A 288,358-nucleotide genomic window follows, 5' to 3' on the forward strand; every position below is an offset into this window, starting at 1 on the left:
CATTGCAAAGGACCCAGCCAGGAGCTCCAGGCAATTTATGTAAAGTTGCAATTCCTCTGTCGACCATCTGCCTCCCGTTGAAATGCTCCCACATCTGGCTCCCAAGCCCAGGCGACTGGCATCTGATTCTATGATTATGTCTGGGGTTGTCTCTAAAATCGCTCTTGCATTCCAGGCATCCATATGGTTTATCCACCATTGGAGTTCCGTCCTGGCCTCCAAAATCAATGAGATCAGCTGTGTGTATGTTAGACCCTTGTGTGAGTGACCTTTAGTCTTTGAAGAGCTCAATAGAGTAGGAGACCTGGGAAGATGGCTTGGATGGAGGATGAGAGAAGGCCCACTAATCTGGCCAATTGATGTAAGGATATTCTGTCCAGCTGAAGGACTGTCTGGAGTTCTTTTACAAGCTTTGTGACCTTCAATGGAGGAAGACTCAGGGAAGCTTTCAGTGAGTCTATAAGGAATCCTGTATAGTAATTTATTGAGTTGGAACGAGTTCTGATTTCTGTTGGTTGATGATAAAACCTAGGTCCTGGTGGAGAACAATAGTCATGTTCAAGCGGTATTTGAAAAGTTGAGGGGATTGGTCCATCAGAAGAATGTTGTCTAAACAGATGATCATCTGAGCTCCCCTTTTACGTAATAACTGCACCACCGGTCTTAGGAGTTTGGTAAAGTAGGATAGACCAAAGGGGAGAGCTAGAAATTCATACACCTGGAGATATCTCCAATGAGGAGGGAAGATAGGAATGGTGAGATAAGCACCTTAGAGATCCAAACTGACCATCCAATCTCCTGTCAGAAGAATGTCTCCCAAAAGGTGTATACCTTTCATTTCGAAGTGGTGATAGACTAGCCACTCATTGAATTATTTTAAGTTTACCACTGGTAACTGTGCGGATGAAGTACTGACCTGTAAGTGGTTCCTTTCCGTAAAAGATCTTCAACCTCTGAATCAATAAGAATTGATTCGTCGATAAAGAAATTTAGAGGTCTTGGACACATTTTTTGGATTGGAGATCCATAAAATTTGATGTGAAAACCCTGAACAGTTTGAAGGTTCCAGGGATCCATTGTAATTTTTACCCAGTTGTGAGCAAATTTCTGAATTCTTCCTCATAGTTTTTGAGGGGGGAAAAAGGGTATTGCTTACCAGAAATTCCACCAGGGACGTTAGCGCCTGCTCAGCCATCTCAATTGCTTCTATCTTTTCCTGAACGTCTACAGTGGTAGAAGGTTCCCTGTCTTCCATCGTTCCATCTATTGTTTCTTTTGAAGTGGGCTCTAGAGGGACCTTGTTGGGAGAAACGGCTGGAGGAGTGACTCCTGTCTCTTCCGACCCATGCAAAAACCTTTCTAGGTAAGATTTTATTAATAGAGGCTTCTGCCTTAAAAAGAACAGAAAATGTTGCAACAAACTTCCACAGTTCCTTATACGAAAGGTTCACCAAATAGGTTACCCTGTGCAATTTTTCCTGCTGCAGAAGTCGCTAATTCACTCGGTTTAGGGTCAATCTTTATGAGAAGGGATGTTCTTTGTTCAGTTGCTAGTGCACAATTAGCATTGCCTAGCAAGCAGATAGCTCTTTGAGCCCAACCGTTAATAAACTTGGCAGAAAAAGGAGTGCCTTTTTGTTTGGATTGCTCAGGTACTTGAGTTAACAACATCAAGTAACTTATCTTGGCAATTCCTCCATGAACAATCTATGCCTTTTTTGGGATCCCTCATGTATTTATTAAAGAAAATACAAAGCTTTGGATCTATATCAGGTGTGATCGCAACTTTCCCTTGTAAAGATGGTCTGGGGCACTCTGCTCTAAGTCTAGCCCTGACCTATGTTTTTAAAGGTTGTCATAACTTGCTGGAAACTTAATCTGCCACTTTATGATCAGGAACCCACTCAGGAAAGTGGGGGTGACATATAGTAGATGGATTAAACATATCTGACTGAATAATGTCCCCTTCAGGGGATTCCGAAGAAGTGGATCCAGAGCTCCATGGTCTTTTAGGGTCCTGATCGGTATCAGAAGAAACATCTCCATCTGAACCACTCTCTCCCCTAAAGGGGACCTCAGAATTTTGGGCAACGGCATCACTATTTTCTCTGTGTTGGACATACTCCTGCCAGGGTGCGTGTTTAAGCATGTGCGCACTCTTACGAAAGGTTTACGTTAACTTATCAAAAACCTCCAAGTGCTACGCGTCACGCTTATAGGCCTACTTTCCCCCTTACTAGAAGCGCTAGGGCCTGGATCTGAGTATTTAGGTTGATAAAAAAAACAGGAATGCTTTTGCTGATTTTATCAAACGGGGCGCTAATGCCTTGGAAATTGCCTGAGAGAGAGCTTGATCTATACTTGCTGGTAATGTTTTGGGGGGGCATTCTTCTAACGCATCCTGAAAGGATGAATATTCATGATCAACAGGCTAAGAGGGTGGTAGCACCATTTAAAAATACGCCTGAGACCTAATAAGGGCAACCCCCTTGCAGGTGCTTTCAATTAAGTACAAAATATTTGAACTGAAAAATAATATATTTGGCCACTAGATGGTGCTGATAGAAAAATAATTAAAATTAAAAGAGGAAAAAATAAAATATTATCAACCATCTTAACGGTGTAAAGAGCGAGGGCTGGCAGGAAAAAAAACTTTGAAGGAAAACCACAACAGAGGATTTCTCACAGTAATTCCCAAACGCGCGTAAGAACACATAAGTGTTGACAAACAAGCCACAATGCGCCTGACAGGACTGTGTGGGCACGCACGAGCACTTCCTTAGGACCTGTAGTAGTGAATAGACAGTACACATTCGGGCAGGAAAGCCTACGGTGTGATAATTAAAAACAAACAGTATACGTCTAAGGAAGCGTATTAATAATATAACATTACAAATTCTAATGAAATTACATAAGCATTAATATTTGAGGAGAAGTTAATAAAGGTATGACTTAACTAACGAACAGTGAAGAAAGAGAAACAGGAAGGGACGTCAGGTGATTATATACAATAGACTGTGTTGTGATTGGTCTATGGTTACTATGGACACGTTGAGATTCATGAGACTTGTAGTTCTGACGCTGTTCTATGATTTTTCTTAGTAACTCCTTTGAAAATGCTGTTTTAAATAAAGTGAAGAAAGAAATGCATAATCCTCACCTCCAGTTCTGACATAGAATTACTGTCACTCTGGATTTGTAGTCTCTGGTGAACACCAGATCGAGTACCCGACAGCTAACTGTCAGTTTTGCACAGATAAACATGCGTTGCCTATCAAAACCTTGTTGCTAGACAATGCGTCATCATGCACTTGTCTGTCCTAATGAATGGCTCCAATTCCCTTCAATAGAGACGGTGCAATCAGCACCTTACTGTAACATGTCCAACCTGCTCCTGGAAACAGACTCATGCAAGCTTTTTGGAATTCACGAGAATCCGTCAGTGTAATGCTGGCTCGAGTTCTCCAAGCGGCTCTGCTTGCGACATGGAGAAATGTTGTTTACAAATGTGCTCAGGTGCATTCAACAGCCAGCAGGAACATTTCCTCAAAACTATTACAAATTAACAACTTGTTATATCTAAATGATCTTCCAATATAACAATGCGTATATTGTGAGTTATCATGCAAACATTGTTTTAATTTAAAAGTTTCTTCTCTTAACTAAATACTAAATTATAAATAAAAACAGACAAACCTAAATACCTAAAAATTGAGTATTAGCTATTCTTCTAAAACATTCAGTATAATTTACACAATTTCATTGAAATATCAGAATGAAAAATCCAATACTTATCTGGCCAGAAGCAACAAACAAAAGAGGAACAGAATGGAGTGCATGGGGCTTAGGTACAGTGTGAAGATTTTAATGTTTTATTACTTCATGTTGTGCTCTATTGAGCTAGTTGTGTTGCTCAGAAGTTAGTGAATAAAAGGTAATGCATATTGCATATCCTCCCCCTAAGGCCGTCCTCATGCCCGCCCACACACCATACGTCATACGCCACACGGAGAGGGAGTTTGCAAGGGATAGAGCTGCCGCCATCAACACCATTGGGCTTACTGGGAGCAATTGCACGGACTGTATCAAGCTACCTTACCAAGCCGAGCAGGACCGACGGAGGGCTGACAAAGTTTTTGACTTCTGAGGCGATGAGGCAGTGGTGAAGCTGCCATTTCGGCCTCACTGTTGCATTCTCTTGTCCCCCACCTCCTAATCTTGACCTGGTGTTAGTTTGTCCTTCTCCACAGCCACTGGCACTGTAGCAACACTGTGCACCACTGCTGCTCCCGACTACCGCCATTGTACCTGTACCTGACCCGCCTGTGGAGACGAGCAGGTGTATGGCAAGGCAGTGAGGACGGTGGTTTGCGGCAGTGGCTGCAGGAGCAGTTGTTGTGTTTGGGTGCTGCATGGTACCTTTGGGGGCCGCCGTGGCACATTTTTTCCTGCTGCAGCCTTCCCCTCCCTTCCCAGCTGCAACGAGGGCCCCTTGTATCCTAGTAGGGGTAACAGTGGCTTTAGCTAACAATTATGCCTTGAGGCAGATCACCAGTCTTACAGCCTGGGCCCAATCTAGCAAATCCAGCAATCTAGCAAAATCCTATCAAGTGAGCTAGTGGGCTAACAGTCGATGTTCATCAATATGGCCAGCTTCCATCTGCCATTACCTGAAATTGCTTGCCATCTACTTGCTTTCTTTGCCTTCTTTTTGCTGTTGCCTGCCATCCTCCCCATCATCATTTGAAGTTCCGGTTTCTGGCTTGTGTGTGTGGTGGCGGTGGCAGCAAGTCCAGGGGGAGGAGGTAAGTGTGTGTTGGTTGTGGTTAGTGGCCAGTTGTTGTTGCTGTTACTGTACCGTGCTGCTGCAGGTTCTGGTTCTGTTGGGCCCGTCATTAGTGCCACTGCTGTTGTAATGACCTGACATTTTCATTGACATTCCTATTGAGGATATACTTATTGGGGACATGGCCCTTTTGCTGTATTGTTTTATCACTTTTATTCCTTTGCATATTGGTACAGATGTTTGAACTCTCCCTTGTTACTCTGCAGCACTGGACCACTGAGTGATTGTACACTTTCACTTTACATCCTTTGGAGCCGTGTTGTTCTTTGAATGATCGTCACACTCTTGTGTTTATATTGAGTCTTATGACATTCTTCCTGCTTTTGATCTTGGAAAATATAATTGATGGGCAAAAGGAAAGCCAAAGGGGGTGCAGGGATTGCTCCTCTAAGCCTTCTTTCTCTTAAGACCACATCTATTGACAGGATGTTGCAGAGAACGAAGTGGGGTATCTCCACAGAAATAGAACTCACTGAGAGTAGATTGTCCTGGGGTTGTGGACCCCCACAGGTTATGGCACCAGATGTGAGTTCATCTTCTCTTTCCTACAGCAGATCATCTAGCTAATCATCTGGCTGCACCTTAGGATCATGCTGGTAAATGGGCTTCTATTTCTAATTTACACCAAGCCTTCTGTGTTATTGAGGCATCCCCGAGGCCAGAATCCATCCACCGGTGGCTGCTAAGCAGCCTGGCAGCAGGCTCAGAGTCCCCAGTTAAAATCTATTAAGAAGGGGGAGGACCCTGTCATAGTCTAGGTTCTAAGGCCACCCCAAAGCATTTTAAAAACTCTTCTGCAGCCGATGGGTCAGCCACCATTTTCTTTTGGGTTACTCAATTAAAGGAGGATTGCATCTCAGAGTTTAAAATTTACTTGCTGCTGAACTCTCCATCATTCTTGATCGACTGCAGGTGATTGAACAAAGGCTTAGGGGTCTTATGTCAGATCAGTCTCATGTTTCCCTGGCCCTAAATATTATCTCTAGGTATAGCCAGCGGGCTGTGTCTGACCAGTCAACTTCCTTAGCCCCTATAGTCCCTGCCATGCCATTTGGTGTGATGGTGTATAGCCCTCATCTGCCCCTTCCTGCACATATGGAGCACAGCCCGCAGCTCCTTCACTACACAGGCAGTAATTTGGGCCATCAAGAGTTCACCATGGGCCGTAACGGTATTAAGGGCAGGGCACCTTGATAACAACCGTCCCTGGCTGAAGCCCATGCTCCATTTGAGAGACGCACAGTGATTGATTTATCACCAGCCTCCTGCCCCTATGTTGCAGTTCCTATAGGAGTTCCACAGTTGCGCGATGGACAGAGGGAGGCCCCGGGTGAACTTACCAATAAAGTATTGGATTGGCTGGTGAGAAAAAGGAATTTTCCCCTCTCTGAAGCTAATAGCATTTTGCTAACTCGTAGGTTGAGGTGGTTGGGTCCTGTAAGAATGATAAACGATAAGTATGGATCCTAGTAATAGCCTTCTCTATGGTAAATTTTTGCCGAATTAGTAAATGTTTAAGTCAAAGGAGCTTTCAAATGAACAATGATAAAATATCCTCTTATGCGCAATCGATCAGTGCCAAGATTAGATTTCCGATCCAAAGTTATCAGTGAAGTCGTATGTCACAGTTCCTATGTACCAACCACTGAGGAGCCTTGATAAGCCTCCTGGTTACAATCTCTGTTTAAGGATTGACATTCAACATGTATGCCGGTATGTTCCTCGGCTGAAGAACCATATACAACGGGCGTTCAATGTCAATTTTAGTAAGGCAGCTCTTTCCACAGGCAAGGGGAGACCATCGGGGGAACTAACTACGTGGGTGCAGTCAGTCCTCCCCTGTAAGGTGGAGGAACTTATAACTTTCTCCCCGGGCATCTTGTCCATCTCCCTGATCTTTTCACAATTTATTTTGTAACGTGTACATTAGACCTGGAAAACAAAATAGAGTTTCTTTGACCTTAGAGTTGCTAGGCACACACCTGGCATCTGCTCCAGCTGGAGTTTGGAAACTGGTGGGAGGAGATTTCAACTGTCAATTTGAACCCCCGAGATGGCAATCTATGTGACCCTAACCCAGGAGGAAGATATGGTATTGTCCATCCCCAAGTTAGTAATCCCTACAGTTAAGAAATGATTCCCATTCGCCATGCAAATCACTGCCCTAACATTGAATTAGGGCTTAAAAACGTGTAATGGCAGAACTATATCTGATAGGGACGGTAAACATACTTTTAATCGTCCCTTTAGCACCAGTCTCATTGGCTACATTCTGTTGGATGTAAGGGTTTTGCCTTATCTTATCGACATGGTTGTCCTCCCAAGACAGGATAGTGACCATAACGCATTCTCTCGCTTCATGACATGGCAGCTATCTCCCCTGATGCTTTTGACAGAAGACTGAAGACAACTAACAATATGCGTAGACTCAAATGGTGTCATATGGTAAACTCTGAGGAGTTGTTGGGGGTAGTCTACCAAACTGTAGCAGATTACATGTAAGGCCTACTATCCATGCGAGGGCCAATAGACTCTAGTAATAAACAGAAGAGGATTGGCGAAGGCCACACTAAAATGTTTGAAGAGATTTGTAAATTTTATCTATGGAAACTAAAAATGCTGTAGGGAGGCAGTTCTCTTCCGAATGTGGTTCAATCTCTCATGGAGGCGGGCTAAGGCTTCTTTGATGCAAGCTATTAAGCAACACAATAGTAATGAGATCAAAACTAGGAGGCATATAAAAGGGCCATATACCATGCCAAGGAGGAGTCAAAATTAACTCTTCAAACGCTCCAGTTGAAATCCAGCACATGAACTCTGCAGTATCAATATTTTGAAGAGTTTATTTTGAAGATGTGGTTTGGTACATGTACTGCCTGGAAGTTAACGTAATCCCGAGTTATCCAGGAGGAGCAGAGAAGATTATTACACTAGACCTCGGTTTCTCCTTAAATTTTGCTGTCCTGATGATGACCCTGTTCTGATTAGTCTGACACTTGGTGTCGACACATCGACATAATTTCAAATGTGGACTGTTTTTAATTTTGAATGTGGATCAGGATACTCGAAGAGTAAGTATCCCTTAAAGCATCATACCATTTCTTTCAGTCACATGTAAATGTTTGTATATAGCACCAGTGCACTTGTATTCACCTTGTCACTTTGCACTGCGCAGTCACCACGTAGGAGCACCTTTACAAATTTGAAATATTAATTGCCATTGATTTTGAGACTGATTATTGTGAACATGAATAAATTACATAAAGTATCTGACCCCCCTTTTTTTTTGTGTGCATATTTACAAACAGCAGGCTATGGGGGCCGCCCTCTATGGGGTGGAGCTTTGGGGTCGTAATGTCACAGCAGCCCTTACTCTAGTGGAAAACCATTTTTTGTGCCAGCTGACAGGTCTCCCTGTTAGCACCCCCTTGCTCCCACTTAGGTTTGATATGGATATCCAGATGATCTCAGAAGGGATAGGGTTGTGACGAATCCTCTACTGGAGTAGGCTCTGGGCTACCCCTGAGCTTATAACTTATCGCCAGGGGATGAAAGAAATTTTGGGCTTGTCAGATTTGGGCTTGTCAGGCTCTGGTAATATCCCGTGGATGAGATACATCAGAGACACACTGAGAAAGTTGGAGTATGGGGCCTTGTGGGATAACACCTGAGTCCATTAGTAAGAACATTATTAAATCAATCATGCCCAGCAAACCTTCTTCCTCCTGGTGAAGGATGAGTTTAAGGTGGAGGGATTCCTTGACGAGATTGAACCTGCAGTAGCTAGGAAACTCTACCTCCTGTTTTATGGCACTTCCTCCTGCTCTCCTTCACTCCATCATGGGGACGGCCTCCTGGACAGGAAAGGTGGGCATGTACCTCTTGTAAATGCGCAGGTAGGGAAACTATCGAACATGCATTGTTCTTCTGCCCCGCCTATAAGAAGGGGAGGAAAAAATGGATACTTCCAATTTGTCGAACCTTAGTGGTCAAACAACATCTTGAGGCCCTTCGTATATTGAGATAGGGCACTATAAAGCATTGTCTTTGCTGTTTCTCGATATCTCCTAACGATGGAAAGGACAAGGCACATGTCAAAGTCCAATGTGGGTTCTTTTTTGTTTTGTAATTCTTTATTTAGGAGTCATGAGAAGCATTTTACAAAGCCATACAATGGGTTAAGCAATCCCACTGATATATATGAACAGTGAAAAACATCAACAAAATTAAACATCCATACAGGGAATATGGGTATACAGTGCCGGATATGATCATAATTGCGATCTTAGTATCATGGATAACGGCAGGGACCATCTTAGTTCAACCGTCTGTTTACCCAGGCACGGTCCTAGAAGGACAGTTGTAAGGAGGATCCAGGTGAAGAGGGGGCATATCGGGGAAAGAGTAGGTTAACTCCCATCCGCCGAGCTATCCACCAGCCAGGATCTGAGGCAGGACAATAGGAAGGGTTTAGAAAAGGAGGCAAGGAAGCATCAACAAGGAATGTCTAGGTAGAGGGCCTGGTCATTGATAGGACTCCAGTCCTCAGAGTAGAAGGTGAGAAAGGACACATGCAGAGAACGGATACAGATAGAGGGACACTGCAAGTGTGGGAGCTTGGGGGGGAATAAACAAGAGTGGGTGGTATGCAACAAAGCGGGATAAAGGACTTGGAAACAAGAGTGGAAAGGGAGAAAAAGGTGTTATGTGAGAAAAGAATGAGGGAAAGACAGAAGAAGAGAGTGGGGAAAGAGGAGGGGAAGAGAACATAGAAGAAGAATAGAGAAGGGGGAGCAGTCATATCAGTGGTAACAGAAACAGGCAGTGGTGGAGAAGCTAAAAATAATAATGACGAAAAGGAAAGTAGCAAGATAAGGGACCGTAATATCAGGAAAGGGAATAATGGGAACCAGGACAGTAAGAATACCAGTAATGATAATACGAATAACAAGAACAACAACACTGACCAAGGGGGAGGGATGGGGAGATACAGGCAGGAGGGGGATGGGGAGAAGAGGGGGATTATGAGGGGGTATAAGGGAGTTGAGGTATGGCAATAATGATTATGTTCAAATGTAGTAAAGTGTAGTGCAGGAATTCAGTACAGTGATAAAGCAGTGGATAACGCCGGAGGAAGGTGAGGGGGAGGAAGGAGGTGGGCAATAGGAGAAAAAAGGGGGGAGGAACTGTACAGTCTGGATGCAAGGGTGTTGTGGAAGTGGTAGGGGGCAGAGAGCACGTTCAGGCAAAGGGGAAAGGAAGGGAGGGGTAAGCACGTTCGAATTTGAAGGTTGTAGTTATATCTACTGTCAGGGAGCCGTAGGGGCAGTCAGACATCCGGGGCAGCCAGAAAAGGCACCCAGGTCTGGAGGAATACCTCTGTCTTGTAGGCTGTAGATAAGTCGCTCGTGGGAGGTGGCATGGTACATGGCTGACAGCCACACATCATGGGTGTGAATTGTTGCTGCGCGCCAATGTCTAAGGATACAGAGTTTGTCCGTTGCTAATGCGGTATGCAGAAGGGGCAGATGCGGACGAGAGAGACCTTGGATATCACCTGTGTAATGCAGGAGAAGGGGGCGGGTAAGAGAGGGCGGTAATGGCAAAACTTCCCGCAGTGTGTTCCCCACTGCCTTCCAGTAAGGTTGGATAGTCGGACAATCATTGAGTATGTGTAGCAAGTTGCAGCGGGGGTAGGGACAAAGGCAACAGGTTGCATGGGGCAGGAACTCTGAAGCCCTAAGTTTCCGGGGCGTCCAGTACCACTCGTGCAGTGTTTTGAAGAGACAGAATTTCAGGGAAGCCTCACGGGCTCTCACCTTCCGTAGGTCAGCCCAGTCATCTAGCTCATATTCCAGTTGTAGGTATGCCAAAAACTCTTCAAATTCAACTAGGATCGACCGAAGTGCTGGGAGCGATCAGGTGAGGTCTGTGAGCGTTAGTAGATGGTGGAGCAGGGGCCAGGAATGGGTACACCAGAGATGAGGGTTGATATGCGGATGAGAGCGGCCAAGGGTTCAACAGCTAATAGAAAGAGCAGTGGCGACAGTGTCGAGTTCCTTGCCTAATTGGGAAGACATCAGAAAGGAATCCCCTGCAATTGACTTGTGCCATCTGTGAGTCATATAACAAACAGACCTTGTTGATGAATCCAGTCCCTAACCCGAATCGCTTCAAGGTTTCAAAAAGATACCACCATTCTATTCTGTTGAATGCCTATTTAGCATCAAGGGATAGGGTGGGGGCCTCCTCCTGTGAGTCTCGGGAAGCCCATAGGGCATTCAACAGGGTGCGTAGGTGGTTCATGGAGGAGCGGTCGGGTACTAAACCCACTTATGTGTGATGAATAAGGGACGATATAAACTTCTTGAGGTGGGCCGCCAGGATACTTGCCAGTATCTTAATATCTCCATTGAGGAGGGAGATGGGGCAGTAGCTGCCACATAAGAGAGGGTCTTTCCCAGGTTTAGGTAAGACTGCTATAGATGCCCTGTTAGAAATAGGACTCAGCTAACCTGTGTGTTTCGCTCCGTGAAAGGCTTCATAAAGGGGGTCCACCTTCTCTGCTCCTGTCCATCTAAAGAATTCTTCCAAGAACCCATCGTCACCCGGGGACTTATGATAAGGGAGTTTAGCAATAGCCTGCACATTCTCTGTTTTACTATTTCTCATTCTAAAAGTGCCCTGCCTTCCTCTGTAAGGATTGGAATACATGCTTTCTCGAAAAACACAGTCAGTTTATCGTGATCCTCTTCCGTTTCAAGGCCTGATAGAATCGTCCGAAAGCGCTGGCGATGGCCTGAGGGTGGGTAAGACTGTGGGGAATGGGGGAGAGGGAGTTGCGGTGTATTCATGGGTGCACGTTGCTATTCGTTCTTCTAAGGCTTGCTGGCGTGAACGTCTCTGAGGGTTGGCAATGGCAGCATCTCTCATGAGTTGCCCCCTTATTGCTGCTCTCACCCCTGCCCATAAGGTATGTGGAGAAGAGACCAAACCTTTATTGTTGGGCAAATAATTAGCGACATGTGAGCTGAGTCATTCTTTGCCTTGTGGTGTATGTGATATTGTGTTCAGATTCCATTTATTGCGTCCAGGAGCTGCTAAGCCCAGATCCAGTGCCAGTAGCACTGTGGAGTGGCCCGATAGTGCTGCCGCCAATATGTGGGACTCCTTGATCAGTGGGACAAGGCTATGAGTAGCGAGGAAGTAATCTAGTCTAGATTGTGTACCATGGACCGGTGAGACGTAGGTGTATTCACTATCAAGCGGGTGGGAGAGACGCCAGTGATCCACCAGTCCCTGGTCTGAACGTACATCCCCAAGGAGCAATTTGTCTACCCACGTCCAGACTGCCCATGCAATTGAGTACTGCATCACATGCCAGATTCCAGTCACCGCCAACAAGATATTGTGAGGGCCCCAATTTCCACTAGAAGGAGACTGAGAGAGAAGAAGAGGCGTTTGGAGCACATAGGGGCATATATAGAACCAACACATATTGTATGAGCACCCATTCTAAGTTTGATGAGGACAGACCGGCCTTCCGGATCGGTCCTTGTCTTAAGTACCTTGAATTAAATGGACCAGCGGATAAGAATCACCTCCCCGCATTTTCTTCCGGTGGCAGGTTCTCTGGTCTGTGCTGGAATGGTCCCACTATAAAGCACTCGACCCACCCAGTCCCTCCATAGTTTCTCTGATTCCTGTGGGGAAAGATGTGTTTCTTGTAAGAGGGCAATGTCTGCACATTTGGATTGCAGGTAGGTCAGAACTTTCTTTCTCTTGATGAAGTATGTAAGACCATGAACATTCCAGGAGAGGACCGTTAGTGGAAGGGAAGATCCCATTCTAGGGTCAGGCGCGTTACGTTTCTGTCAATGGTGAGGCCCCACTATATCAATGCAGCTAGGAGCAGTGTGCACGATATGAAAGTCAATGCACAGGGGAGAGCTGGGGGGGGCGGGATCCCTTGGTCAGTTAAGGAAAGGGGAAAACCAGACAAAGAGTGGACAATGAGGGGGAGAGCAGAAAGAGTAGGATGGGAAAAGAATGGGAAAAGTAGAATAGTATAGAATAGTATAGGATAGCGAGGGAGAAGTAAGGGGCCGCAAAAGAAAGAGAAGGAGGGGGGCAAAGAAGAAGAGGAGAATTATAACTATTGTACGTGGAAATGGACCTGGGGTAGTTTGAAAACCGAGGTAAGTACCTTGCAAATTCTAAGTCCTGTTGAACTGCAGGTCAAAACTTGCGTAGTCCGCAAGCCAGACACACTCACAAGGGAGGGGAGACCCGCGAACGCAGCAAGCCTGTATCAATGCAAGCCTCTACAGCCGGAATGATCAGGGGGGATGTATGAGGGGGGTATGAGGAGGGGGAGGGGAGAGGGGATGTCCCTGCGAAGAAAAGGGGGGGGGGGGGGCAGCAATCCTCTGATAGTAGACCAGGAGGGACAGGGTGGGAAGAGTTAGAGGAGAAGGGCATCCTTGGGGATCCCTTCGTTTCTGGGCCATCACAGGAATATAGGGACTGTCCGAGGAGGTAGCTTTGGAGATAGTGATGCAGTTATGTCAGAAGAGCACTCCTGATATCAGTGTCCCCCTGCCAAGGACCGTGAGCACCAGCACTGTCAGTAGCGCCAGTGGCACAGACATTGGATTCTATAGCTGTACATCAGCGTCAGCTGCAGCACTGGCCCTTCTCTCTACTCCCCTACTTGGGCTCCTGCTGAAGGAGGATTGGTAACAAAAGCAGCAACACTCAGAAGGGTCACAATAGCTCTAACTGCGAAGAGGGCTATAAGGGACTTCGCCGTGGTAGGACAGCCACGTTGTTGCTGTGGTAGTATATGTCATGAAAACTATTTCCAGTGTTGTTAAGTTCTTCCCTCATTAAAAACAATTCCCCTTTTCCTTGTACCCACGTAGGTTGCAGCGGCGTCCTCACTTCCGGTGGCTCTTGTGGAGGCTGTTCTTAGAAGTACCTTCTTCAGGTTTAACTGGCACTCAAAATGGTGGCGGCAAATCTTTGTTAGGTCAGCGCTCTAGTGTTTCTACCCTAGTCTCGTGCTGAAGCTTCCCTCCAGCTGTTTCTCTCTGGGAGCTGTGCACTTCAACTGTCATCCTGAGGAGAATGAGTAGTGTTCATGAGATGTTTTGTTTCACAGAGAATTCTTCCAGTTTTGAGTAATTAATTATTTTTCTTGTTACGGTGTGCACACCAGCTACTTTTTCTCTTATGGAGAAGCTGAATTTTCTTGGTCCAACAACTGGCTATCGGCTTTCTGAGGAGAATTTGTTTTGGCTTAACAGAACTTCAAGCAACTGCAGTAAGGAATCCTTTTGTGTGATTTCCAGACTTGCCAATATATTTATGTACATATATATTCAAAACCTCTTTGCCTTGCAGACCTGCCAGTCTTAGAGACAAACCTCAATGCTCAGACTAATTCCTAGAGACTGTGATTGAGAAAACAGAACCTTGAGAAGGAGTTTTCGTTTTCTGTAAAAGACATTAGTAGATTGTTTATTTGTGAACATTTGAACTTTTCTCCAGAGAATCTTGTATACCTCTGACTCCTGGAGAAAAGAAGATATTAAATGAACATTGTTCTCTTAGAGAGAGGCTAGTCTCTCAGAAGATCCAGGTTAGGAGAATGATAGAATTCAGTGAATGTGAATGGCTGAACAGCTGAATGCGCAGTAGGAATGTACTTATCTATGCTCTTATCATCCGACTGCAGGTCCTTCCCTTAAAGAAATCCCAATAAGAAGCACTCACTGAATATCCTATCTTCAAGTGGGAAACACAGGCCGGAACTGAATCTGGAGGCGGTCTCTCTTTTTCTGTTCCCATTCCCCTTTCCCCCAGTGGATGCAGGGTTCAGATAATCAGTAAAGTCTGAGCTCGCATCTGTTGGAGGGAGTTGGGTAAAAGGTGTCTGCTCCTGTGGAAGTTTGATTTAATGGGTAATCTCATGACAGAAAATCAACATATGGATGTAGAGAAGTTGGGGGGAGAGGAGGTTGTCTTGTCTCAAGATCTTGTGCTTATGAAGTAAAATTACACTCAGTGCCCTATGGTCGAGCTGAACCCAGAGAAAGGCAATATAATACAGTATGGGGAGCCCCTAAGCGCTTGTAGTGGTAGAACCTTGAGTGTCAAGCAAATCCCAAACAGCAGTGCAACATCAACACTAGTATTATATATCTTTTGTGAAACATCAGTTGCATACATAGCTGCTCTGAGAACAGGTTCAAAACTGTAATGCAATCAGATAAACAGTAGACTAAATCATGAATGTATCTCTTTGTATCTATCGTTCGCCTGGTTCCACCTGAACGTTTTAGAAGAGATCCTTACAAGGCGCAGGTATTTTTAACCCAGTTCTCCTTACACTTCCTTTGTCGACCCGTTATTGTTACAGAGGATCAGTCAAAAACAGCGTTCATTTTGTCTTATTTGAGTGGAGATGCAGTTTCATGGTCCATGCCTTTGCTGTCATTAAGTGACCCTATATTATATGATTTTGAAGTTTTTAAAACCAAATTCCTTCGAATTTGTGACCGCAGCACACTTTCTCAAGCCACAGATAATGAATTACTAGACTTAAAACAAGGATATAGGGATTTGATCTCTTATCTGGCCCAATCCAACAAATTAATTGTGGAGACTGGTTGGTCCGAGAGCAAAAGGGATGCGTTTTTTTACCGAGGTTTACGAGAAGAACTAAAAACTGTGCTGGCCCAGATTCTAGATCAACCTACTGATGTGTCAAAATTAGCTGATCTAGTCTTACAGATTGATCAGCGTCTGTATGAAAGAAAAGCTGAACGAAAGAGAGAATTTTGTCCTATCCCACCGCGCTTCAACAGGAGTAAAGTGGAAAGTCTCGGCAGTGTTAGAGGTCTAAGAATCTATGGGGCTGATTCTAATCCTGGCGGGCGGCGGAGGCCGCCTGCCAGAATTCCGCCCCCATAATACCGCTCCGCGGTCAGAAGACCGCGGAGGGTATTATGAGTTTTTCCCTGGGCTGGCGGGCGGTCTCCAAAAGACCGCCCGCCAGCCCAGGGAAAAACTCCCTTCCCACGAGGATGCCGGCTCGTAATCGAGCCGGCGGAGTGGGAAGGTGCGACGGGTGCAGTGGCACCCGTCGCGTATTTCAGTGTCTGCAAGGCAGACACTGAAATACTTTGCGGGGCCCTCTTACCGGGGCCCCTGCCGTGCCCATGCCATTGGCATGGGCACGGCAGGGGCCCCCAGGGGCCCCGCGGCACCCCCTACCGCCATCCTGTTCCTGGCGGGCGAACCGCCAGGAACAGGATGGCGGTAGGGGGTGTCAGAATCCCCCATGGCGGCGCAGCAAGTTGCGCCGCCATGGGGGATTCTAAGGGCAGCGGTAAACCGGCGGGAGACCGCCGGTTTACCCTTTCTGACCGCGGCCAAAGCGCCGCGGTCAGAATGCCCTGCGGGGCACCGCCGGCCTGTCGGCGGTGCTCCCGCCGGCCTGTCGGCGGTGCTCCCGCCGACCCTCGCCCCGGCGGTCGAAGACCGCCGGGGTTAGAATCAGGGCCTATGTCTCTACTGTGGGTTGTCTGGGCATTATGTAAGAGAATACCCAAAGAAGGCTAAACAAGATAGTTCAGGAAAAGAGAAAACTCATTCTACTAAGAGAGTAACCCTGGTTGACTCACAGCACCAACCAGCCCCTGAAACCCAATTAGTGGCAAACACCTTACAGTCTGCTTCCCCTCATCTAACCATCTCCTTTGACCTCATCTTCAGAGAAAAGAAGCTGCAGGAGGTTTCAGTGATGATTAAGTCAGGAGCTACAAGAAATTTCTGCAACATCAAGTATGCCACAAAAATGGGAATACATTTTGTCAAAAAAAGAATTGCGGAGCCTGTCCGTGCGGTGGATGGAACAAACCTGTCTTCAGGCCCTATCACAGATGAAACTAAACCCATGGTTCCAAAAGATCATCTAGGACACCAAGAAAAGATATCTTTCAGTCTCATAGATGCTCCTCAATTTCAGCTGATCTTTGGCTTACTGTGGCTTACGGAGCACAAACCTGAAATTAATTGGGAAAAGAGGATTGGCCAATTAAATTCAAGCTAATGTCAGAGACATTGTTATGGTCCTCAAGAAATAAGTAGTGCACCATCTCCTGCTTAAGTTTTAGCTACTAAATCCAATGTGGTTTGTGCTCTGGAAAAGGCTGTAATTCCCCCAGAATATAAAGAATTGTCTGCAGTGTTTGACCAAGCAGAGGCAGAGAAGCTACCTCCCCACAGATCTTATGATTGCAGATTCGAACTTGAGCCAGGTGCTAATCTACCTTGCAGTAGAATCTATGCCCTTACTGAAAAGGAGAACAAGTTCCTAAAAGAATATCTGGAAAAATATTTGGCAAATGGTTTTATTTGTCGCTCGCAATCTCCAGTCTCTTCCCCCTTTTTGTCATCCCAAAGAAGAATAGCGAGTAAAGATCTTGTATCGATTATAGCACATTAAGTCAAGTTACGGTGGAGAATCGATACCCCCTGCCCTTGATTTCAGTACTGCTAGATCAGGTAAACGATGCAAAAATCGACACCAAACTAGATCTTCGCGGAGCATACCATTTAATTTGAGTTGCTAAGGGAGGCGAATGGAAAACGGCCTTCTGCACCCGGTTTGATCTATACGAGTACAAAGTGATGCCTTATGGGCTATATAACACGCCAGTCGCTTTTCAGCACTTTGTGAACGATGTTCTGAGAGAGTTTTTAGATCAATTTGTAGTAGTCTACATTGAGGATATTTAAATCTTCTCCCAACATTTGTGAGACCATGTAGATCACATGAGAGCAGTCCTCAAGAAATTGTTGGAAAATAACCTATATGTGAAGTTGGAAAAGTGTGCCTCTCATGCGAACAAAGTAGAATTCATGGGATTCATCAAATCAGAAAATGGAGTTTCCATGGATCTTGCTAAAATTCAAACAATCCAGGATTGGCCTTCTCCTAAAACGGTGAAGGAGGTGCAAAGTTTTATTGGCTCTGCCAATTTTTACCGCCAGTTTATAAAAGAGTTTTCTAAAAAGGTGCTTCCCTTTACAAAACTTTTTGAGAAAAGGAGTACTCTTTCATTGGTCAACTGATGCTGAAGAATCTTTGGAGTTCCTCAAAAGAGCCTGTAACAGTGTTATCGGAACCCTGCTTTCACCAAAAACCCTGGCGCAGTTGGGGAAGTACCCCGGGGGTACCAGGAAGTGCAAACCGCCAGAGTTGAAACATCCTGATGACGTTTATAATGGGGAAGTGAACGCACAAGGCATGCGCGAAGAGGATAAAAACAGACGCGGCAAGAGAGGAGGAGAAGAGCAAACAGACGCCAAAAAACAACAGCGGTAAGAACAAGGGAGACGAGTGCAGCCGGAAGAAGCCACAAGACGACGCCCGTGACAAAAGACTTGTGAAAGACCCGGAGGGACGTGGTTCTATGAGGTACGTCCCCGTATATGGGGATTTTGGTGCCTTTCTGAAAGTAATTAAAGAGGCAGTTCACACCAGAAAAATGAACCGGGTGAAGAGCCTCAAATATAGCATTTGCTTTAATGAACAACAAGGGGAAATAGTATAAAGTACTCCTATCACAGAAAATGGGGCACTTTCATGGTTGAACTGTGCTAAAGGCATTTTTCACCCATTTGTCTTTTTTGTTTGTTTGTTCCTTTCCTTTCAATTTTACTGGGTTCTTTCCAAACGTGTGAATCACCTCCATCTCTACTGAACCACATAAATAGAAATAGAGAATCACAGAAGGTGTATATATCTGGCACTATCCACACAAACCCCTCCCTATAATTACAAAATAAGAGAAGAAACCCCAAAACTTACCTCCATATTGTATTTTGTGTTTCTTTCCTTCCTATGTCTGGGGACAACATCTGATCTGGACTCACAGAGTACCTAGAGGGAAACAAGAAAAGAACAGAATATATTGGAAGATCTAAAAGGACTAAACCAAGGAGAGAAAGAGTAACTGGAGAATAATGACGAATGTCTAAAGACATATAAAGGACTGGGAAACAGAAAAGGAAAGGATAATAAAAGTCAACTCTTCTTTTACTCCTTTTGTGTTCTTTCAAACAAGGGAAGACCTTATTTACCAAACAAAACCTGGTACAGAGCCTTTACTACAGCCCCGATCCTTCTCCATCCTAACCCTGAGGAGCCATTTTTTCTGGAAGCCGACAACTCCGACCAAGCAATTGGTGGTCTATTGTCTCAGAGGCACAAGGAAACTGGTCAACTTCACCCAGTGGCATTTCGATCCAGGAAGTTAACCCCTTCTGAAAGAACTTATCCAATTGCTGACAAAGAGTTGTTGGCAGTGAAGGATGCCTTTCAGGAATGGCCACATTATTTATTAAGGGCTTGTCATGTAGTCACTGTGTTCACCGGTCATAAAAATCTTCCGTTTTTAAAGACTTCTAAGACATTAACTCCAAGGCAATTGAGATGGTACTTGTACTTTGCAGATTTTAATTTTACCATTACCTATCGACCTGGTTCTGACAATCGTAAGGCAGATGCGTTATCGGGAATGAATAATATACCTGGAGCAGGAGAAGCTGAAAATATTCCAATTATTCCAGTAGACAAGTTTGTTTGTACCTTGCAATTTTCTGAAATAAAAAGGAAGGTTCGAGAATCCATGTCTGAACAAGACATTTCAGATTGGGCCAACCAAAAGGAAGGAAGAAAAGTTCTAGAAAATCTCCCTTTTGTTGAAAATGCTTTATATTTGCCAACTCATGAGTTGCAAGAACTAGCACAAAAAGCGTGTCATGATGATCCTTTAGCTGGCCATGATGGAATTTTTAAGTCTACTGAATTAATTAAGAGGTATTTCTGGTGGCCTGCCATGATCCCTCAAATAAGACAATACGTTGAAACCTGTGATAAATGCTTTTGAGGAAAGACAACACGACTAGCTGCTGTAGGTGAGCTTCAGCCTCTTCCCATTGCACCATATCCCTGGCACATCATTACTATGAATTTGATTGTATATTTACCTTCAAGTCAAGGTTTTGACACAATCCTAGTTTTTATGGACACCTTTTCTAAAATGAGTTCATTTCATCCCTCTGAAGAAAGTTCCTAGAGGCTCTCAGTTAGCACAGTTATTGTCACAGCACATAGTGAGAGCTCATGGCATTCTGGTGGTTGTAATCTCAGATCCAGGTCCACAATTTGTTTCCCAATTCTGGAGGGCCTCTATGAAACAACTTGAAATAGACTCATGTTATTCTACTAGTTATCATCCGGAAACGGTTGGAAAGACAGAAAGAGTTAACCAGGAGATAGAGCAGTACCTACGCTTTTATCTTCTGGACCAAGATAATGATTGGCCAGATTTCATTTGGACAGAAATGTTCGTGTACAACAATGTTATTCCTGCCTCCAAGGGTTTTTCTCCTTTCTATTTGAACTCTGGTAGGCACCCAAACGTTATCTTAGGAAGGTCGGTAAGCTCGGTCCCAGTTGCAAATGAGTTCAGTAAGAAAATTCAAAAGACCTACCAATCCGCTAGAGAACATTTGACCAAGGCCAAGGTCTCTTATAAGAAGCATGCTTACAAAAAAGAGGAGAGGCAATCCTGGTTATTGCGAGAGTGAGAAGGTCTGGCTATCCTCTTGACATTTACATTTAAAAGGGAATTCCAGCCTAAGTATGTAGGACCCTTTAAACTAAAGAAAATTGTAAATCCAGTTACAGTCATACTCCTTAGATTAAAGTTCATCGAGTATTCCATGTCTCGCTACTTAAAAGAAGTGCTCCCAATGTTAGGACAACCACCCCTCCAGATCCTATCCAAGTAGAGTCACATTTAGAATATGAAGTGAATAGAATTTTAGACTCAAAGTTTAAAAAAGGAACATTATATTACCTCATTGATTGGGAAGGTTTTGGCCCAGAAGAAAGGTTCTGGGAAGCCTTCCAAAATGTGCATGCTCCAATGTTGATAAAGCAATTTCACAACACTTTCCCCAAAAAACCTTCTGTGGGAGGGAGTTCTTTGGAGGGGGGGACTGTCAGGAAAACTATTGGCAGTGTTGTTAACTTCTTCCCTCAGCAAAAACGTTTCCCCTTTTCCTTGTACCCACGTTGGATGCAGCGGCGTCCTCACTCCCGGTGGCTTTGGCGGAGGCTGTTCTTAGAACTAGCTTCTTCAGGTTTAACTGCCACTCAAGATGGTGGTTGCAAATCTTTGTGAGGTCAGCACACTACCTTAGTCTTGTGCTGAATCTTCCCTCCAGCTGTTTCTCTCTGGGAGCTGTGCACTTCAACTGTCATCCTGAGGAGAATGAGCAGTGTTCATGAGGTGCTTTGCTTCATACAGAATTCTTCCATTTGTGAGTAATTCATTCTTTTTCTTGTTACGGTGTGCACACCAGCTACTTTTTCTCTTCTGGAGAAGATTAATTTCTTCCTTCTTCCAAGAACTGGCTATCAACTTTCTGAGGAGAATTTGTTTTGGCTTAACAGAACTTCAAGCAACTGCAGTAAGGAATCCTTTTGTATGATTTCCAGACTTGCCAATATATATATGTACATATATATTCAAAAACTCTTTGCCTTGCAGACTTGCCAGTGCTAGAGACAAACCTCAGTGTTCAGACTAATTCCTAGAGACTGTGAATGAGAAAACTGAACCTTGAGAAGGAGTTTTTGTTTCCTGTAAAAGACATTAGTAGATTGTATATTTGTGAACCTGTGAACTTTTCTCCAGAGAGCCTCTGATTCCTGGAGAAAAGAAGATATTAAGTTAACATTGTTCTCTTAGAGAGAGGCTAGTCTCTTAAAAGATCCAGGTTAGGAGAACAATAGAATTGGGTGAATGTGAATGGAGGAACAGTTGAATGTGCAGTAGGAATGTACTTATCTATGCTCTTATCACCCGACTGCAGGTTCTTCCTTTAAAGAAATCCCAATAAGAAGAAAGGTGCAGGTTACAGACGCACACACTGAATATCCTGTCTTCAAGTGGGAAACACAGGCTGGAACTGGATCTGGAGGCTGTCTCTCTTTTTATATTCCCATCTCCCTTTCCCCCTAGCGGATGCAGGGTTCAGATAATCGGTAAAATCTGAGCATGCATCTGTTGGAGGGAGTTGGGTAAAAGACGTCTGCTCCTGTGGAAGTTTGATTTAATGGGTAATCTCATGACAGAAAATCAACATATGGATGTAGAGAAGTTGGGGAGAGGGGAGGTTGTCTTTGCTCAAGATCTTGTGCTTATGAAGTAAAATTACACTCGGTGCCCTATGGTCGAGCTGAACCCAGAGAAAGGCAATATAATACAGTATGGGGAGCCCCTAAGCGCTTGTAGTGGTAGAACCTTGAGTGTCAAGCAAATCCCAAACAGCAGTGCAACATCAACACTAGTATTATATATCTTTTGTGAAACATCAGTTGCATACATAGCTGCTCTGAGAACAGGTTCAAAACTGTAATGCAGTCGGATAAACAGTAGACTAAATCATGAATGTATCTCTTTGTGTCTACCATGTATACAGGAATAAGAACAATAACAACAACAATATTAATGTCAGCATCAAAATCGATATCATCCAATAGAAAGGTACAGGATACTTAGCCGTCCTACGAGTACGCCTTCCTAGCGTCCATGAAGGGAACCTCTGCTGTTGCAATAGTCTCTCAAGGTGTGCATCAGTCAAGCAACAGTAGGTGGCGGTATCAAGGGAGAATGGGACTTGTCTCTGCTCAGGTCTTGGGTGAAAGCAATCACGGGTGAAGGGCATGTTCTCTGCAATCCTGGGATCTCTGTGGTCGATCATATGTCCTGCCTCTCTTCTGCTTTGCAGGAATGGCATAATATCTGTTAGAGTCGGAGTACAAGTAAGAGTCCTCCGAGAAAGGCTTGTTTGTGACAGAGGAAGCATGCGATGGGGGGCTAGGCTTTCCTGAATCTGCTTTATGGAGGGGGCCAATTCCGTGGGCTCACTGGAACTTCAGTGGCGGCCCACTGCTGCGATTTCCTGGAGAATGCGCTCCATGGCAGTGTCTGAGCGTGTATCAGTTGAGGAGGCCGTGGAGCTGGGAGTCACAGGAACGGCCAGGGGTCGAGGTAGGGAGATAGCTTTTGAAAATAGTAGTTGGCGTGTGTGTTTACCTGCCGCCTTGCAGTTGGGCATCGCCGAGCGGGGGGGACCAGTCTGCCTCCAGAGCTCTACCTCGACAACATGCAGTGGAGTGGCATGGTGTTGGGCCTTCTCACGACGCTGCTTGAAAGTGCGGGTTCAGGGGTCATTCCCCAATCCGTAGGGTCCTCTTCCTCATTCTAAGACGTAGGGCAGATCTCCAAGGGAGGGGGGTTCTTTTATGTGGCAGACTGCACATGTCTCTTACAGAGGTTTCTCTCACCCCTCTACATTTCATGGCCTTGCTGCGGTTATTAGTATTCATCTTGTGTTACGGTGTGGGGTGGAGAGGAAAGTAAGGGATTGTGTCACCCAGAATCCTGTCCCTGGAGATTAAGGTGAAGTACTCCCCTGCAGGGAACGGGGAACCACGATCACAGAGCGGTTGAAGTGAGTGTGGTCCAGGACGCTCGATGACCACACCCGGGTGTTTATTCTCTCCTGGTGCATTTGGTGTTGTTGGGTTGGGGGTAATGGGTCACATTCTCTCTGTTAAGGGCTACAATGCTACCTTGATCTAGGACCCCATATGTCTCTCCTCTGGCCCCTGGGTCCCACTGTAGAGATGTGCTGTCTTCCGGGAAGGGGGGTAGTTGGACTGCGGGTCAGGGGCAGGTCAATGCTAATTCCTGGGCTCTCCCCTGCCCACAATTAAGAGGGCCGTTAGCGCTGCCTCTGTGCCCCCTCACCTTGGGGCGTGATGGTGCCATATTCCGATATATACAAGAGCCCCAGGCTGGGAGCTGAGCAGAAATTCTCTCCCTGCGCTCTCGCCCCTGTCTGTTTGCCGTTCCTCAATCAAAGGGGGGAGGAGAGAGGAAAGAAATGTTGTACCGGAGTTCTGGTGTGGAAGGGGGGCTGCACGCGGGGCCATATCTGCAGGCCTCCTGACTACACGTGCAGCCCAGGCCTAAATTGAACCCGCAGATCCCCATGGGGTGATAGGCCCCAAAGCTCTCTGGGTTACTGGGGCCATCCCCAGCTTCAGAGGAGGCGCTGGCACTGTCCAGCCACTCAGCGAGGCATGCAGGATAAGGGAGAGCCCTCTCATTGGTCCGCCGCCTCCGCAATCTTCCCCTGGCATGGTGCGGCATGGTCCGGCGCACGGAGCACCAGAGTCAGGCGGCCATTCTTGCCATGGCCAGACCCCCCACCCCAATGTGGGTTCCGATTCCAAAAAAACACAGGGTGTTCTTGTTCACTCTGTTCCCCCTTATGCACTAGCACTCTGAGATGTGTGGTCCAAGACTGTATTGGCACATTATTAAAGCACAGAGGGAGTTATTCTAACTTTGGAGGAGGTGTTAATCCGTCCCAAAAGTGACGGAAAAGTGACGGATTTACCACCAGCCGTATTACGAGTCCATTATATCCTATGGAACTCGTAATACGGCTGGTGGTATATCCGTCACTTTACCGTCACTTTTGGGACGGATTAACACTCCTCCAAAGTTAGAATAACCCCCAGAGTGTTTCTAGTGTTTCTTAAGACCCCTGTTCCCCTCATGCACTAGCACTTTGAGAATTTGTGGACGAAGAGGGTATTTGTTTAATGGTTGTGACTCATTATCTCAAGTTCATGGAATGTCTTGGCTGTAATTGATTTTATCACATTTTTAATTAGTTTGATTTAAATAAGGTTTTATTGATCTATCGGCTATGATGTTTTATTTTAATGCTGAACACTTTTATACCTTGTTTTGTACTTTTATGGCTTGTAGCCGAAATAAAGATTTGAAATGGTAAATGGTAATTTATAATGCTAGCCCCCTGTCTTGAGTTAAAATCCACAGAAAATATATGCCTCCGGTTGACTATCAATCCTCAGTCATGCTTCTTATACAAAGCTAGTGCATTGAACCTAATTCTTCTTTTGACTTATCACTGAGCATTTGGTGGTCGGTGATAAATGCGGACTAGGTACTAAATTGCTCTTTGTCTAGCATTACTTTGTCATGTTTTTTAACATAAAACAACAGACTGATTTACATATGGCTGGGTCCAAACTGGGGTGGTGTGGTGGGCAAAAACATGATGTATTAAACCCGGATATTTGTGACTGGGGCAAATGTTTGCATTGTTCAGCATTTTTCCTTTTGCAAAGTTCGCAGGTGACATACTTTGCTGAAACCTTCTTGACATCAGGCCTTATTTTAATTAATAAAATGCCACACCAAGGATTTCTTGGGTGGCTGAGTTGGCTCAGCTGGTGCAGAAGCATTTGGTTTGTCATCTGAATCAGATGAAGATATCATTATGTTGAAAGCCAAACAGGAAGGGAGAGCAAGCCAAATATGTGTAAAGGATGGAATCTAATTCTTCTAAAAAAAAAAAAAAGACATCCATATTAACCAATTAGAATCATTCCTTAGGGGGTGCCTCTTCCTCAGGGCCTCTCGCGAGTGACACATGTCATCTCGCGAGAACGTAAGAAAAAGATTCTTCCTATTATCTTCCATAGAACAAAATAGAACAATACACAATTCATTTTTGTACCTTAAACAACATGTCTAATGTTCTATTTTGTTTCAAATGACATTACAACACTGTAATTAACTTAATTCTAAATATACGATCTCACAAGTAGTTCACGAGAGACAAACAGAAAGTACTCTTGGAATCCAGGCAGGGGATTGGGCATCTGGCTCCCATGAGTGACTCTCGTGAGCCATCACTTTAAAAAGAATCTAAAGAAAAATCCAACAACCTTTTTTTCACTACACTATAATACATTAGCATTAAGTTGTAATGAACTATATAGAATAGATGACAATAACATGTAGAAGTTTACGATCTTGCATGTCTCATGTGAGCTTCTGGAAATTCTCTCACAAGATCACCGACACCTGCAAAAAAAGTTTACCGGTGACATCTTTTGTTATCAGAGTTACAATAACTGAGCAAATAAATAATTTCTGTTAAATATTTATGTGTTTAATACCCACACACATTTTACAAATAATTTTTCAAACGGTCAACCATATGCTATTTTGTTACAATAAAAAAGACTTTTACTAAAATAATGTCTAAACACAAAACATATTATACAGACATTCTATCACACACATACTCATAAAATAATTTACTTAAAAAGCCCTTAAAATTCACTGAGAAATACAAAGGTTAAAGTAATGTTTTAGGTAGGTGAAATTCTCAGTGACAATGTTAACGTTTTGAACTAAAAAAAAACACAGAAAGTCACTAGTAATAGTTACCAGAACTATAGATTGAGCCCCACATGTAATGTTTATGACCTCACAAATGGCATCACTCATGACATGTTCTCTGACATCATTTATGACATCACCTATGACATCTCAAACAACATCACTGATGACATAATCCAAGCTTGCTTTTGCCATATTGCTGCATAATTTGCTATGAACTTACGCATAGCATAATTCACACTAACAATCAACTACATATATACTGGAAACCCTCATTGAGTACGGTGTTCAATCTTTGTACAACTGTTCAGCGAATCCCAAAATAGTGAATGTCAATTCCAAAACAACTGCCCTAGTAAGACAGTTTTTACCTGTATCAAACTCCTAACACACCCCAAAACTACATTAAGAAATGAAGTTGCTATCAGTAAATAACAGTAAACAATTTTTACTCAATGGAGAGAAATTCATTCTATACCACACTGTTTCCAAACAGTGAAAGTCTCATGAGAAATACCCCACAGAGTATTAAAAATAAACTACTAACAAAAGTGTATATTCTATGCAACAGTGTTAAAGAAGACACTATTTCCTAAACATATCTAAGATCTGATGGTGCTAAAGATCATACTGCCTTCACCCTTCATACTGGGGTGAAAACTTTACAGTTAGCCCATTTTCTGACGCAAAACAAGCACACCTTGGTTAGTACCTGGTGCAGACACTCTTCTATGTAAGATAGAAATATTCATACTGACATGATTCTGACTAATAAGTTAGCATCTACTATGTAGAATATTACTTCTGTTGGAAACTTTCAGTAGAATTAAAATGTGTGGAGTATAATGAATACAAGTTACCTGTCACTTGCACATAGAACTACTGTTGAATGCAAATATTTATAACATTTGTTGGAAATGGCCTCTCTGCAGGTCACCCCCCCCAAACGTTTTGCCTTCCTCCTCTTCTTTTTCTGATCTCATTACTGCTGGCTTTAAAACTCTGGACTCTTTACCACTTCTAACCAGTGCTAAAGTGCATGTACTCTCTCTCTAAAAACATGGTAACATTGTCTCATACTCAATTGACATATTTAATTTACTCATAAGTCCCTAGTAAAGTGCACTACATGTGCCCAGGGTCTGTAAATTAAATGCTACTAGTGGGCCTGAAGCACTGATTGTGCCACCCACACAAGTAGCCCCATAACCATGTCTCAGGCCTGCCATTGCACGGCCTGTGTGTGCAGTCAGACTGCCACTTCAACTTGGCATTTAAAAGTACTTGCAAAGCCCTCAACTTCCCTTTTCCACATATAAGTCACCCCTAAGGTAGGCCCTAGATAACCCATCGGGCAGGGTGCTATGTAGGTAAAAGGCAGGACATGCACCTATGTGTTTTATATGTTCTGGTAGTAGAAAACTCCCAAATTCGTTTTCCACTACTGTGAGGCCTGCTCCTTTCATAGGTCAGCATTAGGACTACCCTCTTATACTATTGGAGTGGTAGATTTGGATCAGAAAGGGGTAACCAGGTCATATTTAGTATTGCCAGAATGATAATAGAAAATCCTGCTTACTGGTGAGGCTGGATTTTATAATACTATTTTAGAAATGCCACTTTTAGAAAGTGAGCATTTCTTTGCACTTAAAATCCATCTGTGCCTTACAGACTGTCTCCAATCAACGTCAGGGCTGGGCTGGTTGACAGCACCCTTGTGCATTTCACCCAGACAACCACAAACACAGGATACTCAGTCACACCTGCATTCATCTGCATACTGGAGGGGTCTTCCTAAGCTGGAAGGGTGAAGGGACTGACACCTTACATTTTAAAGGCTTGTGGCCTGCCCTCACACAATGGACTACCAAACCCCCTACTGGGACCCTGGCAGACAGACTTGTACTAAAAGGGGACCTTGTGCACTTCAAAACCACTCCTTGAAGTCTCCCCCACTTCAAAGGCATTTTTGGGTATATAAACTGGGTCCCTGACCCCACCAACTCAGACACTTCTGGACCTGAAACTGCAACCTGTCAAGAGGAACTGCCTGGCTGCCCAAAGGACTTATCTGGACTGCTTTGCTGAGAAGGACTGCTGCTCTGCTGTTGCCCTACTGCCTTGCTGCCCTCTGAGAAGTGCTCTCCAAGGGCTTGGATTGAGCTTGCCTCCTGTTTTCTGAAGTCTTAGGGCCAAAAAGCCCTTACCTCTTCAGAAACTCCTTGTGCGCTGCAAAATCGATGCAGAGGCTGCTGGAAATGATGCACAGACGTTTCGAGACAGATAAATTGCCGCACAGCTGAGCCGGAGCGACGCAGCCTGAAATCCCCAGTGAAGAATCGACACAGCACCTGCCTTGCTGCTGTAAATTCGATGCACAGTCTACCGGATTGGCACACAGCCGAACAGTAATGACGCAGCCTAACTTCCAGAGTGAAGAATCAACGCGGCGCCTGCCGTCTGACAGAAATTTTGACGCATTGCCTACTGGATCCACACAATGCCTGTGACTTCTTCCCGTAAGCCCAGGATTTCTCTGCATTGCCCCTGGGCGTCAGAAAGATCCCCACATCGCAGTGAGGAACCAAGACTGCGAGCCGCAAATCGATGCAAAGCCCCTTGCAGCGTGGAAAGAAATGACACATCATCTGTGAGGCGCCGGAAAATCTGACACACACCCTATTTTTCCATGCATATCCTCCTCTGCAGTCTCCATGCGTGTTATTTTTTATGCAAACCAGGTACTTTGTGCAAACAAGAGACAACTGTTGATTCCTAAGATTTAAGACTCTTTTTAATCTTACAAAACTGGTATCTCAACTTGTACTTATTGAATCTTTATCATTTTGACCTTAGTTTAACCAGATAGATATCATATATTTTTCTAAACCTCTGTGGTTTATTTTTGTGGTGTTTTCAATGTGTTGCTGTATGGTTTATTGCACAAACATTTTACACAGTTCCTTCTAAGTTAAGCCTGGCTGCTCAGTGCCAAGCTACCAGAGGGTGGGCACAGGATAATTTGGGTTGTGTGTGACTTATCATGACTAGGATTGTGGTCAGAAGGGTGAATACCTCTGCCAACTAGAGACCCCATTTCTAACAGTGTTCTATACCTCTACACAGCTATGTACAAAATATACATAGAATTAATATGGTAATCACTTGTCACTATGTGAACTGTACAACAAACTATCACTTTCATTGGATGATGTCATCAGTGATGTCATCCATGATGTCATAGAACATGTCATGAGTGATGTCATATGTGAGGCCATAAGCAGTGCATATATATATAATATATATATGTATATATATATATATATATATATATATATATATATATACGGATGTGTATATATATATATATATATATATCACTGGAAAAAAAACAAAGATTACATTCAGGGACGTTATAGTTGGGAACCAGAATTAAAAAACCTATAGAAATTGACTTAAAAAAAACAAAGGTTGCAGGGACGTTATAGTTAGGCTCACGTTTTAAACGTACGAAACCATGGAAATTCAGCTGTTCGAGTTATTTCAAGTAACTATAAATCATGCCCTAATGTAACTATAACACACACACCCAATATGCATAGTTTTCTCCTCAATAGTCCTACTGCAAATATAACATTGATATAATCACTGATGTTACCAAAGATGTCATGAGTGTTGTTCTATGTGGGGTAAATAGCAGTGCACGAGTTATAGGTACCTTACTTCTTTGGCAAACAATAATTAAAAGGGAGAATACCTCATGCTACTCTGTTCTTTACAGCAAAGCTAAAACAGTGCTACCGGAGCAACCACACTGACCTAGTCAGTGAACTGCTCTGCCACTTCGTAGCTCCACCGGCAAGTAAGCCCTTCAGTTCCTCTGAACTCTGACCTCTGTCAAGAGTTTAAGGCCCTCCTCCATCCTCAGGCTTCTGCCTGCACCTCATCCCTAGTGTCTAGTGGGAGAGCTCTGCTCTTCTTCTGGGCTGCCCTCTGCCTCTTTTCTCTTTTTTCCTCTTTTGCCTCTATTCACTCTTTATGTGCTTTTTTTGTCCTTTTGTGTCCCTTTTGTGTCTTTTTTTTTCTGCGTTTCACTCTCTCCTCCTCGTCTTTTCTCCCCTCACTCTGCTCTCTCTCTCTCTTGCTCTCCCTCCTCACTCCCCCGCTGCTAATGCTTCACAGCCCCGCCCCCCCTCCGCTCTCTTGCGCTCTGTTCCTGTCGCTGCTACCCCCGTGGCCACAGCCCCTTTTTTCGCACCTTTTTCTACTCCCTCTCCCGCCTCCCAGATGTCCTCTCCTCCCCCCCACATAATGGCAGACACATGCAGCTGGCGCGCCTAAGGCAAGCCCATCTGCGCCTGTTCGTAACCCAAATGCAACCAGTGCCAGGACCCCTGGTCCGGCCACCTGCCACCTCCACACAGCAGATGAACTCATCGCACTCAACCCAGGATGCAACAACAACTGCAAACAAGCAACTCTAGGCAACACACACAGTCCCTTCACCTGCCTCCGCTGCCGTCAAAACTGCACCACCACCAAGACCCGAGACCCAGCACAACCCACCCGCAACAACTCACCGAACCCAAAATCCCTGAAGTGCATCCTCCTCAACGTCCGCTCCCTCCATAAACACACCACCGAAATCTGGGACCTCCTCGACAGCATCACCCTGGACATCGTATTCCTCACCGAGACCTGGACCAACAACACCTCAGGCCCAGACATCGCCATAGCCATCCCCCAGGGGTACAAGATCGCCTGGAAAGATCGCCCCAGCCGCCCTGGGGGGAATCGCAATCGTCCTCAGGTCCAACGCCCGACTGAACACACACTCCGAAGACTCCAAAGAAGCCACTAGCCTGATAGAACACCTCCACTTCAATCTACACACCAGTCCGACACCCACCATCAGGGGAACCATCATCTACCGCCCTCCCGGACCCCACACACCTTTCGCCAACTCCATCACGGACTTCATCTCCGCACAAGCGATCGCAGCCACCAACTACACCCTGCTGGGAGACCTCAACCTGCATCCATCCTAGACAACCTTCACAAGATAGGACTTCGACAGATCATTACGGAACCATGGGCTCACATATTAGGCACACCCAGTGCCTCTGGAGTTGAGCCATCACATATGGGATGCTGCTATTTCTCAGGATAAAGGCATCATGCACAGACCCAGGACATTTTGCATTCACATGGGTCCTCCCTCAGCCCCACGCTGTTCAACGTCTACATGGCCCCACTAGCCACCATTGTCAGATGCAACAGAATAAACATCATCTCCTACGCCGACGACACCCAACTCATCCTCTCCAAAGCACCAGACAAGGCCAGACAGAACTTCCACAAGGGCATGAAAGCAGTCGCCAACTGGATGAGAGATAGCTGCCTTCAACTCAACACAAGCAAGACCGAGGTACTCATCCTGGGCCCTCAACCCAATGCATGGAGCAACTCCTGGTGGCCACCCACCCACCCCCGCCAACCAAGCCTGGAACCTTAGAATCATCTTGGTCTCCGATCTCAGCATGAACCATCAGATCAACTCAGTCACCTCTACCTGTTTCCGCACCCTTTGCCTCCTACGCAATACCTTCAAATGGATCCCCCTTGAGCATACAAAAACAGTCACACATGCCCTCATCGCCAGCAGACTGGACTACGGCAATGCACTCTAGGCCGGAATGGACAAAACAACTCACCCGCAAATTGTGAAACATCCAGAACCCCACTGCCAGATTGATCCTTGACCTACCCAGACACTGCCACATCTCACAGCACCTACGCACACTGCACTGGCTCCCTATTGAGAAAAGAATCACTTTAAAAATCCTCACCTAGACACACAAAGCCCTCCACAACACCAACCTGCCTACCTTAACCAGAGACTCAACTTCCACGTGCCCCACAGGATCCTGCGCTCGGCCCAGCTCTCTCTCACAGAAGTACCCCGCATCAGGAAAACCAGAACAGAAAGACGCTCCTTCTCCTACCTCGCCGCCGCCACCACCTGGAATGCCCTACCCATCCACATCAGACAAACCACCTCCCTCCCCCGCTTCACGAAGGAACTGAAGACATGGCTTTTTTAATCCACCTCTGGTACTCGCTACACCCTCCCCCCAGCGCCTTGAGGTCCTAACAGGTGAGTAGCTGTGCTTTATGAACTCTGATTGATTGATTGATTTGGTCCCACCTTCTCGTTTCCATTACTAGAAACCTCTTTAGGGTTACAGCATTCCACCAACTGGTCTGTTTGGGTGGCTTAAGTGCTGTTTTTATTTGCTTGATCCCTAGTTGTTCACACAGCTGTTTCAAGAGCTTTAAAGTGAAGGGACTACCTTGAACAGTGAGTGACTCTCAGGAAAAGGCCAACCCTTGAAGATATTTGTATTGTGGCCTTAGCTATTTGTGTGGTGTTGGGTTGCCGTAGTGGAACTGCCTCTAGATATCTGGTGGCGTAGTCTATCATTACTGAGACAAGCCAATACCCCCTCTGGGAGTGAAGAGGAGGTCCTATAATCATCTCTACCCTAAAAAAAGGTTCCTCTGTTATACCTAAGGGACATAAGGGAGCTCCTGGAGGTTGATATTTACTATTTTTCAGGCAAATAATACATTCGCTGCAATACTTCTTAACTTGGATGCAAATACCCTGCCAAAATAACTTGTCTAAGATTGTTTTCTCTGTTTTTTCCTCTCTAAAATGACCCCTAACAAATGGCTATGTGCTAAAAATAGAACTTTCCCTCTAGAGAGTTTGAGGACTAAGAACGGTATGGGTTGGTATCTATTCCCCAGTTTGATACAATAACCCATTCTTCTAAAAGAAGTATGGACCACCCTCCTGAAGGTCTTCTGATTTTGCTGCCCTATCCCAAGCCTTGCGTAAAAGCGTGTCTTCCTGTTATGCAGCTTTAAAAATTCCTTTATGATTCCCACATTACTTCATCTTTATAGGCAGGTAGAGTTGCCAGGGTTCCATATTTTCTGCCCTTCTCTCTTACTTGCTTTGCTTCCTTTTGGGTATAGGCCATTCCATATCCTTTATTCCGGAGAAAGGGTTTCCCTTCCACCAAGACACTCCCTCTTTTGAAGAGTCTTGCACCAGGGATTCAAGTTTTGGTTAATCAGTCTCTACAATGAGGGATTCTAGTAATTTTGGGATTAGGCCCACTTGGAGGGGACCAGAAGCCTTATGTTGTATATACACCTAAGCAACTGGGTATGTTTCTTGTTTCCATGAACACACTGAATAACCACTATGCTGGTCTGGGCAGGAGTTTCTCCCTGAAGGAGTTGTGGTCTATTTACACTTTGCCTACAGCTGGTGTCTAACAGGATGAGCCCCAGGTTTTCATTGATTTTCATGCAACAGAGATAGGGAGTTTGGGAACTGAGGTTAGCCTATAAAATAGATTTGAATACACTGATCTCCATAGGCTCCACCTTTTGAGAACAGTATTGGGATATTTGTCTAATCCAACCACAATTAAAGCATTCTAGAGCTGGTTGAATATATCTGACTCCCTCCTGGGCTCAGAGGGGTCTCTTCTATTTTTTTTTTTTATTCTGTAGGTTTCCGGCCCTCCTCATGTGTGAATCATCTCCCTTTTGATCCTTCTACTTTCTTGAGCTCAGTTATAGGCTTCAGCTATTTAAACTGTGGTCTCCAATGTCAGCTTACTGTGTTTTACCCACCTCTGAACAGTGAGATGCAGGGAATTTTAAAACTGTTCCTAATCATTTTTTAGTAGTTCCTCTTTGACAAGTGTTTCTGGTTTTAACCACCTATCAGTCATATCCTTCACTCTACAATAGAAGGCTCAGAGAGTCTCATTAGGTCCCTCTTTAATTTGTCTTAATCTGATTCAACAGGTTTACTTACCAACCCCCAACCGTTCCAGGATACTTTGTTTTATATCTGCGTAAGAAGAAGCTCCCATTAGGTTGGTGGTTTGTAAATCCCCAGTTAGCAGGGGACCAAAATACTTTCCACATCGGTCTCTGGGCCAGGAAGCAGCTTTAGGTATACACTCAAAATTATTTTAAAAAGTCTAGATCCTCCCCTTCCACATTCTTTTGTAGGATCACCAAAGGGAGAGCTGTATTTATTGCTGCGTCCTGGGTTTGGTCTATCTTTTCTATTTGATCGGCCTGACTTGGGATGGTTTTGTGGAAGGACTCCTGCTATTCAGCCTCCACGTCATGAATTTCTCTGTCACTTTTTCAAGTTGTCGTTGGCATTCGGAAATTTAAACCACAAATCCCCCTACTTCCCTCGATCCCACTTCTGACATCACTTTGTGAAGGAACAGTTGGAAATAGGGCTTAGGTGGTTTTTCTTGGCTAGGTATTGTGAATTGTATTAAGTAAAATTATATTTAAATAGGGTGTGATGTGAATGTGGTAACCAGAGGCTTCCTCCACTATCATCTACCCTTGGTATAATGTATGCTCTCTTTATTAGCAGTATCATGATAGGATCTTTGTTTAAGCACTTTTCTTTTTCTCCTTCGAAGGTCCAAGTTTGTAGTCGCTATCAATGCCCCCTCAAAGGACAGGAGAATATCCAGGCAAGTTAAAGACAAAAAAAAACAAAAGACAAATGGGAACTACACTATCAGCTTTAAATATGTGCTCCCCTACATATTCTCTTAGGTGCCTGTGGACATTCCAATGTGAGACGTTCAAATCTGGGAGGGCTTCTGTCACCACTTTATTGTGTTCCCTTTAGTTTCTGTAAGTTCTCCATCTACCTTTTCATCCTCCGAGTTCTGATTGAGATTCTCTTTCCTTTTTCCTCTGTCACATACCACTGTCTTACCAAGGGGGGGGGGATTAATAATGGAATTGTTTGTCTATGTTCTAATGTTATTACTACTAGTGCCCTTAAATCAGGTTTTCACCTTTCCTCCTCCAGCGTACCCTTAAATGGGAAGGTTACTTGTATTTCTAAACCTGGCCCTTTACTCTTCCAATGTGCATCAGTTTCAGCCTAATGCAGTGGCTAGGTTTGAGTCACTCACTGCTGTAGCCACAACTCTCCTGAGATGTGGCAGACGTGCCCATGAATACTGGCGCCAAGCACCACTCCTCCAACCAGCTGTTGTCTTCCTCTGTTTCTCGCTTGTGACGTTGGTTTGACTCTCCCCATACTCCATCCCATTCTGGAGTCCCTAGGTCAGTTCTGTACAGTCGTCTTGACTATCGGTTTTTCGGTCCTGGTGTTGCATGTTCTCCTTAAGTTTCTTTCTATTTTCAAATTCCCCTTCCGGTCCTCTGACAACCCTTTTCTCCATGCAGCTTCTCCCCCGTTTACCTGTAGGTAGTAGTAATTTTTCAATGTTTTGTTTTGTTTTCATGTTATACCCTCCCTTTCTCCTAATGGTAGGCTTTCCATTATGTCTAGGTGTTGGTGATTTCACCTAGCTGTTGCCCCAGGATCTCTGTCAGGAAAACAGGTAAATGAGGTTTCCTATCCCTGGCTTCCTCACAAGAAATCCATAGGGACTCCATCAGGGCTTTGTGCATTGTAGCAGGGATCTTCATTGATAGTGGTAACAACCTCCTACAGCCCAAATGTAATGTTTAAAGGAAAATGTGTCTTGAAGTTTACAGAAGGCTGCTCCCTTCAAGAGCCAAGATGATGAATTGACCTAAAATGTTCTACCCAAATGTCAGCCTCAATGTTCATTTCCATCTCATCCAAATGATCATTTCTGAAAATCGCTAAAGTTTACTAGCTTCCAAAAAAGCCCCTAGTATCTTTAGTTATGCAAGAACCACTCAAATTCTCCTGATGTTTGTCTCTAACTGCTACCTTCCTCGTTCTTAATCGTTCTTAATTCCAGTTTCTATTCACTACTGAACTTTAACAACATAATCTTGAACTCTTGATGTTGTGCTTAAGGCCATGTGCAGTCATTTATTAGCTTCTATGTAGGCCTTCTGACCAGTGTCAATGGTCAGATGTAATTGTTTTGGTAATTGTTAAGAGTGATTTCCTAATACATTGACCAAAGGTAACAAAATCATCAATAACAATAAACTTCAGATTCTTTTCAATTGTTAAGCCACTTTTACCAGAGCAGAATTAGTTCTTATGATAGTGGGAAATTGTGTTGGAATATCAGCCCCTTTCATCTTAGCCTAAGCTTCATAGTTAAATGTGCCCCTTTCCAGGTCAGCGTTTAACGTTTGCAGGTAGACCAAGGACTAGTTAATTTGTGTTGCACTACAGCAGTTCTCCCTGGTTCCTGCAGTCAAAACATGAGTATAGAGGGACATTGATACAAAAATGTAGCCAATGATTGTCCCCCATCCCCAACCTCTAATGGTTGCAATTTGGTGCTCCAACAACCCCCTGCCCTTATTTCAACAATATTACATAGGACAAAGACTAATACATTTTTGTAAAGCTTACCCCTTACTATCTATATTATTATTAAAGGGCACAGTTTTCATGAACAAAATAAGGATCAGACAAGGTAAAACTAAATCCTACCTCAACTTTAAAATCACCTCCTAGGATGGCAATAAAGGGTTTCAAAGTTGAGCTGGATCTATGCCTCAATACATCTATTGCAGAAAATAAAGTATCAGTACTACAGCATTTCTCCCAAATGTTTACTGCATTGTAAATCTCAATAATAAGCTAAAATGCCTGGAACATATGACCCAAAGGAATAAGTCACTTACCGTCACTCTTTCTGGTCGAGACTATCTAGCCACAGATTCCTCAACTTTTGAATTTTCTGCAGGTGTCAGACTGGATATGGAAGCTTTTCAGCTGTACCGCTGCGTATCGGAAAGTGGCTCCATTGGGCTCTGCACTAATGCGTTCTGCCATAGAAATGATAGAGTGTATATAGGCATGAACCCCATGCGCTGAATTGATTTGCTTTAATGACTGATCACGCCCGAGATGCAGAGCCCCAAAAGCAAAATGGAAGATAAGTGAGAGGTTTCCTAGACTTAGGTTCGGTAAGGAATCCATGGCTAAATAGAGTCTCTACCAGAAAGAGTGTCACAGAAGGAAAGTAACTTATTCTTCTAGAACCTGCTAGCCACCGATCCCTTACCTTTTGAATAGATACACAAATCAGTACCTATTAGGAGGTGAATCTGTGGATGGACTCAAACCAGAAAGTCCTGCAGGACAGAGCAGGCAAAGTGTCCAGACAATAGCGCTTTTTAAATGCATGAACGAATGCCCACATAAACGTCTGGCAAATGTTTAGGACAGGGACTCCACATGCTAACGCAGTGGTAGCAGCTTTGGCCTCAGTAGCATGAGCATGCTGTCCTTCCAGAGGCTTCTTTATAGCCAATGTTCAGCAGATCTTAATGCAGAGTACTATCCACCGGGAGAAGGTTCTCTACTGTACAAACTTGCCTTTTGTGACTCCCAAGTACCCCACAAAGAGTTGACCATCCACCCGGTGGTCTTTGGTACAATCTATGTGGAAGCTCAATGCTCTCTGGAGGACCAAGTGATGGAGTCTCTCTGACTATTTAGAGGGGCCAGGTGGAGCACAGAATTGCAAAAGGGTGATGGTTAGACCAACATCACAGCTTTTGGTAGAAAGGATGCCCTGGTCCGCAGAACCAGCTTGTCTAGGAAAAAGGTGGTGTACAATGCATTGACACAAAGTACTTGAAGCTGACTCACATATCATACGGATGTTATGACAATGAGGAACACTGTCTTGAGTGTGAGAAGCTACAAGGAGCAGTTGTGAAACAACTCAAATTGTGTGCACATTAGAAATGTAAGGACCAAGTTAAGGTCCAGCTGAGGCATGACATAGGGAGAAGAAGTATTGTAACACGGATATCAATAGGGGATTTGAACAAAGAATGCTGATCCAGCAGATGCAGAAAGGCTGAAAGATGCCAGTTAACTGTGGCCAGAGGGAGGCCTTGTCAGGCTAAGGACAAAACATACAATAACACATTAAAGAGTTTGGCCTAAAAGGGGTCAATCTGCCAAGAACAGTGCCAAGCCAAATTTGTCTTTACGACAAGGGTATACAGTTTTAGTTTATAGACGCCTGCCTGCCAGAATGACATCAACCACTACTGGAAGAAGATCAAAGGTGTTCAGCTGTCACCGCTCAATTTCCATGCATGAAGGTGGAGATTGAGAAGGCCGGGGTGCAGGACCTGGCCCGTTGCTGGGACAGTAGTTTCTCCCAGAGGGGCAGCCTAATCGGAGAACAGATGTTCAAGCCCAGGAGCTCTGGATACCATATGCTCCATGCCCAACCTGGCACCACTAGGATAACTTGGGCCTGTCACACTAGGATAACTTGGGCCTGTCAGTCCTGAACATCTCAAGAACGGAGGCCAGGAGTGGTATCGGTGGTAAGGCAAATAAGATTCCCTGTCGAGAGACGTCTTGGAAACTCCAATGTGTAGAACTGCTGACATTGCACATTCCCAGCAGTGGTGAACAGATCAAAAAATGGCTCTCCCATTCGCAGAAGAGACCTCACACCACCTCCAAGTCTAACTGCCACTCATGATCCAGAAGGTGCTGATGGCTGAGTTTGTTCGTCCTGGCAGTCAATGATCCTGCCAGATGGATCACCACCAGGAAAATTCTGCAGAGGTCCAGCCACTACCAGAGGAACAAAGCCCACCCACCCTCTTTGTGGCAGTAACACATGACGGGGGTCTTGTCCATGAGCACCAGAACCAACCGCTCCTTGATTGATGCTTTCAGCACCAACTGGTTGGCCCTCATCTCCAGAAGGTTGATGTGGAATTGGGATTCCACCAGAGACCAGAGGCCTCAGATCTCCACCTCTCCTAGATGGCCGCGCCAGCCAAGATACATACTGGTCACCACTGTCCACTGTTGGGGAAGGGAGCAGGGTCTGCCACTGATCCAACTGTGGTTTAGCAGGCACCACTGCAGATCCTTTGCAGTCTCCTCCAAAATCTGGACTGGGTTGGAATGGTTTCCTTGATGTTTAGCCCACTGAGATTTCAGATCCCACTGCAGAGCCTTGTATGCCATGTGGAGATATCGTCCAGCAGGATGCAGAAAGGCCATGAGTTCCAGTAGCCTCAGAGTCGACCTCACTGAAATCCAGACTGAGGCAGAAATATCGGGATCACAGTCTGAATGTACCAGACTCTTTATCTTGGGGGAAATGCACAAAACCGAACCGAGTCCACAATGGCTGATGAAGGGGAGTGGCTGAGGAGTCATGTGTGACTTTGGTAGGTTGATAGTAAACCCTAAAGGTGACAGTGGGTTTGCCCTAGTCTGGAGGTGGTTGACGACTGCCTGGGACGAGACCGCCTTCATCAGCCAGATATCGCCAGAAAAAACTGGTGGACTGCAGGTAGTGGTGGTGAGTGGCAGCACTGGTGCTGATGGCCCACCTGATGGAATCAAAAAAAGGAAACAGTACCTCAGGATTGCCGAGGAGTCAAGAGGAAGGCTCGGGCCCGGCCCGGCCTCCTGCAGACAAGGACGGGCGAAGATGGGCCTACGTTTTGCCAGAATATGGTTTGAGTCCATTCTGTGCAGCGGGAATGCTCCCCACACTTTAACCGGCATTGTGGGAGGGGCCCACTTCCTCTGCCCCTTTCTGTGACAGCCAGCATCCTACTGGACCTTGTAGTTCTGAAAAATGGTTTGTGTGTCCCGCGCAGCAGGAATTCTAACCGCACTTTATGCAGCAGTGGGGGAGGGAGGAGTGCGTCATGTATATATTGAAAATCTAGACCATATCTTTTCAATTGCTGTTGAAGTTACCTTCAGATATATGCACATGTATTCAGTTTGCGTGAAGAGGGAAGTATGAGCCTGAAATGCCTTGTAAGAATGGTTTAAAAGGTGTTGTATGGGGCCATTTTACTTTTTAACTCCTGTGGTTTTTCTGTCTTTTTAGAAAACAAAATATACACTGATGCCCGCGATTAATGGGCACTCTTACGCCCCACTGCTTTATGTAGATGATATAACTTTTCTTAAAGAAATATTTAAGGGATTGCAGCAGCTGATTGTTAGGCTAAATAAGTGCAATTAATGACCTTAAAAATAAAATAGAGATAACAGTAGACGTGAGATTTGAAAAAACGTCTCTCTGAAACATTTAGGCCCATATTTATACTTTTTGACGCAAAACTGTGCCAACGCCATTCTGAAGCGCCATGCGGGCGCCGTATTTATTGAATGACGTTAGCCGGCGTTAGCCGCCGGCGCTGTCTGGTGTGCGTTAAAAAAAATGATGTACACCAGGCAGCGCCGGCGTAGGGGGAAAATGGTGTATGGGCGTCCAGAAATGGTGCAAGTCAGGCTGAGGCAAAAAAATCGCCACAACCCGATTTGCGGCATTTTTTTACGACGCCCATCCCCCATTGAAATGACTCCTGTCTTAGCAAAGACAGGAGTCATGCCCCCTTGCCCAATGGCCATGCCCAGGGGACTTCTGTCCCCTGGGCATGGTCATTGGGCATAGTGGCATGTAGGGGGCACAAAGCAGGCCCCCCTATGCCACAAAAAAAAAAAAAAATTACTTACCTGGACTTACCTTAATGTCCCTGGGGTGGGTCCCTCCATCCTTGGGTGTCCTCCTGGGGTGGGCAAGGGTGGCAGGGGGTGTCCCTGGGGGCAGGGGAGGGCACCTCTGGGCTCATTCTGAGCCCACAGGTCCCTTAACGCCTGCCCTGACCCAGGCGCTAAAATCTGGCGCAAATGCAGGTTTTTTAGTCCCGCCCACTCCCGGGCGTCATTTTTGCCCGGGAGTATAAATACGACGCATATGCATCGCAGTCATTTTTTAAGACGGGAACACCTACCTTGCATATCATTAACGCAAGGAAGGTGTTCACGCAAAAAAATGACGCTAACTCCATGAACTTTGGCGCTAGACGCGTCTAACGCCAAAGTATAAATATGAAGTTAGTTTTGCGTCGAATTTGCGTCGAAAAAAAAGACGCAAATTCGGCGCAAACGGAGTATAAATATGCCCCCTAGTATATGGATGGAAGCAAACTTACATAAGTGAATGAATTGACTTATTTAGGTAGGCTACTAAAGCAAACAGCACACTGGTAACTTCTGCTATTAGTAAAATGCTCTAAACTAATTTTCTAACAAGCACAGATTATGGCCCATGCTCTAAAAAACTACAATATTTTAGGGACGGAAATAAGTATTATCCCTAATATACGGAAAATGACAAATTGTAAAAGAAGTGTAAAAAAGGAATTGAAATTCTGCATTAAATAGTTTTTCTTCCAAGTTTTTGAATATCAAAAGTATGAACTTTTCTTGCCAAGTGAGATCAAAATAACCAGTGTAATTATGTAATGTCCTAAATACCCAAGATGTACTTTGGTAAGTAAGGTGGTCTGTATTTTTGTAATCCGAGTTCAAGTTCTGGTGCTACGTCTTAAATGCACTGGAACATACAAACAGAGGGAAATATATGTAGGAAAGTACCATCTTGCCTGGCATGTTACCCCCATATTTCACTGTATATATGTTGTTTTAGTCTATGTGTCATTGGGACCCTGCCAGGCAGGGCCCCAGTGCTCACAAGTATGTGCCCTGTATGTGTTCCCTGTGTGATGCCTAACTGTCTCACTGAGGCTCTGCTAACCAGAACCTCAGTGGTTATGCTCTCTCTGCTTTCCAAATTTTTCACTAACAGGCTAGTGACTAAATTTACCAATTCACATTGGCATACTGGTACACCCATATAATTCCCTAAAATATGGTACTGAGGTAGCCAGGGTATTGGGGTTCCAGGAGATCCCTATGGGCTGCAGCATTTCTTTTGCCACCCATAGGGAGCTCTGACAATTCTTACACAGGCCTGCCAGTGCAGCCTGCGTGAAATAACGTCCTCGTTATTTTACAGCCATTTACCACTGCACTTAAGTAACTTATAAGTCACCTATATGTCTAACCTTCACCTGGTGAAGGTTGGGTGCACTTAAGTAACTTATAAGTCACCTATATGTCTAACTTTCACCTGGTGAAGGTTGGGTGCAAAGTTACTTAGTGTGTGGGCACCCTGGCACTAGCCAAGTTGCCCCCACATCGTTCAGGGCAAATTCCCCGGACTTTGTGAGTGCGGGGACACCATTACACGCGTGCACTATACATAGGTCACTACCTATGTATAGCCTCACAATGGTAACTCCAAACATGGCCATGTAACATGATTAAGATCATGGAATTGTCACCCCAATGCCATTCTGGCATTGGGGTGACAATTCCATGATCCCCCGGGTCTCTAGCATAGTACCCGGGTACTGCCAAACTGCCTTTCCGGGGTCTCCACTGCAGCTGCTGATGCTGCCAACCCCTCAGACAGGTTTCAGCCCTCCTGTGGTCCAGGCAGCACTGGCCCAGGAAGGCAGAACAAAGGACTTCCTCTGAGAGAGGGTGTAACACCCTCTCCCTTTGGAAATAGGTGTGAGGGCTGGGGAGGAGTAGCCTCCCCCAGCCTCTGGAAATGCTTTGATGGGCACAGATGGTGCCCATCTCTGCATAAGCCAGTCTACACCGGTTCAGGGATCCCCCAGCCCTGCTCTGGCGTGAAACTGGACAAAGGAAAGGGGAGTGACCACTCCCCTGACCTGCACCTCCCAGGGGAGGTGCCCAGAGCTCCTCCAGTGTGTCCCAGACCTCTGCCATCTTGGAAACAGAGGTGTTGGGGGCACACTGGACTGCTCTGAGTGGCCAGTGCCAGCAGGTGACGTCAGAGGCTCCTTCTGATAGGCTCTTACCTCTCTTGGTAGCCAATCCTCCTTCCTAGGTAGCCAAACCTCCTTTTCTGGCTATTTAGGGTCTCTGCTTTGGGGAATTCTTTAGATAACGAATGCAAGAGCTCATCAGAGTTCCTCTGCATCTCCCTCTTCACCTTCTACCAAAGGATCGACCGCTGAGTGCTAAAGACGCCTGCAAAACCACAACAAAGTAGCAAGACGACTATTAGCAACCGTGTATCGCCTCATCTTTCCAGGTGGTGCATGCTCTGGGGGTAGCCTGCCTTCATCTTGCACCAGAAGCTCCAAAGAAATCTCCTGTGGGTTGACGGAATCTTCCCCCTGCTAACGCAGGCACCAGAAGACTGCATCACTGGTCCTCTGGGTCCCCTCTCAGCCTGACGAGCGTGGTCCCTGGAACTCAGCAACTCTGTCCAAGTGACTCCCACAGTCCAGTGACTCTTCAGTTAAAGTTTGGTGGAGGTAAGTCCTTGCCTCCCCATGCTAGACTGCATTGCTGGGTACTGCGTGATTTGCAGCTGCTCCGGCTCCTGTGCACTCTTCCTGGTTTTCCTACATGCACAGGCAAGCCTGGGTCCCCGACACTCTATCCTGCAGTGTACAACCTTCTGAGTTGTCCTCTGATGTCGTGGGACTCCCTTTTGTGACTTTGCGTGGACTCCGGTTCACTTTCCTTCCAAGTGCCTGTTCAGGTACTTTTGCTGGTGCTGCCGGCTTCTGTGAGGGCTCCCTGAGTTGCTGGGCGCCCCCTCTGTCTCCTCCTCCAAGTGGCGACATCCTGGTCCCTCCTGGACCACAGCAGCACCCAAAAACCTCTACCGCAACCCTTGTAGTTAGCAAGGCTTGTTTGTGGTCTTTCTGCATGGGAACACCTCTTTAAGCTTCATCGCGACGTGGGACATCTGTCTTCCAAAGGAGAAGTCCCTAGCCCTCTACTTTCTTGCAGAACTCCAAGATTCTTCCATCCGGTGGCAGCTTCCTTGCACCCTCAGCTGGCATTTCCTGGGCTCCTGCCCACTCTCAACACTGTCGCGACTATTGGACTTGGTCCCCTTGTCTTACAGGTACTCAGGTGTGGAAATCCACTGTTGTTGCATTGCTGGTGTTTGTTCTTCCTGCAGAATCCCCCTATCACGACTTCTGTGCTCTCTGGGGGTAGTAGGTGCACTTTACACCTACCTTTCAGGGTCTTGGGGTGGGCTATTTTTCTAACCCTCACTGTTTTCTTACAGTCCCAGCGACCCTCTACAAGCTCACATAGGTTTGGGGTCCATTCATGTTTCACATTCCACTTTTGGAGTATATGGTTTGTGTTGCCCCTATACCTATGTGCTCCTATTGCAATCTATTGTAATTCTACACTGTTTGCATTACTTTTCTTGCTATTACTTACCTAATTTTGGTTTGTGTACATATATCTTGTGTATGTAACTTATCCTCATACTGAGGGTACTCACTGAGATACTTTTGACATATTGTCATAAAAATAAAGTACCTTTATTTTTAGTAACTCTGTGTATTGTGTTTTCTTATGATATTGTGCATATGACACAAGTGGTATAGTAGGAGCTTTACATGTCTCCTAGTTCAGCCTAAGCTGCTTTGCCATAGCTACCTTCTATCAGTCTAAGCTGCTAGAAACACCTCTTCTACACTAATAAGGGATAACTGGACCTGGCACAAGGTGTAAGTACCTCTGTTACCCACTACAAGCCAGGCCAGCCTCCTACAGTATAGATTTGTAAAGCCTAATTGTGAAAATGTGCCTGTGAAACGAAATTTAGCTCCTATATTAAGTCGTTTCAGATATTGCTGGGAAGCATGCGAATATCCTGACACACTGTGATTTGATACATGGGGCGCAGAAATAATCTCATGCTCAAGTGAGGACTTTCAATGTATGTATCCCATTGAACACCACATATCCCTTCTCACCTTAAGAAATCCAGTTATCAGCCTGCTATAAGAAACCAAGCTCTTTGTAGCTCTCCAGGGTCTCTCAAGGGGCTTATTTATGGCACTAGCAAAAAACTGAGCGGTGTCACTTTTGTAGCATAATGAAAACATTGAGTCTTGACTCAGCAAATTTCATTGCATTACAAAAAAGATGTATTCAAATAAAAAGTACCAAAGTATATGAAAAGTAACAGGTTCATTTGAATATATTATGTAGTAGGGAAACATACTTAGACAATATAAGCATATAAAAGAAATAATACTGTGCTGATTTAGGTTAGTTTAACTATCGATGCCATAGTAATCATAAATAATATAATAGCGTTGAAAGGCCTGTTTTCCACATTGCGCTTTTATTTTGCACAAGATGTTTTTCTGTTTTGCTGCAGATGCTGGAACTTTCCAGAAACCTTTTTTTAGTTAGTGAATAGGCATGTGTTTTGTATTAGACAACTATAGTGAGTTTTTCATTGAGAGAAGAGATAACATGAAGGATGATTTGTCGTGTAGGCTCTCATTATTCTAATGCGACTTCTGGATTTGTGCAGTAGAATCGCCTGCAGTGTGGGAGACTGAGTCGTAGCCCACTACAGGTGACACCTGTCGCCCCAATCCGGGTTTTGCTCCGGCTTACTATCAGTGCCTCCTCTTTACCCAAGAGCAGGGGTGATTGGGCAGCGAAGCGCATGACACAATTTTTTTTTTGTGTCCTTATTTGCTTTATATACTTCCATTTTGAAAACAAGGCCTGCATTCTAGTATTTCACCCCGGGAGGGTCCGAGTTTCCATAGTAGGAAGTTAGAGAGAGGAAGAGACGTGCCAATCTGCGAAACCGATTCTTTAAGGTGTCTCAATCCCCAATATCTTATTCATCAGACAAACAGTTTTATCTATATGGGAGAGACACTCTGGTCCACCCAGCTCACCCAGGGTCTCTACAAGTTTACAACATCCTTTGCACAAGAGCGGCTGAGATCTAAATTACAAATTTTATTTACAGCGAACAACCATTCAGCTCAAGAGGGGGGTGTTGAAGATGTCCACTGCTTACAGATCTCCCTTCTACCCAAAAGTATCAGACAGAACAGCAGGCTCATCTTAAAACCAAACAAATAGTCTACCTTAGGAGACCAACCAAACAAAATTAGTTCTGGGGTATACACTATCTGTATCTGTAGTACTTTCACAATAATATCAAAAACCTCTATACAAAAACCCGAAACCTGAGAGCAATGCACAAACATATGAACATCATGAGCCCCAAAAAGGCCACATTTCCTGCAAGCTGCAGTCTCTCTAGGGGTGAATTTCGCTATTTTGCTGGGAGTATAATACGCTCTATGGAGGACAAAGAGATGATTCTTTCTCAAGTAGGCAGGTTCCACTACCTCATAGAGAAGCTGCCACAAGGTTAACCACAACCTAGAGACCTCCTCACTCCGAGCTAAATCAGCCCATAGGGAGCCAGGAAAATCCTCATCCTGATCCATGGAATGAAAAAAAAAACCATAATAGACTGCTATCTCTTTCCTACCGCATGGGCCGTTTATCAATCGCTCCTCTAAATCACTTGTGTAAGTGCCTGCTTCCTGCAAAGAATGAGCCCAACTTCATAACTGATAATACTTAAACTTAGATAGCGAGCACCATGTCAGTATCACAAATTCCTCCCAAGATTTCAGTTCCCCTTCTTGAAATACCTGGCCCCATTCCACAATGCCTGCTTCCTTCAGAGGCAGAGACAGAGAGTCCTTAAAACATTCAGGTGTGCCTGGAGAATCCCATATAGGGGCATAAACGCTATAGTAAGATAAGTTCAAATTTTCCTTATCTGTATCCATAATATGGCAGCGGCTTGTAAAACTTTCAATCTTACTCTTTTGAAAAATTTAGGATGCCCAAATTTATACATGAATTTTTGTCCATTTGCCCCCTCACCTTTTATCATGACCTCCTTTAGTAGGTCACCCCCTTTCCCTGACAGTAGATTTTTTTACATTTTTTGCTGAAAAGCCCATACATACAACTGAATATCAGGCAACGGGATCCCTCCTTTATCATATTTCCTTCTGAGTTCTTTCTCGCAATCCTAATCCCCTTTGAAGCCCAAATAAAGCTATCAATTTTTGCCTGAAGTTTTTGTATCCCTATTTTTTTTTTAAATGTAGTGGAATCATATTAGAAAGAAAGGTTAGCTTAGGGAGAATAAACATTTTAACCAAATTAGCTCTTCCATATATCGCTAAGGGGAGATACGACCAGCTCAGTAGAACTTTATTTTTCTCTCGAGTTACAGATTTCACATTTTCTGCTGGGATAGCTTCTAAATTATTACAAATTTTGACGCCTAAATACTTCATCTAATTTCTTATTAGTCTATGTTCTTCATTCATATTCCAAATCATAAATTCTGATTTAGCCATGTTCTCTACATAACCAGACATCTTACCAAACTCTAATGTTAAAAACTCAAGCCTCTCCAATGCTGAGGGCATCCTTTCTTTATAAATCATAATATAATCTGCATATAAAGAGATTTTCTTCTCCCAGCCCATATAAATGAATGGTTTGATCAGGAAGTCCCTCTTGATCATAAGAGCCAGTGGTTCAATATAAAGATTGAATAGTAATGGGTGGAGGGGCAACCCTGCCTGGTTCTTCTTGTGATAGAAAAGGGCGCCGTCAGATTCCAATTCAACGCTAATCTAGCTGATGGATTTTTATAGATACTTTTCAGGGCCCCTCAGAAGTTCACCCCAAAATGAAGATGCTCTAAAATAAGACTTAAAAATCCTTAGTGGCATCTAATGTTACTACTGCCAAAGGTAACTTATACACTGTCGCTAAATCAATTGCACCAATCAAGTCGTGGGACAACTCGTGCATGTGTCTGCCCTTTAAAAAAACCTTCTGATCTCCCTGAATCAGACCCCCCATCACAGCACTCAACGTGTTAGCTAATATATTAGCAAATAATTTATAATCATTATTTAACAGGGAGATTGGTCTATACGACTCACAAGATAAAGGATCTTTTCCTGGTTTCAAAATAAGAGTGGCCACAGCTTCATCTCATGATTTTGGCAGGGGACACTCACCTTTAAAAATATTATTAAAAAGTTTTATTAGGACCGGACTAATTACTTCTTGCATTTTTACATAAAATTCAATAGGTAAACCATCCGGACATGCCGCCTTCCCCTTTTTACCTTTAGAAATAACTTGAGCAATCTCTCCTAACAAAATCTCCTCCTCCAGGGAGCTCTTATCTAAATCATCAAGTTTCTCCATTTGTAAATCTTCCAGCTCCTGCAAAGTATCTACCAGTATATTCAACAAAACTTCAGTATATACAGACTCCAAAACACTTACCAATGCCTTCTGAACCTCAAAATCTCTCTCAAAACTTCCCCAGTAGTAATACACCTTATCTCTCATACTTCATTTCTTGCCAAATCCGACTTGACCTTCCAGGCCAACAATTTCCCTGTGCTCTCACCATATTCAAAATGTACCAGTTTACTTGCTTCCCACCTTCCTCTCACTCTAGCTTCTATCACAGCTGCCAAGGAGGCCCGTTTAGATATCAATTCGTACCATATAGATTCCCCATTCTTCCCATCCTTCTGTAATTTAAAAAAATTATTGTTCTAGACAAGCTATGTTATGTTCAAGGCCCTGTATTTTCTCGCTGTAATCTCTGTTTTTCTGAGCAGAAATACTAATCAGAATTCCCGTGATGAAAGCCTTATAGGAATCCCACACCACATGAGGAACTGCCGAGTTCATATTAAGCTCGAAAAAGGACTTAGTTTCAGCCCCCAGATGCCCCACCACCTCGGCATCATCTAACAATGATCGGTCCAACGTCCATCTTCTTAAATAACGTTCTGTGGTGCACTCCAATGTCAGAATAATTGCTGCGTGATCAGATAGGTGCGCTGTCAAATGCTGAATGTCCAAAACAGCCCTTTCAGAGACCTATTTATTAAAAAATAGTCTATCCTTGAATGATGTTTATATTTCCTATTGTGAAAGGTAAAGCCTCGGTCTCTGTCATGAATTTCCCTCCAGATATCCACTAACGCAAATTGTTTAATTATTGCCTTGATATATGCTTGCGACTTCTGATGCCCCAATGATCTACTTCCAGTGGATTTGTCCAATATATAATTTAACATAGCATTAAAGTCACCTGACATAATGATTGGATACCGAGCATCTAACAATTCACTACATAGGTCCTGTAGAGGGCCTATATCATCCATATTAGGGCCATAATAACAGGCAACTGTATAGCTGTTTTCATTAATTTTTATATCTGCCACTACCCATCTGCCCTTCGCATCCGCTTTATGGCGCAGTATTGAGACGTTAGACCGATTTTTAATCAAAATCATGGCTCCCCTAGAATGGAGCTTATTGGCTGAACAAACCATATGTTTCACCCACCTATGGGAATTAAAAATGTCATGAGCCTATGGCCCTCATTCTGACCTTGGCGGGCGGCGGAGGCCGCCCGCCAAAGTCCCGCCGTCAGATTACCGTTCCGCGGTCGAAAGACCGCGGCGGTAATTCTGACTTTCCCGCTGGGCTGGCGGGCGGTCGCCTTCAGACCGCCCGCCAGCCCAGCGGGAAAGAGGCTTCCACGATGAAGCCGGCTCGGAATCGAGCCGGCGGAGTGGAAGCTGTGCGACGGGTGCAGTTGCACCCGTCGCGTATTTCACTGTCTGCGCAGCAGACAGTGAAATACATGTAGGGGCCCTCTTACGGGGGCCCCTGCAATGCCCATGCCAGTGGCATGGGCACTGCAGGGGCCCCCAGGGGCCCCGCGACCCCCCCTACCGCCATCCGGATCCCGGCGGTCCGACCGCCGGGATCTGGATGGCGGTAGGGGGGGTCGGAATCCCCGCGGCGGTGCAGCAAGCTGCGCCGCCGCGGAGGATTCAATGGGGCGGCGGTACACTGTCGGGATGCCGCCAGTGGTGCCGGTCCGACCGCGGCTTTACCGCCGCGGTCGGAATCCCCATTGGAGCACCGCCGGCCTGTCGGCGGTGCTCCCGCGGTCCTCCGCCCTGGCGGTCAAAGACCGCCAGGGTCAGAATGACCACCTATGTCTTTGCAAGATGTGACTCCTGCAGCATTATTATCTGGGCTGGGGAATCCTTTCAATATTGGAGAATATAATCTCTCCTAGGCTTAACCCGAAGCCCATTCACATTTAAGGAGAGCAATTAAACCCTACTACCTGACATTCCTTATATCCTTATTAACCCTTACAAAATCATTAACATTATGAACTACTGGCCGGGCTTCCTTATAATGAGGTACACAATTTTTTTCCCATATGCTATTTCCTTACCTCTACTCCTCTTCCCCAAATACTCCCTCTTCCAACCCCCTTTCCACTAAATCCCCCCACCCTGGAGAACCCTACCCTTCTTCATACAGACTACTAAAGCCCATTAGACGCTGACAGGCTTTAAAAGAAACACAAGAGATAAAAAAAGAGGGGAAAAAAAAGGAAGCAAAAAAACACACTTGTTGCACAACCAAAGTTAACTAGTGAACTAGAAGAAAAAGGCAAAGACTTCTGAACCCCCATACTATACTATGTGTCCCTAAACTCCTTCAGAAGGGCATCCACTTTCTCACCGTCTCTTAAGTTATACATTTTTTGTTCCTCATCATTCTCAAGGTTGCAGGGAACCTCAACTGAACTGTGGCTCCCAATTTTTTTAAGTCTTCTATCCTTTTCCCCAACTCCCACTGTCTATTCGAGGTGATGCGAGAAACATCCGATGTAACCTCAAAGGAGCAGTCTTTTGCGCTTAAAGTACCCATTTTTAGGGCTTTCAACAGAATCTTTTCTTTAACTGTGTAAGTAAGAAAATTCACCAGAATCCTTCTAGGTTTAACTCGATTCATGTTTTTGCGGAAGGGGTCTTGGTGCACACGCTGTATATCCCTACTTAGCTCCTCCTCTGTCCCTTCTCAAGCTCCACTTTGTATCAAGAGATCCACCACAAATACCTTAATATTTTCACCTTCCTTCCCTTCCGCGATCCTCATTCATTTGATGTTATTCCTTCTTGAGCTATTTTCTAAGGATTCCAGTTCTCAAAACGTTATTTATTCTTGCCTTTTAAATCCTCTATATCCTGCTTAGTCTTCACTGCTACCTCTTTTAACTGTTCCACTTGAATTTTCAATGCCTCGGTTTTTTGGGCCAATTATTCTAGCTTGTTTGTCAAGCCTTCACAAACCTCCTGAATCTCCTTCTGGTTAACCTGGAACTCCAAAAGACCTTGCTTGACTTCCTTAAAGAGAAAAGCAAAGATTCTAGCGGGCTCGTCTGCATAACCTGTGCATCAGTCTCACCCAAAAGCGCCATCTGTAACGCCGCGCTCTGACGCAGCGTCTCTTTCTGTCCTCGCGGGTGGAACGCGCTACCAATATTCGGAGCGCCGTTCCCCGCGTTTTTTGACTGTGCTTTCTGGGAAGCATATATTTAGCTTCCGGACACGCTACACTTACTTGTAGCCTTTTTTCTTCTTGGTGGTGGGTTTTTTGTTGGTCCTTTTGCCTGTCTCTATCCATGTTGTGTCCATCTTGTCTTCTTCGTGTTTTTGTCCCAGCATGCTCTGTTTTTCTTTTATACTACTTCCTTTTTCCTATACTGGTCTATGGGCTTTTCCCAATCCAAGATGGTGTTACTTCCCTTTCCTGTGATGTCACTTCCCTTTTCCCAGTATATAAGTCAGTCAGTCTTGTTCCTCCTTACGTTGCAAACACTTCCTTCTGGTTGTGCTGTTCACTCCTGTTCTTTGTTCCTGCTTTTTGCCTTGGGAGATTTTTGCCTGTTCCTTGTTCCTGCTTATGCCTTGGGAGATTTTTGCCTGTTCTTTGTTCCTGCTTTTGCCTTGGGAGATTTTTACCTGTTCCTTTTTTCCTGCCTTTTACCCTGGATACTGCCTATTTTTGTTTCCTGTTGTCAAGTCCTGTTTTTTCTTGTTTTCCTTCAGGAGTTCCTGTTAGAGGTTTTTTCCCCAGTGTTGGGGTTTTTTCCCTCTGGGACTCCTTCTGGAGGGTACGGTCTGCTTTGGCGTAGCCTGTCAAGCGGCACTGTGGCTACTAGAAGGGGTCGCCCTTATCTGGGAGTATCCAGGACCTGTAGAAGACTTGGTGTATTTGCCAATCCGAAATCCAGAGGTGAGAAGTCCAGCGCAGTACGTGACAGATTGCAACGCCAAAAGATTCTGCGTTGCGAAAGCGCCATGGAAGATCCACAGGGAGAGGCGTCAGAAAATGCTCAAGCCATGTTACAGACTGTGCAACAACAAGCCCAAGAGTTACAACAGTTACGGGCAGAGAACACTGCGCTACGACAGGCCTTGTCTTCCCGATCAATGGACATACCACCCGTATCTGCTACTATTCCTCGATATTCCGGAGATCCTTTAAAGATGAAGGAATTTTTGGACGCCCTGACGGTTTTCTTTGCTTTCCGTCCACTCCAGTTTTCTTCGGATAAGGCTAAGGTGGGCTATCTGATCAGCGCCTTGTCTGGTCCAGCGCTTGCTTGGGCAACTCCTCTGGTTTCTGCAGATGACCCAGTCCTGGCTAACTATTCCGCTTTCCTGACTGTTTTCAAACAAATGTTTGAGAGACCTGGGGTAGAAGCAGCAGCTGAAGAAGCCTTATGTGACATTCAGCAGGGTAATCAGGATGTACTGCAGTATATAACCCGCTTCAAACAGCTGGCAGCTGAAACCTCCTGAGTGGAACGCACCTTCGTAACCCTTTTCCGCCGAGGCCTGTGTGAAGAAATTAAAGATGAGCTTGTACACTCTTCTCCAGCTTGTTCTTTGAAAGAATTAATGGATCAATCTATGAACATCGAGTATAGACTTCGAGAGCGCAAGATGGAAAGACGTAGAACTAGAGCTCCATACCATTCCGGTACCTTCCATGCTAGCAGTCGGCGAACGGAAGATAGTCCATCTGAAGCCTCTCCACCTCCCCATGAAGAGCCCATGCAGATAGATCTGGTTCGTGGGCCATTGACGGAGTCAGAAAGGGAGGAACGACGACGAAGGGGACTTTGCCTATACTGTGGTAAGGCTGGCCACCTGATCCGTAGTTGTCCGGTACGTCCCTCAAGGCCTGCGGGAAACGCCAGCTCCCATCCCCTGTAAGGAGGAAGGAGACGGGAGGAGCTGAAGTACCATCAATATGTTCCTCCAAAGAAAGCATGTCCACCCTGTTTATCCTCTCGGTCAAGTTACAAAGTTCACAAGATCAAGAAGAACATCCTCTGGCTTTCCTTGACTGTGGAGCCAGTGGACTCTATCTGGATGAGACCTGGGCTACGAGTAAAGGAATTCCCCGCATTCCTAAAGAAACTCCTGAGCAGGTTCACACGGTGGATGGCTCTCCGTTAACCTCAGGACCTGTGGTGGCCTCAACTCCTACTCTTTGTTTGACATTTGGGGGGGCATCAAGAACACGTTGCCTTTGATCTCATAGCCTCACCAAATCACATCATGATTTTGTGAATTCCCTGGTTAGCCCGACACAACCCCTATATCAATTGGGAAACACAAACTATATCCCTAACGTCTTCATTTTGTCAACAGAATTGTTATTCCACTACTTCTTATTGGACTCCAAAAAGGTCCTGTCAGTCAACTAAGGATAACACTAACTCTATCAATATTATCCAGGGGGTTCCAGATTGTTATCAGGAATATATCAGGATTTTTCAGAAACCTAGTAATCCTATTTTGCCACCTCATCGCAGTTATGACTGTGATATTCCTTTGATTCCTGATGAAGTCGTCCCCTTCGGTCGAATGTATTCTCCGACAGACCAAGAAAAGAAAGTGCTAAGGGAATATTTAGACGACAACTTACACAATGGTTTGATTGTTCCTTCCACATCCCCCGCTGGGGCTCCTCTCTTCTTCGTCCCAAAGAAGACTAAGGATCTGCGTCCTTGTGTGGACTTTCGTGAACTCAACAGAATAACGATTAAGGATCGATATCCACTGCCTTTAATCAGAGATATATTGGATGCCATTCAAGGAGCCAAGATATTTACTAAATTAGACTTATGGGGTGCCTATCATCTCCTTCGGATCAAGGAAGGAGATGAATGGAAGACTGCGTTCCGTACCCCTTTTGGGCACTATGAGTATTGTGTTATGCCCTTTGGACTGACCAATGCCCCTTCTGTTTTTCAACGATTTATGGATTCAGTGTTCTCTGATGTACTCAATCAATATGTAGTCATTTATTTGGATGATATCTTGATATATTCCCGTGATCCTGAGCACCATGTAGATCATGTCCTGCAAGTCCTGGAAAGACTCAAGAAGAACCAATTGTTTTGTAAACCTGAGAAGTGTGAGTTCCATAAATCTGAAGTAAGGTATCTCGGGTTTTGTATTAATCAACACGGAATATCCATGGATCCTGACAAGGTCAGTGCCATATTAGATTGGCCTTCTCCAACGTCCATTAAAGAAACGCAATGTTTTTTTGGTTTATCAAACTTTTATCGTCAGTTTATTCATAACTTTGCCCACCTACAAAGTTTCATAACACAAACAATTAAGAAAGAGAACCTGAAGAAGGGTTTCATTTGGACCAAGGAGGCTGAACGCGCGTTTCAAGAATTAAAGACAGCCTTTACCCAAGCACCCGTGTTGCGTCATCCTGACAATACCAAGAAATTTATCGTCGAGACTGATGCCTCAGACAGAGCTATTGGAGCAGTTGTGCTTCAGAAGCAAGACAATGATGGATTGGAACATCCTATCTTTTATCTGTCTCATATTCTATCAGAGGATGAACGAAATTATTCTGTACTGGAACGTGAACTACTCGCTCTCAAAGTAGCTTGTAAGGAATGGAGGCATTTCCTGATGGGTTCCAGAGAGCCTTTTGAAGCTAGGACTGATCACCGTAATCTCCAGTGTCTTCGGAGCTTTCAGTGTCGCAACAGTCGTCAGGCTCGATGGGCTTTCTTCTTTAGCCAGTACAATTTCGTGATCACGTACATACCTGGTTCCCAGAATTTAGTGGCAGATGCCTTATCCCGCAGATATCCTGACATAGCCCAGAACTCCTCTCCACATCTTATTGAGGCTAGCAGGATCATCGGAGCTACTCAATCTTTTCAAGAACGCATTCAATCTGAGTACCAGTTTCTGTCTGCTTCAGAATGGGATAAAGTGACTCCTTTTTTGCAGAAAAAGGACAACTACTTCTATCATCAACATGCTCTTTTCCTACCTACCAAGAAAGTGCAGACAGAAGCCCTGAAAATGTGCCATGATTCTCCTATAGCTGGTCATCGGGGTATCAGGAAGACCCAGGAGCTGCTTCAGCGATCTTTTTGGTGGCCTTCGCTAAAGACAGACACTAAAACCTATGTGTCAGCATGCCCAGTCTGTGCCCAGACTAAGACACCCCAAACTAAGGTGGCAGGTTTATTAAGACCTTTACCGGTTCCTTCCGCTCCTTGGTGTACTCTATCCACGGATTTCATATGCTCTCTACCTACCTCCTCTGGTAACCAAGTAATCATGGTGACCGTAGATTCATTCACCAAGATGGCCCATTTTTCAGCCTTGAAGAAACTACCAACGGCCCCAGAAATGAGTCACATTTTTCTACGGGATATTTTTCACCTCCATGGTCTTCCTCAAGAGGTCATTTCGGAGAGAGGGCCTCAGTATGTATCACGTTTCTGGAGAGCCTTCTGTGCCTTCTTTAACATTGAGATTTCTTTATCCTCGGGTTTCCATCCACAAACGAATGGGCAAACTGAACGAGTGAATCAAGAACTTCAGCAGTATCTGAGATGTTACTGTAGTGCCACACAAAGCAATTGGTCGGAATATCTTGCTCTTGCCGAGTTCTCCTATAACAACACAATACATAGTGCGACCAAGACCACACCCTTTTATTGTACTTATGGATTTCATCCGAGGACTTTCACTACTGTTTCTCGAACATCCTCTTCTGTGCCTGCAGTCACTTCTTTTTCACAACAGATTCGTCGAATCCAGGGCCTACTTCACACAACTCTCCTAGCTTCGAAACAAGCTATGAAGCGAAAGGAGGATCGTTATCGGCAAGCCGCACTTTTGTATAAAGTGGGCCACAAGGTATGGCTTTCTTCCAGATTTCTACCATCCTGGTTTTCCACCAATAAGTTCAAACCACGTTTTTATGGACCCTTTCGAATTTCGCACATCCTGAATCCTGTAGTTGTGCGTCTCCGCTTACCTCATACCTGGAGGTTTCATCCCGTTTTCCATGTGTCCCAGTTAAAACCCTTTGTTCCTGATCCTTACCATCGTCAGTTCCAACGTCCACCTCCTCTGTCTATCAACGGACAGCCTGAGTATGAAGTCCAGGAGATCTGTGATTCCAGAATTTTTCGACGCAAACTACAGTTTTTGGTCCATTGGAAAGGATACCCCCTCAGTGACTGTTCTTGGGAGGATGCTTCCTCCGTCCATGCTCCCCGTTTGGTTCGCCTGTTTTTTGACAATCATCCTGACAAACCTAGTGCCTCGGGGAGGGGACCTACTGTAACGCCGCGCTCTGACACGGCGTCTCTTTCTGTCCTCGCGGGTGGAACGCGCTACCGATATTCGGAGCGCCGTTCCCCGCGTTTTTTGACTATGCTTTCTGGGAAGCATATATTTCGCTTCCGGACGCGCTACACTTACTTGTAGCCTTTTTTCTTCTTGGTGGTGGGTTTTTTGTTGGTCCTTTTGCCTGTCTCTATCCATGTTGTGTCCATCTTGTCTTCTTCGTGTTTTTGTCCCAGCATGCTCTGTTTTTCTTTTATACTACTTCCTTTTTCCTATACTGGTCTATAGGCTTTTCCCAATCCAAGATGGTGTTACTTCCATTTCCTGTGTCACTTCCCTTTTCCCAGGATATAAGTCAGTCAGTCTTGTTCCTCCTTGCGTTGCAAACACTTCCTTCTGGTTGTGCTGTTCACTCCTGTTCTTTGTTCCTGCTTTTTGCCTTGGGAGATTTTTGCCTGTTCCTTGTTCCTGCTTATGCCTTGGGAGATTTTTGCCTGTTCTTTGTTCTTGCTTTTGCCTTGGGAGATTTTTACCTGTTCCTTTTTTCCTGCCTTTTCCCCTGGATACTGCCTATTTTTGTTTCCTGTTGTCAAGTCCTGTTTTATCTTGTTTTCCTTCAGGAGTTCCTGTTAGAGGTTTTTTCCCCAGTGTTGGGGTTTTTTCCCTCTGGGACTCCTTCTGGAGGGTACGGTCTGTTTTGGCGTAGCCTTTCAAGCGGCACTGTGGCTACTAGAAGGGGTCGCCCTTATCTGGGAGTATCCAGGACCTGTAGAAGACTTGGTGTATTCGCCAAACCGAAATCCAGAGGTGAGAAGTCCAGCGCAGTACGTGACACCATCAGGATTAAAGTTTCGGAGTCCAGTCCACCGGGACTTTCTGAGGGTTTATTTGATTCTTGTGCCAAAGGATTTAGAGCCTGAACAGAATAACTTATTGCTCTTGAACCAGGCTCACTAAGGCCCCCCTCTCAGTGCTTAATTTGTAAATAAAGAGATACCGGTGCTCAAAGCCCTTCTCTTAAACACGAGACTGCTGTAATTAAATCAGCCAGCACTGAATACTGAGGCAGCGTAATCCTGAAGCCATCTCGGGCCTCCTCAATCCATTTACTGCCACCCCTGCCCCTTCAGCTCATCCTGCAACTTTCTACTTTCTCCCTTTATGACGCTTTTTAATTTTTCCTTCTTCTGTCTTTCTCATATGTGTCTTTTTCTCGCAGCAAATGCTTGAGGCATAAGAATAAGCCCCGGCCCTCACAAATAAGTGCCGGTGCTCAGCACCGGAAACAACAAGCACAAATTAAGCACTGCCCCCTCTCCTGTAGACTTATGGCATTGGGAATAAATTTGTGTCTCTCCGCCCCTCACCTGAAGCCTCCATCCCAGCAGTCAATCCACTATTATGATGTGGAGCTATCAGAGGAGCAGCCAGGACCCCAGCCAAATATTTTGCTTTAAAATAGGACCTCAGTGAGGGGGTAACCCTCTGTTGTCGCACAGCGGGAGATTGATTTTTCCTTCTCCCCCACATTGCTATTTGACTTTGGGAATTCCTTTGCCCTTTAACGATTTTAACTTCTTTATAAAGTTTCCCCTCAGTCCCCCAAAACAAGGAGAATCACTTCCTTTGTTAACAAAGTTTCCCTCCTCTGACCTCTCCTGTAGGATAGAGGGACATCCCTCTACATTTCCCAATCCAGTAATCCCTGGAGATGCATTCACTCTTCCTCCCTCCTGAAAAAACATATGTGACTTATCTTTAGTAGGACCCTCCGCTGGACAAACAAAAGAAAATGTGTCTCTTCCCGCGCCTGCACCTGCACAACCCTTCCATCCGGTGCTGCCTCTGCCTCCGACTGCCCCTCTCAGCACGACCCTGGATGTGAGGGTCCTGACCCTTCTCACCTCCAGGGTCACCATCCTCCAATGGCTGCCACTCCCCTTCGCAGCCTCCTCCTCAGACTCTGGTGTCCCGCTCCGGGCACCCCTTCGAGTCGGTACGCGGTCTCAAACTTGGGGCAGCATACGCGGGGAAATCAAGCAAGTACGAGTGGAGGGGGGGTTCCCCTGTTATGGCCACTGTAGTTTAATGCGTCCTCTGCTTCCTCCTTTCAGTGGCACGCAGCCCGTCAGATGCCCGAGACCTGCTCAGCAACGCAGCTGCTGTTTGCCGGCCGCCATGTTCTCCCCCGCATTACACAATTGACTCCTCAGGGAAATTGTGGTCACTCAGATCTCATCCGTTTCTCTCAGTTACATTAGTCTCACATATACAAGGACAAGCAGAGGCAGTATAGGTTTCAATAAGGTTTTAATGAGGCAACTGCATCTTAGATAATAAAGCATATACCGCAATAACCAGGACGATAAAGCTTGACAGGATTAAGATTGTGACAAGGAGAGTAAAGCATAGAAATAATGCTACCATATTGTCACTAGAGTCAATAGACTAATTCATATCTAGGCTATATTAGAGCACAGCATGTTAAGCTCTAGTTCTGCCCTTCAGGATCCCCTGGGAAGACATCATTCCCCCATACCTGAGCAAAGGCCTGAAGTCTGCATTAGCAGCTGTAGCGAAGCATTCAGCAAACAGCATACAATTGTGGTCATCTGGCTGGAATCTCCCTCTAACATGTATGGGACAGTGAAGTGTTTTTATAATAAAATGTCCCTACGCAAGGATGTGTATGTTTCTATGAACACCAGAGACAAAGTGTTACCAGGTTTTACCGGCAACCTATCTTACTGCAGCCTTGAGAGAAGCACAGAGTGAACAAGAATGTCTTGTTTAATAACGTAGTGCTGGCCTAGGCAGAGAACAGCTAGATAGAGAGAAATAAACAAGACCACAAATGTGGTTATTTCTAAAATAATAAACAAAGCTGAATAAAATATGTCTAGGTTAAAGTGCACAGTGGCAGGCCTTCGTGGGCTAAAATAACATGCATGGGGCTATAACTAAAATGGCTACACAATAGATTCATGGGAACGACTGTCTGAACTGCAAAATGTAGACAAAGTATATTTTCAAGGACTTGTGCCTGTAGCTCATTGTGCAGTCAGGAGAATTTGGAGAGTTTACCTATTCCAATGGGTTTACTAAAATCCTATTGAATGTTACGAATGAAGAAAGAGACATGTTGCCATTTAGAATAGTGTGTGCTTATATTGCTAGACCAGGGAGAGGTTTTTTCATTTGAGCTTTTCGTTAAGAGGGTTTCACTTACTCACATTTGCTGAGCTCCTTCTCTGAGTTTCTCTCTTTGTGGGAGATTGCATTGCCTATTCTTGTTTTATTAGATATCTGCTGCTTTGCAGTTGATCTTTTTTGTTAATTGATGGGCAAAGGCTTTATGCTTATGCACTTTTTCTCTCATAAGAACTCTTTATTGGGTTTCTGAACTGACACCTTATTCTAATGCATCCTAATTTAATTTTAGATTAAAGAAATTCATTTATGGAACACACGTGTATTATTACAACATTAACTATCATACTTACAAATGTTGCAGTCTTTCTTGTATTGAAAACTGATGATTGGATTATATTCACTGTTGATGCTGATACATAAAAGACTAATTATTATTGAATAAATAATGACTTACTAAAAGACTTTAGTGTTTTTTTATTATTGTTTGATGTATATGGTCGCTACTTTACACTTCTCCTTGTCCATGAGCAAACGTCTATACCAGTGATCAGGGTTATTTTATGATTACACACAAAGATTAAGGTATAGAAAACCCAGCACCATCACTCATGTCACAAGATCCAAACAGACACTGATTCCCAGCATTTTGGAGAAAGCTGGACTTAGTTGTTACTTCTATGACTTGCAAGAATGTGATAATTAGAGGGGAGTGTATTGACTGGTTTCTGGTCAATCAGACAGTGCGACTAAAATGTGCCAATACAGGAAAGATTGTCTTTCTCCCTAATAAATGACATCGGGTGTTTACAAATATAATTTATAGAATTGCCTTTGGAGAATTAGATGGCTGTACCACTATTCACCTTATTATATATAGTGTTTGGTTGACACTTTATATTCACATACAGGAGTATTTATCACTAACAAAGGCTTTTACAAATAATGGTGAAAGTAAAGATTTGACTCTTAAGTGCTACAGAACAAGCCTTTAAACAGGTGGATTTTCTGCAATGTTAGCAAATATTTACCAGTGTCCTCTTTTCTGAAATATATGCCCTTTCATCACTGCATAACAAAGTCCTCAGTAGAATCTGTAATTAATACAGCCTACAACACTGCCAAACTGATATATATCGCCAGGTCCTCTGCACAACTTCAAGTGCAACAAATTCCTATTGTGTTTGACCTCGTAGAAGAGATCTGCCAATTCCTATTGCGCAGGTGCTGGACACGGACGTGCCTTCGTGGCCCGGTCCTGTGCTTAACCAACCATGCCCAACCTTGATTGCGCATGGTGTTCAGCCGTGTATAACAGGAATTGAGGGAAGGATCCAACTTGCAGCCAGGCACAGCACCAGAGACCCAGTGCAGCCAACCTCTGCTGTGCACAATTTTAGACCAAGCACATTAGGGTTAGCTACAGGGCCTGACCTCCAGCAGACACTGCACCCAGTGCACAGTGAAACCAACTCTACTGCACTTGCATATGATCACGTTTTGAGCCCTGGCCAGATCAGCCCAATTGGCCACCCATTACCTCTGCATTGCCTTTGGCAGTGCTGTGTAGTGAGGGCATGATGCCAGATCTCCCCCATCCCCATTGACACTGAACCATGTGCAGTAAGCACTGGGTGCAGCGCTTGACTGCAGCAAGGTCCTGCACCCCCCTCTGTGCCACAAAACCATCTGTGCATGGCCTTTGGTCTATGGTCAAGCCCTGGGTCAGACTCTGGGTCCACAGTGCCCATTGTGCGCAGTGTAGTGTTGACCTGGCATAGTTGCACTGCCTTTTCTAGTTTTTTTTCAGGATTCCTCTACCCCAACCAAAATAATGCATTTTCAAAATATTTGCATATCATTTGATGGATTAGCAGATCCAGTTCTGTGAATCCCGTAATATGTGCCCCATTTCCATCCAAACATGGATGTCCCCCTTTCACCTTAAAATCAGCTTCAACAACAAGAGCACTCATATCATGTGCCAAAACCAAGCAAGCTTAATTCCAGGATTCGCTACAAAACATGAAACTGCATGACTTCACTTCCCAGTTCACTGACAGAGCCAAATCCTTCAGTTTCATCATTGACGTCAACCTCTCTTTCACAACACACATCCACAGGATGACACAGACAGCGTTGTACCAGCTTTCACTTCTATGGAAAATAAAATCCTACCTACCTGAAGCAGACTTCACAACCATAGCTCAAGCTTTGACCCTCATCAAAGGAGTAATAAAATACAAACCAATACCAATGCACAAGTTTATCTGGCAGAATAACATAACATCTCAAACGGCCATGACACTGCCAAGTTCAAAGTCAAGATAGGCAGAAAAGAAAAAAAAATAGGAAAGCAAGGTTGATGATGCGATGACCCCAGGATCTGCATCACCATTCCCATGGCTTTTATAATTCAGAAAATAACTAAAAATTCAAATATTCAAGGGATACCTCATCCATCATCCTCATCATCAGTGCTCCTCCATCCGAATCTCGTCAACCAAGAGGCATACTTCGAACTGCCCAGCAATGCACACTTTTGTCATTTCCATGAACCCACTCTCAAATGGCTACTTACCTCATTCCACAGTATTCTGCTGTTTGCCAACTAAGTCTGCAATGTACATCAGGGGACTACAACATCGTCTGAAGAGGGCTGGACCCATTTTCATAATATCTAATTCAGATAAAAGTGTATTAAATTAATCCAAAGTGAGCACATCTGCAAAGCCATTGGTTATCCTGAAAACGTGCCACATCTGAAAAAGCCATCCTGGGCCTATGTTGGACACTCTCACAATATATACCAATGAAATATATATATATATATATATATATATATATATATATATATATATATATATATATATATTATATATATATATATATATATATATATATATAAACAAAAGGTCAGAATCACAGTCTCAGAAGCGCACTCAGCTGCCGGTGACAGAGGAGACCTCCCTCGAAATAATTACATTTCCTAGGAAATTATCCACCGCACTCCGAGGAATCCTTTATGGCATATTTTATTCAAACAAACAGCAACCACCACCAACGCGTTTCAACGCCACTTGAGTCTTATTCACGGTCTCAAGTGAACAAGATTCAAGTGGAGTTGAAACGCGTTGGTGGTGGTTGCTGTTTGTTTGAATAAAATATGTCATAAAGGATTCCTTGGAGTGCAGTGTATATATATATATAGCAGGATGTATGTAAATCACTCTTGTCGTCAAAGAGGGTGTTGTCTGTGCTACATAAAACCTCAAAATAAAACAAATGCACAGCTTTTATCCCGTCTTTATGTGCAAAAAAAAAACATTTTCAGAGATAGTTGTCCCAGTTTCATTATTTTACACAGTGAATGAAATGCAGCTCGTGCATAACAAGAATTTGGTCTAAGGATATTACAGTATATTTTACTGAATGAACTAACAGTATTGTACTGCAGTAGGAATAAGGATGCTTCTAAACATGAGCCACTTACGCGATGCCGCATGAGCTTTTAAGAAGAGCCACAATGTGGATTCAGAAATAAGCTGTGAAACAAAATATAGAATGAAATGCTGAAAAAAAAAAAAAAAGGTGTGCATAGAGAAAAACTAGCAAAACAGCAAGGGAATTGGCAAAATCGTTTGATAATCTTTAATAACATATCATTGTGATTAATACATTCCTCACAGACAAATAATCATGTAACTGCAAGCAACAAAAATCGTGATCACTTATACAGAAATACACAGCAAGGAAAGGCATCACTGAATACAAAATATATTCCGTGTGAGTCCCAGTTGGGGTTCAAATGGCGTCTTTTAGATACAATTGGTAAATTACAGCAGTTACAGTGCAGCTCACACAGTTACAAAGAAGAACGTACACAGGATATTTAGCCCCACCGCCCCCGGTCAACATCACAGCTCACATTTGCGAGACCGAAAGGCGGGAGTTTCAAGTCATCGCACAATCAAGTGTTTTCAGTTCTTGGAAAAACACTCTAGTCAGTCAGGCAACTGAAATACTGCACTTCCTAAAGATGGCGTTTCTTGAACTTAAGGTATTGACACACTTTTCTTGGATGGAGCAGTTTAAAGTAAGTTGTGATACTTTTCATACGTGCCACTCGTCTGCAGTTCACAGCCTTTCACTGCAACGTGGTCACAACGCCCAGGCAGGATGAGAAGGCCTTGCGGGGAGGTAATCTTCATTGAGCACCTCATATCAAATGTGTTATATCACTTGACTGGTGACATTAAAAAAAAGTGTGCATCGTTCACTGTGATATGACCCGAGTGTGCACAATTGGTGTGTCAACCATGATCAGATTAGACAATTCAAATGTGAGGTGGTGGTGAGAATGGCAGCGCTATTCTCTTAAATCTGGCTCCTTCAAATTTACAGAATGTTTGCACTGGCCTCAAAGTCAGTTCCGTGCAACTGAATTCAAATTAAGATTATTTCTTAATACTCCAAAGAAATCCTGAGATCTAGAAGAAAAATCTAAAAATGTTAAAGAACCAGGACAAGTATGATTCTTCCGAATTCTTGAAGTTCAGCTTAGGTTTATGGATATATTATTGTTTGTTCACAAGTGATCGCTCCCAAGGACACTGAATCCAAGCAACACAACAGATAAATATAAAAAAATCCCTGCGTCTCGCTCCAACACTTGTAGAGCTGGCAACGTAGGGAAATTAAATAGTAAAGATAATTAAAGTAACAGAGTTAAAATAATACATATTTACTGTGCATGAAAACAACGATTAACATTTGATTTTAACTCCGCCAGGACCTATAATGTAAAGGAATGAAGTAACACTAAATAATATGGGAAAGAAGTACTACTATCCATGCAAACCAGAAAAATGAATTTATTAGAGGATTTTTTGGCTTTTCTGTCACCTACTGGGTGGAATTGCTCCATCTCTGAAGGATGTAATTTTGTTATCTGATTTGGATATGTTAAACCACTGATGACTTAATGTCGGGTAGTTTGGTGACAATAAATTGCACTGGATTGGTCTAAAGCCTGTGCTTTCCTTCAGCACTATAAAACATTTCTATTGTTAATTCTGGACCAAACTACACCACTAATTGTACTTATATGGGTGCAACTGAAATTGGGCAGGGATAAGGTGCATCAAAGGCTTTGGTTTATTAAACAAATATGCTATTTATTTACCGCTCTTTTAACCCTTGCAGATTTAGTTTAAAATACTCATTTCCTATCACTTTTCTTATATTTATCTGATGTATACTAAATACGTCCTGTTTTCACCTCTTCCGCACGTCAAAGACACCGATCTGATAGAGGTCCTTATCACTTTCTACCATGACAACAGCCCTGACGCCACCAATAATATCAAGACCAGCACATGACTAACTCTGATACCAGGGTACCACGTAATTCATTGTTATCTAGTCTCCACGTGTAAAAACGTTCAGGTCACACAATTGTCTTTCTTATTGGTATTTTGAGAACGTCCAGTATTTTTAGTGAGCTTTAATACCAAGATTTGTGTTGGGCTTTGCAGAAGATGAGCATATTTCAGCATCCTTTTGTGAGAGCTGTGTTTCATGAAGAGCACTTAAGAAACAATAATTTGCAATGCAAATGGTCTCACATTTGCTCGAGTTAGAGCTATTAGCGATGCAAACTCCTAACTGGATTTTTCTGGCCACATAAACTGAAAAAGAAAAGTTATACAGTTTCACATAAGTGAGCCGATTCAAAGCGCCACAGCATCAGCGTGAAGCAGCACACAAAAGGAAAAAGAAGTTTACTCACAGTCAAACATATCGGCAAAAGTGCTATTAGTCATGTAATAGGGGCGAGGTCCAAGGCGGTAACTAAACCGCCCCAAGGAGGGACAAACGTAAAGCATTTACCAGCAAAAATAAATAATTTTTGAAAGGCAAGCCCATGAACCAGTGATAGTGATGGGCATGCAGTGGGCGTGGTTAAAAGCCCAGATACATGCCAACACGTCAGAAAAGCAGCGCTTGCGCGCTGCTGTGCCCAACTTAAAAATAGACTAAGGTGGGCATTTAAAATGTCAATAGCCTATTCAATTTTACTATTATATGAAAGCCATCCTAGTAACTAGTTTAGCACCAGGAGGCAGTTCTGTGTATTTCATGCACTCTATGCTTGATGCCATGCCCATGTGGCTTATGCTGTGTACAACCACACTCCTTCCTTCTTCCTGTCTTTTTTACCTTCCATTTCATTTGTTGGGCTGCATATGAGAGCAGGTGCGTTCCAACCCATACGGGATGAATGGAACTTCGTGTGTATAACGTGAAAACCACATTTATGGTCACTGGTCTAAGATAAGATCATTTAGATAAGATCATTTGTTAATACTTTTGAAATCTGGAGTTCTAATCAGCGATCAAAATGAACTGGTATCAGTCACTTATGTGGAGGCAGTGACACTGTCTAAGAGAGGACTCTTCACAAAAAGTGAGTTTCCAAAGCAGATACTCAGTAGTAAAGGATATGGATTGTATATTAATCTCCTAGCTAGCGTCTTACGGTTAAACGTCCCCATCAATCTACATGTGTGAAGCAAGAAAGGAGAGAAATAAAATGCTCTTTGCTCAGACTCACCCATGCAAAGCATATCCCCTTTTATCCAAAATGCTCCTTTCACAGCCAGATGAAGCACAGCTGAAAAGCTAGGAAAGACAGCGGTGCATGGGAAATAGAAAATCTGCAAGCAGAGTGAAACCAAGGGGAGGGAACTGTCTTAAGCAAGTAATAGTATAGTATTAAATAATTACATAGTAATATTAAAAGTATTAATAAATAATTGCTATACTGGCTTTTAAATTGAGGTAATGTCTTTTATGTAATAACTGCACCAAAGGAGACCGTCTTCAGTGAGTACAACAAAGCACGAGACAGAAGCTGTTGACAGCTTTGCCAGAGTAATATTAAAAGAACAGTAGAAGTTGGCTCACGTGGCATCCCTAGCAATGATCCAAAGGCTTATAGGAGGTGGTGCAATAAGGCTACAGAACGCACAAAAGATGTCAATCACTACAACAGCTGATGGGTCTTATTTTTTAACATAGACACCAGTCCAGCCATTAATCGAAAATGATCCTCTTACTTTCGAAATTCTATTATTCCAAATGGTGACTGGAGAATTTCTATGGATCATGGACTACAGATGAGAAGTCACTCTCTTTAACTAAAGTAAAATAAAGAATACACATGGAATACTTTGAGTATATCACCGCTTAATATGTTAAACTCCCATTTGGTAAGGCACTGCATTGAGAGTGCATTACTACATTAGTAGTTACTCCTCTACAACCATGACTAACATCATCTGAGAACCACTGAGTTAACTAGCAGCAAGGCCTCCTTAAGAGACAGTTCAAATTAAGTAACCAAAGAATCCTCAAACAAACACAAAAAGCAGAACACACATTTGCATTAATTTGGATCCATCTGCTTTGGTCCGTATTTGGTCTTTTTGAGAAACAGACTGCACTCAGTAACAAATCACAACACAGAGCAAAGACACCACAGCTTTTCATGCTGTATGCTAATTTCACTATAGAGTATTATGCCTCATAATCTCAGTGTGTTTTGCAATAATGTTGAATTGATGTTCCACATTAGTATACAGTCTAGGCTGGTAGGTGAACATTTACAAAAGGACAGCATCCATCAAATTACTATACCTTTGTAATAGTCAAATACAACTGGGGCTAGGAATCTCTCCACGCCCAACTTGTATTTTTAATTACTTTTACTAGACATTTTGAAATCTACGTTTGTTTAGAATTTAGCTTACAGACGTCACATTCAGTTGAGGCTGTTTCCTGATGCTCTCCTACAAGTAATGGTATTTTCTAAAATTAAACCAAACAGCCCTGGCTCTTCCATGAATTACTGACTTTCAGCCAGTAGGAAATTCTGTAGAGAATTGATATAGAGGGTTTCAAACTCAACAAGGCGTCACAGAGACATTTGCCAGCCCATGTTACTGGGGATCAGGGACTAGGTAAAGAGAACTTTTTTATTTTCACTAGATTACATCTTTAACAAACCAGCTGCCTTTGGTCTCAATCATAGTTCCTTATGTCACCAGAAACCTTTGATGGCACCAGTGATACACAGCAGGGCAGTAAGTATGTACACATTTATGTTCACTCACATAAGGAAGGGTATATACATTTTTACATGACTGCAAATACATATATTACTACAGACTAATAGCGGAATTACACGAGAATCAAAGATCATGGCACAGTCAATTACAGAATATTGATTGCAGGAACAAGCGCACGCCAGAAGTAAGTCAATGTCTCTTCAGGTTCAAGAACAAGGATTAGGAACTCTGAAGAAGATTTATGTCACTAACCAATTACTGAAGCCAGCTTCAAATTGGTAAGAATGCATCATATACATATTGAACAAAACAAAATCCGTTACAAAACACAATAACAGTAACCTTTGTTTACCTTTAGCAGAAACTGTTGTGATTATTGCAGGAGTCAATTATTTTCTTTGAATCTTGCAGAATTCACAAAACAGTCACCCGTTGGTGCTTTGTTCATTTTTCAATATCTACAAATTACTCATAACGTATAATACTTTGCCCATTTCAATTGGTACAGTAAACCAAAAAATATGAATTAAGAGAAGTCATTAAAACCCATTTTTAATATCCAACATTCACATTTATTCTAATGCATGAATATGGATAGAAAATGGGTAAGCTCACTGTGAAACAAACCTTTCTGTCTGAATATTACTAATAGCATGCTTCTTATGCCAAACTCTAACATGGCTTCTCAACGGGTTAATGAGAAAACTCTTGTGTTGCAGTGTCACTGGATAGCACAGAACATGTAGTAACGGTGCTTATAGGCAAAGGAAAACGTATTTACACACACATATAACATCCAAAAACACAGTGACCTTTAGATTGTCTATCTTTTAGAACTGATCATTCTATGCACTGGTGTTGGTGACTCAGGTGAGAGGTGACTGAGTTGACGGGTATAATAAGTGGGACCCTGTGGGTTCCTTAACCAATGAGGAGTTACTGGGAGAAAATCGCTAATTACAGATTACTGGTTAATCCTTCTTTCAAACTCAGTATTCCACCAGAGAATGTGGTTGCTTTCTGCAGGTGAAGTATTCAAGTGAAATACGCAGGGTCTGTGTTCTTAAGGACTTGTAATTCTGATGGTTCCAGTACCTTCTATGACTGGTCTGATCGGATTTACAGTGGCACTTGTAATGGAGGCCCAGATGAATTCAGGTAATTGCAAGAAAAGCACAGTACAAATACCTAGTAACAGACTAAGGCGGTCATTCTGACCCTGGCGGTCAAAGACCGCCAGGGCGGAGGACCGTGGGAGCACCGCCGACAGGCCGGCGGTGCTCCAATGGGGATTCCGACCGCGGCGGTAAAGCCGCGGTCGGACCGGCACCACTGGCGGGCTCCCGCCAGTGTACCGCCGCCCCATTGAATCCTCCAAGGCGGCGCAGCTTGCTGCGCCGCCGAGGGGATTCCGACCCCCCCCTACCGCCATCCAGATCCCGGTGGTCCGACCGCCGGGATCCGGATGGCGGTAGGGGGGGTCGCGGGGCCCCTGGGGGCCCCTGCAGTGCCCATGCCACTGGCATGGGCATTGCAGGGGCCCCCGTAAGAGGGCCCCTAAATGTATTTCACTGTCTGCTGCGCAGACAGTGAAATACGCGACGGGTGCAACTGCACCCGTCGCACAGCTTCCACTCCGCCGGCTCGATTCCGAGCCGGCTTCATCGTGGAAGCCTCTTTCCCGCTGGGCTGGCGGGCGGTCTGAAGGCGACCGCCCGCCAGCCCAGCGGGAAAGTCAGAATTACCGCCGCGGTCTTTCGACCGCGGAACGGTAACCTGACGGCGGGACTTTGGCGGGCGGCCTCCGCCGCCCGCCAAGGTCAGAATGAGGGCCTAAATGTTATGTAGGTTCGAATTACGAAGTTGCTTGATGGGTTTAATTTTACGTAATATTTCAGAGGGTGAACGCTCTTAAGGTAGTCACCTCATACCTTGACTTTCTGTCTGAATGTGTGCAAGTAGGTCACAATCTATCACTGAATGCATATTTAATCAAAAAAATAAATTTGGTCGAAAACTGAAATGCTTGCAGTGTAAACTGGATTGTAGTTCTGTATCAATGCTTTCATTTCTTCCGCTTTCTCCACAAAATGGTGATAGTTTTTCCTGGCTGTAAAAGAAGAGAATATAAATGTCAATACTTGTGTATCCAAATCATTTACACAATGCAACTCCTTCACACCACGGTCATCTGCATAGATTAATCCTAGAATTATTTGAGACTCTTTATTGTATCCATTGTCCTATTACATGTGTGGATAGAATCCGTCCTGAATCATTCTGAATAAGATTATGTCTCTAAGCTTTTTTGAAAATTGGATCCCATCGGATTTGCCAAGGTTTGTCTATGTGATGCCTGGGACACAGTTACCCACAATGCTAATGCCTGTAACTACATCATCATTTAGATATGCCCAAGAAAGAAAGAAATGGCCACTGACTACTGGTTATTGTTGATTCATGTTATGAAGAGCCAAGGATTTTAAAAACAAAAAAAACTTGTGGATGAAGAATAGTAGCGGAAGCAGAAAAGGTATACGTATTCCTGACTGGTAGACAGGTGGTAATGCTTTTGTCAAATGACATCACAGACATTTTGAGAATTGGTCACAGTGCATCAGGAGGAAGTCTCGCACTCATCTTCCAATGGATGTCCCATCACATCCTGATGTGGCAATGCGGCAAAGGGTCAGTATTCCAGACCAGAGTCTGTTGCGCATCCCAAACCAGAACTTGACATACTGCATGTAGTCAAGACTCCTTCTCAAGTCTACCATTTTGTCGAAGCCCTCACCTATTACAAACTGGGATGATTATGTGAGACCAAACCCACATCTGCCACTGCTACCGTTTATGTATAACATGTTAACATGAGTTGTAGAACGCCTTATCACACATGGTCTCCTGGCACTAATCCAAATGTGAGAGTAACAAATCGGAAGCCTCTCATCTCGTAGACATCAAATGCTTGTCTAATCATCCAGGTTTCAATGATTTTGAAACTGAAGCATTGCTTGAGATGTAGTATAGATTACAAATACATGGTACCGCTGCAAATGGGGTATGTGAAATCGACACAGTGTAAGCATGAGGCACAGGCATCATGCAGCAGCTTGTCAGACAATCTGGGAGTGTAGGACAAGCCCTACAATGATATCAGCACTTCCCATGAGCCCAACTATATAGTGACCAGGGATAGATGCTCTGTCTGCTTCCATCATTCAGCACTTCACCACACCAGGTAGAGGTGCTTGAGGATGGTAGCCCTATTCAATAGAGGAAGCCTCAACAAGGGGATTTGTTTTTACATAAAAGGCTCACAGGCTGCCTTGGTTCAAAATCCGGTGTATCAGAGGGTTACTTTAAACAGCAATGTTGTTTTGGATTCAGGAGTCCCTAGGATGGATTGTGCATTTCCCGTTCCTTAGATGTGAAGCTTCAGGCTCGTTGGTCCAATCGCACCTCACACCAAATATCCAAGGCCGTACATAAGCAGGTTCAGTGTTCAATCAGTAAAACCAGAGGTGAGAACAGTGTAGCCATCAGAAGTTTTATGCAATAATAATTCATATTTGAGGAGATGTTCAGGAGGAGATGAGTCCTCTTCTGCATTCCAAGTAACATGGAATGTGGTGGGATGTGTCCACAGAAACGCTAAGAGTACACACATCAATGTGAAGACACCACTCAGAGTAACAGGTTTTATCATAACATATGCCATTCAGAGGTTGACTAATCCGTTTTGTTCACTTTCATGAAGGAATATGGTTAAAATGAAATACTTTTGATTCAAAACGTTTATACACAGGCCTACACCATCAATTAAAATGCAATATTAGGGACACAGGCAGATTGCAAATGTACATTCAATTGTATCAAGCTGTACGCACAAGCAAAACAGCAAAAATTAAGCTTTAGTTTTTATACATTTATATCTGATAGCCGATTTAACAGAATGTATACATGATTGTATACTATGCTTATCATGACGTGAAATGTTATAGAGTATGGGAGAACATTGCAAGATGTTTGCAGACCCAGTGAATTGTTGGGTTGCATTAGCAATAACCCTAAGGATTTTAAATGTAAGACAACACAGACTTACAATGTTACCACTGAAAACGTATTATTGTGACTTTATCAGACCCCAAATGTTTGAAGACAGATTTTGGTGATGGGGACAATGGCTGAGAGAACCATACAAAGTCTGAAATAAGTTGATACATTAAATCTAAACTGAAGCCCGCAGTAAGATTTTAAGGGCCAGATAGGATTCTATATTCGAGAACACAGATCTAGGCGGAGAAAGTTATTTAGGAGACAGATTGGCCATAGTTCACAAGCTCTAGTAAGTAGATATTAAGGCAAAGGCAAAACTCTGGTTCCCCAAATCGAAGCAGGAAGTAAGATATTTGAGGAATGGTTTGGTGATTTTCCCACTCACCCTATCCACAGTGGAAATATCTATCAAGAATGAATAAAGTGAGCAGAATATTCAGTTAATTCCTGGTCATAATGATCCAAAAAAGAAAAAGATAGAATAATGCGGGATTACGACAGACCAGTCATCTCTAAACTGTAAACCGAGGTAGAACCCTGGATTGCTCTCCCTCTGTCATCAGTGGGGTAAGTAACACTAATGAGAATTATTTTTGCACAGGCCCCTCTATCTTTTTAATAACATAACACCTAGAGCGATATTCCTCTGACTACGGCCGTTGTGCTCCCAAAGAACAAGTTACTTACCGTCAGTAACGCTTTTTCTGGTGGATACAATAGCTACCTGTAGATTCCTCACCTTCTGAATTCACCCTTGTGCCAGCATCCAACGGAAAATCTTCTTCCCAGCTCTCCACGTTGACGAGGACATCACAATTGCACGGCTCCACGCGACGTCACTGTGCCAATAAGAAGTCGTCGCCGGCATGCTGACATCAGTTTCACCCATTTTTTACGTGCCTTTGAGGCGAACAGGTGAGAACAGAGTCCACAATGACTCCAATAACTACATATATACATAAAGCCTTCATGATGCAACATAATCAAAACCATCATTTATACATATACAGGAAAAGTATCAATTTATACATACATTTATACAACCCCAAATCGAAGTGCAATCAGAAAGGCAATGGGGGAGGCGGGTGGGACTGTAAGGAATTCACAGGTAGCTATTGTATCCACCAGAAAAAGCGTTACTGAAGGTAAGTAACTTGTTCTTCTGATGGACACAAACTACCTGTGGATTCCTCACCTTATGAATAGAGTCCCAAAGCAGTACCGCACTCGGAGGTGGGTGCCTGTCTGATTGCACCAAGAAATCCTGTAAGACAGATCGTGCAAAATGGCCGTCCCTCTGAACCTTAGAGTCCAAGCAGTAATGCTTTGCAAAGGTATGGAGGGACGCCCAAGTTGCCGCCTTGCAAATATCGACCACTGGAACCCCCCTTGCCAGGGCCGAAGTAGCAGACTTAGCCCTGGTGGAGTGGGCTCTGATACCTTCAGGGAGAACCTTTTTCATCAATGAGTAGCAGATCTTGATACAAAGGATAACCCACCTGGAGATAGTTCTTTTATGGACTGATCTGCCCTTCCTCTGTCCAACGTACCCCAGAAACAGCTGATCTTCCAGGTGAAAGTACTTCATCCTTTCAATGTAGAAACTAAGCGCCCTTTTAGGGTCCAACCTGTGAAGCCTTTCTTCCTCCTTCGAGGGGTGAGGAGGAGGGTAGAAAGGAGGAAGGGTAATAGTCTGCCCTATATGAAAAGGAGTGACAACTTTTGGCAGGAAAGCCGCCCTGGTTTTCAACACCACTTTATCTGGGAAAAACAAGGTAAAGGGGGGTTTTACAGAAAGAGCTTGGAGCTAACTAACCTGACCAGCTGAGGTCATGTCAACAAGAAAAACTGTCTTAAGCACTAAGGGCCAGATGTAGGAAGCGTTTTGCATGGTGCAAACAGCGAACATGCAAAACGCGCATCACGATGCTCATTCCCATTTTGCGAGTCGGTAACCTGTTTACTGACTCGCAAAATGGGAATGCGACTTGCAAATAGGAAGGGGTGTTCCGCTGGTGGAGTGTCGCCTGGCCGATAAAATAACATCCACTACATCTGGTGGGAGAGAAAAGGAACTCAGGTTGCCCCGTTCAATCTCCAGGCATGAAGGTGCAGGCCCTAGAGGTGGGGATGTAGAACCTGCCCCAGCGACCTCGAGAGGAGGTCTGCCCTGAGAGGGAGACGGAGCGGAGGGCACAGCGAGAGTTGGAGAAGGTCCGTGTACCACACCCTTCTTGGCCAATCCGGGGCTATTAAAATAATCTGAGCCCGATTTTGGCGAATCTTCCTCAGCACCCGAGGAATCAAGGGTATGGGAGGAAACGCGTAAAGCAACTGGTTGCACCAAGAGATCTGAAACACATCCCCCAAAGCTCCTTGTACCGGATACTGGATGCTGCAGAATGACGGGCAGTGTGCATGCTCCCGAGTGGCAAACAGATTTATCACCAGTGTACCCCACATCCGAAAAATGTGCAGTACCAGATCCGGATGGAGATGCCACTCGTGATCGGCCGAAAGGACCCGACTGAGAGAGTCCGCATGCACGTTGAGCCCCCGACCAGATGATTTGCTATCAAGCAAATCCGATGATCCTGAAGCCAGGACCAGAGACGTAGAGCTTCTCTGCAGAGAAGATACGACCCTACTCCTCCCTGCTTGTTTATATACCACATCGCGGTAGTGTTGTCCGTCCGGACCTGAACTGACTGACCATGAAAGGATGGGAGTAAGGCCTTGAGAGCCAAGCGTATCGCCCGCATGTCCAACAGATTGATATGAAAAGTCTGTTCCACTGGAGACCAACGACCTTTGATCTCCAGGTCCCCTAGAGTGGAATCATCAGTCATGACCGTGGACACCGGCGGCGGCAGTGAAAACGGCCTCCCTTGCGAAAGGTTGCTGTCCACAGCCCACCATAGTAGATCCGCGGCAGCGTCTCTGGAGATCGTTATTGACTCCTCGAGATACCCTATGTGTTGAAACCACTGCCTGCGGAGGCACCACTGGAAAGCCCTCATGTACCAATGTGCATGAGTGACCAACAGAATGCAAGAAGCGAACAGACCGAGCAGGCATAAGACCTTGAGGACTGGAACAACCGCTCCATTTTGAAACATTGGAATCAACGCCTGAATATCCTGGAGCCGCTGAGGCGGAGGATAGCCCCGACTCAATGTTGTGTCCAGCACTGCCCCTATGAACAGGAGACATTGAGAGGGCTCCGGGTGAGATTTGGGTACATTGATAAAAAAAAACAGCCTGAACAACTACTGAGTTGTCATCCGCAAGTGACGCAACACAAGCTCTGGAGACTTGGCTTTGATCAACCAATCGTCCAGGTAAGGGAATACCGATATCCCTTCCCTTCTGAGACTTTCTGCCACCACTGCCATCACCTATGTGAAGATTCGAGCTGCTGAAGTAAGACCAAACGGGAGGACCACAAACTGGTAGTGTTGCAATCCCACCACAAACCGGAGATACTTCCTGTGCGACTTGAGTATAGGGATATGAAAGTGCGCATCCTGCAAGTCGATAGACACCATCCAATCCTCTTTGTTCAGAAGTACCTGCGCTAGAGTCAGCATCTTGAATTTCTCCTGTTTGAGGAACCAATTCAAAATCCTCAGGTCTAGGATTGGTCTCAAACGACCGTCCTTCTTGGGGATCAGGAAATATCTTGAATAACAACCCTGACCCCTTTCCTGCTCTGGAACCAACTCCACCGCACCTTTTGATAACAGGGTCTGAACTTCCTGTTGCAACAGCAGGAGATGGTCTTCTGAACAAAACGAGGGACGGGGGGGATGGGAGGAGGAAACTCCTGAAAAGGGAGAGCATATCCTTTTCTCACAATGTTTAGCACCCATGAGTCTGATGTAACTAACTCCCACTCGTGGAAAAAAAAGACGTAATCTTACCCCTACAGGAGAAGTATGGTCGACAAAGGGGAGAAAACTAGGGCTGCTTCCCTTGCTGTTGTCCTCCAGAGGAAGAGGATGACGTAGGGTGCTGCTGGGTGGCCCCTCTCGTTCTAACCCTCCCCCGCCCTCTAAAGGACCGATATGGCAGGCTGGTAGTCTGCTGGACCGAGGACTGGGGTCTCCCTCGATAAACTGACCCACGTCCAAACCCCCTGAACCTACAAAAGGACCTAAAAGGGGTAGCAGAGGAGGCTTGCAATCCTAAAGACTTCGCCGTGGCCCCGCTGTCTTTACAGCGCTCTAGGGCAGAGTCCACTTTATCTCCAAACAGCTTTTCCCCATCAAATGGCAAATCCAACAAGGTGGTCTGTACATCTGAAGAAAATCCAGAGGACCTTAACCAAGCGTGCCTCCTGGTAGCAATAGATATATCCATTGCCCTGGCCACCGAGTACGTAGAGTCCAGGCCAGACTGAATTATCTGCTTCGCAGCAGCCTGCGCATCAGACAGGAGTTCCCCAAAAGGCCTCTGTATATCTTGCGGCAGATCAGGAAACATGGCTTTCGCAGAATCCATGAGGGCGTGGACATATCTACCCAGCACAAAGGTAGCGTTTGCAGCCTTGAGAGCCATGCTGCAAGAAGAAAAGGATTCTTTGCTGGTTGCTCCATCTGCTTGGATTCCCTGTCAGATGGAATCACAGGGAAAGAGCCAGGAGCAGACCTTGTAGAGCAAGAGGCCTGGACTACCAAACTCTCCGGGGTAGGATGTCGCAACAAAAATGCCAGATCACCAGGCGCCACTCTATATCTTCTTGTCACAGCTCTATTCACCGCAGGAGACGAAACCGGCTTCCTCCACAGTTCTAAAATGGGTTCTGTAAGAGCCTCATCGAAAGGAAGCAAAGGGTCTGCAGAAGCCGAAGAAGGATGCAGCACTTCTGTTAATATGTTCATTTTAACTTCTGCAGCAGACAATGGAAGTTCTAAAAAGTCAGCTGCCTTCCTGATTACCGTGTGAAATGAAGCTGCCTCCTCCGTAAATTCCCCCAGTGAAGACAAGTCCCATTCCGGGGAAGTATCCAGCCCACTGGCTGACTCCAAGCCCTGATACTCTCCCAAGGGCTCGACAATCTCTCCTTCCTCCGACTGCCTTTGATATTCCACCTCTTCCAAGAGACCTCAAACGAGCCTCCAACCTCGGCGTCGACATGAAATTTGGCGACGTCGAAGACACCGGCTTCAACACCTGACGAGGCTACGGAGAGGAGAGTTGACTCTGCTGGAATCCATCACCTGGGTCCGGCACCGGCACGGATCCTAATGGCACCGAAGATGCATGTGACTCTACCATCGGCGCCGGCTGACGCGGTGATGATATCGGCGCCATAGATGTAGTTGGCGACGTCATGGGATTCACAGGACCTCGAGGGGATGTCATCGGCGCCGGTCCGGTACCCTCAGCCGGATAGAACGGCATAAACGTCTGCCTTGTATGGAGCCGGGTTCCCAAATAAAATGCCAATGGACCCGTGGGACCAGCCGATGCACCAGCAGGGGCCATGGCGTTGAACATAGTAAACATGGCATTCAAAAATGCCGCTGGATCCGCTCCCGGAGCCGAGAAGGCAGGATCCAGCTGGTCTTGTTGCACCTGTACTCGCTGACCATCTGACTCCTGAGCAGCAGGTGAAAACGGAGGACTGTCCTGAGGTGCCACGACCTCAAAAACGGATGGCACCGGAGAAGCCTCAGGACTCTGGGGTTGCGGAGTCACTGTCGGACTCACCTCCCACGTCCCACGGCGCCGACGAGATGGAGACCTTGATCGGCTCAGAGACGAACGGCGCCGTTTCTTATGCTTCTTTGAAGAAGCGTGGGAAGAGGATCTGCTATGGCTCCTATGACCCTTCTTCGCTTTTGCCAAAAAGAGTTTGGCCTCCCTTTCCTTTAAAGCCTTTGGATTCATGCAAGAGGCACACTCCTCGACGTCATGCTTAGAGCTAAGGCACCAAAGACAATCGCCATGAGGGTCAGTGACCGACATGCGACTGCCACACTCTCTGCAATGCTTGAAACCGGACTTCCTCGGGGGAGACATTGTAACTACAAAGAGCAAAAAGAGGAAACCTCCAACAGAAGCGAGAGCTAGGAGAAAACCGTTAGCGTCGAAGGCACGGAAAAAAGGGAACTGACGTCAGCACGCCGGCGAGGATCTCTTATTGGTACAGTGAAGTCAGACGGAGAAGCATGGAGCTGTGCAATTGTGACGTCCTCGTCGACGTAGAGAGCTGGGAAGAAGATTTTCCATCGGATGCTGGCACAAGGGTGAATTCATAAGGTGAGGAATCCACAGGTTATTTGTATCCATCAGAAAATCTCTTTCAGCTCATGGGTGCCTATCAACCCTTCCTTGGACCATGACTACCATTTTGACCTAGGAAAAGTTGTCAGGTTCCAAGGAAAAATGGTCATGCTACCCAGTGTTTTCACTCCCATCATGGTTACTAACATACTGAGCAGTTCTCCAGGGTGGGTGACTGGCACATGGGAGAAACCCTGAATAGCATACCTTGCTTGCTCCACGATTGGCTCATGCCAAAGAAGATGGGCTCATGCCAAATACAGCTCTTGAGTCTCAATACTGGATACCTCTTGTTTACAATAACATCATGCTAAGTTTGGTCTCTTATCTTATGGATCTTAAGAAACTTCATGCAAACAGATGGTTGCTCTGTAAGGAAGACACTTACAAAATGTTTTTGCCAACTGTGGCGATGCACACACAAGAACTTTTGATTTTTGGCACATTATGCCTGAGCCTAACAAGGAAGAAAGATTGAAGAAAAATCCAACAAAAACCCACGGAAACTATCCTGCGGAGTGAAAATGTAAAACCAGAAAGGAATGCCAATGTACGTTTCCAACTGGTGTACCCCAGCTAACTGTCCACATGGAGGTATAGTATGCACCGATCAATAGAAAGTTGTGTTGTGTAGCCATTTTAGTTATAACTCCATGCACGTTAGTTTAACACACTAGGCCGCTGTGCACTCAGACCTAGATATATTTTATTCGGCTTTGCATTGTTATTTTTACAATAACCAGTTTTACGGTCTTGTTTTATTTTCATCTATCTAACTGTTTTTGCTTAGCCCAGCACTGTGTTCTCAAACAAGACATTCTTGATCACTTTGTGCTTCAGTCTAGGCTACAGTTTGGTACATTGCCGGTGAACGTGGTAGAAGTTTAGTCTCCAACATTCGTAGAAAATACACATCCTTACGTAGGGACATTTTCTTAGAATATCAGCTGTGTTATTATAAAAACACTTTCTAGTCCCATTACACGTTAAGAGGGAGATTCCAGCCAGGGGACCACGACTGTATGCTGACTGCTTCGCTGCAGATGCTAACGCAGACTACAGGCCTTTGCTCAGGTATGAGAGTCGATGTCCTCCCGGGGAAACCTGAAAGGCAGAATTAGAGATTAACATGTTGTGCTCAGATTATGATTTAGAAAGGAAATAATCCATAACCTTCTAGTGACAATATGATAGCGTTTTTCTGGTGCTTCACTCTCCTAGTCACCATTTTAATATTGTCATGTTGTGTTGTCCTGGTTATTGCAGCTCATGCTTTGCTATCTAAGATGCAGTCGTTTTATTAAACCATTATTAGAACATATACTGCTTCTGTCTGTCATTTATGTATGAGACCGAATTGTGAATGAGAGAACCGGACGCGACCTGAGCGACCACGACTTCCCTGAGAAGCCTAATATGTCATGCGCTTGGCTGCCCATTCATCCCTATCTTTTGGTAGAGATGAGGCACTGCTAGTTAGCCGGAGCAAAACCCGGATTTAGAGCGACAGGTGTCACCCATAGTGGTCAGACTCAGTCTCCTACGCAGTGGACGATCTTGCTGCTCAAAATCCAGTAGTTTCATTAGAATAATGAGAGCCTACGCCACATGGCGCTGCCAACGTTTGGTCAGGCTCTAATTTACGGGTCCTCCAAAGTATCTCCGTCTCATTGTATATAATGACACCTCAATGTCGTATGCGGAGACGTCCGTGGTGCTGAGGATTTCCACCACAGCTGTGTAGGTAATCCTGCTACAACTGGCGGTTGTTCAAGCTTGGACTCTAAAAGGAAACCCCATTTTGGTGTGCCTTCTCTGAACTCATAGTGTTACTATCATGGCGAATCCCTAACAGGTACAAATAGCTGTTAATATGAGATAACCTCTCACAGCACATTTACTAGCAAATGGCCTAACGGCCGAGGGAGCTCCAGTCACATTCGTGGTGGATGCCCATGCAGCTTATAGAACAGAACTTTTCTACTCTTGGGTCACATTTCCGGCAGTGGATGGGAACACAAATACATTTCACCAATATACACCTGCAAATGCGCCTGGACAAAACAGAGCATATGCATATTTAGAGATACCTCTATCTTATCAAGAACATAATAACTGGCTTGATGGCGCCCTACCCCACACAATATTACCAGTAAGGTTAGGCCCACTAAGTAAATTTAGCAGTAGCTGAGGTTCGTCGCTTATATATTCAATTAATAGCAATATATAGACGACTAGTACAATTTGTGATGCAAACACTAAAAACAACCCAGCGCGTGTTGCTCCAGCACATCCACATGCAGTAACGCCAGGTATAAATCCCGCGACTGTACATTCGATTGTGGGTAAAGTACCTGCCAAATGAGAAGAAACTCCATTTTGGTTAGCATAAAAAATTAATACGCAGGAGGCAGTGTTTGCCCATACCAGATCTCAGGATAAACATAGAATACTAACGATGTGCTTGCCCTTTGGGATGGTCCCTACAGTAGAAAACTGTAATACTTGGGGCACGGTATTTGCCGCACTCTACACCACCGCACACGCTACACCGACACTTGCCAATTTACCGGAAGTGCTGAAACAAATTCAAGATGAATATGGGGCTGCCCCAGCCCTGGATTTAGGGATGCAATTGATGGGCAATTTTGCTACAGTGTTCTCAATGATTTTAAGTAATCTTAAAGGGGAAGCAGTCGCACTTGCAGTGCGCATGCAGCTTCGTGACGTTCCACAGCAGGATCAAGAATGAGAGCTGCCTAAAATAATAGGGGAGACCTATTCAAGTATTGGTCGAGATAGCTTAGGGGCCAGACCACAAAAACCTACATTTCAGGGTGATTCAAACAAAGTTACCACCAAGCAAGCACCTGAGGGTAATAAGAAACGCTGGGATAAAAAGCAACAAACTCCTAAGAAAGAGAGGGGAGAATCTCCGCGTAAGGAGACCCCACAAAATAGGTATAATCTCAGAAACAGAGATAATACAAAAACGCCTGATAGATATCAATATACTGATACACACCAATCTCGTTCCTTTCAGGACTCATCTGAAAAAAGAAATGAGAGAGGTGGGCGATCAGAGCGAAGAACAGAGCACGTGAAACCGAGACAGGAATCACAACGCTCTTCGGAGTTTCTGTTAAAAAGGAAGAGAAACCCGCCCGACAAAAACAACAATTTAAAAAGGAAAAAAGTGGCAGCAGTCGCAGTTCGACATGCCACACAGGAAGAGGGTCCTCTTGAAGAACAAGAATTTGGCTCTAGCCTTGCTAGACAGCGCGGCAGAGGTCACAATAGATCGCCGGAATCTTCTAGAGCATCTGGAGGTGAAAGCAACTGATGACTTTATACAAGTAGAAACTGCGGACATGCGCGTCTCCACGCCTGACAGGGTGTACAAAGTAACGCTACAGTTAGAAGGAGACATGGAACGCACAATAGACGCAATCTTTTGGGATCGCATAGTAAAAGTATATGATGTCTTGTTGGCCGAACAAGATTGGCCGCCTGACTTTATCCGTACCTGCCCATATGGAGAAGATGTCATCAAGCCTTCCTTCTCGCCCCTTGTTCCAGAGGAACTTGCTGAATCCTATTCCATTGAATGGGCTTTAGCACAAGCACCTGTATTATACATAAATCACATAGGATAGGATAGAGAATCCCCCTACCATGTAATTCCAATTAAAAGTGAACCTCAGCCACAACCGCAGTATCCTTTAAAACAAGAAGCAAAAGCACCAGTGAGAGAAATACTAATGCAATTAGAGTACCAGGGTGCGATTGAACCCTGTGTCTCACCAATGAATAACCAACCCACTATTCCCCGTGGCTAAACCAGACCATTCATACAGAATAGTCTTATACTACAGACATTTAAACAGTCATACACATACCTATGCTATTCAAAATTCACATAGCACAGTACTAATGAGCAACATAGTGGGTAAAAAACAACAAAACAACACTACACATTTCCAATGGTTTTTTTTTGCCAGAATATAGCGCCTGAGAGTAGAGACTTAACTAGTTTCAGTGCACTAGGCTCCCAGAAAAAATTCTGTTGTTTACCTCAGGGGTATAAGAACAGCCCAGGACTGTTCGCAGCTCGTGTCACTGCTATATTGCACAAGATTGACCCTGAAGCATTGTCCTATGTGGATGATATATATCTCACGGATGATGAACTAATACAACATTTAAGACGGGTAGCCTGCATTGTTGTAGGGTTCGCCGAATTTGGCTACAAATTTAACTTCAAAAAACAAAAATAGCCTTCCTCAGCGTCCTGTTACTAGGATATGAGCTGTGAAGTGAAGGGAAGAGCCTAGCGCCACAATTCTTAGAGAAATGCGCACAGTTACAACCACCAAATACGATCAATCATTATTGGGTTTCTTAAATTTTGGCAGAATTTACATTCCAGATTATGCTACATACATAAAACCTTTATATGACTTGATACGTCCAGATTTTTCAGGTAAATTCTGGACGATTGAACATACACGCATTCTTCGAGAGTTGCAGACAGACATGCTGGCAGCAAATTTACATACAAGGGACAACAAAACACATTTGGTCATCAGAGTAATAGCTGGGGCCATCGGTTTCACCTATGTTGTGACATTTAATGAAGGTGAGACAGTCCCGATAGCATACAAATCGCATTTGTATTCATTAGCAGAACAACGCTTTGCTCCCACAGAGAAAATTCTCACTGCTGTATAGATGGCTGTCATTAAAGAAAGACCTCTTGCCCAAGGAAAACACATTATTGTCGTTTCTCCTATCTCAGACCTAGAGGCTGTTACAAAAGCTAGGGTTCCAAACGCAAAAGCATTACATCCACTTTGGATACAATGGGCTTCGTCTTTGACAGCCACTGATGTAGACTACATTTTTGACCCAAAGCTACAAACTCAGGAATTTCTACAATATGAAATAGAATATCCAGTTCCAGCAAATACTTTGCCTATTGATCAATATCATAGAATCATGTACACCAATAGCTCTGCACAACCTGCAATTGGAACTAAACATCAATATTCTGCTTCTTGCGCAGTCGTAAGTAGCTATATGGAGAGCGATAAATTTTGTCCTCTACATACTTTTACACAAACCCTAGGGGATTGTACAGCACAATTGGCTGAGTTAAAAGCTCTGCTGATGGCACTGGAACACACGGATCCGGCACAGCCTACGCTGATTGTTTGTGATTCATATTACTGTGTCTAGTCCTTTAATGAATGCCTGCATTATTGGCACCAGAATGGGTTCAGAGATTCCAAAGGCAACACCATTAAACACAGACTACTGTGGGGGAAAGTAGCTGACCTGAAAGAGACGCTACCGAATGTCCATGTTGTACACACACTTGGACACCAGCGCGTTGGAATACATGTTGCTGGAAATACATTGGCTAATGAAGCCGCAAAGTCAGCAGTGGCAGTAGCCACTGCAGCTGCAGTGACTCGCTCGAGTTCCAAACCGGACGCAGACATTTGGGCTGCCGTGAAAGCTACGGCTGATGGTACGCCCCATCCCAAAGGATTTCCTAACAAATATCATTACCGTATGGGAAGTATGCTGAACGCTGAAGTTAAGATACCAGGCATAGGTGTACGAGACATCCCTAACAAAGACATAAGACCACAATTGATTAAAGCAGTGCATGCAGGGGTGGCATCTGCCCATGCTGGTGTGGTGGCTACAATTTCGATCTTGCAGGCCTGTTACTGGTGGCCAGGTCTGCACAAAGAGACTGAGCAGTATGTCCTCTGTTGTGACATCTGTCAACAAATCAAAGTTTTCCCTACCAAGCGCCCGCCGCAGACAACCCTCTTAATTTCAAACAAACCATTACAATTTGTGTACTTGGACCACTGTGGTCCCTTAACACCTGATAGTGCATACAAATAATTTTAGTAGCTGCTGATTCATGCTCCAACGCTCGGCTGACGCTCAGACTTTTATTAAAGATTTGCGAGTCTTTATCGGTGCATATGCAGTTGCGGCTTTCCATGCGGACCAGGGCCCTGCTTTCACCTCAAGGGCATTCAGGGACACCATGGCTTCGCTGGGGGTCCAACTCCAGTACTAGTCTCTATTCCATCCTGAGGGAAATAGTGTTGTGGAGCGATTAAACCGTGATTTAAAGCAATCTTTAACAGTCAGGGTCTTAGGTACGGGTCATAGTTGGCGTAATCACATGTATGGAGTCCAGAGAGCACTAAATAATCTGCCTAGAAGGTCCCTGGGGGGGTCGTACTTCATATGAGTGCCTGTTCGGAACTCAAATGTATGTCCCGGATCTTGATGGTCCTGGCGTGGAGGCAGCAGAAACACCTTTTGACATAAATGAACGTGTCACTGTCTTACAGGAATTGCAACAGTTCCGTGATGATAATTCTTTCAAAAGTGCAGCCTCCACAGGAATTAAGGATGTGCCTGTAACATCTACCGGATGGATTCCGAGAGTAGGGGATCTTGTACGTGAAAAAGTCACAGTGAAAAAGGAATTTGTCCCTTCTTATCGAGCACCAGTCCCTGTACTAGGGATACACGGTACCAGAACTGTTATTCTACCAGGGTTGGTAGGTGCCAAAGAAAATCGTTTTGTCTCTATTGACAATGTCAAACTACACCATGTGGCCGATCCTGCACAGTCGACCAAGAGGAACATCCAGTAGTTCCCGAATCCCTCTCACTACTGGCGAAGAAGTTCCTCTACAAGTTGTTTACACCAACACCGACACCTCTCCGAGCAGGGGGAGGGTGGAAGATGATCTTGCATTAGTTCCACTAACGTCAACTAATTTAGAAACATTTGACCAAGTCAACTTGACTTCAAGCCAAACGGATGGTGCCGTCTATAGTGTACCACCGCAGGAAACACCAACTCCACCACTAACAACGGCTCCGCCATTTGCACAAACTGCCTCTGGTTATCTATGGCTCTCTTTGACTGTCCTAGCCTTTCTACTTTGGATTGGTTTTGTCATGACCTTTTTCTTGTTAATACATGGTAATTTTTTACCTGAATGATCAACAGTTAAACTGGTGGAAGAGGTTTTGAAACCACATTTTTCTTCACATAAAGTGCGAAAAGACTTATCCTTTGTGAACATTTCCGCAGTGCCAATTCCTGATGGGATTGTTTGGGACAAAGTAATGTTTGATATATATGGTTCCACGGAAGTTATTCAAATACCGTATGTGTTCAAATTATCAATGAATGATATAGTGATACCATGCATTGTTTCTGATGATTGGGATGTGAAAACAGTTGATTCTATGATGACTGATTTACAATATTACACTGTCTTTGAAAACAAAGATGTTTACCAATTTAAAGAAAATTATGGTGATATGTTTTGTTATAATTACTATGGGCACCATTTCATACATAGAGCGAGCAGTCCCAAAACTGTATTTAATTACACACAATGGGAATATTGCCCAACTCCACCGCAAGGGAGTTCCTAAACATACTCTAAAAAGTTTGCATATTTTTCTGGGCACAATCAAAAGAATGCTGAGCCATATTATTTTAAGGTACCACCCACTAAAGATATACACGTTATTGACCAATACGAAATTTATATATTTGGAATCCTTTGTTCCCCGGTTATCAATAGAAGGCTATGAATATTGGTGCAAAACAATTGATCTGAGAAGCATCTGGGGAACAAAATAATTTGCAAATTAAGGGAAAGGAAACATTATTTAGAGCATGTCTCATCCCTATACAAATGATCTTTTTAAATGAAACAGTGCAACAAACGGCTTAGCAACAATTAGGGAATTAAACATGCCTACTATACCTGCCCCTGCAAAATTTTACAAATGGCAAAAATATACGAATGCAACTGAAGATGAGCTCGATGAATGGGTCCGGAATGGTACGTTTAATGCTTCACTGACATGTCCAGGCGGGTGGTTATTGTGGCCAATAGATACCAATGGGTGTCATCAATGATTTATTAACTCTTCAGGGGTTTTAGGACCCTCGCTATGTATCACCAGAGCATGCAGAAATAATTACAACATATAGTGTGGGAAAATTATGCCAACAGTGGCTAAAATCATCCTCACTGAACGCGGTTAGACAACACCTCAATCTCCTGTCTAACTCCACGGACTTACAAGATTTCTTGTCAGGCCCTAGAACACCACGTAAGAAGCGTTTTTTATATGCAGTATATAATGAGATTTGGAAACTTTCCCAACAAGATGCTGCAGCCCGTTTAAGGCAAATAGACCAGGAAAATTTTAAAAAGGCATTAGCTGTTGTGGATAATGGGATTAACACCTTGTCCGACCGGATATATACCATTAATAATATTGTCTCTTCTGCTATAGACATTATACAATCCGATATGTCTTCCTTACACCATGGACAGAGTAAGATCAGGTCCATTATGTAGTTGGGTTCAAACACTGAAGGCGGGTCGCGTCCCATGGCAGCACGTCAGTGTCAGGGAGATATTTTCTTCTTTCAATCTAACGCGACAACAACAACTAATGGCTAAAAAGGAAGCGACTTATGTTATGCTTAACATCGAGAAATTAGAAAAGTTGCCTTTTACCGTGACTGAAATACCATCGGCTGAGTGGTTAATACATGGGGTTATTAATCTGCCTATTTCCACACTACAATTCACCTCCTGCTTAAAACACATTCTGGTAGGCAGATATGAAAAGTTGGGAGATAGTTACATTCATGAGGTGTGAAAGCTTCCCTTCCCGTACAAATGCTCCAATGTCATGAAAGAGGTCTTTCTTAGCGGTAGTGAATGCGAAACTTCAGCCATTCAATGATTTGTAAACAGCTGTCCTTGCATGGGGCGTGTAACGCCTCAGCTGCAAACTTGGCTTGTTATCTTAAGGGAGTCCCAGTCCCTTTGATTAGACCCACGTTCCAGGTGCTTCCAAATGGCAGGTACATCCTTCTCAATAGTAAAGGCTGTTGTGGCATGTGGGCCGGAATAGTTTACATTGTTTCGGTCTCTAAGGTCGTTACATGCTGCGGGAACGTACTGTTTCCCCCCCACCAAATTTAAGGAGGTAGCTGATATTTGGCCTTACATTGCTACTTCAAACAGGAATTTTGACAAGTTGAGTAGACTCAAGGCTTTACTGTTTCAAAAGCATGTGGCCCTTACGTCTGCGCGCGAGACCTACGCACTTCTAGTGGCAAGGTCATTAGCAGAAATACAGTCCCTGTTAAATACGAACTTTCCGAGACACTTTGGTGAACTCGTGGAACGAATATTTAATGCGTCCAGCACGAATGGATTAGCACATGTTTTCAAAGCTGTTGGTTCTGGTTTCGTTCACACCTTCTCCTCCATATTCGGTTTGATACCTTCAGCTATACACTCGGTAGTATTTTTGGGGATTCCCGATAACTTTGGCTTTATTAGCTGGCATCCTGCTGTTGCTGTTGTTTATGCGCAATGGCTGTCCCGCCGCAACCAGGAGAAATGACGGCGCTCCCATCAGCGCAGCTGTGTCGTGAGCGTATGATGCAGCATTTTGGAGCAACATTCCTGGAGCAATTGGAGTGTGACTGGTCTTTGTAATTCAGACCGGTTCTGTATTGTGTGCAGCCTGTGTTTTGGTGCCTCTGGTGCTCTTTTGAACATGCACGGGAAGTTTGTCTTTCACAGCAGCGCCCCCCAGCAATAGATGCTGATCCGTTGATGTTCTCGCTGAGGGTTCATTACCAGACATGAACACTGAGGTTGCGTTTGCTACGTGAAGCTAATTATGAGTTACCCTTCCTGGAAGAAGTTGCCGACAACTCATCAATGGGCACTCCACGGGATGCCGCCTTGGTTAACTCTGGGGCTATGGAACACATTTGCTCCTTGATCATTTTTGGCACGGACTTTCCGGTTCTGACATCTGCCGAAGTGGAAGATCTCCTGTTCTCCATGGCTCGTACTTAGTTTGGAACTTTTCTAAATTGACATGTCTTTTGAATTCGGTTATACGTCACATGCTCGTGTTTTAAATTGCCACATAGTATGCTTGTGTGTCCTTTTAACTTGTCAAAATTGACCTAGTTTTTATATATCTCTTAGGTTGAGCTTTTTTAATAATGAAATTTTAGTTTTGGCTTTGAACCACTTTCAACTGACAAGGGGAGGGTGTTGTGTAGCCATTTTAGTTATAACTCCATGCACGTTAGTTTAACACACTAGGCCGCTGTGCACTCTGACCTAGATATATTTTATTCGGCTTCGCATTGTTATTTTTACAATAACCAGTTTTATGGTCTCGTTTTATTTTCATCTATCTAACTGTTTTTGCTTAGCCCAGCACTGTGTTCTCAAACATGACATTCTTGATCACTTTGTGCTTCAGTCAAGGCTACAGTTTGGTACATTGCCGGTGAACGTGGTAGAAGTTTAGTCTCCAACATTCGTAGAAAATACACATCCTTACGTAGGGACATTTTCTTAGAACATCAGCTGTGTTATTATAAAAACACTTTCTAGTCCCATTACACGTTAAGAGGGAGATTCCAGCCAGGGAACCACGACTGTATGCTGACTGCTTCGCTGCAGATGCTAACGCAGACTACAGGCCTTTGCTCAGGTATGAGGGTCAATGTCCTCCCGGGGAAACCTGAAAGGCAAAATTAGAGCTTAACATGCTGTGCTCAGATTATGATTTAGAAAGGAAATAATCCATAAACTTCTAGTGACAATATGATAGCATTATTCTTGTGCTTCACTCTCCTAGTCACCATTTTAATATTGTCATGTTGTGTCGTCCTGGTTATTGCAGCTCAGGCTTTGCTATCTAAGATGCAGTTATTTTATTTAAACAATTATTAGAACATATACTGCTTCTGTCTGTCATTTATGTGTGAGACCAAATTGTGAATGAGAGAACCAGATGCGACTTGAGCGACCACTACTTCCCTGAGAAGCCTAATATGTCATGCACTCGGCTGCCCATTCATCCCTATCTTTTGGTAGAGATGAGGCACTGCTAGTTAGCCAGAGTAAAACCCGGATTTAGAGCAACAGGTGTCACCCACAGTGGGTCAGACTGTCTCCCACTCCGTGGACGATCTTGCTGCTCAAAATCCAGTAGTCTCATTAGAATAATGAGAGCTTACACAACAGTAGAAATGGGCATTTATAACCTGTGTAGATTTTTATGCACACCACAGGGATGTTTGTGAATCCCAGAAAAAAGTTTAGTCAAATCATAAGAAAAAAATCAAGATGCATGTCTTTTAGATTGTTCTACAAAACTTTAAAAAGCAGGACTAATGTTTTCAATTTTGTAGAAAGTGTTTGAAGTCCACATACTGAGCAGAATAATTCAGATGCAGATCAACTAACTGTAAACAAACACCATAAGGTGATATTTTTGAAATCTCCCTGGAGAAGAAAACACTGGGAAAATGATTTTTGCTGATGAAGAATCTATATCACCAAAAAGTAAATACCAGCATTGGAATCACGGATGTGGAGGATAACCTGTACCATCTTAAACTACATCTTCAGCCGAGTTTAAGTGGCCATTGCTTCTGCAGCACTCAGAGGTGGTCACACAATTGTTGATGTGCTCAATGTAGTGGGACGGAAGACTAGTAAACTGAATATTGGCTGAAATGACCTAAAGAGGCAAAAACCTTTTATTCTTAGAAAGCTTGCAGTAGAGATATGGAGTGACAGATCTCAGTGATGAGCCAATTTCGTTTTTTACTTCTTCGAAAGGCGAGACATCATTTTTTAAGAAAGCAGCACGATCAATTAAAAGCAGGCTTTTTTAGGTTGAGCGTTAACGTTCGCCCTGCTGTATACTTTTAAGTATACTATAGAGTGAGTTCCAGCGTTCTCATTTGTTAGTTGCAGTGTCCTTCAAAAATCCTTCCTTGCTAGTGGTCAGTTCTGCCTCTTTGTCCTGCCTTTTTCACTTTGGGAGCAGCACAAAGTACTGTGTAATTACGCTATGTCCTGTTCATCTCTTCTGTAAGGGACTTTTTTGGGGCATTTGCCTGTTTCACCTCAACAGTGTGGGTGCTTGCTCAGTTACTCCTCCCCACCAGCTCCCTCTGTAAACATAAACCAACAGCAGAGGGGGGCTTTTCCAGGGACAGCTCACACTCGCTCTCTTCCTTTTGTTATTTTCAGTCTGTGTAGCAATAATAGTCCAGTCAGTAATTTACGCTGGCATGTGAAGCGCGCACTCACATCCCATTCTCCCTCACGAAGTTCCAGGCTTCCCCGCACTCCCTGGCTAGCTCTGCTGTTTTCATGACACACGTGCCTGCTCTCCATACTTCCCCTTCGGAAACCCAGTTTTAGGAGCCTTGTGAGTCAGGACGTGTAAGGGACGGCAGCACGCGAGCGCAGAATAATCAACACTAGGCAAAGTAACTGCGTGCCATACACCTACAGCCACTGCCATTACTACAGCGTTATAAGCCATTCATCGCATATAGGCTCCTCACCCTACAAAATAATAAACACGCACAGTGTAAGCCCCGCCCCTGACATGAAACTTTTACAGCACAGCAGATAAAGCCACGGTACAGCAAATGGGCTATTATTCAAAGCTAATTAAATAGCTAATTAAGTATCGACACTGGGAGAATCCATGACTGTTAAAGTTGCAATGAGGGTCTTCTCACTTGGAAATGCTGGTCCACCGCCAACTCTTAACATGCCATGTAGTGTTTAATTGCGGTCATATTTTGGGCGCAGGATGTATTTTTTGTTCACGGTAGGGCAAAACCTTGTGATGATCACTTTAGGAAGATTTATTTATTTTTGCTAAACAAGAATACATATGTTCACCAAAAACAGTAATGCAGGTGTTTCCCTTCTTGCGCTTTTAGCAGTGTTTTCTACCTTTCCCCAATCTGTTTGCCGACTTTTTTCTGTCCTTAAAAAAGTTTGTGTGAAATGCCTTGTCCGAGTGATGTACTGTCTTTTTATTGGGGCGACTGTGTATGAGCCAGAATAGCGTGACCTGTTTCTAATGCTATGGTAGTTCTAGCGCTAGTGTTGCTTGGTGCTGTTTCTTGCCACTGGGTGGCGTAGTCTCTCTCCCTCCCTCTCCATGTTGCGATTCCCTCCCCTGCCCCCCACAGGCGGACGAAGGTGCGGAGTCACACGCTTGCTGATCACATGACCGTCCGCCCCGCCTCAGCCAATCACTCCTTATAGCTAAACATAGCTTAGGTGCGTGACGGGCATATTATCGACTTGTTTAGTCTGTGCCCTTTCCACATTGCATCAGAGGTTATCCGTATCAGTTAATGGTTGCATCCTTTATACAGAACTGGGGTTTCCATTCCATAGAAACGGCCTGGATCTGCCCTTGTACCCTGGCATTGTGTGCACGCACACTGCTGGTTCGGGATTGCTTGTTAATATCTTGTTGCAAGACTTCATGTCTGTACCCTATTTGTTTGACTTTTTAGGGTTGCACGTACAAGCGTTCCGTCCCTGTTGTAATGATTTTTTGGGCTTGTAACCACGCTGTCACTTTCATTGGTTCATGGGCTTGTCTTTTAAAAATCGCTTGCTTTCATTAGTATAAGGCATGTTTCTGCACTACTTTCTCTATTTTCCACGCAGCGCAATCGCGCTGCATTTTACATAGCGCCGTCACTTTTTTTTTTTCAATTTGTGTGGCAAGAAAAGTCCAGTTAGGAGTTTACAACGCTAATAGAGCTAACTCGAGCAAGTGCGAGACCTATTGTATTGCAAATGCTTGTTATTGGATTGTTTTTCTTTTCATTTGCTATAAATATCTCCTTTCCATTTTCAGCTATTTCATATCAAGATTACTCCAAATTATAATTGCATATCTCACAACTATGAACTAGACAAATATCAAACTATTTACATTTCAATGTAAAGACAAATAGACTGATTATTACAGCATGTCTATGTAAAAATGATTAGCTACATCCCATTCAAGGGAATAAAAGGATGAAATTGCAGAGGACACAAAAGCATAGTTAAGCGTAGTTAAGTGGGATGGGATGTTACATAGGTTGTGTGTCCTGTTCTCCAGTCCTGATATTAATATCACACTAATAAGAAATGTGGTGTCTTCATTAAACTTGAACAGATTGAAGGGCTGACCACTTGAAGTCAGCCTGGATCCGAAAACAAGAATGCTTATAAAATGAAGTTACATTTTGTGACATGAGCATGCAGGTCCAAGACGAAAAATCTTCAGGTATCACTTCTTACCTTCACTAACAAAGAAAGAAGCCATGTAAAATGACACTTTAATAGCCTGTAGGGAATGCGATGTGCTGGATGGAAGCTTCCATTCAAAAGGGTTTTTCTCCGGATGCCACTGAACGCCGTAGATGGGATATTTGTATGCTGCGGGAAACATACAGGGAAGGGGGATGTGGTTATTTGGAGAGTTTGATTCACAACCAGCCCTTGTCAACTCCCCAAATTAGTTAACAAAAATAGTACAGTCCTCAATAAACCCCGGCATCAACGCTGCAGGCACAATTAAAGTGGTTATGATTACTAAGCTTTAAGTACCCATTTCACCATGAACCTGGCAGTACGATATGAGGTATAGTTTAGTGCAAATAACTGCATTTCAGCAGGGTAGAAGCTGTAGCAGCCTCAGCATGGGTTGGGTCTGGACTCCCACTTCACTTCCTCAAACTACAATCAAATATCTGAACTACTCTGCTGGTACCCACCCTAAAATAATGTAGACTAGACCTTTTTGCAGGGTGTTAACATGACCGCCTCAACCAGATAACACTGAGGTTTGGCTTACGCAGGTTACTGTCAGTTTTAATCTACTGCCCATTGTGAGGGATCCACCATAATGAATGTGACATCAACATGTCTGCCGGATGTCACAATGATAGAGGCAGAGTAGGAAAGAGTTATGGTATCCTGCATAAGGATAAAAAATGGGGACTTATTTAAAGATGTAGATTTCATTACCCAAGATCTCAATATTATTTAAGAAGGGGTGATGTCCACTGTCTGCTCATAAGAGATCCTCTCGATCGCCCCTCTTTGCCATTCAAACTAGGCATTAAATATCTTGGGTTCTTCTTAGATGAAAAACTTAACCTACAAGCCTCTGTCAATTCACTAGCCAAATGGGCATAATTTCAAACAAAATCCCTACTTTTCATTAATGATCTGCATTTTAAACAAACAGTTCCATCCCTAGTGCTATAGAGGTAACTCCCTTCTCACATGGATTTCCATCATCTGCATCTTGCGTCTCCCAGAACAGCCCACTGAGCAGCTGCAATTTTGGCCAAGAGATGCAGAAAGTTTGACCACATCTTGCTTATGATCTCACTCCAGTGGCTTCTTACAAAAGCAAGGAGGATGTTCAAGCTAGCATGCATCACATGTAAGGCACCCCACAGTGAAATCGGAATTGCATTTGCCAAAAACTAGACATTTCTTGTGGCCGATGTCACCTTCAGAGCCAGGACACTCTTCCTCTTCAAATGACAGCCTTAAGATGACAAAAACTCTAAAGAAATCCTTGTTGGGATGTGCACCCAAACTGGGGAACCCCATCCGCCCCATTAGGAACAAACATCCTATAACACTTGAAGATTCTTGTTTCAGCTTCACGTTCACCCTCTTCCAACCATGATGGGGATACATAATGTATGAAAGTTAATTTGTCCCCAGAATTACCACTGCTAGTAATTTTGTAAAAATATATTACTATATCTGATACCCCTGAGGTGGTATTCCCTCAAACATTTTGTGTTCAGCCATTTTGTGTTTTTAATTCGTTTTGGTTGACATTAGGACTCGGGGAACTTTACCACTCTCCCTAAAACATGGTTCAGTTGGTCTCCACCTGATTGGCACATTTAATTTACTTGTTCGTCCCTAGTATAGGGCGTTACATATACCCAGGACCTGTAAATTAAATGCTATTAGTGGGCAGCAGCACTCAATGTGCCACCCACTAAAGTAGCCTTTTGAAACATGTGTCAGGCCTGGCACTGTACGTGCCGTTTAGACTTGTCAGCTGCCATTTAGACATGGCAAAATAAACTTTTTGCCAAAACTAAACCTTCCTTTTCGCGGGCGAGCGCAAAGCGCTCAGTTCCGTGTTATCTCTCTTTGGGCTTCAAACCCTGCCCATGTCACGTCAGTGTCTTTCATTGGTTCATTGGCTTGCCTTTTAAAATCTGCTTGCTTTCATTAGTGGAAGGCATGCATTTGTCATGCCTTTTCCGGTGGTTAGCCCTCTTCGAGCGCAGCGACCAAGTCCAGTTTTTGGGCTACTTTTTCTCTTTTTTCGCAGCGCGATCTCGGTTGGCAGAAGTCGTGTGCTTTGCATGACATTGACCCTGTTACATGGTTAATTGCACTTTTGCTGGTTACGTAGATAATTGCACTTTTGCTGATAGGTTTCACTACGAGTGAACTGTTATTTCCGTTTGTGTGTATGCTTTGCAGTGATGGTGGCCGTCAGCTCACTTATGTGAAACTTTTACTTTTCAGTCCAGTTAGTTATGTGAAACTGTTTTATTTTCCTTTTCAATTGATGTGGCAAGAAAAGTAAGGTTACAAGTTTACAATGCTAATTGCTCGAGTTCAAGCAAACGCGAGACCGTTTGCATAACAAATGCTTGTTAATACTTATACATCACCCCTAGTAGGCCTTAAAAACTCATTGAGAGGGTGCATTGCATTTATAAAGTAGGACATGTGCTTACTATTTACACGTCTTGGCAGTGAAGACATACTAAAGTCATTTTTCACTGTTTCAAGGCTTATCTTTTCCATTGACTAACATTCGGTTATCTTCTTACATTCAATAAGTGATTACTTTGGATTACAAGCACATAGAGATATGCTATTTACCCTGAAATGAATTCTAATTACCACTTTTAGAAAGTTGCCATTTTCTTGTCCTAACCACATGTGCCTTGTGCCAGTGTCCAGGGGCACATGCCTGTGAGTGGCTCTGCTGTTTGGGTTTGTGTAATTCTTCCACACAGAGATACAAAGAGTGCTTAGGTGTGGACAGGATGGGCATCCAGGCAGGAAGACTGGGACAGACAGACACACACACACACACACACACACCCACACACACACCATAGCCTATCCTTTGCGTCCCCTGTAGACTTCTTGGAGTCTTGGCAGGGAATGGAAAGAATGTTCGAGAACCAGATATGGAGGTAGGACAGGGTATCCCCGCCCCACAAAGACTGGCACCAGGTATAAGTATTGGACTTTCAGAGCCACCCATCAGAACACTCTTGGAACTATGTCCATTACAGAAGGCGTGCCCTCCTGCTGAGGACTGACTTGATGTCTGAGAAGGAAGACTGGAACTGCTTACCTTCATCCCAGGACAACCTCAATGACTCATAAGGGCCAGATGGCTTGCCTCCTGTTTGTGCTACAGAGGCATAACAAGCTCCAGAGGCCTCCCTGCAACTGCCCAGCTTATGAGCTGCAACTGGACCTGCCTGAGCCCTGCCGCCCTCTGTTGGAGTGAGTTTCTGATCCCCAAAAGATGCCTACCCCAGGTTCTTGACCCTGGATGGCAGTGGTCTGAGCTCCTTCCAAAAAGAAAAGGTGAGATTCTGAAGTTTCAGCTCTGTGCAAACACAAATTGGACCCTTCCAACCAAGACTGGCACCCGGGACAACCACTAATGCGAAGATCCAGTGAAGATCTGCAACAGAGACCACCAGCAACAAACAGGAATGTGAGATCTGAACTTCATGCTACAGCGACGACTATCAGCTGTGCTTTCCCTGCTCCGTGCGGCCTCCTCTTCTGCAAATGGAACTCCTTGCACCAGACTTTGAGGAGGCAACTCTTTTGGGAGGACTAACCTGGTCGCACGGCTATCCAGCCCGTGCTCATTTGCAGTTGGCCTGAACTTGTGACTTTCCCCAGTCACGCATGACCAGATGAGCTAGAAAGGTGCAATATGCTTTTAGGCGCTGTATTTACTTAAAACTTTAAAATTGCTCATCTCCGTTTATACTGCGTGGAGTTATGTCGCTCTGGTATCATTTTATTTATTTTTTCTAAATTGGTTTGGGATTTTTCTTGTGTGGTGTTTACTTTATTACTGTTTGTGTGCTTCATAAATACTTTACACATTACCTCCAAATTAAGCATGACTGCTTCATGGCAAGATACCAGAGGGTTAAGCACAAGTTAATTTAGGGACTTTCATGGTTCACCCGACAAGAACTATGGCTGTTGCCTAAGTGGGGTTTCCAACCTCTCAACCAAAAACACAATTTCTTACAATTCCTATAAATATCGATAGTCCTTTTATCTTCCTTTTGAGAAAGCAGTTTTTTTGTTTTACAGGGTAATTGAAGTGTTGATCTTTCACAACTCTTTGCAAATAATTTGTTGGGCATACAACTGTGAGTGCAGACTTGAAATTAAATAATTATTTTATGTAATGATACTGATACACTAACATGAGAAATGCTGCAAATGAAAAAAATAAATGTTAACATGGAAAGTGTGCTTGTTTAGTGGCCGCCATCAGAGTGAAAGGCCTGCAATTATTTCTAAAAATATGTTAACTTAGTGATGAAAAATAAAATATATTCTGTCTCTTTAAGAATATGTGCTTTGAAAAATAATGTTAGAATAAATGCGAGTAATTCTTGAGTTTTCTGCAGTGCCTTTGGGCAGAACAAGGCCAGAGCTAATGTTGAATGTCTGCCAATGTTCCTAAAATGTTACATTATTAGAATGATTTCATGCCCACTGTATAACACATTCCTTGTTTGAATCTCAAACTTGTGCAAATTTTAATTAATGAATCATTTGTACTGTCTGCCAAGCCAAGCCAAGCTAAAGTGTCAAACGCTTCCATAGAATTTCAAGCTTCTTTTGTTTGAATCATGAGTTTAATCTGTGTTTCGTATTAATGGAATGTATTTCTTTCGAGGGGAAAGAGCTGATGTGAGAGTTTTAACATTTCTTCCTGACTATTGTCCGGCAGCGACTGCATTCTGGAATGTGTTGAACAAAAGACCTTCACAAAACAGTGCAGAGAAGACTGTAGGAAATAATAATAAATATCTTTTGTGCTTACGCAAAAAGGAAGAGATAGAAGAATACAGAATATATGAGTTAATAGTGGAATCCTTTCTGATGTGCTGATGTTTGTGATTGGATGATTTGTGCACATATGCAGTTTTCAGCCAATCACAGAAGTTTAGCAAGTTTAATTTAATGTTTGTGAATCAGACATTGGTGTGCATTATTTTCCCTGGTTTCCAGAGGCTTCACTTCTCATTCTTATGATCTATCACTTTGACATTTCATGTTTTGCCAGTCAGTCCACTGACATTCTGGTACTTTATTATTTTGAATTATTTTCTAGGCTCCATATAACAATACTGGTGTTTATTTTAGCACTTAGAGCCTATAGTGCTATGCTGCCTGCCTTAAATATTTAATTTGATGGTTCGGAGAATTTAGAGTCCAAATTTCAGAACTGTTACCCCTTTCCACTGCCCCTGTCCTGATGATCAAGATGTAACCTGATTGCTGTTTACCTTAAGGAAAGGTAAATGCATGCATTCTGTGTATTTGTCTTTTTGTTTTGCTGCTACTGTTTGAAATTCTGCTGCTATTTTTTATAGTGCCATAGCTAGATGTTTTCTAAATTTATGTTACTAAAACTTTTGCTTGGTGCCCAACATGCTTATGCTAATTTGAGGATTAGTGAGGTGTTTTCTCCATGCTTATGACTTCACATTGTTTATTTACTGAATCAAATGTATACTATCTCTTTTACACAGATACTCATGTTCTTAATTTGTGTTCTAATTATTGAGTGTATTATTTTATTTTCTGTTTAAACTAAGATTTTTTCAGAGCAGTTCGCCAGCCTTTGGTGCTACTTTATTTGTACCATTTGGTGTTGAGAATATTTTTTGTGACTTTAGCATTGTTAATTCAGGGAAATAAATATTTTAATTGAGACTAAAAGGTGTGTTTATGCATGGCCAAATGGGTCATGGTGTGTCATATTGATTCTTAGGTGATTATTATTATTGTTTAAAGTTGTTGTTTTATGTGTCTATAATCAATGTGTCAGTCAATGTGGTAATGAACATAATCCATACAAGTCAAAAGGTTCATTGACCTTAAAGCAGCATCCAATCACTCACTATTATTAAATAAGAAGATGAGATAAATCTGCGCTGCAATAGTTTTTAGTAGCCAGAGTTTGATGGTTATGTCTTTATGGATTGTAGATTATTGATTTTTTAACTGAGATTTTTTGATTTTTCCAAAGTGATAAAAATTATGGAGAAGATGTGTACCTAAACACCCATGGTGACTGTCCCTGGACTTTGGAGACTGCTTATGTTGATTGGGAATGTTCTCCGCGTTCTTTTGTTAGGTTGGATGAAGTAGATTATGCCCTTGCAGAGCTTTAGTTAATTATTTGCAGGTGATTGAGTTGTTTGTGAGATTTTAGGGGAGTTGGCTTACTCCAAATATTGTTAAAGAAGGGGTTTGTGTACTCCAAAGAGTGAGAGTAGGGAAGTAGGCAAAATTCAATGTGTATGGCGCTTGATGCTCAAAAACTGTCCATGTGGTTGTTGGTATACGGACCCTGAGGTAGGTCTAAGACTCCGGAGTATATTAAAAGTGTATTGAGACACTAGGTTTTTTTTGTAATTTGTCTATTTAGTAGGCCAATCGGGCGTGGTTGGCAAGTCAAGTTTGTGAGTCAAGTTGAGCGTAAAGGACCTTAAACTCAAGGTCTTTTTTTGACTGAGATTTGGCGAGTCCTATGCGCACCAGGACAGTATCCATTGATCAGTTGAGAGTAAAACTTGCAGGTCAAATTTTGCTTGCGAATCTGGTGAGCTGAGAAAGAAGATTAGCTACTAGAGTAAAAAGCCATCAGTGAAAATCTGTAAGGTTCCTGAAGCGATTGTATTACTCTACCTGTAGAAAATAGCCAAGTGTGTTGTTTTTTTAGATTTTGATAAATGCTTGCAAATAATATTGCATTAGTTTTGAATGTTTTTGAGTTGAGGAGGACAAGCCATAAGACTTTGTCAGATGCTGTGTGTAAGTGTGAAATCATTTTGTGCTGTGCCGAGATAGGTTGGTTAGTGAGAAGGGTCACGAATGGATTGGAAGACAACCGTGAAGCGCAATTGGTTGATAAAGGAGACAAAGAGGATTGTGGGATTAAAAGTCACTTCTGATTATTGATTTTTGACATAAATTTGTGAAAATTAAGTTTTTCAAAGATTTAAAAAGTGCTCTTAGAGGAGATGAGTATCTTCCAGCTAGGGTAGGAGAAATATGTCCACCAGAACGTACTCCAGCATATATTGTAATTGAAGAGAACGGTACTGGAGCATGCCTTTGGTTGAAGGGAGCTTAGCCTTTCCTGAAAATGCGACATTTAGTTTGAGAACTTTAGAAAATTTAAGACAAGTGATGTATGGTTCAAAACATCCACCAAGACTAGCTCAGTTTGCGACATTAGCAATCTGGGAGCTAGTAGCCAGACAAATACAAGCATTGAAATTTGAGAGAAGAATGAGAAGAGCAGAGAAGTCACTAGCAGAAGCTAAGTGGGACAATGACCAGCGACAGCGGAGACTTGATACCTTACATGGTGTTGGGTTATTTCCTGCAATGTCTAAAGACAGTGAAGAAGATGGAAAGAAAACTAAAAAGAGTTTTTGTTCATCAGATAAAGTGCAGACATAAAAAAAAACTTAAAGGTCTTTCATTAATAATGAGGACTCAAAATGATGAGTTTATTTTACAGATATTGAGAAATCGTCCACCATCACCATATGTGGCACAAGAGAATGGTCCAAGTACTAGAATGAATCCTTCTGCACCAACACAGGTTAACATGGCACAGAGTCCAATACAGAGTAGTCTTAACATGATTGAGAAGTCTACTCAGGTTAATCTTAACATAACACAGAGCTCAGTGCAGACTAGTCCTTTAGTACAAATACCAATGCAGAGTAGTCTAATTCAGTCAACAGATTCTGTACAGTTGCCACAACTTAGTGTTCGTAAGAGTTATCCAAATTTGCCAATTGTGTACGCAAAAATAAATCTTAAAGTGCCAACAGGACAGGCTTACCAGAAACCAATGTTGATTCAGTCAGAACCAACCCTGTTGTGACTACCTCAAATGCAGAACACAGGTGTAATGCAGTCTCAGAATGTAAATGCCAGAATAAGTCCAGATGCAGTGTCTGTACCTGTCATTAGTGGTCCACCCATACCGCTGTATGCCCAGGGTAACAATGGAACAAATGGATAGGGAATTCCGAATCAGAATTTAGTGGGAGGAGGAATCAGTGATAATGCCAAAATAGGTACACCTGTGACACAGGTTGCTGATAGAATGAGGTCATTGATAGACTTGAGTCCTTTCAAGGATTCTCTGAATAATCCTTTGAATATTGGAGCAGGGTCTCCGATTGGTGCTGATTCAAGGTTGATGACACCTCAACCTCTGAGTCTAACTGTACAACAGCTACCTAGTACTCAGCCTAATAACATCTCATTACAAGGGTTGACAGCTCAACAATTAACCCAGTGGTTAGAAAAGCTGAATACAACACAAGATATTTCTACTGGAGGGAATTATATTACCTACACTAGGCTTTCAATGGAAGCAAGTGAACTTGTTGAGGGACCCATGGGTGTAAATAGGTTAGAGTTCTACACTGAAGAAGAATTGAGGTACTTGTGTCTGAAGATTACAAATGAAGCCGGTGAGATACATCAACAGTTAGCTGGTATAGCTGACAAACATGGGATAGATTTGCACAAAAATGAAACATTTGAAAATAAGTTATAGGTTGGATTTTGATGCAAAAGATTTTGAACACATGAGATCTGCAGGAATGAAAGCACACCTTAAAGAGCTGCTTCAAGGCATCCATATATGGAGAGCATTAGACAAATGGGAAGGCAGATGGGTGAAGAAAAGAGGCAAGCTGAAAAAAAGGTCCTGATAATTCTTCTACAGAAGCACTGCAGGATAGAGAAGCAGTAAAAGTTTTACCAATTAGAGAAATTCCAGGACGGAATTTTGTACATGTCCCTTGGAACAGAAGTGACATTTTGTCATTTACAAATGATTACCCCAGGTTGAGGGAGAAACCAGTGGAATGGTATCAGCAGACAGATAGGTTTGTGAAACTTGCAAAATGTCTGTGGGAAGATTTGAACACTCTTTTAGAGATAGTTGTTCCAGCAGATTTATGGATTGAATGCAAGAGGAGTGTAGGTTGGCAAAAAAGTGAACCACCAAGAGATCCAACAACAGGTGCACCATCACCTGAAGTAATGAAATATTACTATAAAGTCATTGAATTTCTGAAAACAAGAATTTCACCCAAAACCATTGATTGGCATAGAATAGATAAGACTGTACAGGAGGCGAAAGAATAAATTCATGCATACTATGAAGGATTGTTAAAAGCATTTAAACATTACAATGGTACAGAAAATATTGAGCCAAAAGACATGATTCATTTTGTGTTCAGATTTGTTGAGGGACTCGGACCAGAGATTAGTCAGATAATTAAGAGTCATTTGATTTGCTGGCAAGCTATACTGATTGATGAGGTGCTGCAGTATGCAAAATACTGTAGTGATGTGATTGACATGAAACAGAAAAAGTTGAAAGAGAAAGCGATGGTGATGCAGATTAAGGCTGCACAGACAGACAGGGATTCAGGGAAGTTTCCAGCCTCAGCAGCAACAGGGAAATGGCATGTTTCAGAATCAAAGTACATTTCAGAATGGAGGCAGAAGCAGAGGTCGTGGTGGAATGGGAAGTGTTAATTGTGGTTTGGATTTGAATGCAGTAATGATTCAAGGAGAGCAGCAAGGAAAGAGGATGTTATCTTGTTATGCTTGCAGGGCAATTGGACATTGGAAACGGCAGTGTCCTATGGTAAATCAGGGAGGTATGATTCAGCAAGCAAATTATGTCAATACTTTTCAAAATGTGAAAGGACCAAGAATGAAAGGTCAAATTCAAAATTTCCAGAATAGTGTAAACCCAATGCAAGGTTTTCAACACATGCAGCCATGCAAAATGTACAGCATGTACAAATGTGAATGCCCCAGTTACAGTAGATGCAGCCAAGCCACAGGTGCAGATGGTGCCTGCACAACAAATTCAAATGCATAGACAACAGATTCAGATACCTCAAGCACCTATGGATCAGCAGCAGGTGATGCTTTCTCAGATGGTCACAGGTCCAAGTGTGAATCAGAGCAACAATACAGTACACCAATTTACATGACACAGTCAGGATAGAATAAATGATGAATGGATGTCTGAGAATTCAGATGAAGAAGAATGTGGGATCGCAGCTTCTTTAGAAGTGGATTAGAAAGGTCCTTATGTTAAAGGAAAGGTGAATGGTCACAGAGTTTCATTTTTGGTTGACACTGGAGCTACACGCTCAACAGTGGGATCTTTAGAAGTTCCAGATTTGCCCTTGTCAAGAATGACAGTTCAGATTGTGGGGGTTGCTAATCAATATTTGACAAACCCAATTACAGGACCAGTTTTGGTTCAAATTGGCAATTTTAAAGGTTTGCCTAAATTTGTGGTTTGTGATTCAAGACCTGTGTCCTTAATGGGAAGGGGTTTATTGTGCAAAACAAGATGTTGCATTACCTGTTCCGATGAGGGACTTGAAATTCGAACAAACAGTGATGATGAAGAAGACCCAACACTTACTGTTAACAATAAGTCAGTGTCTGAAGAATTTTCTTTGATCAGTTTTGATAAGCCAGTGAAGGAGGAAGCTCCTCTGATTAGTTTCTTTCCACTATTTGCAGTGAAAGATCTCCCTGATGACTTACAGAAAAGTGTTAAGACTGAAGTTTGGGATCTTTCTGGAAAAGATATTGGGTTGATAGAAGGAGTAGAGCCAGTTAGAGTTGTAGTGAAGCCCATGTTGTTTTTTCTTTGACTCCACAATATCCAATGGCAAAAGATGCAATTGAGGGAGTGAGACCATTGATAGGAGAGTTTGAGGAGAAAGGGATTCTGAAAGAAGTGTTGAGCAGCCTATGTAATTCACCAATAATGGGACTGTGCAAGCCTTGTGGGAAAATTCAACATGTACAAGATTTGAAAAAAATAAATGACATAGTGGTTAACTATTGCCCAGTTATGCGAAATCCAGCTGTGATAATGTTTCAAATCCCATGTGATGCTGAATAGTTCACTGTGGTAGACTTATGTCAAGCATTCTTTTCTGTGCCTCTTCATGAGGACAGCAGATATCTCTTTTGTTTCAAGTTCTTGAATAAAATCTACTGCTGGTGTAGAATTCCACAAGGTTTCCCAGAGTCACCATCCATTTTCAATAAGATCTTGAAAAACAAATTGGAATCATTAGTGATGCCTTATCAGTCAACATTGGTGCAGTACATTGATGATTTATTAATTGCGGCCAGGACAAAAGAAGGGTGTAAATACGATACAACTGCATTGTTGAATTTCCTGGGAGACAATGGACATAAAGTGTCCCCTGCTAAACTGCAGTAGGCAAAAAGAGGTGACATACTTGGGTCATTTGATTGAGAAAAGAACTAGGAAGATTTCTAGAGAAACAGTTGCAACTATTTTTCAAATGCCAGCACCAACTACACAGAAACGGGAGAGGATGTTCTTGGGAATGGTGGGTTATTGCCGCCAATGGATCCCAAATTTTTCAGTTCTTTCAAAGCCCTTACCGAAGCTGACTCATAAGGATGTTTCAGATCCTAGAGTGCTGGATAAGAATTGTATGAAAGCATTTACTGATTTGAAAGAGAGTTTGTGCCAAGCCCCAGCTTTGGGTATGCCTGACTTACACTAAGCCTTTTCTGTTGTTTTGTCATGAACGTAATACATGTTCTTTGTTAGTTTTGACTCAGACTCATGGTGGTGTGAACCGCCCAGTGGCATATTTTTCAGCCACTTTGGATCCGGTCATAGCATCCTTACCAGGTTGTTTACGCTCCGTTACAGCAGTTGAGCAGAGCATCGCTTGGAGCTGGAGTATAGTAATGAGTTATCCCCTTACTATAATGGTTCCCCATTCCATTGAGATTTTGCTTACCAGGTCTAAATCAGTATCTGACCAGCTCAAGGCTGGCCAGATCTGAGACAGCAATCGTGGGATCTCCAAATGTAAACATTAAGAGATGTACAGTGCCTAACCCAGCAACTTTACTTTCAAATGAGGAAGCAAACATTGAAAAATTGGATGATACTGAACGTGATTGTCTGGAAATTACAGAGTTATGCACAAAACCCAGAACAGATATTAGAGATACTTGTCTGGAAGAAAATGACTAAATTATCTTTGTTGATGGTTACTGCCTGAGAGATAATGTGGGCACATTAAGAACAGGATATGCAGTATGTACTATCACTGGCATACTAGAAGCTTTATGGTTTCAAGGAGTGTTTTCTGCACAAGTAGCAGAACTAGTGGCTCTTACTAGAGCATGCCACATTTCAACTCAATTGAAAATGACCATTTACACAGATAATTATGGATTCAGCATTGTGCATGACTTTGGCCAGTTGTGGTCACAGAGAGGTTGTCTAACTTCTTTTGGTTCAACAGTAAGAAATGGCGAAAGAATTCATGATTTGTTAAAAGCAGTTCAAATGCCTGAAAAGAATGCTGTGGTGAAATGCAGTGCACATCAGAGATCACAAGATTACGTGTCCTTGGTTAATGCATGCGGATCAATTCGAAAAGTACTCCACATAGAACAGCATATTCTTCAAAGGAGAATGGGAATTGTTATCAGAAGATGATGAAATCTATGCAAATTATGTGATGCATGTCACTGATAATTTGAAAGAATTAAAAACTCTCCAAGAGAATGTTGGGAAAGATGAGCGTAGAGATTGGGTTAAGATGAAATGTATCCAAAGAAATGATGACATCTGGGTATCTGGAGAAGGAAAGGTAGTATTGCCAAATAGCTTACTGACTCAGATGGCCAGATACTATCATGGACAAGCTCATGTGGGGAGAGGTGCCATGGTAAGGTTATTTAAACTGTATTGGTTCAACCCAGAATTTAGACAGGTTGCTGAAGCAGTTTGTCACAGTGTGTTATCTGCCAGCAGATGAATGTGGGCACAGGAACAGTTGTCAACATGGGACATATAGCCATGGTTGGAGGACCATTTAGCAGAATGCAGATGGATTTCACTGAGATGCCTGCATGTGCTGGTTTGATTGTGTGCTTTTTCAGTCATTGGATTGAGGCTTACCCTACAAGAAGAAATGACAGTCTCACAGTAGCAAAGTTACTGCTTAGGGAGTTAATTCCACGTTTCGGTTATCTGGTCTCTTTAGAATCAGATAGAGGAAGTCACTTCAACAGTGAGGTGATTAAGTTGCTATGTTCAGCTTTAAACATTGAGCAGAAGCTTCATTGTAGTTACCACCCAGAAGCCTCAGGACTTGTAGAACAGATGAATGGTACTTTAAAATCAAGATTGGCAAAATTGTGTGCATCCACAAATCTGAAATGGCCAGATGCTTTGCCGTTGGTTCTAATGTCAATGAGAAGTACTCCTGACAAGAAAACTGAACTGTCGCCCCATGAAATACTCATGGGAGGGCCATGAGATTGCCAGCTGCACCTGCAAATGCTCTTGTAAGTATTACAGATGATATGGTATTGGACTACTGCAAAGGCCTAGCTGATGTGGTTCGCTCTTTCTCTCATCAGGTGGAAGCTACCACACTGCAACAGTCACAAGAGCAAGGACACAACCTGAAGGCAGGTGACTGGGTTGTGATCCGGAAGCATGTGAGAAAATTGTGAAAGGGTCCTTACCAGGTGATATTGATTACTACTACAGCTGTGAAGTGTGCAGGACTTCCAAACTGGATTCACGAAGCCACACTAGGAAGGTGAATAGTCCAACAGATGAAGAAGAACTATTGAGATTACCACCACCTGAACGTATTCCAGGACAAAACAGGAGAAAAAACGATCTGTAGACAGTGCCTGAACAGGCTGAAGTTGATTTGCCTACTCCAGAGTCAGACGAAGTGGAAGAAATCCTGGAAGATGAAATTAAACAGTAAAAGAACTGGTTCAGAGAGAGAAAGGGGACAGGTTCAGAAAAGGGTGTCCTCAGAAGCAGATGGTCTGACAAACCAGATTAAGCGAGTGACTGACCCCAGCTGGAAAGGAGTTGAGGAAGATCTAATCCAAACAGATTTGACTCCTCCTGAACCAGTTGCGGGAACGTCGAAGGAGGAGAATTTGAGTCCAATCCTGAAAAGAGCATCAACAAGAAAATCTCTGAAATGTGACAACCAGCCAGAAACAAGTTCAAAGTCAAATAAGACAAATCTGGTGCAACCAATACAGGAAGAAGTCAAAGATCTGAGTGACTGTGAATCAAGTAATGGTTGAAAATCAAAAAGAAAGAGAGTTGCCAATCGAAGATACTTTGGTCCTGAATGGGCATATGCAACAACTAATGAATGGCAAGAAGAATTTTTGAATTTTTGTTTTGACACAGACATTCCAGGTCTATATTTTGGCACATGAAAAAAATGATGGAGATTTGTGGAGAAAAAAACAATTTGAAAACTAAATTAAAGAGACTTTGTTGAGAAGAAAATATCACTGATAGACTTTAATAACCTGATTTTGACAAAGTTGCTAAACTGATTTTGACAACTTTATCGGTTTTTGACAAAAGGGTCCTGTGTGAATGATGCTGCGAACATTGTTGAAAAAAAAAGAAAAAAATAAGGAGGGATTGAAACTGAAGACTGAAGATTGAAAAAGTTAGATTTCTTTTGTTTTTTTTGTTTATAGCCATATTTTTTGTTTTTGTTTTTACTTTCTGATTCTTTACAGACCATGGGTAACCACAACCAGCAGAACACTAAAAATAGATTCCGTAAATATATGGGTATTGGTTTGGTGATTGTTTGTGGAATTGTATGCTTGGTATTGATTGTGGGTGTGTCTGTCTTTGATAAGAATGGGACCAATCATACCATAGCTTTAGAAACAACTTCTTTAGAAGTTGTAGTCTTTTATTAACACAATTCTATAACCAAGAGTATATTCAGTATTTCTACTCTTATATAGATGTAGTGTTTTCTTTTGTACCTATTATTAGGGATCTCAATAAGATAGCTAAGGATAATAACATAGAAATAGTGAAGGTTTTCTTTGAACTTACATTAACGTTTGGAACTGCTTTTGCACACAGGAACAATTTAACCTTTCATCTTTAGAAAATAGTTTTTTAGATTACACAGATGATAAGAAAAAGGGCAATCAAGGCTAAAATAGATAAGGGATTAGTTTCACGTAGTCCTGTGATTGACTATGCATACACTGACATTACTAAACAAGGGAGACTGCATTTAGATGTGCAACATGTAGGAAAGCTTTCTATATACAGACCACAATCTTGGGTAGATAAAATATTTGTGGGAACAAGTGAAAGTAGACGTGTTTTTGTTTGAGAAGAAGTGAACATTTATGTTAAAAGGTCAAGACCCCCCTGTGCATGGAGTCTATTGATTAATGATTTGAGTAAATTTCCTAAAATGACTGAATTACAAGGATAAAGACAAAAGCGAGAATCAGTTTCTAGCATTGTTGGAGACATATTTGGAGCAATAATTCCTTCGGTGGGAGTTGTTCTGAATTCTATTAAAATTCGACAGTTGTCTACAGTTGTAGATAACATGCTGACAACTTATTTAGGAGCTATTATCCTTTTGGATACAGAAATGGCTGTGGCAAGAGCTATGTCCATTCAGAACCGCCTTGCGTTAGACATTCTTTTAGCAAAGGAGGGTGGAGTTTGTAAATTGCTAGTTCTGCATCATTGTTGTACCTTCAAACTGGACAACAGTGAAGAGGTTAGAGGTTTGATTAATAATTTAACAAAAGATTAAACTAAATTAAAGAACTAACAGAGCTCACTATTTGGGAAAACACTGGCAAAGGGATGACTGCTGTGGGAAACTGGATTGGCAACCTAGGGAAAGGATTGGTAATGAAAATAATACAAGGAGTTTCAATTATTGTGATTTGTCTAATTGGTATATGGGGAATATGTAAATTGCACAAAGTGATCAAAAGAAGAAGATTTCAAAAGAATCAGAGGAGGGTAGAATTTCAATTGGAAAGATTATAATGAAAAAACTCAAAGAAGAAAATAATTTATACAAATGTAGGAGACACAAAAATAGTCATCAGAGGAGGGATTGTGAGCGCAGACTTCAAATGAAATAATTATTTTATGTAATCATACTGATACACTAACATGAGAAATGCTTCAAATGAAAAAAAATAATGTTAACATGGAAAGTGTGCTTGTTTAGTGGCCGCCATCAGAGTGAAAGGCCTGCACATATGTCATTTTTAATGTGTTAACTAAGTGATGAAAAATAAAATATATTCTGTCTCTTTAAGAACGTGCTTTGAAAAATAATGTTAGAATAAATTAGAGTAATTCTTGAGTTTTCTGCGGTGCCTTTCGCAGAACAAGGCCAGAGCTATTGTTGAATGTCTGCCAATGTTCCTAAAATGTTACGTTAGTAGAATGATTTCATGGCCACTGTATAACACATTCTTTGTTTGAATCTCAAACTTGTGTAAAACACTTATTAATTAAATGTATTTCTTTCAACGCTTGTTCTCTGCTGTGTCTCAAGTAACCAAAGTCATCATGTGTAGTTATCTGTCTACCAAGCTGAGCTAAAGTGTCAAACGTTTCAGTAGAATTACAAGCTTCTCTTGTTTGAATTATGAGTTTAATCTGTGTTTTGTACTAATGGAATGTATTTCTTTTGAGGGGAAAGAGCTGATTTGAAAGTTTTAACATTTCTTCCTGACTATCGTCCGGCAGCGAGCGCATTCTGGAATGTGTTGAACAAAAGACCTTCACAAAACAGTGCAGAGAAGACTGCAGGAAATAATAAATATATTTTGTGCTTATGCAAAAAGGAAGAGATAGAAGAATACAGAATATTTAAGTTAATAGTGGGAACGTTTATGATGTGCTGATGTTTTGTGAATGGATGATTTGTGCAAATATGCAGTTTTCAGCCAATCACAGAAGTTTAGCAAGTTTAATTTAATGTTTGTGAATCAGACATTGGTATGCGTTATTTTCCCTGGTTTCCAGAGGCTTCACTTCTCATTCTTATGATACATCACTTTGACATTTCATGTTTTGCCAGTCAGCCCACTAACATTCTGGTACTTTATTATTTTGAATTATTTTCTAGTCTCCATGCAAAATTGCTTGTGCTTATTTTAGCACTTAGAGCCTATAGTGCTATGCAGTCTGCCTTAAATTATTAATTTGATAGTTCAGAGAATTTAGAGTCTGAATTTCTGGATTGTTACCCCTTTTCACCGCCCCTGTCCTGATGCTGAGGTCCTCCTGATGAAGATTTAACCTGATTGCTGTTTACCTTAAGGAGAGGTAAATGTATGAATTCTGTCTATTTGTCTTTTTGTTTTGCTGGTTACCAGCTGCTACTGTTTAGAATTCTGCTGCTATTTTTGATAGTGCCATAGCTAGATGTTTCTAAATTTATGTTACTGAAACCTTTGCATGATGCCCAACACACTAATGCTAATTTGAGGATTAGTAAGGCATTTTCTCTATGCTTATGACTTCACATTGTTTATTTATTGAATCAAATGTATACCATCTCTCTTACACAGATACTCATATTATTGATTTGTGTTCTAACTTTTGAGTGTATTCTTTTATTTTCTCGGTTTAAACTAAGATTTTTCAGAGCAGTTCGTCAGCCTTTGATGCTACTTTATTTGTACCATTTGGTACAATTTGGAATAATTTTTGTGACTTTAGCATTGATAATATAGGGAAATAAATATTTTAATTTAGACTAAAAGGCGTGGTTATTCATGGCCAAATGGGTCATGGTGTGTCATATATTGATTCTGTAGTGATTATTATTATTGTTTAATGTTGTTGTTTTATGTGTCAACACTCAATGTGTCAATCAATGTGGTAATCAATATAATCCATATAAGTCAAAAGGTTCATCGACCTTAAGGCAGCGTCCAGTCATTCACTATTATTAAATAATGAGATGAGACAAGAATCTGCGCTGCAACACAACCTTAGACTTATTTTGTGAAACAAGAATAAACGGGGAAATACTGACATGAGAATATTGAATAACAGTTGAAATTCTATATGCATTTAAATTTGGAGATTTTACTGTGCGCTAAGTGCACTGGTAGTGCCATTATATAAAAAAAAAACTATTTTTAAAATGTATACATGTATTTAAGTTTTGATTTTTAAATTAAAATAATAACATTACTTAAAATCTAATTTCATTTTGTTTACCTTTCATTCATATTCGTTTAAATTCAGTTACTTTATTTCATATAATGTAATTTTGTTGTACCTATCCCTGAATCCTAAAAAACCCTTATTACACTTAATTATCCATCGTTGAGCCCTACGAGACCCTTAATAGCCTGAAACACTAATCATCACTAAGTCCTAAAAACACCCTACTACCTACCTTAACTCTAACCATCCCTGACCCTTACAAAAGTCCTAACTACCCCTGAACCCTGAAACCTTCTTAAAACCCCTAAACATATCCATCCCTGGACCTTGAAAACTCATTAATACTCTGCCCATTCATAAACCTTAAAATCTCCTGACTAGCCATACACATTACCATGAACCCTTACAACTCTTCACTATCCCCAAACACTACCCAGCTCAGAACCCTAAAAATTACTCACTACACTATACATTACCAGTTCTAGAATTTAAAATACATATCCATTGTATAATAATTACTTTAAGTAATAAAAGTAAATCATAAGTAAAGTTAATATTCCTATCTTTTATTTCAGACTACTTTACATTTTGTTTACTGTATATACACTATAAAAAAATATTACATCCAAAAATACATTTAATTTAAAATCAAAAATTTAGAACTCTAATTATTAACATTATATATGTGTATAGTAATATACTCAAATATGTATAAATATATAGGACTGAGTTCATACACATAAGTATACTTAAAAACACATACATAAATATATACATACGTAGTGTTAAAACTAAGGCCCTCATTACAACCCTGGCGGTCGGTGGAGAAATGGCGGTAATACCGCCAACAGACCAGCAGAAGAAAAAGAAAAAAAATTGCATTACAAGCATGGCGGTGAGAGCCATGCTAAACCGCCATTTCCCCATACCGACCCCCAGGGTGGTAACGACCCCTGGGCTGGAGACTTCGGTCTCCAGACCAGCGGCTGTCACTACACCCCCGGTGGTATCACAATCCTGCATACCGCCATGGATTTTGTGGGGTTTTGTACCGCCACAAAATCCATGGCGGTAGGCACTATCAGTGCCAGGGAATTCCTTCCCTGGCACTGATAGGGGTCTCCCCCACCCCCGCATCCTCCCCCCACACCCCAACCCCCCTACCACCCCTAAAAGGTGGCAGGACCCCCCTCCCCACCACCCCCAACATCGACACACACCCCCCTTCACTCACACAGACACCACACATACACGCACACATAAATACAGTCATTCACGCACACATACTCCTAGACATACAATCGGACAGACACGCACACATTTCCAAACACACAACTCCCCCAGCATGCATACACGCACTCACACACCCCCTCTACACACTCAAACTCACACCCCGATGCACGCACACAACACACAACACCCCCCCACCACCCTCCCCTAACGGATGATCACCTAACGTGTTCCGGTGATCCTCTGGGAGGAAACGGGATCCATGGGGGTTGCTCCGCCGGCAGCACCCCGTCACCAGAACACCGCCACGCCGAATCATGGGACGTGATTTGGTGGGTGGTGTTCTGATGACGTGGCGGTGGAGGTGGAGCTGCCTCCACTTCCCCGCCGACCGCCAGTGTGGCTGCTGGGGGCTCTCCGTCCAAAAAAGGACAGAGGGCTGCCAGCAGTCATAATACGCTGCGTGGAAAACCACCTGCACTGGCGGTCTTCAGCACGGCAGTACTTCGGCGAGGGCCTAAGTGACTTAAAAGTATAAAAAAGTTACTTACCTGAGAAGTAAATGACTTAAAGCATACCTGTAATGCAATGGCTCCTGATGTAGAGCCTGTAAAACGAAGGATACATATCAAAAATATGTTAACATGGAATATGCTGGAACTGCAACTATATAATGGGATCTCAGATATCCAGTGTCACGTTCAGAGCCATGACACTCGTCTTCTTGAAATGACCGACTCTTTAGATGACAAAAACTCTTAGAGCAATCATTCTCAGGAAGTGCACCCAGACCTGCCAACTCACATAATGCCACCATGTGTGACACGATATTGGCTAACCTCACAGTCATCTGGTGAGGATCCAATAGCACACAGTGGACCATTGCACAATAGTGGCTTTTCAGAGGTTCTGGAGGCTCTGATTAGGCAATGTCAATTAAAGAGTGAGAAAACAACCCGGACATCGGTGGCAGCAGCCTCAGCAAGCTTTTCTCCTTTCCTTTATTCGTTTGTTTTTGGAGTAGAGGGAAATGAGGGTGGAGGGAGCAGAAGTGGCTCTTACAGAAGCAGCTGTGAGCATAAGGGTCCCGACCGATTCACGGATACAACCGGTCCTCACACAGTGAAATGTTCCATTAAGTTGGCAGGTCTGGAAACCTAAGTTTGTTGTTACCACTGCCAGTATTTTTGTAAATCTATATAATTAAATATATATGGATGATCCTTTTATCCTTCGTTTTACTAATAAAATAAATAGGTAAATAAATCAGTGATTTGACAGAAAATGATGATTCTACACATTTTAGTCCATTTTTGTTTTTCTAGTGGTGACACCCAATGGCTAATAGCATGTGTACAAAAACACTAAACTCCTCCTCTTCCTATCTGCCTAAATTCCGAAAATGGAACCAGGTCCTCTACCTCGAACAATGAAACTGTAGTAAGATCTTAACATCTTGATTTTAGCTGCAGTGGCCCAGATTCTGCATACTTTTCAACACCAAATAAATATTTAAAATCAGTTTGATCCCCCACATTGAGCAAGGAAGGGTTATGGAGAAGGCTGATAAGACATGACCCCTCATGCACAGCTCTCTACTAGTCATGCCCCTGCATCCTAGCCTGTCTAGGATGTCTTAATTAAAGCCTTTAAAATCTCCAAGTATGATGAGTAGGTAAAATCCAGTTTAATGTTGACGAGTGTGGCCACTATTATTAAAGGGGAAGCTAAGTGAGGAATTAATGGATTCACCCAAGACACGAACAGTGAAAAATGTATTTTGATGGCACACTCTAACTGATGTTCTGTAGATAGATATTCGTCAATCATAACCACAAAATGTATTTAGTTTTGTAACAGGGTCATAGGAGTGTTAAAGATTAAAGGAATCATGGCCTTCATTTTGAGACTGCTCAGTTAATCCAGTAACCAAAACCAATTTATTTGCCCTGGTTAAGCTAAAGCCAATTATTCTGTATTCAAACCTCGCTCTACCACTTGCTGTAGCATAATAATAGAGGAACTAAAAGCTGGAGGGTGGAGGTCAGAAGGACAATATCGAGGAAATCTTGAGCAGTTAATGCAATGCTTGTATTTGTAAAGGAGCACTTTTCATGGAACAGTAGGCAACATTTTCAAACATTTCTTGCCAAAGCCTGGTAGTCACAGGGAATGCTTGCGGTGGAATGAGTCTTCTGACTCTCTCAAAAGGCTCCCTGAATGAATTGCGAGTATTATTAATTTCGCACCAGAGAAAGGCAGCCTCTGCCTTCCCTACAGCTGCATGAAGCACAGTTATTTGCATTTTGCAAAATACGTGTTTTTTGGTTGGGGATGATGTGAGTCTTTCCCAAGTAGCACGTCAAAATCCTGTCATGTTAATCCTAAAGATTCAATAATTTAAACTTGGGCTCATTCCATAGCAGCTACAGTATAGAGCAGATAGGCTTAAATTAGAAAAATATACAAAGCATTTAGCAGTAACAAAACAATTAAAAAGCAACACAACACAATAAAAATCCCAGATCCAATTCTAAAACTCAAGACAAATGTAATAAGAAAAATGAAAACAAAAATTATTAAACTCCAATACGGGGAACTGGAAATATAATTGTTTTAAGTTTATAGTCACGTTTAAGGCAAAGAACGCCAAGAAGTAAAACACCAATCGAAAGTTACTATTTGTGTTTGACCAGGACCTAGATGTGATTTCAGACCGACCGCAATACAGCACAGGTCGGCTACACCAATTGGGTCATCAAGGTCAAACTTTCTATCTTCCACCATTTGGAAGTCGAAATCCTTCAGCGGAGCATGGTTGAAGGCTGCATCCAATGAAGTCCTTTATAAGTCAGAAACCCATTGGTCAAGGTCCTGCTAAATCTGCTGGTTCTAGTAGGAAATGCTGAGAGTGGGAAAATTCAAATTTCACACCTGACAAAGTCCTCTCATTGGTCAAATACTGTTTGTGCCCTAATCTAGTCAAGATTTTAAAAATGGAAGTCTTTTTTGGCGCTTGAAATCTCCAGCGGTTCAAGCTTGGATGCTGTAGCTGGGAAGGTAACACCAAAGTCAGATATTTTTATCACTGAAGTATTCTTTCAGACCACAAAACGCTCAGAGTGGGACCAATTTGTTTTTCTTGCCGGAAGAAGATGTGTCTTAGTTAGATTGTGTAAGAAAATGCCTCTGATGGCATGGTTACCCCTAACGTTTTGCTTGTTGTTGATGCTAGTTATGATTAAAAGTGTGCTGGGACCCTGTTAACCAGGCCCCAGCACCAGTGTTCTTTCCCTAAACTGTACCTTTGTCTCCACAATTGGCACAGCCCTGGCACACAGATAAGTACCTTGTAAATGGTACCCCTGGGACCAAGGGACATGTGGCCCGGGAAGGTCTCTAAGGGCATGTATTATGCCATCCTAAGGACCCCTCACTCAGCACATACACACTGCCTCACAGCTTGTGTGTGCTGGTGGGGAGAAAAAGGCTAAGTCGACATGGCACTCCCCTCAGAATGCCATGCCCACAACCCACTGCCTGTGGCATAGGTAAGTCACCCCTCTAGCAGGCCTTACAGCCCTAAGGCAGGGTGCACTATACCACAGGTGAGGGCATAGTTGCATGAGCACTATACCCTTACAGTATCTAAGCCAATTATTAGACATTGTAAGTGCAGGGTAGCCATAAAGAGTATGAATACTGGGAAGTTTGGTATCAAACTTCTCAGCACAATAAATCCACACTGATGCCAGTGTGGGATTTATTGCAAAATGCACACAGAGGGCATCTTAAAGATGCCCCCTGTATACCAGTCTAACTACTAGTGCTAGGCTGACCGGTTTCTGCCAGCCTGCCACATCCAGATGGGTTTCTGGCCACATGGGGTGAGTGCCTTTCTCACTCTGTGACCAGGAACAAAGCCTGTACTGGGTGAAGGTGCTTCACATCTCCCCCTGCAGGACCTGTAACACCTGGTGGTGAGCCTCAAAGTCTCAAGCCTGGTGTTACAGCGCCCCAGGGCACTCCTGCTAGTGGAGATGCCCGCCCCTCCGGGCACAGCCCCCACTTTCGGCGGCAAGTCCGGAGGAGATAATGAGAAAAACAAGTAGGAGTCACCTTCCAGTCAGGACAACCCCTAAGGTGTCCTGAGCTGAGGTGACCCCTGCCTTAGGAAATCCTACATCTTGTTTTGGAGGATTCACCCCAATAGGATTAAGGATGTGCAACCAAAGGACCAAAAATCTCCCTATGGACAGCGGCTCTGTCCAAGAAACCAAGAAACAACCATCTTCAAAGGGACTCCAGCCTCACTCCGGAAGCGTGAGTCCCCAACACTCTGCACCCGAGGCCCCCAGATTGTATCCAGAAGAACCAACACTGCAGAGAGGTCCCCAAGGCGACTCCCACGACGTGGACACCCTGAGACGATCTCCCTGCACCCCCACAGCGACACCTGCAGAGAGAATCCGAAGGCTCCCGTGACCGCGACTGCCCGGTAACAAAGGAACCCGACGCTGGAAGAAGCACTGCACCCGCAGCCGCCAGCCCCGAGAGAAACAACTGCATGTGCAGGAGTGACCAGCAGGCGGCCCTCATCCTTGCCCAGTCGAGATGTCCACTGTGCCCTAACTGCATCGCCAGAGTGACCCCCGGGTCTCGCCATTGATTTCTATCTAAGACCCGCACCTACTTTGCACATTGCACCCGGCCGCCCCTGTGCCGCTGAGGGTGTATTTTGTGTGCCTGTTTGTGACCCCCCCCAGTGCTCCAAAAAAAAAACCCTGGTCTGCTCCCCAAGGACGCAGGAACTTACCTGCTAGCAGACTGGAACCAGAGCACCCCTATTCTTCACAGGCGCCTATGCTATTTGGGCTCTACTGTGACCTCTGCATCCTGTGTTGCTGGGTGTTTGGGGTTGACTTGAACCCCCAACGGTGGGCTGCCTACGCCCAGGAGACTGAACTTGTAAGTGCTTTACTTACCTGAAAAACCTAATCAATACTTACCTCCCCCAAGAGGTGTTGATTTTTGCACTGTGTTCACTTTTAAAAATAGCTTATTGGCATTTTTGCCAAAACTGACTACATTACTGTTTTAATTCAAAGTTCCATATTTACCTATGCCAAGTACCTTACAATTTATGTACCTACTTGAATTCTGAATCTTGTGGTTCTAAAATAAATTAAGAAAATAATATTTTTCTATATAAAAACCTATTGGCCTGGAGTTAAGTCTTTGAGTGTGTGTTCTCATTTATTGCCTGTGTGTATACAACAAATGCTTAATACTACCCTCTGATGAGCCTACTGCTCGACCACACTACCACAAAATGGAGCATTAGTATTAACTAATTTTGCCACTATCAACCTCTAAGGGGAATCTGTGGACTCTGTGCACACTATCTCTCACTTTGAGATAGTATATACAGAGCCAACTTCCTGCAGATTGCCTTGGGTGGTTAGCCCCGGTTCTCCAAAGGTCGAAAAGGTTTTAAGTCCCAGCTTTTCCAACTTCTTGGAGTAGCTCCTCTTGGTCACTTCTATAGTTCTAAGGACCCCAGAGGTAGCACTTAAAGATCAGGTCCCACTCCAGCATTGGTCACAGCCCAGTCCACTGTTTAATTAGCCACTGGAAGAAAAGGCTTATTGTAGCTTTTGATGTCCCAGTAGCCACAGCATGTCAGCCAACTGATCATTTAAGTCCAATTAAAGCCTGCTGCTTTCTGCTTCAGTTCTGGGAGTGAAAGGACTGGACTTTGTTCTCTCTACATTCTGCTTCCAAAGGTTATCCAAGGGCTTGGACTGAACTTGCCTTCTGTTAAGAGGTCTCAGGGACATCAAAGACGTCATCTGCCTGCACCTGCACTCTCTTACTGAGAGTCTTGAATTGCCAAGTGGTGACAAATCCAGTTCTTGGGTCCTTAGGAGTGAGTTCTGGTACAACCAAGAAGAAACCAACCACATCGATCCCAGAGAGACTTCCCAACTGGAACTGCTGTCCGACTCTGCACTGCTGCCTACACCAGAGCCGTGGTCCCCGCTGAGTGCAATGACCGTGACCAACACCGCAGGCCTGCCACTAACACAGTGCCTCCAAAGTCCCGCCACAGTGTGATTCCAGAGCACCATGTCACCGCCGTCCGTGGCACCTAGCTCCAACTCTATGCAGCCCCTCTGGCCCCATGGTGTGATTGCGACACTGCAAAATCGATGCCTTGCATCTAGACTGGCTGGATTCATCGACCCCAGCTTGTCGTACGGAACCAAAGTCTTGCCGCCGTCGCTGAGTCACCTCTCCTGCAACCGTAAGGAAATGACGCCTCATCTCCCCTGCCTAGCAGTATGGAACTGATGCCTCACCTCCCCGGTAGCAGTAAGGAACCAACGCTGCACTAGTTCCAACGATACCTCACCTTCTCCACTCCGTGCAACGTCTTTATTTCATCGTTTTCCAAAGTTATTGTACCTGGAATCCCTGCAAATCCGTAACTGGCCCGCACGCCATCCAGAGTGGCGTTGGACTGTTGGGAATGACTCCTTCAAAATGCCATGATAGCCCCACTTGGAACTATTGTGTTTCTAAGTGCTATACTATTATTTAAGTTTTGAAAATGTGTATCTTTACTTGTGTATATTAAGTGTATGTCATTTTGGTCTTGTTTTATTGAGAAAATATTGGCTATTTTTCTAAACTGGTGTGGAGTACTTTTGTTGTGTTTTCACTGTGTTACTCTCTGTGTGCATGTGTGTGCACAAATACTTTACACATTGGCTCTGGGATAAGACTGACTGCTTGTGCCAAGCTACCAAGAGGGTAAGCAGGGGTCATCTTAGCTGTGTGGCTCCCTTAACATGACTAGATGAGGGTCCAAACCATTGCCAACTAGAGACCCCATTCTTAACAGCTGGCTTTTTCTGTTCTTCCTGTGAGGAAAGAGGTGATCCATCTGAAAGCAGCTCCTTGGATGCCTATGTTGTGCAGCCTTGTGATGAGTGTGTGGTGGGAGACCATATCAAAGGCTGCCAAGAGGTCTAGGAGTATCAGAGCCACAGTCTTTCCTTGGTCTAGCAGGGCTCGGATGCTGTCGGTAGCCGCGATGAGGGCTGTCTTGGTGCTATATTTGCTGCGGAATCCAGATCGGGAGGAGTTGAGTAGGAGGTTCCATTTCAGATGTGAGGAGAGTTGTTGGTTGATGACTTTTCTAATACTGGGAAAGGGAGCATGGAGTTTGGTCTGTAGTTGTTGAGGTTGCAGGGGTCTGCCTATGGTTTCTTTAGTAGGGCATTGACTTCTGTGTGTTTCCGGTCCTTGGTCCATGTCAGTTGAGGTGTTGAACAAAGTGGTGAGTATGTGGCTGATTCTGCCTTCACCAAGGTTAAAGATGTGTTGAGGGCATGGGTCGGTTGGGGCCCTGGGTGGACCAAGTTCATGACCGAGGCAGTGTCCTGTGGGGTGAGCTGGCTCCATTCGGTTAGTCGGATGTCTGTGGTGGTAGCGGGTTCATTGTGTTGCTTGAAGAAGTCAGTGCCCTTGGGATGAGGTTTGAATTTGCTGTAGATGTTGGCAATCTTGACCTGTAAGAAGTTTGCAAAGTTCTTGAAGAGTTCCTGTGAGGGGGTAGTGTTGTTTGTTGCAGCTGAGGGGTTGGAGAATTCTTTGCTGAGAATTCTTTGACGATTTTGAAGAGTTCTTTGCTCTTACTGAAGCTGTATTTGATTCCTGAGGCTATGAGCTTTTTTTTCGATTCTCTCAACTGTCTGTGATAGAGGTTGGGGGCTGTCTTGAAGGTGGTTTTGGAGGTTATGTCCTTGCTGGTTCTGAGGTCTTCGGTGTACCACCTAAACTGCTTGATGTACATTCTGTTGGTGCAGTTGATGATCAAATTGTTGAACTTTCTTCTCCGAGTTGTAGGAGGAGATGGGGTGATTGGTGTTGAGAATTTTGATCCATGTGTCCTTCGGGACTTTGCTCCAGCTGCGGGGATGTTGGGCAGACTGGAGGCAGAGGTCTGTGAGCCAGTGATTGTGAAGTGGACAAGGGAGTGGTGGGTCCAGGTGAGTTCCGTGGTGTGGCTGTACCTGAGGCAGTTGCTGGAGGTACAAATGGAGTCTAGGAGTCTATTATGTGTCCTGCAGTGTGCATGGGGTTGTGGACAAATTGGGTGAATCAGACGTTGTTCATGCTGCTGAAGAGGTTGGTAGTATGATGTCCTTGTGGTCATCGAGATGGAAGTTGAGGTTGCTGAGAAAAATGTAGTTGTTTGAGGCTATGGTGCGGGGGAAGATGAAATCAGCACATAATCTGAAGAGGCTGAACATGGTCCTGGAGGATGGTAGGCGAGGTGCCCCTGATGGTGGTTTTACCGTCTGTTTGGAGTCGGAAGTTGAGGCATTCTATGGCTGGAGTGATGTTGTCACTTGCTGTGGTGTTTTGGATCGATTCTTTGTGTATGCAGGCGATCCCTCCAATAGGCTTGTTGACATGGTCGCAGTGGGTGATCTTGTATCCTTTGGGTATTGCTGTGGCAATGTCAGGTGTAGAAGTGGGGTTGAGCCAGGTCTCAATGAGGAAGAGCATGTCAGCTATGAGGGTGGAGATAAGGTCCCAAATCTCATTTGTGTGTTTGCATAGTGAGCCTGTGTTGAGAATGGAGCAAGTTGGTATTTTTGTTCAGGTGGTGGTGTGGTGTGTTCTGGGTGGGGCTGATAGGTGGGCTGGTGTGTGATGTGCTTTGACAGGTGAAATGGCAGTGGATGCAGGATAAAGGTCCTACCGTGGAGCATGGGTCGGCACGGTGGCAGTGTTTGTTGTGGTGTTCAGGGCTGAGGGTCTATAGCTTGGCGATGGTGTACTTGCAGGGACGGGAGGGACAAGGGTTGTGGCACTGGGCACATTCCAGTCACCTACAGGTGCAGATGGGTTGGCCTTTGGCATGCCTTTGGAGCCACAGTGGTTCGCTTACTGGGCATGTCTGCTGCTTGGTCACGCTGCTGCCTGCATTAAGTAGGTCCATGGGTGGGCAGGGCGGGGTCGAACATTGAGCAGGAAAACCTGGGTCAAATAACTCATACAGCAGCTGTGTCACTAGGTCAAACAGTGGCAAATGGACCAGTCTGGAACCAGCAAGAACTGGAGGGCACAGACACGTGGCAGGCTAGGTGCCCGGGTCCCTACTAGTGAGGTTGCGCTACAGCCTGCATTAAGAAAGTCCTGGGGTGGGAGGGGCTTCTGTTGGCCGCAAGAACGGTGAGCAGGAAAACCCAGGCAGCAGCTGTGTCAATTGGTCTAATGACAGCAACTGGATCAGGCTACAACAAGCAGGAACTGGAGGGCCACAGGCAAGTAGCCAGTTAGGTGTCGAAGTGCCTGCTATTGCGGTCATGTTGCTGCCTACATTAAGTAGGTCCTGGGGTGGGTGGGGCTAGTCACTGTAGGAACAGGTTAACCCTAGTTTCATAAATGCTCCACTTTTAAGCAATGGACACCCTACCTTGTGAGCTGCTATTTCTACTCAGGAATCATTTACATAATGTTTTAAAAGTAAGGGTTCCTACTGTCAAAAATAGCTATTTTGACAGGCCTTTCTGCAGGTATAAAAGCTGCAGCAGCCAGGCTACACATTTAGGCCTGAAGTCAGATTTTCCGAGCCACCCTAGCAGATAGCACAGTATGTGCTACAATTTACAGGTAGCATTTAACTTCCATACCACTGGTAAATTTCCTGAACCCTTTAATAGGGCCTTACATGAAAAGTAAATGTCACAATTGGGGATTAGTCAATGTTATTTTTAGGGGTCGTAGTATTTTTGGGGGTCAGACCTGGACAGCAGTGCACTATTGTGCAGAGTAAAAGAACAGCAATGTCAGTCCACATAAATTGGGGCTTACCATGCAAAAAGAGGCTTATATTCAACATATGTTCCAATTGTGTTACCTACATATATATTGGCTGGATTTTTGTTTTAGCATTTTCCCATCATTAGAGAACCAGAATCTACACCGAAGTCCCAATGGATTGCTGAGTATTTCAGTCAGGCCCATTTGTCAAGTAATTCTATGCTGCAGCAGTGATGTGACGCTAAAGGTCACTCACACTGACATAGGCAGGAGAAGCCTTGCCAATCTTTCCACTCATCAGTCCTGCTTTGAGTTCCCGGACAGCTAGGTGGTGTGGCCATGCTGGTGACAAACATAGCCGCGTGGCACTGATGCTCAGGCAGATTTGGCCTTAAAGATTATCTGGATGGGTCGCTAAACACCACCCCAGGTGCCCAAGCTGCTGTGTGACCACTATGTGGCCCGGGAGGGCGGAGAGTCGAAGTGGAGCCTTTTCTCTGCAAACCGAGCAACTTATTTTGCCTGTGGCGACGATGCCACAGCCTCAGCCACCTACCTTGGAGGCCCTGCGGCAACAGGTGTTGCAGGTTATCCTGAAACACGAGGCTGATGGGCCACGCGGTTCGACCCGAATGACAAGGCCACTCTCTGTCTCCTCCCAGCTTACATTCACCTTCATGCCCAGCTTCAACATCGCTCTGAATCCTGACTGAAGAGGTGATCAGCAACTACGGTGGGATAAACACTAGAAGCTGGTAGGAAGGCATTCCATGGGGGAACCCTGTGTGTGAGATGTGTTGCTTGCTCATAGCACTCAGGGGGCCTCACTGGCAATGCCAGCCATGCTGATCTACTCATCACTTCACAGTGGCATCATGCAGGGGCCTTAATCCTGGGACTATGAATCTGCTACTGGACTTCATACACTTGAACTGCTGAACTGTTTACTTACCTCTTGGTGGACTACATGTGGACTACACTCGCTCTTTCCCCTACTTTGGCTTGGAGGTGGCCGCCCTGCAGCGGCGCACAGCTTGCCGTTTGGTCCAGGCTATGCTTACATTCCCTGGGACCTTGATGAGTACTAGCAAGGCTCGCTCCCTGTGAACTTATCTACATGCTGCATTGCGCTCTCTTGGGCCTGCTGGTGCTGGAGTGTCAGTTTCACAACTGGGCAGCATTGCTGCACTCCACCCTTACATAGGCACACCCTAACTGCTAGGACCATTGCAATGGTGCATGGCGATTCAAAACAGCGCAAACTGCCATCTGAAAGGAACAAACCTACTGATACCCCTGATGTCCCACCGACCACGGAGGGTGGCTATGAGGGCAGAGCCACACCCGAACAATTAACAGGAATGGATGCCATCATGGCAGAACTTCAGGTTGGCTTCCAGGCAACTGATGCATGTTTTGACACCCTTACAACCTGCCTGGATCTCATGGGGGAGTGACTCGACAGACAATACACATGGCTGGAGGGGGGCTGAAGAGAGTATTTCCAGACTGGAAGATGGCACAGCTAGCAAGGAAAAATGCTCAGAAAAACTGGAATCCTAACTTAAAATGATTGCAATTAAAAATGGCGACATGGAAGCCAAGGGACGGCGCAATAATCTACGCATCCTGGGTATTGCAGAGAGCACAGATACTGGCCGCATGGACCTGTTTTATTTGAATGCCTGCTTTCAGAGCTGTTGGGGCATGAAAACTTCACAAGAACCTTCATGGTGAAGCATGCGCACCACTCTCTGCGTCCCTGTCCTGTGCCTGACGCTCCAGCTCGCCCCATCATCGAGCAGCTCCTTAATTTTAGGGACCGCAATACGGCATTGAGACTTGTGCAGGAGAACTGGGTCCACTTCAATATCAGGTAACTGCAGTCTCCCTTTTCCCCGACTTCACTGTTGCGGCCCAAGATGCTAGACGCAAATTTTCAGAAGCGAAGACTGCACTTTGTAAACTAGGTCTCAACTATGGATTGCTATATATGGCCAGACTGCAAGTGGATGTTTATAGTAAGACTCGCTTTTTTGACACCCTGTCTGACGCTTTGGCATTCTGTAAGCAAGGAGTGCAATTCCTCTAGGCACACTACGCGAAACTGCGCCCTGACAGATTCTCAGGTTGCTGTCCTTGTGGACATGTTTCCACCGGACTGTTACCCGACCAACCCTTGTTGAATGGCCTCTATTTATAACACGCCCCTTCCATCCCAGACTGCCATTGTATCCCTCTGCTTTTTGCTGGTCATAATAGCTGTGATGCCTACATCTGCATCATGTGACCCATCCCCATTTAGACCATTACTTTTAACTCCTTGACTAAGGGCATTCTGCTGTGGTGTTGCAATACCCTGGATGAGGACAAAACACTGATGTCTTCAAATGTTATTGTTTTATTGGTTTATGTGGGAGCAGGGAAGCAGAAGGATGTTAGTTGTGTTGTTTGCTTTTGTTTATTTCTCCTCTTTTATTGCAACCCGATCACCTCAGGCCTCTTATTACTGCTGATGACATGTGTATAAATGACACACTAGGAAGTCCACTGCGGATGTTGTCTTGCAATCCTGGAACTTTCGTGACGTTAACGACCCCCATGGGGGCAAACAAGTGCTACAATATTTGACCAGGCATGGAGTGAAGGTACCTTTTGTTTTACAAGTGACGCACCGCCCCCAGGCTCCAAACACTTTTGCAGCCACATGGGAACTACACAGATACTTTTCAAATTACAGTACATATTCCAGTACAGTACTAATTCATGCTACCTTTGCCAATGAGGAGGGCAAGTATGTTTTGGTCATTGGCACACTGGCTGGGCAGCAAATTCTGCGTGCCAATATCTATGCTCCGAGCACAGATAATCCAGAACTCCTTCAGTCCCTCCAATCCCATATGGATCACTTCGATGCACACCATATCATATTGGATGGTGACTTTAGCATGTTACTGAACCCCATGCTAGATACCACTGCATAAACTCCTGCTGGTAAACCCCACTCCCTACATCTGCTCTGAGATATCTGCGACAACCACACGGTTACCGACTCTTAGCAAATGAAAAAATTCTTGCACCCTGGCATACACCTTTCACTCTGCACCTCACAACATGCATCGATTATTGGCTGATTTCTGTTACCACCGGCCCATGGCTTGAACCCATCCTACACCTCCCACGTACACTCTTGGATCACTTTCCGGTTCAGATGACACTCCATATCCACATCAAGGGAAGTCTCGAGCATCGATGGGGTTTCCCAACCATGGCATTACATGATGACCTGTTCTGCACAGAACTGCGTTCCACAATCCTAGTATTTTGAATCAAAGAGAGATTTGGTTGCTTTGGAAGGTTTTAAGGCATACATCAGGGGTATCTGCACAGCTAAACACTATGGTGTATTGCGGGACTTGGATCACAGTCTGGCCCGTGTTGAAGCCCAACTGGCAGACCTAGATAAGGCAACACAGTGGCATACCACTAACTCCCAACTGCATAAATAGGCCTCATTAATGGATACATTCCAGGAATGGGCAGACTGCGAAGCATACTACCTGGGGAAATATGCACAGGACCACTGTTATAGAGGGGGGAAAGGCCGACCTGCACGTTGGCCAGGCTGTTGCGTTCTCCGCCTCCTATATAACAGCACTGAGACAGGTGGATGGTACCCGCACTACTGACAAAATGGGCAAACAGACTGAACTACTCAGTTTTTACACATAACTCTAATCCTCGTACCATAATGGGGAACCCCTTGGGTTGGCACAATACCTTGCTGAAGTGGCTATTGTATGGTTGTCTACAGCCCAACAACAATTTCTCAGTGAACCTTTCATTGCGTAACAAATAGTCCTTGCCACAGATGCCAAGGCTCCTGGCCTTGATGGCTTCACTAGGACCATCTACAAGACCTATAGACACATACTGGGGCTGCACCTCCATGCCATGAACTCGGAAGCACTTGACCTGGTGCACTCCCGCCCTCATTACAGGAGGCAGTAATCACACTCCTTAAGCCTGGGAAGACCCCGGTCTATGTAGCTCTTGCAGACCCCTATCCTATCCTTTTTTAACTTTGATCGTAAGATACTAGCAAAATTATTGACTAAACATCTCTCCCTGTTGGTGGACCAAGTTCTATCCCCTGCCCAATCTGGTTTCATTACACATTGTTCCACACCCTTAAATCTTTGCACTGATTTGCTGTACTAAATGGGATCTCACCAAATACGCCTACTACAGTAGCCCTCTTAGTTGCAGAGAAGGCATTAAACGCCTTAAAATGGATCTTCCTCTATGCAACACTTCGTAAATTGAGCCTCCTGTGAAGCTTCACCTAGCTGATTATTCTTTTATACACTCAAGCAACAGCTTGAGTTGGAACCAATCGCACAATGTCCCCCTGCTTTGCTGTTAACAAAGGGACGAGATAGGGTTGTCCGCTGTCCCTACTGCTGTTAATTATAACAATGGATCCTCTTGTGCACCATCTGCAGAAATAACATATTCACAGGGAACTGCAAATCAGCACTGGGCCACTATTATTATCCCTATATGCCGACAATATCCTACTATTCTTACAACATCCTGTTGATAACCTGGCACCAATTCTACATGAAATAACCCAGTATGGGGAATTTTCCGGCCAACATATCAATTGGGCGAAGTCCGAACTGTTCCCACTAATGCATGAGACAGCACCTGTGAGGTGCGACTTACCCCTGACATGATACAGTGGCCAGGTTCATTATCTTGGCATTCATTTACACTGTGACAACAACCAAGTCATGCGACTGAGCTATGGGCCGCAGTGGAAAAACTGACATTGCAGGTAGACCGTTGGATTCACCTCCCTCTTTTCATGGCAGTCCGCATCACTATCATTAAAATGGTGGCACTGCCCCAATTTGTTTGCTTGTTTTTTAATGTGCCAATACAACTTACCAACTCCTTCTTTGGGACCCACCATAGTCTCTTAGTACGTCCTACGTGGGCAGGTAAGCAACCTTGAATTTGCTGGGGTGTTTTAATACTTCCATACAAATATGGTGGATTTGATGCTCCACATTTCCACAAGTATTATTTAGCAGCACAGTGCCAGTTTTTGGACCGCTTGTATCATGCTGATGTGCGCCTCCCCTATGCTATAGCTGAAAAGGACTTAGCAGCCCCGACACCCTTGCAGTAACTCCTCCCACTGGGCTAAAGGTTGGACCCCAATGACATACAAACTCTTTCCACTACTAGCTGGGCCTGGCGCAAACTAGCTCGACACCTTAACAAAAGCATGATTTACTCTCCTGCAATACCCTTGGCCAATATCCCATGGCTTCCCATCAACCAGGAATGCATCGTCTGAAGTACATTGGCTACTTTTGAACTCTGTACGTTTGGGGACTTGCTCCCAGATGGTCATGTGTTCTCCCATATGGAAGACGAGCATTTTATTGGTACATTCCACATGGACCTTTTCATACTTAGATGCTTACGGAGCACCATACTTGTCCTTGTCACATCCTACCACTTGCCCAAGAGGAGTTCACACCACTTACAATTGTCATTACTGATGGACCTGGCCCTTTTTGCAGGGTCTTCCCCAAACTTTTTGCCTCCTTCCTCCTATTTTTGTTTGACCTGTTTTGTTGGCTGTTAGAAATGGGGTCTCTTGTTGGAGGTCAGTTTGCAACCTGCCCAAGTAGATCTCTTGTCAGGATAAGGGAGATACTTGCTCAGATCACCCCTGCTCACCCCCTTGTTAGCTTGGCACGAGCAGTCAGGCTTATCTCAGAAGCACTGTGTAAAGCATTTGCACATAACACACAGTAACACAGTGAAAACACTACAAAAGTACACCACACCAGTTTTAGAAAAATAGCCAATATTTATCTATTTAAACCAAGACCAAATACGATAACAATCCAACATACAGTAATAAAAATATGAATTCTGCAAGATTTCCTCAAATATACAGTTCCTTGAAGTCAATAGCTCCACCTGGGACGGTCTCCGTGTTGTGAACAACAAAACCAACAGTTCAGGCCGGCCGCGGCGTCGCAGGCTGGATTACAGTGTCGGGAAGACCCGTAAACAGTACCTTGGATTTGTAGGGTGTTGTGATCCTTGGGGTGAGCTCCGGAGTGCGGCGTTGGTGTAGGAGTCATCGGGCCCTTGAAGTCACACGCTTTGCGGATCGAACTCCGGGCTCTAGTCAGGTGCGTCAGGGCTGCGGTGTGAAGCAGGACAATGCGACTTGCGGTGCCCACAGGTCACAGTGTAGGCACCGGCTCAGTGACAACATCCAGTGGCGCTAGTGAGACCAGGGCTGCGGTGTTAAGCGGGTCTGTGCAACATGCGGTGTCTACAGGTCACAGTGCAGGCAGCGTCATTGTCCTTGTGGAAGCGCTGTCGGCGGTAGGCCCAAGCCAGTGGTGCAGGATGGGACGGTGCGTCGTGCTCCTCATGAGCGGTGTCCACAGGCCATGATGAAGGCAGGGATACCTAGTGACGACACTGGAGGCGATGGTGTCTATGGACGGGGCTGCGGAGCGGAACGGGGCGGTGCTTCATGCTCCTCACGGGCGGTGTCCACAGGCCACGGTGCAGGCAGCGGCACCACTGTCAGCAGGAGTGGCGGTGTTGAGGAGGCCCAGGCTGAGGTCTGAGCAGACGATGCTGGAGTGCGGCACCCACAGGTCGCAGTGCGAGCAGCAGCTCCGTGAAGTCGTCTGGTGACGGTGTCGGTGACAGCAGGGGTGCGGTACAAAGCGAGGCAATGCGACTCCGTGCGGCGTCGGCAGGTCACGGTGCAGGCCAGCAGCGTTGTTGGTGGCATCGCAGTGGTTTCTCCTCTTGAACAGCACATAACACACAGTTCCCAGTGCTGCAGGTCGAGGAAACTGAAGTCTTTGGTATCCCTAGGACCTCCAACAGGAGGCAAGCTCTACTCCAAGCCCTTGGAGAACTTCCTTATGCAGGACACACAGCACAGTTCACCCTTTGCACTCTTTTCAGGCAGAAGCAGCAACTGTGGGCCAGTTCAGCAAACAAGCACAGCAAAGGGACAGTACTCCTCCTCCAGCTCTTCAGCTGTTCTCGTTGGCAGAGGTTCCTCTTGATTCTAGAAAGATTCTAAAAGTCTAGTGTTTTGGGTCTCCTTCTTATACCCTGTTCTTGCCTTTGAAGTTGGCAAACTTCAAAGCAAAGTCCCCAGACGCACACCAGGGGGTCGGAGACTGCATTGTGTGAGGGCTGGCAAAGTCCTTTCAGGTGTGAACGAACACTCCGGCCACCCCTCTAGCTCAGATGGCTCATCAGGATATGCAGGCTACACCCCCTCCCCCTTTTGTGTCACTGTCTAGAGAGGTGTAAAATAGCCCAACTGTCAAACTGACCCAGACAGACAATCCACAAACAGGCAGAGTCACAGAATAGTTTAAGCAAGAAAATGTCTACTTAAAAGTGCAATTTTCAAACAAACAATTTAAAAAACAACTTCACTAAAAGATGTATTTTTTAAATTGTGAGTTCAAAGACCCTAAACTCCAAATTTGTATCTGCTCTCAAAGGGAATCTGCGCTTTAAGGATATTTAAAGGTGGCCTCCATGTTAACCTATGAGAGGGATAGGCCTTGTACAGTGAAAACAGAATGTGACAGTATTTCAATAATAGGACATTTAGAACACACTATTATACGTCCTACCTTAAACATACACGGCACCCTGACCCTGGGGCTACCTAAGGCATACTGTAGGGGTGCCTGACATGCAGTAAAAGGGAAGGTTTAGGTCTGGCAAGTGATTACACTTGCCAAGTCAAACTGGTAGTTTAAAACTGCACACACAGACACTGCAGTGGCAGGTCTGAGCCATGTTTGCAGGGCTTCTAATGTGGGTGGCACAACCAGTGCTACAGGCTCACTAGTAGCTTTTGATTTACAGGCCCTGGGCACCTCCAGTGCACTTTACTAGGGACTTACCTGTGAATCAAATATGCCAATCATGGATAAACCAATCAACAGTATAATTTACCTAGGAACACTTGCACTTTAGCACTGATTAGCAGTGGTAAAGTGCGCAGAGACAATAAACCAGCAAAAACAGAGTCCGAAACCAGGAGGTCAGAAGGCAAAAAGACAGGGGAGACACGCCAAAAAGCTGCCAGGTCTAACATTGGCTTTAGGACTCTGGGCACTTTACCACTGCTAACCAGGGTTAAAGGGCATTTGCTCTCTGTCTTAGTTGTGTTGCTGATTGGTTTATCCAAGATTTGCATATCTGATTTACCAGTACGTCCCTCGTAAAGTGCACTATGTTTGCCCAGAGCCTGTAAATCAAATGCTACTAGTGGGCACTGAATGTGCCACCCACACGGAGAGCCCTGTAAACATGTCTCAGACCAGTCATTGAAGTACCTGTGTGTGCAGTTTTAAACTGCCTTGTCGAACTGGCAAGTGCACCCAATTGCCAGGCCCAAACCTTCCTTTTTAGTACAGGTAAGGCACCCCTAAGTTAGGCCCAAGGAAGCCCCATGGGCATGGTGCAGTGTAGTTATGAGGTAGGATATGTAATAGTGACATTGACGTTCGTGACATCCGACTCCTCCATGGCACCTGCGGGCCGTGGTGTGACCATGACCCTGTGAAGTTGCCTCATCGTGTCTTGATCCATTGAACTCATTGACCCTGCCGGATCGACAGGAAAGGACACCGCTTCACCTCCGCTGCCTCCACCAGGCACCAATGCCTTACTTCCATAAGGAATAGACACCTTACCTCCTGCGTAGCAGCACAGAACCAATGCCACACCTGCTCTACCGATGCCTCACCTCTACAACTCTGCCAAGTCTTTCTTGCTGCCTCATTTCTACGATACTGTACGTGGAGTTCGTGCGACTCCGTGACCGGCGCCGCACTCCCTCACAAGTGGTGTCAGACTGATGGGAACTACTCTGTCACAGCACCGCGATAGCACCAATTAGAACCTTTGCGTTTCTAAGCGTCTCATTGGGATTTAATCTTTAAAAATTCATTTATTTGCTTATGTATGTTGGAATTTTGTTGGTGTGGTCTTGTTTTACTTAGCTAAAGATTGGCTATTTGTCTAAACTGGTGTGGTGTCCATTTGTAGTGTTTTCTGTGTGTGTGGGTACAAACACTTTACACATTGCCTCTGGGATAAGTCTGACTGCTTGTGCCAAGCTACCAAGGGGGTGAGCAGAGGTTATCTCAGGAGTGTGACCACCTTACCCTGACTAGAGTGATGGTCCCTGCTTTGACAGGGTGTAAGCTGACTGCCAACTGCAGACCCCATTTCTCACAATTACCAACACTGCGGGGGCTAGACTAACTTCCAAACTTTACCACACTTGCATGGACCTAGTGGCAGCACATGACTTACAACTTGGAGATACAAGGGGACAATGACGATTGGTATCCCGAAATCAGACAAACTCATTCACTACGAGTTTCTAAGCAGGGCTTACACCACACCTCCTGCACTGCACTGACATGTACTGAACTCTCCTGCCCCTCTAACTGCCCAAAATGTAATGGCCTCGTGGTGGATTTCTCCCACCTGGTGTGGACCTGCTACAATATTGCACCTTACTGGGGAGATGTATTTGAACGCCTTTCATTAATGATAGGAATTACTTCTCTCCTTGCGCTGTTGAGTTATGTGGAAGATGTTCCTATATCTGTAAGACGTTTTGTCGCCATAACCCTGATCCTTGCTAAACGAGAGATCGCTCTGCGCTGGGGTAGTAGGAATCCACCCGGGACCACACTGTCGCAAAAGAGTCTAATATACTGTGACAACACTACTCTCCAACCCCCCACTTCTAGACAGAAGGACACATGGCAACCACTGAAAAACTATCTGCTAACATTGGATGCACTAGAATTGGATACAATGGGCTAACAGGCCCTGGGAAGACCAGCAAGTGATATACATGTTGTTGTCCTGCATGGTTGTGTTTATGATGTGCACCCTCCTGAATAGTTTTATTCTTTCTCAGCTTGTGCTTCTTCCCTATGTCTTGAAAATACCATCACTGTTGTTAAACTACTCGATGCCATTGATCTTTTGCAATTTGTACTGTATCCTTGCAATTGTATTCCCCTATGGCACTGAGTGCCTGTATGTGTTTGTTTTATGGCATGATGAAAACTAATAAATAAAATTTAAAAACAATTTAAAAAAGAGTTCCCGGACAGCTAACAAGTTCAATTGTAAGAGGAGTGGAGGAGCTAAATGTTGTTAGGCTACAGGCATGTGAAGCAGCATGCTTACTCACCAGAGATGGGTGGGTGGAGCAATATGCATGCCATACGTGGAGAGAAAGGGCTGGCAGTTCTTCTCTCAAAAGGCTAGAATGTAATGGTGTTAAAATAGAATATCTGTCTATAATGATGAGTAAAAAAAAAAAAAAAGTACTCTAAACATGTGGCGGAGCTATATGATGTGGAAATGTGCAATAAGCAAAGACCAATAACTGAGGACCACAGGCTGTCTTGATTTGTTCCATACTGGTCTTTAGCATTAGGAGTTACATAAACCTGAAAATTGTTAGTAAATAAAAAGTTAAAATGTGTGTACAAATGACAAATTATTTGGGGAATAAAACATATATATGGTGTCATAGCAGAAACACAGGAGTAATTCTGGGTTTGTATTCTATAGATTCCCATCCATGTGTGTGTTAAAGCTAGCAGGAGAGGAAAGGTTCTCCAAGGTTGGTGGGGAAAGAATGTTTATAAGGCTCTCTCCGTATCCAGCAGACTTACTTAAACCTATACTGGTTAGCAGAAAAGACACTGGAGCAAAATTCACAAAAAAAGGATTTCATCAGAGTCCTTCGTAGTAGTTCTATGAACCAGGGCAGATTTACTACTTTTAGAATTCACAAAATGTTTGAGTAAAGTTACACTATGCACACGTTTCCAGGCATACAAGTGGGCATGTCATGTGATATGTTCATAGGCTTCCATTTCTCCAATAACACATTGTTGCACACTTTTTATTTTTCGTATCTATGTGGGAAAACCATTTACTCCTTGGAGAAATCCCTCACCCCAAAGTCTCTCCAAGTTAGGAGGTGATTAATTCCCCTTTCGACCCTGGGAAGCAAGTTACTCCAGCATTTTACGGTGGTAAACGTTTGACCATTTCCAGGATAGCAAAGGGGTCAGAGCTTGTAAATATAAAAAAAACTCTGAAGTCTGTGGGCATTTACAACCTTACACGTTTGTGTGTATTTACAAAATGTCAAGGCAACCCATTTGTACCCACTACTGTACATTTGCGTGGGTGTGGAGGGGAAATCGTCAGCTGCAAAACCATTACTATCTATCAGGCATTCTTCTGTCAATATCAGACAGGCATAAATATGGTCTATTTTCGTCTGTAAATGTATGAATGTACCTCTCCTTCAACACCGCCACCTTCCCGGACAGCTGGAAGCACGCAGAAATCCGACCCCTCCTCAAGAAACCCAAAGCTGACCCCAACGATCTCAAAAACTTCCGACCGATCTCTCTCCTCCCTTTTCCAGCAAAGGTCATCGAGAAGATCGTCAACACGCAGCTCGCCCACTTCCTAGAAGACAACTCCATCCTAGACCCCTCACAATCTGGATTCAGACGAAACCACAGCACTGAGACCGCACTCCTCGCCGCCACAGATGACATCAGACAACAAATGGACAACGGCGAAACCTCAGCCCTCATCCTCCTCGACCTATCAGCCGCTTTCGACACAGTCTGCCACCGCACCCTGCTAACCCGTCTCCACGAAGCCGGCATCCAAGACAAAGCCCTTAACTGGATCTCATCCTTCCTCTCCGACAGAACCCAGAGAGTCCGACTCTCACCCTTCCGCTCCAAAGCCACCAACCTCATCTGCGGCGTCCCCCAAGGCTCCTCTCTTAGCCTAATGTTGTTCAACGTCTACATGGCCCCCCTCGCACAACTGGCCCGTCATCACAACCTCAGCATCATCTCCTACGCCGACGACACCCAGCTCGTCCTCTCCCTGACCAAAGATCCGCTCACCGCCAAAACCAACCTCCACGAGGGACTAAAATCCATCGCCGAGTGGATGAACAACAGCCGCCTGAAGCTCAACTCCGACAAAACGGAAGTCCTCATCCTCGGACGCACCCCCTCGGCCTGGAACGACTCCTGGTGGCCCACCGCCCTCGGACCCCCACCCACCCCAGCCAGCCACGCACGAAACCTCGGCTTCGTCCTCGATTCTGCCCTCACCATGTCCAAACAGATCAACGCCGTCTCCTCTTCTTGTTTCAACACCCTCCGCATGCTCCGCAGGATCTTCAAGTGGATTCCAACAGGAACCAGGAAGACGGTAACTCAAGCCCTCGTCAGTAGCAGACTTGACTACGGCAACGCACTCTACACAGGCATCCCAACGAAAGACATCAAACGACTCCAACGCATACAGAACGCATCCGCCCGCCTGATCCTCGACATACCCCGCCGATGTCACATCTCCCCCCACCTGAAGGACCTCCACTGGCTCCCGGTGGATAAAAGGATCACCTTCAAACTCCTCACCCACGCACACAAGGCACTACACAACACCGGACCCACCTACCTAAACACCAGACTCAACTTCTACGTCCCCACACGTCAACTCCGCTCCGCCAACCTCGCCCTCGCCTTCGTCCCCCATATCCAGCGCAAGACCTCTGGCGGCAGATCCTTCTCCTTCCTCGCCGCCAAGACCTGGAACTCTCTCCCCACCTCACTACGCCAGACCCAGGACCTCCTCACCTTCAGGAGACTCCTCAAGACATGGCTCTTCGAACGCTAGCAGCACCTTCCCCCCCCCCCCCCCAGCGCCTCGAAACCCTGTCGGGTACATAGCGCGCTTTATAAATTCACTGATTGATATGATTACAGCCAAAAATGGTGTTGGGAATCAGGTCTATTGTGATGGCTTATGGAGAATGAGGGGAAAAACACAAGTTTACAATATGTCCTCATTGCATGACGGTTAATAATCTGTAATTTGCTAAATCAGCCCGGTAGAAGACATTGGGTATTATGAATAGTTGAACAAGAAAAAGCATTAATTTCTGGGTTTTGTTTTCATTAGACATTCTTCTTCACAATTGAACTGAAAAATTCCACTGCATTTGCTTTGCAAATAGGTAGGACCTTATTTAGACTTTGGCGGGCTGGGTACTCCATCATTAATGTGGCAGAGTACCCTATTCACCAAACTTGCAGTTCCCCTGACCTATTTAGAGTCAGTGGAACTAAAATATTTCCAACAGCAGAGCCCTGGCTGTCCCTACCTATGGCACTTTTTACAGGTGATCCATTTACTAATGAGCTGTTGGACTTGGCCCACTCTGCAGGATCACTAACAAACCTTTTGCCTCCACCTTTCCTACTTTTCTGAATTTGCTTTTCTTTGCCTTAGGACTCTGTGCACTTTACCACTGATAACCAATGTTAAAGTGCTTATTCACACTTCATAAAGCATGGGAAAATTGGCTTACACCGGATTGGCAGATTTAAATTACTTATAAGTCTCTATTAAAGGGGTATACCATATACCTAAGTCTGGCAAATTGAATGCTACTGGTGGGCCTGCAGCACTTTTTGTGCCACCCACTCAAGAAGCCCCTTCATACATGTCTCAGGCCTGCCATTGCAGCGTGCTGGCAGCTTCAAACTGCCAATTCGACTTGGCAAAATAACTCCCTTGCCAAGCCTTAAACTCCTTTCTTATTACCTATAAGTCACCCCTAATGTAGGCCCTAAAAATTCCATAGGACAGGGTGCATGGTAATTACAAGGTTGGGAATGTACTTTTAAGTTTTACATATACTGGTAGTGAAAAACTCACAAATTAGTTTTTCACTACTGAGAAGCCTACCGCTACTATAGGATAACATTAGGTTGTCTTATTGCATTTAATAAGTGCAAATTTTGAATAAAAGCAGGTAGGAAATTCATGTTTGGTCTCTGTGAAATTGTCATTTAAAATACAATTTAATGGAACAGTCGGCTTATAAATCACAATTGACTGGGTATAGCTGGCAGATGCCCTTTGTATATCCCTCCCAGGCAGCCGCACAATAGAGGGATTACGTGTATATGGATGTGCCATCACTGGCAAGACGGGGTGGCATTGGACACAGGCCCACTTACAAAACAATAGGCTTTGCCCTGCCCCCACACAAAGAACTTCACACTAGCCCATCTTGACTGCATCCAAGCTAGAGCCCCAGACCTACTCTTCAGTACACATCTGTGGAAGACTCAGAAGGACTGCCGTGCTGCTCTGCTGCATGAAGGATTGTTACTCTGCTGTCTGAGTGAGAAGGACTGGACCTGCATCTTGAACTAGGGAGCACCATAGTGTCTCCAAAGGCTAGTTAGCTGGCCTCCTGACCAGAGCTTCAGGGACAGAAAAGGCTCCAACCAGCTAGACTTCTTTACCTGACCTCTGCATGTTGTACGTCCTAACTCCCCAAGTAGTGTCACCCCAGCCCTGGACCCTTAGGGGCCCCAAGGTGCTCTGTGGTCCTAGTGGAACCGCTGCCGTGCAACGCATCCTAGGCCAGGCCCTCACATCGCAGCCCACAGCTTCTCGAAACCTCCGCTGAGTGAAGCACCACTGACGCAAGACTTCACAACATACCCCACAAACTAAGGATCTCACAACGCTCCGCAACCAGGATTTTAGTTACTTTGTTAAGCGGGAATAACTTGGTCTCTGTAGCCAGCCTGTGCTCCATTGCAGTCGGCCTGAACTTCTCCCTTTGTCCCAGTCTGTCATAAGAAGTAAACCGCAATTGGCGATTTGTGTATTTAGGCACTATTGCTACCCAAACCTTTTAAATTGCATATCTTCGGTTAAACGAATTGGATTTTTGATTTTTTTCCTGTCAAATAATTTATTAAAATGTACTTTACTTTTCTAAATTGGAGTGGGATTTTTCTGGTGCTGTTTTCACATTATTGATGTTTGTGTGCTGCATAAATACTTTACACATTGCCTTCAAGTTAATCCTGACTGCTTTTGTACCAAGCTACTAGAGGGATGCGCACAGGTTGAATTAGTGACTTTAGTGGTTCACTGAGAAAGGGATTGTTGCTGGTGCTTAAGCATGGTTTACACCCCACTAAACCAAAAACCCAATGTCCCACATGGGCTGTTGGTCAAAATGCCTCAGACGGTCCACCCTACATTTTTCTAATTTGGAAATGCCACATACCTGTTCATTTCCTGTTTGTTTCAAAGTTCTTTTAATCAATGCATGTTTTAGAGCATTGTCAAACAAGCATAAACAAAACAAAAGTGCTATCTTGGTTTATCCAGCCATTGATTGAGTGTGTATTTCTGTGAAACTCGGCATCTGAAGGAAGTTGTTTTTTGTTAAGGCTGTTTGGACAGTTTTTGCAAGTGAATAGTCTATGCGAATAGACCAAAAAAAACTGCTAGTACTAGCATTTTTTCCTTACATTCCCATGGACAACAAACTTGTGAAGAATCTGATTTTATAGCTAATCCTTGTCCTATTATAGGAACCATTATTGCACACTTTCAGTTCACCTACTTTTCGTTCTTCCAACTCATACAACTTCCGCTTTTTCCAATTTCCTTATGGAGCAATGTGTGGTGGATTCTGATTTGAGGCTGACATGATCTTGACAGCAACATCTAATCACAGCAATTTACAAACAAGAATTTTCATGATTTCAAGTTAAAGGTTGCTTTAGTACTGCAGTTTGTAATTGTTTACAAAGACATCAACAAAGAGAATTTCAAAAACATTTTTGAAATAGGACGACCAGACCACGTGACCATTTTTGTTGAGGTTATTATTAAGATATTGATAGAACCTTCTGCCATTGGTCTGTCATGCCACAATCAATTAATCCTGATTTGTACAGCGCTGCTAATTAACCAGTCATGTATACAAGCGCTTGCAGGTCCTAGTAGGCTCATTTGAACAGCCATGTCTTGAGTGCTCAATGATATCATCTATGCAATGACTGAATAATCAATATACTGTAGAAAGCCCAGCAGACTTTTATCTGCCCTCTAACCATCCCATTAATAGATCTACTTATGGTTGTGTGACTCACTGTCACAGTGCAGTGGATTGTAATGGGAGATTTAAAGGGAAGAATAAACTGCTTAGCGATTTGCAATTTAGCTATGAATAATCCGCTCCCTTTTGATGGCGGTACATGTGCTTTTCAGAACCTTAAGCCTTAACTGCTTTGTTAACCACCAGAAAAAACTCTTAAGAGGGAAGAAGTTCCTTAAATGCTTAGTTGGGGGAGAGAGGGTCAGCTTCCATTTGTCCTGATTTGTGGGTTTGTGAAACCTGGCAGTAGAACAGTAGAAATAAGAAAAATCAATGAATATAGTACTGGGCAGATGCAATTGGATCAGTTGATGTATTAAAAGGTGCATTTTTTGAAAATCACCTCCTCCAAAATGAGCTGAAAGTGTCCTTCAAAGATGGTCCTTAAGTGACATTTTCACTTCCCTAGGACTTCCATATTTTCAGCTAAAGTTTAAAACAATGTTGATTTCTGAACTACCAGATCCAATATTGACTGATGCTAGTAGGTAAGTAAAATACTGCTTGCTGTATAGTGAACTCTGGATTACATTTGATCATAAGACTTTCTCTGGGATAATAAAAGAGACCATGAAAATACTAAATCAATCATGACAATACAGTATCTTTCATTAAATGTGCTTTTAACTTTGAAGAAATGATTGGCCATGACAATTTTCATAACTAATTGTGAAAGAAACGACAGTGTAATAGCTGCTGATCCCGATTCATGGGTAAAAAATAATCCTGGCCCCTTGATATACCTCCGTGAAACAAATGTTGCCCAGAGATTTCTATTTTTAATTTGTGTTTTTGTATCATTAGAGAAGTGATGCAGCTTGGGCAGACATTGCTAATCCAAAGCGATTTTTTATGAACATTTTAAAAATGGCTGATGTGTTTCAGTGATGATGTGATATTTCAGGAACCATGAGACCTATATACTTCATTTTAGTGTCAAAACATAGGTTTGTTGGCGGCCATGTAGTCTTATAATGACAGAAAATAACTTCTCAAAGCAACCCTTTCACCATTTTCCAAAATGACAGCTCTAAAATGATGTGTTTTAACCATCATATTGGTGATTTATTTTAATATTGTTTTTGTTTCAGGTTTTCCTAATTCAAATTCATAAACAAGAGCAAAGCAACGTGTTTCAAACATCAGAGCTATAGCGAAAAACTTGGTACATGCTGACTGGGAAGGTGTTTGGGAGCTGCATGTGAAGACTGCGGAGTCACTAATTAATGTGCTTCCTAAATTTGATTGCATAAACTACCTGAGATATGGGTCCTGCAATTTGTAAAGAAAGAGGTGGAAAGCCACAAATCTACAGATAATTCATCCAAAGATATTTTGTGGAGAAAGTCAGAGAGGGAAGGTTCAATGTTGTGGCTTCAGATATAAAACTGGAACAGACGACCAAGAGTTCACAGAAAAGCTCCAAGAGAACTGTCGGTCAGACACGTAAAAGTGAATATATTGCTCAACAATAGATAGTTTACCATGAAGCCATTCCTATTTGCAATGTTTTCAGAGAGATGGCAAATTCAAAATTAATGGATCATCGTGAAACTGTTCCTCACCACAAACTTATGGGATAGAGTGTGGAACATTTTAATAAACATGTTGACAGCCTTCTTCATTTCATGCAGCATGAAAGAAACTTCTTTGAAATGACCGAGCCTGTGTGACTACAAAACTTCGTGACCAAACAATATGTGGATAAGGTTATAAATACATGTACAACAGATGTCCTGGAACATTGATCGAAACTATATGCGGAATTGAAGCAGGAGAGATTTGTATTGAAAGAGAAAAAGCGGTTTGACATAATCACTAAAGCTAAACTTCCATGCTTTAATTGCCTTAGTAAGAATTTCGTTCAACCAGCCACTACAAAACAGGTTACAAAAAAACAACTTTTGCAGGCACATAGAGAGATGGATGTAGCAAAAGAAAGGGGTGAATTTATCAAGGACATTCTGTCGCATGATCTTCTTCCAATAAACTCATTATTTGATGGAGATGCTGCAACCAACCCCCAAGAGCTCGACAAGATTTTTTTTACCTGAAGAGTTTCAATCCAAAAAGGTGTCCTCATTGAAAACTGCTGTTGTTGTGGACTATATGTCACAATTGCGAATGGTCGAGATTTAATTCATGCAAAACTTCGGAGAGATCGTTTAAACTGTTCTATAGATGTCAAAGTCAGTGTGTACCTTGCAAGAACTGAACATTATCTTTGACAGTTATCTTGAACTATCTGACAAAGAATGTGAGCGCATCAGACAAATGTCTACAGGAAGAACAATTGACCTTGTCTGCATCAAAAATTCGACTCGACACCTATACCTGTGCAACTTGATAAATTCTGGTCATCAACATTGAACAAGATGAACATGGAGATGTTCACTCACCAAAACATTGTTGATGCTTCGGTGAACACTGAATTTCCAATTATTGCAAGTGGAATGAATGCCAAGTAGGAGTTGGCACCTGCAGAGATACATTCAAAAGGTATGGGCAATATTGTTCAAGAACCTAACAGCAAGTTGGAGGAAGTGGACCTTTGTGTTGTGCCACATGTTAAGTTGGCTGTTCTAAATGGTTCCAATTGAGCCATTGTACTATTGAACAACAAATATGTTATTATAGTGCTACTTACATTTGTTGCAATGTTCATACAGGGAGTGCAGAATTATTAGGCAAGTTGTATTTTTGAGGATTCATTTTATTATTGAACAACAACCATGTTCTCAATGAACCCAAAAAACTCATTAATATCAAAACTGAATATTTTTGGAAGTAGTTTTTAGTTTGTTTTTAGTTTTAGCTATGTTAGGGGGATATCTGTGTGTGCAGGTGACTATCACTGTGCATAATTATTAGGCAACTTAACAAAAAAAAATATATACCCATTTCAATTATTTATCATTACCAGTGAAACCAATATAACATCTCAACATTCACAAATATACATTTCTGACATTCAAAAACAAAACAAAAACAAATCAGTGACCAATATAGCCACCTTTCTTTGCAAGGACACTCAAAAGCCTGCCATCCATGGATTCTGTCAGTGTTTTGATCTGTTCAGCATCAACATTGCGTGCAGCAGCAACCACAGCCTCCCAGACACTGTTCAGAGAGGTGTACTGTTTTCCCTCCTTGTAAATCTCACATTTGATGATGGACCACAGGTTCTCAATGGGGTTCAGATCAGGTGAACAAGGAGGCCATGTCATTAGATTTCCTTCTTTTATACCCTTTCTTGCCAGCCACGCTGTGGAGTACTTGGACGCGTGTGATGGAGCATTGTCCTGCATGAAAATCATGTTTTTCTTGAAGGATGCAGACTTCTTCCTGTACCACTGCTTGAAGAAGGTGTCTTCCAGGAACTGGCAGTTGGCCTGGGAGTTGAGCTTGACTCCATCCTCAACCCGAAAAGGCCCCACAAGCTCATCTTTGATGATACCAGCCCAAACCAGTACTCCACCTCCACCTTGCTGGCGTCTGAGTCGGACTGGAGCTCTCTGCCCTTTACCAATCCAGCCACGGGCCCATCCATCTGGCCCATCAAGACTCACTCTCATTTCATCAGTCCATAAAACCTTAGAAAAATCAGTCTTGAGATATTTCTTGGCCCAGTCTTGATGTTTCAGCTTGTGTGTCTTGTTCAGTGGTGGTCGTCTTTCAGCCTTTCTTACCTTGGCCATGTCTCCGAGTATTGCACACCTTGTGCTTTTGGGCACTCCAGTGATGTTGCAGCTCTGAAATATGGCCAAACTGGTGGCAAGTGGCATCGTGGCAGCTGCACGCTTGACTTTTCTCAGTTCATGGGCAGTTATTTTGCGCCTTGGTTTTTCCACACGCTTCTTGCGACCCTGTTGACTATTTTGAATGAAACGCTTGATTGTTCGATGATCACGCTTCAGAAGCTTTGCAATTTTAAGAGTGCTGCATCCCTCTGCAAGATATCTCACTATTTTTGACTTTTCTGAGCCTGTCAAGTCCTTCTTTTGACCCATTTTGCCAAAGGAAAGGAAGTTGCCTAATAATTATGCACACCTGATATAGGGTGTTCATGTCATTAGACCACACCCCTTCTCATTACAGAGATGCACATCACCTAATATGCTTAATTGGTAGTAGGCTTTCGAGCCTATACAGCTTGGAGTAAGACAACATGCATAAAGAGGATGATGTGGTCAAAATACTCATTTGCCTAATAATTCTGCACTCCCTGTAAGTCAAGGATTGTCAGAGCTATGAATATGTTCTAGAAAAAGCAAGAAAAGACACTTAATCCTGCTTCATATTCTGTACAAGAAATTTGATTCAGTTATGCCCCATGTTCTTATCAAGGCACATATTCTTACAGGTGATGACACTATGAGTAAAATTGGAACAAAGCTTGGAGCTTTAACAGCTGAACCTGTGAAGATTCTAAAAGGCTTTGCTGAGACAGAAGAAGAATGTGACTCTTTAAAGATGTAGAAAAATACCTTGTGCATGCGTGGGAAACAAGTTCTGACTGTCACACATTTGATGATCTTTGGTAAAGTGAATTCAAGTGATCAGTCTCCCTAAGTGACCTTTCACTGACATCATATTCTGTAAGTGGACACATTAAAAGAGCGTTCTACTTGATAAGAAGATGTGTAAATGTTTTGGATCATGCACATATAGAGAGCTATCCGTGTGAATGTGGTTAGGAAGATATAGATGGGGTGCTAAAACCTATGACATTTCTAAAGCTTCTCTCTACCCACAGAACTTGCAAGACCTGTGCTACAAAATATATCCCTGTCGATATGCTGTTCTCAAATAATAATAATTCTGAAAATGTACCACAAGTGATTGTCTTAACAAATAAATCAAGTGAACTATGGAAATGTGTCTAAAACAGGAGTGATAAACATTATTTTTTTGCATAATCAGATCATAAACATTGTTTGGTGTGTACAGAAAAGGAATAAAAACAATTGTTATTTGTTTCATTTCTATGTGTTTCTTCTTTCTCAATTATAGCCGCCTTTTTGTAAAATGGTGGAAGGGTTGCTCTGAGGAGTTATTTTCTGTCTCTATAAGGCTAGTTGACCCCCAAACCTATGTTGTGACACCAAAATGAAGTATATAGGTTTCATGGTTCCTGGAATATAACATCATCACTGTAACACATCAGCCATTTTTAAAAATGCGGTCTAGAAAGATTTGGCACAGATCAGCATTGTCTACCCAAGCTAAATTACTTCTCTAATGATCCAAAATCACAAATCAAAAATAAAGGGGGCCAGGATTAAAACGGTAATTTGTCGATTTTGGTCTGGCTCAATTTTTCCCAAACTTTTTGGTTGTTTTAAAATTATTGAACAAATAGATATATACCTTCCATTGTGGATACAAATTCCAACTGAGCATCTGTGTTGGTGGTAACCACTTTATAAAACTTCCTCAGTTTCTCATTGCCAGTATAATTCTGAAATCAAACAAAAAAGACAACATGAAAAAACAATCAAGATTTAAAAACATTAAATTAACATGTACCTACAGGGCCATCTCCACATACCTTCAATGAAAGACTCCAGTTATGGAAATTTGCTGTTAGGGGTTTTGTTGCTAGGGCTTTCACTAGATCCTTGGGGACATCTCTGAAAATCTTACTTTTATCAGGAGCTTTAAACGAGAAACACACGGGCAAATCAAAAAGGACACATTAACACTATAACATCAATCAATGAATAAAAACATGTGAGTCGATATAAAGATCAGTGTGCAGAGGAGGCAAGCTTTAGTGTGCTTTAAGTCTGATTGCATTCTTGTGTGCTTCATTCCGATTGCAGTCTGGTAAACCAATAAAGCAAAGTGATCAAAAGGGCATACAGAGCACAGCCTTTTTTCTCATGGGAACAGCAGAAACATGGATGTGTGCCCTTAATGATGGTCAGATGCAACAAGGTCTGCCAACAGCAGTAGTAACATCTACAACTGCATAAAATTAATGAAAATATTGTTCTTTGTCACCCACCACTAGCAAAGGAGAGCATCAACGCATGCTTTGTTAATTTTGGAGATCAGTGACTAAGACTTGTTGAAACAAAATTCCAAGTTTGGATGTTCTGGGTCACCACTCTGTAGATGAGGCTACAATGTTTTTTAGAAATGTATGTTGGCTTAAAAACAAAGGGCCAGATGCATGAAGGCTTTTGCGGTTGCACAGGGTTCGATTAGCAGAATTGGGTCATTTGTCACTGCAAAAAAGTATTTTGGGATGTAAGAAACGTTACCAAATTGCAGTTTGGTTTTTAGAATACCAACGGAATTGGTATTTGGAAGGGGAGTGTTTTAAGTCATCCTCTTCAAATACTGAATCAGTATGGTATTTATTCATGTTTTCAGATAGAAACCTGGTAGCAAAATAACAATGTTTAACTACTATTGAAAGGTAAAGGGAAGGTATTCACAAACAGGAGGGGGGTCCTATGGTACTATGAAACGCTGGTTAGTCCTAAAAATGTTGGCTAAACATTTCATTTTTTTTCTAAATATATCCCCTTTTCTGTTAAGGAAAATGGGATGTATTTAAAAAAAAAAAAATGATAGATTCAGTTAAGCATGGAGATGGCAATTTGCTGACCTCTGTAGGCCACCAACCCTGTGATTGCACCGATTCATACTAGGGTGCAATTTGTGATTAACCTTATTAATATTCATGAGCAGGTCGAAATGGGACCCACTATGAATCAGGTATGTACTAATAAGTTGGTTCATAAAAATAGAATTGAATCTGTAACAGTTAGTGTGTAATTTGCAACACATTTTAGCTCTATTTTCTGTACATCCGTCCCAAAAGTAGCATAAGTAGATGTCAGAACAAACATGCTCAAGCTTGACAAATAAGCACGCCTATTAAAGGATCTCAGAAAATATAGGGTATTTTGAAGAAAGTTGGCAACTTTTACTGGTGAATACTAAATCTCCAACACAGAAAAGAAAGTAACAGGAATTAATCGAAGGAATAGCATGATATTATCCTCAGGGCGTGGGCATCGGCATGTAGCATGTCAGGTAAAGAAATGTTTCTCAAAATGGCTCACTAGTGGTATTATACTCCAGCCAGGGTGGCTCAGTGAAGAACTGATGTAAATCCCACCTGCTGGTGGCAATGTGGACAGACAGGAACTCTGACGCATTGCCTTTGGCAGTGCCCCAAAATACACTAATTCTGGTCTGAGGTTTCGGGCCGAAACAGATGAAATTAACGATATCAAATCAAATCAAAAGCATTTATAAAGCGCGCTACTCACCCGTGAGGGTCTCAAGGCGCTAGGGGAGGGGGGTTACTGCTGCTCGAAGAGCCAGGTTTTGAGCTGCCTCCGGAATGCAGGGTGGTCCTGGGTGGTCCTGAGGTTGGCGGAGAGGGAGTTCCATGTCTTGGCCGCCAGGTAGGAGAAGGATTTCCCACCTGCCGTGGTGCGGCGGATGTGAGGGACGGCGGTGAGTGCGTGATTGGCGGAGCAAAGTTGACGGGTGGGCGTGTAGAAACTGAGGCGACGGTTGAGGTATTCGGGTCCCTTGTTGTGGAGGGCTTTGTGTGCGTAGGTGAGGAGCCGGAAGGTGATCCTTTTGTTAACGGGAAGCCAGTACAGGTGTCTCAGGTGGGCGGAGATGTGGCTGTTGCGGGGTATGTCGAGGACGAGGCGGGCGGAGGCGTTTTGTATTCGCTGAAGACGTTTCTGGAGTTTAGCGGTGGTTCCTGCGTATAGGGAGTTTCCATAGTCCAGGCGGTTTGTGACGAGGGCGTGGGTCACAGTTTTTCTGGTGTCGGCGGGGATCCAGCGGAAGATCTTTCGGAGCATGCGGAGAGTGAGGAAGCAGGAAGATGATCCGGCGTGGACTTGTTTGGTCATGGTGAGAAGTGGGTCCAGGATGAATCCGAGGTTGCGTGCGTGGTCGGAGGGGGTTGGTGCGGTGCCAAGGGCCGTGGGCCACCTAGAGTCGTCCCAGGCGGACGGGGTGTTTCCGAGGATGAGGACTTCCATTTTGTCTGAGTTCAGTTTCAGACGGCTGAGTTTCATCCATTCTGCGTCGTCTTTCATTCCATCTTGCAGGTTGGTCTTGGCGCTGGTGGGGTCCTTGGTGAGGGAAAGTATCAGCTGTGTGTCGTTGGCGTAGGAGGTGATGTTGATGTTGTGTTTGCGTATGATGTCGGCGAGGGGGCTCATGTAGACATTGAAGAGAGTCGGGCTGAGCGAGGAGCCTTGTGGGACGCCGCAGATGATCTCAGTGGGGTCTGAGCGGAACGGAGGGAGGTGATCCAGTCCAGGGCCTGTCCTTGGATACCGGTGGAGCGCAGGCAGGATATTAGGGTTCGGTGGCAGACGGTGTCGAAGGCAGCCGAGAGGTCGAGGAGGATGAGTGCGACTATTTCTCCGTTGTCCATCAGAGTTCTGATGTCGTCTGTGAATGAGATGAGGGCGGTTTCTGTGCTCTGGTTGGCTCGGAATCCGGACTGGGAGGGGTCAAGTAGGTTGTTGTCTTCAAGGAATTTGGTCAGTTGCTTGTTGACGGTCTTCTCGATGACTTTGGCAGGGAAGGGGAGGAGCGAGATGGGGCGGAAGTTCTTCAGGGCGTTGGGGTCCGCCGTAGGTTTCTTCAGGAGGGCGTTGACTTCCGCGTGTTTCCAGCTCTCGGGGAAGGTGGCAGCAGCAAACGAGCTGTTGATGATGGTCTGGAGATGAGGGGCGATGATGTCGACGGCTTTGTTGAAGATGAAGTGTGGGCAGGGGTCTGAGGGGGCACCTGAGTGGATGGTGTTCATGGTAACTTTGGTCTCCTCCGCGCTGATGTGGGTCCAGGCGTTGAGGGTGATAGCTGGGGTTGTAGGTTCTGTGGTGGTTGGCTGGGTCTGGTGTCCGAAGCTGTCGTGTAGGTCGGTTATCTTACGATGGAAGAAGGTAGCGAGGGAGTTGCAGAGGTCTTGTGAGGGCGTGATGGAGTTGGAGTTGGCGTTCGGATTGGAGAGCTCTTTGACGATGGTGAAGAGTTCTTTGCTGTTGTGAGTGTTCTTGTCCAGTCTGTCTGTGAAGGAAGTTCTTTTGGTGGCGCGGATCAGCTGATGGTGTTCGTGGGTGGCGTTTTTGAGGGCAGAAATGTTTTCTACGTGTGGTATTAGCGCCAGGCTTTCTAGAGGGTACGGCAGGTTTTTTGGGATTCCTTGAGGGTGTCTGTGAACCATTGAGGTTTCTTGGTGCTGGTCTGTCTTGGGTGGCGTCTGAGGGGTGCGAGGTTGTCTGCGCAGTTGGTGATCTAATGAGTGAGGCTGAGGGCTGCGTTGTTGGGGTCGGTTGAGAGGGTGGGTTGGTTGTCACTGAGAGTGGAGAGAAGCTGTTCCGTGGGGATTTTGTTCCAATGTCTGCGTGTGATGGGTTGTGTGCGGAGGTGGAGAGTCTTGCGTCTGAAGGTGAAGTGGACACATCTGTGGTCGGTCCAGTGTATTACGGAGGAGTGGCTGAAGGATACGTGGTTGCTGGCGGAGAAGATGGGGTCGAGCGTGTGTCCGGCGATGTGGGTGGGGGTGTTCACCAGTTGCTTGAGACCGAGGTTGGCGAGCAGGGTGGTGGTGTTGGGGTCGTTGTTCTGCTCCAGGTGGAAGTTGAGGTCTCCGAGGAGGATGTAGTCCGGTGAGGCTAGGGCGTGCGGAGAGATGAAGTCAGTGATGGATTCGCTGAAGAGGGCGCGTGGTCCAGGGGGTCTGTAGATGAGAGTTCCTCTGAGGGTGGTCCTGGGGTCGGTGTGGATCTGGAAGTGCATGTGTTCGGCGGCGAGGGGGGTGTCTTCGGTGGAGGTGCTGACGTTGATGGAGTCCTTGAAAACGATGGCGATTCCTCCACCGACTTGGTTGGTGCGGTCTCTCCTGGTGATCTTGTAGCCGTCGGGGATGGCTATGGCGATGTCGGGGGCCGAGGAGGCGTTCATTCAGGTCTCAGTGATGAAGGCGACGTCCGGTGCGGTGTAGTCCAGGAGGTCCCATAGTTCAATGGCGTGCTTGTGGAAGGAGCGTGCGTTGATGAGGATGCATTTGAGATGATTACTGGCGTGATTATTGGCGCGTGGGCTGGCGGGCCGGGTGCAGTCGCGGTGGAAGGTGTGTTTGCAGGTAAGGCATGCGAAGGGTCCATGAGTGCGTTTTGGGTTGGCTTGGAAGCAGGTTCCGGAGCGTCCCGGTTTGAGAGCGTGGAGGGAGGTGTGGTCGTAGCGGTGCTGCGGGGTTTGGGAGTGCTGGGGGCCAGGGGTCGTGTCGCTGGGCGCGGTCCAGGCGCGGACGGGTGCAGACGGGCTTGCCTTTGGCGCGCCAGCAGCGCAGCCACCATAAGAGGGAGGAGGGGGGAGAAGGGGTCAGCTGGGGGCAGGAGGCGGGAGCGACGAATGGGAGCACGGGGGGTGGGGCCGAGCGGGAGGTGGCGGCGGGAAAGCAGAGGGCGGGGGGTCAGGTAGAGGGGAAGGGAAAGATGATAGGGAAGGGGGATTACAGAGGAGGAGAGGAGTCAGGAAGAAAAGAAGAGAGGAATAGAAGAGGAAGGAGAGAAGACCACAGAAGAAGATGAGAGACGAGTCCAGAAGAAGAGGAGAAGACCACAGAAGGGGAGGAGAGAAGAGTCCAGAAGAAGAGGAGAAGACCACAGGAGAAGAGGAGAGACGAGTCCAGAAGAAGAGGAGAAGACCACAGAAGCAGAGGAGAGAAGAGTCCTGAAGAAGAGGAGAGAAGAGTCCAGAAGAAGAAAAAGAACACGCAGCGAAGAGTACAGAAGAAGAAAAGAACACGCAGAGAAGAGTACAGAAGAAGAAAAGAACACGCAGAGAAGAGTACAGAAGAAGAAAAGAACACGTAGGACGGGGTGCAGAGGAGGAGAAGAGCACAGAAGAAGAAAAGAAGAAAAGAACACGCAGGACGGGGTGCAGAGGAGGAGAAGAGCACAGAAGAAGAAAAGAAGAAAAGAACACGCAGAGAAGAGTACAGAAGAAGAAAAGAACACGCAGAGAAGAGTACAGAAGAAGAAAAGAACACGTAGGACGGGGTGCAGAGGAGGAGAAGAGCACAGAAGAAGAAAAGAAGAAAAGAACACGCAGGACAGGGTGCAGAGGAGGAGAAGAGCACAGAAGAACACAGAAGAAGAAAAGAACACGCAGGACGGGGTCCAGAGGAGGAGAAGAACACAGAGGAAGAGCAGAGCAGGAAGAAAATGCGGTGAGGAGGAAGAGAAGGACACAGGAGAAGATCAGGACACGCAGCAAGTGGGCTGCAGAAGAGGAGCAGAGAGCGGAGGAAGATGGCTACCATAGGGAGGAACAGAAAGCGAAGAGAAATGGACAGGAGAGGTGCGAAGAAAGGTTGGAGGAGAGAGCGGAAGGCAGAAGACAGAAGTTCAGAGAAACAGAGGTGAGTGGCGAGGGGCTGGGCGGGGAGAGTACTTACAGATTAGCTGGTCTTGCTGGGAGGTGTCAGGAGCCTGGGCAGGTGGCGCTGCAGCGGCGGGGGAAGCAACCTACCCTAGGGTCAAGGGTCGCTGACTCAACGATAGTGAACTGCCACGATTTCCCAGTTATGTCCTATTAGACCTTCCAAATGTCCTGACACCCTATGAAATCAGCAACGGGGGCGCGCTATCACACTCACACTGGAAGCGCCCAAGTACGTCCTGATGTCCGAATGTGCTACGGACACCATCCCAAGGCTAAATTGGTTACACACATTGTGGGGCCTTTTAGGAATGGAAAAACGGACAGCAGCTGCCACACACACACTGCCTTCCTTTGACACAACATGGAAACCCTGCATACATTTCCTGTTGGATGAATTTAGGGAAATAACTTGCCCGCTTTATCTCCATATATACTATGACTTCTGATTCTTTCACTCCCTCCCTCACATAAACACTAGCTCTCTCCAGTTTTTTTTATTTTTTATTTTCTTCAGCTTCTCAAACTCTGTCGAGCTTTGGTCTCTGTTCTTCTCCCCCTCCCCACTCCTGCCTCCTCTTCCTCCCCAAGTTACTTGCAATTATCGTGACGTTAATTCCCCACCAGCCATTGGAAGTAGGTGGGAGTCGTCGTATTCTGCTTTATAAAACGCTTTTAAAAATATAGTGGTGTACAAAAATAAGCAATATTTAAATTGCAAGGGAAAACTGAAATGCTGAACATGCAATTGAATATTTAGTTTAGTTTTATAACTTTATAGAGCGCGTAGCTACCCAAGGGCATCCCAGCGCTAAAGGTACAGGAAAGTTCTTGGGAGAACAAAAGGACAGGCTAGCAGCTGAAGAGAGTGGTTTTCAACCTCTTCCTAAACAGAGATTTAGAAGGTTCGTGGCGGAGTTCAGAGGGCAGGGAATTCCAGAGACGGGCAGCCTTAATGATAAAAGAGTTTCCGCCCCATGACCTGTTGAAACAGGGTATATAGATCTGCTGAGTAGATGATGATCTGAGGTGTCTCGAAGGAGTATAAATGGAGATTCGGTTTCTAAGGAAATGTGGACCTCTGTTGTGTAGAGCTCTATGGGTGATACACATAGATTTAAAATGTATGCGCTGTTTGATCGGCAGCCAATGGAGTGCTGCCAGAGCCGGCTTGGCAGATAGATGTCTAGGACAGTTCGTAAGGAGTCTAGCTGCCGCGTTCTGCACAATTTGCAGCTTTTTTACTACATATTCCGGGGAACTAAGATAAAGAGAATTCCCGTAATCCAGGCGGGAAAAGGACCAATGCTTGGACCAGGATTCTTCTGGATGAAACAGGAAGAAGATTGAGAATCTTCCTAAGTGATCTAATAAAACCGAAGCACACAGATGAGATTTTCTTTCCTTGTAATTCCATCGTAAGACGGGAGTCTAGTACAAAACCTAGGCTTTTTACCCGTGCTTTAGGCAGAGGGAGACTGAGAAAGGCCTCCGAGTACCATGTTAGAGGGGATGCTGGAGAGCCATTACCTACGATGAGTACTTCAAATTTGCAATCATAAAATTTGAGTTTGGATTGAATCATCCAGTCGCCGATGTCCCTCATGCAGCTGGGTAGGTTAGCGGAGGAAGAGTCCCAAGTACTAGAAAGAGAGACCACTAATTGAGTATCATCAGCGTAGGTGACCAATGAAAGATTGTGGGGAGTGACTACTTCAGGCAAGGAGGATAAATAAATATTAAAAAGAGTTGGACTCAGAGAGGAACCCTGACGGACACCACAAGTTAAGGGAACAATATCTGAGAGAAAAGAACGATCCAAGACTTGGAAAGTTCTTCCTATAAGAAAGGAAAATAGCCAGGAGAGCGCTATGCCTCCCACGCCTGCCTTGGAAAGTCTGTCACAGAGGAGAGAGTGATCAACCGTATCGAAGGCTGCGCTAAGATCAAGAAGAATGATGGCAACATGTCCTCCCTGGTCTAATAATTGACAGGCAGACTCAGTCACCGTTAAGAGCGCAGACTCAGTGCTGTGTTGGGCTCTAAAGCCCATCTGAGTAGGGTGAAGGAGCGCATTACTCTCAAAATAGCTCATCAGTTGCAAATTTACACGTTTCTCCAAGATCTTAGCTAAAATGGGGAGAAGAGCAATGGGTCTATAGTTATCCAGGACGGAGGGGTCAAGTTTAGGCTTCTTAAGAAGGGGTTTCTTAGAATTACACAAGTTCTAGATACTTCTGGAAGTAAAGCTGAAATTAAGTGGGTTGAAGGAATTCAAGCATGTGATACACCCTTCACAGGAGTAGAGGGAGTTTAATTATGAACATTAGTGTATTGCCAAGACTGCCCCAATACTGCTTCAATTTAGGGAACAATTCACGATGCATCTCTTTAAAAAACACTACATCACACTATGGTAACAGTAAACTTCTGCTCCGAGTAATCAGCTACCTCTCCAATCAGTAATTGACTGTATTCTTGTCTTGGAGCCTTGACAGTGCTCTGCTACATTTTGGCTAGGGTCACATTAAACAAATAAGCTGCACATTTATAAATACAAACATAAAATATTTCCTTCCATCGGACACGGGGCGCTGGCGTTCCTGGGAATGATCCCAGAACTCCTCGCCAACCAAGGCCCTGGGCGAAAAAGCCCCCTCAGCTTGACCAATACCACATAAAGTCTCCAGAGACTTCAATGTTCATGATCTCTGTCAGCCCAACTCTAGGCTTTGTATAATGGAGCCCAACTCAGACTCAAAAAGAATGTACTCTTTTGGACTTACAGCTCAGTTTGTTTTAGTTTGTTTTCGGAGATGGGGATGATTCTGGGGGGGGGGAGAGGGGGGAGTCTGGGGTGGAGGGTTTATATTGGGAGTGTGAGGTAGGGGGAATCTGAGGGAAGTGTGGGGGGATGGTGACCAAATTAACCAGTCTTGTTCTTGGTTTTCAGCTGTTAAGTTCTTGTTATTTCACACACTATGATGCTCGCCACTGTCCTTGTAACACTCATGCCTTAGACTCATTGAATGTAATGTTGTTGATGGGAGAAAGCCTGAGCCACACTGATGGTGCATGATCTCCTATCCCTCCTGAGATAGGCTCCTTTATTTTAATGACTATGAAAGTTAACAGCCTCAATGATTGTATTAAGCGAGGTACACCGCTTTGCCAAAAAACATGGCCCTGCTATCCTGCTGCTGTAGGGAACTCATGTCCTGGGCATCAATTGCTCCTTCCTGGCCCTCTATCGATACAATAGTCTATCACACTGGATACACGCGAGGATCCAGGAGGGATGTGGTTCTCCTCCAGAAGGCATTTCTCCAGGTAATTTCCAAGGTGAGCCCAGACCCTCTGGGACAGTTTGTTATGATGGCAGGCTCTCTGGAGGGTCATCAACATCACTTTATTAGTGTATATGTCTCGCCCAACTTGATTTGCCATACTTCTGATGACCTACAGAGTGGAGCTCCACTGCATCCCCCCTAGGCGTACGTTTACTGAGGGGGAGATTTCAATGATATTATGACCTCCACACTCGATTTCATGAGCCTCAGGACCAGGCGGATAGATCACGCAGACGTTTGAGTGACTGGACAGAACGCATGGACTCTGTGACACCTGGGGGGAATGGAACCCTTGTGGGCATACACCCACCTTTCTGCTGCACACACCTTTTTGTCCCAAACTGATCTGATACTACTTCCCACCGCTGACTTCTCATACACAATGCACTCCCATATACTACCCTGTGGCATTTCTGATCACACCTCAGTGATCCTAACCTTTGGTCGTCAAAGAGAGGGGCCACACCCAATGCAGCAGTTTAATGCCTGGCATTTGCAACAGTGCAATTTCAGGGATTTTCTTGCCCAAGAAATGCAGCTATTCTGAACTGAATCAAGAGGCCGTAGGCTGCCTGGACGTGCTGTGGGTAGCAGGCAAGGCCATCATGCTTGGAATTGCGCAATCTCATTTATGAGGGAAGGAACAGGGCAAAAATCAACAAATGGCTCAACTGGAACCTAAACTTCCAACAACAGAGAGAATTGTTTATGCTAACATGTCCAACACTGTTCATCACCCCTTGGAACTGGAAAGGGAATTGCCGCCACAGCTGGCTCTCAACAAGGCTAGCCAATGCTGACTGGCATCAATAAATAGGGTTTACGATGGGAAGATAAATCAGGCAAGCTCCTTCACTGGCTGACAACGAAAGATGCCTTCTAGATCGTCCCACCAATCATAACCAGAAATGGCACTGGGGCCACAATGACCCCTGATAGCGCAGCTGTGTTAGCAGCATACTATGAGAGACACCTTGAAACATGCGGACCACCCCACAGTGAAGTCTTGTCCCAATGGTGTCTGACATCCAAGACTGCAAGTTAATGGCACTGACGGGCTGACCTGGACCTCCCTCCTTCGGCAGAGAAAATTACACTTGCACTTTGCGACATGAACTTAGGGAAACCCCCTGGCCCAGACGGTTTCCCCACGGAATACTAATGATACTTCCAGGCACATCTGACCCCTCATCTTGTTCAGCTATATTGAGGCAATTCCCAAGTCACATTACCCACCTAACTTGACTTGACCACCATAGTGGTGAGGCTGAAACTGGACTGACCAACAGATCACTTGTCTTACCTCCCAATACCTCTCATTAACTTTAAAATTAACATGTGGGATACTGGTCAACAAGTTAATTAAAACTCTCCTGCAGTTGATTCCCCCCTATTAATGCAGGTTTATGCCCAAAAAGGGAACAAGGCACGTCTCTCAAGGCATGTAGCCCTGACCCGACTTTCTGTGCATTGAGACAAGGCTGGTTTCCTACTCATAGATTTCGAAAAAGCCTTTGACTCCATTAGCTAGGCATTCTTTGAGAAGGTGATGTCAAAATTATGTTTTGCCCCTAAATTTCGATTGTACGTCCAAGTACTGTATTCCGTCCCCAAGCGCAGGTCTGTGTCAACTGCACCCTCTCTACCCCCTTTGTGATAGGCCGAGCACCTGCCAAGGTTGCCCTTTCTGCCCTCTCTGCCCCAACCATATAACACTGCATCGCCCTATATGTGGACAAAGTCCTTCTCTTCATTTCCTGCCCTTCCCTCAATTGCTTCAGATACTATGGTGAGACACCGGGTATGTCTATCAACTGTCCCAAATCGGTTCTGGTCCTCCTGAAGGGAGATAAGCAAACAACACCTTTGTTACTTCTGCTCACAAGCCACAGATTCAACTTCTGTTACCTAGGGGTTCAGACAGCACTTGAACCAAATCTAATCTGGATCCTCAACCTGAAAACCCTCACGGCCCAGCTCACAACAGATATGAACAGGAAGGCAAGGGTACCTCTCAATGTTCTAGGTTGTGCAGCCTTTTTCAAAATGGTTGCACTTACGCACATGCTGTACTTTTCACAAAATTACCCACTACTGATACTGCATGCCTGGCCTGCGTCTTATTCTGGCTTATTTGTCCCTCCATTATCGCTTCTGGTGAACATACCCAATCACCCTATGACGGAGGTATAAACATGAGCAATTTCAGCCTCTACTACTGGGTGGTTCACCTGTTGGTGGTTAACAAGTGGCTAAACAGGAGATGGGATGACCCAGCATTCCATCTAGAGGTAACAACCATGTCTCTAGATGATATCAGGGGTATAATTTATGGACACCCAATCCCCTCAGACCTTCGTAAACCACCCGAGTGGTTCTTCTAACTTAGTGCTTGGCGCTGAAATGGACTTGCTGGGACAAATGAATCATGTGGGAGAGCCTGCTGTGGGTGGGAAAATGACTATGTCATTCTTCATCCTTAGAGGGATTTATACAATGTGACAAAATCAGGATCTCCACAGTGGGACACGTGTGGCAAGGATCACATTCACGCAAAATACACAATCCATAAATCCCAATTCTTTAAATACCTGCAACTGCACCGTGCTCTTGAGCAACATTGTGAATCGTTAGCTGCAGTTCCAGAATACAGATCCCGCGAACCTCGAATACTCATGGGCCCTATAACAGTGAAGGGCATATCATAGATTTACAAAACTTGACTCACCAATTCTGTTTGCGCCTTTGTAATCCTGCTGGGAGGAATCGCTAGGCTCCCTAGAAGACTCCGATTGGAGGGATGCATGCATGAAGGGTACTGGTCATCTCCTCACGGCTCAGACTTATCTAACTCAATTTTCTACACACAACTTACCTGACGCCCCAGAAACTGTGGCACAAAGGCACACTGGCTACCACAGTTTGCTGGCGGCGCCCAAAATCACATGCACACTTCTTTCACTTAGTATGGTAATGCCCCTGAATTGCACAATACTGGAAGAAAATCTTTGACAACCTCTCTGGACTGCTGGGGAGGCCAGTGGTTCACCCTCCTGAGGCGGCTCCCCTGGAAGCCTGGATGGGAAGTGCAACAATGGAGGACAATGCCTTGGTGGAGACTGGCACCATCCTGGCCAAGAGGGACATCGCAAAGCTCTGGAAATCTTCCGCCTCTCTTCCTTTCCTCTGCGAAGGGGCGATGGACTGGTACACATGACAAGAAGAACCTCTTTATTTATCACGTGGATGTCCCAAGAAGCACAGAAAGATTTGGAGGAAATGGATGTAATATGGAGGATTGTCCTAGAACAAAATTACTGTGAAGTCTCTCATGTAGTGTACTTGTTTTTACTTTATCATCCATATATAAATGGCTATATATTCTCACGGAATTTGTCTCAAATAATAAAATTCAGTTAGTTAAATATATTTACTTCCGGTGCCATGCTTTAACATCCATCAAGGAAGGAACTGAGAACACATACACAAACACATCCTTAGTATCTTGGTTTATAAAGTTAGTTATAAAATTGTGATTAGGATTCAGCAAAGTAGTTCACATTGTCATGTAAATGTGGTAATAAATTGCTATTTGTGTCTAAATTTTGAATACTGCATGCTTTTGGAAGGTGGAAATCACTTTCACAACTTTGGTAATCCCTATATTGAGAGAGAAAATTGATCCGAGCTACATCTTTATTATGAACCCCATCTCTTGAAGGATTTGGGAGAGTAAATCGCACTTTAAGCATGACAGAGACTCTGATGAAAGGACTTTAAATGAGCATATGAAATGGCACCATGAATGAGGCTGGATTTGGTTGGCACAGAACGTTCCAACTACAACAGATGTCACCACAAAAATAAGTGACCAAAAATTAACATGATATATAAAAAAACAATACAGGCCTCAAGGAAGTCATAACTTCTAACATTATTCTAAAGCAGGAAAGACCAGGACTCCTATAAACAAAAAATAATGCACTTAAAGCAAAGTACGTCTCTCAGGGTAACAAAACTAAAGAGTCAGAACCATTCTTTTTCTGGAAATGTTGATCATCTGATCACAAAGCTGCTTATTAGGTGTGTGTTATAATCTGATTTACTGGGTGAATTACGAGCTTCTCATTTTTGTTATTTGTAATCGATTAAGATAGTTTTAATTTTTTCCAAGTTCTGTTAATGAACATTATATTCCATCATTGACTGCCTTTACAGAGCTTGGGGAATGTTTCTTAGTGGGTAAACAAATTGTCAAAGGGCAGGAAAACCCATGCCTGATGGCTCCCCTATAGCGAAGGGTCCAAAGCTGGTGTCTGTGAACAGTTGATTCGCGCTTGGTTCTAACTTCTTAAAAGGAGCTTAAAAGAATGTACATCTTCTGTAGGTCTGAATTAAAACATAGCTGTAAATATCAATATCAAGGGTTTGAAATTCATTAGCGCAATGCTTCAGAATCAACAGAAGGAAATAGTGATGATATGTGAGAGCAGTGACCGATGTTGCAGTGTATGTTGCCGAATGCTAGAAAGATGTATGTGGCTGGAGAGAGTAGTGGGAACAGACATGTTTTTTATGTACATTTGGGTGGCTAATGTGCTTGAAGGTTACCTGAGAATTAACAGTTGGGTACTTCCATTTACGGATGGTTCCGGAGGGTTAAAGGGGCCTTCAACACTATAGAATATGTCCAATAACTAATGGTACCGGAGAACTTCCTTTCCCCCAGCAAGAAAGACCTCTACATATGCATGCCTGCATAACATTGCTAAAGGTATTGATAACGTGAGAGGCAGGCAAAGATAGTAAGGCGCAGTAAGGCTTGTTTCTCAGAGAGGCACTTACAAGTCTGACCAGACATCTAAATGCAGACACCACTGAAAAAACAGACAGCTAGAACGTAGCCTTTCAATGATTTGACATAAGATTAGTATGCAAAAGTGATCCTAAGCACTCAGATGACTTGCAACCGGAGGATCGTTCAATTTATGTATGTACGCTATGTGCAGCTCTATTGGAACTGTAGGCTTCAGAAGCAAACATACACTGAGACTGCTCTCATCGCTGCAACAGATGACATCCGCAAACTCCCCAACTGAGGTGAAACCACAGCCCCCATCCTTCTTAACCTCTCGGCTGCCTTTGATACCAGTGCTTAATTTGTCAATAAAAAGGTGCCGGTGCTCAAAGCCCTCCTCCTAAAAACACGGCTGCTGCAAATAAATTTGGAGACTCGGAATACTGAGGCAGGGTAATTCTGAAGCCATCTCGGGCCTCCTCAATCCATCTAAAGGCACTCCCTGCCCCTTCAGCTCACTCTTACAGCTTTCTAATTCCTCCCTTTGTGACGCTTTTTCGTTTTTCTCTTCCTCCGTCTTTCCCATATGTGTCTTTGAGGCAGAAGAATAAGTCCCGGCCTTCAAAAATAGGTTCCGGTGTTCAACACAGGACACAACAAGCACAAATTAAGCACTGTTCGATATCCTCTCCCACCACACCCTCTGTGCACGACTCCATGATGACGGCATCCGTGGCAAAGCCCTGGAATGGATCCTCTCCTTCCTCATTGACCAAACCCAGAGAGTCAGGCTCCCACAGTTCACATCCGAACCTACAGAGATCAGCTGCAGTGTCCCCCAGGGCTCCTCACTTAGCTATCCCCTCTTCAGCATCTACATGGCCTTGCTAGCAGACATTGTCAGAAACCACAGACTCAACATTGTCTCCTACGCTGACGACACTCAGCTGATCCTCTATCTCAATGACAAACCTACAGATGCGAACAACAACTTCCACAACGGGATGAAGGCAGTTGCCACCTGGATGCCTGAAGCTCAACTCCGACAAGACAGAAGCCCTCATTCTGGGCACCACCCCCTCCGTCTGGGACGACTCCTGGTGGCCTGCAGCACTCGGAAGCCCCAACCCCATACTGTCTGACCACGCCCATAAAGGCGATGAGGGGGTAGGGGGAAGCCTCATCCGAAGAGTCACGTCTTGGCATTCTTCCTGAAGATGGCGAGGGACAGTCTTTGTTTGAGGAACAGGGGTAGGTTGTTCCAGCTCTTTGCTGCAGTGTAGGTGAAGGATCGTCATCCGGTGGTGGTTTTGCGGATGCAAGGGATGGTGGCAAGGGCCATCTGGGCAGAGTGGAGGGATCTGGAGGGGGTGTGGAAGGAGACACAGTGGTTCAGGCAGGCTTGCCCTGCATTGTGTAAGGCCTTGTACGAGTGGGTGAGTAGCTTGAAAGTGATTCACTTCTCAACTAGTGGCCAGTGGAGCATCCTCAGGTGTTTGGAGATGTGTTCTAAGCGAAGGAGGTCCAGAATGAGTCTGGCGGTGGCGTTCTGGATGAGTTGTAGTTTTTCGATGTTTCTAGTTGAGGTGCCGGCCTAGAGGGCGTTGCCGAAGTTGAGCTTGCTAATGACTAAGGTGTGGGTGACTGTCCTGCAACAGTCTGCTGGGATCCATCTGAAGATCTTCCGAAGTTTGTGAAGTGTGTGCCAGCAGGAAGCGACTGAGTTTACCTGGTGGGTCATGGATAGGGAGGAGTCGAGGATGAATCCTAAATTGCGGGCGTGCTCAGTCGGTGCAAGGGGGGCGCTGAGGGATGTGGTCCACCAGGAGTCGGCACAAGATGAGATGGCATTTACAAAGATGATGAGCTCAGTTTTGTCGGAGTCGAGCTCGAGGCAACTTTTTCTCATCCAGGTGGCGACGGCTTCCATTCCTGAGTGTAAGTTCATTTTGGCTTCCGGGTCTTCGGTGAGGGAAATTATGAGTTGCATGTCATCGGCATATGACACGATGTTCCTACTTTGGATTCTGACAATGGCAGCGAGAGGGACCTGTATAAGTTGAACAGTGTGGGACTCCGTGAGGATCCTTGGGGGACTCCGAAGTTGACTCCTATAGGCCTGGAAGTATAGGGCGGGAGTCTGACCCTCTTGGTCCTCCCGGAGAGGAAGGAGTGGATCCATTCCAGGGCTCTTCCGCAGATTCCTATGTCGTGGAGTCTGGTGCGCAGAGTGCTGTGCAAGACTGTGTCAAATGCTGCTGAGAAGTCGAGGAGTATGAGCGCTGCGGTGTGGCCATGATCTAGGAGTAATCGGATGTCATCGGTGGCTGCCAGGAGGGCTGTCTCCGGCTGTGGTTGCTGCGGAAGCCAGACTGAGAGCTGTCCAGGGAGTTGTTGGCCTCAATGATATTCCGTAGGTATGCGTTGGTTGCTTTCTCCAGTACTTTGGCGGGGTAGGGTAGCAGCGAGATGGGCTGGAAATTCTTTAGTTCTGATGGGTCGGCGGAAGGTTTCTTCAGGAGAAGGCGTATTTCGGCATGTTTCCAGTCCTCAGGGAAGGTGCCAGTATTGATGAAGCAGTTGATTGTGTTCCGGAGCTCGGGCAATGGATGCACTGGCTCTGATGTATATGTGGTGCTGGCAGGGGTCTGTGGTGAGCGTAGACCAGCTGTGGATGGTCTGGGTGGTTCCTAGACATCTTAGACATCCCTCGTCGCAGCCACATCTCCAGGCACCTGAGAGACCTCCACTTGTTCAAGATCAACAAAAGACTCACCTTCAATTTCCTCACGCATGCCTACAAGGAGCTCCACAACGGTGTTTCTTGCAGTGTTCATTTACTCAGAATAGAAATGTATAGGATCATATGCTGATTATGCTTTATCCAACCCGTTGTTGCACAGGCTCAGATTCACAGGCACACATTTCATGTGTCGGCTCACTGTGACTTAGAGAGAAGAAAATCTGCTGTGAACTTGAGTCACAAATTGCTTATGTTTGACAGGTTGATTGCAGTATTAAGAGTTATGGTTGTGCATCGCACACTAGGAGCTGAACCTTTGGGATATTTCAGGATGGCTGCCATTGTGCGTGTCTAGTTTCTAATGTATGCAGAATGTACACCCCTTCCTCAATGGCGTCGTCTCCCGGGCCCCTCCTCTCCATCTCTCCAGTCCGTCACTCACGTACTCCCTTTCGCTTTCCTCTCCCGCTGTAAGCATCCTTGTAGGGATTGTGACCGTGGTTGGTGGAAGCTGGAGGCGCGAGGGGCTGAGAATCAGAGTACTGATCCCGACAGCTGATAATTTATTGTCAGGAGTATTTAATCATAACTGAGTGTACACACAAAGACATCGCAAAGCCTTGGTTTGTGGAAATAAGACACCTTATGACCAGGTTTGCATGTGGCACTGAGAACATACTGGTTAAAATAAGACTAACTACTCGGCTGAAAAATCCGCCCTTTCTTCTGCTTTACGTGAAACTAGTACGGAATCTGCATCCTTAGTTGTAGTCCATACCCAACTCGTTTGATGTATTTTAGTAGCAGAACACATTTATAAAGCACACACGAAATAAGTAACTTAGGGCCAGATGTACATACCTTTTTTTTGTCACAGAATCGGGCCGTTTGCAACAAGAAAAAAGCATTTTGGTATGTACAGACCCTGTTTTGCGATTCTGTGATCTATTTACCGAATCGCAAAATAGGTTTGCGACCCACAGTTAGGAAGAGGCGTTTCCTTCCTAACTGCGAGTAGCAGTGCAATGTAGAATTGTTTTGTGACCATGAATACAGTCACAAAACAATTGCAGTTAGCACCAACTTTAAACTGGCGCAAACCCATTTGCAAACGGGGAAGGGGTCCCCATGAAATCTCTTCCCCTTTGTGAATGGTGGTGAAAATATTTTTTCAGAGCAGGCAGTGGTCCCAGAAAACTTTTCTTTTTTTTTTTTAAATGCATCCCGTTGTCCTTTGAGGAAAACAGGATGTAATTCAACAAAAAAAATGCTTTATTTAAAAGCAGTCGCAGATATGGTGGTCTGTTGTCCCCAGCAGGCCACCATCCCTGTGAGGGCAGCCATTCCCATTGGGAATGTTGTACATCGGGTTTTGCGACTCGCATTTTTCAAGTCGCAAACCTAATATTCGTACACATGGCCCTTAGTGTTCAATGGAAGGTGACCATAAACACTTGTCCGTATGTTTTAACATTTTTAGGTTGAGCATTCAAGACCTCCTGTATATACTCTAGTATATACTTCTCTTGTGGGCTTCAAGAAGTTTCCCTACTCTTCATTTGTTTGCTTCAGTGTCCTCTAAAAATCCTTGCTTGCTAGTGGTCAGTCCTTCCTCTTTGTCCCTACCTTTTGTCCTTTGTTTACTCCCACAGAGCAGGGACAAAGTACTATATACATACGCATTGGTTGTTTTCTGTTCGTTTGGGGACTATTTTTGTTGTCTGTTTCATGCTAGTGTTGCAGTTTGCCTGTGTTCAGCTTCAGTGCGTATTCCCATTTTGCTGTATTCCCACCCACACGTCGCTGTTACACAGTGTTTGCCTTAATCAGACAGCGCCGACTTCATGGCCGAAGGCTTCATGTTTAAGTATGGCGGGTGCGCGCCTTTCTTTTATCAGCATGGTGCCCGCTTCACAGCCGCAGCGCTTCATGAAGTAAGGGAGGCGTGAAGCAGGCACTGTGTTGGGACCAAAGGCCTGTGTAGATTATCGCTATCTAGTTATTCATATGGCACAGTAGTCCCATTGAACGTAGCTTTGATGTGCTTTGTTGCCGTTGAAAGGGAGTCACAAGTTTGCCTTATTGCGTTGACAGTCTTGTCCTTCCTTCATTTTCATGGTTGGTGGTGCTGCCACAATGTGCTGGGTCTCACTTCCTGTTCATTCTTGCCAGTCTATCTGTAATGATTTAAGAAACTAGGGAAAATCGGCCAGCCATCTTTAATTGGCAAAATAAAACATGAGCTGTAAATGTACTTGAAGTCAGTAAAGCAGCATATATGGGAATGAGTGCAAAAAATATGACTTCCAGAAATTTTGTGTACAGTGAATGAGACTGTATTTTTTTTAAAGCATTAGTCATGCTTTATTTAAAACATCAAAGCTACGTTCAGTTTGTTACTATTTGATGGGACTACTGTGCCATATAACTAACTACATAGCGATCAAGTGCACGGGCCTCTGGGTGTATCGTGATTTGAAGCAAATGCACACGGTCAGGTTGTTTCCGAAATATTTATTATTTAGCCAATTAGAGATGCCTGGCTGATTATCCCTAGTTTTTAAAATTGTTTTTGAAAACAGTCTGTCCATCTGCATTTGCATATTTGCCTTTCAAAGGTAGCCAACATGTTTGCCTGTCTGCATTGATAGTCTTGTCCTTCCTTAATTTTGATGGTTGGTGGTGCTGCAGCACTAGGCTGGGTCTTGCTTTCTGCTCGTTCTTGTATAATGGTGGCTGTAAGACCATGCTATCACAGCAGTTGCTAGTAGAGAGACTGCAAGGGAAAGCCTAAGGATTAAAGGCAATAAGTGTAATGTTGTCTCTGGGTATGTTACATTGTAGAGAGGAGGTACTGTACAGTTGTAAATTCTTCAAACATCTTGCTTTTAAACTACAGTTCGTAGTCTGAGAGACTTGTAATTTCGTGTCCCTGTGTTGTAACTGCATTTATAATGTGCTTGCTACTCTCGGACACAGCATTGACGCTTCTTACAGTGAGTGGCATGCTTCCACGGCCTGGACACCTAGGTTAGTGGATTGATTAAATTACTATTTGTGCTAATTATGTGCTCTAAAGGAAAGCAGTCCATGCATTTACTTCAGATTATGTGTTATCATTTAATTACAGTTAGGCGTGCTCATTAGTGAGTCAATGGCAAACAAACTGGCGGGTAAAATGTTTGTTACCATTTTATCAAAGGTGCTCATCTCCTAGCTGCAGACAGTATTTTGCTGGAACTGCAAATGTGTCTGCTCCGGCGTCTTAGTATGCGCATCTCATTTGGATATATTTATTCCCAGCTGGGGGCACATTCAGCTCATAAAGGGCCTCACTTTGCCCTATTTCATAAGCCAGCTGATGGGAGGAATTTCACCTGTGCTGGCTGAGCAAGTTGGGAGAAAAAACAAATTCTTCCAACTCACGCTCTCTCCCACTCCCCTATAAAAGGCCGCCATTTCTCTTAAACAGCCTGTTGCTTAAAAATTCTTAATACCCCCATTGTTTGTTGTACGTGCAGCGTCCCTCCTTAATTCCCCTGTTGTTTCTTATTTTATTTTTCTGTAGCACTCCACAATTACATGTTTTTACAGTTCTCTCCCTCGTGTGCATCCCCAACATACTCCCTGCCCAATGTTCCATGTTACTGTCTTTGCCATTTTCCCTCCAAGATGTGTGCTCTCTCTCTCATCTGCTTTCCCACTTAACCAAGCACCCTCCTAAGCTCCTTTCTATTGGCTCGTGTGCTTCCCTCTAGCAGCGATTCTCCAGACCCCCCCCCCCCCACGGTCTGTGCTACATTTAATACCCCATTCCGCCTTGACATTTGTTTATCCAGGCAGAGACACATTTATTTTTCTGAGTGTACCGTGGCATGCTTCCTCATGGGGTGACGTTCTTTCCTTGAGCCACACGACGCTTGAAACAAGACGTATATGTGGGTGAAGATAATATGCCCATCTAAAGCCCAACATTGTTCAAAATTAGTCATTTTATTAAATGGCAGCAAATATTTAACATTAATTGTGCATGACTCTCTTTTGCGGTTTGCTGGTGCGAGGTATAATTGATATTATTACCGTAATGGCTCTAAACTATTTTAAAACGGAGAATGAGGAGTCTACTGGTAAACTCACTGAGTTTCTCTTTGTGGTGTATTCTTTCAGCCTAGGGCGAGTTGACTAGTGGAGTTTTGTCGCCCGTAGTAGATACACTGCTTTGGTTGAATGCCCAGCTCTTGCTTTGCTGTTTGAAAATAAAAACCGTTTTAATAATAGTCCAATGGCGCTACCATGTGCAGTTGCAGCTAGCGGGTGTTACAGTGGGTGGGGTGGCGCATGGGGGCGGAGCACGGGAGGGGGGGTGGGGGATAATATTAATACATTTTTAAAAATAAAATAAAAAATAAACTTACCTGCACACCGAGCTCCACTGCCACTCCTCTGTCTCCTAAGCTTGCTGCAAGGCACGGACTCCCAGTATGCCCTGCGGCCAATCCTGATGCTGCTTACAGCAGAGTTAGGATTGGCTGGGAGCGGGAATCCTGGGCACATCCAGGCAGACTGGGGGCCTGTGCCAACTCTCTCCAGCCCAGCAGCACAGTGCCGGGCTGGAGAGAGCCTACACAGCATGTATGTTTGGCCGGCCCGAGAAGGCCAGACAAACTTGCATGCGCACTGATGGGAGTGCACAGTGCACTCCCCTCACCCCTGTCATCCCCAAAGCCATCCCTTTAACAATGAAAGGATAATAAACCTAGTTTATTATCCTTTCATTGTTAAAGGATTTGCAGTGGTTGCTGCTGGTGGGGGGGGCAGAGGTGGGGGGGGGCAGAGAGAAAAACAGGCTGCTCTGGTCCTGTTTACTTTTGTATTCTGTGCAGGGCCCGCTTTAATATTGGTGGCACCAGGTGAAACAATCTTAGTATGCTCCCCCCAGGACCTCCTCCAGTGATTCACTAACCAAAGGATTTGTGTGGTAAAAGTAACACACTGTTCTAGCTATATAAAATACATATGTGATTTACATTTTCTGCAGCAGGCACATTGACCCTCTGTGCTACTTTATTTATAGCAGCAGTCAAACTACTGTGAAGCATCCTCAATTGTATCATTTGATTTTCACAGTGCAACTCTTACGTTAAGTGTTGTTAAGTCAGTTGAGCTCCGATGTGATTTCAAGGGACATTTTTCATGAATACCAGTTTGCTGTGCAGGTGATTCACAAGCAAGGCACACTTGTATTGGTTCCCTTTTATGGGAATTATTTTGATACATTTGTGTCATTTATTAACTGGGGCATTCTGTTACAGGCTGTATGCTGTAGTTTTCTCTACTTTATAAGATTTGGTTGCTATGGCCAAGGCAAACCATGAGCCTCATAAATTACCCAAGCTGCTAGAGCATCAACCTCTTATTTGCTGAATCAAAATGCTCTCTTTATGTGCTTCCATATTTAATTTATAGTTTGTGATTTAAGTCAGCTGTTCTTTTATGTCTGTAAAACCATCACAATGTTTCTTGCTTATTGTTCGTTTCTTTGGTCTCAAAGTTAAAGATTGTCCTAACTTCAGAAGCTTGTAAATGTCTGTCATTGAATGTGTTTGGGACACATATACATTTTTTTCACAAAAAGGCTCAAGGTTTAATGCTGATAGTTTTTCTTTTATATGTTCAAAGCCTATAGGTCTCACATTTGAGAGATTTATTAATTGCATTGCCTATTGTATGCATGGAACACCATTGCAATTGATTTTGGCTTTTCTAGGTGAGCTTTTTTCACATCATGCAAAGCAGACCACTCTGCTCCAAAATGCTTGGTGATAGAAGAGCCACTTATTGATCTTCCTGGTAACTTACCATAAGCTGACATGTCATTATCTGTATGAAGTCAATCTTTTCTGATGTGGTCCAAAGATGCAGACTTTCACAACATTTAGCCTGCCTCCAATAGTGGCATTGGGAAATGATGGAGGGCAGGGAGCACACTACAAAAAATAACCCTCCCACTCTAGTGAGTGTAGGATAAGTAACACTTGTGGATGTACCAGTCACTGCTGTACTTCTTTTAGCATCAGTGAGTCTAACCTATATGTGCTGGCCTTTTTTTGTTTTTGTTATTTGTACTTTCCTAGTGCAGGATTTCAAAAAGTGACTTTTTTACTTGAGTCTTTTTTGTATCTTTTAATTTGTAATCTTAAAAAAATGAGAATGCTTCTGTATTTTATTTACTTTCTGAAATGCACCTATTGCATATTGTACATTTTGTACTTGTTTTGTTGCCCCCATTTTCACTGGGCTTGACAGCATGCCCTGCCTTTGGTCTTCTGTTGTGCTACATTCTGCACACACTCTCGCTTGAACCCAAGTACAATTGGCTGAGGGAAGTACAAGAGCTCTCTATTAAAGTCTCATGGAATTATGAGAGAAGCTCATATGGTCCTGGGTTTCTTTCACAACCCACATTCTTATCTCAGGATCCATTTTAAGCATGGATGAGTAGTCATTCTAGGAAACAGCATTCAAAGGTATGTCACTGACATACCTCATATTTCCACTACACAACTTCACACTACACAGTTCCACAACAAACAATTCCAATCCAACACATCTCTCCCTTGCACATCCAGCAACCCTGTCAACTCTCCCCCACACACCCACTGCCCTTTATATCTCCCTTAAACTGCCACTACCCCAGCTCATCTCACAATCCCACTGACCCCCTCTCAACCCTCCCACTCACATTTCCTCTCTATACTGCCTTCTCACACATACTAATCAAAGTTTCTGTCCAATGCCTTTTCAAAGTTTCCATCCCTCAAACCCATGCTGTTCTCCTTCTTAGGGTGTCTTCTGCATACACAAGTCCTCCCTCTTTATACATCTGTGGCCTGCTCCACCATTCTTTCTCCTTCTCAAACACTTTCTGCTCCTCTGTCTCGACTTCATTCACCACTTCCTGCACAAACTAACAATCCTTCCTTTATATTCTGTGCAGCTCTGACCCCTATATATTCACCATGCCTCATAATTCCACAACACAAATAGACTCCACCCCACAAAAATACACCCCACACAATTACACAGCCAACAATTCTAATAGAACACACATAATTCCACTCCACACCGCACTACAAACCAAAACACATACGTAACAGACATGGTGCCTGATTACAACCTTGGCGGTGGGGGTTAATCTGTCCCAAATGTGACGGATATCCCACCCGCCGTATTACGAGTTCCATAGTTTATAATGGACTTGTAATACGGCGGGTGGGATATCCGTCACATTTGGGACAGATTAACCCTCTCCGCCAAGGTTGTAATCATGCCCTAAGTCATTTACAATGCCAATAGCTCTAACTCTTGCTTTGTTATTTACAACCCAGATAGCTCTAACTCTCGCAAATGCGAGACTTATTGCATTGCAAATGCTTGTTAACACTGGGGGTGCCATAGTGGTGATTTGGGGTATTTGCTACTGAAGACTAAATAAACCTGGCTCTGCTTTCCGAAACTCTTTCTGAACACGGCACCTGTACATAAATGTCTGAAGTATAATTTTTGATTTTAAAATGATGACCAAACATTTAGGTGTCAACATTATATGATGGCGTCAGTTCTATTTAGACACAAAAGATGCATTTTAACGCCTCATCAGGGGTACTATTTGCTATATAAACACAATTTTTAGGTCGAACCTAGGCAGTGCGCATGCGCTGTCTGTAAGACCTGCTGTATTCAGTAAAAGGACTTTGATCCCACCTGCTGCTTACCATAAGTTTACTCCATTGACGCTCTTCTTTGCTGCATCCTAACGGGTTGGGCGGGTTCCGCCACGGTCATAATTCCCTTTTTTTTTCCGCCGGCCTGTTTGCGGTCTTACCGCCGCTTTAACACCGACCGCCAGGGTTGTAATGACCCCCATTGTAATTTACAATGTCAATAGCTCTAACTCTCAAATGGAAGACCTATGTGCATTGCAAATGCTTGTTACCTCGGTCACAGGAGGAAGGTCTTCAAGCTTACTCATCTGAAGTTTCACTACTGTGTACTTAACTCATCACATGGCCTACATCGGTTAGGTGTTCAGTGCTGTGCAGTGCATGTGTGGTGTACATGTGGTGGATGTGCATGTGCCTGTGAATGGTACAATACAGGGCTAAAGCAGTTCCATCCATTGTGTGTATACTATATGCACACGGTGGGAGCCCAGAGCTTCACGGTGAAACAAGAGGAGGCAGAGGAATTCTCCCACACAGATTTATGTATTGCTGCATTCCTGTAAGCTGAGAAGGACACACTGGAGAGAGGGAGAGCCAGCCCCCTACAGTACACTTCAAAGGGTGCTCTTTGATTCAGAGACAGGTCACAAGGAAGGAGCCTGGTCACATCTCAGGAGGCAGATGTAGCTGATAAAAAAAAAACATAAACAGTAGGGCTGAGGCCCTAGGCTAACCCTTTGATACACATATCACTGTGGATGACATCCAGGTGTGAACGCTTTGTCACCCACATGTCTTGTGTGGGATATCATCTTTGGAGTCGTGTGTGCTGTGACAGACAGATTTCTGGAAAAAGAAAGGGCAGATGAGTAGGCACTTCAAAAGGAAGCAGACCCCCAACATAAACTTCAAAGGCTCAGACCCTAAATAATATTTGATGTGTGAGAATGGACTATAAGAGGGGAGCTTGAGACCCCAAAAATTGCCAACTATAGGGCAGCCAGTTGGACTGTGTGAGGAGGAGAAGCTCTGCAAGACTTTTGCCTGTGACCAGGATTGAGGGCCAAGGCTTGCTGGTATCCCAGCTAGATTAGGGGACATCATCAAGGGAATTCAAAGGCACCTGCCCTGCAGCCTTGAGCATAGGCTCTGGCCTGCTTGCGAAGACTAATGTCCCCTGTGAGGAAAAGGAGAGCTTTGGAGGGAGCAAGGTCCAGTGAGGAATCCTGTTGAGTGGATTCCTTTAGCAAAGTGTGAGGAGACGGCTGCTGCACCGATTGGGTCATAGCCCATATGCAGGGAAAGTCATCAACCCTTGTATGCCAGTGGAAAGACCACCGTGAAGTAAGGCATAATCACTGCTGCGCCAAAGGGGTTTTTGCCCTGTGCAGTGCGGAACTGACAACCCAGTATACCAGAAGGAGTCGGCATGAAGAACGTTTTGTGCTGAGAAGGCCGGACCCCATGTGCAGTGGGGGGAGGGGGGGGGGAGTCAGTGTCCCTGTATGCCAGCAGGGGCTGCTGTGAGAAAATCTGTGTGGGGATCTGAGCGGAGTGTGTGTGCAGTTGAGAGACAGTGACCCTGTATGCCAGGCGGGCAACTGGGACAAAGTATGAAGTGTGCCCTGGTAGGTATTGTCACCGGATCAGAGAGACCACAGTGGGGATTCCTACAGACCAGCACTGAGCTGAGGACTAGTGTCAGGATCTTCGTATTACTCCCCCCCACAACATGCCATGGGAAGAACTAAAGAACTTACCTAGCTTGAAGGAGCCACAAATAACCTCTGGTTGATGCGGCTGCACAACTGGGTATGAGAAACTTGAGAGCCACTGAGCTCACCCTCCTGGACCGTGAGCAGAGAACTTACCAGGCCAGATGCCACAGCTCCTGCCCCCACAAGGGTGGCACACTCAGAGTCTCCAGTTACTCCGGTAATGCAGGTGCAGGTAAGACTGATTTTGTGCCAGTTGGGCCCAGGGGAACTTGCTTGCCAAGTAGTGTATCACCTCTGAAACACTTTTGACTTTAACTACAGTTAGGGTGGGACTCCTAAGAGTGAGACTACTAGTGAGGCTTCACCTGAATTTTGTTTATAGCGAATGAGGAATAACAGCTATTTCTAGAGCGAAGAGGGATTGGGACTCAGGGAACCGCCTAAAGAAACACTAGAGCCCCAGCCTCAGGGGACTGTTGAAGCTGTTTGTTAATGTCATATTTCCCTTTGTGTTGGTAGCAGTAAAATAAAATACTTGTATTTTCATCAATCAATCAGTTATTTGTTAAGCGCGCTACTCACCCGGTAGGGTCTCGAGGCGCTGGGGGGAGGGGCTACTGCTCAAAAAGCTTGAGACGCTTCATGAAGGTCAGAAGGTCCTTGGTCAGACGTAGGTTGACGGGGAGGGATTTCCAGGTCTTGGCGGTGAGGTGGGAGAAGGATCTGCCACCGGCTGTGGTACGGTGGTCGCAGGGAATGGTGGCAAAAGCAAGGTTGGCAGAGCGAAGCTGGCAAGTCGGGACGTGGAAGTTGAGACGCTTGTTGAGGTAGGCAGGTCCAGCGTCGTGGAGAGCCTTGTGAGGGTGGATCAGGAGTTTGAAGATGATCCTTTTGTTGACAGGGAGCCAGTGGAGGTCTCTGAGGTGGGCGGAGATGTGTTCGTGGCGAGGGAGGTTAAGGATGAGTCGTGCTCAGGCGTTCTGAATGCGCTGAAGTTTTCTCTGGAGCTTGGCTGTTGTTCCTGCATAGAGTGCGTTGCAGTAGTCCAGTCTACTGCTAACAAGGGCATGGGTGACCGTTCTTCTGGTTTCAATGGGGATCCATCTGAAGGTCTTGCGAAGCATGCGGAGAGTGTTAAAGCATGAAGATGAGATGGCGTTGACTTGCTGTGTCATAGAGAGCGATGAGTCTAGTATGAAGCCGAGGATGCGTGCATGGGTGGTGGGCGTTGGGAAAGCTCCTAGAGTGGCAGGCCACCAGGAGTTGTCCCATGCTGATTTGTTGGAGCCAAAGTTGACAATCTCGGTCTTATCTGAGTTCAGTTTGAGGTGGCTTGCCTCCATCAAGTTGGCGATGTCGTAAAGTCCGGTGTGGAGGTTGGTCTTGGCGGTGGCGGGGTCCTTCGTGAGTGAGAGGATCAGTTGTGTGTCATCCGCGTAGGAGACGATGTTAAGGCCGCGGGATCGGACGATGTTGGCGAGCGGCGTCATGTAGACATTGAAAAGGTTGGGGCTAAGAGAGGATCCCTGGGGAACTCCGCAGATGGTCTTGGTGGCTTTTGACAGGAACGGGGAGGGAGGCGGACTCGACTCTCTGAGTCCTGCTGGAGAGGAAGGATGTGATCCAGTCCAGGGCCTTATGGCGGATTCCAGCGTCATGGAGGCGTGTGCAAAGTGTGTGGTGGCAGACGGTGTCAAAGGCTGCAGAAAGGTCAAGGAGGATGAGGACCACGGTTTCCTCTTTGTCGAGCTTTCTCCTGATGTCATCGATAGCAGCGATGAGAGCAGTCTCGGTGCTGTGGTTCTTGCGGAAGCCGGACTGGGAGATGTTGAGTAGGCTGTTGTCCTCCAGGAAGTGAGATAGTTGGCTGTTGACTATCTTCTCGATGACCTTTGCTGGGAAGGGGAGTAGAGAGATGGGTCAGTAGTTCTTGAGGTCTTCGGGGTCGGCCTTGGGTTTTTTGAGCAGGGCCTTGACTTCGGAGTGTTTCCAGCTCTCCGGGAAGGTGGCGGTCTCGAAGGAGCTGTTGATGATGGTGCAGGGCTGGGGAGCGATGATATACCTGGCTTTATTGAAGACATGGTGAGGGCAGGGGTCAGCAGCTTATTTTTTATAAAAGCAGCTATTAGACTCGACAATCATTTAATTATGCTGCTGCGATTATTTTGAGCTGTGAGCCAGTCATCACTCCCTATTTCACCTTACACTGCGCCTCCTCCTCGAATCCCTCCCTCCAGAGAAGCCTTGAACTGCTCGACTGACATCATTACTGAAAGTCAAGTCCTAAAGGGGTACTTGGCCCAGTTGCTCAGGATCTATACTAGGCTGGGCCACGGGGCATCATGAGTAAAAGGCCTTAGCCTAATAGTTCTTGCTTGCTCAGTGCCACTCTGAACGGGGTTCTGACATTGGATGATAAACAGGCATAATGCAACATTTACTGTAAACATAATTAAAAAGTAAAATTACTAGAGCCCAATGGAAATGTGTTCCGTTTCACTGCAAAAAGCATCATGTTTGGATGTGTCATCGTTTCCAGGCAAGGTAAGCTTGTGCTGTTTTAATGTTAACCTCTTTTAGACTTTCACTAGCCTGTAAATATTCACAGTGCCACTGTAAGCCATTAAGTTGGTAATAGTAACACCTGTTATTTATATTGCTTAAAGATGGGAGACGTGCCGTACTTAGTGCAGTAGAAATAAAATGCATTACTATTATTACTCAGATGTGAATCTGAGCCTTCCTCAAGCACTCATTCTGCAGGGTACTACTTTGTTTCAGCTGAGTTCATACTCGGAATGGGATTCCCAAAGCACAAAGTTTAAAAAGAAGAAAGAGTTTTCCTATATCATTACGAGCATCTTTGTAGTAGGTGTGTAACTTTTTATGAATTCACCCAGGATCCTTTCATTACTCCAAAAAATCTACGTACAGTTTATACCGTGGATTTAGTAGTGCAATGTATAAAATGTATTCTTGCGGATTTTTCATAGAGTTGACAAATCTGCATTCATAAACACGATACAGATGAACATAGACCTATACGACTTTTTGTCTCCAAATAGAAAACATATTTCCCCGTGTAGACGCATCTTTCTACTTAACCTCAGTTAAGTATTCAGTTTCCTGTCGGAATCCACTCTGGAAACACATATCATTCCTTCTCTAACAAGGATCAGTTTGCATGCCTATCTTTGAGCATTTATGTGAATATCCTAAAACTTACAGATCTGTGGCTCTTCACATTTCTTAGCAGGGAGTCCACCAAGAAACCTACAAATCCACCACTAATCCTAAACCTCCCGAATGCTGCTAAACTTGAGGAATTTCCACTGGCGTGTTTACATTTTCTTATTGTTAAATTCCAGAAATCCAGATTCTGTTAATCAGGGGTGGAATTTAAATTTGGGAAAACACATTTTGCGAGGAGAATGTTAATTTAGGCGTCCAAACGCATTTGGAAATTAGACTGAGAGAGCGTAGTTTAAATAATACATATTAAAATGAAATGCTCATATCAATGCTTAACGATGTTGCATAGAAAACAACAATAATAGTGATTTTGCTTAAACGTACATTTGAATTATGACTATAATGTGTGTGGCAACCAATGTATACACAAACTAATAAATAGAATTATTAATGATATGGTTAATCAAGTTATATTAACGATTACGATATTGCATTTATATTGAAAACCTTATAGGCCTTAAGTTAGCGTGATCTGTGGGTTTTAGCTGCCTGGCTCTCATATTAAAAGCCTTTTTCTGTTTTCCAGTGTGCTGACTCGCAAAGGGCCATGACCCTGCAAATGTTCTTTTTCTTAAACTTGTAAAATGATTGTATCAATACAATTCTGTTCTCATCCGCATACTTGCTGCTTTAGTATACGTTTTAAGTACAAAATTGAAACAAGTGTAGATTAATGTAATGTACAAGGACGTTTAAACCGTGGACAAAGGAACTCATGACCAGAGAAGACGTGCCAAGCTGTGAAGTAACCTCCGGATGTGCCACCTCCAAAGACGTCAATTATGAAGACCAATCAAAGTGTTGTGAATAAATGTGGGGTGACAATTAGGATTACCTAATGTATAATTTGATAGGTTAAAGATAGTGGGGTATAGCAAATGTCCAATAGAATTTTTGGGGAAGGTATTACGAAAAAGGGATAAAAAAACCCATGTCACAGAAGGGTCAGAAGAACTAGGTAGGGAATGCTATTGATTTTATCCAGAAACTCTGTCACTCTGTTTAATGACTTTGTGACTTATTAAAACCATCCTCTCCCATAGACTGCCCCTCTACGCTTCTCCTCCTTATGAGGGAAGTGTTCCCTGTCCTTTAGATAAAGTTTAGACTGATGGCGTTTGACTGATGTCCTGAAGACGAAAACTGATCCTGTGTGCTGACCTGATCCTTGGAGGGTAATTATGACAATACAATTTGTAATTTGTCTGTTTGCTTTCCCTTTCTAGGTACCAACTGCTCATTTTGATAGAGACCACAGTTAGATGTTTTCCAAATTGGTGTTCTAAATTGTTTTCGCATGAAGCCCAACATGCTGATGCTAATCTGTGGTTAGGACAGGAGTTCATTTAGACTGACGCAAATAGACAAATGACTGACATTACGCTATGCTGAACTGAGACGTATATGACATTTGCTGTATTCTGATCTATGTTCACGCCGTGCTATGTTCTTATGTTTGTGATTCTTGCATTAATGAAATCTTATCACAGCTGCCATATTGTGACTATGCTCTTATGCTTCCTGGTATTGAGATTAACTCTTCTGCTCGTAGATTGTAATCAATAGGGAATAAAATTCATAAAATTCTGTCAAGGGTGTTGTTATTCATGGCTGAAGGGCCATGGTTGCGCCGACAATTTGATTAATGTCTTTATCTAAAGTAAAGTGCATTGTGGTGGTAAATATTGATGACATTGACATATTGCTTGACATATTGATTAGTTATCTCGTCCTACGGTGTCTCACCACTGGGTCACAAGATTCATTGGCCTAAAACGAGTCCTAATGTGTATAAATTAACATAGAAGGACGCGTTAGCAAGACCCTTATTTGCATAAAGCAGTGCATTTCGGACGTTTTGCAAACCACAGATGGCACTTAGGGGGTCATTCTTACTTTGGCGGGCGGCGGAGGCCGCCCGCCAAAGTAACCCCGTCAGAACACCGCACCGCCAAAAGGCCGCCAAAAGGCCGCCCTCCAGCCCAGGGCAAATCAACCTTCCCACGAGGACGCCGGCTCAGAATTGAGCCGGCGTAGTGGGAAGGTGCGACGGGTGCAGGGCACCCGTCGCGTATTTCAGTGTCTGCATAGCAGACACTGAAATACTTTGCGGGGCCCTCTTACGGGGGCCCCGCGGCACCCCCTACCGCCATCCTGTTCATGGCGGGTTTCCCGCCATGAACAGGATGGCGGTAGGGGGTGTCTGAATCCCCATGGCGGCGGAGCGCGCTCCGCCGCCATGGAGGATTCAGAAGGGCAGCGGTACACCGGCGGGTGACCGCCGGTTTACCCTTTCTGACCGCGGCTGAACCGCCGCGGTCAGAATACCCTTCGGAGCACCGCCAGCCTGTCGGCGGTGCTCCCGTGGCCGGTGACCCTGGTGGTCACCGGCCGCCAGGGTCAGAATGAGGCCCTTAGTTCTCAATTTGGAGGAGCCTCCCTCTGCTGTACCCCCAGCTTTCAATGACAATGCAGTGATGGAGGCCGGGATTGCACTCATCAGATGCATCGGATGTCAGAACTACCACCTCCGTCAGAAGCCCACCACTTAATCTTACTTGGCGAGTGAAGTGGAGTGGAAGGATGCCATTGCGGCAGCCCAACATTTCAGACCTGGTGAAAGCCCCCTGATTCCCAAGCACTGTGAAAGGGTCACAAAGAGCTCGCAATAAAATGGCCACAATTGTTATTACCCACGGGCACTCCCAGGGAAGATAATTATGCGATGAAATGAGGGAACAACAGTTTGCACCTAAACAGGCATTAAAATGGCAGTGCTTGAACAACCGTTCTGAAACCTGCAACATCTCTACTTCTTGCTACGGCCTGTCAACTCTGGTACTCAAGGACAATTTCGACCAATGGCCACAGTGGTGGGGATGGTGAAGTGGTGGTGGTGGTGGTGTGTAGGCCTGAGGAGAGGAGATGCCTTTGCCTAGGTCTAGCTTGGAGTATTGGTGGGTTTGGCCACAGAAGATGTTCTTGTGCCTATTGCTGAATAGAATAGGCAGAGTGTGATAGTACCGCACACAGAAGTGCACATGTATTACATGTGCTATTTAGGGCAGTTGGGACTGCTGAGTTAGTTCTGAGGTCAACCAGACCAGCAGTTTTAAGGACGATAGTGCTGCAGTTATCAGTGCAAAAGGTAGCAATTACACCTCATCAGAGGAACAGTCCATAGGATTATTGGCTATATTATGTAACAAACACATCAATTTACGTCATCACTGTGCACATCCTGTGCATTCATAACTCTCTCTCTCCCTCTCTTCCCAGTGAGTAGGGGCCTGAATAACCTATAAAAAGGTGGCCTATCAGCAGAACATTATGAGAAGGACAACTTTCAAATGTCTCACTACAATGAGAGGCAATAAGAGGCTGTGTTTCTAAACGCAGTCGGCTAGGATGCTGAGAAGACATTACAAGTGGAAGAGTCTGAGGATTTATTCAGCCAGTAAGAAGGAGGCAGACTGACAGGAAGAGTGAGAATCCATGAGAGTGAGGAGCTTTCATCATATCTAATGGCAGGGTGTGTGGATCAGAGAGTGGGGCTCTGGCTAGCAGAATGTGCTGAGTGACTAACATCTATCAGGGAGTGAGGATTCTAATGTAGGGTCTGAGGGCTAGCAGGGAGACGTTGAGAGTTTCTGAGGGATGAGTAAAGGTCAAAATGTTATTTTTGAGAGCTTGCTGAGTTGCTCCGAGAGCTGGGTGAAGTTTTTTGAGACGTCAAACTGCAATTCCGAGGGGCAATCGAGAGGCTCTAATTGCTGGCAGTGTGGCTGTCTGACATGCTGAAGACAAAAGAATGGGGGAATGGGTCGCTTGTGGTGCAAACTGAGGACGGTTGTCTGGTAGCAGCATGCTTTATAGGTGTCTGATGGGTGGTGAGGGTTAGGGTGCTCTGAGGGTTCTCAGACATCATAGGGTGATTGAGTGCTAGGACATGGGATCTCAGAGATAGCAGAAGGAAAATAAGGCTCTCTTAAGACATGAGGCATAGCATGCAGGTTTCAATGGCAGTCTTTTGTTGTGAGGAGTAGCTGAGCAGAACAGCAGTTTTGAAGTGAGATTTTATGAGCAAGCAGATGCAGACAGCGGTACTGTCAAGGCTTATAGTGTGGGGGGCTGGTGGATAGTGGAAGGAGACTGAGCATGCCTAAAGTCTCAGCGAGCAGGCTATAGATGAACTGACTTGACTGGTGCCTGACTGAGATGCTCTGAGGTCCACATGAGGAATGGAGTGAGCGTCATGGCTTTTGAAGGCCAGTGAGGAGCACTGAAAGCAAGCTTATGTTTGGCTATAAGTCCAGCTAGATGGTGCCACAGATGAACTGAGGGATAGCATTTAAGCTTTGATGATCTGATATTGCTCCAAATGAGTGTTATAGCTAATATAGATATCTTAATGATGTTTGAGGGTTGGCAGAGTTGAATGGGGTGCCAAATGTCAGTATTGGGGATCTGATGGAATCTGGGAATAGACTGTGGCTCTTGTGGCTTGAGTTGGGGGTCGTAGTCTGTTATGTTGGGGATGCAAAGCTCTTAGGCCGTCATTACATGTTTCCTGGTGCAGACACCTACATGTTTTCCAGCCTTATAGGGTTTTCAAACTCTGCACCCGACATTTAGAAGCGTGGGGACATGGTACCAGTGTCATCTTCACATCTGCTAGGGATGCAGGCAGCTACTATGCCCAAACCCCCCTACCCTCATCTTTCAATGTGGGGGAGATGGGGACATAAGAAGCCCCTCCAGCTGAAGCCTCTCATTTGCCCCCACTGGGTAAAAAGAAAATGCCTGTGTAACATTTACCAACTTCATTAAGTACTGGAAAATGTTTAAGGATTTGTCTCATTATGGCCCCTAAAAGAGAGGAAAACATGAAGACTGAACTATATATTACAGGGTTCATGTGTTGTTCCCCATTTCGTGGGAAACAACTTGTAATCCTGGTTAACTCCCAGAGATACCAAAATAGAACTGTTGATTACAGCCCTGGTAACTCTCCGAGGAGTTAATGAGAACTCCCAATGAGGCAATGTATGAAATTGGGTTATTAGTTGTAAAGGATGTGAATCCTTAACAGGTAATAAGTCTGCAAGTCCTTAGCAAGTAATACGTCTGGAACCAATTACCCCATTGTAGCACTTTTTTCTCTCAGGGTAGCAAAGCAGAGCAGTCCAAGGCATACTCAGGGGAGGCGATGTGGACTAGTAATCCTAATTAAATGGTAAAAAACTACAATGCTCAATATATTATTGTTCACTCAATACTTTTTCATCAAAAAAGAAGAAGTAATTACACAAACTTTACTACATATTACACATTAAATTTCAAATATATACATTTATGTAGATGGTAGTATCTTTGACGACACCCTTGTATCACATTACACCCCTAGTGGGTCCTGAAGCCTATACTAACAAATCCCACCTATACCAGATGCAACATCACAATATCAGGAATGTCATTATATTTAAGGCAAGCGTGCTGACTTTGTCATGGTGTCACCATATTATTAACAATAAAACATGGAATACTTTGTTAATGTAATACCATTAAAAATAAACGTGACAACGGCAAAGCTCAAAAACATTCATCATAAGGGCAGCATAACAATGTTCATCACCAGCAGCAGCAGCCCGTTCGTACGGGCTCAGGGGCTGTGCCCCCCTACCTTTTTACTGACGTGAAGAGTATCTGTCAGGCTGAACAAAAGTCAGGCTGGACATGCGCTAAATGTGCAGACTCCTTGCTGCCTGAGCTGAACTTTGCTGAGCTGAAGAATTCACAGCCCTGTGGGTATGACCTCTTTAGTCTGGCAAAGGTGCTCCAAGGCCATCCCTCTCATGATGAGGGGGAATGTCACTGATTGCTTTGGACCAGAGGGCTTCAGTTTTAGGCCATGAAGCGTCCAGAGCAGTGTCAATCAGTGACACCTCTTCACATAGTGGGGTGGGGTCAGCAGTATCACTGACCACATCCCACTCTGTGGCAAGATTGGGACTGCTGTCTTCCCTCTTTTTTATGCTTGGTGCATGTGTGCATGTATGTATGTATGTGTATTTGTTAGTGAGTGTTGTGAATGGGTGTGAAATTATGTGTGTGAATGAATGGGTGTGAGTAAGGTGTATGTGTCCATGTGTAAGCTCCCCCGCACTCCTGCATAAAATTACCGGCCGCCACTGGTCACCGCTATTGTCAATAAAGCATTTTTAAAATGAAAATGCGTGTCAGAGTCTTTGTTTACACTCTGTAGGTGACAAAAATCATCAACTGGACCAACCGCAAGGGGTCCCCACACTCCTGGGTTAATGAGCATAGAGCTCCATTTTGGTGGACTAAAAGCAATCGTATATTTCTCACTAAGTCATAAATTCAATGCCCCCAGAAGTTTAGAGTGAGCTTTTAAAATCTTTTTCTGGGAGGGCTGCTGCATGTCCAGCATCCTACCCTGAAACCACATTTGTGATGCCCCTGCCATCTCCGAGGCACAACAAACAAGCAATATTGTACTTTCTGAGAATCACAGAGGATTCTGGGGATGCTCCTTCCTGGAAACTGTGCATTTTTTTATGAGTAACTCCTCTGGAGTGAGTGGTTCATTTGTTTACCAAGACAAAGGGTACCTTATGGGTACCTGGTCACATCAAGGGCACCCACTGACTGCTATGCATGAGAAAACACAGGGAGCCTGCTCCCACACTGCCCAGCCGGTTCCCCACTTGTACAAACCTTCTCTGGGCACTGGCACAGGAGTCGGTAATTGCTTTCTCCCGCCCACATACTTGCAGGTAAGAAGTATTTAGGGCAGTGTGTCTGTCCCGCTCCCCCCAGATCAGACACAGGGTCAGCACACTGCATGCTGGGGTGGCACAATGGCACCCCCCCCCTGATTCCTAGGCCCTTTTCTTTTCTCTGTGTCCCATTGGGATGGGGTCTCCTGGGAATCAGTGAATTGCGCCATGCCAAGGGAGATCAAGTCCATGGGGCCAAAGTTATGCTCAGAGGTGGGCCCAAGATATACCACCTCTCCAAAGAACATGTACAAAATAGATGTCTAGACCCCTGGACCATGGTCCATGACAGAGCTAGTTTTAAGAAATCAGGCGGAGCGCGACACACTTGTTTTCCACATTTCCTAACTTTTACAAGGCCAGTCTTTAAAGCAGCATATCTCTACCCCACAGGGTGAATTTTGGTCATCTTAACTTGCTTTACTCTTGGTGGCAAGCTCTAGACATCAGGAGAATTTCCTGCAGACATTCTGGCCACTACAGGGGTGCTTTTCAGAGGGGTGTGGATTCTGTGTCTCCCCGTGTCAGTGCTACACTTTGCTTGGCTCCTGGTGCTAATCTCCTGCTGGTAGGGGCATCTTGCTTAGCTCTGCTGCAGCCAGGCTGCAAAACACCCTCCCTGCTGCACTCCCCAGGCACCAGAGGCTCGTGAGTTCTTGAAGGGCACCCAGGTCAAGGGCCAGTTCAAAGAAGCCCTAGGGAAGCCACTGAGAGGGCCTCATCACGTCATTTCTCCCCAACTGTTCCTCAGGTGCTGACAGAGGCCTTCATCACTGACCCAGAAGATCCATCCCGGGATGGGGGTCAGCTGGCGTCAAAGTGCTTAGTCCATCCGCACAGGGCAGTAGGTGGATTCTCCTTCCAGCTCGACATCCTTTTGCCGCCATCACACCCAAAGCCATGATCTTCTTGACTGTTTCTCCCTTGTGCACTGAGGGGCTTTTAAGTAAGGGTGGAAAATCCTAGAGGGCAGACATATCTGACCAATTCTAGAGTATATCATCCCTCCTCCCTGCCCCAAACTTCCTGCACAGTATTGTGGGACAATACAAATGGTGACTTCATGTTGACCGTGGTAGGAGCTACCCTGACAGCCTCAGCTCTACCCCTAGCTGACACAAATACCTCATACCTCCCACAAAAACCCTCAAAGGTGAGCACCTCTTGTGTTGGCTAAATAGTTTCTTCTTTGTTTTAGTGAACCTGAGATGTCCAAGCCTAGGTGCAGTGTGACAATCTAATTATCAGATGCAGAATTCCTCACACCCCTTTCCTTTCACAAGAACTGAGTCAAACACTGTTAATTGCCTTTTTGAATGGTGAGGCCCTTAACTGTGCTGATGAGGCGAGTAATAAAGTTGGCACAGTAGTGGGGGACAAAGCCCTGGATTCTGAATATAAGCTGAGCCATGGACAAATGTCAAATCCTGAAGCTACATAAGATGTGTAGATGTGATGCTGGTACTTCAACTTCAAACCTGAGGTGAATTTCTAGCCCTATATTGTAAACTTGTTGGACCCTGAAGGCTTAAGTAGAGTGAAAATGTACTTGGGCAGATTTCGCCTATCATGTGTACACAATGAAAATACCACAGTTCTCAGTAAGCACTACAAATCTACAATATGCATGACCACTCACATTATAAGTCCTACCCCAGGTAAATACCTATCACTAAAAAGAAGCTTCTGTGACAGGCTACCTGTGCTTAGATTCCATGCTGTGCACAATGTTAAAGTCACAGCAGCAGCCCGCACACCTGTGTATTCTTAAACTAGCTGTGTAACAGCCGCCTTACCTTATAATGTGGATCCAGTGGGGAGAACCCATTTGCTACAGGCCCTTAGTGGTTTCTGTGTAGTGGACAAATTGTCGCAGGGGTTAGCAAAACCTAAGCAGGCAAAGCTTTGTGCATTGCCCCAGACAGCAGAGCTCATTTTCACTACAGAGCAAAATCTTGCACAGATGTCTTAACAATGCAGCAATGTATTACTTCCATATTTACTCTTTTATGAAAATGGACTGGAAAGTTCCTTTGATAATATGGTTTTCCACGTGCTTTGCATTTAGATTTCATCAGCTCTGTGTTAGCAAAACAAATCGGTGTTCCCATGATGGAAGTCTAAAAACCACATCACAAATGAACTTTTTTTGTATCACTCTAAACCGTCAGAAGGGCAAAAAGAGGCAAACCATCCTTAAGCTAGGTCCACTAAACTTAAATGGAGTTTTCTCTATCTCAAATCTTGGAATGAGAACACAGAAAACAAAATTATAAAAACTACTAATGGGTCTGGTAAAAAAATAGAAAATAGCAGGAGACAATTAAACCTCTATGGAGATTAAGGGTCGTTGAAAGAAAATACAAGAAGATGACACCACACCAGAAATAGTTTACTCAAATCTGCAAGAGTGGCAAAGTCAATGGATCTATGGCACTTCCCTTCATTTGCACTTATTGAAGTCACAGACCACTAAAAAAATGACTTGTTTTAAGCAAGTGTTCTAGGATCCTCTTGCCCGTCACTTTGAGATATGTAAAGCAAGAGATGGTCAAGTTTAAGAGAAGTTCTGCCCAGCAGAGGGCCCTCCTTTCTTCAAGACCACATTAACAGATGCACTCTGCCCTGAATCTAGGAGCTTCCCTGAGATCAGATCTTTTAGGCAAGACATAATATGCCTCTGCATTCGGCTCTGGTGGGCCTTGATATCGCTACCACAGAGAGAAGAGAAGGAAAATTGTATACTTTTGCAAAAACAGAGAATCCACCTCTTCGGTCTTGTTTTATAAACAGCTACAATTTCCCAGTTTTGCTCCCATCCACCCATGCCCTCCCTTTTCTATTCTCTCTCCCACCCCTTGCTACATCTTCATATTCAACTTGCAGTCCGAAGAGACTACTCCAGCTGCATGAGCAAGTAGCAAACGCGGCAACTAGACATTTTTCACAGTGGCATTAGTGATCTTTGAATCTAAACCTGCAACAATTTGCTTGAGATTGCTTGTATGATCCACTATTAACATTTGAGAACCAGGTGGATGGAAAAATCTAATTACACAACTCCTCTGTCACACACTCTTTGTTGTTTAGATACACAGCAATACACACAGATGAGCAAAGTCAGGTATGATGTAGGTCAGTGTAAACGGAAGCCTACCTGTAGAGAAGTTCAGTGGCAAGGCAACATCTTCTGTGCTTGTCAATGTGAGTATGTTCTCTCCACTTGTGATGTAGGTCAGCTGCTCAAATCCGAGACACGTACCCCAGATTGGGAAATAATCCCCCCTATCATTTGCCTTAAAAAGCAAACAATAAAACAAGTGGTGATTGTGGCCAATAGTTACAGATTAATAATAATGATTTTAGATAACTGACAAAAAATATTTCAGTTATCTAGAATTTGATTGCATGATGTGGATTTCGAACATGGCAACTATTGGCATTCATCAAGATTTAATTAGTTCCCTTAATTTGGTAGCCCAGCTGCTAAAAGCCATTCGGTAGCAACAGGAAGTGAATGGATTAAAACTTATGTAACAAGACCAGGCTATGACCTTAGTATTTCCATTTCTTTTGGAGGATGCAAGGAAGAGAAGTGTTTTACTGGAACCAGCCAGTACAGATAACTTTATACCAACCTGTGCAGGAACGTAGATTAGTCAGTGGCAATCTGTGTGAGTGAATAATACATTTCCCAACTAAAAAGAGCTGCATAGTGGAGGGTGAGATGACCATGATTCGGGATGGACTGTTTCCATGATGAAGAGGGTTAGTCCTGTTTTGCATTAGGTGGGCCTCTGCATAGAGGGTCACCTAATGCAAATCCTAAGCATTTGCCACTCGTTAGGCCATTTGCAGCTATTCATCCCATCAACTGTTAGGTGTTTGATTGCCAATAGTATGGCTGGTAGCTTGAGATTGGTGCAGCCTTCCAAGCCTACTACTGCCAGTGTTTGTGAACTCCAAAAAAAGTACATTTGCACCCATTCAACAAGTACTTCTATAGGTACAGATTTACTACTTTTTTGGTAAATCAGTCACTATATATATTTAAGATCCTGATCCAAAAGATGAACAAGTTAAAAACTCTTTGTGAAATGAGAATGACAAGAAAAACCAACACAGAGATAGCAGACCTGACTAAGGGCCCCAGACTCAGCTACCAAACCAATAATGCATTTGAGGAGTGTCACATCCAACACACTGCTGAAGCTGTGCCCCTACACAACCTACCTGGGCCTGGTAGCTCTTCCTTTGAATTTATGACTACAATCAGATACAGTATGATGGCCTGGAGTCCCTGCCCTGTGATCACTTATTTTAAATGTACTTACAATGCGCACACTCTTTGTCTATGTTCACTGAGCACACGTTTTTGTCTCTGTTCAAGAAGCCATGATGGTAAAGTCGTTAAATCTGTGCATGTAGGCAGTGCTTCATGTCCTCAACTTTTACAAATCATTTTATCATGCAACTGATCCCATGTACTTAGCCTGAGGCACAAATAGAGGGCAGTACAGAGGCAAATAAATAGGGTGAGCTGAGCCACTGATCTGATTTGGCTCTAAGGTCCATGCATGGGCCAAGCCATAAAAACATTTTGCATGTGTATTGTGCAACAAACTTAATGCAAAATGATTATATTAGCTCTTCCAAATGCAAAAAAATTGATTTTTATAACATACGGAAACATTTATCCTTAGTGTATGAGATTATATCACTGCTGAGACATACATCTATTAAAATGTTTTAGAAACATGTATGGCTCGCCCCAGCCAACTACAATGCTATTATTGAACTAAGAGGAAAGTCAGTAGTCATGTAAACCCTATACGTGACCTAGATTCTTAATACAGATGGAGCAACATTACAGTCTATTGATCAAACATAAGAGGTGCTTGTACAGTGCACACCCTGAACTAAAGTATTTAAAAGGACACTTACATGTGATAATTAAGAAAAAGGACACTATGTGAAATAAAATATTTGCCTATGATCACACGATCTGGACAAGCAGCGAAGTCAGAATCATCCCCCATCACCTGGTTTCATATTTTGAAATTCAGCCATCAAATGGACATCTCTGTCTCTGTTCTCTCTCTCCCCTTTCCATCCAAGGTCACTGTTTTGTATTTCATTCATTGCTCACAAGAAAACCGACAAAGAGATAGCAGACTCGACTCAGAGCCCTCAGATCCTACTAACAAGCCAAAAATTTATTTATTTGGGACTGTGACACACCCCAAACACGCCTCTCAAGGTATGTCCCTGGGCTGGGAATGAAAAATGTTCTAGCTATCGTAACAGAAAGTTTCAACTCTATTAAGGACACTGAGGCGAGCATTATACAATCCTTTCTTCACTTTATAGAATAGAAGCCAATTCACAACTTCAGTAATATAAACTACTATTCTCATGAAGTCTTGGAAATCACCTTAGATTTGTTCTAATCCATCCTGTTTAACCGTCTCTGTTCATATGAAGAGAGGACCATTTAGTAGAGAAGCCAGAATAGTTAAGAGAAATATTGGATACATGAGTAATTCTCATTGGAACTACAAAATTAAATTAATAAAACAAATACTCACAAGACACAGGGAGGTTGTGTCATATCAGGATGAGAGAGTGGAATAATCCTCACCTCCGTGTCCATAATAGAACTGAAACTTTCCTTTACAATAGCTAGGAATTGTTTCATTCTGTGTCAGGATGCGAGGCGAGTATTATGCTTGTTCAAAGCTTACCCACTACTAGCCGAGTCATATGCAAAATTGGCTTAAAATAGAATCTCTTAAACCTAGAGTCTGAAGACCAGTATGCTGCGTTCATGAAGTCCTCCAAATGGATCCCTAAACTGCATGCCTTAGAAGCCATGGCTCCAAGTGTGGAATGCGACCAAATATAGGCAAGTCAATTACAGCTTCATGCATCACCCATCGTACCCAGCGAGCAATGGTGGGTGAAGCCGCTGCATTATGCGGTTTTGTCTGTGCAATGAGAAGCTGACTCTCTCCTGGAGGGCAAAAATCCAAAGACATCGCCTCATATGCCTTAAGACACTGCACCACACATAGATTTGGCAAGTCTGGGAAGGCTGGATAAGAAACCACTCTAGTGGTACATTTTGTTCTCCAACTTACTGTGAAAGATACTCCAGAGGGAGAAAAGGTCCTGCTTGAAATATCCACGGCCGGACCATCTGAGACCCTTCTGCAGGATATGAGGCAGAGAAGCATAGCCAACTTAGCTGATAATTCCTTTCTGGAGAAATACCAGTTGGGTTGCCAGGACAAAAATAAGTTCAGTACTTGGTTGACATCCGAAAGGGCTGAATAGCGAGGTTCCTGCGGAACAGAAAGTCTGATCCACCAAAGGAGACAACATACAAACAGGTGTTCCCACAATGGAAAGCCCTCCACCGTAGTATGCCCAGCCGAAATTGCTGACCTGAAAATATTGATTGGGCGATATGCTAGGCCATCGGTAGGCAGGTTGGCAAGGAAATTAAGGACATGCACTACATCAGCGTCCAAGGGATCGAGACCCGCTCACAAACACCAATGGGTCCATCGAGACCATGATGATCTGTAACATTTAGTTGTGCTTGGCGCCCAGGCTGTGGAGAAGAAGTCCTCAGCTTGGTAGGAGAAGCCCAGGACCGACCATCGTGTCCTGTAATCCACCACGCCAAAGTGACAGTGATCCCTCCAGAACCATCTGATGAGGCATATGGTCCTGGTTGAGGAGAATCGAGGGAAACGGGGAGTCGGACTGGAGAATCCCAAGAAGGTTCCAGAACAACTGGAAACCAGACTTGAGACTTCCAAATCAGGTTAATCAAGACAAGACTGGCCTGTTGGTGTCAGACCTGAGTGCATGTTTGTGTGATCTTCGCAAAAGGGGTGGAAGGAATATCTGCTCCAAACCTGGATGCAAATAGGTCTACTGAGAACAGACCCCACAGATTCTGAGTTCCAAAAAACTTTCCTGATGGAGTTTCCACAAACTGGAAACTCGGAAATGTCTGTACTGGAAATCTGCAACTTGTTTACCCTGACCAGTGAGGTATTCTGCTGTGACCGAGATCTGCTGATCCAGGCAGTACTGCGAGAAGCTGGTTGTGAGATCGGAAAGAGTCTTGGATCGGGTGCCCCCTAGGTGATTGATATAGCGTACCGCTTAAACGTTGTCCATTTTCAGGAGTACACAATTGAGTCCTTGATACAGCACCGGACCGCAAAAGAGCCAGCTAAAAGTTCCAGGCAGTTTGTATGTAACTTCTGTTCTTCTGTAGACCACAAGTCGCCTGTGAAAAAGTCTCCATACCACACACCCCAACCTAATCTGCTGGCATTGGATTTGACGATGAGGTCTGGGGCAAAACCAAAAATTGCTCTCTCATGCCACGCGTCCATGTGGGAAAGCCACCAACAAATCTCTTCCATGCTTCTTCCGAAAGGGACACCATCTGGAAGTATGTCAGGCCTTTGCGTAGATAGGCAGCCTTTAGACATTGTACCACCCGATACTGGAGAAGCCTGGGGAAGATGGCCTGCATGGAGGAAGAGAGAAGCCCCACCAAGCGAACTACCTGCTGAAGTGAAACCAGATGCCTGATCAGGGTCCATCGCAATTTGTGGCGTATTTGTGTCAGTATGCGGAACGGAAAACTTAGATTGGCTGGGAGAAAAAACACTTTTTGAGAGGAAACCAACAGGGACTTGTTTTCACTTGTGAAAAATTCGAGCTGCTGGGGATGATTGACAGCCACTTGCTTTTGAAGGGACAAGTGTAGGGGGCACTGAGCCAGAAGAAGCATGTCCTCGAGGTATACAATGAGGCGTATCCCCTGCGCCCTGAGGTGTTCCATGACTGGTTTGAGAACCTACGGGAAGCACCTTGGTGAAGGGGATTGTCCGAACGGCAGGGTGGCAAACTCGAAAGTTCGTTAGCGCCAGACGAATTGGAGAAACTGCCTGTGAGGTGGGAAAAGAGGAATAGTCAAGTAGGCATCTTTCAGGTCGAGAGGGCACTAACCAATCAAGGTGGCGCAAGACATCGTGCAGGAGGTAAATCCCTTCCATTTTCAAATGCCTGTATACCAACCATTTGCTGAATTTGTGGAGGTTGAGGACTGGTTGTTGACCCCCGTCGGCTTTGTCGACTAGGAATAGACTGCTAATGAAGCTACAATGGTGCAGCACCGCAGGATATACAGCACCTTTGGCCTGCCGCACTGCAACCTCCCTGTCCACCAGGTCGGTCTTGTGAGCCAAAAACTGAATGGGATGTGGGCGGAAGTCCTGTTTGGGGGTGCCATAAAACTCTCTCTGACAACCTCTGATCATTTGTAGGACCCACGCATCCCTTGTGATTAATTTCCAGGCGTGGGTAAAATTCTTCAGACGGCTCCTACTTTTAGAAGGGAAGAAGAGAGAACACTCACCGGAATAGGAGGCAGTAACTGCTCCTCTACCACCTCGACCTCAGAAACGCCGGCCTCTTGTTGGATAGAAGTTGGTGAAGCAGGTTTGATCCTGGTATTGGACTTGCCAGGAGCCTTGCCCTCAAAAAGGGTACTGGGAGTGAGCGCGGCCGGCTGAGCGCACCCTGCCTCGACTGGCCCGTGAAAAACCCTGGAGGGAAAAACCTTTTTAATGGATGATTGAACCTTTTCTAATGGAGTTAATGTGTTAACAAATTTCCCAATTCCTTAATAAAGGGTTCTCCGAAGAGTCCCACTTGAGCAACTGCCCTCACCTCAGAATCTGCAAGGTTTCCGAGTTTGGGGTCCGCTAGCGTTTGGTCGATAATGCACAATTTGTATCACCAAGAAGGATGATGATGTGTTGCGCCCAACCTGATAGTACCTCTGGGGAAATTTAGAAACCTGTAGACTTAGTATTCTCAGCCATGTCTAGGATATTAGTTAACGGGTCCAGGAGTCCAGGAGCTTGTCCTGGCACACCCGCCAAGACTTATCAATACCTTTGTTTGTGAACTTCTAGTGGAAGGTGGACATTCTAGGGTCCAACTCGGGTGTTAGGGCAACCTTATCAGCTAGTAAAGGCCAAGAGCATTCAGCTCTAAGGTGGTTATAGGACTCTTTCTTCATTGGTTTCCGGATGCAACCCGCCACATAATTTTTCATTTTATCAGACAGGGCCCATGCGGAAGACCGAGGATGAAGGATATCATCAGGGTCTAGCATGTCAGACGCCTCAGGCACAGCATCAGAATGAAGGGGTTGGGAAGAAGGGAGCCAAGGCCTTGAGGGACAGGCATCATCATCAGGATTATTGGGGAAGTCAGTACCCTGATAGTCAGGCGAAGCAGGGGGCTACTTCGATAACAAACCAAAGGGATTCCAGGAAAGAGAAGGACTGTTTAGGTCAGGAAAGTCTGTTTGATGCATCAAAGGTGTCATGGTCAACCCCTGCATCACGGCAACGCTTCAAAGGGGTTACATCTTCTGCGAGTGTCTGGGAATCTCCTGGGGGTAAAGGGGTAGAGCTGGGGGGGTCGGGTGGACGCCACTAGTTTCGTGCACTCACGTGCAATCTGTTGTGAGAGTCATTCCTTGAGAGGGTCCATGGCCTCAGACACCGCTGGATATGTAGACGCATCCACAGCATCGTAGAACTCATTGTCTTCATTTAGCTTCATCAAGGCAAGTACAATGTGTTATAACTACTGAGCACAGAGAGGAAGGCTTGAGTTATCGAGCAATATCACTGTTTATGGAAAGAAAAGATGGGTGTACCCTTAAATTTTATATGGGCAAAGTCCCTGAAATGAGGGGGGCAGGGTGTCAGCCTGGCGAAGGTGTGGGCAAAGCCACACTGTCAGAAGGTTGAGTCCGGGCCACCTCACCCCTGGTGCTTATATATATGTAAATGGGGTCCCCAACTGGGAGTGTGTCCCCACAAGGCCAGTGTGACCTGTGCAACAAGTACTGACCCTGGGTTGGGGCGTGGAAAACAAATGTATATACCGACCTGGCGATAGAGCCGGGCGTCAGCAATATGATTTTTGGGCCAGGTCGGGCATACACACCCCACAGGAATGGGGCATCGCTCTTCAGGAAGGCAGGCTCCCGACTGTTGACACGCAGCTGCGCTCCCAATCTGAAGGGAATTCAAAGCTGTGCGCCTCAGCAGATCGAGCCCATCTCTCACACACCACCTAGTGGTGGGAGGGCCACACTGCATCGGTATCCGCACCTCTACAGCAAAACATCAGCTGAGTGGATTGTTCCCGCGGCCTGAAAGCTTTAGTGTGACACACCAATAAACAATGAATAACCAGAAACAATAATATTATGCAAACAAAAACACCACAAATAATTATTAACCCCCAGGGTGCCTGGGGCGAGCTGGTCTCGTCCTGGCACACAGTTCCCGTGTGCCCGGGACGAGACCAGCTCGTCCTGCGCCCGGCCCACGGAGGGAGCCATGGGCCAACAGGGCAGGGATGGAAGGGGAATCGCTTAACCCCCCCCCCCCCCCACCCTCCCAGTGATGTCTGATGACGTCAGCGTGCAAATCGCATGCTGACCTCATTAGAGGTCACCTGTGATCGTGCTGTAAGCATGCTTCTAGCAAGATCCAGGAAGAGAAATGCAAAAGCATTTCTCTTCCGATTGGGAGGTGGGGAGGGAGAGGCATGAAGGAAAGGAAACACCTTTCCTTTACTTTCATGTCTCTCTCAGAATTTCTGCTGCCCGATCGCGATGCAATCAGGCAGCGGAAATGCCCAAAAGACACTAGGGATTTTTTTTTTTTTTTTACACATTTCAATAAGGGGAGCGCCCGATTGGGCAAGGATCATTCCCTAGGGGGCCATATTATTTTTAGGCCATTTCGGACCCCCTCCCGTGGGCAGAAACCACTAGACACCAAGGATTATTTTTTTATTATACTTACGCATAAGGGGAGCAGCCATTTCTGCCCCCGGGGGTGTGGGGGAGGTGCAGAAGCGCCCGAGACACCAGGGATAATTTCAATTTTTTTTTTTTAATATGTGGGGAGCAACCCCTTAGGCAACGGTCGCTGCCCGGGGGTCCAAATTATTTTTAGTCCATTTCTGTCCCCCTAGGGGCAGAAACCACTAGACAACAGGGATTTTTTTTCTTTATATAGTTATGCATAAGGGTAGCGGCCCCTTGGGCAAGGGCCACTCCCCAGGGGGGCAAAATATTTTTAGGCCATTTCTGCCCCCAGGGGGGGGGCATAAACCTCTAGACACCAGGGATATATATATATATATATATATTTTAAATTTACTTTATGTTTTTATTTATGGGGAGCGACCCCCTAGGCAAGGGTTGCTCCCCGGGGGGGGGGGGGGCAAGTTGTATTTAGGCCATTTCTGCCCCCCTTCGGGGCAGATCGGCCTATTTTTGTTAGGCCAATCTGCCCCCAAGGGGGGCAGAAACCACTAGACACCAGGGATTTTTATTTTTTGCGGCAATTTCACGCAAGGGGAGCGACCCCTCAAGGCAAGGGTCGTTCCCCTGGGGGGGGGCAAATTTATTTTAGGCCATTTCTGCCCTTCTTGGGGGCAGATCGGCCTATTTTTATAAGCAGAAACCACTAGGCACCGGGGATTTACTTTTTGCGCCAATTTCATGCAAGGGGAGCGACCCCTTAGGCAACGGTCGCTCCCCTTGGGGGGGCAAATTTCAAATTTATTTTAGGCCATTTCTGCCCCCGGGGGGGCAGAAACCACTTAGGCACCAAGGATTGGTGTGTGTGTGTGTATGTGTGTGTTTTGTTTGGGGGGGCAACCTCTTGGGCAAGGGTCGCTCCCCATGGGGGCACATTACTGTTGGCTGGGCAGATCAGCCTATTTTTGGAAGGCCCATCTGCCCCCAAGGGGGGCAGAACGCCCCTCCAGAGACCAGGGAAGATTTTTTTTTCAAAATAACAGGGTGGGGGTATGGTCATACCCCCACCCCAAATTAATGGGGCCAAAGTTGCTCTGCCCACCAGTGAGCAGACCGGGCAAAAACCTCTGACCCACGACCCGGGATGGCAGAAAGCCTACTAGGTGTCACTGAAAAAAAAAAATAGTGGGGTGGTGGCTACCAACCAGTATGGGCCTGCTTATGCCCCCACCCGAACTGAAGGGGGTAACAGTCTTTCAGCTCTCCCCCCGCATACTAAAACATCTTATCCCACGGCAAGCAAGAGGACATTTGATTATTTTGGGTTTTGGTTTTACATTTGGGCCATGAGAGCTTGGCTCTCAAAATTGTCCCACTTGGAATGGTGAGGGCTGCACTTTTTGGACTTTGGGACGCTGCCATGTAGAAAAATCCACAAGACCTAGACACATCTGAAAACTAAACATCTGGGTGATTCCAGGGTGGTGTGCTTCACATGCACCCAGCACCATTTTCCTACCCACAATGCCCTGTAAACCTCCAACTTGGCTGGAAATCACACGTTTTCCCACATTTTTGTGATGGAACCTTCCATAATCTGCAGGAATCCACAAAATTCCTACCACCCAGCATTGTCTCATCTATACCGATACAAATTCTGCCCCACTTGTCAGCCTAAAAATGTTTTTTTTTTAAACTGCCCTTAGAACCCGCTTTGGTTCCCCCTCAATTACGACATGTTTTTGGCTCTCCCCTGTCACCTACAGAAGTGACGTATAATTTTTACCGGGAGACTGAGGAGAGTATTGGGTGGTAGGAAATTTGTCCCAGTGCGGTGATGCCACACAGAAATGTGGGAAAACATTTGATTTTTTTTGCTAAATTTGGGGTTTGCTGAGGATTCTGGGTAAGAAAACCCTGGGGGATACATGCTAGTCACACTTCCCTGTACTCCCTCAGGTGTCTAGTTTTCAGAAATATCTGGGTTTGGTAGGTTTCCCTAGAAGGCTGCTGAGCCCAGGACCAAAAACGTAGATGCCTCCCAGCAAAAACAGGTAGTTTTGTATTTGATCATTTTGATGTGTCCAGATAATGTTATGGGGCATTTCCTTTTTCCAGGCACTAGGCCTACCCACACAAGTGAGGTCTCATTTTTATCGGGAGAATTGGGGGAACGCTGGGTGGAAGGAAATTTGTGACTCCTCTCAGATTCCAGAACTTTCTGTCACCGAAATGAGAGGAAAAAGTTTTTTTTTGGCTACATTTTGAGGTTTGCAAAGGATTCTGGGTAACAGAACCTGGTGAGAGACCCACAAGTTACCCCATCTTGGATTCCCCTAAGTGTCTAGTTTTAAAAAATGCACAGGTTTGGAAGGTTTCCCTAAGTGCTGGCTGAGCTAGAGGCCAAAATCCACAGCTAGGCACTTTGCAAAAAACAGCTCTGTTTTCTTTGGGAAAATGTGATGTGTCCACGTTGTGTTTTGGGGCATTTCCTGTCATGGGCGCTAGGCCTACCCACACAAGTGAGGTACCATTTTTATCGTGGACTTGGGGGAATGCTGGGTGGAAGGAAATTGGTGGCTCCTCTCAGATTCCAGAACTTTCTGTCACGGAAATGTGAGGAAAAAGTGTATTTTGGGCCAAATTGTGAAGTTTGCAAAGGATTCTGGGTAACAGAACCTGGTGAGACCCCCAAAAGTCACCCCATCTTGGATTCCCCTATGTGTCTAGTTTTTAAAAATGCGCACGTTTGGTAGGTTTCCAAAGGTGCCAGCTGAGCTAGAGGCCAAAATCTACAGCTAGGCACTTTGCAAAAAACACGTCAGATTCCAATGTAAAAATGTGATGTGTCCATGTTGCGTTTCCTGTCGCGAGCATTAGGCCTACCCACGCAAGTGAGGTACCATTTTTATCGGGAGACTTGGGGTAACACAGAATAGCAAAACAAGTGTAATTGCCCCTTGTCTTTCTCTACATTATTTCCTTCCAAATGTAAGACAGTGTGTAAAAGAGATGTCTATTTGAGAAATGCCCTGTAATTCACATGCTAGTACGGGCACTCCGGAATTCAGAGATGTGCAAATAACCACTGCTTCTCAACACCTTATCTTGTGTCCATTTTGGAAATACAAAGATTTCCTTGATACCTATTTTTGACTCTTTAGATTTCACCAAATGAATTGCTGTATACCCGGTATAGAATGAAAACCCATTGCAAGGTGCAGCTCATTTATTGGATCTGGGTACCTAGGGTTCTTGATGAGCCTACAAGCCCTATATATCCCCACAACCCAAAGACTCTAGCAGAACTAACAGTATTTTGTTTTTAAAAAAATTGACATCGCAGGAAAAAGTTAGAGTAAAACACTGAGAAAAATGGCTTGTTTTTTCACCTCAATTTCAATGTTTTTTTTATTTCAGCTGTTATTTTCTGTAGGAAAACCATGTAGGACCTACACAAATGACCCATTGCTGAATTCAGAATTCTGTCTATTTTTTAGAAATGTTTAGCTTTCGGGATCCAGCATTGGTTTCACACCCATTTCTGTCACTAAGTGGAAGGAGGCTGAAAGCACACAAAATTGTAAAAATGGAGTATGTCCCAGTAAAATGCCAAAATTGTGTTGAAAAATTGGGTTTTCTGATTCAAGTCTGCCTGTTCCTGAAAGCTGGGACGCTGGTGATTTTAGCACCGCAAACTCTTTGTTGATGCCATTTTTAGGGAATAAACCGCAAACCTTCTTCTGCAGCCCTTTTCCCCATATTTAAAAAAAAATAATAATAATTGTTTGCTGTATTTTGGCTAATTTCTTGGTCTCTTTCAGGGGAACCCACAAACTCTGGGTACCTCTAGAATCCCTAGGATGTTGGAAAAAAGGATGCAAATTTGGCGTGGGTAGCTTATGTGGACAACAAGTTATGAGGGCCTAAGCGCGAACTGCCCCTCATAGCCAAAAAAAGGCCTGGCACCTGAGGGGGAAAGGCCTGGCAGCGAAGGGGTTAATAACGTTGAACTAAAGTAAGAGGAAAAGAAGTGTGAACGTATTTAGGCTGCCAGTAGCATAGAAAGAGGCTGAGTGGACACAGATGATGGGCTATGTTCTGGACTGTTGAGAGCGGATTGGGTATTCCATGGAGCGGTTCCTTCCACTAGATGTTACTGTTTTTTCTTTACTGAGTCCCAAGGTTTCATGGGAATAGTAGTGTATATTACTGAAGGTGTGAGATGGCTGCTATTCAATAAAGTGAATAAAGAATAGCATAATCCTTGCCTCCAGTGCTGACACAGAATTCTCAATTTCTAAGTCGGTATATATTAACTTGCCCACTGTTGTTTGTTGGTTTGTGTTTATACACACACACAATTTTACTTCTATTGTTTGCTTTTATCTGTGATCACTGTGGACAATGAACACACTAGCATTCTTGTCTTTATCTTGATGCCTTTTTTGCGCAATTTGCCTATGGTTCAATAGCATAATGGATTTATGGGGCCTAGCTGATGGTCTGTCGTTTTATGAATTGCTGCTGTTGAAGATTTTCTTTTTTCACTTGTTGTGTGTATTAATTCCTGATGAACCACTGTTTCTTATACCTTGTGTAGTGAAAGCAATCAAAGGAGATCCCTGGTAAACCCAAAGGGTTGAAAAGGCATCTGGTGGTAAACAATTAATTACAACCCTGCTTGACAAACTACCATGACATGATTGGGCAAAGATTGTTACATGGCCACTATACAACTTCATAACAGATATTCTATGCTGATAACCCCTTATAGGAATGTATTTTGTCACATCATCTACTCCAACTACTAGTGGCTAGTTTTGTTCCAGCAAGACATGGTGTTATTACCTTAGCAGCATAAAGGTGGCTAGGACACACTAATGATATAATTGTATGACACAGGCTTACCTGTACACTTCTGACTAATATAAAGTACAGTGTATTTAAATGGCTATTTCAACATCATTACCAAGTAGCAATAATTATCTTCATTACAGATTGTCATTGCAGATCAATCAGCCTTACCTGGAGTGCCAGCTTGTAAAATAAATGTGCAGCCTTGGCATAGCCAGATGTCTTAAGATCAACACCACCTCCTGGAAACAGTATCCTGAAACATGGTAGGAAAGAATTTCATTAGCTGGCTCATAAAAATCACATTGAACTGTTAGCAAGGAAAGTGTTCCTGAAAGCGGAAGACTAGATACCTACAGAGACAAATGCAAAGGCAGGCATGTCCATTATAGTGAATGATGCGCATAGTGAGACAATGACAACTAATACTGAGAAGAAGAATGCAGAGAGCCAAGTGGCTTCATTTAGATTTGGTAAATCCTCAAATTTCTAGAGGAGGAAATTCAATAACAGATTACAATCCATTCCCTCCACAGCACTAATGAAAATAATGTTGTGTTGGTGGAGGAAATTCAGAAGAAATTCTGTGGATTCTACTTTGCATATAGTTTCCTTGACAAAGCTCCAAATATTTACCTGACATCCAGGCGTGGTTTGCCTCTAACTTTTTGCCTTCCATTCACCGGTTTTTGCTGACTTTAGGACTCTGCACAACTTACCACTGCTAACCAGTGCTGAAGTGTTAGTGCTCTTTCCTATAAAATGATAAAATTGGCTTCCACCCAATTGGCACATTTGATTTATTTGTAAGTCCCTAGTAAAGTGGTGCTACATGCACCCAGTACCTGTACATTAAATGCTACTAGTGGGCCTGCAGCTCACATTATGCCACCCACTTAGGTAGCCTGTTTAAAGCATGTCTCAGGCCCACAAATGCAGCCTGTGTGTGCAGTTTTCAACTACCATTTCCACTAGGGAAGATAAACCTTTTGCAAGGCCCAAAACTTTCTTTTTGATATAAGTAAGTCACCCCTAGGGTATCCCGAATTGCCCATAGAGTAGGGTACAGTGTACTTAAGCTGGACATGTACTTTAAAGTTTTTTCATGTCCGGGTAGTGAAAAACTCCTAAATTCATTTTCACTACTTCAAGACCTACCTCTCCCATAGGAAAATATTAGGTTATCCTAGTACATTTAATAAGTGCTAGCTTTCAATTGGGAGCAGGTAGTCATATCAAATTCGATGTCTAAAGAATGGTAATTAAAAAACCCTATTTAATTTAAAATCTGATTTTAAGTTACAATTCTGAAAATGACACTTTTTTTAAAGTTGGCATTTTCTTGGCCCATCCATTTGGTGCCTGCACCCTGTATCCTGGGTCACATGACAAAGTGTAGCTGACAGTTGGTCTTTGTGTATTGCTCCTAGATAGTGAGACAAAAGGGGAATAGTTCTTGGCAGGATGGGCTATCTCTGACTTCATGAGGGGGAAGAGCTGTCACTTACTACACTTCCACATCACAAAGGCTCTGTGCAGCACAGTCACAAAAGGTTTCTGAGACTAGTCTTTTATGACCCAAGACAAGCAGCGTCAGAGCAGGGAGGCAGGAAATTCCAAGCACCTCTGAGTATAGAAACCTCCAGAACCTTCTCCTGCTTAAAAGTGGGTGCCAGGTATGATAATCCAAGTGCTTGTTGGCTGGCCTCCTCATCATCACCTGAGGGACAGAAAGGGCCCCAACCACTTTGAAACCAGCACTTCATCTCTGTCTGAGAACCGACGCAGTGTGATGCATCACCTCGCAACCACTTTGGAATCCAACTGAGCGATGCATCCCCCATGCAGAACATTGCATCATAGCCTTGCAGCTTTCTCAAAACCGCCACAATGTGATGCAACCTTGACACAGGCTTTTGAATCACAAGCCTCTCGTAGATGGTATCCCTGATGATGATGCAGAACTTTGCATAGCAACACATCCACTGTTGCACAACAAATTCACTGTTGGGCTAGAAGAAAATATCTAACAGTTCAGGGGAAGTAATTATTTCCACTTAGCCAAAAGATTATCAAATAGAGAAGCCTAGGAAGTAGGTGAAACAGGACATTTAGACCTACTGCGAAGTATCACCTCACCTACTTGCCGCAACAACAATAATGACACATGCTCATAGAAAATCCATTTTTATGTAGCTATCATCCTTAATCTTCAATGCACATAATGCTCTTTTATAAATATCCTTAATGGGTTCTTTTACATTTCTTGTTGCATGTGCTTTTATGATTTTTAAATGAAATCGAATAAAGATTATTTTGACTTTGACACATGCTCATAAAATTATGAATCCAAGTGATGTGGTTATAGTTTTTTAGAATTATGGTTTCACTTTTTAACCCCATAGACAATACTTCAGTACTGAGATGAGAGAGGCATGATCCTAATACTCACACTAAAATACACTTTCAGATGAGAGATATGACTAACAATCTTACTCAGAAGTCGAAAAGTTAACAAGAATTATTTCAAAATGAAGGCACAGCAGTAGCTTATATTAAAAAAATAAAACTTACCCATTAATTGAATTGAAAATACGGCCATACTCTGCTTCTGTTAGATTTATCCTGGAAAAAAATAAACATACCATTAGATCATATGCCCCAAAACTGTGAAATGACCTCTCCCAGTACCACAGTCCTCCAAATATTTGCTCAGAAACGATCTCAGGATTCTTCCTCATTTATCTTAGGTTGGAGATATCGGCTAGAATCAGTAACTGTGGCTCCAGGGGCTCCTAGTTACCAGCCATCTCAAAATGTGGGCTTATGTAAATAACCTAACATTTCTGTTTGAGCCTGCTGATACTAGGTATAATGCTATACTGTTTATAGTAAGAGGTTTGACACATAAAATAAATAGAAGATAAATAAAGCAGATCCAATTCAAGCAACTTAATATAAACAAAAATGGGAATAAATAGTAAATTAATAGTACATTGCTTCTCTGAAATCGCCAGCAACTCACCTAGGAAAGAATATCTTTAAGATGATCTACATTGGCATGTAGCACCTCAATCATTTGGGGCTAATGAAGAGGAGCCATGTGTACAATTTCCCATGTTATTTGCAAGTTAGATAGAAGCAAGCAACTTAAATATGCCTCTATAGATACCAAATGATAACAAGGATGTGTTCCACAAAGATGGAGACTAGGAGTGAGAGGACAGTCCAGAAGTGTTCACCAACACTAATGTTTATGCTCTATATCGGCTTCTGCTGTATCATTTTTTCTTATCCCAGTAACACCTCTGGTGATCCTTTTCAGTTGAAATGGATAGGCTGTGCTGTTAGGCGTGGATAACCCTTCCCTCTTTCCTATACCACTCTTCTGACCTTCATAGACATGTTCTTTAAAGTAAGTTTCAATCTTTCGACCTCTCCAAGTATCGAAGAGGAAGAAGGAAACAAACACAACATCAATGAATTTCTCCACTGCCATCACTCCGGCTTTCTAGGTCTTGCAGCCTGTCTCCTACAGTGCAAGGGATACAGCAGATGTTAAGAGAAAAAGAGGAATGAATAACTATATCATGATCTATAGCCACAAATAATTCCTTTGGCTCACTGCTGACATCTCTGGCAGTGTAGCTCTGGACATATTTAGAAGAGGACCTTCATATGAATTCAGATTGTATTGTTCACACAACTGATATCCCTGCACACACTTATCTGGTCTCCCTGTCACTTTACTTCAATTTAGGAATCATGTGGTGGGAATTCTGAGAGACCAAAGGCTACCTCCCCATCAGCAATTTAAAAAGAAGGGAGCAAGGAAAGATGGAAACCGTTTCTGGCTTTATTTCTGTCTCTAACCTAGTTAACCATGCATGCTTTCTTTTAATGGGTTTCAAATTTGCCATTTGGAATGTGAATATACTGTAATGTAAAACCAAGTGTTACACCTCTACTCTCTGTACATTTTAAGCCTCTAATATAGATGCATGTCTGTCTGGTCAGACTTGCTTATAGTGCTGGTTAGTTTGACACATCTAATAGTTTGCAGTGGAAATTTTGCCAGCACTTTTGACACCCAGCTTGATAAATCAACTCCTCCATGGAATATAGCTTATGTATATGTTCAATATATTTGTGACACAGGGTCCCTTCTAGCATTCATTCACTTTCTTTCAAAATTCACATTCGTTACACACTTTAATGGATTTATTTCCAGTTCTACCGCTAGTCTCACCACACTGTCGTTCTTCGATCACCCCAACATGTAAAAAGCGGTTAATCATTTAATCAACTGTGGCTACAAATGATTAATTTAATGCAGACAGAGATCAATACATTTTTACAGTCTGATGGTGAAGTCAAGTTTATTTTTTATGGGAAGATGTCACAATGATTGTTAAGGCCATTTGTGCAAGTTATAGTATCACATGAGACAGGGTTTCAAAGAAAAAGGAATCCATTTGGAATGACAACTGAAGATTAAACTAGCACATGGATCTGCAGACATTTTGAAATGCTAGGTCAATTGTTTTTTACCACTCACGAGTCTGAAGAGATACATAATAAACAAGCTCTCACAACCTCACATGTCAATTTCAAAACGGAGCAAACTAAATTGAACTTTGTTTAAGTCTACAACATTTAAAAAAAAGACACTAAGTTCAGACTCACTAGGTGTTTGCTATATTTGTATAGGATTTATCTGACCAGGTCTCCAATAACAGTAAGTCATCCTCTGCCTGCTACAGTCCTTTGAGACGGAGGATCATTCTTTGCATGTTACTAAACCATGCCAGCATACCTATGCACATTTCTGTGAAATAATGACTGAGTCTATTTGTCACAGTCTATGCAAGTGTTCACAGAGAATGCCAGGTTTAATCAACTTTGGACTGTGAGATACAGATATGTGCTTCTCTGAAGCCTGTAGCAAATATCGGTGTTATCTGACCTTCTGTGAGTAAAAATACTACTTCTGCTGTAATATTATGTTCTGGTCCATGGGAAGGCTAAGATCTAGTGTCTGAATCTGACACAATGTAGATATATGTGTTGAAGCTGGAAACGTGATTTCCCATAATGCACTGGTGGGGTCTACGGGAACATTTGGACCAAGAATCTGCCCTTTTCAACCTTGCAGGCACTGTAACTCAGCAGACAAAAACTATACCCGCAAAACATTTTACATATTAATTAACAACAGAATAGGTGCCTGCACCTTTTGCCCTTCCTGGTGTTGTAATCATGGAACTAGAAACCCCATGATGGACAGCACAACAGATTCTGTATTTTCAAAATCTGCTAGAGCAAAGCTGAGACAGCTCCCATTCAGACCTGGGGCTGGATAAAGGAGCTTCTGCCTCTACCTAACAGTATGTGCATAACTGGTTTGTTGCGAGAGTAAAAAGCAAATGCATTTTTAAGCACTATTCAGAACTCATCACTCAAATTTGCTTTATAAATACATAAGAAAACCAATGTTAGCCACACTTTATAAACTCTACATCTCTGAGTTAGCAGATATATACAATTAAGGTTTTGATTTCTTTACACAAGGGTCTACAGGTAGGGGCTGTAACATCAATCTCTTTAACTTTTTCAGGTTCTTCTCATCTTGCATCAGAATGTTTATCTTCTTCCGGAAAGTGCTGTCCATGAAGCAACCAGTTGCCCTAGAGTCTATTACAGCATAGATTTCAATAGGTCCCTTAAACTTTGTGATAAGTAAATTAGTCTAGAAGTGAGATTTCATACCTACAGATTAATTGTAGATATTTAACTAGACCTCTGCCTGTCCTTTAATGGCAAGCTTTCTTGTTTTTGCCAACAACACGGGACAGTTCTTTGCAAAAAAACATTTACTGATGATACCAACTGAATCAGCTCTAGGAAAACAGCTTTTTTTCTGACTTGCTAAAAGTGCATGATTGCAGTGTTCACTTTAAAACTGATAAAGCTTAAATTTTAGTGCTGCCCATCGTGTCACAAGAGTCATTAGGATTTGACAAGTTTGTTTGTGCAAGTAAAAGAGTGAAAAACTAACGTAGAAAGCTGCACTGACACACATTTTAAATGTGCAATTGCTTGTATTTCAAAGTTTGACTTAGGTGCCTCTTGAATTAAATCATGTTAGAAGAATCAAACATGTTAAAATGTAATTTAGCCTGTAGACTAACAGTGCATATAGAAACAATTTGGAATTTCTTGTGATTAATGAAAGATTAATGACTTTAAAAACATGTGCAAGTGAGAGAAATGCACCTCTCTGTTATACTTAATGTAATGCAGTAACACGTTTTTCCATTTATATGAAATGTACAACTCATATTAATGAAATATTATTAATGTTGAGTTTATAAGTTTGCATAGTATATTTGTTTTACTAAAACATATTAATTAAATGCATTTCGCATTTCTTCCTTGTGTTAGCAGACGTTAGGCCAACAGAGCTTGCATTTTGCAGTCATGTGAAAGTGTTGAATTATTTTTTCATAACATTAAGTCTTCTTTCAGACTTTGTTCCCATGAGAAGAAAAGTCCTCTTGTACTAGACCCACTGTTAAAAAATTGAAAAATGCATTCCTTTGTCTGTAAGAGAACGAACATTGCAGGAATATGGACTGACATTGTATACATTTGTTTCAAACCTGCTTTGAGTCACACGGAAAGGAAATGTTCCCATGACAGATCTAGATAAAGATATATGATTGTTTCAATTTGGAGTCATTCAACTACCCCTCATTGGTTGATACCTATTCGACATGACATGAACTTTTGGCAAATCAAGTTGATTAGTGTGATTTGAAAAACTGATGGACATGACGCTTGCAGATGCCTTGTTGATCCTAATGTCTTGCTGGTGAAGATTCCCTGAATGCTGTATCCCTTGGAGAGGTATCCTTCTCTCTGCCATTTGCCCTTACCCCTGAAATTCTCTTTTTAGACTTTTAGTGATCTTTTGTTTGCTTCTTCAGAAGACACATAACTGATCTTCTTACATGCTGATGCTTTAGCTTTTCACCTATCTTCTGCCAAACTAAGTTAGTGATCTGGAGTCCAAGATTATCTTTTATCAAATTATTTTTGTCCTGCATGTACTTTTTCTAGTTTGCCAGCAACTGTTCCTCCTCATACATGTATTTCCCTGATGCGGTTAACTGTAGGGCTGACCTATGCCCAGCCAAAGATTATTGACTCTGCTAAATTTGAGTTTACTAATAATTGTAAATTCTGAGCAGCAAGTAATAACTGTGTCTCAGATATTCTTATTGATGTTTTGCATTATTCCTCTTGTATGTCTGGTTTCATTAACGTTAACTTGCCTGAATTTATGTTGATGCCTTGGACAACCTTTGGTGATTATGTAAATTTATAACTTGGTTTTGTGCATTGTCTTCATGACTTTCAGTTTGTGGTTGTAATAAGTTTTTTATCATTATTTCCGATTGGACTTTTTCTTCCCTGGCCACATTGGTAATAGTGTTTAAATTGTATTGGGTGTTGTTGACATTTTGTTGATGGTTCACCACACTATTTTATGGGTCCTAAAGTCAGTCGACCTTGTTCCCTGGCCTTAGTTCTATTTCCTGTTTTCTACATGCATTGAGTAGGCACCCAGATTTCCTCTAGTGTCCCACTAGCCTCACTGCACAGTTCCAAGTAAGCAAACATTTATACAATAACTGGAAGTATATAGTAAGGGAGTAAGAAAGTGTGATAGCCAAACATACCAATTAACTGGAAAAAAAATGTTGATGGACAATGAGTTATAAGCATGGGTTTTGTTATCCTTACTCAGATTCCACGAGGTCATGCTGTGCATTCTTTTTATTTACCTTATTGGTACTACCCGCGCTCCTGCTGTTTCCAGAGTTTTTATATACGAGGCAGCAATGTAAGATTTTCCATAATGATAGAGATGACCAAAGTGTGTTTCTTGGGCTAATACTCCTGAAATAGATGGAAAACAAATTATGAAGTACGATTCAACAGCTTACTGAAGCAACTGATGAGTGATACAATTAGCTGAGTACAGAGGGGTCTCCTGTATATGTCAATGACATTTTTGTGCAGTCCCACAAATAAGAGGAAGAAACGTAAAAATAGGGTCTGGGTACCCTAGACATAGTCAATTGCACAGACATCAAACTGCATAGAGGGTGCATAAAATTATAGCATAATCAGCTCTCCATCACTTGTCGGGTGATGTTAGCACATACCTATTAGCTCTTTTGTGATCAGCATGCCCTGTAATAGGCTCAATTTGCTACCACTAAAAACAAATCCATAGATTTTCTTAAATTATAAAAACATTATAGATTATTCAAGGAGCCATGCAAGTATTACACATTTTTAGGAAAGTGTACACATTTTATAATGGAAAATAGCCCTGTGGAGCATTCAATGTGAATTAAGAAGTAGAAATTACATAAACAGCGTGCAAAGTTATGTATGCTGAAGATCCATCCATTCAATTCTCTTGTTAGTTTCAAACACGAGCCAAAAATGTAAATGAACTGTCAGTTTCCAAACTGATTTAAGTGTTATTTTTATGCAATTGTTTAAATGTTAAGGGCAAGTATTAAACTAATAGCAATAATATGTGCAAAATTTTCTTCCGTGCAGAACAGAAAAAAATACATTTGGATCAAAGATGAGAGTCCAGTCATATATAGAAAATAAGTAATAGATGGAAACCATTGTGTGTCACTGACATTTTTCCTTGTCGAGATTTTGCCAAAGATTAACCCAAACAGAACTTGAATACAATGTTGACTTATTATTCCATTTTAGTGGCAATACATTGTACGACATTAAATTTTACTTATTGCTTAAAAATACATAAACATCTATGAGACCTCTCTACCCAGGGTCTTAGAGCTGTCAGGAGTGTTGGATAATTTGTACGTGGGAACTGTCGTTCACCCATGGCTCACGGCCTCAGGTATGAATGCACTCTAACTGGATAACCAAGCTACTCCCTTTGTAAGCTTGACTCTCCACAGTTAGCAGTGGAGGACTAAACACCAAAGGCAGACCCAGCAACTTGTGTCCTACTAACCCTCAGATTGTCAGAGCTTGCGTTCTTAGCAAGAAAACCGACAACTGCAACGTTTTATAGGTTTCTCTCCTCATTAATAAATAATTCCTTCGCATTTTAACAGACATTTTCCCAAATGTACTGACGAAAATATTTTCATTTACTAAGACCTTGACCATAGGTCTGGCGTCACTGTGAGTGAGACAGACGAACAGTATTGTAAACAGTGAGAAAATTGAGGCAGAGGGAAATTCAGTAAGGGTGCAGATTGGTCAAATTGAGAGTCGCAGATCCAAAAGCACATTTGCTAATTTCAGTCTACTAATTAAATTACTAGCTTTATCACATTCCCAGTAAGGAACTGACATCAATTCACAACCTTCAACATTACATGCACATATACAGTTTCTCCAGAAAAGCATCCTTTCAAGTACTTCATGAAGTGTACAATGTTTGTGTCAGGCTAAGGACTGTGTTTATATTGTAGTACAACTGTTTGACACAGCATGTAATATAAGGGTTGTTCCGTCATGCCTTGTTTTACACAAGACTATTTGAACTCTTATCAGTATATTATTTCTAGGTTTCTTTGTTTCCGCCTAAGTGTAATGCAATGGACTTTATAAATTACATTTTTTGCCTTGTTTGCTGTAGTGAGCTAGATATACTTGTTTATGTTCTCAAGCCATATTAATATTTTTAGGTATGTTCGTTGGACGTTTTGCATTTGCCTGTGTCTCATCCTCCTTATCCTATTTGGTCGACTTGAGGCTATTCCATATGCTCCTTTTGATCTACAAGAAAACAATGAATGGCTTATAATTGTCTTATTACACAGATACTATTTTGGCATTTTAATCAGTTCATCTTGGCCGAATGCGTTCACATTACATGAGAACTGTAAATAGATGACAACTTGACTACAGATTGAGTTTTGAATAATTTTCGACATCTGTGACTGAAATGTACATGTTGTGTTAGCAAGCCACAAGCTGCCATGCTTTTTGGTGGAGGATTTGTGTTAGTTGCGCACCACACTGATGGTAAAATATAGACACATTATTTTAGTTCAGTTCTGTGACAGATATTTTATATTTGTTTTTAAATTAACAATGGGACATGTTTCCAGAACTGGGGCACTGTCAGAGATGCAAAGAAGAAAGCAATGATAATCTTATATGAAGGCCTGCTTCGTCTCTACCCAGAAGGCACCAAAGGTAGGCAACAACTAACATGCAAATTCTGAAAGCCTGTCACAAACCTTCGTACCCCAAAATTAGTTACAAAATAATGGCACAAGTCCTAAGAAATAAGATGAGGTACTATTTAGCATAAGAAATGCACAGTGCAATTATCAACTCCGTACTTTAAGGCTAATTAATGTATTTTACAATTGTTCATAGCTTACAGTTCACACTCACTGTTTGAAACTGAATCCTCACAAATCTCAGCTCCTGCTTCTAACTTGCAAATCCAGTCACAAGATTGACCCCTCCCTGATCTTGGGAGTAACTGAATTCGGATTTGTCCCAGCACAGAACGCATTTGTCAAATTTCCAGGATTACTGACTCCTAACTTACTTTGCCTCATCATGTAAGCAAACGACCCACATCCATACATGCCAACATTTTAGAAGAGAAAAGAGGGAGATTTCTAGAAAAACAATCCGGAAAAGGGAGTTCCCCCATTGACTTCTATTGTGGCCTGAATTGGGTTACTGTTATGTATGGGATTTGCAAGTATGATGCTGCAGGATCAGATATTAGATATGGAAATGTAAAGTTTTTTCCTTATGCAAATGCTGTAAACTGGCCTGCAGGAGCAGGTTATTAGCACTGCATACTCATAGATACCCAAGACCAGGCCCTGTCAGCTGAAGCCCAGAAAGGAATCAGGTTTTTACATGCAAGAATTGTGAGGTGGAGACTAGGCTTGAAATCGGTAGTCTCCTGTCTGAATAGGGAGGGTTGGCATGTATGCACATCCCTTCATTAAAGAAAGAATGCCATTAGCTCTGATTAGAAGCAAGTGTCCAGTTCAAATGATGTTGTCTAACTTACAAAGCACTTCTCCTGGGCACACCCAGTTCCCTAACGGACGCACTGGCCACCTCAGGAGGCTCAAGACAATCAAGAAGTAAGAATTTCCATCCTCAAAACCAGGAAAATTCACAATTTACATGAAACTGTCCTTTTCCAGTTCGCCTGCTAACTCCTGGAACTCTCTAAAACAGCACACACCCACTTTCATCATAGCAACATGTTCATAATCCTCAATTTAGCCCAGGAAATGTTCAATTTGCAGATCGAGGAATATATACTAGCAAATCTTAGTTTATGACACATAGTAGTATATTTCACCTTTTTTTTTTACAAACTCAGGCCCTCATTACGAGTGTGGCGGTCTTTTCGGAAAACTGCCGTAGTGGCGGCCTCCAAAATACCGCCAGTGATGGCAGTATCCCAACCACCGTATTACAAGTCACAAACTGAAGACCACCCAAAAACAGCCACAATTCCGACACCGCCAGGCTGTCCGAGGGCAGGAGAGAGGCGGTCCCACCACCAGCCCCACCACGCTGACAACATCCTGCACTCCATATAACGACCCACAAATCAGCACAGCGGTCTTTGCACAGTGGAAAACCACTGGTGGTGTGAACTGCTGCGGTTGAAATATCACCTCCACCAGAACCCAACCCCACATTGGACAGTATGAATTCCCCCCATTTGACACACATACCCAGACTACACACACACCCGCCACAATAAAGTACACCCCCACACAACCCACAATCCTTTGTAACTACAACCACAGACAGACAGCGAGGACCCACAAACCTGTCACTTACCACTGATACACCATAGGCACAGATACACTTCACACGCAGCACACACCACACAACTGCACCATCAACACATCATATCACAACTGCACAGAAACACCACAACACACCAGAACACCAAACTAAGCACCCCCACCACCCCATCAAGCCCCAAACACCCCACCCTTGCACACAAAAGCTCCACCAAACCACTTCACTACCACCATGTCCCCTCAAAAGCACACACGATTCACAGACTAAGAGTTGAGGGTCATGGATGATCACATTTTCAGGGTAGAGCCACAGCTACTGGGAGCACACATCCAGCAAACATCCATAGCCAGGAAAATTCACCTATAACAGATGATAATTCACAGGGTCAACTCAGTGGGCACCCATCCACATACAAGGGAGGACATCAGTAAGAGTTGGAACGACCTACGGGGAAAGGTGCGTTCCATGGCTTCACAACACCAGATTGCCATCAACAAGACTGGCGGTAGATCCCCACCGCCTCCCCCAGAGTTCACATCGTGGGAGGAGGTGATCTTGAACATCATGCATCCAGAGGGCCTGACTGGAATAACCGGAGGACTGGACTCTGGTAAGTCACTAACACTCCCATGTCACCAACGACTCCTGGACAGCATGGGTCCCCACCACCCTATCACTCCTCAATTCACCCCATCTCACACTTGCCACCCCACCCGCAATCACCTGATGCCCCTCCCCTGCATGCCACACCCCCGACTCCCACTATCCCCACACAGTCCCTCCCTAGTGCACGGATAGAACTCACAAAGGTAAACACCACAACTCCCACAATGCATCACTCCCTACACATGAAAAGATGCAATTCCCACCTCACAGTGGAATACCTGCACGTAAAACCATTGCACATGCTGCACATACTGGATGTTTCAACTGTGTACTACTACATGGCAATGACAGCAGTGCTATCCACTACCCTCAAGGGAACATGGAAACAATGTCATAATCCATCTCACACAATGTCTGCAGTGCTGCATCTGTCACTGCCATCACTGGGAAGCAGGTCAAGCCACTGTATGCATCGGACTACGAAACTAACAAGTACACCTTCACAATGTAACTCTCTCCCTCTCCATCCACAAGCACCCCTGCCACTGCCAACCTACAGAGGGTGCCAGAGACAGACAGCCCTCCACAGGATGAAGGCCCTAGTAGATGTCCGGATATTGACTGCTTACCTGGCCCATCTAGGACAACTGGTCAGTCCACCACCACCAGCCCCACCCTGCCCACATCTAAGTCCCACACCCCAGTGGCAACAACAGTACAACCAACACCCCCTCCCCAAACCTGAGTTCCAAGGACTGTACAGTAAGCAGTGTGACCCACAGTACAGGGACCAGAGTCAACCCCTCACACCCAAGACGATGAAGGTCCTGGTGTAACTGGGAGTGGGAACACTGTGCCAGGGGCAGAGGCAGTGGGAGGGAACCTGTGGGCCAAAGGATGGGGCCCCCATGGGAAAAGACTGGCCAGGAGGCCATCTCCCAAGTACTGGGAGCATACCAGCAATACCAGTACAAGATGAGCCAGATCCTCTCAACCTTGCAGGAGAACCAGCGACTGTAGAGGGAATACCACCATGAGGCCATGCAGCAGTGACAGGCTCACAATGCCACCCTGGCCTCCATTGCAGGGGTGCTGAAGCAACTTACTACCATGCTGCATATGTCCTCCAGCCACCAGCAGGCCCCTTCCACTATCCACATGCCAACTGAGCTATCCACTTCTGCAGTAGCTGGTGGAATGAAGGCCCTGTCAGAGGACCTGGAGACCACCATCACCCCTTCCTTTGTAGCTGAGGAACCCCCACGCAAAAGAGGTTGTCCATCCAGACATCCTGCAAAACCTGATGCGAAGACCAAAACCACTGCCAGGAAGTGACCCTTTTCTGAACATTCTCCCGTTTGTGCCACTGAGACACACTATTGACTGTCTACTGTCATATCTCCATTTACCCATGGCCCTTTGGATACTGGACCTGTACTACCTACAGGTGGTCCATCTACTCTGATGATTTTACCCACCATGGCCCCACTCATCACCCTCTGCACTTGTGAATCACGATAAACACCATTGAGATCAGCTACTGCTTACCTGTCTTTATTGTAACAAGTAAGATTTTCTGTTGTACAATATGTCATTACAGTTAATCCACTGACCATTAAAAGCCTGGAAGGTGGACAGAATGGGGAGCAATGTGCAGTAAGTAGGACAGTAGAACAGACATATTCTGAAATCATGTGTTAAGGGAGCCACCAGTCAAGCCAGGAACCAGAGTTGCACCATCCACCAGACCTGCAAATATACCAAAACAGGTGCAATCATCATGATAAGAGTCAATGTTGCCCACTCAACACACATGCAGTACATTGTCGACCTCCCTAGTGTGAATTGGTACTTGGAATGTTAACACATATTACCATGCCAGACCCACTTTTTCCAGACATGCATTCCCAATGGTCCATCCCTCAGAGTCCTATTGAAGTTGACATAGCAGTACAGTGAACATACAACATGCCCAAGTCTTTGCAGATGTGATGCTAGACAACAGCATAGTAAAATAGCTCTGACATTAGAACAGTAACACCTCCCCTGATAGCCAACATGTTTTCCACCAAACGTACACAAAGGAATAGCTGCACTTAACACCTCCACTGATGGCACACACCAGGAGGAGCAATGTCACAAGGCAGACAGCAGTTCAGTTCACATACTCCACACTTAACACATACCTGTATTTCATTTGAAGTATTATTGGATCAACTTTGTTCTAGAGTCAGCTGCATCCTGATCACCCGCCTCCTCATCACTATCTATGTCACCATCATCAGGAACTGGTCCAGCTGCCACCTCTTCAATATCCAGTAATGGGATGTGACGACTCAGGGCCAGACTGTGTAGCATGCAGCAGGCAACAACGATCCAGCAGACTTTTAGTCGTCTGTAGAGGAGGGCACCTCCTGAGACATGTAGACACCGGAATCTAACCTTCGGTAGCCCAAAGGTCCTCTTGATGACATGCCTCGTCCTGCCATGGTTATCATTAAAACGGTGTTCCCCATCTGTGGTTGGGTATCTCACTGGTGTCAGCAGCCATGGTAGGTTAGGATAGCCAGAGTCACATGTGTGCACAAAGGTTTGACCCATCACAGTACCAGTAGAGACACAGGGCAGATTGTGAAGAGTGGTGAGATAACAGATGCACACATACTATTGGATACATACCAATGATCCAGGCCCTCCCTCGATGTTGTTGTGCCATCATGTGTGGGACATTACTGTTCCTCAGAATGTAGATGTCATGCACAGAAGAAGGAAACGTGGCCGCCACCTGGGAGATATACTGGTCAGCGAGACACTCCACCTGGACATTGATGGAGTAAAGGTTTTCCTGTTCCTGTACACTTGTTCATTGGCCCTGGGAGAAACCAAAGCAATGTGTATGCCATCTATGGCCCCTATCACATGAGGGATGTGTAACATATCATAGAAGTCAGCTTTAACAGTGGACTAATCCGTACCTTGGGGGAACCTGATGTAGCTGTCCAGATGTTTGAGTAAAGCACACAGTACATCCTTCAACACAAGACTGAACATGGGCTGCCAAGCCCACTGTAATTTGGAACGAGCCTGAGGCAAGGAAGTGTAGCACAGACAACACCTGTACTGTTGGAGGGATGGCATAAGGATTACATATGGCAGCCAAGCAATCCGGCTCCAACTCAGTACACAGTTCCATGATGATCTGACAGTTCAGACAATAGGTCTGGATGATGTGTCTCTTTTCCAGGGTAGCAAGGTCAACTAGGGTTCGGGACACTGGTGCATGTCTTATTCTCACATTGCACGGTATCTAGGAATAGGAGAGAGGAATAGCCACAAGTTGATGTCGACAGTTCACAAGCCATCGAACACTATACATGTAGCACACAAGAGTACTGTGGACATAACGCTGACGCACACTGAATCCATTTGGGCATGTAGACTCACTGTGTATGCCATTGTTAATGACAGTTGCAGCCCCAGACAGACAGCTTGGCACACACAAAGCATTTGGCACTTCCATGTAACAACACCCTATTCCCACAGGTAATAAGATGTATGTGACATTTGAACATATAGATATGATTACCCCGTCTATGAGCTAGCAAGTGACTGCACACATCATAGTTATCAGCACCTCTAACTACAATATCCATGAATGTTGCACGTGTGAACCTTGCTTTGATGTATGAACATAGTCAATCTATGCACGTCACTCAAAATCATCCATGACGCACTTATCATTCACCTACAATACTCTAACTACATGTAAAATGGCAGCCGTCTGTCCTGCAAGTTCAGGACAGATAGAAGTGACCTAATTCTGCTGGCATTAGTAGTCATGGCGGTAGTCGGTCTCAACCGGCGTGCACCTCCTCATTGGCTAGCATTGTTGCCCAAGGGAGACTGGAGCCAATGATTATCACTGCTGGCGGTAACGGTCATGTACACGGTAGCGTAACCGCCATTTTCTGTTGCATAGCCCACTTGACTCCTGACCTCCACTGCGAGCGCTGCTGTGTACTGTCTCTGGGAACCATAATGGCATGTCCTGCAGGAGATAGGACCCCTGCCTTCACCCAGGAGGAGCTGGAGAAGCTAGTTGACGGGGTCCTACCCTGTATGGACAGTTGTATGGGGCACCAGCGCAGCAGGTGAGTCCAATGTTTCTGTCCTGTCTGATAGTGATGTGTGTGGGGTTGAAAGGATTTGAGATGACGCACACAGAGGGGATGCATGTAGATGGCAAAGGAGTTGGTGCGTTAGTGCCGTGAAGACACATTTGTGTGGTCATGAGATATGTCTGATGTGTGAAGTCCACTGGTGTTGCTGTGATGCCACTCTACTTGACTTTCTCCTTCTGTTTGTGTCACCCATGGAGGTCAGTGCCCATCAGAAGAAGGGGGATTTGGCATGCATTTGGCAAGCGTGTGCAGGTCCATGCCCGGTGGAGCACCCACTGCAGAAAGCAGTGGGAAGACCTGAGATGCTGGGCCCGCAAGACCACTGAGGCCCAGAAGGGGCCATCCTCCCAACGAGGGAGGGGAGCCCGTCGGACCCTAACCCCCGGGACCCTTACCCCCCATAAATGGCCCACATTTTGGCAGTGGCCTACCCTGAGGTGGATGGGCGCCTGAGGGAAGCATAGCATCCACAATGGGGTAGGTACACACTCACACCTCACTAATGGTAGGCATGTATGGGTTTGGGTACCCTACTAGTTCGAAGATGTAGTGTAGATCATTGGTAGTTGCACATTGGCTATGGGTATAAGCCACCCTGGTAGGATCTGTCTTGATTATGTGTGCCAATATCATGCACACAATGACTCATGAGGGGATTTACTTCCATGTTTGAGTTTGTCTGGGGACATTTCACATCTTTTTAGTGACCAGCTCCTTTCATCAGCATACCTGAGGTCACTGCCATCAGTAATAGTCTGCCACTATAACACAGGTAATTGGAAAGTTCTCAATCACTGCCTTAAACTGTAAGTGTACATGGCTGCGGGGGGCAAGATTTTACTGGCCACATTGTTTATGGATTTGTTGGCATGCTACCTTGCCATGCAGGAAATGGCTGAGTAAGGGTTGCAGAATATGTCTATGTAAATAGCCATGGGATTGTGCCAAGTACTGTGCATTATATGACCCTTCACTAAGTTAAAGAGTGCCAATGTTCCCACATTAGTAGGTTTTGACTGCATAGCTTTTGTTTCTCCTATGGTTTCACACAGTTGTGCATGTCAATGTAAAGGCATGCAATGCCATGGCATACCAGCAGAATATGAGGTTGTTACTCTGTGTGAATGATGGGTAGGTATTGACCCATTGCACCCTTTCTTTCTCTCCAACCCTCAATCCCTCCCCTCCTCTGTCTTTGTGTGCATCAGCATCATGAGGAGAAAGAGAAGGGGCTCCGGCGAGTGGGGAAGCTGCAGCCCATGGGACCCAGGAGGCTGAGGGGACGGGTGGTACGGAGGGCAAGGGGAGTGCCACGGGGGGAGATCAGATCTACAACATCCTCTTTGGATTCTTCCTCCGATGAACGCTCCCTGGCAGTGGTGGACCGATCTGTGACCAGCCCAGCCAGCACCATCCTTTTCCGTCAACCCCCCCTCCCTGTAGCTCCCCACCCAGCTGCCTTTGCCCGCTCACCCAGGAGGGTGTGTGTCTCCTTCGCTGCAGGCACCTCTGCCCCTGCCCCAGTCAGCCCTGCTGCCTTCAATGAGGAAGCTACTTACCTCCTGAGGGCCATCTCCTTGGGCCAGTCAACCATTGTGAATGACATGCTAGTCGAATGCCTACCTGGAAGGCATTCACAGTGACCCAGGCTGCCCTGAAGAGATCCTTTCAGGCTCTGGCCTCCTCGTTGATGGCAGCCAGTCTCCCATCGTCTTTCATCCCCCCCTCCAGCTACCTGTGCCCAATTCCACACCTCCCTCCCCACACCCATCCAGAGCACACAGTCAGACCACCAGTCATCCACTTCAACAGACATGGTTTCCAAAGACAAACACAGGCACCACAAGTCCCACCACGGCCATGCACATAAACCACAGACACATGCAGACACAACCACATCCACTCCCTACACAGACTCCCCCACCACCTCCTCCCTCACAGACACTACACCACTCAAACCTGCTATCATATCTATACTCCCAGATCCAGCCACAAGTCCCCTCATGCCCACCGTCACCACAATAGCAGACCTCCATACATCCACCCCATACACAACATGCATACTCACCATGACTACCAACACCCCCACATGCAGCACACCCACCTTAACAGCAAACACCACCCCAACAGACACTCACACATTCACCCTGTCATCTCCAAGAATCCAACCCCTCCTCCCAGTACACCTAAACGCCTGCACTCACCCACCCAACAGATACCAAGTACACACATGGCATCCACCCAAGCACCAGCACCCAAGGCACATACACACGTCTCAAACACTCCCTCCACCCCCAAATGTTTTTCCCATGACCGCACTTGCATCCTAAAAAAAAAAAAGATTCCTTTCTGAGTTTGCCCTGTTGCCTCCAACTGATTCAGTCCCTGTTTTACCCAAGCACCCTGATACCTTCCCCAAGCCCCACCCTTTCAACTCCCAGTCCTCCCTTGGGCCCCTTGTACTGCCCATGGCCCTCCCCCAGCACAGACTTTAAGCCCCACCAAAACAAAGGTCACCCCTCCCAAAACCAAGGGCCCTCTACCAAAGGCAAAACTAAGGGCATCCTCCCTCCCCAAACCCAAAACAAAGGACCCCCTCCCAAACCAAAGCCCCCACCTCACCCCTGAGGTGCCTGCCTGCCCAACTGATGACCCTGCCATGTGGAGGCCACTTTGCATTCAGGAGTCAAGTTGGGCGAAGAGACATTGCCCAGTGTGGTTGGGGCATTATGAACAATTAGACTGGCCAGTAGGTCCATGTTGTACATAGTTTTTTTGGACAGCATAGTATATATATTTATTATATCTGCACCAGTGAACCATTGGTGTCGAGGGTTACAAACCCTTGCCTTTCCTGCCACAAGTATATGTTGTATAAGTGCGATTTGGTGTATGTCTTCTGTGTATGTGATGGTTTTGTGTAGCAGGATGAGTTGTGTTGGTGTTGAGTGGCATTGCGTGGTAGTTGTGTGTGTGTTGTGATGCATCTGTGATGTACTTTGTGTGTTGGCTGGACATGGCGTGTGAGCAGACACGTTGTTTGGCAGTGTTATTGTTTGTATTGGTTGTGTGCTGTTGTTTTAGGTGTTGCTGCCATTATGTATTTTGCCATGGAGATGTGCAGTGTACCTCTCTGCCAATGCGTTAGTGTGGTTACGATGGTGTTGTCGTTGTGTGACTCAGTGGTATTGTGTGTTGATGTATTTGACAGTGTGTGTGTGCAGTGTGGTGTGTGTAAAGCACGTTTATGTTGGCCATGGTAGGTGCTGTGTGTGTGTGTGTGTGTGTGTGTGTGTGTGTGTGTGTGTGTGTGCTAGACCTAACAGCCTTAGGGTGGTCACCCCTAACTTTTTGCCTGCCTCCCTCCACTTTTGAGATATGTTTTTGTTGGTTTTTAGACTCTGCACACTTTACCACTGCTAACCAGTGCTAAAGTGCGGGGGCGCGGCCAAGATGGCGACCGGAGCAGCAGCATAATCTGCAGCTCCGATCCTGGCCCTGTAAAATCTCCTGAAATATAAGTGTTCCCCAATCTTTCTCGGTGGATCGCATATCTCCCCACCGTCCCGGTGCGTCGGAGGGGGCCAGGGAGACTACGACCCGAGCGGAGGCCCAGGCGGACAGGATGGCAGTGAACGAGGCCTGATCCGAGCAGATTATAGGCGGAGCCGGTGGTGCAGAGGGCAGGCTCCGCGCATAGAGGAGCGGGCCCTGAACGACGGGACACCGGCCGACTGCTTTGTGTCGCACCGACTCCCGATGTGATTCCTCGATCCGAGGCAGATCCTGAGTGGAGTAATAAGACAGGCCGAGAGTGGCGAGAGAAGTGTGCGGTGAGGCGCAGCGGACTGCTAGGTGGCATGCATCGGGCCGCAGCTCGTGGCTCGCAGCGCAGTGGGCGCGGGCCTTGGATCTACCACTTACACTGATCCTAGGCAGGGATTGTGCATTTTCCTGCCGACCAGGTGCATCCAAGGAACCCCGGGAGGACGCGACCTGAGCGGAGGTGCTGCCGGGCCAGTGGGCGGTGAGCGAGGCCTGAGCCGGGCGGACTGGATGCGGAGCCCATGGTGTGGAGGGTAGGTGCCACGGGAAGGGGAGCGGGCCCGGTCCGATTGGGACACTTACCGGCTGCCTGCTGCCGCTCCAGCTCCCTGTTGCGACCCAACGATCTGGGCTGGATCCTGGGTGGAGTGCTGAGGCGGGCTGAGAGCGGCAAAGGAGGTGTGCTGGGGGCCGTGGCGGGCTGTTCGACGGCATACACCGGACCGCAATGTGGCGCGCTGCATGGAGGACTGGACTCCCCGCATTCACTCTTGGCAGAGATCGCCGTACATGGGCCTATGGGCCATGAGGCACACAGGGAAAGCGCTACAACACTTCTACGCATTACAGATCAACTGGTCGGCGCGTTGCCCGGAGAGGAGATTGGAGTGCAGGGGGCCCCCGGCATTTGGCTCTGAGTCTGCCCCTGTCACCTACCGGTACATCATCTGATCAAAGTGATATGGTCCAGAACACCAGACATTGTATTTCTTCTCGGTGTGACAGACTGTCCCATATATTCCTGAGTGCATACTGGCCGCCGTGCACTGAGCAGTAGTTGTGCGGGAGCATGCATGGAAGTAAATACACGAATATCAACTGTACCTGTGAGTACGTAAACATATAATCCTAAACACTGCATGACCTCCTTTTTCGTAAGCGCTGACTAAATGGGCAAGCCAAAAATGGCGAAAGCACCTTCTGGGGCCAAAAGCATCCCAGATCCCCCAGCTATGGACCAAGACCCTACCGCACAAGCGTTACGGCAGATGGAAATTACGCTACGCAATCATACTTCACAATTCGAGAAGGTCCTGCAGGCCTATTGTTGAAACCAGAACTACTCTAGAGGTAAAGATTGGTGCAGTGGTGGTAGATGTCAGGCTACTTAGAGCGGATCAACGAGCAATGGCAGACCGAGTCTCTGAGACGCAAAAGGACATAGGCGGATTAACACCAATGGTGCAGGCACTGCAAGAACAAGTGCAACGCTTATCGTCAGAGATGGACGGACTGAAGAGCAGAGCAGAGGATGCCGAAGGTAGATAAAGGCGAAATAATATCAGACTGGTGGGGTTCCCAGAGCGGGCTGAGGGCCCCAGTGTCTAACTGTTCATGGAGAACTGGCTCGCAGACACTGTGCTTCGAGACGACATCCCTAAATTATTTTCGATTGAACGTGCTCACAGGGTCCCAAACAGAGCACCACCACCTGGAGCATATCCCCGCCCTATAATAGCCAGGTTACTTAATTACCGGGACAGAGACCTCATACTACAGCTGTTTCCCAAGCAAGGCCCACAGCATTTTGAAAACACATCAATCACTGCATATCCAGACTTCACGGCAGAAGTCCAAAAGACACGTAGCTCTTTCCACCAGATAAAAAATCGCCTTTGGGAACACCACATCACATATGCGCTACTGTTCCCTGCTAAACTGCGTGTTCAAGATGGACCTAAAGTGCACATCTTCACCTCCCCAGAGGACGCATGGACCTGGCTGCACGCCAAGGGCCTTGCCCACCCTGCGCAGCAGGAAAACTCAGTAGAAGGTCAAATATCCCCCAAAGAGAAACGAAGACGATGATCATGCACGGGGACTAAGCTATCTGTGTAGCAGGTGGCAGAGGAGCACTCCCGGCTTCTGCAAGAAACAACACGCTTCGTGGCGGACCCGCTAGCAGAGACGTTGGAAGTAGGAAACTCCAACCAGGAACACGAAACTCATTCTGACTCTGTAGACTCACATATGGGTCCGCTTCTCACTCCATGTTCGGCGGACGACATTTGATACATATCCTGATACGGTCAGCAGCCTGGGCTAGGGACGCCTGGGATTTTCATAGACTTGCCCGAATTACCATGGGCGGCCGGACGGAAGAACGGAGGAGCTAATGTACTATATGGTTTGGAACCGTGCTATGCGACGCGCCTCGCAGTGGATGGAGTAAGTTCATCCACTGGGCTAGGAGCAGACACTCCTGAAACTGGTTTACAACCTCTACGCCCGCTCCATATGGACCGGTTCGACCCTATACCTGCTCATAGTAGCGGGCACTGTTTTGATGTTTGCACATTTAGTGCTATTAGTTATCAGTTTTATTGTTATTTTGGTTCTTTTTTTCCGGGGATCACCCATGGTCTAGATATGAGATTCTTATATCAATGTTACACGGCACAACCAACGATGAGGAGGGTGGGCACCGCCCGGGCTTCAACGGATGACCGGGTTAGGGGGAGGGGACACCGGACACCCCACATGGCTATCACGGGGCGGGCCCCTGTGCCTTCCCCTCATTCCACTTTTCCACACCCTCATGACAACATAAAGACAATCACATACACCACGTTACAACGTCCTGACATGGAATGTGAGGGGGGTGGCGAATCCACGCAAGCAACAACGAATACATACTTATTTGAAACGCCATCAGGTACATTTTGCCCTGCTCCAGGAGACACACCTATCAAACATTACTCTAGACCTCACTCGGAAGAACTGGAGGGGACAGCTACTGGGAACAGGGTCTTCGTCCTTTGCTTGCAGAGTGGCGATCTGGATTGTACCAGGGGTCCCTTAAGAGATTGCTGGTGCACGTATGGACACCAATGGTAGATACGTGGTAGTGGAGGGAAGCTTAGATAGTACACCGTTGGCATTAGTAGCGCTCTATTCCCCCCACTTTAATCAACTAGATTTTTTCCATACATTGTCAGTAGGCATGTTCCGTGACCCGACAACAGATTGCATTTGGGGAGGTGACTTCAACTGTGTCATGGATGCTCACATGGATAGATCCTTCCCGACACTCCCGTCCGCCCAGAGTGTCTTGGTGGTTGTCAAATGGGCTGTGTGATGTGTGGCGCATGCGTCACCCGGATCAGCGCGAACATTCCTTCTACTCCCCCGTTCACGTCCTATACACTAGGATAGACATGATCCTTGCGTCACCGGCTGTAGTTCACAAGCTCCACACAGCGGACTACCTGGCTTAAACTTTATCAGACCATAACCCTTTGCATGCGACATTAGGGTGGGGGAAACCGCGTGCACGGATCCAAACATGGCGATTACAGGTAGAGGCGCTGTCAGACCCCCCATCTGCGCTGAATTGGCTCAATGCTTATCCACTTACTTCTCTACAAATGACGGTTCAGAGTCTAGTCGTGCGATAGAATGGGATGCCCATACGGTGGTGGTACGGGCCATTGTATGGCTACCTCAATAGGGGTCAGACGGGTGTTGCTGAGAGAGATCTCGGACTTAGAGTCCCAGTTGCGTGTGGCAGAGACTGCAGTGGTAAACAGCGGTATGACTGTGGCGGAGCAGCATACACTGAGGACGAGTTACAGAGAAGCGGATATTAGACTCAGCAAAGATGATTACAGACACTACACGACACGTAAATATGCAGAGGGGGATAGAGCAGGTAAACTGCTAGCATGGCTCATCCGACAACCCTCCCAGCCCTCCCCTATAGGTGCAATTAGGTTGGACACAGGGCAGATGGTAACCTCACAAATAGAAATTAATGAGGCCTTCTACATGTATTATCGATCCCTATACTAGCCCAACCATCCCCTCCCCCCCCCACCTGCACGACTGGCCGACTTTTTGGTATCCTCTTCTCAGAAACACCTGCAGCCTGAACAGGCAGACGCATTGGATGGCTTAATTACCATAGAGGAAATGTGTCTGGCACTATCACAGAGGGCCTGCGCCAAGGCCCCAGGGCCAGACGGCTTACCAGTAGAGTATCTTGCGCCACAGGCTACTAATCTTCTGCAGCCACTACTGTGGGTATTTAACAAGGCATATGATAAAATACAATTGCCTGACTCAATGATGAAGCATTAATTGCTGTCCTCCCAAAGCCCGGTTGCGACCCCCTTGATGTACGCTCATATCGCCCTCTCTCCTTACTCAACTCGGATTGTAAATTATTAGGGAAAATTTTAGCCAACAGACTCCTTCCATACATGACGCATTTGATACATGAGGATCAATCGGGGTTTATAACCACCAGGAGCACCTTACTCAATATACGACGACAAATACGTATAATACGTAACACCGAGGTGGCATTCCCTGCCCGTGCGGTGGCCATATCACTAGATATAGAAAAAGCGTTCGACACTCTGGGATGGGATTTTCTTTTTGCTAAGCTGGAGGCTATGGGATATGGGACCGATTACGTTCAGTGGATTAAGACGCTGTATGCGAGACCCATGGCACGTGTGAAAATGGGGCAAGTTATTTCTGAGTCTTTTCCAATACACAGAGGCACCAGACAGGGCTGCCCCCTGTCTCCCCTTCTTTTTGCGATTGCCATGGAGCCGCTGGCAGCTAAGATGCGCATGCAGGCGTCTAGCTGGGGTATCCCGGAACTCAATACGCATAATATAATTTCATTATATGCGGATGACGCCTTGATATACCTACGAAACCACGCCGATTCCATGGAGGAAGTCATGGAGACACTTGATACATTTGCGTCCATATCTGGCTTACGAGTCAATTGGTCAAAATCCTGTATTTTTCCCCTTTCCCCAGTATCTCCGGAGCACCGCTCGGACCTCCCACATTACCAACTACCATGGTGCTATACCACTTTTAAATACCTGGGCATACAGATTTACCATGCTGTGGATGATTTCAAGGAGGGCAATATAGATAGGGTTCTTCGCTCAGTGCTAGGATCTTTACCGATTATACTTGCTGCTACTGGATCAGCATATATTCCTGAGTGCATACTGGCCGCCGTGCACTGAGCAGTAGTTGTGCAGGAGCATGCATGGAAGTAAATACACGAATATCAACTGTACCTGTGAGTACGTAAACATATAATCCTAAACACTGCATGACCTCCTTTTTCGTAAGCGCTGACTAAATGGGCAAGCCAAAAATGGCGAAAGCACCTTCTGGGGCCAAAAGCATCCCAGATCCCCCAGCTATGGAGCAAGACCCTACCGCACAAGCGTTACGGCAGATGGAAATTACGCTACGCAATCATACTTCACAATTCGAGAAGGTCCTGCAGGCCTATTGTTGAAACCAGAACTACTCTAGAGGTAAAGATTGGTGCAGTGGTGGTAGATGTCAGGCTACTTAGAGCGGATCAACGAGCAATGGCAGACCGAGTCTCTGAGACGCAAAAGGACATAGGCGGATTAACACCAATGGTGCAGGCACTGCAAGAACAAGTGCAACGCTTATCGTCAGAGATGGACGGACTGAAGAGCAGAGCAGAGGATGCCGAAGGTAGATAAAGGCGAAATAATATCAGACTGGTGGGGTTCCCAGAGCGGGCCGAGGGCCCCAGTGTCTAACTGTTCATGGAGAACTGGCTCGCAGACACTGTGCTTCGAGATGACATCCCTAAATTATTTTCGATTGAACGTGCTCACAGGGTCCCAAACAGAGCACCACCACCTGGAGCATATCCCCGCCCTATAATAGCCAGGTTACTTAATTACCGGGACAGAGACCTCATACTACAGCTGTTTCCCAAGCAAGGCCCACAGCATTTTGAAAACACATCAATCACTGCATATCCAGACTTCACGGCAGAAGTCCAAAAGACACGTAGCTCTTTCCACCAGATAAAAAATCGCCTTTGGGAACACCACATCACATATGCGCTACTGTTCCCTGCTAAACTGCGTGTTCAAGATGGACCTAAAGTGCACATCTTCACCTCCCCAGAGGACGCATGGACCTGGCTGCACGCCAAGGGCCTTGCCCACCCTGCGCAGCAGGAAAACTCAGTAGAAGGTCAAATATCCCCCAAAGAGAAACGAAGACGATGATCATGCACGGGGACTAAGCTATCTGTGTAGCAGGTGGCAGAGGAGCACTCCCGGCTTCTGCAAGAAACAACACGCTTCGTGGCGGACCCGCTAGCAGAGACGTTGGAAGTAGGAAACTCCAACCAGGAACACGAAACTCATTCTGACTCTGTAGACTCACATATGGGTCCGCTTCTCACTCCATGTTCGGCGGACGACATTTGATACATATCCTGATACGGTCAGCAGCCTGGGCTAGGGACGCCTGGGATTTTCATAGACTTGCCCGAATTACCATGGGCGGCCGGACGGAAGAACGGAGGAGCTAATGTACTATATGGTTTGGAACCGTGCTATGCGACGCGCCTCGCAGTGGATGGAGTAAGTTCATCCACTGGGCTAGGAGCAGACACTCCTGAAACTGGTTTACAACCTCTACGCCCGCTCAATATGGACCGGTTCGACCCTATACCTGCTCATAGTAGCGGGCACTGTTTTGATGTTTGCACATTTAGTGCTATTAGTTATCAGTTTTATTGTTATTTTGGTTCTTTTTTTCCGGGGATCACCCATGGTCTAGATATGAGATTCTTATATCAATGTTACACGGCACAACCAACGATGAGGAGGGTGGGCACCGCCCGGGCTTCAACGGATGACCGGGTTAGGGGGAGGGGACACCGGACACCCCACATGGCTATCACGGGGCGGGCCCCTGTGCCTTCCCCTCATTCCACTTTTCCACACCCTCATGACAACATAAAGACAATCACATACACCACGTTACAACGTCCTGACATGGAATGTGAGGGGGGTGGCGAATCCACGCAAGCAACAACGAATACATACTTATTTGAAACGCCATCAGGTACATTTTGCCCTGCTCCAGGAGACACACCTATCAAACATTACTCTAGACCTCACTCGGAAGAACTGGAGGGGACAGCTACTGGGAACAGGGTCTTCGTCCTTTGCTTGCAGAGTGGCGATCTGGATTGTACCAGGGGTCCCTTAAGAGATTGCTGGTGCACGTATGGACACCAATGGTAGATACGTGGTAGTGGAGGGAAGCTTAGATAGTACACCGTTGGCATTAGTAGCGCTCTATTCCCCCCACTTTAATCAACTAGATTTTTTCCATACATTGTCAGTAGGCATGTTCCGTGACCCGACAACAGATTGCATTTGGGGAGGTGACTTCAACTGTGTCATGGATGCTCACATGGATAGATCCTTCCCGACACTCCCGTCCGCCCAGAGTGTCTTGGTGGTTGTCAAATGGGCTGTGTGATGTGTGGCGCATGCGTCACCCGGATCAGCGCGAACATTCCTTCTACTCCCCCGTTCACGTCCTATACACTAGGATAGACATGATCCTTGCGTCACCGGCTGTAGTTCACAAGCTCCACACAGCGGACTACCTGGCTTAAACTTTATCAGACCATAACCCTTTGCATGCGACATTAGGGTGGGGGAAACCGCGTGCACGGATCCAAACATGGCGATTACAGGTAGAGGCGCTGTCAGACCCCCCATCTGCGCTGAATTGGCTCAATGCTTATCCACTTACTTCTCTACAAATGACGGTTCAGAGTCTAGTCGTGCGATAGAATGGGATGCCCATACGGTGGTGGTACGGGCCATTGTATGGCTACCTCAATAGGGGTCAGACGGGTGTTGCTGAGAGAGATCTCGGACTTAGAGTCCCAGTTGCGTGTGGCAGAGACTGCAGTGGTAAACAGCGGTATGACTGTGGCGGAGCAGCATACACGGAGGACGAGTTACAGAGAAGCGGATATTAGACTCAGCAAAGATGATTACAGACACTACACGACACGTAAATATGCAGAGGGGGATAGAGCAGGTAAACTGCTAGCATGGCTCATCCGACAACCCTCCCAGCCCTCCCCTATAGGTGCAATTAGGTTGGACACAGGGCAGATGGTAACCTCACAAATAGAAATTAATGAGGCCTTCTAAATGTATTATCGATCCCTATACTAGCCCAACCATCCCCTCCCCCCCCCACCTGCACGACTGGCCGACTTTTTGGTATCCTCTTCTCAGAAACACCTGCAGCCTGAACAGGCAGACGCATTGGATGGCTTAATTACCATAGAGGAAATGTGTCTGGCACTATCACAGAGGGCCTGCGCCAAGGCCCCAGGGCCAGACGGCTTACCAGTAGAGTATCTTGCGCCACAGGCTACTAATCTTCTGCAGCCACTACTGTGGGTATTTAACAAGGCATATGATAAAATACAATTGCCTGACTCAATGATGAAGCATTAATTGCTGTCCTCCCAAAGCCCGGTTGCGACCCCCTTGATGTACGCTCATATCGCCCTCTCTCCTTACTCAACTCGGATTGTAAATTATTAGGGAAAATTTTAGCCAACAGACTCCTTCCATACATGACGCATTTGATACATGAGGATCAATCGGGGTTTATAACCACCAGGAGCACCTTACTCAATATACGACGACAAATACGTATAATACGTAACACCGAGGTGGCATTCCCTGCCCGTGCGGTGGCCATATCACTAGATATAGAAAAAGCGTTCGACACTCTGGGATGGGATTTTCTTTTTGCTACGCTGGAGGCTATGGGATATGGGACCGATTACGTTCAGTGGATTAAGACGCTGTATGCGAGACCCATGGCACGTGTGAAAATGGGGCAAGTTATTTCTGAGTCTTTTCCAATACACAGAGGCACCAGACAGGGCTGCCCCCTGTCTCCCCTTCTTTTTGCGATTGCCATGGAGCCGCTGGCAGCTAAGATGCGCATGCAGGCGTCTAGCTGGGGTATCCCGGAACTCAATACGCATAATATAATTTCATTATATGCGGATGACGCCTTGATATACCTACGAAACCACGCCGATTCCATGGAGGAAGTCATGGAGACACTTGATACCTTTGCGTCCATATCTGGCTTACGAGTCAATTGGTCAAAATCCTGTATTTTTCCCCTTTCCCCAGTATCTCCGGAGCACCGCTCGGACCTCCCACATTACCAACTACCATGGTGCTATACCACTTTTAAATACCTGGGCATACAGATTTACCATGCTGTGGATGATTTCAAGGAGGGCAATATAGATAGGGTTCTTCGCTCAGTGCTAGGATCTTTACCACTCTGGTTGTCCCTCCCACTATCACCTATGGGATGGATAGCTATTGCCAAAATGCTTATCCTCCCGAGAATTTTGTATTACTTTACAGCGCTCCCGATTGTCCTTACCCGCTCCTTTTTAAAAAAATTACACTCCATTATGACCAATCTACTATGGGGCAGGGACAGACGCAGAGTAGCGTTATCCTTAACGCAGTACCAACAATTAAGGGGAGGACTGGGCATGCCCAATTTTGCATTATATTACGCAGCGGCCCAACTGCAGTAGCCGGCACTGTGGCTGGGAGGAGCCTCATCGGCAGAACAAGCAACGGTGATGAAGATGTTAGCACTACTCCCAGTGCTCGCTTGGCTGTCGGATGGGTCGTGTCGCTCGACACAGGACTCCGTCCTATTGCTGGCTGCAAAATCATGCTGGCAGAGATATGTCCACAATAGAGGCGACCCAATACCATACTCCCCTATGCTGACATGCACACAATTACCTAAGGCTCAAACCCTAATAGCACACCACGGCACAGCCCTATGGCGTGAGGCAGGCCTAGTAAACGTGAGAGAGATATATGAGGACTCTACACTAAAGACCTTTGCCGAACTCATGAGTTCGGCGGGGATCCTGGTTGGCGCCTTCATCACATATTGCGCAATCAGACACTTGCTGGGAGCCACGTGGGGACGGGGCAACAATGAGCCACAAGAATCACAATTGCTCACATTAATTCTATCCCTTGGCAACACAAGAGGCGCAATTTCTCGATTATACTTGCTGCTACTGGATCAGCTTTGTCCCGAACTGTTACGTGCCAAAGCAAGATGGGACGAGTTATTACCCACCCCTCTGTCCCAAAGTGCCTGGATGGCGGCGCTCTCCTCCATCAAAAGCATTTCTCGTAACACCGACACCGCTACACTCATTTTAATTACATACATCACACTTACCTATCCCCGGCCCGAATAAAGCGAACGTTCATGGACACTGATCCACTATGCCCTAGGTGCGCGCAACCAGCGGTGGACTTGTATCACATGGTATGGACCTGTCCTCAGATGGCAGAGGCCTGGCGGCGTGTCACTGACACTGTCGCAGAGATTACAAACAGTACTTGCCTGTGACGCCAGAATCGTGTTTGCTCGGTTTGCGCCGGCGCAACAAGGGGGACAAACAAATACACAGATATACAGATTTGCCTTTGCACTATTTAAGCGTTTACTAGCGACTCATTGGAAAGCGTCACACACCCCGGGTCACAGTAACTGGCAGCATGACCTGATGCAGGCCTCGCAAGCAGAAGCATACACACTCCGGCAGCTCCAGCGAAGGGGATTAGCTCAGGGTGGATACGACATATGGGATGCCTTCATTGTTGCTATGGAAGCCAAAAATTATACACACCCACCTTAAACTGCGTGCATGTTCTGTGGTCCAGAACAAATGTAAGATCTCACATCACATACTGGTTAACTGCTCCCTGTGAAAGACCCGACTATAGATTTCACTTGGCGGGCCACGGAAAGCACACGGGGTGACCAGGCAAAAAAGAGTAATTGAACACAAACTTGGGTTACACAAGGATGACTAGGGCCAGCTCAAATATAGGTTGAAAAACAATCAACACTTTCCTACCCCTTTACACGCGCAGGTCGCAAGGGGATATCTTGTGAAATGCCTAGTACTTGGAGACTAATATGGTCTTGTATGCACACACAGGCATAAATCATACCTACATTCCTCTCACTCAGCAAGGGGGTACATTGGGCTCCTCCCCTGTAACTTGATTCCGGCACCATTATCAAAATGATGCCTGTTTCTCCCTTCTCTCTCCCGCCACACTTGCATGGATATTATATGTTATGGTCGGTATGTGTGTGCTGCGTGGCTTTATATGTACAGTTTAGATGTCTTCGTGACCGATTATGTTTGCGATACCCCGGAATGCTTGATGTTCATTGTTTAATGTTCAATAAACAGAATTGGAAGAAAAAAAACAGTGCTAAAGTGCATATGCTCTCTCCCTCTAAACATGGTAACATTGGATCACACCCAATTGGGCTATTTAATTTACTTAGAAGTCCCTAGTAGGGTGCACTATATGTGCCCAGGGCCTGTAGATTAAAAGCTTCTAGTAGGCCTGCAGCACTGATTGTGCCACCCACTTAAGTAGCCCCTTAACCTTGCCTCAGGCCAGCCATTGCACGGCCTGTGTGCAGTTTCACTGCCAATTCGACTTGGCATTTAAAAGTACTTGCCAAGCCTAAATCTCCCCTTTTTCTACATATGTCACCCCTAAGGTGTGCCTTAGGTAACCCCTAGGGCAGGGTGCTGTGTAAGTAAAAGGCAGGACATGTACCTGTGTAGTTTACATGTCCTGGTAGTGTAAAGCTGCTACATTTGTTTTAGGCCACTACTGTGAGGCCTTCTCCCTTCATAGGCTAACATTGGAGCTGCCCTCATACATTGTTTGAGTGGTAGCTGCTGATCTGAAAGGAGTAAGAAGGTCATATTTAGTATGGCCAGAATGGTAATACCAAATCATGCTGACTGGTGAAGTTGGATTTAATATTACTATTCTAGAAATGCCACTTTTAGAAAGTGAGCATTTCTCTGCACTTAAATCTTTCTGTGCCTTACAATTCACGTCTGGCTGGGTTTAGTTGACAGATCCTTGTGCATTCACTCAGACACACGCCAAACACAGGATACTCAGCCTCACTTGCTTACATCTGCATTTTGAATGGGTCTTCCTGGGCTGGGAGGGTGGAGGGCTTGCTCTCACACAAAGGACTGCCACAGCCCCTACTGGGACCCTGGCAGACAGGATTGAACTGAACGGGGACCTGGTGCACTTCTAAGCCACTCTTTGAAGTCTCCCCCACTTCAAAGGCACATTTGGGTATAAAAACAGGGCCTCTGCCCTACCACCTCAGACACTTCTGGAGAAGAAACCAGAACCTGCACCCTGACAAGAAGAATTGCCTGGCTGCCCAAAAGACTCACTGACTGCTTTCTGAAGAGGACTTCACGACAGGAGATCGAAGCAGCACCAGTGTCACGACTGGAACTTAGACGCACGGCCCTACTGGATCGACGCAAACCGACTCAGAACGACGATGCCCGACTTCCTGAGAGGAATCAACGCAGCGCCTGCCGTGCGGAAGAAAATTCCACGCATCACCTACCGGAATCGACGCAGCGCCTGTGACTTCTCTCCGCAAGCCCAGGATTGTACGCATCGTCCCCGTGGCGTCTGAAAACCCCCCAACCCAAAGAGGATCAAAGTCTGCGTGCCGGAAATCAACGCAACGTCTTCCCCACGTGAAAAATAACGACGCAAGTCCGTGTGCGAAGGGGTGAAACCAACGCACACTCACCGTTTTCCACGCACCTCCTCCTCTTTGGTCCCTTTTCAACCACACCAGGTACTTTGCCCTGCAAGAGACACTTGTTGTTTCTAGGAGAACTTAAGACACTTTTTATTGCTTTTACAGTAATATTTCAACTCTAAGACACTTGATATCACTTTCAGTGATAACCCTACATTTGCTTATTTCATCTTTAATCGTTTTGACCTGCATTTATCCAGATAAATATTATATATTTTTCTAAAGACTGTGTGGTGTATTTTTGTGGTGTTATATTGTGGTATTGTATGATTTATTGCACAAATACTTTACACATTGCCTTCTAAGTTAAGCCTGACTGCTCAGTGCCAAGCTACCAGAGGGTGGGCACAGGATAATTTGGATTGTGTGTGACTTACCCTGATTAGAGTGAGGGTCCTTGCTTGGAGAGAGGGTAACCTGACTGCCAACCAAAGACCCCATTTCTAACAGCGTGTATGTAGATGAGTTTGTGTGTTGGTGTGGTGTATGTTAGCGTGTGTGTGTGTGGCCGTGACTAGCCTTGCCGGGGTTGTGTGTTGTGTGTCGGTGTGTACTAATCACCTTCCCTCCAGTGTGTGCTAGGTGGGTGTACTTATGGTGGTTGTCTTCATCTCTGGTTCTGGAATTGTATGGCCAGCTGGTGCAGTGGGAAGACTTCAAGTTCGGGTTTCATGGCGGCTGCGGATGGGTTTGTGTTCCTGAATGGGAGTGTCTCCTTTTATGTTGTTCGTTTCCACCAGGCTTTTCGTGGCGGTGAGACCGCGCCCGGAAATCCTGGTGGTGTACAACCTCATAATATAGTCGCCAGAAACATGGTCTCCGCCAGCCTGGGGATGTCTACTGCCGGCTGCGGCAGCATCTGCACTGGCCGTACTGGTGGTGTATTGGCTGTGTTTTGTTGGGAACACCGTTATGCTCATAATATGGCGATCCTAGGACCGCAAAACTATTAATGACCACCTCAGTGACATAACTATGCTGTAATGGGTTCTTTCCTCTTCCTACCAGTTGGTAAAATGATATATGAACTGTTGCGGTCTCCCATTGTTCTCTGTAATGTATCTTAATGCCAATCTGTTGGAAATAGCATTATATTAAACAGTTATATATATGCATACATAAACAAACAATGATCTGTGCGTTGACCTACTCTGCATGCTGTGCAGTCATCATAACTGAAACGTTTACATGTTTATTGTTTTTCCATGTCTGTTATTTGTTAGATTGCTTATCATTAAAAACCTGTCTGCATGTTACAATAAAGCTTGGTGAGATGAGCACTCTGTTGAGACCGATCTGCAACCTTTCTGTCACCGATGTAGCTGTCAGCAAGGGTAAATAATCCTTTTATTCCACTAAAGGCAATGAAATTAGTATAGGAAGAAACTTGGTTGATATTGCTTTGTAAGGTATGAATCACAGTGCTTTATAATTATTACACTTTTATTATTTTAAAAGGCTAAGTCATTCTCTATGCCATGATAGTGTCCAAATATTGTTTCCTTCTGATGCCAACGTCCCCCCACAGGAGAGGCATTAGCCTCTGTGATAGAACGGTAAAAGGTATGAGTTCACCCTATTTACACCTAATAGCTGGCCCTCACTTACCACACCAGGTCATTGTTGGACATAAAGTGGAGGCTGCAAGGGTGTTTAAAAACCATTTTACCAGACTAAATGATTCAACACATATGCATTGGCACTGATGTTCTTTTGGGAGAAACAACTGCCTGACCCCACCCCAGCTGTCACTGCAAGGCTGAACAAAGGCCAAAAACCAGCGACTGGCGCTGTAGCCCTCAGTGGAATGCCAGGACGACAGTCTAGTAATAACAGGTAGAAAGTTTGAGGAGTAAAGAAGTATTCCAGGATGTTTAAGTAGGTTTGGAAGTATGTTAAAGAATTAGAGACACACACACACACACATTAATGGTAGGGGTGTGGGAAATATAACACAGGAAAAATAATGAATAAAGATTCTTAAACCCTTTGGATCCTGTTGTGTTGTGGCGTAAGTGAAAGGGGCAGCAGGCCATAAAGCACTCAGCTTAGAGTTTCATCATTCTTTTTACTAACATTATTGCCAATTCCCACCATATTCAACCTGACTCTAGCATCATCAGGCCAAGCCATCACATACCTAACATCCCGGGGCTGAGCCCGACTCAACCCTTGTTTAGCACTCACAATGGAACAACTCAACAGGTCACAAAAATGTTTAGAACTTTTGTGCAAATTGATTCAACTAAAAGAAGATGGGTGTTGGTTTACAGCAGTAAATAAACAAACCTGGATTTTACAATGAGTTGTTATGCAATTTTATACCTTCTTGAGAGGATGTGGGTGTACTATATGATATGGCTGGACAGCCTTATTGTGCAGTACACTCGGAAATATCATCTTAGGTCCAGTCAGGTATGTTAACTCAACCTTAAGCTCACTGCAGCTGCAGCTCCGACCAATTAGGCTTAGCAAAGGAACAATGTGTAAAGCATTTAATGGTACTAGACAACAGAATAATAAAGTAACACGACACGAAAGAAACAAGACACCAATTTATAAAAATAGTGTTTTATAAAAAATTTTAGAGACCTTGATCATCAAACTCCTCCGGAGGGTTCTGGAGACATGGATTGTAGTAATAAATACATTTCATATCAAGCGCAAACAAGCACTGGTCTACAAAAAGTTTGGAAACCTTTGAAACGTTTGTAAAAGTTAGTTCAAAAACTCTGGCCAAAGTTGGGTGACCAAGTCAAGCAAGACAAAGTTCTAGGGGGCCAGAAAGGATACTATGGATAGTTACCTGGCCACCAGAGTGTTTTTAGAGCATGATCCAAAGTTTACTGGATGACCACCCCAGACAACAATGTAGTGGTCCTGAACCTGATGGATGCATGCTAAAGATGCTCAAAGATGCTCCTGATGCTGTGAGGTTGATGGGGCTGCAGTCTGGTTTAGTCCTCCGTCCACAGGTGGATGGAGGCTACTCTGTCCACAGATCACCGGGTCCCAAGAAGACCTCTATGCAGGGGTCCAAGGGCTGCCAATACAGACCTTTCTTTTTAGCAACAAAGAGGTCACAGTGCAAACCTTTGGTGGGGGCTTGTGTCCCTTTTGGTCTACGACTCTGGTCACAACCAACACCCACGGGTCTAATAGACATGGGTGCACCTTTTTGCTATCTCCATATTGTCCTTTGGGGTGCCCGGTATCCAGTAGCAGGAAAAGTTCTGTGGTGACTACCAGAGATGCAATTTGGGCTCTTTCAGCTTTAATGTCCCCAGTGCCATTCTGGAAAGCCAGCTAACTGACCCTTGGTGTCACTTCTTTGGGCTGGGGCCAGTATGCTACTATGTCCCCTCCTACCTAGTGATGAAGTTCCTGTAACTTCTGGATATTCTTGAATGCCACATTCTTGCCCCCTTCAAGATGGCACAACCCTTCCTTAGTAGTCAGGAGCAAGGTAACCCACCCTAGAGAAATTGAAACAAGTTTCACCTCTCTAGCCCTCTCCCCATGCAGGCTAGAGGAACAAAAGGCATCCTGCTCAGGGGTGTTGGGCTGAGCAGCCCATCAAGGGGGACTTGCCCTTTAAAGCACGCCTCTGGGCTAACCCCCAAGTGGCCATCCTGGCAGAGGAAGAGACACCTCGCTGCTATGGCACTGGCTTTGTTCCTGGGCCTGGTACTCATTCACACGTCTCCCCAGGTGGTCAGAAAGTTGTCTGGGTCTGTGTGCCTTTGTGAGGCTGCTGGACGAGCAGGACACAGAGTGGTAACTTTATAAAAGTTTCCTACCTTTAATAGTGACAATAACTTTAACCAGGCCAATAGGTTGAATTTAATGCCATTATTAATTTGATACTTTACATGACCTAGTTTGGTAGTCCCAGTCAAACGTTAGCCTGGTTGGGATGCCACTAGGTAACCCTGTACTAGAAAATGGGGTACCAACTTTACCCACAGCAAAATGACAATTTGTATGTGTTCCTGCTAAGACATATCAGGAAAAAAATGTCTTAATTAACAACAGACAGTTCCCTGTCACAGGACTCTATAGGCCTTCCTTAGTGGAGACTTATATGTAATGTTAAGGGATAGAGTGGCATTGCTATTGGTTTAAATGGCAAAGTCAAACTGGCAGTGAAAACACTGTCCTTCAGTCTGCAGTGGCAGGCTGGGAGCCATTTTGTACCTTGTTACACGAAAGGTGGCATAAACATTGCTGCAGCTTTGAGTGGACACTCTGTCTTACATGTCGTAGGTACACTGGGTATTATATATCAAGGACCTATAAATAAGTCAAGCCTTGCCAATTGCGTGCATCCAATTCGACATTAAATTTGTATGAGGTTAAACAGTGACACTGAGGTCTGGTTACCAGGCCTCACTACACTCTTAAAGTTGAAAAACAGGTGCTAATAGTCCAAGTGGGGGCCAATACTTGCAAGGAGCCTGTTTTCTTTGACTTCTCTTGTCCGTCACTTGTCTGCTGCTTTGGGTGCAAACTAAGAAAAGGGGGGAATTCAGTGTTTATGATCCCAAGCGCATAGAATCTGCCAACAAAATCACAAATTCCAAAGCTAATTTTACTACCCAAAAAACACTAATTAAAGAAAACTCCGATTTCATGCATGAAAATATGATAAACTAATGGTCTCCAAACTCACAATCAATGTTAAGGAAAGAGGCCAAGGCACACATTAGCAGCTAGTCTCCAAAGTCAAATGCCAGAGGGCAACAAATTATACTACTGCAGAAGCATTTTGGAATAACAAAAATGAGTGGAATTACCATGTTGAAATAGCACATAGGCTTCAAACGAAAAGCTGAATTTTAAAAGCAAGTGAGAGCACTAGGCTTTAAAATTTATCACTGTTCAGGTTGGAAGGCTGTAGAATGTATTTTTATTTCTGTTTACAAACCCTGACTTAGGTCACAAATATGAATTGTTTAACTTTCAATGACACAAATGTACTGAGAAATGCGGAACCTAAAAGGAAATGCTAGATTTGAACTTTCCCATCGACATAGGTTTCATAGACTATAATAATGTAGTAAAATGTTTTGTTTAATTTCTGTAGAATGTTTCATATGAACAATGGTACATTGAGTTTAGAATGAATGAGAACCACATTAGATCATAGTGTAATGCAGAGGCCTAACCATAAACTGTAGTTGTCTTATAGTAAGTGAACGCTAAGAATCTTTCAGTGACTTACCAAATGTTTCACATAATGTTTAATTCTATAGTTTAATATCTGTGAGCCATTGTTTCTTGACTGTTTAGATGAGGGAAGTTTTCCTGTTCCCATAATGACACAGTTGTAGTAGCATTTTCACCCTTCCCAGGAATCAATGCTTTTGGAAATAGATTTAGGCAAATTAACATTAATAAAACTAATCATTCAAGAAAAATAATGCATATGATCAACAAGAATATCTGGGTTACAGAGATGATACGTGTTAGAAATGGGGTCTCCCATTGGCAGTGGTTTGCACCGTGTCCAAGGACCCTGTCTCTAGTCACACTTGCTCAACCTCTTTGTAGCTTGGCAGGAGGAGCTGTCAGGCTTATCTCAAAGGCAATGTCTAAAGTATTTGTACACACACACACACACACACACACAGTAGTAAGCATTGGCTCCTCACTGCAACTGGGGAGGTGAGGCATCCGTTCCATACTGCGAGGCAGGGGAGGTGAGGCTTTGGTTCCTTGCAGTTGCAGGGGAGGGGATTGTGGAGCTGGAGGCAAGGCATCAGTTTCTTATGACCTGGCAGGGTCAATGAATCCAGCAGATCAAGATGTGAGGCGTCGACTTTGCAGTGTTGAGATCACAAGGGGCCACAGATGCTGCACCAGAGTCAGAGGTCACGCATGTTGGTGACATGGCACTCAGGTCTCATGCTGTGGCTGGACTTTGGAGGTACTGCAGCGGCATCAGGCCTGCAGCGTCGGTCACGGTCGTTGCACTCAGCGGGGACCATGGCTCCAGTACAGGCGGCGGCGTGGAGACGGATAGTGGCACCAGGTCCGAAGATGCTCTGAAGCTGATGTGCATGTTTCTTCTTGGCTACACCAGAACTCACTCCCAGGGGCCCAGGAACTAGATTTGGCACCATTTGGCAAGTCAGACCTCTTAGTAAGAGAGCCCAGGTGCTGGCAGATGAAGTATTTGATGGCCCCAAGACTTCTTAACAGTAGGCAAGCTGAGTCTAAGGCCTTGGAGAACCTCTGGAAGCAGGATGTAGAAAGCAAAGCCCAGTCCTTTCACTCTCAGGACAGAAGCAGCAGGCCAGCACAGTATAGCAACAGGCAGAGTGGCAGTCCCTCCTACAGCATCCAGCTATTCTTCCTGGCAAAATGTCCTTGGTGCAGATGGATTCTAACTTTGTGGGGTCAGAGATCCAGTACTTATACCCATTTCTGCCTTTGAAGTTGACAAACTTCAAAGAAAAGTTAGTGTAATGCACAATACCCTGCCTTTGCCTGCTCTGAACCCCAGACACACTCCAGGGGGCTGGAGAGTGCTTTGTGTAAGGACAGGCACATCCCTATTCAGGTGCAAATGTCAACTCCTCCCACCACTGTAGCCCAGGAAGACCCATCAGGATATGTATGGCACACCTCAGCTCCCTTTGTGTGACTGTCTACAGTGAATTCACAAACAGCCCAACTGTCATCCTGACCCAGCCATGTACTCCACAGACAGGGGCAAAGAATGATTAAGCAAGAAAATGCCCACTTTCTAAAAGTGGCATTTACAAACTTACAATTTAAAAACCAAATTCACCAAAAGATGTATGTTTTATTTATGAGTTCCAAGGCCCCATATCCTCTGCTCCCAATGGGTAATTACACTTAAAAGATATCTCAAGGCAATCCCCTTGTTACCCTATGGAAGAGATGGTCCTTGCAATAGATACAACTGAATTTAGCAGTATTTCACTATCAGGACATGTAAAACACACCAGTATATGTCCTACCTTTTATATACACTGCACCCTGCCCATGGAGCTGCCTTGGGCCTACCTTAGAGGTGACTTACATGTAGTAAAAGGGAAGGTTTGGATCTGGCAAGTAGTTGCGCTTGCTAGGTCAAATTAGCAGTTTAAGACTGCCCACACAGACACTGTAGTGGCAGGACTGGGACACGTTTAAAGAGGTACTCATATGGGTGGCACAATCAGTGCTGGAGGCCTACTAGTAGCATTTGATGTACAGGCCCTAGGCACACATGGTGCACTATACTATGGACTTACTAATAAATAAAATATCCCAATCATGGATGAACCAATCACCAATGCCATTTAGACAGACAGCACCCACTTGAACTTTAGCACTGGTCAGCAGTGGTAAAGTGTTCAGAGTCCTAAAGCCAGCAAAAACTAAATTCAGTACAGGATTAAAAACAGGAGAAAAGAAGCAAAAAGAAAGGGAAAACCATGGTAAGAGCTGACAGGTCTAACAATATATTGCTCAGAATTACTAATCATCAGTCAATTCACATTAGCAGAGTCAATAATCTTTAGCTGGGCACAGGTCAATCCTATAACTAACCAAATCAGAGAAATACATGTGTGAGGAGAAACACATGAGGGAAAAATACAAATAACAGAAAAAGAACAAAAATAATTTGGAAAAAGATAATCTCGGACTGCAGGTCACTAACTAAGGTAGGCAAAAATAAGGGAAAGTGTCAGCATATCAGAAGTTCGGTCAAGAGATTTCTGAAGGGGAAATAAAACGATTTCTAAGTCTAAAAAGGCATTTCAAGGGGTGAATGGCAGAGCGGGAGTTATCTCTCCAAGGGTACAGCATTCAGGGAATCTTCATCAGCAAAGCATCAGGATCAACAAGCATCAGGACAGCATTTGGGGACAGCAAGAATCTGTTGGTGACTGCTCAGGACTGCTCCAGGGGTCAAATGCTCATCGCTATTTTAGAATTCTCAAAACATTCTGATAAAAGGGATACGTTCATGTCACACTCAGTGGGCATCATCCAATGGTAGTCGATCACCAGACTACAAGTCGTAAAAGTCCAATTCTTTCCCAAAACTCTCATGGGAACATCTTCCATTCATGTGACTTCACGCATGTTTGAAACAATTGTATAGGATACCAGTCCATGTTCAAAATGTTCTTCCGTCAAGGACATAATGCTACATTCTCTCTATACTTACACAATAGAGTCTAATACCAACTTGCTAAGTTTCTCATGAGAACATAAACTAAAAGAAAGTTCACCTTAGAGCATGAATCAGCATTTCTAGCAAGGGCACGAATTGCACAAGAAAATTATAATAATGCATTTAATTATTACGTTTTAGTAAAACACATTCTATATGCAAACTTATTATTTCATTAATATGAATAATACATTTCAGTTTAAATGGCAAAGCTTTGTTACTACATTTTATTAGGTTTTTACGTTCAGCCATTAAAACTATGATTAACATAAAACATAAACTGCCACATTCTGATGACCTTTGTACCACAACAGGCTTTACTAACAGTTAGACTACATCACATTGCACTGATTAGATGAGGTTTCAACTACTGATAAGAAAGTTAGATAAAAGTGTGTTCCTAGTCTTCAGTTCAGATCCTGCACATTCACTTTGCTGATTCAAGACTCTCTGCAGAGCCCTTTCCAGACGCTTCTTAGATTTATTCCGAGACCCTTTTAAATTTCCTGACTGAATCTATTCTGCTCTGAGACTCCACTGAGTTTCTTTAAACTCTGTCTATGGAAAGTACTGCTTTGATTAACATTTGACATTTAAGGATAAAAGCGTTATGCTTTCACATCTCGAATACAGAGCTTTTTATGGGTTCAAACTAATATTTTTCTCACATTCTCCATAGCTTAGAATAGGGACTTTTTCTTTATGGAACGGGCTTTATGCACTTGTTCTGGTATTAAGGATTTGTATTGCTTGACTGATTAGCTAATGATGATGATTAATAAAGATATACTACCTAAATAATTTTATATAAAGCTCTGAAACACTCACCAACTTTCAGCATTGACTCAGAAGAGATTGAAATTGAAACTGTGATAAATAAATTAATTTTAATTTGCAGCTCCTGAACAATTCTTACTTACGGGAGAGGTCTGTAGACCTGGGCCCAGTAACAGCAGACACTGCTGATTTGATGAGTTATTAAGAGTATGCTGTAAACAAAATATTTAGCTAAAGACCCTGCTCCACAACTATACTCACCATCCTATCACTTCCACCTACCGCCCTCTTGACCAATGTGGACAAAACTTGGAAAATAATTATGAAGTAGGGAAATATTTTTGGGGAGATTTTTTGGTAGACTTGTTAAATAGGTTCAGAATTAGTTACCATCGAATGATGCCTCATTTCTGTAAGTGCAACTCAAGAATAAGTACAGAGTATACACGTAATAAAAACCCCTTTGTTCAGATGTCAATAATAATTTGTAATGTGTATACATTACTGCTATCGCATAGCAATGCGGTTCACAAACGAAAATAGTTTGTTGTTTCCGCAGTACTGTAAATAATGGCTGGAATTACTATTCTGATACATTAGAAATTATTTATCTTGGTTGTTCTGGGAGCTCAGTCATAAAGGTAAGCTAGCTACCCACGGCACACTGTGCTCTTACCTATGATGGGTCTGTCATTGACACCGCCGCCTTGGCTCAGGCTGACAGCTGAGCCGCAGAGGAGCAGAGAGCCCCCTAACAGTAGGAGCCCCATAGGTCCCGGCGCCGTAATCATTGTGATCTTCATATGGTGAACTGCTTCCCCCTTGTCTGTTCTCGGCCACCGGAACTCAACGTTTCTCAGCCCAGCTGCAGTTACAGTGTACTCTACATTGCATCACCCAGCATCTGATGCACTTGACGTAAACCCGGACCTGTCATATCGGGGCACGTTGGAACTTGTAGTCAGCCGGTGTATAGGCTCAGCCGTGCTCGCATTTTTTTTTCCACCCATCCTGTGTGAATGGTTGGCTTCTTCTGAAAAGCTCGTGCTCTGCAGGGCCGCGCATTATTATTGCGTTAATACGTTATTCGTCACAACAAGAAACACACTTGGCTCTGATAAAACATTTAAAAAAAAACTAAACAAGGACTACATAATGTTATTTTTAAAATGTTACATGGCATGCTAAGCCGTTTCAAATGCGCTGAATGATACTAAAATAACAAAGTCAACGGTCCTAAGCACGTTTTTCTTTAGTTCCTGTTCAGTCGTTTTGAAATAAAGGGAACGACTACCATTGAAAGATGGCCGTGTATTAAACAACGTCCACTCAAACTAGAACGCACCTTATTTATTAGACCAAAGCTTACCCCTGACCATAGCTGAGGAATGAACATAAATATCGCTACAAGTAATTATACTCCTTTTTAGTGTGTCGATTTTTTTTTGCATTACCACTTCAGTACGCTTTCTTACCCTAGCGTCGGACCTTTATACACAGTAAGGAACAGTGTTTTAAGAGAAATTGATTTGTATAAGGCAGCCTTGTTGGAATGTAAAGACATTTAGCTCTATGAAGTAGTATCTAAATTGACTTGTTTCCGCAAATATTTCGAAAGACTCTTCTGTAGTTAAGACTTCTATCGCAAGACTGTAATAGGGCACGTGATTGGGCTAGTGCTAGATATGTTTTGTTTTACTTTTTTTAAATAAGTCTAAATATTACACACACGAAATGGCAAGTAGAGCTAAGCGTTTGACCCAATATCGCCACTCCCATTAAAACGTGAAATAAAGTTGTTTACGTAATGAATACTGATGGAAACAAGCAGCGGTTAGCGTTCTAAGATGGCTGACTTGACTACCTATGCACGCTTTTACAAAACTGTATCATTCAATTGTCGTAATTTCATTTTGATGACCATACGCGCAATATGTATTGAAAGTAATATGTATGGTTCATGGGCCGGGGTGGCTGGAAATTCCCGGAAGAGGGTAAAGGTTGAGGATGCTGGAGTAGTTTTCATGCTGGTTTCGCTCGTGGGATTTGTGGGAAACTCCCACTCACTGGAATTTATAACAAGCATTGACAAAGCCAATACGTCTCCGTTTTAACCATTTCAGCAGTGTTATACAGCACTGCGTTGTACGGTATGTTAAAAAATGTATAATAAACTGCTTTGGACTCGGCCATTTCGTTTTGTTATTTATTAAGGCATGAGTGATCGTGTCAGTTAAGAATGAAAATCTGAAGAGTGCAGTAGAGTCTCAATGACTAGATTGGTGCACAGTGGAGTGGCATAGAGTGCAGTAGTGAAGCATGGTGTGGTGTAGAGAACAGCGCCATTGAGCGTAGTGGTGTAGATTGTAGTGGTGCAGAGTGGAGTGGTGTAGAGTGCATTGGCATACTGCATGGTGGCATAAAATGTAGTGGCATACAGTGCACTTGTGTCGTGTAAAGTGGTGCAGACTAGTGTAGATTTGCGTAGAGATTAATGAAGTGGGGTGGTGAGGTGTAGTGTTATGTAGAGTCCTGGTATTGAGTGCAGTGGCGTACAGTGGTGTGCAATTGTGTGGAGTGGGAGTATATGGTGTGGAGTGAGATTAAGTGGTGTGGAGTGGAATTATGTGATGAGTGGAATTCTTGTGGCTTGGAGTGAAATTATGTGGCATGAAATTGTGTAGCACAGAATGGAATTATGTGGCGTGGAACTGCGTGTTAATGATTTGGGTAGAAATTAGTGGAATTATGTGTGGAGTGGATTATGTGGCGTGGAGTGGTTTGAAAATGTGTGGAGTGGAATTCTGTGGAATGGATTGATAATCTGTTGAGTGGATTTATGTGGCTCGGGTGGTTTTATGTTGCAGAGTGGAACTATGTAGAGTGGATTTATATGTAGTGGAGTGGAATTGTGTGGAGTGGAATCGGGTGACTTGGAATCACGTGCAGTAGAGTGGAATTATGTGGCATGGCATGGCAGTCTTTGGCATGACATTTTGTGATGTGGAGTGGAATTGTGTGAGGTCATGTGGAATTATATGAAGCTTTCTCACTGCTGGTCAGCTCTGCCTGCTGTTTGTGCAAAAGTATATAAGCACTTTTCTTCTTCACTTCACAGACACAGGTACTTCTTTGGCTTTAGTTATTGTGTAATAATGAAAACAAGGGAAACTCTTTATCCAGGGAACCAGGGTAGTAAATTGCAGCTAAAGAACAACGGTTTTCCATAAAGATATCTCAGGATAAAAATTAACAATGAATATATACATATATGTAGGAGGCTGGCCTGGCTTATAGTGGGTACCTTGTGGTACTTACACCTTGTGCCAGGTCCAGTTATCCTTTATTAGTAGTGTTCTAGCAGTTTAGGCTGATAGAGGTAGCTATAGCAGAGCAGCTTAGGCTGAACTAGGACACATGCAAAGCTCCTACTATACGACTTATATCATTTAGTACTATATCATAAGAAACACAATCCTCAGAGTTACTAAAAATAAAGGTACTTTATTTTAGTGACAATATGCAAAAAGTATCTCAGAGGATATACTCCCTTAGGAGGTAAGTAAAATACACAAAATGTACATACAAACCAAAATCAGGTAAGTAAACAGAAAAGTAGTGCAAACACTGTAGGACACAATAGAATGCAATAGGAGACAATAGGCCTAGGGGCAACACAAACCATATACTCCAAAAGTGGAATGCGAACCACAAAAGGACCCCAGGCCTAGTGTAGAGGGTCGCTGGGAGTGTAAGAAAACACTAAGGGTGTCCAAGATACCCCACCCCAAGACCCTGAAAAGTAGGAGTAAAGTTACTCTAACGCCCCAGAAAGACAGTAAAGTCGAGATAGGGGATTCTGCAAAGACAACAGCTGACTGCAAAGCACTGAAGACAGATTCCTGGACCTGAGGACCTGCAAAGGAAGGGGACAAAGTCCAAGAGTCACGCAAGTGTCCAGGGGGGCAAGGAGCCCACTAAACCCCCGGATGAAGGTGCAAAAGGGCTGCCTCCTGGTGGAAGAATCCGAAGATTCTGCAACAACGGAAAGTGCCAGGAACTTCTCCTTTGGGCAGAAGATGTCCCACGGCGTGCTGGAGGATGCAGAGTTGTTACCACGCAAAAAGACCGCAAACAAGCCACGCGGTTGAAGGTTTTGGGTGCTGCCAGGGCCCAGGAAGGACCAGGAGGTCGCCCCTTGGAGGAGGAGACAGAGGGGGCGCTCAGCAACATGGTGAGCCCACGCAGAAGCAGGCAGCGCCCGCAGAAGCACCTGAACAGGCGTTCAGAAGATCTGAGTACGACAGTCGACTCAGCACAACAAAAGGGAGTCCCATGAATTCAGAGTCAAACTCAGCGAGTTGAGCAATGCAGGATGGAGTGCTGGGGACCTGGGCTAGGCTGTGCATGAAGGAAGTCTCGCAAAAGTGCACAGAAGCCCTAGCAGCTGCAGTTCACGCAGTACACAGGATTACTGTCTGGCGTGGGGAGGCAAGGACTTACCTCCACCAAATTTGGACAGAAGGGCCACTGGACTTTCAGGGACACTTTTATCCAGCTCCTGTGTTTCAGGGACCAGGCTCGTCAAGATGAGAGCGGACCCAGAGGACCGGTGAGGCAGACGTTTGGTGCCTGCGTTGGCAGAGGGAAGATTCCGTCGACCCACAGGAGATTTCTTCTTGGCTTCCAGTGCAGGGTGAAGGCAGACAGCCCTCAGAGCATGCACCACCAGGAAACAGTCGAGAAAGCTGGCAGGATGAGGCGCTACAATGTTGCTGGTAGTCTTCTTGCTACTTTGTTGTGGCTTTGCAGGCGTCCTGGAGCAGTCTGCGGTCGATCCTTGGCAGAAGTCCAAGAGGGAAGTGCAGAGGAACTCTGGTGAGCTCTTGCATTCGTTATCTGTGAGATACCCACAGGAGAGACCCCAAATAGCCCTCAGAGGAGGATTGGCTACAGAGAAAGGTAAGCACCTATCAGGAGGGGTCTCTGACGTCACTTGCTGGCACTGGCCACTCAGAGGTGTCCATTGTGCACTCAATCCTCTGCATCCAAGATGGCAGAGTTCGGAGACACACTGGAGGAACTCTGGGCACCTCCCCTGGGAGGTGCTGGTCAGGGGAGTAGTCACTCCCCTTTCCTTTGTCCAGTTTCGCACCAGAGCAGGGCTGGGGGGATCCCTGAACCGGTGTAGACTGGATTATGCAAGGAGGGCACCATCTGTGCCCTTCAAAGCTTTTCCAGAGGCCAGGAGAGGCTACTCCTCTCAGGCCCTTCACACCTATTTCCAATCGGGAGAGGGTGTAAGACCCTCTCTCAGAGGAAATGCTTTCTTCTGCCTTCCTGGGACTGGGCTGCCCAGGCCCCAGGGGGGCAGAAACCTGTCTGAGGGTTGGCAGCAGCAGTAGCTGCAGAGAAAACCCCAGAAAGTTAGTTTGGCAGTACCCGGGCTCTATGCTGGAGCCCCGGGGATGCATGGAATTGTCACCCCAATACCAGAATGGTATTGGGGTGACAATTCAATGATCCTAGACATGTTACATGGCCATGTTCGGAGTTACCATGGTGACGCTACATATAGGTGTTAACCTATATGTAGTGCACGCGTGTAATGGTGTCCCGCACTCACAAAGTCTGGGGAAATTGCCCTGAACAATGTGGGGGCACCTTGGCTAGTGCCAGGGTGCCCTTGCACTAAGTAACTTTGCACCTAACCTTCATCAAGTGAGGGTTAGACATATAGGTGACTTATAAGTTACTTAAGTGCAGTGTAAAATGGCTGTTAAGATAACGTGGACGTTATTTCACTCAGGCTGCAGTGGCAGTCCTGTGTAAGATTTGTCTGAGCTCCCTATGGGTGGCAAAAGAAATTCTGCAGCCCATAGGGATCTCCTGGAACCCCAATACCCTGGGTACCTAGGTACCATATACTAGGGAATTATAAGGGTGTTCCAGTGTGCCAATCAGAATTGGTAAAATTAGTCACTAGCCTGCAGTGACAAATTTAAAAGCAGAGAGAGCATAAACACTGAGGTTCTGATTAGCAGAGCCTCAGTGATACAGTTAGGCACCACACAGGGAACACATACAGGGCACACTTTATGAGCACTGGGGTCCTGGCTAGCAGGATCCCAGTGACACAGGCAAAAACAAACACATATACAGTAAAAATGGGGGTAACATGCCAGGCAAGATGGTACTTTCCTACACCCCCTCCTCAAATGAGGGACAATAAGGCTAACCTTGCCCAGATGAGTCTTCATTGTCTAAGTGGAAATATCTGGAGAGTCCATCTGCATTGGAGTAGGTACTCCCAGGTCTATGTTCCACTGTATAGTCCATTCCCTGTAGGGATATGGACCATCTCAACAATTTAGGGTTTTCACCTTTCATTTGTTTTAGCCAAAGTAGAGGTTTGTGGTCTGTCTGAACAATAAAGTGAGTACCAAACAGGTATGGTCTCAACTTTTTCAGTGCCCAGACCACAGCAAAGGCCTCCCTCTCTATGTCAGACCAACACTTTCCTCTAGGGGTGAACCTCCTGCTGATAAAAGCAACATTGATCCTGGCCCTCAGTATTAAGCTGGGATAGCACTGCCCCAACCCCCAATTCAGAAGCATCAGTCTGGACTACGAACTTTTTGGAGTAGCAAGGGCTTTTTAGGACAGGTGCAGAGCACATGGCCTGTTTGATCTCATCAAAAGCTTTTTGACAGCTAGCTGTCCACAATACCTTTTTAGGCATCTTTTTACTAGTGAGGTCATTAAGAGGGGCTAAAATGGAGCCATAATTCTTAATAAGCCTCCTATAGTACCAAGTGAGGCCTAAAAAGGCTCTCACCTGGGTTTGAGTTGTAGGGGGAGCCCATTCCATAATGGTCTGGATCTTCCCCTGCAGTGGTGCAATCTGTTCCCCACCTACCAGGTGGCCCAGATAAACCACTTTCCCCTGCCCTATCTGGCACTTTGAAGCCTTGATTGTGAGGCCTGTCTTTTACAGGGCCTCCAAAACTTTCCACAGGTGGACCAGGTGCTCATCCCAGGTGGAGCTAAAGACAACTATATAATCTAGATATGCTGCACTAAAAGCTTCCAACCCTTGCAGGACTGTGTTCACCAACCTTTGAAAAGTGGCATGTGCATTCTTCAGACCAAAGGGCATCACAGTGAACTGACCGTGCACCCCAATGGTTGAGAATGCAGTTTTAGGTTTTGCATCTTCTGATAACTTAATCTGCCAATGCCCTGCAGTTAAGTCAAAAGTGCTCAGATACTTGGCAGAAGCCAGTGCATCAATCAGCTCATCTGCCCTGGGTATAGGGTGAGCATCTGTCTTGGTTACTTGGTTGAGCCCTCTATAGTCAACACAAAACCTCATCTCTCTTTTACCATCCTTACTGTGAGGTTTAGGAACAAGCACCACTGGGCTAGCCCATGGGCTTTCTGAAGGCTCAATCACTCCTAAGTCTAACATTTTCTGAACCTCTTGTTTAAATCAGTCCCTGACATGGTCAGGCTGCCTATAAATCTTACTTTTGACAGGTAAATTGTCTCCAGTGTTGATTGTATGCTCACACCAAGTAGTGGTACTTGGTATCAGTGAGAAGAGTTCAGAAAACTGACTTAAAAGATTTACATAGTTATCTTTCAGCTCAGCAGAAAGACAATCTGCCAGTACTACTCCCTCCACTAAGCCACCAGCTTCAGTGGTGGAGAAGAGATCAGAGAGGGGGTCACTCTCTTCTTCCTGTCCCTCATCAGTTGCCATGAGCAGGGTGAGATCACCCCTGTCATAGTAGGGTTTCAGGCGGTTGACATGGAACACCCTAAGGGGACTCCTGGCAGTGCCAAGGTCTAACAAGTAGGTAACCTCACCTTTTTTTTCAAAAATTGGATGGGGTCCACTCCATTTGTCCTGGAGTGCTCTTGGGGCCACAGGCTCCAATACCCACACCTTCTGTCCTGGGTGGTACTGAGTCAGGACAGCCTTCTGGTCATGCCATTGCTTTTGTAGCTCCTGGCTGGCTGAAGTTTTTTACTGGCCTTTTTCATGTACTCAGCCATTCTTGATCTTAGGCCAAGTACATAGCCCACAATGTCCTGTTTAGGAGCTTTTAAAGGTTGTTCCCAACCTTCCTTAACAAGTGCAAGGGGACCTCTCACAGGGTGCCCAAAGAGGAGTTCAAAGGGGCTAAAGCCCACTCCTTCTTGGGTTACCTCCCTGTAAGCAAAAAAGAGGCAAGGTAACAGGACATCCCATCTCCTTCTGAGTTTTTCAGGGATTCCCATTGTCATACCTTTGAGAGTTTTATTAAACCTCTCAACCAGACCATTTGTTTGTAGATGATAAGGAGTAGTGCACTTGTATGTTACACCACACTCCTTCCACATTGCCTTGAAGTATGCAGACATGAAGTTACTACCTCTGTCTGACACTACTTCCTTAGGTAAGCCCACTCTGGAAAAGATTCCCAGGATATTCTTAGCCACTGCAGGCGCTGTAGTGGTCCTTAAAGGGATGGCTTCTGGGTACCTAGTGGCATGGTCCACTGCCACCAGGATAAACCTATTGCCTGAAGCTGTTGGAGGGTCCAGGGGGCCAACTATGTCAACCCCTTCCCTTTCAAAGGGTACCCCAACCACAGGAAGTGGAATTAAGGGGGCCTTTGGAGTACCACCAGTCTTGCCACTGGGTTGGCAGGTCACACAAGAGTGACAAAACGCTTTGGTGTCCTCTGACATATGAGGCCAGTGAAACAGGGGAACAAGCCTATCCCAAGTTTTACTTTGGCCCAAATGCCCAGCCAAGGGAATGTCATGTGCCAAGGTAAGAAGAAACTCTCTGTATTGCAAAGGGATGACCAATCTCCTGGCAGCTCCAGGTTTAGGGTCCCTTGACTCAGTATACAAGAGGTTGTCTTCCCAATACACCTTATGGCTATCACTGACATCCCCATTCTGATGTTTGACAGCTTGCTGTCTCAAACCCTCTTGTGTGGGACAGGTCTGCTGTGCCACACTCAGCTCTTCCCTAGCAGGCCCCCTTGCACCCAAAATCTCAGCAGTGTCTGCTGCCAGCTCATCTGGTGTAGGTTCTGCTCAGGGAGGGGATTCCTCTTCCTCAAAAAGGGAATCTTCTGGTGAGGGAGGGATAGTGGGCAAGGATTTACCCTTCCTACCCCTAGCTTTTGGGAGCGCTTGGTCCATTGTTCCAGGATCCAAGTTTCCCTGTCATTTTTGCTTCTTGGCCTGAGCCCTTGTTAAAACAAAAATATGCCCAGGAATGCCCCGCATTGCTGCATGAGCCTCCAACTCCACTTCAGCCCAAGCTGATGTCTCCAAATCATTGCCTTGTAAGCAATCTACAGGTAATTCAGTGGCTACCCCAACTTTCTTTGGACCAGTAACCCCCCCCGCTCCCTCCCCAGTTGAGATTCAAAACAGCCATGGAGTGGCCAAGTGTGTTGTTGTGAGCATCAGTCACTTGGTACTGCTGACCAAGTAGGTGTTGATCAGGGTGAACCAGTTTCTCTATAACCATAGTTACACTGGCTCCTGTGTCCCTGTAGGTCTCAACCTCAGCACCGTTAATTAGGGGTAGTTGCTTGTACTTACCCATATTAAGGGGACAAGCAACCAGGGTGGCAAAGTCAATGCCACCATCAGAGACTAAAACAGCCTCTATGGTCTCCCTAACAAGACCAACCCCAACTACACTGCCAATAGTGAGCCCAACTACACCCTTGGATTGGCTATTTGTAGTAGACTTCCCACCACCACTGCTACTACTAGGGGCACTAGAATTTGCAGTTGGGGTTGTGGTGGCGGGAGGTTATGTGTTTTTCTTTGGACAAGTGGCATCACTTGCCCAATGGCCTTTTACTTTACATAAATAACACCAAGGCTTTTTCTGATTGTGAGAAGAGGATTTGGACCCACCACCCCCAGAGGATTTGTGTGGGTCTGATGAAGACTCAGAATGTTTTTTATCTTTGTCCCCACCCTTGTCAGAAGACTTACCATCCTTCTTCTTGCCATCCTTGTCACCCCATGTATGAACGTTTCTGTTCACTCTTGTTCTGACCCATTTGCCTGCCTTCTTTCCCAATTCTTGGGTAGAGGTCAGATCTGAGTCTACCAAGTACTGCTGCAACAAATCAGACACACAATTGTTCAAAATATGCTCTCTAAGGATTAGATTATACAGGCTTCCATAGTCAGTCACCTTACTGCCATGTAACCAACCCTCCAAGGCCTTCACTGAACAGTCTACAAAGTCTGTCCAGTCTTGAGAGGACTCTTTTCTGGTGTCTCTGAACTTAATCCAGTATTGTTCAGTGGTTAAGCCAAATCCATCCAAGAGTGCATCCTTCAAAACTTTGTAGTTATTAGCATCACTTACTCTGACAGTAAGGAGCCTATCTCTACCCTTACCAGTGAAAGATAGCCAAAAGATAGTAGCCCACTGCCTTTGAGGGACCAACTGTACCATACAGGCCCTCTCAAGTGAAGCAAACCACTTGTTAATGTCATCCCCCTTCTTTTAAGGGGGGACTATCTTATGCAGGTTTCTGGAATCTTGCTTTCTCACAGGATTACTATCAAAAACACTGCTGCTGCCACCATGGGGAACTAACCCCAACCTCTGCCTTTCCCTCTCCACATCCAGAGATTCCCTGTCTAAGGCCAGCTGCTGCTGTTTAAGCTTCAGCCTGGCCTCTTCCAACCTCAGCTTTCTGAGTTCCCTTTCCATTAAGTTATCCTCAGGGTGGGAGGCTTGGGAATTGTGAGACACAGACGTTATGTGGGAATTGGCAGAGTTGGACCTGTCCCTAACTGACTGGACCCTAGTAACCTGGCCTTTAGGAGTGAAAGGTGCCCTACTAATGTGTGACCCCCTCCCACTACCAGTGTCACTAGGTGGCCTGCTAGCTGACAGGTCCTTGGAAGAACTCTCCCCAGCAACATCAGGGGACTCCTCTGAGTCTGACTGGGTACCCCCCCTCTACCTTCTGATCCTGGGATGGGCCAGACTGGTTCTGGTCACTTTCTAGAAGAAGGCTGAGGAGAAGATCTTTTGTAGGATTCTTTCCATTTGCTAAACCTCTTTCAATGCAGAGACCCCTCAAACTTTTAAAGTTTAGATTCCCATATGTTGCCTGGACAACTGTGGGAGTACGTTCTACTACAGACATGACAGAAAAGGTTTAGGATAGAGAGAGAAAAACATGTTTTTAGAACTTTTAAAAGAACAGAGAAAAACTTTTTCAAACTCTTGTAAACTTTTAAAAGTTTTCAGAAACTTTTTATAAAGTTTTAAAGAAGGAAAGTTAAACTGTTTAGGTTACTGTGTATATTCTGAAGTATTTGGTATATGTTTTACTTCTGAAAAGCAGCAATGACAAAGTGGTAAAGCAGTTACAAGTACTTATCCCACCGCTGCCATCAATGTAGGAGGCTGTCCTGGCTTATAGCGGTTATCTTGTGGTACTTACACCTTGTGCCAGGTCCAGTTATCCCTTATTAGTAGATTAGAAGTGTTCTAGCAGCTTAGGCTGATAGAGGTAGCTATAGCAGAGCAGCTTAGGCTAAACTAGGAGACATGCAAAGCTCCAACTATACTACTTATATCACTTAGCACAATATCATAAGAAACACAATACTCAGAGTTACTAAAAATAAAGGTACTTTACTTAAGTGACAATATGCCAACATTATCTCAGAGGATATACTCCATTAGGAGGTAAGAAAAATACACAAAATATACACACAAATAAAAATCAGGTAAGTAAACAGTTAGAAAAGTAGTGCACACACTGTAGGACACAATAGAATGCAATAGGAGACAATAGGCCTAGGGGAAACACAAACCATATACTCCAAAAGTGGAATTCAAACCACGAATGGACCCCAGACCTAGTGTAGTGTGTAGAGGGTTGCTGGGAGTGTAAGAATACACTAAGGGTGTTCAAGATACCTCAAAGGTAGGAGTAAAGTTACCCTACCACCCCAGAAAGACAGTAAAGCCGAGATAGGGGATTCTGCAAAGACAACAACTGACTGCAAACCACTGAAGACGGATTCCTGGACCTGAGGACCTGCAAAGGAAGGGGGCCAAGTCCAAGAGTCACGCAAGTGTCCAGGGGGGGCAGGAGCCCACTAAACCCCGGATGATGGTGCAAAAGGACTGCCTCCCGGTGGAAGAAGCTGAAGATTCTACAACAACAGAAGGTGCCAGGAACTTCTCCTTTGGGCAGAAGATGTCCTACGGTGCCCAGGAGGATGCAGAGTTGTTTCCATGCAGAAAGACCGCATTCAAGCCTTGCTAGCTGCAAGAGTTGCGATTGAAGGTTTTGGGTGCTGCCAGGGCCCAGGTAGGACCAGGAGGTCGCCCCTTGGAGGAGGAGACAGAGGGGGCGCTCAGCAATACGGAGAACCCACGCAGAAGCAGGCAGCACCCTCAGAAGCACCTGAACAGGCGTTCAGAAGATCTGAGCACGACGGTCGACTCAGCACAACAAAATGGAGTCCCCAAAGTCGGAGTCCAACTCAGCGAGTTGGGCAATGCAGGACAGAGTGCTGGGGACCTGGGCTAGGCGGTGCACGAAGGGAGTCTTCAAAAGTGCACAGAAGCCCTAGCAGCTGCAGTTCACGCAGTACACAGGATTACTGTCTGGCGTGGGGAGGCAAGGACTTACCTCCACCAAATTTGGACAGAAGGGCCACTGGACTATCGGGGACACTTTGATCCAGCTCCTGTGTTTCCGGGACCACGCTCGTCAAGATGAGAGGGGACCCAGAGGACCGGTGAGGCAGAAGTTTGGTGCCTGCGTTGGCAGGTGGAAGATTCAGTCGACCCACAGGAGATTTCTTCTTGGCTTCCAGTGCAGGGTGAAGGCAGACAGCCCTCAGAGCATGCACCACCAGGAAACAGTCAAGAAAGCTGGAAGGATGAGGCGCTACAATGTTGCTGGTAGTGTCTTGCTACTTTGTTGCGGTTTTGCAGGTGTCCTGGAGCAGTTAGCAGTCGATCCTTGGCAGAAGTCGAAGAGGGAAGTGCAGAGGAACTCTGGTGAGCTCTTGCATTCGTTATCTGGTGAGATACCCACAGGAGAGACCCCAAATAGCCCTCAGAGGTGGATTGGCTACAGAGAAAGATAAGCACCTATCAGGAGGGGTCTCTGACGTCACCTGCTGGCACTGGCCACTCAGAGGTGTCCATTGTGCCCTCACACCTCTGCATCCAAGATGGCAGAGTTCTGGGACACACTGGAGGAGCTCTGGGCACCTCCCCTGTGAGGTGCTGGTCAGGGGAGTGGTCACTCCCCTTTCCTTTGTCCAGTTTCGCGCCAGAGCAGGGCTGGGGGGATCCCTGACCCAGTGTAGACTGGCTTATGAAAGGAGGGCACCATCTGTGCCCTTCAAAGCATTTCCAGAGGCCAGGAGAGGCTACTCCTCTCAGGCCCTTCACACCTATTTCCAAAGGGAGAGGGTATAACACCATCTCTCAGAGGAAATCCTTTGTTCTGCCTTCCTGGGACTGGGCTGCCCAGGCCCCAGGGGGGCAGAAATCTGTCTGAGAGTTGGCAGCAGCGGTAGCTGCAGAGAAAACTCCGGAAAGTTAGTTTGGCAGTACCCAGGCTCTATACTGGAGCCCCGGGGATGCATGGAATTGTCCCCCCAAACACTTCCATGATCCTAGACATGTTACATGGCCATGTTCAGAGTTACCATGGTGACGCTACATATAGGTATTGACTTATATGTAGCTCATGCGTGTAATGGTGTCCCCGCACTCACAAAGTCCGGGGAAATTGCCCTGAACAATGTGGGGGCACCTTGGCTAGTGCCAGGATGCCCTCACACTAAGTAACTTTGCACCTAACCTTCACTAAGTGAGGATTAGACATATAGGTGACTTATAAGTTACTTAAGTGCAGTGTAAAATGGCTGTGAAATAACGTGGACGTTATTTCACTCAGACTGCTGTGGCAGTTCTGTGTAAGAATTGTCTGAGCTCCCTGTGGGTTGCAAAAGAAATGCTGCAGCCCCTAGGGATCTCCTGGAATCCCTATACCCTGAGTACCTAGGTACCATATACTAGGGAATTATAAGGGTGTTCCAGTGTGCCAATCAGAATTGGTAAAATTAGTCACTAGCCTGCAGTGACACATTTAAAAGCAGAGAGAGCATAAACACTGAGGTTCTGATTAGCAGAGCCTCCGTGATACAGTTAGGCACCACACAGGGAACAAATACAGGGCACACTTTATGAGCACTGGGGTCCTGGCTAGCAGGATCCCAGTGACACAGGCAAAAACAATATATATATATATATATATATATATATATAAAAACACACACACTTTCTGTGTCCTAGCCGGATGAGCCTCACTCAGCCCGGACATGGAAAGGATTGACAGACTGATAACTCATTCTTGATTCTGTGGCTGGTGGTGCATGGGTGTTTTTAGTTGGTGGAGTAATTTGTCTGCTTAATTTGGTTAGTTCCAATAACAACCGAGACTCCACCATGCTAACTAGTTATGCAATCACTAGCGACACATATAAAGCAAACCAAGTTATTGGTCCCTTGAACCCTTACAAGAACCCATTTCATTTGTCTATGATTTACTGTGGTCGTTTTGGTTGTATGAAAACATAAGTCTTTATTTAATATACTGTATGGATTAGTATTTTGTGGGGTTTTTGTTCCTTTGTTCACATAGCAAAACACTGAGCAAAATATGTCTTCAATTTGATAGATACAATGATTTTTGCACTCAGTGCTTCCCTGATTGTGTTTGATTGACTTCCTTTGACAGCTATTCCACTTTGAGAGTCATTTTGCCATTGGGCTTATACTGATATATATTAATTGTTTATTTTTATCCTGCGATATCTGTAAGGAAAACTGTTATTCTTTTTATGCAATTTAGGTATTGGGTGCCACTTGTTTATTTAACTTGTGCTTTCTCAAAGAATCCTTACACTTGCCCTACCAGTGTGCCTACCCAGAGTCAGAAGAAATATTCAAGAACCTATGGGTGATACTTTAAAGACATTTTTGCTCCACCTACGTCTTAGTCGTCAAGGTCACACATGCTATCACACCTGATGGGTCTTTGCTCAATCTGGACTTCCAGGCTTCCTTGGTTATTCTTCCATCTTCTTACGCACCATGGACAGAGACTAACGGAATATTGACAAGTGCTACAAATCTTAGTGAAACTTGATAGCTTACATGCATTTGTGATGTCTTCATCAATGCTTTTTCTTTGATGTAGAGGATATGTGCCCAAACAGCCAGAACAGACAACTTTGCATGTGGGGAACCAAGTGGGAGTTGCAGCATCAGTTCAACATCCCGTGATTTTGGGCAAATCACTTAACTTCCCCAGTTCCAAAAGAAATGTAATAATCCGACCGCATGTAATGCAGTAAAAAATGTTAAAGCATTTTCAGTTCTATTAAGGACATGAAGGTGAGCATTATTCTTCTTTGTCTTTACTGCAAAACTTACAGCAGCCAATGAAACACAGTAAATCACAAACTACATTTCCCAGAAGACCATCAACCAGTAAGGGGCCACCAATCCCTATATTTCTTTCCAAGTCGGCGATTCATACAGCATAGCCATGAAACTGAACATTTCAACAGGTCCAGCACGGCTGTAGATTCTCTAGCCCTTGGAGCATGATCCAACTCTGGAAAATTGAAGACAACTGAAGAACTCTGTAAATAACGGCGGGAATGTTGTCAACAACAGAACTTGGAAACTCCAGACCTTCAGCCCCCAAAACACTCAACTCTACTATTGTTATGAACCTATTGAGGAAAAAAACAGAGGAGTAACCTCTGTCATATACCACAGATTACTACATAGGGCAGGAATATTATCATCAACAACTCAAACTTACACAATAATAAATTGATTAATTGCATCAGTGGGATAATCCTCACCTCCATGTCCTTAATAGAATTGAAAATTCTTGACATGAATGCTTGAAAACTTTTCATTCTATGTCATGACCGGAGGCTCAGAGTATGTTTTTTTGAAAGCTGATCCACTACCACAGAAGCAACATTTGCAATAGATTTATATTGAAAGCATTAAAAAATAGAGTCTGATGGCCAACCAGCAGCTTTCATGATGTCCTCCAAACGAGAACCCAATAAAAGGACTTAATTGCCATAGCTCCCCCTACTGAATGTGCACAAAACACAGACAGCCATTCCTGCTTCTGACAGCAACCATCTAACTCAACATGCCAACGTGGCAGAGGCCACCGGCCCAAAGGGTTTTTGCAGAGCAATCAATAATTGTCCCAAAGGATCAGCCTGATTGATCAGGTTGCCAGCTCATACTTATTCAGGCATTGAACAACACACAACTGTGGATTGTCAGGAAAGTAGGGATAGATAATACATTTAGAAAATGTCCTTGTGCGTCTGGAAAGATGAAAAGATGCTCCCTCCAGATTAAACACTTGACATACTCTAGATTGTAGTAGAGTCTCTTGTGTCACAAAAGTCGTAAAAATGTGACAGTTTATGTCTTATGTTAATCAAAGTATTAATAGTTAAAATGTTGAAGATGCATTGACATGCAATTTAAATCTGAGGTTTCATGTGTAAGGATGTTACTCAACATGCAGGACAGGCTTACGAGAGACTAGCTGAAGTGGGCGAGAAATATGATGCAGATTTAGAGAAATGTAAACCCTTGTAGAGAAGCTACCGATTAGAGTTCAGTTCAAAAGACATAGTTAACATGAGATCTCCTGGATTGAAATTGCATATTAAGGAATTGATTACATACATACAGACATGTAGACCTTTAGATAAATGGGAATGCAGATGGGCGAATAAAAGATCAGAGGAAAGCAAAGTAAAATGTGCCTCCGGCAGGACTAAATCAAGCTGAGGACAATGTGAACATGATGCCCACGGGAGAAGTATTGGGTGGAGGTTATGTCCATGTACCTTGGAGTAGGAGTGCTATATTATTATTCGCCATTGATTACCTTGGATTGAGAGAAAAGCCTCTGGAATGGTACAAGCAACCAGAGAGATTTGTGAAACTTTCAAAATGCCTGTGGGAAGATTTGGATACTTTGTTTGACATTGTGGTTCCAACTGGTTTTTGGACTGCATGTAAAGTGCATGTTGATTGACCTGACATTGAACCTCAAAGAGATCTGGTAACGTGTGTCATCTGAGGAGGTGATGAAAAAATATTATAAGGTGATTGAGTTTCTGGAAAATAAAGGGTCCCTGAAAGATATAGATTCGCAGAAAATTGACAGAGCAGCCCAGGAGTCGAAAGAGTCAAATCATGCATACTATGAGAGATTGTTGTAAGCTTTTAAGCATCACAGTGGTACTGAGACAATACAAGCTTAAGATATGGATCATTTTTGTTTTAAGATTTGTGCAGGAATTGAAGCCAGCTATAAGTGAAATGATGTTGCAACACCCGATTTGTTGGCAGAATAAACAAACTGATGAGATTTTGCATTACACAAGATATTGTAGGAATAAAATAGAGTTCACACAGAAGAAGTTAAAAGAAAAGGTCAGCAAATCAGAATCTGCAGATGATGGTGAACAACAGTACGGTGCAAGGAGTACTAATGCAGGTGACAAATGTTGTCCAGCCTCAAGATAGAGGATGTGGTGTTCAGCTAGATCAGAGTGGAGGTATTCTTGATGTCCAGGCTTTGAAGAGAACCCCATGTCATGCGTGCAGAAATGTAGGTCATTGGCGATGGGAATGCCTACATACTAATGTGAATAATGAAGTATCTGGGCACATCACAATTTCCCTTAATTGACTTGAGTGATGAGGAATTTTCAGAATGTTTTGAAAGTGATAGTTCAGGTTTAATGATTGCATGCTAGGTGCATCAAAGAATTGGATTAACATGGCTCCTATATCAATGTCAACTTTATGAACAATGATGTGTCATTCTTAATCGACACTGGAGCTACACGATCCACTGTCGGAACAGCTGAAGTACCAAACATTCCTCTTTCAGGAAAAAGACTCCAGGTGGTAGTAGTCACAAATAAGCAATTGAAAAACCCTGTAACAGAGTATGTCCCTGTAAAAATAGGTTCAATCGAAGAAGAGCACCAATTTGTGGTTTGTGAGTCAAGTACTGTAAGTTTGTTAGGACATGATCTGCTATGTAAACTGAACTGTTCTATTAGCTGCACACCCAGAGGAATAGTGAGCCAGACAAATGAGGAAGATGTGCACTGTAAAACTGTAGAGCAGTACCTGAGTGTCACATTGTATCCAATGCTGACATGTACTGATTTTCCAGAGGATTTAAAAGACACAGCAACACCTGAAGTTTGGCATTGTTTAGGAAATTAATTAGGATTCATCAAAGGAGTTGAACCTATTAAAATAACAGTGAAAATAAATGTAGTGTATCGAAAAACACCCCTGTGCAATATGTCAACACAATTGCTATAATAACACCTTTGTTTTATTGTTTGATTGAGCAAGGTATTTTAAAAGGGATTATGGGAAGTCCATGTACTTCTCCAATTTTAGGATTGCGAAAGCCCAGTGTAAATTACTACATAGTTCAAGTCCTGCTAAAAGTGAACAAAATTGTCATTTTGGTTCAGAATCCAGCAGTGATTTTTTTTTTCAGATTCCTTGTGAAGCAGAATGGTTTACTGTAATCCATCTTTGCCAAGCATTTTTCTCCATAAGATTGCACGAGGAATGTCAGTTCCGTTTTGCATTTAAATTTGGCAGTCGTTTTTGGCATGGTGCCAAACTCCACAAGGGTATACTGAGTCACCATCCATTTTCAACAACATCTTGAAAAAGAATCTGTAGTCCCTTAAAATGTCTTATCATTCAATCTTACTGCAGTACATAGATGACTTGTTAGTCATGTCAAATACCTCAGAAGCACGCAGAGTAGCTACAATTGTTCTTTTGAATCATTCAAGAGAGAATGGTCATAAAGGTTCACCTGCAAAATGACAGTATTTCAAGAAAGAAGTTCTGTATTTTAGTCATCACATTGAGAAAGGTGTGAAGAAAGTGTCACAAGAGAGAATCACAACAATCATGAGAATGAATCCTTCTGCACACAGAAAGAGGTTTGAATGTTTCTGGGAATGTTTGGCTACTGTTGTCAGTAGAGTCCAAACTTTTCCTTTTTGGCCAAACCTTTACAGAGGCTAACACGCAAAGATGTGTCTGATCCAGTACCACTGGATGACAGCTGCATATGCACCTTCACTGAGTTGAGAGAAAGCCTATGTCGAGCCCCAGCTCTGGGAATGCTTGAATATAACAAATGTTTTTCTTTATTTTGCGTGCAAAAAGATGGATGTGCTCTCTCAGTTTTGACACAGCTGCATAGAAATGCAAACAAGCCAGTGGCTTATTTTTCTGCTACACTTGATCCTGTAGCATCAGTGTTCCCAGTTGCAGTCCTTAGCATTAGCATTGAACAATGTGAAGGCATTGTTATGGGACACCCACTGAATGTTTTATTTCCCACTCAGTGGAAATTTTGTTTCAGACCCAGTATCTTACAAGTGTGTGTTTGGCCCACTATGAGCAGACTATTCTTGCCTTGTCAAACGTAAACATCAAACTCTGTACTGTACTGAATCCAACTATGCTGATGCCCAATCTTATTGAAAACGCAAGTGACTGCGAAGATGAGGTTGAGCATGACTGTCTCAATGTGAATGAATTGTGCACCAAACCAAGACCTCATATTTAAGATGTCCCTTTAGATGAAAATGATTGTCATGTTTGTTGATGGCTCTTGTTTAAGAGATTAAGATGGTATCCTGAGAGCAGGTTATGCAGTATGCACAGTCTCAGGTGTGATAGAAGCCTCCTGGCTTTGAGGAGTATTTTCAAAGTAGCCAATTTGGTCGCTCTTACTAGAGCATGCTGTGTTTCTGAACAGCTTAAAGTGACAATTTTCACTGATAGAATGGTTTTGGTGTTGTTCATGATTTTGGACAGTTTAGGTCCTAGAGAGGTTTTAGGACCTCCTTTGGTTCCCCAATCCGAAGTAGAGACAAGATTTGTAATCTCTTGAATGCATTACAGTTGCCAGCAATAATTGCTGTTGTATAATGCATGGCACACAGAAAGTCAACTGATTACGTAAACTTAGGCAATACTTATGCTGATGAAGCTGCTAGATGTTGTCCCATTATTTGTACCTTTTTCAAAGGAGAGTAAGTCATTGATACACAAGATGAGACAAGTAAAAGTTTCTTTCTGACTTCTTCAGACACATGGTAAAAAGTGAAAAGGTTGCAGGAAGAAGTGTCAGAGGAAGAAGAGTAAAGTTGGGTTAGAGGAGGACATGTCAAAAGAAATGAAGATGACGTTTAGGTTTCAAGTGATGGAAGAGCAGTGTTACCAAATAGTTTACTGTCCCTGATGGCAAGACATTATCATGTTCAGGCACACATAGGTAGAGAAGCAATGATTAGAACATTCGGACAAACATGGTTTAACCTTAGGTTTAGAATGATTGCTGACGCCACGTCACAGATATATCACTTGTCAACAGATGAACATAGGGAAATTCACAGTAGTTGCACTGAGTTATATAGGTAGATAAGGAGGACCTTTCAACAGAATGCAGTTGGAGTTTATACAGCTGCCAGTGTGCAATGGATTGAGATGTGTCCTAGTCATTGTATGCATTTTCTCCCACTGGGTCGAAGCTTTTTCCACTAGGAGAAATGATTGTCTCACAGTAGCAAAACTGTTACTTAGAGAGTTGATACCTCATTTTGGCTTCCCGACTTCAGACCTAGGAACCTATTTCAACAGTGAGGTCCTTAAAATGTTGTGTGAGGCATTATAAGATGAGCAAAGACTGCATCGCAGCTGTAAACCAGAACCCTTGGCGATAGTATGTGCATCCACAACGTTGAAATAGCCAGATGCATTACCACTTGTTCTGATGAGTATGGGCAGTTTAACTAACAGGAAGACAGGACTGTCCCCACTTGACATTATCATGGGGAAAGCCATGAGATTGCCAGCTGTGCCTGCAAATGTGCTTGTAAACATTATGGATAACTTAGTGCTGAATTATTGAAAGTGACAGTGAAGCTGAGAGTCGAGTAAACAGAAAGTCAAAGAGAAAAAGAGTGCCAAGCCAAAAGTACTCAGCACCTGAATGGACATATTTGTCTATTGATGACTGGGAACAGGTGTTTCCTACCTTTAGTGCTAACAATTCAAATCCAGTTCAACATTCTTGAGATCGAAATTATTTTGGAGCTAAACTTTGAAATCTCCGTTATCCATTGATGAACAAAGACATTATGGCCCTCATTACAACATTGGCGGTAAAAGCCGCGTACCGCCGTGCAGAAGACTGCAAACACACCGCCGCGGCCGTGGATTCCCGCCACAGCTATTATGACCCACAGCTCGGAATCCGCCAAAATTCAGACACCCACACAAGTCCGCCACACCAAAGGTCAGTGATAAACTGGCGAAAACAAAACCTTCACCGTCACACCAACAGAAATACACCCACACTATCACGACACACTAATCCACGCAGTGGTCTTTCAACCGCGGCATTCCGTTGGCGGTAAACACCGCCGCGCTCAAAATACACACACCCTTGCAAAACACAGCCACATTGGACAAATCGAAATACACACATCTGATACACATACACACACCACTCCCACACACCCATTACAATATAAAACACACACCCACATCACCCACAAACCCCTACAACCACATTTACCGAGAGAAGGCCAGAGAGAGACACCACAAACAACTACCAAGCATCCACTGGCACACAATACCATCACCCACAGAACTTCCACGCACCTCACACCACTAAATATCACCCCATTTATCACTATACACACCACCCCACACATCACCCACACCACCCCATGGCACGCCACAGACTCCCCAGGTTCTCTGAGGAGGAGCTCAGGGTCATGGTGGAAGAAATCGTCCGGGTAGAGCCACAGCTATTCGGATCACAGGTGCAGCACACCTCCATAGCTAGGAAGATGGAGCTATGGCGAAGAATAGTGGACAGGGTCAACGCAGTGGGAAAGCACCCAAGAAATCGGGATGACATCAGGAAGAGGTGGAACGACCTACGGGGGAAGGTGCGTTCCATGGTATCAAGACACCACCTTGCGGTTCAGCAGACTGGAGGCGGCCCCCACCTCCTCCATCACAACTAACAACATGGGAGGAGCAGGTCTTGGCGATTCTGCATCCTGAGGGCCTCGCAGGAGTAGATAGAGGAATGGACTCTGGTAAGTCACAGCTTTACTATTACATCCCCCACCCTACCTGCATGCCATCACATACCCCCACACTCACCCTCACCCCCATCACTCCTACTCCTCACAAATGTCCCACTATCACAACCCACCCATCCCAACACCAAGCCCTGCATGCAACAACAAAGCATGGACACCCATCACCAAAGCATGGCCACTGCACATACCCATACACCCCCCTAAACCACCATCACACAAGGTCCCACACAGGAATGCAAGCACTGGGGTACACGGTCACCCACCTATTGCACACCATGGCACACACAGATGTAATAAACATCCTTTTATACCCCTGCAGGACCCCTACCCAACGTCACCGGACAGGAGGGTCCACACATGTCCACACCACCAACAGAAGAGGCCCACAGTGATGACAGCAGCTCTGTCCAACTGGATCTAGATGACCAGCCCGGCCCATCGGGGACCTCAGGACAGTCGGTTCCCCTCACACAGTCACAGGCCACTACAGACCTTCCCCTCTCTGGAAACGCCAGCACAGCACCCACCCAGCGGGCCCATACCTCTGTCCCCAGGACACGCCATTCAGCAGTGTGTCCACCACTACAGGACACCCAGGCTAACTCACCATCCCAACAACAACAGGGACCTGGGGGCAGTGGTAGTGGGCACACGGTCCAGGGGATGGAGGCCCAGGAACACAAGGGAACTGGGAGGGCTGCTGTGCGACAGGGGGAGGACAGGCCAAGGGAACCCACTCTCCACGAGGCCCTCTCCAACATCATGGGAGCCTACCACCACTCCAAGGAGACAATGGCAACGGTACTGGCCAAGTTTCAGGAGACCCAGCGCCTGCAGGAGGAACAGTATTTGGGCTTCAGGGAGGAACTCAGAGACATCAATTCCACCCTGGGCACCATCGTAGGGGTGCTGAAGGAAGTACTCAACACCAGGAGGGGCACTGTGGCAAAACAAGGGGCCCTTGACACTAGCCTGGACGATGAACTGCCCACCACCTCTGCCGGCGCTAGTGGACAGGAGGCACCGCCACAGGACCACCACACCAGCACCCCACCCCCTGCAGAGGGAGAACCACCCCGCAAACGGTCCCTGAGATCCAGGACGAAGACAGAGAACGATGCCAAGACCACCGCCAAGAAAGAGACCGCCCTGAATGTCATCCTTTTGTCCCACCTTGTCACGCTGTCCATCCTCAAACTGCCCCAGCTCCACTTCCCATGCCCATTTGGGCAATGCACCTGTGAGAGTAATAGAGTGGACTCTGCCATGGACATTCCTCCACCATCACACCTCACCATTTTACAACCCCTCCAATATTGAGCACTTAAATAAACACCCTTGAAGCACAAAACAATCTGGAGTCAGTCTGTGATTTCGAAATAGTGTATTAGCAATTACAGTGCCAAAATGCTCTTTCAATTGTAATGTCAACATACCTATGTCACACAGCTCTAGTCCATGAGGAAACAAAGCAGATGTCACACTGTGGGACACACATCTGTGAAATCGTAAGGGAAAGTGACAACTCAGTGACCATACACTGGGTGAAAATGACAGACAGTAGAGAGGTAGTAGTGTTAAAGTACATGTAGGAGGCAGGTTTGTATTCTTACCTGTGTCTCACTGGAAATATTGCAGGATCACCGAGTTCCTTTTGTCCATGTCCTCTTCTTCTGCTTCCTTGTCTTCACTGTCCACAGGCTCCATAGCTGCAACAACACCGCCATCTGGACCATCCTCCTGCAGAAAAGGCACCTGTCATCGCAAAGCTAAGTTGTGAAGCATACAGCAGGGCACAATGATCTGGCACACCTTCTTTGGTGAGTAAAATAGGGATCCACCTGTCATATGGAGGCACCTGAACCTGGCCTTCAGGAGGCCGAAGGTCCGCTCTATTATCCGCCGAGTTCGCCCATGGGCCTCATTGTAGCGTTCCTCTGCCCTTGTCCTGGGATTCCACACTGGGGTCAGTAGCCATGACAGGTTTGGGTAACCAGAGTCACCTACAAATGGCGAGGGACAACAGTTAGACACACACTAACCTGGAGGGATATCCCCAGACCCAGACAACCATTCCCACTGACTTGCTTCCAGATGCTCACCTATTAGCCACACAAGGTGCCTCTGGAGTTGACCCATCACATAAGGGATGCTGCTATTCCGCAGGATGTAGGCGTCATGCACTGAGCCAGGGAACTTGACATTAACATGGGAGATGTACTGGTCTGCCAAACACACCATCTGCACATTCATGGAATGATAACTCTTCCGGTTTCTGTCCACCTGTTCACTCCTGCGGGGGGGTACCAAAGCCACATGGGTCCCATCAATGGCACCTATGATGTTGGGGATATGTCCCAGGGCATAGAAGTCTCGTTTCACTGTAGACAAATCCTCCACCTGAGGGAAAACGATGTAGCTCTGCATGTGTTTCAGCAGGGCAGACAACACTCTGGACAACACGTTGGAAAACATAGGCTGGGACATCCCTGATGCTATGGCCACTGTTGTTTGAAATGACCCACTTGCATGGAAATGGAGTACTGACAGCACCTGCACTTGAGGGGGGATTCCTGTGGGATGGCGGATAGCTGACATCAGGTCTGGCTCCAGCTGGGCACACAGTTCCTGGATTGTGGCACGGTCAAGCCTGTAGATGATGATCACATGTCTTTCCTCTATTGTCGACAGGTCCACGAGCGGTCTGTACACCGGAGGATGCCGCCATCTCCTTACATGTCCCAGCGGACGGTGCCTATGAAGGACAACAGCGAGCACAGAGTCAAACAGCTCAGAGGTACGTACCCACAGCTCACACAGAACACTAATCATAATCCGAAAATTGGCCTGTATGTGTGTTGAGGCTAGGCCTAGGTATGTATGACGCAGTTAAAAATTAAGCCATGTGGGCCCCTGAAATGGCGGCTGCCTGACCTGTAAAGTGGGACAATGGGATGTGAGGTAACTGCGCTGGCATTGTACACCGTCGCGGTAGGCGGTCAAAGACTGCGGCGCAATGCTGCATTGGTTATCATTGGACCCTATGTGTCCCAGGAGCCAATGACGATGTATGCCGGCGGTGACGGTACTCATCGCCGCGGACGTGACCGCCATTTTCTATCTGTTCAATCACTCGATACCTGATCTTCGACAGGAGAGGACCTACACTGCAAGTGCTGCTGTGACCTCGCTCTGGAAGAGACAATGGCTCGTGTGTCTGGGGAAAAGGCCACTGCCTTCACATCGGAGGAGTTGGAGAAACTCGTGGATGGGGTCCTCCCCCAGTACACGCTACTCTACGGTCTTCCAGACAAACAGGTAAATACACTGGGAGCATGCTGTATGGGCTATGCCTGTGTGGAGTGGAGTTGATGAAAGATGGGGGGGGAGAATGAGGCGTGCATGAAACAACGGTGAGTGAATGTACATCATGGCAAGGGTAGGGATGGGGGCCAATGACTGTGACGGTGCAGTTGGTAATAACTTTTCTTTTCCCCCTGTACAATTCATGTAGGTCAGCGCCCACCAGAAAAAATATATTTGGCGTGCCATCGCCAAGGACGTCCGGACCCTGGGGGTCTACCACAGACGGAGCACCCACTGCCGTAAGAGATGGGAGGACATTCGCCGCTGGAGCAAGAAGATGGCGGAGGCCTAGCTGGGGATGGCCTCCCAACGTGGGAGGGGTGCCCGTCGCACCATGACCCCCCTGATGTTCAGGATCCTGGCGGTGGCGTACCCGGAGTTGGATGGGCGCTTGGGGGCATCACAGCAGCCACAAGGGGGTGAGTACACTCTCATTCTGCTGATTTTGCGCGCACTGGAGGTGTCTGAGTGGGGGAGGTGGGCTGTGGGTTTCCCTAGGCCAGGGCGAGTTTAGTAGGCAAGGTCCCCTTGTTCTGGCAGACCCTGTGGCAGCCCACTCCACCTGTGTACAGTGCCAAGCACACCTAGTCAGGCTCCTGTGTCATCCATGTGTGCAGATGTCATCCATAGCCTTGTAGGCCATGTCCCAGGGATTGAACAGTGGAGGCCAAGTGCGCAGCATAGTGCAGGTGGCTTCTGTGTCTGTCGTGTCCGCCAACGGTAGCGGTAATGCATGCACTCAACATGTCTTTCTTCTGTCGTCCCCCCCCTTTTTGTGGTCTCCCTGTTCTTGTGTGCATTAGCATCATCAGGCGGAGGAGCAGTGGCACTGGAGCAGGAGGGAGCTGCATCCCACATGGCCCTGGAGGGCAAGACAACGGAGTCTGAATTCACCAGTGGGACGGAGGGCGAGGGGAGCTCCACGGCTGGGACATGAGCTGGCACCAGTGACACAGACTCGTCCTCTGATGGGAGCCCCCTTGTGGTGGCGGCAACATCTGTGCCCCCCGCATCTACAGGTACAGCCGCTACCCCCCCTACCAGCACCGCCCTCCCAGCAGCCCCTCGGCATTTGCCCCGTGCCCGCTCACCCAGGAGGGTGGGCATCACCTTCGCCACAGGCACCTCAGCCCCTGCCCCAGTCACCCCTGCTGCCCTCAGTGAGGAGGCCATTGACCTCCTCAGGTCCCTCACTGTTGGGCAGTCTACCATTTTGAATGCCATCCAGGGTGTAGAAAGGCAGTTGCAGCAAACAAATGCATTCCTGGAGGGCATTCATTCTGGTCAGGCGGCCCTTCAGCGAGCTTTTCAGACTCTGGCCTCAGCACTGATGGCAGCCATTGTCCCTGTCTCTAGCCTCCCCCCTCCAACCTCCTCCACCCAGACCCAATCCCCTCTACCTCAGCCTATCCCAAGCACACCTTCAGACCAGCATGCACACACGTCAACACACAAGGGAAGCTCAGGCAAACATAAGCACCAGGGGAACATTAAAGTTCAGGAGCAAGAGCCCTCACACATCCGAGAGGATGTCATGCTTCATCATCGGGTAGCTCCTCGTCAGACCGGCGCTGCAGTGTCTGATGGGCTCCCCGTAAGGGGGCTCTTTGCCGGAGATCTTTTAGGTAGCAGCCGTGGTAGCGGACACTACAGGACCTGGTGTTGTGGTCAGGCGCTAATCCTGGCAGGAGAGTGAAAGCTAAAATTGTTTCCCAGTCTTAATAGGAGCGAGTCTTTTCGGGAGAGCACGTCAGGGTAGGTTCCCCTGCAGACTGCCGTCATCCACAAATAGTGACCGCTTTCGGCATGCTACCTCCCAAGGGGCCCTCCATGTACCAAGGGATGGGCGACCATTAGAGGTTTCTGACAATTAGTGAACTTCAATGTAAGTGACTATGGGGGTCATTCTGACCCCCGCGGGCGGCGGAAGCCGCCCGCCTGGCGGGAACCGCCAGAAGACCGTACCGCGGTCAAAAGACCGCGGCGGTCATTCTGACTTTCCCGCTGGGCTGGCGGGCGACCACCAAAAGGCCGCCCGCCCGCCCAGCGGAAAAGCCCCAGCAACGAGGAAGCCGGCTCCGAATGGAGCCGGCGGAGTTGCTGGTGTGCGACGGGTGCAGTTGCACCCATCGCGATTTTCAGTGTCTGCCAAGCAGACACTGAAAATCTTAATGGGGCCCTGTTAGGGGGCCCCTGCAGTGCCCATGCCTGTGGCATGGGCACTGCAGGGGCCCCCAGGGGCCCCACGACACCAGTTCCCGCCATCCTGTTTCTGGCGGTGAAACAGGATGGCGGGAAGGGGGTCGGAATCCCCATGGCGGCGCTGCTTGCAGCGCCGCCGTGGAGGATTCCCTGGGGCCGCGGGAAACCGGCGGGAAACCACCGGTTTCCCTTTTCTGACCGCGGCTGTACCGCCGCGGTCAGAATGGCCCCAGAAGCACCGCCAGCCTGTTGGCGGTGCTTCCGCGGTCGTTGGCAGAATGACCCCTATATGATTTGTTTGACATTTTTGCAAACTTTCGGTAATATAGACAGGAGAAGTCTTATTATGTATTGGTCCTGAAGAAGCGTCACAGGATCTTGTTAGACCACTGTACGCGGAACATGTTGACCATGTCCTAGGAGCCCGACGATAATCTCCTTAAGCTCCAGCACCATGCAGAAAGTGGTTGAGCATTATTCCTCATTTTACACTTTCCTTCTGTTTTTAATCTTGGTCCCGGTCTTATTCCATTGATTAATTAAATTGACTCGCTCCTATTAAGAATGGGAACCAATTTTAGCTTTCACTCTCCTGCCAGGATTTGCGCCTGACCACAACACCAGGGGGGTGATTCTGATTCTGGCGGGCGGCAGAGGCCGCCCGCCAGAATTCCGCCCCCATTATACCGCTCCGCGGTCAGAAGACCGCGGAGGGTATTATGAGTTTTTCCCTGGGCTGGCGGGCGGTCTCCAAAAGACCGCCCGCCAGCCCAGGGAAAAACTCCCTTACCACGAGGATGCCGGCTCGTAATCGAGCCGGCGGAGTGGGAAGGTGCGACGGGTGCAGTGGCACCCGTCTCGTATTTCAGTGTCTGCCAGGCAGACACTGAAATACTTTGCGGGGCCCTCTTACGGGGGCTCCGCCGCCATGAAGGATTCCCCCGAGCAGCGGTAAGTCGGCGGGAGCCCGCCGACTTGCTGCTTCTGACCGCGGCTGAACCGCCGCGGTCAGAATGCTCGTGGGAGCACCGCCAGCCTGTTGGCGGTGCTCCCGTGGTCGGTGGCCCTGGCGGCCACCGGCCGCCAGGGTCAGAATGACCCCCCAGGTCTTGTAGTGTCCGCTACCACGGCTGCTACCTAAAAGATCTCTGGCAAAGAGCCCTCTTACGGGGAGCCCGTCAGACATTGCAGCGCCGGTCTGACGAGGAGCTACCCGATGATGAAGCATGACATCCTCTCGGATGTGTGAGGGCTCTTGCTCCTGAACTTTAATGTTCCCCTAGTGATTATATTTTTCCATTTGGAACAGTGTACACCTTTTTTGTATGTTCAGTTAACTGGGAGACCGTACACTGGACCAACTAATCTCCCAGTCCCTCCCTTTGTTGAAACATAAGCACCACACATCCCACAGGCACTCACGCAAGCATCACACACATGGAGACACACCAACATCCACTGCCTCCACTGTGTCCCCCTCCTCCTCCTCTCCCTCTTCCCTCCCAGTCTCGTCTACACTCACACCTGCATGCACTACCTCTACAGCCACTACTGCCATCACCAGCACACACACCACCACACCCCGCTCACGTGCAGTCACCACCCCCACTACCATTCACACGTCCCCTGTGTCCTTTCCCAGTGTGTCTGTGACGCCACCTCCCAAGATACACAAACGCAGGCACACACCCACCCAACAGCCATCCACCTCACAACAGCCTCCAGCGCATGCATCTTCACCCAAAGTCACCAAACAAACACCTCCTACAACCACAACCTCTTCCTCCACTCCCAAACCCCCTTTAGCTACCCGTCCCAGTGTTTTCCAAAAACTTTTCCTGTCCAACCTTGACCTCTTTCCCACACCTCCCACACCCCGTCCGTCTTCTAGGGCCCGACTCTCCAGGTCCCAACCTAGCACCTCAGCCACAACATCTCCGGGACCAGTGGTGCCTGTAGTCACCGGAATATGGAGTGCACCGGCCACCAGGGCAGCCAGTGTGGCACGGAGCCACAGCACGGACAGTCCCCCACCTGTGAAGCATCAAAAGTTGGCCAGTGCCCAGCGGGAGAGGGGGAAGATTCCAGCCACCAAAGCCGCTCCCAGGGGTACAGGTGGGAGTGTGGAGTCAGCTGCAACACCTTCCAAGGTGGGGAAGGGCCACAAGAAAGTCATCAGGTCTGGGAAGAGCAGCACGGCGGAGAAGACCGCCATCATCCCCGCTGCCCAGGAGGCCACCGCCATCATCCCCGCTGCCCAGGAGGCCACCGCTATCATCCCCGCTGCCCAGGAGGCCACCGCCAGCACCAGCCCGGCTGGGCCAGAGAGGACTGCCAGCACCAGCCCCGCTGGGCCAGAGAGGACCGCCAGCACCAGCCCCGCTGGGCCTGACACGACTGCCAGCATCAGCCCCACTGGGCCAGAGAGGACCGCCAGCACCAGCCGTGCTGGGCCATGAAGGACCGCCAGCAGCTGAGTCACTGCAAAGGACCCCGCCGCCACAAGCACCGCTGAACAGAGCAGCGCCGCCACAAGCACCGCTGAACAGGGCACCACCACAACAAGCACCGCTGAACAGGGCACCGCCACAACAAGCACCACTGGCCCATGAGCCCCAAGGGCACTGACACTACTGAGTCTGTCACGAGCAGGATGAAGCACTCTGGGCACAAGGCCCCCTCCAGAACCAGTGGAGAAAGGCATCCACTACCTCCGTCCTTGACAGGATGAAGCACTGTGGGCACCAAGCCCCCTCCAGAACCAGTGGAGACTGTCATCCACTTGAGAGACTGTGGCTTTGCACTCCCCAGGATTGAACAGTGGGCAAACCACCCACTGTAGAGACTTGAGAGACTGTTGCTTTGCACTCCCCAGGATTGAACAGTGGGCATGTGGTCCCCTCGTGGATTTGGCGTTGTGCACTCAACCAGCTGAGGTGCCCCCCCTTTCCCTCCCCCTGAGGTGCCTGTTTTCTTGCTATCTGATGCCCCTGCAGTGTTCTCTCCGTCATGGTCGGGGATCTTGTGCGGGCCTCGCCCATACCGTGTGGGCCCAGTGTTCCGCGGACTTCAATTGAGCACTACCTGGACTACTAATCTAGCTGTATATTTTGTTTATAGTGTATATATGTATATTTTTGCGTACTACATTTGAATATATTACAATGGTTACACTCAATTTCTTTGGTCTTTGCATTCTTCCGGGGGGTTGGGGGTGTTACTATAATGTATCAATATGTATTAGTGTGTGTGTTGTCGTGGGTGAGGGTGGGGGTGTTGCGTGTGTATCTCCCTGTTTTTTCCCTCCCCCCTCCCCCCCCCCCTGTGTCGTAGGTGCAGTACTCACCGTGGTCTTCGCCGCCGGCGTTCGTGCTCCTGGTAGAGGAGTGTTAGACCTGACATGCCTTAGGGTGGTCACCCCTAACTTTTTGCCTTCCTCCCTCCACTTTTTGGACACTGTTTTGGCTGGCTTTTAGACTCTGCGCACTTTACCACTGCTAACCAGTGCTAAAGTGCATGTGCGCTCTCCCTTTAAACATGGTAACTTTGGATCATACCCAATTGGACTATTTAATTTACTTATAAGTCCCTGGTAATGTGCACTGTATGTGCCTAGGGCCTGTAGATTAAATGCTACTAGTGGGCCTGCAGCACTGATTGTGCCACTCACTAAAGTAGCCCCTTTACCTTGTCTCAGGCCTGCCATTGCAAGGCCTGTGTGTGCAGTTTCACTGCCAATTCGACTTGGCATTTAAAAGTACTTGCCAAGCCTAAAACTCCCCCTTTTCTACACATAAGTCACCTCTAATGTGTGCCCTAGGTAACCCTTAGAGCATGGTGCGGTGTGGGTAAAAGGCAGGACATGTACCTGTGTAGTTTACATGTCCTGGTAGTGTAAAACTCCTACATTTGTTTTTACACTACTGTGAGGCCTGCTCCCTTCATAGGCTAACCTTGGGGCTGCCCTCATACATTATTGAAGTGGTAGCTGCTGATCTGAAAGGAGTAGGCAGGTCATATTTAGTATGGCCAGAATGGTAACACCAAATCCTGCTGACTGGTGAAGTTGGATTTAATATTACTATTCTAGAAATTCCACTGTTAGAAAGTGAGTATTTATTTGCACTTAAATGTTTCTGTGCCTTACAATCCACGTCTGGCTAGGTTTAGTTGACAGCTCCTTGTGCACCTCAAACACAGGGTACTCAGCCTCACTTGCATACATCTGCATTTTGAATGGGTCTTCCTGGGCTGGGAGGGTGGAGGGCCTGCTCTGACACAAAGGACTGCCACAGCCCCTACTGGGACCCTGGCAGACAGGATTGAACTGAAAGGGGACACTTCTTAGCCACTCTTTGAAGTCTCCCCCACTTCAAAGGCACATTTGGGTATAAAACAGGGCCTCTGCCCTACCACCTCAGACAGTTGCTGGAGAAGACACCTGAACCAGAACCTGCATCCTGCCAAGAAGAACTGCCTGGCTGCTCAAATGACTCACCTGACTACTTTCTACAGAGGACTGCTGCCTTGCTGTTGGCCTGCTGCCTTGCTGAACTCTTGCCTTGCTTCAGAAGTACTCTCCAAGTGCTTGGATAGAGCTTGCCTCCTGTTCCCTGAAGTCTCAGGACCAAAAAGATTTCCATCTTTCAACTGGACTCCTTGTGCGCCGAAAAATTCGACGCACAGCTTGTTCCGCGGTGAAAAATACACTGCACGCCGATCCGGAAAGACGCAGCTCGACCCCGCAGGGAAAAGATCAACGCGACGCCTGCAGTGCGACCGGAACTTCGACGCACGGCCCGCCTGGACACCGGCGCCCGACTTCCAGAGAGGAAATCGAAGCGACGCCTGCCGTGAGGGAGAAAATTCCACGCACAGCTCACCGGAACGACGCGCAGCCGGACAACAAGCCCAGGATTCCACGCACAGACCCCGGGACATCTGGGAATCTCGCGACCCATAGAGGAGACCTGTCCGCGTGTCGGAAAACAACGCACGTCTTCCCCGCGTGAAAAATAACGACCAAGTCCGTGTGTGAAGGGGCGAAACCGACGCACACACCATTTTTCCTCGCATCTCCGCCTCTGCGGCCCTTTGCAGAGATTTTCCACTCCAACCCAGGTACTTTGTGCTTGAGAGAGACTTTGTTTGCTTTTTAAAGACTTAAGACACTTCATATCACTTTTAAGTGATATCTCTACAATTTCTTATTGCATCTTTTATCATTTTGACCTGCAAATATCTAGATAAATATTATATATTTTTCTAAACACTGTGTGGTGTATTTTTGTGGTGCTATATTGTGTTATTTTATGATTTATTGCACAAATACTTTACACATTGCCTTCTAAGTTAAGCCTGACTGCTCAGTGCCAAGTTACCAGAGGGTGGGCACAGGATAATTTAGATTGTGTGTGACTTACCCTGACTAGAGTGAGGGTCCTTGCTTGGACATGGGGTAGCCTGACTGCCAACCAAAGACCCAATTTCTAAAATTGGTGATCAGCGGTGAGGATAGGACTTGTATTTGTACAGTGACATACAGTAGTTAAGTATTTCACTACCTACCCACAGTTGAAGGTCAACTTGATTTTTATCTCTTTTTGCAAATTCGTTTTTCCTGACAATTTTCAAAAACTAAATACTCACTCAACATGTCTCTGGCTGGGTCTCAAGCAGGAGATTTTGACCTAGCCCTGGTGGAGACATATACTGTCATACAGCTAAAAAGGTTCTGCAGGGTGATTAGTGTACCCACCCAAGGGGCCTCCAGAAAGGAGGACTTTCAAGTGGCGCTGAGGGCCTGGGCAGAAGCCCATTTAGAAGAGGATGATGAGGAAGAGGAGCCAGAAAATGGCCCCTCAGAGGATTTTTTGCCTGTTACCACTGCAACTGTGCCCCCTTCCAGACCAGGGGGCAGTGTCTCTGATCAAGGCCTGACCGCAGAGGAAAGGAGAGAGGAGAGGGAGTTCCAATTACAAATGGCAAGGCTTAAAATTGAGGCTCAACAGGAAGAAAAAAGAGCAGAGAGAGAAGCCAAGCAAGCTGAAGCTGCAGCTGAGAGAGCCTTGGATGAAAATAAACTTTTGTTGGCTCATGAACTGAGTCTCAAGGAGCTGGATCTCAAGGCAAGACAGTCTGAGTCCAGCAGTGATGGTGGCAGCATACATACAGGACCTGCTGGGGAGAAAAAGGTTTGTATACCCAAAAGTGTGGTGCCCAGTTTTGTGGTGTGAGATGATATTGACAAGTGGCTGGCTGCCTATGAAGTTGCCCTAAGGGCTCATGGGGTTCCTGAAGGGCAATGGGGGGCGGCCTTGTGGTTCTATGTACCCCCAGAGGGAAGGGACATACTCCTTACACTAGACCCACGTGATCATTATAACTATCCTGTCATGAAGACTGCTTTACTGGCCAAGTTTGGACTGACCCCTGAGAGATACCGTCAGAGGTTTAGGGACAGTACCAAACTTTCCACACAAACTTTGGTTGATTGTTTTGATTTCTCCAATAAGGCACTGAACGGTTGGGTGCGGGGAAGCAAAGTAGATGATTACAAAGGGTTATATGACTTGATTCTGAGAGAGCATATGGTCAATATTTCTTTCACAGAGTTGTGCCAGCACTTGGTAGATAGTAAGCTGACTGATCCTAGGAAGCTTACTGAGGAGGCGGACCTCTGGGTTAGCACCAGAGTGTCCAGAAAGGTATCTGGGTGGGACACCCACAAAGGTGGTCAGGGTGCCCAACAGAAGAAAGAGGGGGGAGATAAACTTACAGATAAGGAAATCTCAAAAGGCCCCCAAAAGAATTCCCAGGGAGGGGGTGGCAACTATTCCTCTTCCAGATTTGGGAAATAGCCAGGGACTTATGATAAATCATCAGGGAAATTCAACCCCAAATGCTTAGAGTGCTACCAGTATGGTCACTCTAAGGGCGACACCCACAGTTCCAAGAGAGCACCGTCCACTACCGGACAAACACCTGGGTTGACTAGTGTAGCGCTCGGGGGGGGAGATGGACACAGATAGCTTTGGGGAGCAGGTAGAGGTTTCCCTAGTGTCCCTGGGAGAAAGATAAATGGTGCCCAAAGCCCACATGCCCCAAAATACTTCCAAGTACAGGCAGTGGGTCACCATTGATGGGCAAAAGGTGGAGGCTCTGCGTGACACAGGAGCCAGTATGACTACTGTCAAGAGTCAGCTGGTGTAAACAGAGCAGATAGTCCCTAATACATTCCACCAGGTCAGAGTCGCTGACAATCGTGAGAGTCACCTACCGGTGGCTCTGGTTCCCTTTGAGTGGGGGGGTCTCTGGTACTCTGAAAGTAGTCCTGCCAAGCCTGTAGATTGTCTGTTAGGCAATGATCTTGAGCATACTGCTTGGAAAGAGGTAGAGCTCAGATCCCACCTGGAGATGTTAGGTTTGCCTGAGTGGGTCTGCATGACCACACGGTCCATGGCTGCCCGGGAAGGGAGTCAAGGGCGTCTGGAGCCTGGAACAATGGCCCAGACAGCTGCAAAGAGGAAGGGCAAGAGGCGCGGGAAACCCGCCTCAAATACTCCCACGGTGGTGGATGGGGCCCCTGAGGAGGAGGAGGCCCCTGAGCCAACTGGGGAGGACATAGCTGACCTGGGTAATCTACCTGAACTTGCTGGCTGGCAAGCATAGGGTGGGCCAACCAGGACAGAATTCTGCAAGGCGCAGAAGGAATGCCCCACCCTTGAGGGTCTGAGGTAACAGGCCACAGCCCAAGCAGCAGGTGAAGCCTCTGGCAATCACCATATTTACTGGGAGAATGATCTCCTTTACAGTGAGCTTAAGGTTCCAGGTCCTGGGGCAGCCCGTGTGCTGGTGGACCCACGGTGTTACCGGACTTTCCTACGGGGTCTGGCTCACGACATCCCCCTGGCAGGACACTTGGGCCAAGACAAGACCTTTAACAGGCTTGTCACCCACTTCCATTGGCCCAGAATGAGGGCAGCCTCAGATAACTTCTGCAGAGCTTGTCCCACCTGACAGGCTAGTGGGAAGACAGGGAAACTGCTTAAGGCTCCCCTGCTCCCACTCCCGGTTGTTGGCACCCCCTTTGAAAGGGTGGGCATCGACATTGTTAGTCCCTTGGACCCCAAAACTGCCTTGGGCAACAGGTTTATCCTGGTTTTGGTGGACCAAGCCACCCGCTATCCAGAGGCAATCCCTCTGAGAACAGTGACTGCACCAGTGGTGACCAGAGCCCTGTTGGGAATATTTACCGTGTGAGATTCCCTAAGGAGGTTGTGTCTGACAGGGGCACAAACATCATGTCTGCATACATGAAGTCCATGTGGGATGAGTGTGGGGTGACCTACCGGTTTACCACCCCTTATCATCCTCAATCCAATGGGTTTGTTGAGAGATTCAACAAGACCCTGAAGGGCATGATTAGTGGCCTGACTGATGCCATGAGGCGTAAGTGGGACGACCTCTTACCATGCCTGTTGTTTGCTTACAGAGAGGTGCCCCAGAAAGGGGTGGGGTTCAGCCCCTTTGAGCTTCTCTATGGTCACCCTGTCAGGGGACCCCTAAGCATTGTTAAAGAGGGCTGGGAGAAAGCTCCCAAGTCACCTCCCCAGGATGTAGTCAGCTACATGCTGGCCCTCTGCAACCAAACCCAACGTTTCTGGAAGCAGGCCAGGAGTAACCTCGAGGCCAGTCAAGAGGTGATGAAGGAGTGGTATGACCGGAAGACCACTCTGGTTGAGATCTCACCTGGAGACAAAGTTTTGGTGATGGAGCCAGTAGAGTCCAGGGCTCTCCAGGACCGCTGGACTGGCCCCTTTGACATCAAGGAGCGTAAAGAGGAGGCCACTTACCTAGTGGACCTCAAGACCCCTAGGCACCGCCTAAGGGTCCTCCATCACAACTGGCTCAAACCTCATTTTGAGAGGTCTGAGGTCAGTATGCTCCTGGTCACAGATGAGGGTATGGAAGAGGAGAGTGAACCTCTCCCCCAACCTCCTCTCTGTCAAAGAAGGGGATGGGTCAGTGGAGGGCGTCATTCTCTCTGACTCCCTGACTCTAACCCAGAGAGGAGACTGCTATGAGCTTTTAGAGCAGTTCTCCCCCCTGTTCTCCCTTACTCCTGGACTGACCCACCTCTGTGTTCATGACATTGACACAGGTGACACTCCCCCTGTGAAGAACAAAATGTACAGGTTATCGGATAAGGTGAAGGCCAGCATCAAGGAGGAGGTCTCCAAGATGTTGACTTTAGGGGTTATTGAGAAATCCAGTAGTCCCTGGGCCAGCCCTGTGGTATTGGTTCCTAAGGCTACTGCCCCAGGTGCGAAGCCAGAAATCAGGTTCTATGTTTACTACCGGGGTCTCAACTCAGTCACCCGGACTGATGCTCACCCCATCCCCCGAGCTGATGAGTTTGTTGACAGACTAGGCGCTGCCAAGTTCCTGAGTACGTTTGATCTTACTTCAGGGTACTGGCAGATCGGCCTGACTGAGGGGGCTAAAGAGAGATCTGCATTTTCGACCCCTGATGGCCATTACCAATTCTGGGTGATGCCATTTGGGTTGAAAAATGCCGCCGTTACCTTCCAACGGTTGGTTAACGGGGGGTCCTAGCTGGTAAAGATGCCTACTGTGCAGCTTACCTGGACGACATAGCTGTCTACAGTTCCAGCTGGGAGGAACACCTGTTCCACCTCAAGGAGGTGCTTCAGGCTCTGCAACAGGCATGCCTGACCATCAAGGCCAGTAAGTGCCAGATTGGGCAAGGTTCCGTGGTGTACTTGGGACACCTAGTAGGTGGTGGCAAGGTGCAGCCACTCCAGGCCAAGATTGAAACTATCACGGCCTGGCAACCACCTAGAACACAGACTGAGGTGAGAGCCTTTTTAGGCCTCACTGGATACTACCGCAGATTCGTCAAGGGCTAAGCCACCATTGTGTCACCCTTGACAGAACTCTCTTCCAAGAAACAACCTAGGTTGGTGAATTGAACAGAGGCTTGTCAGAAAGCCTTTGATTCTCTGAAGGAAGCCATGTGCATGGCCCCCGTGCTCAAGGCCCCTGACTACTCCCAGGAATTTATTGTGCAGACAGACGCTTCAGAGCATGGCATAGGGGCTGTTCTAGCACAGCTAAATGAGGAGGGCTCAGACCAACCAGTAGTCTTTATTAGCAGAAGGCTATTACCACGGGAACAGAGGTGGAATGCTATTGAGAGAGAAGCATTTGCTGTGGTCTGGGCACTGAAGAAGCTAAAACACTACCTGTTTGGGACTCACTTCCGGGTTCAGACAGAACACAGGCCCCTCAGATAGCTCATGCAGATGAGGGGTGAGAATCCAAAACTCTTGAGGTGGTCCATTTCCCTACAGGCATCGCCCAGGGGTTGACCACGCCAATGCTGATGGTCTCTCCTGATGCTTCCGCCTTAGTGTTGAGAGCTCCCAGGAGGTTGGGTAGCTCTCCCCACTTTCAGCTGGTGGGACACATGTGAGACCTGACATGCCTTAGGGTGGTCACCCCTAACTTTTTGCCTGCCTCCCTCCAATTTTGGACACTGTTTTTGCTGGCTTTTAGACTCTGTGCACTTTACCACTGCTAACCAGTGCTAAAGTGCATATGCTCTCTCCCTTTAAACATGGTAACTTTGGATCATACCCAATTGGACTATTTAATTTACTTATAAGTCCCTAGTAATGTGCACTGTATGTGCCTAGGGCCTGTAGATTAAATGCTACTAGTGGCCTGCAGCACTGATTGTGCCACCCACTCAAGTAGCCCCTTTACCTTGTCTCAGGTCTGCCATTGCAAGGCCTGTGTGTGCAGTTTCACTGCCAATTCGACTTGGCATTTAAAAGTACTTGCCAAGCCTAAAACTCCCCTTTTTATACACATAAGTCACCTTTAATGTGTGCCCTAGGTAACCCTTAGAGCAGGGTGCGGTGTGGGTAAAAGGCAGGACATGTACCTGTGTAGTTTACAAGTCCTGGTAGTGTAAAATGCCTAAATTCGCTTTTACACTACTGTGAGGCCTGCTCCCTTCATAGGCTAACCTTGAGGCTACCCTCATACATTATTGAAGTGGTAGCTGCTGATCTGAAAGGAGTAGGCAGGTCATATTTAGTATGGCCAGAATGGTAATACAAAATCCTGCTGACTGGTGAAGTTGGATTTAATATTACTATTCTAGAAATGCCACTTTTAGAAAGTGAGCATTTCTTTGCACTTAAATCTTTCTGTGCCTTACAATCCACGTCTGGCTAGGTTTAGTTGACAGCTCCTTGTGCATTCACTCAGCCTCACTTGCATACATCTGCATTTTGAATGGGTCTTCCTGGGCTGGGAGGGTGGAGGGCCTGCTCTGACACAAAGGACTGCCACACCCCCTAATGGGACCCTGGCAGACAGGATTGAACTGAAAGGGGACCTAGTGCACTCCTTAGCCACTCTTTGAAGTCTCCCCCACTTCAAAGGCACATGTGGGTATAAAACAGGGCCTCTGCCCTACCACCTCAGACAGTTGCTGGAGAAGAAACCTGAACCAGAACCTGCATCCTGCCAAGAAGAACTGCCTGGCTGCTCAAAGGACTCACCTGACTGCTTTCTACAAAGAAATGCTGTTGGCCTGCTGCCTTGCTGAACTCTTGCCTTGCTGCAGAAGTGCTCTCCAAGCGCTTGGATAGAGCTTGCCTCCTGTTCCCTAAAGTCTCAGGACCAAAAAGACTTCCATCTTTCAACTGGACTCCTTGTGCGCCGAAAAATTCAACGCACAGCTTGTTCCGTGGTGAAAAATTCACTGCACGCCAATCCGGAAAGACGCCGCTCGACCCCGCAGGGAAAAGATTGATGCAACACCTTCAGTACGACCGGAACTTTGACGCACGGCCCATCTGGACAACGCCGCCCGACTTCGAGAGAGGAAATCGACGCGACGCCTGCTGTTAGGGAGAACATTCCACGCACAGCTCACCGGAACGACGCGCAGCCGGACAACAAGCCCAGGATTCCGCGCACAGACCCCAGGACATCTGGAAATCCTGTGACCCATAGAGGAGACCTGTCCGCGTGCCGGAAAATGATGCACGTCTTCCCCGTGTGAAAAATAACGACGCAAGTCTGTGTGTGAAGGGGCGAAACTGACACACACACCATTTTTCCACGCATCTCCTCCTCTGTGGCCCTTTGGAGATTTTCCACTCCAACCCAGGTACTTTGTGCTTGAGAGAGACTTTGTTTGCTTTTTAAAGACTTAAGACGCTTCATATCACTTTTCAGTGATATCTCTACAATTTCTTATTGCATCTTTTATCGTTTTGACCTGCAAATATCTAGATAAATATTATATATTTTTCTAAACTCTGTGTGGTGTATTTTTGTGGTGCTATATTGTGTTATTGTAAGATTTATTGCACAAATACTTTACACATTGCCTTCTAAGTTAAGCCTGACTGCTCAGTGCCAAGCTACCAGAGGGTGGGCACAGGATAATTTGGATTGTGTCTGACTTACCCAGACTAGAGTGAGGGTCCTTACTTGGACAGGGGGTAACCTGACTACCAACCAAAGACCCCATTTCTAACAAGGAGCAAGAAGATAAGGGCTGGCAGGATCCGCAGCTCTAGTTCCATGGTGTCCGGATTCCTCATGGGGTGTGTAGAGGTGAGCATTTTCCCTTCGAAGTCCTATTTCCGCCGTGTTTTTGTCCACGGTGAATCCGCCCCGGAAAAGGTGGCGGATTGGTAGGTTGTGATACTGTGGGTGGTACTTTGTCCTCCGCCTGTCTGTTGGCGGTGACCGCCAAGCTGTTTGTGTGTACCGCCGTGGCAGTCGGAGTGTTAAAGTGGCTGTCTTTGTTGGCGGTTTCCGCCACGGTCGTAATTCCAATTTTTTTACCGCCGGCCTGTTGGCGGTCTTACCACCGCTTTAACACCATCCGCCAGGGTTGTAATGACCACCTATGTTTTGGAGGTGATTATCAGTGGTTATGAACTGTGCCTTTATTATAGACATTTGAACTTTTAGTAGAAGTCTTTGAACATTTGGTAGTAGAGAGAACACTTGATGAACTTTCTAGAAGATCAAGGAACTTTGTGAATGATTGCAATTTTGTTAAAAGGCTATTTGTGATTGTTCCCTGCTCACAAACAAAAGAGTCTGAAGAGAGACAGTGATGTATAAAAGCCACTTTGAATTTTTAATTTTTGGTTTGATTTTTCATTTTTTTCATTTCGGACTTTCTGGTCTGGAATTAGAGAATTCATGAAGTCGAATCGCAATAGAAATAGTAAGTGTAAATACATATACATAGGTTTATCAGTGGTGACAGTTAGTATGATTATATTATTATTTTTATTATTTATTATTTATTATTTCCCCCTGCCGCTGCAGCTCCTCCAGCTCCTCCAGCCCAGGTTCCTGAGACCTCCTAGCAAGCCTAGCTACCTCGCAGTAAGTACCCCCCCACCTCCCAGCCCCTCGCCCTGCGCTACTCACCCTCTCTCCTGCTTCTTTTCCTCTTCTCTGTTCTTCCTATGCGCTCTTCTTCTGTACTCTTCTGTCCCTCCTGCTCCCCGTCTTCTCTCTTCATCTGTGTGCTTCTCTCTCTCTCCTTCGCACCGCGACCTGCGTGTGCCTCTTCTTCTCTGTCCCTCTTCTTGGCTCTCTCCTCTGCTGCTCGTCGCCCCTCTTCTTCTTCACCTTCTTCTGTATTCTTCTGTCTTCTGCGCTCCTCTTCTTCACCTTCTTCTGTATTTTTCTGTCTTCTGCGCCCCTCTTCTTCTTTATCTTCTTCTGTGGTCTTTTGTCTTCTGTTCTTCGGCTCTTCTTTTTCTGTACCTTCTTCTGTGGTCTTCTGTCTTCTGTTCTTCGTCTTCTGTGTTCTGTACCTTCTTCTGTGGTCCTGTGTCTTCTGCTCTTCGTCTTCTGTCTTCTGTCTTCTGTTCTTCGCCTTCTGTTCTTCCCGCGCCTGTCCTCCTGCTCCTGTCTCGTCTCCCTCCCTCACACGCCTCCCCCTCTGTATCACCCCTATCTACACCTATCGCTATCTGCCTCCCTCACTCCTCCTATCTACCTATCTATCTCTCTATCTATCTCCCTCACTCACCACCTCCTCCTATCTACCTATCTCTCTATCTTTCCCCCCCACTCGCCACCCCCTCTGTTACCACCCCATCTTCCTATCCTTTCACTCTACCTCTCACCCACCTCTACACCCCCCCTCCCCTATCTTCCCAACCTCACTCCTATCTCTCTCCCTAAACTCCTAAACTTCCTAAAACTCACCCCACACCACCCTTAAACCCCCCTCCCCCAGCTCTTCTCCCCTCTACCTGTCCCCCCCTCCCTCCGCTTTCCCGCCTCCACCTCCTGCACGCCCCCGCCCCCAGCTCCCATTCACCCCCAGCTGACCCCTCCTCCCTCTTATGGCGGCCGCTGCGCGACTGCGCAGCAGGCGCGCCAGAGGCTAGCCCGTCTGCGCCCGTCCGCACCTGGCCCACGCCCAGCGCCACGACCCCTGGTCCTCAGCACTCCCAAAACCCACTGCTCGGCTACGCCCCCACCACCCTCCACGCCCTCAACCCAGGACGCTCCAACACCTGCTTCCAAGCCAACCCAAAACATACCCATGGACCTTTCGGCCTGCCACTCCTGCAAACGTATCTTCCACCACGCAACTACCGTGACCACCAGCCCACGCACCATCAACCACCTCAAATGCATCCTGGTCAACGCTCGTTCCGTCCACAAGCACGCCGTTGAACTCCTGGACTCCACAGCACCGGACGTCAAAGGACGTCGCCTTCATCACGGAGACCTGGATGAACGCCTCCTCGACCCCAGACATCGCCATAGCCATCCCCGAAGGCTACAAGATTTCCAGGAAAGACCGCACCAACCAAGTAGGAGGAGGAATCGCCATCGTCTTCAAAAACTCCATCAGCGTCACCACCTCCACCGAAGACACCCCCCCTCGCCGCAGAACACCTGCATTTCCAGGTTCGCACCGACCCCAGGACCACCCTCAGAGGATCCCTCATCTACCGTCCCCCCGGACTGCGCACCCCTTTCAGCGACTCCATCACCGACTTCGTCTCCCCGCACGCCCTCGCCTCGCCGGACTACATCCTCCTAGGCGACCTCAACTTCCATATGGAACAGAACAACGACCCCAACACCACCGCCCTGCTCGACAGCCTCGCCAACCTCGGCCTCAAGCAACTGGTGATCACCCCCACCCACATCGCTGGACACACGCTTGACCCCATCTTCTCCGCCAGCAAACACGTCTCCTTCAGCCACGCCTCCGCTCTACACTGGACCGACCACAGCTGTGTCCACTTCACATTCCGACGCAAGACCCGCCACCTCCGCACTCAACCCATCCCTCGTCGACAGTGGAACAAAATCCCCGAAGAACAGCTCTTCTCCGCGCTCACCGTCAACCAACCCACCCTCACCACCGACCCAAATGACGCAGCCCTCAGCCTCACGAACTGGATCACCAACTGCGCAGACAACCTTGCTCCCCTCAGACGCACGCATCGACAGGCCAACACCAAAAAACCTCTCTGGTTCTCTGACACCCTTAAGGAATCGAAGAAAACCTGTCGCGCCCTCGAGAGAACCTGGCGCAAGGACCACACCGCTGACAACATGACCGCACTCAAGAACGCGACCAGCGAACACCACCGCCTGATCCGCGCAGCCAAAAGGAATTTCTTCACAGATAGACTGGACAAAAACAGCCACAACCGCAGAGAACTCTTCAGCATCGTTAAAGAGTTCTCCAACCCCAACGCCATCAAGCCCTCACAAGACCTGTGCAACTCCCTCGCCACCTTCTTCCATCGCAAGATCACCGACCTCCACAACAGCTTCAGACACCAGACCCAGCCAAGCAACACTGAACCCACACCTCCTGCCATCACCCTCAACGCCTGCACTCACGTCAACACTGAAGAGACCAAAACCACCATGAACTCTATCCACTCCGGCGCCCCCTCGGACCCCTGCCCTCACTTCATCTTCAATAAAGCCGACGACATCATCGCCCCGCACCTCCAGACCATCATCAACTCCTCATTTTCTTCTGCTACCTTCCCCGAAAGCTGGAAACACGCCGAAGTCAACGCCCTACTAAAGAAACCTACAGCTGACCCAAGCGACCTGAAGAACTTCCGCCCCATCTCGCTCCTCCCCTTCCCTGCCAAGGCAATAGAGAAGACCGTCAACAAACAGCTTGCCAACTTCCTGGAAGAAAACAACCTTCTCGACCCTTCACAATCCGGATTCCGAACCAACCACAGCACTGAAACTGCCCTCATCTCAGTCACAGACGGCATCAGAACCCTGATGGACAACGGTGAAACAGTCGCCCTCATCCTCCTCTACCTCTCGGCTGCCTTCGACACCGTCTGTCACCGCACCCTAATAACCTGCCTCCGCTCCACTGGGATCCAAGGCCAGGCCCTGGACTAGATCGCCTCCTTCCTCTCCAACCGCTCTCAAAGAGTCTAACTCCCACCTTTTCGCTCAGACCCCACCGAGATCATCTGCCGCGTCCCTCAAGGCTCCTCCATCGGCCCAACACTCTTCAATGTCTACATGAGCCCCCTCGCCAACATCGTACGCAAGCACAACATCATCATCACCTCCTACGCCGACGACACTCAACTTATACTTTCCCTCACCAAGGACCCCGCCAGCGCTAAGACCAACCTACAAGATAGCATGAAGGACGTCGCAGATTGGATGAGGCTCAGCCGTCTAAAACTGAACTCTGACAAAACGGAAGTCCTCATCCTCGGCAACACCCCGACCGCATGGGACGACTCCTGGTGGCCCATGGCCCTTGGCACTGCACCGACCCCCTCAGACCACGTCCGCAACCTCGGCTTCATCTTGGACCCTCTTCTCACCATGACCAAACAAGTCAACGCCGTGTCCTCCTCCTGCTTCCTCACCCTCCGCATGCTCCGCAAGATCTTCCGCTGGATCCCCACCGACACCAGGAAAACCGTGACCCACGCCCTAGTCACCAGCCGCTTGGACTACGGCAACACCCTTTATGCTGGGACCACTGCAAAACTCCAAAAACGTCTGCAACGTATTCAAAATGCCTCCGCCCGCCTCATCCTCGACGTACCCCGCAACAGCCACATCTCCGCACACCTGAGACACCTGCATTGGCTCCCAGTCAGCAAAAGGATCACCTTCCGACTTCTCACCCACGCACACAAAGCCCTCCACGACAAGGGACCTGAATACCTCCTTGGCAGCCAAGACCTGGAACACCCTCCCCACCAGCCTCAGGACCACCCAGGACCACTCCGCATTCCAGAGACTCCTCAAGACCTGGCTTTTCGAGCAGCAGTAACCCCCCTTCCCCCTAGCGCCTTCAGACCCGCACGGGTGAGTAGCGCGCTTTATAAATGTTAATGATTTGATTTGATATGATTATATTATTATTTTTAGGTTTAAGTCCATAGCACATGATTCAGAAAAGATTGTACCTACACTTGTTCCAAATTTAGTATATTCCATTGCAGATCAGAATTCATTTTACACTGATAAGAAGTATTTACTCACTGATGGTTTCAGAAATGATTTATCAGCAAACATATATTATAAGCTTTTGTAGGACTATGTAGAAACGATAGAAGTTATAGACTGTTCCATGTGCACACAGTTGCCTTCATCATTTGTTGAGGGGATAACGTATCACAGTTTACCCCTAAACTATGTAATTTCCTGTAGCCTATTACTAACACTGTTTTAGCATCAGGATTATTATCATTACTTCTATTCCAGTTATGATTTTGTGTTTCCAATTATCCACCATTATGAAACACTTGAGTAATAATGCAAAAAAAAAAAGAACACAGATAATGTGGGAGGTGACTTTGAATCTACCTTGACATTTGGAACAGTATATGCAAACAAAAACAATTTGACCTGCATTTTTAGCCCGGTAGAAAAGGTGTTCATTGGACACGTTGAGGAAGGAAGAAGAGCAATGAAAGCCAAAATAGACAAGGGAGTAGTGTTTCAGAGTTGGGAAAAGATGCAACACATTCAGTGGCTGGAAATCAAGGATTCCTGGCTGTAGATTGGCAACATGTAGGGAGGCTATGTATGTATAGGCTTAGATAAAAGATTGATTCACATTTTGTAGGTACTAGTGAGTGTAGACATGTATTTTTGTTTATGAGTGTTTTGAATCTCATGCTGAATGGTCAAGACCCTGCCATGCCAGGTGTTTATTTCATATGTGGAAAGAATGCCAAAAGGCTGATGTGGAACATGTTACATAGGAGTAATGTTTCCAATTATTCATTATGTGGAACATTTGAATGATCCAGGTTGGAGTAGAGTCAAAAGAGGAGCAAGTGCTTAAGAGTCTGTAGCAGAAATTTTTGGTGCCATAATTCCATCAGTGTGTGTGATATTTTTGGAAAGTGGAGTATTGTTAAGGGCAGGTATGTACCTACACTTAGCAATAGGCCACAAACCCCAACTAGGTTCAGTTGAGGTCTCAGTAAATTAATCCTTGCTCGATCCTACGTAGCTTGACCCATGAGCAGTTAGGCTTAGCTTAGAAGACAGGTGTGTAAAGCATTTAATATCAACAAAACAGTCAATAAGCAAAACACAACACACAATAAAAATCCAACACCAATGAATAAAAATAGGAAATATGTTTATCTTTAAATGACAACAAAATGACTAAAGTCCAATGTAGGGAACTGGAAATGTGAATTTGTAAAGATTTAATGAAAATAAATTCTTAGAAGCACATAGCGCTTAAAGAGTTAAAAAAAAGGTTGCACTGGACAGGGACAATATCCAGAGATCTGACCACCCACGATATAACACTGTTACACTTACTTTCAGAAGTGTTTCTTGATTCAGGAAAGTGGTCCACAGCACCAGCCAATGGTTCAGAGGCTCTGGCTTGCCTCTTGGGATCTAGGACTACAACTCCCACAATGCACCTCTCAACTTGCGGAGCTTTTTACAACAGTTACTCCAAACGTCTCTATATTCTTCCAGAGGTCTTTCTTAGGGTCCTTGAAGTGGCCACAAACGTGATCCAAGGTTCCAGAAGCTCTCAGTTGCTCCTTGGGACTACAATTCCAAGAATGCACCTGGTCAGAATTCTCAAACAGACACTGATCAGCTGGGCTCTTCTTGCAGGACTTTATGCACAGGACTCTGGTCAGCTGCTTTGTACCTTTATATTATAGGGAGACCACTCCTGGAGTTGTAGAAGCAAGGCAAAGTCCTATTCTTGGTGAAGCCCAGGTGTGCAGCTGGTGTAGTCCATGTGAGTGCAGATCTTCATGTGCAGACCACCGGTTCTGCAGGGCAGTCCTTCTCTAGTATTTTTTTTCTTTTTTTACAGCAGGGATCTGAATTGTGGGGCAGCTTTGCCATATTTATCCTTGCTCCTGGGGGTGGGAAGCAGGGGGTGCTCCTGTCCAATAGAGCGCAGGCCTCCACCCTGTGGGGTGACCACTTCCTGCAAAGTGTGACAAAAATCAAACCCAGGGAGCAACATTTTCTAAAAATCCAAGATGGCAAAAATTCATCCTTAGAGTTTAGATCTGACTGAGTCCACCCACTGGTGTGGCTTAGTCTCTCTTAACACACCCCTTCCAGCCCCTCTCCTAATCTAATCAGTCTCATCTGTCTGGGGTTGCAGGAAATGGGGGATGTCCAGTTTCTGACAGCAGTGGCTTTCCCTCCTGTGAAAACCAGTTTGGCTACTCTTCCCCCATCCTGCTCTGCCGTCTGCTGTAGCAGTTCTCTGCCCACCAGCTGCTTCCTTTGTGTCAGCCCAAGACACTTCACACCTCATTAAGGTACCCTGGCTCAGGCTGCCAGAGGCTGACCAATCAGGAAAGGTCACTAGAGGGCTGAATGTTAGTAACTTTCAATTTTCTAAAACTCTTTCCATGTGCTAGCTATATTAAATTCAACATTGGCAAGTTTTTAGACGTATTCTAACATTTAATTTGGTACCAGACTTGTCATATTGATCTCATCTCCATTGAAAAAGAGACTTTATTATTTTAAAATAAAGTCTCCCAATGTTAGCCTATGGACCCCATTGACTACAATGGGGAAAACACATTTGGCTGTTTTTCTCTCACCAGGGCTCATAAAACATATTTTATGAAGACCCTGATTATATTTACTTTGCACCCAACCCTTGGGGCACCTAGGGCAGACCTTAAGAGTGACGTATATGCAAAAAAAGGTAGTTTGAGACTTTAGAAGTACTTTTAATCCCAAAGTCGAATTTCTGGTTTATTGTAACTTACAATCAGCCAGCAAGGCAGGTCTGCCTTTACAATGACACCAGTTACCACAGCAGTGCACCCGGGGGTGCCCTACCTACCCTGGGGTCCCTAAACCTACATGCCCTACCATATACTAGGGACTTATAGGTAGGTTGTCAGGACCAATTATAATTATGCCTAAATTGCATATATCATTTTAAACAGAAAACTGGCCCTGGGACTGGTCAGCAGTACCCAGGAACAGTCAGAGTCAGAAAACACCAGTAACAGCTTAAAGTAAGAGCAAAAAGTGAGGGGGCTTCTGCAAGCAGCCCAGTTTCCCCCCAGATCTTGAATGACATCAAGATTAGAAAGCTGCCAACAATTGTAGATGTTATCTACAGACGCTGCAGGTACCACTTTGTTAATGGACTCAGAGATGGTAGCTATGAGATTTACCTGACAATAGTAAAGAACCACGAAAGTGCATTGCATACACGACTATTAGAAACAGGACCTCAAACGACTGATAGCAACAAGTGCATGGGAAACTATAGGGAATGATTTTACAGCCATTCGAAGGTGGTTTGAAAATCTGGGAAGATGGTTGTGGGAACAATTTGGAGACCGTTATTGGTTGTAGTTTTATGTATCTTTGTTGCAGCTGGATTTTACAAGTTATAATTGAAACGAAAGGAGAAAAGAGCCAAGAGCAGACAGAGAAACGAAGAGATTGAAATGGATACTAGAAGAAGCTTGTATTACATTAACATCAAGCAGTTAGAGAATTTTGGAAGATCTTACCTGAAATAAACATCTGAAATTTTGAGCTGTCTCAATGAAAGTGGGAGTATGTTGTGATGGTGTAATTCACCATCAAAGGGGGGACTATAAATTGTAGTACAGCCCCTCATGCCACAAAAGTCATCAAAATGTGACAGTTTATGTCTTATGTTAATCAAAGTTCCTACGGTTAAAAGGTTGAAGCTGCACTGACACAGTTTAAATGTGCATTTGTTTACATTGCAGAGTTCAACGTAGGTGGTATTTGAATTAAATTACATGTTAGAAGAATTAAATCAATGTTATAATGTAATTTAGACTCTAGACTAACAGAATATATTGAAACAATTGTGAATTTCTAATGATTAATGAATTATAAATGTGTGCAAAAATGAGAGAAATCTTATTCTCTGCCCCATCTAATGAAATGCATTAACAAAGCTTTTTTGTTCAAATAAAATGTATTATTGATATTAATGAAGTATTGTTAATGCTGAATTCATAAGGAACTAGGATTGGGATCTCCTTAGAGGGGTCACAAGGCCCTGGTTCACTCTCCGAAACGTCTGCTGAATTGCCACTTGAGGAATCATTAGGAGCGGGGGAAAGGTGTACATTAACTCGTGACTCCAGTCTTGAAGGAAGGCCTTGGTCGCTAAGGCCTGAGGGCCCATCCTCCAACTGAAGAACTGGGGCTTTTGAGCTTTCAGATGAGACACAAATAAATCTGTCTGGCAAGGACCCCATAGAGGTTGAAGCTTCTGAAAGATGGGAGAAATAACCACTAATGGCTTGAATCTTTCAGAAATCTGGAATCCCAGCCTGCATTCACATTGGATAGCTGGGAAGATGTTCCGCAATCACCAAGATCTTGCCCTGTAGGCAAAACTGCCAAAATTCAATACCACCTCCATTAACATGCGAGATCTTGGGTCCCCCAATTTGTTGACATATCATACCACCGACACATTGCCCATTCCTAGAAGAATGCAGCCCGAAAACATATGAGGAGACAGCGCCCTGAAGGCAAAAGAACCTGCCACGAGTTCCAGGAAACTGATATAGAGCTGAAGTTCCTCTGACCAACCACCCCAAGTGGAGATCAAATCGTATCAGGCTCCCAAGCCCCACCTGCTCGCTTTGGATTCTATAGCAATGTCTAAATGAGAACCAAAATGTGACTCAGTCACCATTCCATCTCTTCCCTGTCTTCCTGGGAAGGGTGAGCCATTTCTGAATACAAAAGCCCCTTTCAGAGGTGATGAACGTCAAGCCTTTAGAGAGCCTGGTAATAAAGGGGACCTGGAAAAGTGGATTGAAAGATGGATGTAAGCAACTCCACAGTTCAAGCCACCTGTCTCAGAGACACCACCTGCTTGGATAAAAGAGACTTCCTTGATTTTCTGAGGGGGCATTAATAATTGTGCCATCACTGAATCTATCTGGAAACCTAGAAATTCTGTCAATTGTGAAGGGATCTAAAAGGACTTCTCCTCATTCAGAAGAAAACCCAACTGTTGTAGAGGAGAAATTATTATGTTTAAGTGTGATAAGAGGAGTTCTTGCTCCTGATCTAGAACAAGGAAATCACCCAGATAAATTATAAGACACACGCCGCAAGCTTGTAAGAATTCCACCATGTTTGTCATTAACTTGGTGAATCACCCAGGAGCAGAAGATAGGTGAAAAGCAGATCCAAATACTCAAACCAGGCATTCCACCATTGGAACTGAAGATATCTGCAGTGAGGAGGGAAGAAGATTGGGACCGCAACATAGGTGACTGTGGAGATGGCTTGGTGCTCTATGTAATATAGGAGAGCCAAGCGTGGAGTGTGATGAGGTATATAGGTTCTGGAACGGAATGGTGGGAAGAGGAGAGAGGTGTAGGAGTAAGAGAGATGGAAGGAGCTGTGCTGGAGATGCTATATACTACATGTGAAATAAAGAAGTGGAATTGAATCAGATTGAGAGACTCATCTTTACATTGGCGACGAAGGTGGGATCTTTCATTAATAACTTCTCTCTTATCTTCTTACTATAAGCACAGCACAGAAAG

At 45.3% G+C, this 288,358-nt stretch overlaps 1 protein-coding gene across 2 annotated transcripts; it reads right to left on the reverse strand.

Moving 5' to 3' along the window:
- Positions 1-69,615: 69,615 nt before the first annotated feature.
- Positions 69,616-238,303, reverse strand: GGH (gamma-glutamyl hydrolase). Of its 2 annotated transcripts, none has more exons than XM_069220248.1 (9): positions 238,021-238,299; positions 203,204-203,318; positions 197,928-197,978; positions 195,525-195,609; positions 182,766-182,904; positions 143,330-143,436; positions 143,149-143,239; positions 92,438-92,575; positions 69,616-69,960 (listed from the first exon to the last, which is right to left on the reverse strand). In XM_069220248.1, the coding sequence occupies exons 1-9, from the start codon at positions 238,145-238,147 to the stop codon at positions 69,839-69,841; spliced, it is 975 nt and encodes a 324-aa protein (XP_069076349.1). In that variant the 5' UTR covers positions 238,148-238,299; the 3' UTR covers positions 69,616-69,838. The 2 variants fall into 2 exon arrangements, with proteins under 2 accessions (XP_069076349.1, XP_069076348.1); XM_069220247.1 differs by lacking the exon at positions 69,616-69,960 and adding an exon at positions 88,355-88,838 and having other exon boundaries at positions 238,021-238,303.
- Positions 238,304-288,358: the final 50,055 nt, after the last annotated feature.

This window comes from Pleurodeles waltl, chromosome 2_2 (assembly GCF_031143425.1).
Source record: "Pleurodeles waltl isolate 20211129_DDA chromosome 2_2, aPleWal1.hap1.20221129, whole genome shotgun sequence".
Classification (NCBI taxonomy): Eukaryota; Metazoa; Chordata; class Amphibia; order Caudata; family Salamandridae; genus Pleurodeles; species Pleurodeles waltl.

Bases quoted from the DNA above. Each gene is read 5' to 3' on its own strand.
- GGH (XM_069220247.1), bottom strand. From the start codon at position 238,147: ATGAAGATCACAATGATTACGGCGCCGGGACCTATGGGGCTCCTACTG. The intron at 203,319-238,020 runs GTAAGAGCACAG...CATCTATTTCAG, and splicing joins CAATGACAGACCCATCATAG to GAGTATTAGCCCAAGAAACA. The intron at 197,979-203,203 runs GTAAATAAAAAG...ATTTTTTTCCAG, and splicing joins GCGCGGGTAGTACCAATAAG to GATAAATCTAACAGAAGCAG.